Source organism: Lissotriton helveticus, chromosome 1_2 (genome assembly GCF_964261635.1).
Source record: "Lissotriton helveticus chromosome 1_2, aLisHel1.1, whole genome shotgun sequence".
Classification (NCBI taxonomy): Eukaryota; Metazoa; Chordata; class Amphibia; order Caudata; family Salamandridae; genus Lissotriton; species Lissotriton helveticus.
The window spans coordinates 374,526,192-374,814,549 of record NC_136058.1 but is presented as its reverse complement, the minus strand read 5'-3'; the positions used below and the strand labels follow the sequence as shown (position 1 = coordinate 374,814,549).

Genomic DNA, 288,358 nt, shown 5'->3' with positions numbered 1-288,358 from the left:
TAAATACAATGCACCCTGCCCTAGGATCTATTTAGGGCATGTTCTATGGGTGACTTATGTGTATTAAAAAGGGAGTTTATGACTAGCAAATGGTGTTATTTTTACAAGTTGCATTGGCAGTTTAAAACTGCTAGCAGGCTGCAATGGCAGACCTGAGACAATGATTAAAGGGCTACTTAAGTGCGTGACACAATAAGAGCTGCCCAGGCGTGGGTCCCTTGCTCGCTGTGCCAGTTGATTCTAGCTAGCCTGGCTGATGAGGGTTGATATACCCCAAAACCTGTCCCAGGATTCTTGTTTCCAGTTCAGGGAGGACCCGACTTGGCAGTTCGGGCTGCATTGTTCCCATGAGAAGCAGGATCAAGACTGATTTGCATATGGCTGGGTCCAAACTGGGGTGGTGATGTGAGCAAAAGAACAATTGGTTTAACCCAGTGTAGGAAGGTGGAATCTGACTGCATGGTTACCCCCAATTTGTTCCTGGTGTTTTGCTGGTTATCAACTTAGTTTGGCTGGGATCCTGCTATTCAGGACCCCAGCCTATCTGCTTTCTCCCTAAATTAGTTGTTCATGTACTTTAGGTACACTCCAGATTGGATTCTGGGGTACCCTTATAAGTCTCTAGTATATGGAATACTATGTACCCAGGGCAGAGGTACCCCAGAGGACTCCCAGGGGCTGCAGCATGTATTATGCCAACCCTGAGAGGCAACTTAAACTGACACAACAGGTTTGCTATGCTACAGCAGCCTTTGTAAGGTAGTGTATGCACCCCTTACTCCGATATAAGTTTCCTATATCTACCTTATCACTACACATATGAACCTATCAGTCACCCAAATGGCAGGCCTTATCAATCCTGAAGGCAGGGTGCTGGGTTTTGTGTGAGAGGGTGCCCATGCATGAGCAGAGCCCCTCTGCCACCTTCGGAATCATTCCTCCGGGGTTGTTAGTGATGCAGCCTAGACCATATACTCTTAAGTGCATTATCACCTCGTCGTAAATGCTAACTTTAAAATGGCTGCACAGACCCATGTCGTGTTTGGTGTCAAACACCTTGCAATCATACCTCCACACCAGTAACTGGTGTGGGAGGTATGATCCCTCCATGGCAGAACCACTAGTGTGCGGCACCGGGCTACCCGGTACAAGCTTTCCTTAACCCTGGCATCACAAAATGGATGCTGCAGCTACAGACACGAGTCTGGCCTCCTGCTGCTGGACGAAACGATGGCAGGGGAGGCCTGGACAATAGGTTTCCTGTCACACAGCGGTGTAACCACCTCCCAGACAGGTTGGGGATGGGTGGGTGTACTCCAAGAGTGCTTTAAAGTCTGCACTGGGGGCACATTTGTTGTCCCTGTGCATAGCCCAGTTCAAACCATTTGCAGTGGCTGCCAGCCCCTGCTCTGGTGCGAAACTAAACAAAGGAAATGGGTGTAGCCACCCCTCTTACCTGACCTTCCCATAGGTGGGTCCCCATTGTTTGTCCCACCCCTTCCTTGGGTATAAAGTAGGAACCCCTGACTACAGGACTTTAGATTTACCTGGACGAAACTCTGATAGCTAATCCTGGAACTTCGATGATCTACAAGGCGCTGGATCAGTGGTTCCCAAACTTTTGCCTCCTGAGGACCCCCATTGAGTCACCACTGGAAGCCGGGGACCCCCAAGCAATTTGTAGGATTTAAATTTCAAAGTTTAAAAAAGTAATTTGAAAAACAATTAACACATGTGTGCACACAAAACAAATACTTGAATTACTAAGGTTTTTAGGGGAATATTTACAAGCCCCTATCACCATAGGAACATCACTTTTTGCGACGTTCCCGTGGTGATAGGGGCCTCGCCTTATTTACAAGGCAGCGTTAAGCCACTTAACCTGTCTTAACGGAGCAGAAACTCCACTGAAGATTGCCGGCCTACACTCCATGAATGTTCCGTGAGCCGGCCCTTTGTGTTTTCTCTCGAGATCCCTATGCAATCCCTGGTCCGTCGATCTGTGGGTCCCTGAGAAAGCAACTTTAACTTTCCTTGGGCTTCCCTGGTTGCTCCAGATGTGCCCTGACTCTCCCTTGCTTGGGGAGTCCACTGGACCTTGCAGGTCCTCACCGAAACATCTTTTCTCTTCCTGCGTGGGTTGCTGTTGCCAAGGCTTGTTGTGTTCAATCTGAGCACCGACGCCGCAGCACTTGACATCCTTCGTGGGACAGTTCGAATCCAGCTCCTGGTTGCTGTCAACGCCTCCTGGTCCTCGTGGCTGCAGAGTCAAGCTTCACCTCTTCGCACCTGAAGCACCCGACATCGGTGGGCATTCGTCTATCATGCCCCTGGTAACTGGCAAGTGACCCAGACTCTGTCCCCTGTGCTTTCAGGTTCTTCCCATCCTTGATCCAGACTTGGATCACACCGGACACTTTTCGTCTTCTTCAGCACTTTGCAGCAGGTCACCATTGAAAACGACGATGATTCCCAACACCATTTGAAGCCTATGCACCTGGCTTCCCTGGGTGAGGTAACACTAGTACTCCGGTGCTCCCATGGGTGTTGGCCCTAGAACCCCCTAAGTCTAAAGGGGTTTGCTCAAAGTCCTCTAATAAGTGTCCTTAAACTTTTAAAAATTCAAACCCGACTTTCCTTATAGAAGCTAACGGTGCTCGCGGCTGTGTACTCACACTGCACGCGTCCCCCGTGGGTCCCCTGTGTCACTACCTTGGGTAGTTCCTTGTGGCCCCAGCGATTCCACGTGCTCTAGGTCTTGTGTCTAGTTAAGTCGTGGTTCTTATACCACGTTCTTAATATATGGTTTGGTCTCCCGTGGGGCCCCATTGTATATTGTACTATTTACTGAAGTTCTATTGTGTTTATATTGTGTACCTTGGTCTGTAAGCTCATAAAGAGATTACTATAAAGTGTTTAGTAATAAATACATATATTTTATATATGCCTTGTGTGGTTCTCCTTTCATTTGGTTATTCAGGAGGTTATAATCTGGTAAACCAAGCTGCTTTACACTCCTTCAAGACTTAGCCTGAAGGCTGCTCTCCACAGCTACTACTAGGATAGCTTTCAATAAAGGTTGTCTTAAACCTATCATCAAGAAGGGTTGTTTGGACTGGTGCAAGGTGCTCACTATAACTAGTGAACAGCATATGCCAGGCCAACTTCTCACACCCAGATCTCTTGGCTGGGGAGAATGTTTGATTTATTCAGTACTACATTCATAATTTGTTAACGCAGCACTTTTTGCTCCAAGTGGGATGGGTATGCCCAGACGTGGGTTCCTTGATTGCTATGCCACTGGGTTCAAGCTGGCCTGGCTGATATGGGGTGATATACCCTGAACCCGCCCAAGATGCTTGTTTCTGGTCTGGCAGTTAAGGCTGGGCTGTTCTCATGAGGAGCCGAGTTGACACTGATTTGCATATGGCTGGGTCCACACTAGGATGGCGTAGTGAGCAAAAGAACAATGGATTTTACCCAGATCTCATGACTGGGGGAGAATGTTTGATTTATTCTTCATTCGATCCATCATTTCTTGCTGTAGCACTTTTTACCTAAGTGGGATGGGTATGCTCAGACGTGGGTCCCTTGCTCGCAGGGGGAGCAGGTGGCTGATTTGCATCTGGCTCGGTCCAAACTGGGTTGGCGTAGTGAGCAAAAGAATAATGAATTTAACCCAGATTTCTTAACTAGGGGAGAATGTTTGATTTATGCAGCATTCCGTCCATCATTTGTTGCCGCAGCACTTTTTGTCCGAAGCAGGATGGGTATGCCCGAACTTTGGTCCCTTCCTCGCTGTGCCATTGGATTCCAGCTAGTCTGGCTGATGAGGGATGATGTCTTCCGAAACCAGTCCCAGGAGTCTTGTTTCCAGTCAGGGCGGACCTGGCTTGGTTGTTCGGTCTAGACTGTTCCCATGGGGCACAGGCTCAAAACTGATTTGCATATGGCTGGGTCCAAACTGGGGTGGCGTAGTGAGCAAAAGAATGACCAATTTAACCCAGATCTCTTGACTGGGGGAGAGTGTTTGATTTATTCGGCATTCCGTCCATCATTTGTTGCCCCAGCACCTTTAGGTTCACTAATAGAATTCCATTTACAGGCCCTGGGTATATAGTATACCAATTTACTAGGGACGTATAAGTAAATTAAAGGTGCCAATCAGGTGTCAAAACCTTTTACCATGTTTTATGGAGTGAGCACAAGCACTTTAGCATTGGTTAGTAGTGGTAAAGTGCCCACAAGTCATAAGGCCAACAAAATATAATTCAGAAAACAGGAGGGGGAGGCATAACATTTGGGAAGACCAGCCTAAGGCTGACAGGTCTAACAGGAAGGTTCTCTGGGCATCTGTGGGAAATGTCACCATGAAAGAGAACCAAAGAGTGTGTAGCAAGCAGGCTCTTTATATGATATATCAATAATTTAATGGACAGTGTAAAGAGTCCAGGGGTTGCCTTATGAGTTGACAGGGGCTTGCTCTAGCAATCCCAAGGTGCTCTTTTAGGGGGTAGTTCTGTGCTGTGGTGCTGTGGTCATCACACCCACACTACTAATGTTCAGAGGGGGTCCTCGAATATGTTCATTAATTATGCGTGACCGCATACATACCGCAGAAAATAACATTTTGCAACTCTGCTTTTCTCCGCGTGCAAAAAACCCTGTTATAGCCACGTTAGTAGCAGCCTAGGGGATGTGTACGGCTCCCACCCCTACCCCACCCCAGTGATAACAGGGAGAAGAAGGAGAAACGAAACTTGGCCACGTGCGGAAGAAAACAAAACTCGGGAAAAATGAAACTGGACAAAAGCTCAAGAGAAGGGATCTCCAAAAGGGGAAGGACCCCACCACTGCCCCAGCCCCCCCCCTTCCAGTGGGTTTTTCCATCCCTCTCGGTTTCCTTGCAGATTGTTGTTCAAGGTCACCTCAAACTGTGTTTTTTGTCTCCCAAATGTCACTCCCTCCAGCCCAGCCTCCTGCCTCAAAAGCAAATTGTCAAAAGTGGTAAAATGCTAATTTATTCACCCCTCAAATGCACCAAGCCGGCAAGCAAAGTAACACAACAGACTTTCTCCAGCGTTTTGGCGTCTTTCTCTGCAACGCTTGTGGAATGTGGTTAAATGGTACAACTTAAAGTGCGGTTTTTAATTTCATTTCCTAATAAACCATTGGAAGAGGCGCTCATGAAATACTTAAGCTACAGCTGTGCAGCAAGTAGTGCCAGCTGCACCGTTTAGGCCTTTTACAGCTGCGCAGCAAGTAGTGCCAGCTGCACCGTTTAGGCCGTTTCAGCTGCGCAGCAAGTAGTGCCAGCTGCACCGTTTAGGCCTTTTTACAGCTGCGCAGCAAGCAGTGCCAGCTGCACCGTTTAGGTCTTTTACAGCTGTGCAGCAAGTAGTGCCAGCTGCACCGTTTAGGGCTTTTTATAGATGCGCGGCTAGTAGTGCCATCTAGGCAACTTTATCCATGGGGACAGTTCTGATCGAGTTAGGACTCCAGCTGCATTGGCAGCAACATTGACACTATGGAGTCAGGGCCAGTTGGCCAAGGAGACTGCGAGGTTTGTAGGGCACCAGGCCCTTGTACGTATATGTGGTACTAGGAATTTTTTTATATGTAATATGATTTCCGCACACTGTTCTGAATACCTCTACAGGTGGTCTTAAGATGACACGGTTGTTGTGCATATTTAGATTTTGCTAGTCAGATTTTGCTCCACCCTAACATTAGTGATTCTCAGGAGCTTAGGGTCCAATAGTAGTCTGATGAGATCATGGGCGTACAATGCGGTTGGTGCCAAATGTGCTTCTGTTAACAGGCTGGTGTTAAGTACAGTGTTCACCAATGGTTACTGGGTGCTCGTTTATATTCTGATCTACTTCAACTATATTTGCTTTGTGAAGGTTCTGAAAGTGGTCAAGTTGGTCCTATCGTATGTAAACAATTCCCTCGTAAATATTATCTAGTGCCAGGTGGCATCATGTATTCCTAGATGAAGGGCTCAACAAATACCCACCTCACTTCCCGGACGGCACATTAGTTCTGATATCTTCACCCAACATCTGGAATATGTGCCCCCTTTTTGCCCTTTTACCTCTTCTCACCACCGCTTTCCCAGTAACACCCTTCTCATATCCCCCCTACCCTCCTCCGCCTCACTTTCCCAACATGACCACCTCCCGAGTTAAGGCTGGAAGTAATTGCTACAAAATCAATTATCCTCCCAACCAAACGAAAGCTACAATAAAACGTTTGAAGCATAACACTATTGAACGTTTCCCGGATTGCCTCTTTGTTGATCAATTTTACAATGGTCGTTTTGGGAGGCTCAAAAACAATGTAATCTTCTTCACTCACGACACCCCCTCTTGGTCCACCAGCTTATACCATACCCTTAAAGTCACTTCCTCCTCCTCTATCCCTCATGGGAAACAACTAAAAATTTCCCCCTCCGCATGTTTCAAGGGCTACCTCACTATCTCACTCTATAACAACGGTACTGTCATGATCCAAGGCAAAGACACCTGTCTTTTGCTCTTTGACCACCTCTTCCCCTCCCTACTCCCCTCCTCTGCGACCGGGTTTTCCCCTGATTCTCCTTCTAGCTCCACCCATTACTCCCTCTCTCCTCCCCTGACCCCCCCTACACTCCAATTGGCTGCACTCTCGAGAACCACAGGTCGGCCCTCTTCCCTCCCCCTCCCCTATGACCTCCTCTCCTATTCCTCCCCCCTCAGAGTATGCCGCCCCTCCCCGCATCACTTCAGCCTTACCTCTAGCTAATACGCTCCTTGTCCATTCTGCACCATCCCGGTACTCCAATCTCTTCTCCTACCCCATATTCCTTCCTGTCACTCCCCTTTTTAGTCCACCTCTCCTCCAACCTTCTACCCCTGTTAACTTTCCCTACGCTCCCCTTATTCCTCCCTCCCCCCCTCTTTTCTACCCCCGCCTCCCCTCATTATTTACCCCGATTTCTCCACAAACCCACTGCATCTCTCTCCTCCCTCCCACTTCTCCAGCAATGCTGTACCACTCCCTTTCCCCCCTTGGTAACCCTTTCCATTTCCCTCCCTCTGGCCCAGCAGAACCACTTCCTTTCCTCAACTTCCCTTTCTCTCAACCCCCCTCACTCTACCAGATGCCCGTTCCCTCACAGCCACCTCTCCTAGCTGACAGTACCTCTACAACCACCTCGCCTCTTTCTCTCCCAAACCTCCTACTTTCCCATTGTAGAAATCCACGGGAGGCGAGGTTGTTGATAGAAATAATTTTATTCGGTTCAGCAGTGCAGGAATAAACAGTTGATCATGTCGTGGTCTAAGCCAGAGTGCTTGAACAGTAGAACGCACTCTGTGAGCACAACAGGATTCTATGAATCCATGGTGATAGAATATAGGGAATAAACATGGATAGGAAAGCTATATATATTAAGAGGAAACACAAAGAATACTACATCACCTCCTCTTCTCAAAAGAACAAAGTTACAATAAAATAAAAATTAAAAAAACCCAAATTGAAATAGAAGATTATTCTTTAAACTTCAATGGTCTATTAATCACACGAGAACTCTTCCTGACACCGAAATTAGTGACAGGAGCTTTTGTGGGAAAGGAACTAATGGAATTGTTTGGAATATCGGAGGTTGAGGAGGCTTCTGAGATAACAGATGAGTTATCAATCACTTTGGCAATTTTGTTGAGATTCCACCAGAAACCACCCTCAACTTGTACAGCATTTCCCACAATCTTAATAACTTTCACTGGAGGCCCAAACTTATTTTCTCCTTTGCTGACATGGACAGATTTTCTAATCCTCACACAGTCTCCAACTTCCAAAACACTTTCTTTTACACCTTTTTTTGTATCAAAATGTTCTTTTTGTTTGGATTGGGCCTGTAGAATATTACTCTTTACAATGGACATGAGACTTGAAACATCAGAACAAGACTTCATCCACTTGGACATCCATCCAGGACAAAACGAAGAGTTAGGTTTTCGACCTCTCATTAACTCAAACGGAGAGATCTTAGTGGAGGAGTGAGGTGTGGTCCTATAGAACCAAATCATGCTTTTCAAAGCTTTGTTGACTTCAACATTGTTGCCTCTGGCCCACTTCACACAGTCGCCAATAACTCGGTTCATTCTCTCGACAAGGCCATTCCCTTGAGGATGATAGAGTGAACTTTTGATGTGTTTAATACCTGAATTGGATAAAAAGTCAACACACTCATGACTCATAAATTGTTTCCCATTGTCGGAAACTAGTACCTCAGGAAGACCTTCTCTAGTCCAAACTTCACACAAGAATTCAATTACACTTTTAGAATCAGCATCTTTAGTTAACTTATATTCTGGCCACTTGGAAGTATAATCAACTAAGACTAAAATGAACTTGGAGGTTCCACTCAACATAGTATAAGGTCCCATAATATAGACGCCTAGTTTAGCCCAAGGACGATCGGGGCACTCAACCGGCATGAGAGGAGGAACCCAAGTCTTGAGACTTTTGTCGGAAGACTTGCAAATACAACAGTCTGCAACAAATAGATCAATATCAGAATCCATCGCGGGCCACCAGAACACTTCGCGAATTCTGCGGTTAGTAAGTGAACAACCCAGATGACCCTCATGAGCCTTCCTAATGATGTCATTTCTAAATGCAAAAGAATGCAGAAAATGTAGAATGTAGAAAATTTATTATGCAAGTATTAAAAAGGCCAAAGGTATCTATTACGCCAACCGAATTGCTAAAGCTAATAATAATAGTCGGGAGATTTTTTCAATTGTGAACAGCTTCCTGGCCCCCTGCGCTGAGCAGCGGATAGTTCCAGCTTCTAAGGAGTGGTGTGAGAGCCTGTCTGGGTTTTTTGTTGACAAAATAGCGGCTATCCAGTCAAACTTTGCTGCCTCCAGCCTGTTTGTTAACCCGCAGGACTTTCCCCTTCCCCGGAAGGTTCCCTCGTCCAAGCTGTCGGAGTTTGTTCCACCTTCTATCACTGACACTCTTGCCGTGATCAAGTCTTTAAAATCGGGGTCTCCTTCTGACCCCTGTCCTGCAAGAGTGCTGGCCGCTGCTGCTGATGTGGTGATTGAGGAGGTGACGCACTTAGTTGGCCTCTCCTTCAAAACTGCCAGTCTGCCTGCAGAGTGGAAACAAGCTAAGCTCCTACCTCTGCTGAAAAAGGCCGGCGCTGATCCGGCGGTACTGACCAACTATCGGCCTATATCGCTGCTTCCTGCCTTGGCTAAAATCGGTGAGAGGCTGGCCTTCCAACAGCTTAATGAGTTTGTGGAAGGATCTGGAGCTCTGCACGAGGCTCAATCCGGGTTCCGCACTGCCCACAGTACGGAGTCGGCCCTGGTGGAAATCTCCGAGGCGGTCAGGGAATGTTTGGATGGGGGCGGCAGAGCGGCTCTAATTTTATTGGACCTCTCTGCCGCGTTTGACACGGTTCCCCACCAACGCCTCCTGTCCAGGCTTGCCGACATCGGTATTTGTGATCTTGCCTTAGACTGGCTGAGCTCATTTCTGTTGGCTAGATCTCAACAGGTTTGGCTCCCTCCGTTTTCATCTTCGGCTAGACCACTCCATACAGGGGTCCCGCAGGGCTCGACATTGAGCCCCTTGCTCTTTAATATATATCTGACCCCCCTGATTGATCTAGCTGAACATTGGGGAGCCAAAATTATTGCATACGCGGACGACACGCAGTTGTTGTTCACTTGGCCAGGTGAGGCCCTGGATACAAAGCAGATCCAAAATTGTCTGTCCTCAGTCTTCAATTGGCTAGCGTCATCTCAATTGAAGTGCAATGAGGACAAGACGGAAATCTTGCTCTATGGCCAGTTCCCCCCTGACTTTAGGTCACTATTGTGGCCAGATGGCTTCCCCATTCCAGGTACCTCAAACACCTTGGCTAAGAACCTCGGGGTCTGGTTTGGGGAGGACCTCCGCTTTGAGGGGCACATTAAGAGGCTCACTGGAAGCTGCTTTGGGACCCTGAAGTCTCTTAGAAGGTTTTTTCCGCTTCTGCCGGCCTCTGCCCGCGAGTCAGTCGCGAGAGCTTTAATTCTCTCGCGCCTGGACTACGCGAATGCTCTGTTCAGTGGTTCTCCGGCTTACTTGATAGGGCGACTCCAGGTTATTCAGAACGCCACTGCTAGATTGCTGGGGAATATCTCCAAGCGGATCAGCGTTAGGACTTACCTGGAGAGCTTGCATTGGCTCCCGGTGCAGCATCGAATTACCTTCAAAATCCTGACTTTGGCCCACAAAGCCATCAATGGGCGCGGCCCCGTCTATCTGATGAAACGATTTCTGCGGTACACCCCCAATCGAGATCTGCGCTCAGCTTCTCAACACCTCTTGCAAGTACCGCGTTTTCGGCGCATCCGGCTGGGTGGGCACTCTGTGACAGTGAGAGCTGCGCGAGCATGGAATGCGCTCCCAGTTTCTCTGCGCAGCACGGTGGACTTCACGGTTTTTAAGAAAGCACTAAAAACCCATTTGTTTAGATTAGCTGTGTAAATTGTTATGTTACTTCAGTGCTTGGCTGCTTTACTTCTTTTGTTTTCCTTCTTTCGCGCCAGGATACTCCGGCAGTAATTGTGCGCGCTATAAAACAGCTTAACATAACATAACATAACATAACAAAAGGAGGAATGATCTTATCATTGCGAAGTAAAATGCCATCTTCAATGGAGATCTCATGGCCAACTTTAGAATAGGGCTGAAGGGAGAAAGACAAGACCTTCTCACGTGGCCAACCTGACTTAACGAAATTGCAAACATCTTGCAGAACACTATCTTGTTCAAAATCTTTTCTCCACTCTACTTCAGAACAAACTTGTAGTTCAGGAATGTCTATACGTGCAACAAAACAATCATCACAGTCTTCTTCTATGAGACTAGAAAAGGAAATGTCAACATCATCATCGCACACAGGAGGAGCAAACCGAGACAAAAAATCTGCTCTCACATTTTTCCCACCAGCAATATACTCAACCTCAAAATGAAACTGTAAAAGTCTTGTTACCATCCTCAAAATCCTAGGTGTGCAACATTTAGTAATACCACCACCCAAGATGCTAACCAAGGGTTTGTGAGCAGTTTGGAGCAAGAAACGTCTGCCCCAAATGAATGGTCTAAACTTCTCAATGGCCCATGTGCATGCGAATAGCTCCTTCTCTATCACAGAATATTGAACCTCAGTAGACCTTAGAACTCTGGATGCAAAACTGATAGTTCTTTCAACACTAGCCTCACGTTGTGTCAAAACAGTGCCGAGACCAACACGACTTGCATCAACAGTCAAACAGCACGGTAGAGTAGGGTCAAACGGTTTAAGAACAGAATCAGACGTCAGAGACCGTTTCACTTCTTCAAAAGCTTTAACACATTCTTCACACCAAACAAACTTCACTCCCTTCTTCAACAAGTTACTAATAGGACGTACGATGGTTGCATAATGAGGAATAAATCTGGAGTAGTATTCACAAATACCAAGTAGAGATTTAACTCCAGTCTTGTCTGACGGGATGGGAGCATTAGAAATGGCATCTAAGAGCCCAGGTCTAGGCTTTATACCATCTTGTGTCAAAATGTGGCCTAGATACTCAACCTCAGTACACAAAAACTTACACTTTTCTAATTTCAGGACTACACCATAATCTTGAAACAAAATTAGAACATTGTCAAGAATAGAGTCATGAGAAGAAACATCCTTCCCAAAAATCAAAACATCATCTTGGAAGACCGTAACCCCCTTTACTTTTTCCAAAATATTGCTTATGACTCTCTGAAAAACCGACGCAGCCGAAGCTAGGCCAAGAGGCATACGTCGGTACTGAAAGGTGCCTAAGGGAGAGATAAAAGCAGTCATGTGACGGGAATCAGGATGTAATTCAACCTGATGGTAGGCATTGGCTAAATCTAATTTTGTGAAAAATGTTGCTCCTTTGGTAGCTGCAAAAAGGTCGTTAATTAGGGGAAGGGGATGAGAATCGACCCAAATAGCTTTGTTTACTGAGCGAAGGTCAACACAGACCCTAAGTTTATTATCCTTTTTGCGAGCTACAACTAAAGGCGAAAGCCAAAGGGAAGACTCAGTAGGTTCTATCACACCATTGTCACACAAATTTTCAAGTTCTCTCTTCAAATCATCTCTGACACTGAAGGGCACACTACGAAGTTTATGTTTAACTGGTGTCGACCCCTCTTTAACAATAATTTTGTGTTTAAACCCTCTTATTTTACCCAATTTGGAACTAAATACTGAGGGAAATTTGCATTTAAGCATTTGTAAGTAGTCGGAACAAGTAGCAATAAAAACTTGTTCTTTCGCACCAGGTCTAAGCGTCATACCAAAAAGACCTTGATGGAACCAACCCAAAATGTTGAGACCTTTGATTGAAACATAAATTTTCCCTCTTATTTTCCTTCCTTGGAAACATAAAATGTCTTCAAAATATCCAAGGAGATTGATTCTCCTTCCTTCATATGAAAGGTGCCTAAGGGAGAGATAAAAGCAGTCATGTGACGGGAATCAGGATGTAATTCAACCTGATGGTAGGCATTGGCTAAATCTAATTTTGTGAAAAATGTTGCTCCTTTGGTAGCTGCAAAAAGGTCGTTAATTAGGGGAAGGGGATGAGAATCGACCCAAATAGCTTTGTTTACTGAGCGAAGGTCAACACAGACCCTAAGTTTATTATCCTTTTTGCGAGCTACAACTAAAGGCGAAAGCCAAAGGGAAGACTCAGTAGGTTCTATCACACCATTGTCACACAAATTTTCAAGTTCTCTCTTCAAATCATCTCTGACACTGAAGGGCACACTACGAAGTTTATGTTTAACTGGTGTCGACCCCTCTTTAACAATAATTTTGTGTTTAAACCCTCTTATTTTACCCAATTTGGAACTAAATACTGAGGGAAATTTGCATTTAAGCATTTGTAAGTAGTCGGAACAAGTAGCAATAAAAACTTGTTCTTTCGCATCAGGTCTAAGCGTCATACCAAAAAGACCTTGATGGAACCAACCCAAAATGTTGAGACCTTTGATTGAAACATAAATTTTCCCTCTTATTTTCCTTCCTTGGAAACATAAAATGTCTTCAAAATATCCAAGGAGATTGATTCTCCTTCCTTCATATGACACAGGAGTACGGTCTGGATGTAGTAGAGGTTGTTCGTCGTTCCATGTATTGTCAAAGAGTTCTTTATCTATCATAGTGATCTTCGCACCTGAGTCGACCAGAAGTTTCAAAATTTTACTGCCAATAGCAATATCTATAATAGGATCGACACAAGAGTCAGGATCACCTTCAATAATAGATTCTTCAGGACATTCAGAGACAACACCAATAGTTGTTTCTGATTCAGAGGAGGAATCAGAGTCGACAACACCAACAATCGGTTTATGAGAATTATTCTTGTTTTTCAACTTCAAACAAACTTTTGCAAAGTGTCCAATCTTCTTGCAGTAGTTGCAAACTGCACTAGAAGCAGGACAAGGGGTTCCTTTTTTGTGTTGTGGATTACCACATCTTATACACATCTGAGAATAAGTTGAAACTTCTGACTTATTTAAAACTTTTCCTTTAGTAGAGTAAAAACATAGATCTCTTTTTGTTAAATTTAGAAGAAGAATTTAAACTTAAAGCATTTACAGGTTCAATTACCTTATCCTCCAATTCTTTAAGAGAAACCATGGACGTTTCTACGCTTTTAGCTAACTTTATAGTGTCATCTAGAGAAGGGTCACTCATGGCTAACAATTTTTGTCTAATGTTTTTATCTTTACAATGACAAACAAATTGATCTCTAATAAGTTGTTCATTGAAATTCTCAAATTTACATTCAGATGCTAATCTCCGTAAAATAGAAATGTAAGCATCAATGTCTTCAGAATCAGCTTGTTTTCTCTTAAAGAAGGTATGTCTGCGAACCATTAAATTAGGTTGTTTATCAAAACGAATCTTAAGTTTCTGTAATGTATTGCTATAATCATCTGACACAACACCTTCAATAATAGGAAAATCAGGGAGATGCTTAAAAACAGACCTGCCTTCAAAGCCTAATGAATGTAAAAGAAGGCATTTCTTTCTTTCGGGGCGAAATCTAGATGCTCCAATCGCTCCTAAGTAATTTTCAAAAGCATCATGCCAAATTTCCCACCTAATTGGAGGTTCACCTGGGGTTTCTAAGAAAGGTGGAGGTGGATTGATAGACTGTAATGTGGACATGTTACTTAATTGTAAGTGAATTAGAAGAACTTAACTAAAGAAACAGTAATAAATAATAGAAATGGTGAGGAATTGTAAGCTAGGAACTTAACATAAGAAACTGTATGCAATAAGTAAACACTTATCAAACTTGTTGTGACAAAATGATTGTCTACATTAACGGTGACACAGTGTGTTGTGATGTAGAGACAAAGCGTAAGTTGTGTACATCAGCGAAGGATATAGGGAATGCGTGGAAAATAAGTGAACATCACATAACGTAAGTTGTGTACATTAGCGGTGAGCACGGGAAATTTGTCAGGCTGTGCGCATCAGCGATGAGTACGGAGAATTCGTCGCTGGGCAACGAGAACGTTACAAATAATTCCTTAAGCTGTGCGCATCAGCGATGAGCACGGAGAATTCGTTGCTGGGTGACGAGGACGTCACAAATTACAGCATCCAATGTCCAATAAGAATCCTCAAACTCTTGACAGTACAGAAGATGTTCAGTTGCCCAATCAGGAGGTGGAACACAAGGAGGAGATGATGCGTATAGAGCAGCGTGCAGAGATGACGCGTATAGAGTAATGTGAAGACGGACTGCGTACTCCTCAAGAAACAAGAACGTTGGAAGAAAGAGATTCTGACACAGAAGGTGAGTCTCGAGCAGGCATAAACAGTGTAGAGAAATGTTATTTGAAAAATGCAGGCAACCGTTGATGCAGGATAGAGAAGCTCCAAATGTTACAAATGAAACATATGAGGAAAAACAAACTCCATGGAGAAGTCGAAAGGCTCCACTTTCACGCAGAGAGGTAAAAGGTCAAACACATAGAGACGAACACGAAATTCTTACAGTTTGGGTGAAGTCTCGGTGTTGACGGAGTCAGTGGAGGAATATATTCGCTGTTCTTTGTTGTTGAGGATGGCAGTGGAAGGTGTTCGTGGTCGAATATATTGTCAGATAACACTGAAGTACTCGCCACAGTTGAGTGTTTGAGTGAAGACTCTTGACAGGAACGGAGCTCTCTCTTATCTCTCTCTTGAGGAAACTAGACAACCTTGCAGGTCCCGGGGTGTCAAGCACGCATCGCCGCCAGTAATTTTATGTAGAAATCCACGGGAGGCGAGGTTGTTGATAGAAATAATTTTATTCGGTTCAGCAGTGCAGGAATAAACAGTTGATCATGTCGTGGTCTAAGCCAGAGTGCTTGAACAGTAGAACGCACTGTGTGAGCACAACAGGATTCTATGAATCCATGGTGATAGAATATAGGGAATAAACATGGATAGGAAAGCTATATATATTAAGAGGAAACACACAGAATACTACATCAATGACTCCACACAGTCCTCCTCTCTCCTTCCACCTTACCGCCTTGCTCCGCACCCATCTCCTCCTAAATATGTCCTGAATTCCTCTCCCTATTGCAACGCCAACAAAGACAACTCTCCCCTCACCTCCGATTCACCAACTCCCGCTCTCAACCTCCATCTCTCCCCACTCTTAAACCCCATACCCCAACTCACCTCCTGTCCCCCCCACCTCTGCCTGCTTTTCACCACCAATTCCACCCCCTCCTGTTTCCATCGAGCCACCCAACCTTCCGTGCCATGCCTTACTCTCTCTGGCCCTAGTAACCCTACTATGTACACTATCCTGACAATCTCCTCTGTCAGAACCAGGCATCCACCTAAACCCTCCCGAGCACCCCCGCATAAGTACAATATCCCGATCACCCTTCAGAGCCCAAGTGCCCCCGTCACCAAAACAGTCTTGACAGAGCTGCGCTGTCTGCTCCACAACTACAGATCTGCAGTAAAACACAAACTTGAAATCTCCGATACCATCACCTTTCACAATATTGAGATGTTCTTCCTCACAGAGACCTGGTTCAAAGATACCTCTCACTCTATGTTTGATCTCCTATTACCCACAGGCTATTCTATATTTAGGAATGACAGAACTGACAACATTGGGGGAGGTGTTGCAGTCATCTTTAGAAACTCCCTTCAACTTAAGGCTTCTCCTATCAGCTCCTTCCACACCTATGAATGCCTTTCTCTTGAGCTTCAATTGCACCACCGCTCACCCCTCAGATTCCATGTCATTTACCGCCCGCCTGGTAGTGGCCCTTCATTTATGGAGGAACTCACTGACTTCATCAGCGACCAATATTCGCGAAGTGACAATCAGACCTTCGTGGGTGACTTCAATCTCCACTGGGGCGTACCGCATGACTCTTCGGCGAACTCGCTTGCCACCTTCCTCTCTGCAAACGATCTTATCCAACACTGCACAGAATCAACACACTCTAAGGGCTCTATCCTGGACCTTGTTATTTCTAAAGCAGGCATGCTCTCTATCACTACCCCCATTCATGTAGACTGGTCCGACCACCTCCTCATCCCATTCTCTCTTCACCTATCACACTCTATAACCCTTGGTCAACCTAAGAGGGCTACCTCCTGGTTCCGTGATGCGAAAAATATTGATGTCGGACCCCTCTGTGAATCAGCTTTGTTATCACTTCCAAGGCTAGACCCGAACCTAGATATTGACGAACTCACCACCCAATGCCTCACAGTCCTTGCAGCCGAAATCAATAACGTCGCTCCACTCAAAAGCAAAAAGATAAGGTCCACTCCCTCAGCTCCTTGGTTCAACAAATCCCTCCATGTAGAAAGGAAGCAGCTAAGACTCCTGGAGAAACAATGGAGGCAAGTGCCCTTCAATGGATAATTTGGCCACGCTTCGATCAGCAAGATCCAAGTACCACAAGCACATCTTCCTTGGGAAAGCATCGCACTTCAAAATCCTTCTTGACTCCGCCAAAAATAGACCCAAAAAACTATTCGATCTCATCAAGATTCCTAACTGCTCCCCCCCCCCCAACCTCCAAGTTGGAGGATTCTACAAAGCAAGCCGCGGATTTCGCTATATTCTTGGATGAAAAAGTGAAATCACTTGTGGATCAGGTCGCTCATCCTACCCCTCCAGAGGAGCGCAAATCCTCAGCCATTTGGCAGAACTTTAACCTCATCTCTGAAGATGACCACCTCAAGTGCATCCGCGAAACAAAGCCTTCCAACCATTCTCTGGACCCCATCCCCAGTGCCATTGCCATTGACTTCTATAACCATTCCCTTTCCTATTGGACCGCTCTGGTCAACCTCTCCCTTTGTCAAGGCTCCCTTCCTGTCTCCTTCAAAACTGGGCAGGTCACCCCTCTGCTTAAAAACCCACTGCTGATGCGAAAGACCTCAACAACTCCCGCCCCATCACTAATCTACCCTTTCTTGCGAAGATCACAGAAAGATGTGTAGTGAAACAACTCTCTCGTCATATCAAGGACAATGATCTTCTTGGCGATTGTCAGTCGGGCTTCATCCAAAACTGCAGCACTGAAACAGCCCTACTGCAAGTGGTTGACGACGCGCTGAGGATACTCGATTCGGGGGGGTCCTGTCTTCTAATTCTCCTTGACCTTTCTGCAGCCTTTGACACTGTCAATAACAATACCCTCCTCAACACTCTTCAACAGAGAATGGGCTTGAAGGGCACTGTGCTTAAATGGTTTGCCTCCTTCCTCTCAGATAGATCCCAAATGATCAAAATAGAGAACAGTCTTTCATCTCCTGTGGCGGTAGGTCAAGGTGCTCCTCAAGGCCCTATACTTGCACCCACTTTGTTCAATCTCTATTTAGAACCACTGGAAAATCTCCTAAGTAAATCCGGGATCCATTATCATCTCTATGCAGATGACACTCAAATCTACCTCAAGGTCGCCTCCACACACGATCTCTCCATACTAAGCTCCACTCTCAAAACTGGATGTCAACTCATCAACTGATTCTGAATCCCTCCAAAACTGAATTCCTCCTCCTCCTCTCCTCCTCACTCTCTCCTCCCCCGGTTCAATCATGGAAGGATCAGATGAATCTACTTAACAATAAACCCATCATTGTCGACAGCGCAAAATCCCTTGGTGTCATACTCGACAAAAAACTCAATCTAATCTCCCACATCAATTCCATTGCAAAGTCTGCTCGATACCAATTGCGCCTTCTTTGGGGAATTCGTCACTTTTTCCCGGAGCAGAACCTTAAAACCCTGGTGCAATCGCTGGTCCTCTCCAGACTGGACTACTGCAAATCTCTTCTTACTGGCCTCCCCAAATCCCACTTGTCCCCCCTAAGATCTGTTCTCCATTCAGCAGCTCGTTTCATTTATGGGGCCAAAAGAAGTGACCACATCACACCGATGTTATCCACCCTCCGCTGGCTTCCCATCGAGGCTAGAGCTATCTACACGACTGCCTGCATTACCCATAAAGCCTTGCACTCCTCCTGTCCTCGCTACCTGGCGAATAAACTGAAACTCTCTGGAGGCTCTAGACCATCACGTAATGCAGACAATCTACTGCTTGAACCTCCCACTTTCAAGAAGGAAAGATCGATGGCCCAATCTTTCTCAGGCAATGCGGGGAGAATATGGAACTCACTTCCTCCTCAGCTCCGGACCACCACCTCCTCCCAGGTCTTCAAAATGGACCTCAAAGTTCTCCTCCTCCAAAGACACCTCCTAAAGTAATTCACGACCTCTCTATTATCTGAAGGAAGACCTCCCATCACTGAAAACTCTATTCTCCATGACTATGGAAGTGCCTTCCCAGTGCGTTCGTGTGGTTGGAGTGTATGCCATTTATTGCAGTATTATACTTGTATCGTTGTTTGGTTCTCTTTTGTAACATGCACACGCCACTTTTCTCTGGTAACACACTGATTGCTACCTCTCACATTTTGATTGCTTTTGATACTTACACAAGTGCCACCATTACCTACGTAACGTTTGTTTTTGTGCCTCTGTGTCTAGCATATATTGCAGGATATTACCTCTAAATGTACTTTGTTTTCTCTTGTAACCTGCACACTTGTCACTCTCTCCTCCTGTATTGCACTGTTTGCTACCTCATGTATTTTGTTTGCTCACAATTGTCACTTTTACCTCATGTAACTTATCGTCTGCTTTTGTAGTTTGTTCACTTGTAATTTTCTGTTCCTTTTATGAAGCGCTCTGATCCCTTCGGGTAAAGTCTGCGCTATATAAAAACGCATAAATAAAATAAATAATAATAATAGGCTTATCAGAGAAGAGTGTTAGACATCTGCAAATACACACAATAGTCAATAAATGATGTACGCACATCAAGAAGGAGATCCACATCAATTTATAAAAAATAGCAAGCATCTTTATATATGTTTCGACATCATAGAAAAATGGTTCAGGTAAGTACACATTCTTTTCACTTTAAAAAGTGGACACAGTGCAATTTCTCAGTTCTGCAATGTTATCCTGTGGAAGGAAGAACAAGTTCTGCAAACAAGTATAGTACAACGATTTACAAGACTGTTGCCGGATGAAAGAAAACGACAACACGACTTCTGTTGGTAATATAGCATAGAGCATGGGTACGCACAAACTTTCTCTCGGGGGCCAAATTTACAGTGTGGTTTGTGTCCAAGGAGCGCACCGGTGGGGGCGGGGTCAGTGGGGGAAGGGGCGGGGTCATAGCAACAAAAAAACTGTGGCCATGAGGTTGAACACAGGTCCCTGCAGCGGACGCCTTTGTCCACTGAGCTACCAGACCCGGTATATGTGTGTGTATATGTGTATATATATGACCAAGGCCGCAGGGACGGTCGAAACGTGTCATGACTAACTGTTTATTGGGCGAATAAACTGTATGGTGCAAACAAGTTGGTTCATGACTTGTATTTCATCTGAGTGGTTGGGGCGCTGCGAGGTATTGCAGATTTCACATCCAACCTGGGAGGAGGGGCGCTGCAGTTAAGCGGGGACACAGGACTGGCACCGCGATGTTCGTTGTCCTTCAACCACCCTACCCTCCTGCCTGGGCACAAAACCACATTGTTCTCCACTCCCCCACACCAGCTACCTGACATTGCCAAGACTGTGCATGCTGGGATTTGGAGTCCGCAAAACTCAAAACGGACTGCCATTCGCTGTGCAGAACGCATTAGGGGGAGGGAACTCAGTGCTCACAGACATTCATTCACAGGAGGAGTCCATTGGGGGAAAGGTCGTTAAGGAGGAAGGCGCTGAAGAAGGCACATAAGCCGAAATGCATTCGCCAATCCGGGACCTCTGAATAAACGGCTGCTTGTTCCCTACTCCCCGTGTGGCCTCTCATCTTTTCTTTTGGAAAGTGTGCAAAGTGATGTATACTGCGCAGCCAGACGCGCAGAAGAGATGGCCCTACAGCTACAAGTGACTACGGGATTTACTGGCACCACGCTGCTCGCGGCTTTAAGACAATCAAGGAATTGATATCCCGGGAGTCCGCCAAGATTCTCAGCAAGGAGGAAACTGACTGAGGTATTTTATCTCGACGGGGCAAACTGTCTCGCATTTGACCGCCCCAGTTTCACGTCCAACCTGGGAGGAGGGGCGCTGCAGTTAAGCGGGGACACAGGACTGGCACCGCGATGTTCGTTGTCCTTCAACCACCCTTCCCTCCTGCCTGGGCACAAAACCACATTGTTCTCCACTCCCCCACACCAGCTACCTGACATTGCCAAGACTGTGCATGCTGGGATTTGGAGTCCGCAAAACTCAAAACGGACTGCCATTCGCTGTGCAGAACGCATTAGGGGGAGGGAACTCAGTGCTCACAGACATTCATTCACAGGAGGAGTCCATTGGGGGAAAGGTCGTCAAGGAGGAAGGCGCTGAAGAAGGCACATAAGCCGAAATGCATTCGCCAATCCGGGACCTCTGAATAAACGGCTGCTTGTTCCCTACTCCCCGTGTTGCCTCTCATCTTCTCTTTTGGAAAGTGTGCAAAGTGATATATATATATATATATATATACATATCCATCACAGTCCAGGACCCCAAATTAGACTGGCCACTCGGAAGCTGGATTTTCCAAACACCATTTTATTGTGACATGCTCGTGGAGTTTAAACAGGAAAAGTGCTTTCAGTCTGCTTTCATGCCAAACGCGTTTCGAGAGTTTAGCATACTCTCTTCTTCAGTGGCTTAGGTCAGAAAGGTGAAGTGTCTGCATTTTGTAATTTATAACGAGCACCTGACCGTCTTGGGCGTGGCCACACATGGCCTTCTGGGCGCTGTAGTTTAACGCTGTATTTTCCAAGTGGATGCACACTTCAACAAAATAAATTGTTTTTTTACATCCCAAGTGGGTGAAAGTCAAAATTCGTGTCTTCTTTCCACTCTGCTTTACTGTGGCAATAAGGTGTGGGCTCGCTCTCATACCTGGATAGAGTCACACTCCCCTTCCGCCTTGAGCGCTGTTTCCAAACGTGGTGTCAGCAAGGTCAAATTGTTGCATGAAGGGCCGAGTCTATATATATATATTTATTATCTGCCTCCCTCCCTCCATCCCCCTCTCTCTCCCTCTCTCCATCCCTGTCTCCCTCTGTCTCACTCCCTCTCCCTCTCTCCTTCCCTTTCCCTCCCTCTCCCTCCCTCTCCTTCCTTCTCCCTCCCTCTCCGTCCTTCTCCCTTCCTCTCCTTCCCTCTCCCTTCCCTCTCCCTTCCCTCCCGCCCTCACCCTCACTCCCCTTCCCCCTCTTCCCCCTCTCCCTTCCTCACTCCCCTTCCCTCATACTCACTCCCCTTCCTTCTCTCCATCCCTCCCTCCCCTTCCCTCACTCCCTCACTCCCCTTCCCTCTCTCCCTTTCCCTCACTACTCCCCTTCCCTCACTCCCCTTCCCTCTTTCCCTCACCCCCTCCCTCTCTCCCTCCCCTTCCCTCACTCCCTCCCCTTCCCCCACTCCCTCCCCCACCCCCTCCCTCAATCCCTTTCCCTCCCTCACTCCCTTTCCCTCACTCCCTCCCTCACTCCCCCTCGCTCCCTCCCTCCCTCCCTCCCTTCCCTCACTCCCCTTCCCTCACTCCCTCCCCTTCCCTCACTCCCTTCCCTCACTCCCTCCCCTCACTCCCTTCCCTCACTACCTTCCTCCCCTCAATCCCTTTCCCCCACTCCCTCCCTCCCTCCCTCCCTCCCTCACTCCCCTTCCCTCACTCCCTCACCCCCTCCCTCACCCCCTCCCTCACTCCCCTTCCCTCACTCCCTCCCGCCTCCTTCACTCCCCTTCCCTCACCCCCCTTCCCTAACTCCCTTCCCTCACTCCCCCCTTCCCTAACTCCCTTCCCTCACTCCCCCCTTCCCTAACACCCTTTCCTCAATCCCCCCTTCCCTAACTCCCTTTCCTCACTCTCTCAACTTCCCTCACTCCCCTTCCCTCACTCTTGTCTCCCTCATTCTGTCTCCCTCTGTCACCCTCCGTCGCCCTCCTCCCTCTGTCGCCCTCCTCCCTCTGTCTGTCTCCCTTTCTCTGTTTCCATGTCTCGGTCTCCCTTTCCCTCCCTCTCCCTCTGTCCCTCTACCTCCCTCTTTCATCTCACCTTGCCTGTGTGTCGCCTGGGCTGAGACAGCTTCCACCGCCAGCTTCCCCGGCGCGCACAGACACACAGCCCACCCGAGCACTTCACAGGTCTTTAAAAAGACCATTTGTGAATGGGGCTTTGCTGTATTTCACCTCCTCTTAGCGCCCGCCCCTGCAGCTCCACTCTGGCCTCGCTGGAATGAAGCGCCCAGCCCCCACAGAGCAGCAGAGTGTCTCTGCAACCGGCAGTGTTTGCAGACACTCTTTAAAAATGTTTTTTTTTAAACACGGGTACGATGTCTCATGGTCCGCGGGCCGCCACGGAAGGCTTGCCGGGCCGCTGCCGGCCCGCGGGACGTACTATGAGTACCCGTGGCATAGAGTATATAAAGAGCGCACGGAAGGTCAGTCAGCTCTGTGGAACTGGAATCTGAGTTTTTACTTACAATGTGGCAGAAGTTTATTTTATACCTTTGCAACTGCAAATACGTCATACATTTGCATATTAAATCAACATTTGCACAAGCACAACATTATATACAAAAGTAATACTTTCTGCATAACAACATATCACACGTTTATGGAATGTGATTCATGTACATATGCTATTTTTACATTTCCACACCAAAACTGCATTACCGGTGTCCTTGGCTTGTTTCGTCTTTGTAGCATATCAATACTATACTAACCTACCCCCCATTATGTACCTCTGTGCTGCTTTATCTGCATATTTTCTCAGAACCGCAGTCTTGTATACTGGCCTGGGCCTTCTATTTGCTGTACCTAATTATATTTCCCTATTCTACTAAAGCTTGTGTCTACTTACCTCCCCCTGGTCCTGACTCCGTTTGTGCTGTCAAATCTACTATTAAAGACAGCTCAAGTCTGTATTTTTCCTTTAACACACACATCTCTACACATCTTTCTGCTGATGCTTGCATTGACATGAGTGGGCCTTCTTCATTTTCTACATTCAGTATAAGAAGATCAACCTCCAGGAGTTAAGGTGAGTGGTGGGCAAGGTTCAAGGTCGATCCAGCACAACACCCCCAGCGGCACGAGGGTGTCCAGGTGCAGGGTGCAAAACAGCCAAATGTGTTTCAATGGAGATCGTGTGCAGGACCTGGCCAGGAGGCCTATCAGCTGAACCAGCAAGTGGTCTCCGGCCTAGCAATGCTTGGGTATGGGGGGAAACCTTGGTGCTCATCTCCAAGGCCCAGGGCCGATGGGTGTAGGGGGGGGGCTTAGGCATCGGTTCTTCCTTACTGGAGCTGTAAGTCACCCCTACAGCAGGCCTGACAGCCCTAAGCAGGGTGCTGAATATTACATGTGCGGGCATACCTGCATGAGCGATATGGCCCTGTGCTGGTCAGTCCTATTACTGCCAGTACAAGTGACCAATGAAGCCATCTTAAGACATGCGCTGGACACTGGTGAAAACAAAATCCCCAGCTACATGACGGGTTCACTGAAAATAGAGATGTTTGGCAGCAAACATCTCAGATTTTTAATCCCACACTGATGCCAGTGTTGTATTTACTGATATGTGCACGCAGAGGGCACCTAAGAGGTGCCCCTGAAAATCTACCAGCCTCTGCTGCACTTGCTGACTGGTTTCTGCCAGACTGCCACCCGAGACACTGTTCTGACTTCCTAGGGTGAGGGCCTCTGCTCTCAGGAGACCCAGAACAAAAACCTGTCGGGGAAGAAGGTGTAACACCCCCTCCCACAGAATGACCTGCTAATTAGCCTTCTGGGGCTAGCGATCTTCAGATGAGCCGCTGCCTTTGGAATGCAAATCTGGCTCCCCTCACAGGAGAGGACGCCACCCCTCCATCCACAGCCCCCTTGCCCCCAGCACCTTGCCTCCTGTTGTTTTCTTGTCCCACTGTGACCATGCAGATCTGGTGGCCCCAGAGCTGCTTGGGTGGAGGGTAGCAGCTTTGTATTTTCTTGCCCACCGACTCGCTGCGAGCACAGTGGCACATTTGTACCAAGCGTGACCATGGAGATGGTCCCACTTGCTGGTAGGCACAATGTTTTCCAAGTCCTGTGCTGCCAGGGCCAGACTGGGAACACAATCCATTATGTAGGGACATGACTAAAATACAACCCAGAAGGATCCCCTTGAATATATTATAATCAAGAGGGGATAGTCGCTGACAACGTAGCACTGTGCTACTATCGTCATAACCCATAGGACGGCTTAATTCATTTCCATTTTTTTTTTTAAAAGACTAATCGAAACTTTACAAATGGCAAGGGGGCAGCATACAAAGGTTTTGTAAAGCTGAAAGGACACAGATTTCTCATATCAAGCCACCAGATTGGTTTCTCTTAAATCATATTCACACCGTGGGACACACGCATTTAGGATACAACAGATCATTATATATACGCCAGGATTTTGGGGCCATATAAAGTCCAGGATATAATACTTCAACACTGCCTAGCCAGGATATATGTTTGAAAATTTCTTGGGTCGCAGCATTCGTTCAAAAAGGATAAGAAACTCAGGGGACATCAATAGCATTTTAACATTGCCACCCCCCCTACTTTTTTAATGGGAAAAAGTCTTGAAGCTTCATCAGAAGAGATTTAAAAGAAAGATACACTCCATTTATAGTATATAATATCAACTATACAGACTGACTCGATGAGACGGAACCCTGATGAAGGCTATGCCGAAACGCGTGTAGTTCAAGCACACACCGTCAGTTCCTGATCATTGCGTCTATCTGTAAACAATGTGTTTTATAATTGAGAATGTATATTTCATTAATGTATTGTTTGTGAAATTGTCTTATATGTTATCTCACTGAATGTCTTTTTTCAAAAAAATAATTTCTGTCAAAATCATCACGTTTTTATAACATATGAATACTTACTGGATCAATTAGCTTGACTATAAAAAGTGAAATATTAACAATAAAACATATATTTGTGTTAGAAATGGGATTTCCGGTTGGCGAAGGCTTGTGCCAAGGCCAGGCAGAAACCACCACTCTAGTCAGGGCAAGGGAGTTACACGCCAAAGATAACCCCTGCTCACCCTCTAGGTAACGTGACACGAGCAGTAAGGCTTATCCCGGAGGCAATGTAAGTTAAGTATTTGCGCATGTACCCACCAGCAACAACACCCAAGGCCCACCACAAAGGAAACTCCACACAAGGTTATATATAAAAATAGCCTTTGTATTATACCAAACACATTAGATAATAAACACACACTTTACAATGTGCCATAGGCACAGGCAGAATTTACAGGGGATTATGTACATGGGACAGGGCCACATGGACCACTGTCAGGAATAAGCACTTTTAAAACTAGCACTTTGTAGAATTAGCACTTTGTAGGAATAACACTTAGCACATAGAACATATCAAAACTGTAGCACCAAATAGCAAATGTAGCACACAACCAGTAACCACTGGTAAAAGGTAAGTACCACCTACGCAATCCTAACCACCTTAGGAAAATATCACACAGGGAACCATGAGCTCACTAGCATAACTATACTAGGAAAAACAACCTCCTAAGCAGGAAAACACATTCGAAGGTATAGGCAAGAAGCTTTGTACATGATGCATGAAAACGCAATCAGAGGTATAGGCAAGCAGTTTGGCACATGATGCATGAAAACACATTCAGAGGTATAGGCAAGAGCTTGGCACATGATGCATAAAAACACATTCAGAGGTATAGGCAAGCAGCTTGGCACATGATGCATAAAAACACATTCAGAGGTGTAGGTAAGACACATGATGCATGAAGACACATTCAGAGGTGTAGGTAAGACACATGATGCATGAAGACACATTCAGAGGTGTAGGTAAGACACATGATGCATGAAGACACATTAGGCAGGTAATCACAATTGCGTAAAAATCAGAGGGCAAAAACATGTACCCCACGCAAGGGCACAACACATGGAACTGTCCCCCAGGCCAACTGGCCTCTCAGGGGCTGAAACGCCCTGTGTCCAGCAAAGTCAGGGCAGGCTGCGCTGGCAACCAAAGAAGAAATGCGCAAAATGAATAGGCCTAAATGTAGCAGCTGCCCACTTAGTGCTGGGCAGCTGTAGGACCTGAGCCTGGCACTAGCGTGCCTCCTGGCTCTTCTTCTGGACTCTCAATGGACGGTTGGGCCAAAAAAACGTGGGAACCATGTGGGCTCTAGATCCCAGAAGATGCCCCCCGGAGCCTAGGGGGCTCGAAATACACTGTGCCCCCAGGAGCCTCATGGCTCGAAAGAAAATGCTGCCCATTGTGGGGGGAGCGGCCCGCTGCTAGCTGGGGCCGCTCTACCACCCGAAATGCCCCCGTGATCGCTGGAGCCCGGCAGGCTCTAAATAAACAATGCCCCCATCGCTGGAGTCCCGCTCGGGGGACACAAAGTCGCCAAATGCCCCCAGGAGCCTCTTGGGCTCTATACCAGCACCGGCGGGGGAGGGGGGGGGGCAAGTACCAGCAGGAGGAGAGGGGCGGGCACCGGCAATGTGCCCCAACGCCCTCCTCTTCTAAAATGACCCAACTCACCGGCGATGCAGGACTCCTCTGGCAGGTCTCCTCGGGCGGTCGGGCCCTCGCCTGCTTGCGGGGGCCTTGCTGGCGGCTTCACCTCTCCTTCGCCCGGGATTCTCTCGGCTGGGCTGCCCATTGACCCAGCACTTCCCTGGGCACCGGTGACTTACTCCGACGGCTGTCCCAGTGCGGGGTAGGCTCCCGCCTGGGTCTCCTCAGCCGGCGCTTGTCTGCTTCCTGTTTTTCCGGTCCCAGGAGTGCGGGGTAGGCTCCCGTCCGCTTCCTGTCTTCCGGTGGCCCCGCCCACGTCCCGACGCAGGTTGCCTGGCTTCCTGCTATAAGCCGGGCCGCGGCGGTGATTCTCTTCCTGGTAATGAGGGGTAGACTCCCTCACGATGCACAACACGAAGCGGGCGGTCCTCCGCCCAACTAAATAACCCAACACGCGGACATCATGCGGGGTGGGCACCCATAATTACATATATAAAAATAAGCGGGTGGCACCCGTAATTGTGGCAGAACAGGGAACTCCTCAGCCCGCTCTTCTCCCTCCCAGGGGAATCCAAGGACAGCACTCCCAGGCGCAGGGTGGCTGCATCAAGTCTTGTAGGAGGTGGGGGGGGGCAAAGACTGGGCCCAGGGGCCAGCTCACAGGGCCCTCCAGATAGGGAGGCTGTCCCAGTGGCGGTCCTCCTGGTTCCCAGCAGCAGCAGCAGGCCCCCCTCAAATTAAGATCAGCAAGAGAACAACATTCATGGGGACACAGCCCCTTTTAAAACACCTAATTCCTTTGTCTGTGTCTGCAGGGTGGGGGGAAAACCAGTCGCGCTGGGTTTGGAGCACTCTGATGTGCTCAGCCTCTCTTCCCATTCACTAGTCAGGCTAGGGTCATCAGTCGCACCACAGGGGGCGGAGCCAGCATCGTGTGGGGAAAGACCAGCCCTATTCAGGTCCCAGGTGCACCCCTCACTCACATCAATATGCAGATCTCTTCACTCACCACCGGGGCAGACCCATCCTGACTTCTGGAGCCAGGCTCACCAGCCAGCTCCAGCCAATCACAAGCCAGACAGCCAATTCACATAAATTACACAGACATGCCAACTTCTAGAAGTGGCACTTCCACACTAGACACAATAACGCCCCACACATCATCGCGCAGCATTTAATCACACGAGTCCACACATACCAAACTCGCATCTGCACTCCCCACACATCAGGAACTACCAGGGAAACATACATTCCCCATGCATTCCTATGGGAGGGCAGGCCAACCTCACTACACGCACGCACTTTACCCTGGGACACAGTGGTAAAGTTCGCAGAAGCCAAAAATCACTAGCATCAAGTCACCATTAAAAGCAAAAAGTTCAGGGGTGAACCTGCCAGAAGGGCCAAGTCCAACAATTTGTACGGTGAAAAAAAGTTTTTTATATGTCTATTTGTTAAATAAATATCTATTTTTGAATATAATATGTGAAGAGTGATAGTTAAACGTTTAGTCGCATTGAAATTGTATTGCCCATAACTAATGTAATCAACCTTGCCCAGGTTTCCTTTTTTCGTGTTTGGGAACCCAAAGCAGCCCTGGCAATTTTTTTCGGACCAGCCCCTGGTAAACCCCGGCCCGGGAGGCTGGAAATGCATGCTTGCTGCTTTTCTTGTTAGAGTCCGATATTGCAGGACTCCTATAAAACCGGCCTCCAGTAACAACACCGACCCCCTCCACTGCAAAACCAGCCCCCACCCTTCCAGCCTCCTGGGGAAATGCCCACTGCCCGGGACAGCCAGACTGGCCCTGCACTCTGCCCCCTGCTCATCAGCTGCCCCTGGCACTGTAGACTTCCCTGCATCCTGGGCGGTTGGAGCCCCGGCATAATTGAAAGCACCACCTCACCAGCCTCCGGGTGGGGCACTCTCTGGCAACACTTATGTCTGGTCGCACTCAACTGTTACTCGACAGAGACGGGAACCAGCACCACATGATACATCATGGCGGACTCCATCTCAGCCTTGGTCCAGGCCAATAGCAGTCATGCGTAGCAGGGAACTGTCAGCCTCTACCGGCCACAGTCCGCGCAATGTTGCCACTGAGGATCAGCATCAGCAGATAGCTGCATGCCACCCTCCCTGCTGGATACGGACCATCCACCTGCTGTGCAGCACTGAGGGAGCCCCACAGAGAAAGCCTCTGCCTGCCTACCACACCAGTGCAAAACCAGCAGCAATTAAAGTCAGTAGAGATGAGCACAGCTGTGTTAAGCGGTCAGTACAGGAGCTAGCTGGGAAGAGGTGCAGCAAAGGTGAGAATCCAAAGTGGCCTGTCGAGACCTGGCCTCAATGACCTTATTATTGTGGGGGGAGGAGTGTGATAGGTGAAGCCTTTGGCTAGCCCAGTTGCTGGCCAGTACAGGCCTCGTTTGGAGGTTCTTATTATAATAAATGTGGTGGAAAGGAGCAGTTCTTATAAGCGCAGATCGCTTGGCCAACCCAGTTGGTAGTGTGGCCAGTCCAGCCCTAGAGGTTGTTATCCCTGTGGTGGGAAGCAGGCCATAAGCTACTCATGAGCTGCGTGTCATGTGGTGCCAAGAACTGATCACCTTACAAAGGGGTAGTAGTGTTGTGTGGCGTTTTAGGCTCCAAGTGAATTTTCCCGATTCATGCCCTTATATAGGTACAATTCACATTGCCCTAATATAGGCATAGAAATCAAGCCCTTATTTAGACATAGCTCATGCAGACCAAATACAGGCATGGCAACTTCCACCCGTACCAAAACGTCACAGCGATTTCTTGGAAAATTGGCTTGAGCAGTTAGGGAACTTCCCCTTGCTCGAATATTGATTTGTCCAAGAACTCATGTACTTTGCAAAGAACAACTATTCCCTTGGGGTTCTTTCCTGACGTTATTATACCCGACTTTATGTCAAACTGTGGCATTCCTAGACACCTTCAAGGTATAAATATACCTTCACTTGCTCTAGCAAGACACAGTGGTTCGGAGCAGTTTGACTATCTACTTGCTCGACGCAGCTCGCTACAGCAAGTGCCGAAGGAAGCCGACCCTCCAGCTGACGCACTGATCAAGAGGCTGCCCTTTCTCCTGCCGAGAATCCAGCTCCAGTGTTTCCAAGCTCCCCTTGCGGGGTATTGGGAAATTGAGTCCTGAGACAGAGATACCAGACCTCCTTCATTCTAAACTAAGGTATGGAGCTGGTTAGAACCTAGAGCAAACTTGGGTAGATTCTTGGCATAAACAACTAAACCTATGCTACACAATACTTCCTTCTTCCCTCGTACTAGACCTAGGTTAGGTACATTGGGGTAGGCGTATTTTAGAAACACCAGTTGAGTATTTTAGTCTATGTATTTATGTATGTATTTTTATATGGCTTAGAAATCATACAATGCTCTTACATTATTATCTTATATTACTGTTTACGCTATACGCATTATACTTTGCAGTCTGCCTAACGATTGTAGCAGTTCACTTCTCTTGCATGAGAAATAAGACTGTTCAATAAACCTTTTTATTGAAAACGCCCGTCTCTCTATTTCTCTGCAACTCTGTAGACACGAAGCATGCATGATTGACTGAGTAAAATTCTTATCTATTGTTTCCGCGACTCTAGAGATATATTTCTTGTTCTTGGGAAACAAATTTGTCATGTTTATGCGGTTGTCAGAAACTAATCCCTTCTTGTGAATTCCGAGAAAGTTACTAGTGACCTCTGAGTTAGCTGGCACTCACAATTAAGTTTAGTATATTCGATAGAGACCTAGTCGACCTCAGTCCTACGTCATATCTATAGGATATACTATTCCAATGCGCAGAGACTATTGGAAATATAGGAAATACACTACAGTAGGTTAGTGACCCTTCTCTTCAGGGTCTTTGCTGCAGTTTCAAGATCTTTAGAGCTACTCTGTGCTCTGAACGGTGTCATTTCTTTGTACTTCATTGCTTGGTTGTACTCGTGAGAAAGTGTTGCTCTAAGAGTCATATATTTGGTCATTAAATGTCTCTCATAAGTAAACTGAGACCTTGGAAATGTCACACTTAAGCAAACTGAAAACTTGGCAGCTGTGTTCTTCCCTGATGGATTTTTCCAGTACTGGATTGCCAGTTTACACACTCATGTTATAGTTAGACATTCACAGTAGAAATACATTTTCTCATATAATAACTTCCTTAATGTGCGGAGTTAGAAATTGGGTTCCTGGTTGGCAGACGTATGCAACCTGTCCAAGTAAGAACTTCAATCCTAGTCAGGTAAAGTCAGGAACACACCCTAAATTAACCTGTGCTCACCCTCTTGTAACTTGGCACAGAGCAGTCAGGCTTAACAAAGAGGCAATGTGTCAAGTATTTGTGCACACAGTAACAAAGTGAAAACACCACAAAAACACTACACACCAGTTTAGAAAAACAGTTTATGATTTTATAAATAAAACAAACAAAATGACAAAAATCCAATAAGTAGAAGCTGAGATTAATTTTTAAAGATAAATGCAAAAATAGCACTTAGATGCAAGTAGTGGTAAAAGAGTTAATTGGTCATGCTAGACTGGGACAAAGACAATAGATCAGGCTGCCGTGATGGAGTACATGCCGGCTACAGGATCCACACAGGGCCCGCTGAGCAAAAGCACCATAATCCTTGTCACAATAGGAGATGTGATGACCAACCCTACACAATTGGGGTGTTTAGCTAGAGTTCTCCACTCCACTGTGGTGATGCATCGGTTCTGTTGAGTGAAGCACCGGTACCAAGTGGGGCGGTTGTGAAGGCAATAGAGGCAATCCATTCTGGAGGGGTGATCGTCGATCTTTTCCACGCAGTGGAGGCCATGCGTTGGTTCTGGATGCAATGCAGTGGTTCAAGTGTGATGCGCTGGTCCGGTGCCAACAACAGTGGCAATGTGCTGATTATGATTTTGCAGCAGAGGAAGGGCCGGTTCCACTGAAGCAAACTCCTAGGTCCAATTCCAAGGGTCCAGGACTGAGGTGGCACCACTTGGCAGGACAGGCTCACAAGCAGAAGAGATCAAGGGTTCTATGTCTTTTGTGATGCAGCCAACAGGAAACAAGCCAGCAAGCCCTTGGAGTCACTGTGGGGTCAAGTGATGCAGGTGCAGTCCTTTTCACCCAAGCCGGAGAACAGCAGGCCACATGGCAGCTCAGCAAGGCAGGAGTCCAGCCGAGTGGCCGTCCTTCCAGCAGCACAGCAGTTCTTCTTGTTGGCAGAATGTTCACAGGTCAAGAACTGTACTGAGGCCATGGTGTCAGAATTCCAGTACTTTTACCTAGTAGTGCCTTTGAAGTGGGGGGGGGGGCTTCAAAGAAAGCTTTGATGTGCACAGAAGCTCTCCCTTCCTACCCCAGCTGCAGACACACTACAGGGGTGTAATCAATCCTTTGAGTGGGAACAGGACTCAGCCCTTTCAGGTGTAAGTTCCAGGTCCTCCGCCCCATGCTGATGACCCCTAAGGCTTGCGCCCCCATTCCTTTGTGTGAGGCTGTCTGTAGGAAATGCCGGAAGCTAGCTGTCACCCACCCCAGATGTGCATTCAAAAGACAGGCAGAAGGCACCAAATGGCTAAAGTAAGTAATTTCTGGCTTCATAGAAGTCTAGACCCTAAGGGGTTGGGCCCAATTAATCAGTATGGCAGGGCCACTAAAGTAGGAAAGATGACTCTGGATTCTGTCCCCTGTTACTTATTGCCCCCATATGATATGCTGAGTTGTTTTAAGGTATGATCTTTTTTAATTGATATGATGGAGTTGCACAATATACAGCCACCACTGCATCTTGTGATGCACAGGTATCCATTGTGATTTTTGTTTCTTTTGCAGTTCTGAGTCCCGAAGAGAACCACAAAGAGATGTACGGGTTCGAAACGCGTCAACATTAGCGCAAATAACAACCATTATTGGACTACAATGCAACCAGGGTCAAATAGGCAAAGTTTTGATGGACTCTCCTGGTGGCACTAGTAGAGCATTGTTAGGTTGCGGTGCCCGTTGATTACAGGATCAAAGGAATCTAGATTGAGTTGCCGCAAATTATTGCCCTCAGATTGTGCTTGGTTAACTCAGAACTGTTCAATATTTATGTTGATTGTTGTTTTATGTATATGTGAATTGTACAAATGTCTTTCATGAGATTAGTCTAATTTGAATGTATATATGTTTTGTATATACAGTGAGTGGTACAATGTGTATTATTGAATTTTCATTTTTTCAAAAATCCTTCTGTGTGTGTCAATTCTAAAAAATAATGTTAGGTAAATGTCATTATAAAGCAAGAAATAGCGGCCACTATTATTGACCAACCAATACTCCCCTAGTTCCACTAAGGTTGGATACAAACTTGAGGCCTATTGCAGAAGTAATTGCCTCACGTCCGCTTCTCTACTGGCGTAGATTGTGGAGTGTCCCGGAGCTTGAGTGCTATAGAGAAGAATTAAAGATCGTGATGGCACGCCCGGGTGTAGGGAGGATAAAGTGGTTATCTTTTATAAGGGGGCAGGCGTCTAGGATCGGCATGGAGAATCTCTGGTCCAACCCGGAGGACACATGTAAATCCATCTCGAAGAGAACCCTGGCTGAGTCTATAAAACATTTTAATTTAGAAGAGGTTCTTCGAACAGCCAGACCTTCTAGTCTCACTAACAGCTTTTTGGATTTTAAGAATGTCTATAGTTTTGAGAAAGAATTAGACATTATAGAACCTGTCTTAGCAAAAAAACTGTTTTTACAGTTCAGATATGGTACATTACCCCTCCATTCTTATACTGACAAATGGAAATTGGGTTCAGCTCGTCCTTGCCCAGGTTGCAATGATCCAAATGAATCCTTAATCCATGTGATCTTGTTTTGTCCTGTTTATTCTGTTATCAGAAAAAAATGGATCATACAGCTATGTGTGAACCTAGGAGTCAGGAATTATATAGATTATTTTAGAATTTTAAAAACTGATACCAATGCACTGATAGTTACTGCCATTTCTAAATTTTTGTTTTCGATGTGGTTAATTAGACGAAGACTGATTCGTTTGTAGTATCCTACTATTGTAAGTAGACTGCTCTGTTTCAGCAACAGTTAGCTTTTTTAACGTGTTTTAAACCTTGTTATTTCATGGATTTTACTGTCATAGTGTTTTTATCGTCATATTATAAACCGCACGACAACTGATTTACTGTAAATACCCAAATTGAGATGTAACTGTGCATTAGTTGAACTGACAATGTTTTTTGTATTTTCAATGTACTTTTATGGTTCATTAACAAACCGAAATAAAGTTAAATGATGATGATGATTATTGAATAGAGTGGTCTTGCGAATATTTGTATGGCTTGTGTTCGTATGTCAGTACTGGCCATCTGTTGTGATTTTAACTTTTTAAAAGTGGGTTTGATAAACTGGAATTCAAAATCCAACTTCACCATAAGCTGTGATTTTAAATTGCGACTTCAGTGACATTAAACTTGAAAAGTCTATTTTTCTTCATGTTGCCGCAGCCAATCAGATTGTTCGGTCCCCGACCCGACCAATCAGAATGTACGTTTTTACTTTTTTTTTCCTGGGAGAGTACCACTGAAGTCCCAGTGGCACCAGGTATCTATAATTTCTAACTCTGCATTTCTCTACCTCTGCACTCTACTATAATGTACACCATAACACCACACCTTTCAATACCACAAAAAGCAGCGGAAGAGGAACTATTCAACAGCACGAGAAAGATGATTGCATTACAAACTAGGAAAGTAACATAATAAACAGGCGAGCTGGATTTTTTCCACTTAATTTCAGCGTTGGATTTATAACTGCCCTGTCCCTGATTAGTTTCCTGAAATTCTAAGCAAAATAGCTGCAGTCCATTGACTTTACTACCTCTATCTTGTTTTACAGTTTTTGAAAGCTATTAATAATTCACTTAAATAAATTCCTTTATCTGTGCTCTGGATAGCGAACTTCGGTTTGTCAACATGGCCACAAGATGGCAGCAGAGTCCATATGAACAACCAACAACCATGCATGATGATGCAGAACACAGGCTGGTTGTCCTTGTCGCTGGTAGATGGAGCCTGGCCGGTGCCATTTTTGGACACCAAGGCTTGGGGTTTCCTGCTCCAGGTTCGCAGGGAGAGGTTTGAGCCAGTTTTAGGGTTGGCGGCCCCTTCTTTCATCGGTGCCAGCCCTGTCTTGGGAAACTCTTCAGAGCTGTCCCGTGAGGACATTGACAGACAGGGCCTGTTAAACGTTGCACCACGTTGCACCACGTTGCACCACGTTGCACCACATGCAGGTCACGTCTTGGTTCCTAAATTTGTCCTGGCTAGATCCTTGTGATTATCAATTCTAGCACCCCTTTTACCACCCCACATATGAGGAGCCAGTATTAGTCCTGAGGCTTCCATGTTCATATGAGTATGAAAGCATTTTATTGCTCAGATATTCTTCCTGCACAAAGTTGTAGGTGGAACAGGAACCAACTTGCTCTTATATCAACGCCACTACAAGACTTTAATTCTGGGCCTCGTGCGCGCAGCGGCCAGGGCGACTGATGCTGGAATCTGGGGATCACGGTTCGATCGCCGGCGGAAGGTCAGCCCAGCACCATGTGACTCTGGGCAATAGCTCACTATATCTTCCCGACAGCCCCCAGCGCCGGGAACCCTACGGGTAATTGTGCGCTTTACAAATACAGGATTATTATTATTAATACATAAGATGTATCAGCTATAAGTTAGCTGGTGAGATCTTTGTCACATCCTTGCACATGTTTACGTTTCATCTGCACGGTGCTTGCTCTGTGCTTGCAAAATCTCTGGATAAAAAAAAATTATCTTAAAAGGGGTTTAGAGCCCGCCCATGATTTACACTTACCTATCATTGGCTGGCTCCCAACTGGCTCCTATGTCGCTTTTCTTACCATTGGCTGGCTCCCATGTCACTCTGTTTCCTTGCTTCCTATTGGCTAGTGCCTCCTCCTCGCCTCCTTCTTGTCTATGCCTTCCTCCAGGGCTTCCAGAGTATTCGTCCTGCTGTGCAGCCCTCACCAAGTACTGCTTCCGCTGGCCAGTGCCCTTCCACTGGCCGCAGGCACTCTTTTGTAACTTTGTAACATGACTCCACCCTCTCGTTGCTCTCAGACTCCAGCAGTATGGTCTTTCAAAGGCTCAGCCTTCTCAGTGCTTTCAGACTCCAGCAGAGTTGCCTGCTAGTACTAGTTACTAATTAAGAATTGCACATTTGTTCTCTCTATCGCATTCAAGCTGCCTGTAGAGAAAGAGTAACAGAGGTCAGAGGTCAGAGGTCAGAGGGTGGGGACTGGGCCACTATTTGGCAGACCTGGCCCTGGCCCTGCATTCGTCCCTGTGGATACAGCAGTCAGCCTATCAGATGCGTTTGAAGGCTTGCTGCTGAATCTTTATCACGAGTACACACTCTGGAGCTCTGATAGCACACGAGGCTATCGTGACCAGCCCTTTCATGCACCTATAGGAAAGGCCTGCTGGCATCTGCTCTAACAAAGGGTCCTGACACAGGGTGGACCTGCTGGCCTCTCTGCTCTAACAAAGGGTCCTGACACAGGGTGGACCTGCTGGCCTCTCTGCTCTAACAAAGCGTCCTGACACAAGGCGGACCTGCTGGCCGCTGCTCTAACAAAGGGTCCCGACACAGGGTAGACCTGCTGGCCTCTGCTCTAATGAAGGGTCCTGACACAGGGTGGACCTGCTGACCTCTGCTCTAACAAAGGGTCCTGACACAGGGTGGACCTGCTGGCCTCTCTGCTCTAACAAAGGGTCCTGACACAGGGTGGACCTGCTGGCCTCTCTGCTCTAACAAAGGGTCCTGACACAGGGTGGACCTGCTGGCATCTCTGCTCTAACAAAGGGTCCTGACACAAGGTGGACCTGCTGGCCTCTGCTCTAACAAAGCGTTCTGACACAAGGCGGACCTGCTGGCCGCTGCTCTAACAAAGGGTCCCGACACAGGGTAGACCTGCTGGCCTCTGCTTTAACAAAGGGTCCTGACACAGGGTGACCTGCTGGCCTCTCTGCTCTAACAAAGGGTCCTAACACAGGGTGGACCTTCTGGCCTCTGCTCTAACAAAGGGTCCTGACACAAGGCGGACCTGCTGGCCGCTGCTCTAAAAAAGGGTCCCGACACAGGGTAGACCTGCTGGCCTCTGCTTTAACAAAGGGTCCTGACACAGGGTGGACCTTCTAGCCTCTGCTCTAACAAAGGGTCCTGACACAAGGTGGACCTGCTGGCCTCTCTGCTCTAACAAAGGGTCCTGACACAAGGTGGACCTGCTGGCCTCTGCTCTAACAAAGCGTTCTGACACAAGGCGGACCTGCTGGCCTCTGCTATAACATAGGGTCCTGACACAAGGTGGAACTGCTGGCCTCTCTGCTCTAACAAAGGGTCCTGACACAAGGCGGACCTGCTGGCCGCTGCTCTAACCAAGGGTCCCGACACAGGGTAGACCTGCTGGCCTCTGCTTTAACAAAGGGTCCCGACACAGGGTGGACCTTCTAGCCTCTGCTCTAACAAAGGGTCCTGACAAAAGGTGGACCTGCTGGCCTCTCTGCTCTAACAAAGGGTCCTGACACAAGGTAGACCTGCTGGCCTCTGCTCTAACAAAGCGTTCTGACACAAGGCGGACCTGCTGGCCTCTGCTATAACAAAGGGTCCTGACACAAGGTGGACCTGCTGGCCTCTGCTCTAACAAAGCGTTCTGACACAAGGCGGACCTGCTGGCCGCTGCTCTAACAAAGGGTCCTGACATAGGGTAGACCTGCTGGCCTCTGCTTTAACAAAGGGTCCTGACACAGGGTGACCTGCTGGCCTCTCTGCTCTAACAAAGGGTCCTAACACAGGGTGGACCTTCTGGCTTCTGCTCTAACAAAGGGTCCTGACACAAGGCGGACCTGCTGGCCGCTGCTCTAACAAAGGGTCCCGACACAGGGTAGACCTGCTGGCCTCTGCTTTAACAAAGGGTCCTGACACAGGTTGGACCTTCTAGCCTCTGCTCTAACAAAGGGTCCTGACACAAGGTGGACCTGCTGGCCTCTCTGCTCTAACAAAGGGTCCTGACACAAGGTGGACCTGCTGGCCTCTGCTCTAACAAAGCGTTCTGACACAAGGCGGACCTGCTGGCCTCTGCTATAACATAGGGTCCTGACACAAGGTGGACCTGCTGGCCTCTGCTCTAACAAAGCGTTCTGACACAAGGCGGACCTGCTGGCCGCTGCTCTAACATAGGGTCCTGACACAAGGTGGACCTGCTGGCCTCTGCTCTAACAAAGCGTTCTGACACAAGGCGGACCTGCTGGCCGCTTCTCTAACAAAGGGTCCCGACACAGGGTAGACCTGCTGGCCTCTGCTTTAACAAAGGGTCCTGACACGGGGTGGACCTTCTAGCCTCTGCTCTATCAAAGGGTCCTGCCACCCAATCTGCCTTCTCTATACTCTGCCCGCAGCCTACCCTCTCTATACCCTGCCCCGCAATCTGATTTCTCTATACCCTGCCCCGCAGGGTACCCTCTCTATACCCTGCCCTGCAGTCTGCCCTCTCTATACCCTGCACCGCAGTCTGCCCTCTATACCCTGCCCTGCAGTCTGCCCTCTGTATACCCTGCCCCGTAGTCTGCCCTCTCTATACCCTGCCCTGCAGTCTGCCCTCTGTATACCCTGCCCCGTAGTCTGCCTTCTCTATACCCTGCCCCGCAGTCTGCCTTCTCTATATCCCTGAGCCACAGTCTGCCCTCCCTATTCCCTGCCCTGCAGTCTGCCCTCTCTATACCCTGCCCCACAGTCTGCCTTCTCTATACCCTGCACCGCAGTCTGCCCTCTCTATACCCTGCCCTGCAGTCTGCCCTCTCTATACCCTGCACCGCAGTCTGCCTTCTCTATACCCGGCCCCAGAGTCTGCCTTCTCTATACCCTGCTGTAGGAAGGTAGATCCCTGACTATGGTTGCCCCCAACTTTTTGCCTGGTGTTTTGCTGGTTTTCTGACTTAGTTGACCTGGGGCCCTGCTATTCAGGACCCCAGGCCTACTGCTCTCTCTGTAAAATGGATTCCATGTACCTTAGGTACATATCTAATTGGATACTGAGTCACCTTATCAGTCCCTGTACAGTGTACCTTAGGTACCCAGGGCATAGGTGTACCCAGGGCCTACCAGGGGCTGCAGCATGTATTATGCCACCCCTGGCTGGCCATCCAAATCTGACACAACTGGCTGCACGACAGCTGGGGCAAGGTGGTGTAATCACCCCTTGCTTTAGATATAGTATTCCTATATCTAACCCTAAATGGACACACAGATCTCCTATCAGTCACTCCTATGGCAGGCCTTAACAATCCTGAAGGCAGAGTGCTTGGAATCGTGTGAGATGGTGCTCTGGCATGAGCTGAGCCTGTCTGCGGCTTTCGGGATCTATCCCTTAGCCGTTTCCATGATATCGCATACCATATACTCTTAAGTGCATTATAACCCTCGCGGTTATATGCCAACTCTGGTATCGCTTTATCAAAACATGTCGAGTAAGGTGTCATACGAATTGGAATACTAACCCCTCGCCAATTCTGGCGACGGGGTTAGCATTCCACCCTTCTAGAGGGACACGACATGTATGTAACCTGTAACCCCGGGTAAAGTCAGACAGAGCCTTAGCATCCACAAAATGGATGCTGCCACCGAGACACAAGTCTGCCCTCCTGCTGCTGGGAGTCCTCCCAGAGCAGGAGGCAAGGACAAAGGGTTTCCTGCCAGGGGCGGTGCCAGCACCGTCCCAGACAGGGTTTTGTGTATCCTAGGTAGGCAGGGCTTCAGAGGAAGGTGACTGCAAGTGGCACCCCGGTGCTCACTATGCATAGGCCGGCTTCCAGGCCCAGTTCCAGGGACACTCCAGACCCTGAGCTGGGGAAAAGCCCGCCAAGGAAGTGGGTGTAACCACCCCCCTCCTGGTCCCACCCATAGGGCAGGACTTAGTCGCGTGCCAGCCCCCTTTTCCAAGATAAAGGTAGGAGCAGGCCCCCTTCCAAATTAGATCATCTTTGGAATCAAGACTCGACTTTCTGCGAAAGGACTTCAAGATTTCCTTCTTCAAGATTCTCCCTTGTGACTAAGGAGTAGTCACCCTGCATCCGCAGGCACCATCTTAAGAACACTGCGGTCTGCTGCAAGTCCTTCCTCCGGAATCCGACTGCCCAGCTCGACGAGAACTGGCTTCCCTGGCACCTCTGACCTCTACCCACCTCTACAGCCAAGCTGAGAACCGTGGGTGCGACGAGACCTCGAGGGACCGGCCATCTGCAAGACTGCACGACTTCTTTCCAGCACGACCGCCGAGAGATCCTCTGGTGAGTGCTTTGGGGACCAAGAAGCCCCGACCCTGAGCAGCTCCAGCACCGAAGTTCAGCCTCCCAGCATCTCCACGATCTGCGTGGGGCCCTTCTGCTTTTTGCTGCTCACCGCGTTGTTTGGCTACTAGCCCGCTGGCTTGTGGCCTTCCTAACGACGCCCGACGACATCACTGCTGCTGGTCTGGTTGCTTCAGACTGGCCCTTGCTCCCTTTCAACAGAGGAGCACCCCGGACCCTCCTGGTCCACCCCAGACGCCATTTTAGGTCCACCGCGTGGGCTTGAATTTGCCAAGACTTGTTGCCCCAATCCTGGGTCCAGCGACGTCGAGAGCATCATCCATCGTGGGACAGCTCGTACCTCCATCCTGGTCGCCGACAACGCCTCCTGGTCCGTGAGACTACAGAGCCCAGCAGCGCCCACTCACCTGACTGCGGTGACTTCGCCCGGTGCCATCCTGGTGCCCACTTAATCACTGGCTAGTGATTCAAGAACTTGGTCCCCTCTGCTTTCAGGTTTTCTTCTTCCCTGATCCAGGCTTGGATCCCTTCGAACTTTTCTTCACTGGCCGCCTGCCAGCAACTCCCTCTTCAGGCTCCTGGTTCGTCAACGAGGAATCCCGACGTCTTTTCAGACCTATGCAGCCGCAGCCCCTGGGCTAGGTAACTTCGGCATTTCGGTGCCCCAGCATAGCCTCACTATCCAAGGGTCCAGATCCACTGTCGTTTTCGACCTACCTAGTCGGGTTCGCCCGAGAACAGTAACTTTGTGATTTCTAGCTTCCATAGGCTTTTTCCCGCCTTACGCGTGAGAGTTCCCACTCTGCACGTGGCTCCCCTAGGCCTCCTGCTCCTAACCTGAGTGTTCAGTATTGTAGGCCTAGCGTTTCTAAAGCCTCTGAGAATCGTTACTTACCTGCTAGTAATTCGCATTCCACTTTTAGAGTATATGGTTTTTCGTGCCCCTCGGGCATTTGTATATACTGTGCTAACTTAAGTATTTTCGTAAGAGTTTTGTTGTGTGCCTAGCACCCTGTCCTCATAAAAAGTACAGGGTTGTTGTGATTCTAATAAATACACTGTTTATTTTCATAACACTTGTGTGGTGTCCTTTCACTGGGTGTTCAAGGGGTAATGTGATGGTAAAACAGCTGGCTTAACACGCCCTCTAGAGTCTTAGCCTTAGACTGCTCGTATCCATGCTACTAGGATAGCTGGTCTATAAGGTTGACTTACAACCAATCATCAATAAGGGTTGTTTGGACTGATATATAGTGATCACTAGAATAGTGAGCACTGCACATCAGGCCAACTTCTCACATTGGTGAGCAGCGGTTGGGATTTGAGCTTGCTGTTGTTTTACCACACATATCCTAAGAATATCTTGTGAAAGATCACATAAGTACTAAAGGTACATATAACTTAGCTTAGAATACTCTGAGTTCTACTGAACCAGCTGTTGTAGCTCCTAGGGCCTAGCACACCCTAAACTACAACTCTAGCAAGGGATCAGTAGGCAAACATATAGTGTAGGTAAGTGCACCACTTACACCTCACTAGAAAAGCATGTCTACCCAGGGAGAATCTACTGAGACTCCCCTGGTCAGTGTTGACCCTCCACAGGTCACTTCAAGATATGCAGCTCTCAGTTTCCAGGAGATGAGACAAGTCTGTACCTCCAGGAAACTGAAGCAGGGGTCTAACCCCACCATTCCCTTTCTGATAGGTCTCTTAGAGACATATGATGCCAGAAAGGTTTCTCAGTTACATGAGAACATGCCAGCCTTAGAGGGAACCTCTGGGGATCCAGACCTCCCCAACACTGCTACAGCAGTTGAGGGAGAGGAGGATCAGGAGGAACTCTCTGGGGATGAGGTAGACAAAGGTCTTGAGGTAGTCAGAAGGCTAACCAGGGCCAACTTAGACTTACTTGGTGTGAGAAGTTGGCCTGGTAGGGGATGTTTCCAATTCTGGAACCACCTACTACCTGACCAAACAATCCCTTATGGTGTCTGGTTGTAAGTCAACCTTATTAGACAAGCTATCCTAGGGGTAGCATGGACTAAGCAGCCTAAAGGCTTAACTTAAGAGGTCGTGTTAAGCGAGCTGTTTTACCACATACAATCCTGTAATACCAAATGAAAGGACACCACACAAGTATATATTATAAAAATATATGTGTTTATTACTAAAAACAATCCCCAGTATTCTTTATGAATAAAGGGGCACAAGCGTTAAATCAAAAAGCACTGTTTAAACATACAAGTTGCACAATTATGGATGAGGGCAGGGGGCCACTCAAACCATATACTAAACAAGTGGTATAAGAGAGGCCACTCGAACAGTGGTTAGGCCTAGGGCCTAGGGAATCGCTGGGAGCAGTCAGGACAAGCAATGCTGAAGTCGGGAATGGCCCTCGGGATTCGGGAGATGTGCGGAAAGCGCACGCATGCACCAATGTTAACCAATGGTGCGTAAAAGTCAAATAGTTAAAGTTTAAGGACACTTCCGCTGAACCTAGAGGAACAAAACTTAACACACAGACCCTAGAGGTGTGCACCAGGGTGGGAACACCGGCGGAGCAAAGTTACCTCACCCACAGGAAGTGGGTGCCCAGGGTCGAAGTGGCGTCGGGTTTTGACACGCAGGCTCTTGGTGCTTGAAGCTGAAAGGGCTGCAGGCAGGGTGAAGACGAAGTGTCCGGTGGAGTCCAAGGGTGGACTCAAGTTGTAGAGTACCTGAAAGCAGAGGGGACAGAGTCTGGGTCACTCAGCAGTGACCAGGGTGGAACCAGGACGGAACCAGGCAATGTCGGGCGCAATCAGGTGGTCGTCGAGGAGCTTCTCTCCGCTGTCACGTGGGCTCTGGGGCATCTGCGACGTCCAGGAGCAGGTCACGATCTGTCCCACGCAGGCTCTCACCGTCGGTGCAGTCGGCTTCAGGTTTGGAGCAAACAAGCCTTGGTAAGAGCAATCCACGCAGGATCGGAAGATTGCTTCTCACTCGGACCAGGAAGGTCAGAGTCGGGGCTCCTTTTCAGGGGAGCTGGTGTGGATCTGGAGCAACCAGATTCACGAGTCTTCTTTGGTAGTTCGTCGGCACAGGGACCACAAGCCAGCTGGCAAGTGACCGGGCCAACGCGTTGAGCCAAATCGTGCCAAAGGGCCCCACGCAGCACTCGTCGAGTGTGGAGGGCTGAACTTCGGCTCAGGAGTAGCTCAGGGTGGGGGCTTCTCAAACCCCGGTGTACAGCTTCGAGGGTCACTCGTGGGCTGCACGGTCAGCGTCTCGTGGTCACTTCAAGATGGCGTGCCCCACGCTTCCGGTCGCCTCCACGGGTCTCAGCTTTGCAGGGACTGTGGATCGGGCTGTTAGAAGCTGGGCAGGCTTGATCTCGTCGATCTCAGTCGCTCGAGTTCTGGCGGGAACTGCAACTAAGTAGACGTCGAGGGCTGGATGGTGCCTGCTGCTGCAGGGTGGTCACTCCTTGACCACAAGGGAGATTCTTCGGGCTTCCACGTTGAGATGGAGGGCGAAGGGTCCAGAATATCGTTTCAAATGTTTCTTCCAGGAAATCTGATGTGCATTGGCACTGCTCCCACTCTTATTCGAATCTGGTGGGCGTGATTACCTGCTAGGTCCCCTCCTATGGGTGGGACCCAGGAAGTGGGTGGATACACCCCCTTCCTTTGATCCAGGCCGCCCTGGCACGAGGGCTGGAGTGCCCCAGAACCGGTTTGGCCGGATTATGCAAGGGGCAGCCTTGTGCGCCCCAGGCAGTGTCTGGTTTCTTTCAAACCTCCCTGCTACAATACACTATCTCCTGTCTGGAGGGCGGTGACACCCTCCTGTGACAGGAAACCCTTTGTCCAGGACCCCCTTGACTGGGTTTCGGTCAGCTCCAGGGGTCCAGACATTTGTCTGTGGCAGAGGCATCCATTTTGTGGATCTTAAGGCCTTTGGAGAAATCAACCGCATTAAAGTGAAGTAACATGTCTTACCCCTCTAGAGGGGTGGAATGCCATCCCCGTCGCCAGAACTGGCGAGGGGATGGTATTCCAAAGCGTATGACACCTTACACGACATGTTTTGATAAAGCCAAACCAGAGTTGCTAAATAACCGCGAGGATTATAAGGCACTTAATAGTATATGGTATGGCATTATCCTGAAACAGCTTAGGGATTTGTTCCCGACGGCTGCAGACAGGCTCAGCTCATGCTAGAGCTCCATCTCACATAAAAACCATGCACCCAGCCTCCAGGATTGGTGAGGCCTGTCTATAGGAGTGGCTCACAGGTTTACATGTGTCCAGATATAGGTTTAGACATAGGTATACTATATCTAAGCAAGGGGTGTGTACACCACCTTACCCCAGCTGAGTGATCAGCCAGTTGTGTCAATTTAAGAACCAGCCAGGGGTGGCAAAAGATATGCTGCAGCCCCTGGTAGGCCTTAGTGGCTCCTGTGCCCTGTGCACCTATAGTGCATTCTACAGGGGCTGACAAGGAGTCCATTTCCAATTGGTATGTACCTAGGGTACATGGAATCCATTTTACAGAGAGAGCAGATGGCCTGGGGCCCTGATTAGCAGGGAACCAGGTCAACTAAGTCAAAAAACCAGCTAAACACAGGCAAAAAATCTGGGGTAACCATAGTCAGGTAGCCACCTTCCTACATAACCCCCCCCCAAACGAAAGGAGATAAGGCTATCCTTGGCCAGGTAAGCCTATATTGCCTGAGTGGCCATATAAGGAAGTACCTGCACTAGCATGGGTACCCCCTGTCTCATGGTCCACTAAGCAGTCCCTCACCCTTTGGGTATTAGAGGGTCTCCACCATAGGGAATCACTACCTTGGGTGTGTTTATGCAAAGTTAAAGGCTGGTTTGGATATGGAGTATTGAAGTGAGGCTCTACTAATTTAGGGCTTAGCTTCCTCCAGTTATCTTCCACCATGTGTGCCTTTCTTTCTTTAACTGAGTTGCACAGTGCTCTCAGGGTCAACCTCTGGCTACCTAAAGCTGGAGGCTGGGTCCCTCTGTTTGGCTTGCTGGAGGGACAGTTCAGGTTTGGGCCCTTTGGGTCTTAGGTTTGGCTGTGCCCACCAGAATCCATCTGGGGGAGGTCCCTAACTGTTTTTAAGGGGGCTCCCTCAGGAGTTTTTAAAGTTTTCACCTTACTAGGGCTACTAGTTTTGGTGCACCTAATCTTTTGATGGGGGTGCTTTATTTGACAGGGGGCCCTCTGGGTCTCACTGTCCTTCTTGTCCTCTGCAGCCCTGGGCTGGCTAAGGCAAGGGAGAGAGGGGCAGGTTACCTGCTCCAGACTGGGTCCCACCTGAGAAGGGTCCACTGACATCAGAGGTTCTGTCAGGCTAGGCCCAACCACCTCTGGGGCAGTTCCTTCATCAGGGGTAAGATCAGTTCCCTGAGGAGGCTGATCCTGTCCTAAAGTCTGGTGAGGGGGAGATTTCTCTTCCTCCTCCATGCTCTCAGTTTGTGTGGAGTTATCCATCATTTCAGGTTTCACAACACACGTGTCAGTTTGAGTTTGGGCTGTGGCCATCACAGCCCCACCAACCTTTTCAGGAGGAGACTCAGTTTGGGTTTCTGCTGTTATCATAACAGCTTTGCTATTCTGTTCAGGAAGAGCTTTTGCTAAAGATGGGGCAGGGAGTATCTCCGCCCTACCAACCTTTTCAGGAAGGACATCTTGAATTGGGGCTGTAGCCATTACAGCCCCACTAACCTTTCCATTGGAATTTACCATTCTAGAATGGATTTCCTGTTCAACCCCAGCCCAGGCTGAGATTTCTAAATCATTACCCAGTAGACAGTCTACAGGCAAGTTTGGGGACACTGCCACTCTCTTTGGGCCAGTGACACCTCCCCAGCTGAGACTTACTACTGCCATGGGATGATTTGTTTGGATGCCATCAATGTTTATTACCTGGTATGTGGCACCAGGTAAAAGTTGCTTAGAGGGGACTATGCCATCAGCCACCATGGTGATGCTAGCCCCTGTGTCTCTAAAAGCTTCAACTCTTAAACCATTGATGATGGGTTCTTGTCTATACTTGCTCAAAGTATTTGGGCAAGCAGAGAAGTTGGCAAACCCCATGCCCGCCTCATAAACAAGATCATTGGGTGATGGGGACCTGGATAGGCCAGGGTCCACCTGATTTCCAAAAGTAAACCCACCCAGATTCCTGGGTGTGCTTCCACTTCCTGGGGGATTACTGCTGACAGTAACAGGAGGTGTTGAAGCTGGCTTTGGAGGTATATTTTCTTTATTGTTATTCTTGGGACAACAGCTGTCTGTTTTGTAATGCCCCACCTGTTTACAGGGATAACAATAGGGTTTTTTCTCAGTTGAAGAAGTGTCTTGGGACCCACCCCCATCCTTGGAGTTTTGGGGCCCTGGGGAAGTCTTTTCTTTACTTTTATCCCCACCCTTATCTTGAGGCTTGGTAGACTCCTTCTTCTGGTTACTGTCCTGATTCTTAGGCCTAATCCTGGTTCTGACCCATTTGTCTGCCTTCTTTCCCAATTCTTGGGGAGAGGTCAGATCAGAGTCTACCAGGTGCTGGTGTAAGAGCTGGTTCTGACAATTACTTAGGATCTGCTCCCTCATAATCAAATTATACAATCCTGTAAAGTCATGTACTTTGCTGCCATGTAGCCAACCCTCCAGAGCCTTAGTAGCACAATCTACAAAATCAGTCCAGTCCTGAGTCTGTGTCTTCTGGGTGTCTCTGAACTTGAACCTGTACTGTTCAGTGGTTAAGCCAAACCCATCTATCAGAACACTCTTCAGGACTTTGTAATTGTTTGCATCCTCATGTCTGACAGTGAGGAGCTTGTCCCTCCCTTTCTCTGAAAAGGAGTACCATAAGATTGCTGCCCACTGTTCCTCAGGAACCTGCTGTACCATGCAGGCTCTCTCAAGAGCAGTCATCCATTTGTGGATGTCATCCCCTTCTTTGAAGGGGGGCACAATCTTTGTCAGGTTTCTACTATCATAGGACCTGGGTTTCTCTTTAGGAATATTGCTGCCACCAGTGGCATCTAAGCCACACAATTTCTGCTCTCTTGCCAAGGCAAGTTTAGCTTGAGCTAAGGTAAGCTTAGCTTGACTCAGGGCTACCTCCTCTCTCTCTATCTGGAGTCTGACAGCCCTCATTCTAGCCCTATGCTTAGCTTTTTGAGAAGCACTCATGCCTCTCTCTGATTCTCTGGAGGCACTAGAAAGATGAGAGTCCCCTGAGGGAGATCTCACTCTTCTGTTGCCTGGGAGAATCATCTGTTGGGTTCTGGGGAGGTGCTGGCCCTCTCCATTCCCCAGTAGGTCCAAGTTGGCCTGGCTAAGCCTACCAACTGGAACCTGGCTACCCTGATCCTGTACTCCTAAGTCCTCAGCATCTGAGTCCTCATCCAAGTCATCATCATCCTCCTCTTCAAGGGGATCAACTGCAGGGGGGTTCCCTCCAGTTCCTGTATCTAGGGAAGCTGCTTTTGCCTTCTCTAAGTCATCCTGTTCTAGGATTTCTACCAGGATTAGGCAGGTGGGGCTTCTACCCCTTTTTAACCCTCTTGCTTTGCACAAGGCAATCAAGTCTCTGCGGGTTAGTTTGTCATATCCAAAAGTTGCCTGGGTAGGGTCAACTGTCACAGGACTAGACCCTGAGGCCTTTCCTGTGTCAGACATGGTTACTAGTGAGGTGTAAGTGGTGCACTTACCTACACTAAGTGTTTTCCTACTGGACCTTGCTAGTGAGTTGTAGTCAGGGGTGTGCTACTCCCTTCAACCTACAACTACTAAGTTCAGTAGAACTTAATATGCTAAGCTTTTGATTTTATATGTACCTAGAGGTACTTGATGTGATCTTTCAATTTGATATAAAGATTGCAATGGTAAAACAACAGCAAGCTCAAATCCGCACCGCTGCCACCAATGTGAGAAGTTGGCCTGGTAGGGGATGTTTCCAATTCTGGAACCACCTACTACCTGACCAAACAATCCCTTATGGTGTCTGGTTGTAAGTCAACCTTATTAGACAAGCTATCCTAGGGGTAGCATGGACTAAGCAGCCTAAAGGCTTAACTTAAGAGGTCGTGTTAAGCGAGCTGTTTTACCACATACAATCCTGTAATACCAAATGAAAGGACACCACACAAGTATATATTATAAAAATATATGTGTTTATTACTAAAAACAATCCCCAGTATTCTTTATGAATAAAGGGGCACAAGCGTTAAATCAAAAAGCACTGTTTAAACATACAAGTTGCACAATTATGGATGAGGGCAGGGGGCCACTCAAACCATATACTAAACAAGTGGTATAAGAGAGGCCACTCGAACAGTGGTTAGGCCTAGGGCCTAGGGAATCGCTGGGAGCAGTCAGGACAAGCAATGCTGAAGTCGGGAATGGCCCTCGGGATTCGGGAGATGTGCGGAAAGCGCACGCATGCACCAATGTTAACCAATGGTGCGTAAAAGTCAAATAGTTAAAGTTTAAGGACACTTCCGCTGAACCTAGAGGAACAAAACTTAACACACAGACCCTAGAGGTGTGCACCAGGGTGGGAACACCGGCGGAGCAAAGTTACCTCACCCACAGGAAGTGGGTGCCCAGGGTCGAAGTGGCGTCGGGTTTTGACACGCAGGCTCTTGGTGCTTGAAGCTGAAAGGGCTGCAGGCAGGGTGAAGACGAAGTGTCCGGTGGAGTCCAAGGGTGGACTCAAGTTGTAGAGTACCTGAAAGCAGAGGGGACAGAGTCTGGGTCACTCAGCAGTGACCAGGGTGGAACCAGGACGGAACCAGGCAATGTCGGGCGCAATCAGGTGGTCGTCGAGGAGCTTCTCTCCGCTGTCACGTGGGCTCTGGGGCATCTGCGACGTCCAGGAGCAGGTCACGATCTGTCCCACGCAGGCTCTCACCGTCGGTGCAGTCGGCTTCAGGTTTGGAGCAAACAAGCCTTGGTAAGAGCAATCCACGCAGGATCGGAAGATTGCTTCTCACTCGGACCAGGAAGGTCAGAGTCGGGGCTCCTTTTCAGGGGAGCTGGTGTGGATCTGGAGCAACCAGATTCACGAGTCTTCTTTGGTAGTTCGTCGGCACAGGGACCACAAGCCAGCTGGCAAGTGACCGGGCCAATGCGTTGAGCCAAATCGTGCCAAAGGGCCCCACGCAGCACTCGTCGAGTGTGGAGGGCTGAACTTCGGCTCAGGAGTAGCTCAGGGTGGGGGCTTCTCAAACCCCGGTGTACAGCTTCGAGGGTCACTCGTGGGCTGCACGGTCAGCGTCTCGTGGTCACTTCAAGATGGCGTGCCCCACGCTTCCGGTCGCCTCCACGGGTCTCAGCTTTGCAGGGACTGTGGATCGGGCTGTTAGAAGCTGGGCAGGCTTGATCTCGTCGATCTCAGTCGCTCGAGTTCCGGCGGGAACTGCAACTAAGTAGACGTCGAGGGCTGGATGGTGCCTGCTGCTGCAGGGTGGTCACTCCTTGACCACAAGGGAGATTCTTCGGGCTTCCACGTTGAGATGGAGGGCGAAGGGTCCAGAATATCGTTTCAAATGTTTCTTCCAGGAAATCTGATGTGCATTGGCACTGCTCCCACTCTTATTCGAATCTGGTGGGCGTGATTACCTGCTAGGTCCCCTCCTATGGGTGGGACCCAGGAAGTGGGTGGATACACCCCCTTCCTTTGATCCAGGCCGCCCTGGCACGAGGGCTGGAGTGCCCCAGAACCGGTTTGGCCGGATTATGCAAGGGGCAGCCTTGTGCGCCCCAGGCAGTGTCTGGTTTCTTTCAAACCTCCCTGCTACAATACACTATCTCCTGTCTGGAGGGCGGTGACACCCTCCTGTGACAGGAAACCCTTTGTCCAGGACCCCCTTGACTGGGTTTCGGTCAGCTCCAGGGGTCCAGACATTTGTCTGTGGCAGAGGCATCCATTTTGTGGATCTTAAGGCCTTTGGAGAAATCAACCGCATTAAAGTGAAGTAACATGTCTTACCCCTCTAGAGGGGTGGAATGCCATCCCCGTCGCCAGAACTGGCGAGGGGATGGTATTCCAAAGCGTATGACACCTTACACGACATGTTTTGATAAAGCCAAACCAGAGTTGCTAAATAACCGCGAGGATTATAAGGCACTTAATAGTATATGGTATGGCATTATCCTGAAACAGCTTAGGGATTTGTTCCCGACGGCTGCAGACAGGCTCAGCTCATGCTAGAGCTCCATCTCACATAAAAACCATGCACCCAGCCTCCAGGATTGGTGAGGCCTGTCTATAGGAGTGGCTCACAGGTTTACATGTGTCCAGATATAGGTTTAGACATAGGTATACTATATCTAAGCAAGGGGTGTGTACACCACCTTACCCCAGCTGAGTGATCAGCCAGTTGTGTCAATTTAAGAACCAGCCAGGGGTGGCAAAAGATATGCTGCAGCCCCTGGTAGGCCTTAGTGGCTCCTGTGCCCTGTGCACCTATAGTGCATTCTACAGGGGCTGACAAGGAGTCCATTTCCAATTGGTATGTACCTAGGGTACATGGAATCCATTTTACAGAGAGAGCAGATGGCCTGGGGCCCTGATTAGCAGGGAACCAGGTCAACTAAGTCAAAAAACCAGCTAAACACAGGCAAAAAATCTGGGGTAACCATAGTCAGGTAGCCACCTTCCTACACTTGGGCTAGGATCTGGGGGACCCCCAGTACTAACCCGAAGTGGGCCTAACCTTGGAGTTAGGAGAGATAGATCTCTTTCTAGGGACTCCAATAGATCTCTGCACTCTAATGCCTCTTCCCAGAGGAGGAGGAACTCTCCACAGAGGAGATTGACTTCCCCTCAGAGAAGAGAGCATGAAGCAAGGATGAGACAAGCTAGACTGAGGATTGAAAGGGAAGAACTTGCCCTGGCCAAAGAAAAGCTTGCATTTGCTAGAGAGCAGCAGATGAGTGGGTTAGCTCCCACTGGTGGCAGCAATCTCCCAAGAGAAAAAGAGAAGGGTTTAGATACTAAACACCTGACTAAGATAGTGCCCAACCTTTAAACAAGGGGATGACATCCAGAAATGGATGGCTGCTTTGGAGAGGGCCTGCACTGTGCAGTGCATTCCCCAGAGTCAGTGGGCAGCTATACTGTGGCTCTCCTTTGATGGTAAAGGTAGAGATAAGCTCCTCACTACAAGAGTGGAGGATGCTAATGATTACCAGGTCCTGAAAAATGCACTGGTTGATGGGTTTGGCTTAACCACTGAGCAGTACAGGTTGCTGTTCAGAGACACCCAGAAAACTCAGTCTCAGGACTGGTCTGACTTTGTTGATTGTGCCACTAAGGCTTTGGAAGGCTGGCTACTGGGTAGCAAGGTTACTGACTTCACAGGATTGTATAATCTTATTATGAGAGATCAAGTCTTAAATAATTGTCAGAACCAGTTATTACACCAGCACCTGGTAGACTCTGATCTGACCTCTCCACAAGAATTGGGTAAGAGGGCAGACAAATGGGTCAGAACCAGGATTAGGCCCAAGAACCAAGGTGGTGACCAGAAAAAGGAATCAACCAAGCCTCAAGAGAAGGGTGGGAATAAATCTCCAGATCAAACCACATCAGGGCCCCAAAAATCCTCTGAGGGGGGTGGGTCCCAGAATCCTTCCAATAACCAGAAAAAGCCTTACTGTTATCCCTGTAAACAGGTGGGTCATTTAAAAACTGACAGCAGTTGCCCAAAGAATAACAATAAGGAGAACATACCCCAAGTAACATTCCCAAACCTCCTGTTACTACTAGTAGTAATCCCCCAGGTGGTGGGAGTGCCCCCAAGAATTTGGGTGCATTTACTTTGGGAGTTCCTGGGGACTCTGGCCTAACCAGGTCCCCAAACTTAGATACTCTTGTCTGTGAGACTGGCATGGGGTTTGCCAACTTCACAACTTGTCCCAACACTTTGGGCAAGTACAGACAGGAGCCCCTCATCAATGGTATAACAGTTGAGGCCTATAGAGACACAGGGGCTAGCATCACTATGGTGACTGAGAGTCTAGTCCCCTCAAGGCAACTTTTACCTGGTGCCACATACCAGGTGACCAATATTGATGGAGTACAGAGAGATCATCCCATGGCAGTGGTCAATCTCAGCTGGGGAGGTGTCACTGGCCACAAGAGAGTGGCAGTGTCACCAAAATTGCCTGTAGATTGCCTACTGGGGAATGATTTAGAGCTCTCAGCCTGGGCTGAAGTAGAGCAAGAAACCCATTCTAGAATGGTAAACATCCATGGTAAGGTTAGTGGGGCAGTGGTAGCCACAGCTCCAGTCCAAGATGTCCTCCCTGAACAGGTCAGGAGGGTTGTGCCAGTCACAACCCAATCTCAGACAACTTCCTTCCCAGAACAGGTTGTCAAGGCTGTTATGATAACAGCCCACACCCAAACTGAGCCCCCTCCTGAAAAGGTTGGTGGAGTTGTGATGGCCACAGCTCAAACTCAGACAGATAATAGTGTTGTGAAGCCTGAAACTATGGATCACTCCACTCAGACAGAGAGTATTGAGGAGGAAGAGAAATCTCCCTCCCACCAGACTCTAGGAAAGGATCAGCCTCCTCAGGGAACTGATCTGACCCCTTGTGAAGAAACTGCCACAGAGGTAGTCAGGCCTAGCCTGGCAGAACCCCTGATGTCAGTGGACCCTTCCAAGGTGGGACCCAGTCTGGAGCAGGTAACCTGCCCCTCTCTACCCTGCCTCAGTCAGCCCAGGGCTGTAGAGGTCAGGGAGGCCAGTGTTGGACCCCAAAGGGCCCCCTGTCCAAAAGAATTCCCCACTCAGCAGATTAAGGGCACTGAAGCTAGTAATCCTAGCCAAGTGAAAATAAAACAGACTCCTGAGGGATCCCCCTTAAAATTAGTTAGGGACCTCCCAGAGATGGACACTGCTGGGCACAGCCAAACCTGGGACCTGAGGGCCCCAAACCTGACCTGTCCCTCCAGTAAGCCAAACAGAGGGACCCAACCTCCAGCTGTAGGTAGCCAGAGGTTGACCCTGAGAGCCCAAAACAACTCAGTCTTGGAAAGAAAGGCCTCTATGGTGGATAGTGATTGGAGGAAGCTGAGCCCAAAATTAGTGGAGCCTCACTTCAGTACTCCATTTCAGCACCAGCCTTTTACTTTGCCAAAACACACCACAGGTAGAGATTCCCTATGGTGGAGACCCTCAGACACCCTTAGGGTGAGGGATTGCTTAGTGGACCATGAGATAGGGGGTAACCATGCCAGTGCTGGTACTTCCTTATATGGCCACTCAGGCAATATAGGCTTACCTGGCAAGGCTAGCCTTATCTCCTTTCGTTTGGGGGGGTTATGTAGTAAGGTAGATCCCTGACTATGGTTGCCCCCAACTTTTTGCCTGGTGTTTTGCTGGTTTTCTGACTTAGTTGACCTGGGGCCCTGCTATTCAGGACCCCAGGCCTACTGCTCTCTCTGTAAAATGGATTCCATGTACCTTAGGTACATATCTAATTGGATACTGAGTCACCTTATCAGTCCCTGTACAGTGTACCTTAGGTACCCAGGGCATAGGTGTAGCCAGGGCCTACCAGGGGCTGCAGCATGTATTATGCCACCCCTGGCTGGCCATCCAAATCTGACACAACTGGCTGCACGACAGCTGGGGCAAGGTGGTGTAATCACCCCTTGCTTTAGATATAGTATTCCTATATCTAACCCTAAATGGACACACAGATCTCCTATCAGTCACTCCTATGGCAGGCCTTAACAATCCTGAAGGCAGAGTGCTTGGAATCGTGTGAGATGGTGCTCTGGCATGAGCTGAGCCTGTCTGCGGCTTTCGGGATCTATCCCTTAGCCGTTTCCATGATATCGCATACCATATACTCTTAAGTGCATTATAATCCTCGCGGTTATATGCCAACTCTGGTATCGCTTTATCAAAACATGTCGAGTAAGGTGTTATACGAATTGGAATACTAACCCCTCGCCAATTCTGGCGACGGGGTTAGCATTCCACCCTTCTAGAGGGACACGACATGTATGTAACCTGTAACCCCGGGTAAAGTCAGACAGAGCCTTAGCATCCACAAAATGGATGCTGCCACCGAGACACAAGTCTGCCCTCCTGCTGCTGGGAGTCCTCCCAGAGCAGGAGGCAAGGACAAAGGGTTTCCTGCCAGGGGCGGTGCCAGCACCGTCCCAGACAGGGTTTTGTGTATCCTAGGTAGGCAGGGCTTCAGAGGAAGGTGACTGCAAGTGGCACCCCGGTGCTCACTATGCATAGGCCGGCTTGAACCAGTTCCAGGGACACTCCAGACCCTGAGCTGGGGAAAAGCCCGCCAAGGAAGTGGGTGTAACCACCCCCCTCCTGGTCCCACCCATAGGGCAGGACTTAGTCGCGTGCCAGACCCCTTTTCCCAGATAAAGGTAGGAGCAGGCCCCCTTCCAAATTAGATCATCTTTGGAATCAAGACTCGACTTTCTGCGAAAGGACTTCAAGATTTCCTTCTTCAAGATTCTCCCTTGTGACTAAGGAGTAGTCACCCTACATCCGCAGGCACCATCTTAAGAACACTGCGGTCTGCTGCAAGTCCTTCCTCCGGAATCCGACTGCCCAGCTCGACGAGAACCGGCTTCCCTGGCACCTCTGACCTCTACCCACCTCTACAGCCAAGCTGAGAACCGTGGGTGCGACGAGACCTCGAGGGACCGGCCATCTGCAAGACTGCACGACTTCTTTCCAGCACGACCGCCAAGAGATCCTCTGGTGAGTGCTTTGGGGACCGAGAAGCCCCGACCCTGAGCAGCTCCAGCACCGAAGTTCAGCCTCCCAGCATCTCCACGATCTGCGTGAGGCCCTTCTGCTTTTTGCTGCTCACCGCGTTGTTTGGCTACTAGCCCGCTGGCTTGTGGCCTTCCTAACGACGCCCGACGACATCACTGCTGCTGGTCTGGTTGCTTCAGACTGGCCCTTGCTCCCTTTCAACAGAGGAGCACCCCGGACCCTCCTGGTCCACCCCAGACGCCATTTTAGGTCCACCGCGTGGGCTTGAATTTGCCAAGACTTGTTGCCCCAATCCTGGGTCCAGCGACGTCGAGAGCATCATCCATCGTGGGACAGCTCGTACCTCCATCCTGGTCGCCGACAACGCCTCCTGGTCCGTGAGACTACAGAGCCCAGCAGCGCCCACTCACCTGACTGCGGTGACTGCGCCCGGTGCCATCCTGGTGCCCACTTAATCACTGGCTAGTGATTCAAGAACTTGGTCCCCTCTGCTTTCAGGTTTTCTTCTTCCCTGATCCAGGCTTGGATCCCTTCGAACTTTTCTTCACTGGCCGCCTGCCAGCAACTCCCTCTTCAGGCTCCTGGTTCGTCAACGAGGAATCCCGACGTCTTTTCAGACCTATGCAGCCGCAGCCCCTGGGCTAGGTAACTTCGGCATTTCGGTGCCCCAGCATAGCCTCACTATCCAAGGGTCCAGATCCACTATCGTTTTCGACCTACCTAGTCGGGTTCGCCCGAGAACAGTAACTTTGTGATTTCTAGCTTCCATAGGCTTTTTCCCGCCTTACGCGTGAGAGTTCCCACTCTGCACGTGGCTCCCCTAGGCCTCCTGCTCCTAACCTGAGTGTTCAGTATTGTAGGCCTAGCGTTTCTAAAGCCTCTGAGAATCGTTACTTACCTGCTAGTAATTCGCATTCCACTTTTAGAGTATATGGTTTTTCGTGCCCCTCGGGCATTTGTATATACTGTGCTAACTTAAGTATTTTCGTAAGAGTTTTGTTGTGTGCCTAGCACCCTGTCCTCATAAAGAGTACAGGGTTGTTGTGATTCTAATAAATACACTGTTTATTTTCATAACACTTGTGTGGTGTCCTTTCACTGGGTGTTCAAGGGGTAATGTGATGGTAAAACAGCTGGCTTAACACGCCCTCTAGAGTCTTAGCCTTAGACTGCTCGTATCCATGCTACTAGGATAGCTGGTCTATAAGGTTGACTTACAACCAATCATCAATAAGGGTTGTTTGGACTGATATATAGTGATCACTAGAATAGTGAGCACTGCACATCAGGCCAACTTCTCACACCTGCCCTGCAGTCTGCCCTCTCTATACCCTGGCCTGCAGTCTGCCCTCTCTATACCCTGCCACGCAGTCTGCCTTCTCTATACCCTGCCCCGCAGTCTGCCCTCTCTATACCCTGCCCTGCAGTCTGCCCTCTCTATACCCTGCACCGCAGTCTGCCTTCTCTATACCCGGCCCCAGAGTCTGCCTTCTCTATACCCTGCCCCGCAGTCTGCCCTCTCTATACCCTGCCCGCAGTCTGCCCTCTCTATACCCTGCCCCGCAGTCTGCCTTCTCTATACCCTGCACTACAGTCTGCCTTCTCTATACCCTGCCCCGCAGTCTGCCCTCTCCATACCCTGCACCACAGTATGCACTCTGTATACCCTGCACCACACTCTGCCCTCTCTATACCCTGCACCGCAGTCTGCCCTCTCTATACCCTGCCCGCAGTCTGCCCTCTCTATACCCTGCCCCGCAGTCTGCCCTCTCTATACCCTGCCCCGCAGTCTGCCCTCTCTATACCCTGCACCACAGTCTGCCCTCTGTATACCCTGCACCGCAGTCTGCCCTCTCTATACCCTGCCCGCAGTCTGCCCTCTCTATACCCTGCCCGCAGTCTGTCCTCTCTATACCCTGCCCCGCAGTCTGCCCTCTCTATACCCTGCACCACAGTCTGCCCTCTGTATACCCTGCACCGCAGTCTGCCCTCTCTATACCCTGCACCGCACTCTGCCCTCTCTATACCCTGCACCGCAGTCTGCCCTCTCTATACCCTGCCCGCAGTCTGCCCTCTCTATACCCTGCCCCGCAGTATGCCCTCTCTATACCCTGCACCGCAGTCTGCCCTCTCTATACCCTGCCCGCAGTCTGCCCTCTCTATACCCTGCCCTCAGTCTGCCCTCTCTATACCCTGCCCTGCAGTCTGCCCTCTCTATACCCTGCACCGCAGTCTGCCCTCTCTATACCCTGCCCTGCAGTCTGACCTCTGTATACCCTGCCCCGTAGTCTGCCCTCTCTATACCCTGCCCTGCAGTCTGCCCTCTGTATACCCTGCCACATAGTCTGCCTTCTCTATACCCTGCCCCGCAGTCTGACTTCTCTATACCCTGAGCCACAGTCTGCCCTCCCTATTCCCTGCCCTGCAGTCTGCCCTCTCTATACCCTGCCCCACAGTCTGCTTTCTCTATACCCTGCACCGCAGTCTGCCTTCTCTATACCCTGCCCCGCAGTCTGCCCTCTCTATACCCTGCCCCGCAGTCTGCCCTCTCTATACCCTGCCCTGCAGTCTGCCCTCTCTATACCCTGCACCGCAGTCTGCCTTCTCTATACCCTGCCCCAGAGTCTGCCTTCTCTATACCCTGCCCTGCAGTCTGCCCTCTCTATACCCTGGCCTGCAGTCTGCCCTCTCTATACCCTGCCCCGCAGTCTGCCCTCTCTATACCCTGCCCCGCAGTCTGCCCTCTCTATACCCTGCCCCGTAGTCTGCCTTCTCTATACCCTGCCCCGCAGTCTGCCTTCTCTATACCCTGCCCCGCAGTCTGCCCTCTCTATACCCTGCCCCGCAGTCTGCCCTCTGTATACCCTGCCCCGTAGTCTGCCTTCTCTATACCCTGCCCCGCAGTCTGCCTTCTCTATACCCTGCCCCGCAGTCTGCCCTCTCTATACCCTGCCCTGCAGTCTGCCCTCTCTATACCCTGGCCTGCAGTTTGCCCTCTCTATACCCTGCCCGCAGTCTTCCTTCTCTATACCCTGCCCCGCAGTCTGCCCTCTTTATACCCTGCCCCGCAGTCTGCCTTCTCTATACCCTGCACCGCAGTCTGCCTTCTCTATACCCGGCCCCAGAGTCTGCCTTCTCTATACCCTACACCGCAGTCTGCCCTCTCTATACCCTGGCCTGCAGTCTGCCCTCTCTATACCCTGCCCGCAGTCTGCCCTCTCTATACCCTGCCCCGCAGTCTGCCTTCTCTATACCCTGCACTACAGTCTGCCTTCTCTATACCCTGCCCCGCAGTCTGCCCTCTCTATACCATGCCCTGCCGTCTGCCCTCTCTCTACCCTGCACCGCAGTCTGCCTTCTCGATACCCTGCCCCAGAGTCTGCCTTCCCTATACCCTGCCCTGCTGTCTGCCTTCTCTATACCCTGCCCTGCAGTCTACCTTCTCTATACCCTGCCCCGCAGTCTGCCCTCTCTATACCCTGCCCCGCAGTCTGCCTTCTCTATACCCTGCACCGCAGTCTGCCCTCTCTATACCCTGCCCCGCAGTCTGCCCTCTCTATACCCTGCCCCGCAGTCTGCCCTCTCTATACCCTGCCCTGCAGTCTGCCCTCTCTATACCCTGCCCCGCAGTCTGCCTTCTCTATACCCTGCCACGCAGTCTGCCCTCTCTATACCCTGTCCCACAATCTTCCTTCTCTATACCCTGCACCACAGTCTGCCCTCTCTATACCCTGCCCTGCAGTCTGCCCTCTCAATACCCTGCACTGCAGTCTGCCTTCTCTATACCCTGCCCCAGAGTCTGCCTTTTCTATACCCTGCCACGCAGTCTGCCCTCTTTATACCCTGCCCCACAGTCTGCCTTCTCTATACTCTGCCACGCAGTCTGCCCTCTCTGTACCCTGCACCGCAATCTGCACTCTCTATACCCTGCCCCGCAGTCTGCCCTCTCTATACCCTGCCCCGCAGTCTACCTTCTCTATACCCTGCCCCGCAGTCTGCCCTCTCTATACCCTGCACCGCAGACTGCCCTCTCTATACTCTGCCCTCTCTATACCCTGCCCCGCAGTTGGCCTTCTCTTTACCTTGCCATGCAGTCTGCCCTCTCTATACCCTACCCCGCAGTCTGCCCTCTCTATACCCTGCCCCGTAGTCTGCCCTCTCTATACCCTGCCCCGCAGTCTGCCCTCTCTATACCCTGCACCGCAGTCTGCCCTCTCTATACCCTGCCCCGTAGTCTGCCCTCTCTATACCCTGCCCCGCAGTCTGCCCTCTCTATACCCTGCCCCGCAGTCTTCCCTCTCTATACCCTGCACCGCAGTCTGCCCTCTCTATACCCTGCCCCGCAGTCTGCCCTCTCTATACCCTGCCCCGCAGTCTGCCTTCTCTATACCCTGCCACGCAGTCTGCCCTCTCTATACCCTGCCCCGCAGTCTGCCTGTCTATACTCTGTGTGAGAAGTTGGCCTGATATATAATGTTCACTATTCTAGTGAGCACTTTGTATCAGTCCAAACAACCCTTATTGATGATTGGTTGTAAGTCAACCTTATAGACCAGCTATCCTAGTAGCATGGATACGAGCAGTCTAAGGCTAAGACTCTAGAGGGCGTGTTAAGCCAGCTGTTTTACCATCACATTACCCCTTGAACACCAAGTGAAAGGACACCACACAAGTTGTTATGAAAATAAACAGATATTTATTTATAACAAGACTACCCTGAACTCTTTATGAGTCAGGGAGCTAAGCACATAACAAAACTCTTAAGAAAATACTTTAAGTCGCACAATTTACACAAATGCCCGAGGGGCACGAAAAACCATATACACAAGAAGTGGAATGCGAAGTTACTAGCAGGTAAGTAATACTTTTCTAGACTGTAGAAACGCTAGGCCTACAATGCTGAACCCTTGGATTAGAAGCAGGAGGCCTAGGGACGCCGTGTGCAGAGTGGGAACTCTCACGCGTAATGCGGGAACAAGTCTATGGATACTAGCAATTGCAAAGTTACTGTTCTCGGGCGAACCCGACTAGGTGGGTCGAAAACAAGAGTGGATCCGAACACTTAGGGTGTTGGACTATGCTGGAGCACCGGAGTACTCAGTTTACCTAGCCCAGGGGCTGCGGCTGCATAGGGTTCAAGTTGCGTCGGAAACCCTTGTTGAAGAACCAGGAGCCTGAAGAAAGAAGTTGCTGGCAGGCGGCCAGTGAAGAAGTTCGTGGTGATCCAAGCCTGGATCAGGGAAGAAGAAGACCTGTAAGCAGAGGGCACCAAGTTCTGAATCACTAGCCAGTGATTTAGGTGGGCACCAGGATGGCACCGGACGAAGTCACCTCGACCAGGTGAGTGGGCGCTGCTGGGCACTGCAGTCTCTCGGACCAGGAGGCGTTGTCGGCGACCAGGATGGAGGTGCGAGCTGTCCCACGAAGGTATCTGCTGTCGACGTCGCTGGACCCAGGATTGGGGCAACAAGTCTTGGCAAATGCAAGCCCACGCGGTGGACTTAAAATGGAGTCTGGAGTGGACCAGGAGGGTCCAGGGTGCTCCTCTTTTGGAGGGGAGCAAGGGCTAGTCTGGAGCAACCAGACCAGCGGTGGTTGTCGTCGTGAAGCATCGTAAGAGGGCCACTAGCCAACGGGCAAGTGACCTGGACAACGCGGTGAGCAGCAAAGAGCAGAAGGGCCCCACGCAGATCTCGTGGATGCAGGGGGGCCGAACTTCGGTGCTGGAGCTGCTCAGGGTCGGGGCTTCTCTTACCCCAAAGCACTCAGTCGAGGGTCACTCGGTGGTCGTGCTGGACAAGCGTCGTGCAGTCTTCAAAGATGGCCGGTCCCTCGAGGTCTCGTCACACCCACGGATCACAGCTGGGCTGATGATGCAGGTTGAGGTCAGAGGTGCCAGGGAAGCCAGTTCTCGTCGTGCTGGGCAGTCTTGAATCGGAGGAGAGACTTACAGCAGACCGCGATGCTTGGTTGGTGCCTGCTGCTGCAGGGTGACTACTCCTTAGTCACAAGGGAGAAATCTTAGGAAGAGTCTTGAGTTCCTCTCGTAGAAAGTCGGTTCAGGATTCAAGGATTGATCTAATTTGGAAGGGGGCCAGTTCCTACCTTTATCCTGCAAAAGGGGGCTGGCACGCGACTAAGTCCTGCCCTATGGGTGGGACTAGGAGGGGGGTGGTTACACCCCTCTCCTTTGGCGGGCTTTCCCCAGATCAGGGGCTGGAGTGCCCCTGGAACTGGTTCAAGCCGGCCTATGCATAGTGAGCACCGGGGTGCCACCTTCCTCTAAAGCCCTGCCTACCTAGGATACACAAAATCCTGTCTGGGACGGTGCTGGCACCGCCCCTGGCAGGAAACCCTTTGCCCTTGCCTCCTGTGCTGGGAGGACTCCCAGCAGCAGGAGGGCAGACTTGTGTCCCGGTGGCAGCATCCATCTTGTGGAGCTGAGGCTATGTCTGACTTTAACCGGGGTTACAGGTTACATCCAGGTCGTGTCCCTCTAGAAGGGTGGAATGCTAACCCCGTCGCCAGAATTGGCGAGGGGTTAGTATTCCAATTCGTATGACACCTTACTCGACATGTTTTGATAAAGCGATACCAGAGTTGGCATTTAACCGCGAGGATTATAATGCACTTAAGAGTATATGGTATGCGTTATCATGGAACAGCTATTAGGACTTGGTTCCGCAAGCTGCAAACGGGCTCAGCTCATGCCAGAGCACCATTTCACATTATTCCAAGCACTCTGCCTTCAGGATTGTTAAGGCCTGCCATAGGAGTGACTGATAGGAATACATGTGTCCATTTTAGGGTTAGATATAGGTATACTATATCTAAAGCAAAGGGTGATTACACCACCTTGCCCCAGCTGTCATGCAGCCAGTTGTGTCAGATTTGGATGGCCAGCCAGGGGTGGCATAATACATGCTGCAGCCCCTGGTAGTCCCTGGGTACACCTATGCCCTGGGCACCTAAGGTACACTGTACAGGGACTGATAAGGTGACTCAGTATCCAATTAGATATGTACCTAAGGTACATGGAATCCATTTTACAGAGAGAGCAGTAGGCCTGGGGTCCTGAATAGCAGGGCCCCAGGTCAACTAAGTCAGAAAACCAGCAAAACACCAGGCAAAAAGTTGGGGGCAACCATAGTCAGGGATCTACCTTCCTACACTCTGCACCGCAGTCTGCCCTCTCTATACCTCTGCCCTGCAGTAGCGGTTGTAGTAGCAGTCCAAAATCCTGAGTTAGAAGCTTGTCCCCTTTGGTTTTAAGACTATTGAAAAGTCTTGTTGTTAAAACGCCGCCGTTTCTGAACCCATCACTGCCTTGACCTGCCTTTGGTATTAAAAGTATGACAACAGCCATCTCTTCAGCCGCTAGAGCCGGTGAAGCTGAGTTTTCTGTCCTGTTTTTGGTGTCATGTCCTTATCCCAGAGCGTTGGGCAGCTGGGAGCCCTTCCTTCAGATTCTGTCCCGACAGGTCCTGGTTTTATTCCCAACGTTTCCTGGGCTTTCTTTGCTCTGAAGCTCTGGGTTCACCCGTTCTCCCTCCAGCTGCAGGTGCAGGGAGGCGCGGGCACACACACTGGTGGAACAAAACTTGGGGCCCCCCTGCAAGGTACGTGGAGGGGCCCCCTCCTGACTTAATCAGGAGCTCTCTGGCCAGAATACTGTGCTGAGGGGCCCCCCTGGAATTTGTGCCCCCCCTGCCAGGGTCGGATTGGGAATGAAAATCGCCCGGGCACACAAAAAAAAATCAGCCCCCATTTGCATAATTTTTCCTCAAATCACTGCTTCAGCGTAATTGCATTAAAAAGGAGGAGCGGGGCTTAAATCAGGCACGCATTAGTTTACAGTAGTGAAAAACACCTGAAAACAAGTGAGGCCACTTCTACTGAGACCCCTGCCCCGCTGAGTATGTGCAGACATTAATGGGCCGGCCAGCGAGACAAGCTCTGCCTGTTGCTAAACCGGGTGAGGGGGGGGGGGGGGCGGGATGAAATTACCAAGATTATGCCATGATGTCACATTACATCATTTCAGGGAGAAATGTTAACACAAGATGTACTGTCCGGGTCATTTTTGAGTGCAAAACTACAAATCCGAACGCAGGTGGCAGTGTTGACTTGAAATTAAATTTTCGAGCTGCAGACCCAAGACCCCAACTGGTGACACAGCCGAAGGTCTGGAACTGCAGAAGTAGCGCCCCCTACATCAAAAACCCCACGAAACCCAAATAAAACATGATTCTTTATAGCGAAATACATGAGATGAAACGACACTGTCTGAAAGTACACAAGAAACAGCATACAGCACTGTCTCTCTCCCCAAACCCCCCTCACCAATTTATCTATGTATAGGGTGACAAGATCTATTGACCCAAAAACGGACATTTCGCAAAAATAGAGGAAGGACTACAATTTTACATTAACGAAGTAGCAAAGACTAACAGCCCTCTTCAACATAGAAACGCAGAAAAAGCACTAAGCGAATGAATAAAATGTCTTTTTTTATACCAGCATCTTACCTGGGTATAAAAGTGCTTAGTTATTACAGCTGCTAACTAGCCCTGCTTTGGAAAACCTAAACAAGTACCTGTCACTGTTTTCAGTTGACCCTCTCTAAAAAACCAGGACATTAGCCAAATATGCCGAAATCTGCCTGGACAGCTGTTGAAAAACCGAGACTGTCCCGGCAAATGCGGGACGCTGGTCACCCTACCTATCTAGCCCCAGACAAACCACTCAGTGTCGATCATTCTCTGGTAATGAACCCAGGATGTGGCACTCACTCCCTAGAGACCTCTGATGCAGCCCCTCCTTCTCCTGCTTCAAAAGGGACCTGAAACTCCATCTCCTCAACAAATTCTTTACCGACCAAGATCAACTAACCTAGACTCTGATAATCTAGTTGGCTCCCCCTTCACTTGACCAATACAGATAGGTGGTTACTGAACTGTGCCAACCACCTACTTTATTTTGTCTCCCTCCCCCGCACCGTTTGCCTAATTATTATGTTCTTTGCTTATATATTTCTTGCTTCTTTAGGTCATGCTATGTAATGCAACCTTCATCTCTCACTGCTTTTGCCTAATTATTATGCTTTTGCTTATATATTTTTGTTGCTTCATCAGATTATGCAACCTTTATCTCCTGTGTGCTCTGATACCCACGGGTCAAGCTAGCGGTATACAAAACTTTTTAAATAAAAATAAACTTCTCCTTTCTACTAAGGGTGGGTCGGACTGGCACAGAAAACGGGCCCAGGCACCAAATTAAAAGTCCAACTCTCACCTTCTGCTCTGACCCCTCCCCCCCCTTTTTCACTGCCCCCACCACCCTTCTCGTGCCCACTCTGCCCAGGTCTGCTGTCTGCCCCCGGGCTTCAGTCTACCCCCTTTCCCATCAGGCCCGGCTCTAGAATGTTTTCTTTGGGAGGGCCGCAAAGAAGCATGGGTGGGCCATGAAGACAAATGTACACTGGCCAAAAACCAACAATATATTTAATCGATCTGATATTGTAGGTATTGGCATTATTTGACATTATTAACACAATAATTAGAACCCAAGGAGCTGCAGACTTTGCTTTCCCTGATGTGCTCCCGGCTTTGGGGAGGGGAAGGGACTCTGCTTGTGAAATCTTTAAGATGCAGACTGCAGCAGGCTCCTGGCCAGGTGCCGCAGCATAGACGTTTCAGCTGCCATACAGAGCCACTTTACTGCTTTTCATGTTTTTTTTAAAACGTTGGCAGCTTTTTACTTTGCTAAGCATTGAAGTTTACAAATCCAAAGCAATAAGCCCAGAATCATCATCGGTTTTCAGGCTATCCAAGCAGGTACAGACTGGACCAGCAAGCCGCAAAAGAAGGGCAACCAGAGTCACGGGAGAACGACCCAAGCACACATTCACACAGCAGAAAGGTGGCAGACTAGATAGCTACCTGGCAAGAAGAGGGGTCACGGCAATGGCAGGCCAAGAAGCCAAACTATCCAATGAGACCAAGAAATACAAAAAGGACCCACCGGAATCTCCGCTAAAGCAGAAGCAGGAAATAACCCTGGACATGATCCTCAAGAAGATCAACAAGGGAAACAACCTAGCCAAGTCAACCAAGCAGACAATAGACAATATGCAGCTAGAGCTGGCAGCCATAAGGGTGGACCAGCACAATACGAACAGCAGGATAGACGCTGCGAAAAAGAGAATCAGCGACATAAAGGATGATAACGCCCAATCAAACAAGTCTCTACAGTCCTTCTCTAAGGTCTCCATCACCCTCCAGAAACAGCTGGCGGAACAAGACGACCGCAGCAGGAGAGGGAACATAAGACTCATTGGGGTTCCTGAAGGGGAAGAAGATAAATCCGGATCCTGCATAACCCTCGTAGAAGAACTAATACCACTAATAACAGGAATCAAGTTCGACAGACAATTTGAGCTAGACAAAGCATACAGGGTGCCAGCAGTTAAACCCACAAATGGACGCGGTCCACAGCCAATCACCTGCAAGCCCCTAAGATCACAGCAAACAGAGGCGATTTTTGCCATCGCATGCCATCGCAAAATAATAATAAAGCAAGACTTCTCAAGGCAAACGGTGGAGACGAGAAAGAGCTTCCTGGCACTATGGGAAACACTATGTAGAGATAACATCACCTTCAGCTTTGTGGGGCCAGTAAGAATGAGAATCACAGACAAATGGCGAACACTGGTTTTCAAGGATCCAAGCAACCTGAGAAAGTACCTACAAGGGCCACCTCCGGAGGATATGGAAGCTCAATCCCCAGGCGCGACAAAAAGAAGAGCGTCCAAAGACAGCCCAGGGAGTGACCGAGCTGACAGTGCAGAGGACAACTGATGCCAACTGGCGCCAACTGCTTCTAGGGACACGCAAGACAGACAATGGGGGCCACACTCCCATCGAACAACTACAGGATTGACCACCCAATCTTGCCATCAGAACGTGAACACAGAACCACACGAAGCCCACTTTGCATATCACCGACACAATGCCAGATGGCAATCAAAAACATGCCCAACACTAGGTAAACACGGTGAACTGTAACAGCTGGACTAGTATTGACTACCTAATGGACAAAAGAAGTTACGCCGGGCCAGACCAGGGCTGAGCCGACCAGCAAGTACAGATTAGGCACAGACTAAGCAAACGGGGGGGCCCTGGGCAAACTGGGGTGAACCAGGGGAAACATAAAACAAAAATACTCTACCTCGATGCAACAAACTACCTCATGTCACATCAACCGACCCCAATCATATATCCTGCTGCATCTAACAACCTCATGATACAACATCCTACCTCATACCAAATAGCCTTACCTCTCCGGTCCGCGACCAGAAGGGACGACTGCGCAACAGGAACTTTTGAATATCCTTTTAATTTTGACCAATGGCGACCGCAACCACAGACTGAGAGGGGAGCCCCTTATTCTAAGCCATAGTTCCGCAGCAAATGATGAGGGTCTGGTTCAGCTCACCACAAGACCTCAGGGGGAGGGAGGGAGGGAACATTGCTGATGCACGTTCAGATTTCAATCATGTGGGGGTGGGGGGAGGAGTGGGAGAGGGGAAAGGGCGGCGGGGGGGTCTCCATGTACAGTTTCTGTTGTTTTCTCTTTTTCCTTTTATTTTCCTTTCCATTATCTTCTCTTTCTTCTTCTCGGACAGACGCAAACGATCATCAATCCAGCCAATGCAGCACGCCACGCAACATAGGGAGGCAACAATGAAGGGTGTTTTGGGCCCACCGGCAGGAGGGCTAGCTGCACATAAGACCTTCTCACTATGGGGCGACTCCAAATCTAATAAAGGACACAAAAAAAACAATCACAACTACTCTCCAATCTCAAAGTAGTCTCATTCAACGTTAAAGGGCTCAACCACCCGGTCAAAAGAAGGAAAACGATCGATTATCTGACAAAACTAAAAAGCGACGTGTGCGTGCTCCAAGAAACTAAGCTATCAGCAGAGGACGCACAATGACTGAAGGCGAACTGGATAGGCCACACTTTCTGCTCGCCAGCAGTGCATAAAAAGGAGTAATCACACTAATAAACAAGAAAGCCAGGCTGACACTGCATGCATGCTTCGCTGATGAGGAAGGGAGAATGCTAATAACTAGCCTCAAGCAATGGGAGGAGACGATACACATTGCCAACATTTACGGGCCCAACACAGAGGACACTGCCTTTTGGAGGGAGGTGGAGAACAGGCTGAGTAAGCTACCCCAAGACGACCTACTGATTGTAGCTGGAGATCTCAACCAAGTATTAGACCACACCATAGACAGACACCCGCAAAGAGCCAGCCACCGCTCCCAGGGGAGAACACCCTCAACAATCTCTGCACCAAACTCCAACTTAGGGACCCCTGGAGACTCCAACACCCAGACGCTAGGGATTACACCTTCTACTCTCACCCACACAATTCATACAGCAGGATCGACTATATCCTTATCTCAGCCTCACACACACTCCTTATAGAACACACAGAGATTTCCCCAAGAACTATATCAGACCATTTACACATCAGCCTAACGCTTAATGGACGACACAACGAACACATAAGTCGCAGGTGGAGATTCAACAGCGACATCCTTAAAAACTCGACTAACGTAGCAGTGATAGAGGAGGCCATAAAAGAATACTTAGAGTTCAACGATAACCTGGACACAGATAAAGGCACACTCTGGGACGCCATGAAGGCCACAGTCAGGGGTAAAATACTTAGCATCAAAGCCAGAATGAACAAAGACAGAAATAAAAAAGTATTAGAGCTCGAGGTAAAGATTAAGGAACTGGAAATGCGCCACAGCATCAACCTAGCAGACAAGAACACCCTCACAGATCTAACTAGGAAGAAATACGAACTCAACAAAATTTTAAGCGAAAGGGCAGGCATGTGGATAAACAAATATAAGGTAATAAACCTTTGCGCAGCGAACAGAGCAGGGAAAGCACTAGCCTCATACCTAAAGAGCAAGCAGAGGCAACACACTATTGCGGCAATAACGGACCCAAATAAGACCTCCCAAACATCAAACAAGGGAATCCTCAGAGTCTTTAAAAACTTCTATGAAGGCCTCTACTGGGAGGACAAAGACCTTAAAACCGATGGGGGTGCTAGCCTTCTAGATAAACTAAATCTACCCAAACTGACGGAAGTACAAAGAACATCTCTAGAGCAAGACATAACTGGGGCAGAAATAGAGAAAGCAGTAGCAGCCCTTAAGGACAACAAAGCACCTGGACCGGACGGTTACACGGCAGGGTTCTAAAATCACTTCCTCCGCCTAATCAAGCCCACAATGAAAGAGGTCTTCACACACTGTATCAAACAGGGGAAAATGACAAACTCAATGGCAGAAACCAACATAATAGTCATCCCAAAAGAGGGTAAAGACCCACAACACCCGCAAAACTACCGACCCATCTCCCTAATTAACGTAGACTGCAAGATCTATGCAAAGGTCCTAGCAGCAAGCCTGAACGCGCGGCTCCCAAACCTAATCCATAACTCACAGGTGGGGTTTCTCAAAAGCAGGATGTCCCAGGACAACACGAGACTCCTATGTCACCTAATAAACCATACCTCTAACAACACAAAACCAGCAGTCATGATGGCACTCGACGCAGAAAAGGCGTTTGATAGAGTGTCATGGCCCTTTCTTGACCAGTGCATGCAAAAATTCGGCCTTATGGAAAACTATAGAAGAATGGTGAGGGCGCTCTATAATGAACCAAAAGCCAGCGTGGTAGTTAACGGGGGCACCTCTGACCACCTTAATCTGGGAAGAGGAACCAGACAAGGCTGCCCACTTTCCCCAGCACTCTTCCTACTTTCTCTGGAACCACTGCTGACCATGATCAGGAATAACACTGAGATAAAAGGAATCCCCTTCATGGGAAACATGGTCAAACTAGCTGCATATGTGGACGATATACTCATCACCACAGAGGACCCGGGGACCTCGATAGCAGCCCTAATGTCCACCATTGATGAATACGCACAGGCATCGGGCTACAAACTCAACAGGGACAAATCTGAATGCAAACCACTGAATGTGCACACAACAAGGGCGGTATTAGGGGACTCAGAGCTGACCTAGCAGAAAAGCTTCCTGAAATATCTTGGCATCTACTTCGGCAGGGACCTCAAATCAACACTCGACTACAACGAGAAAATAATACTAAACAAACTAAAGGAGAAACTAGACTCATGGTCACCAAAGTTTGTCAGCTGGTGGGGCAGGGTAGAAACAATAAAAATGATGCTAACCCCCATGGTTAATTATCTGCTTAGTATGCTCCCACTCATAACTATGGAGGACTTCCATAAAAAGTTGGATATCATGACAAATAAATTCCTATGGAGAGATAAGAAACCCTGGATAGGCCTACAGAAACTAAAGCTAAGCAAAACCTTAGGGGGACTCAACCTCACCATCTTCAAAACATTCCAGACAGCATGTCTAGCCAAACAAGGGATATACTGGCTCTCACCAGAGCAGGAATACACGCCGGTATGGCTGGCGATAGAAAGAGCAATTTTAAAAGGTCTTCACCCCCTTGCCCTACTCACAGCCAATAAACACCCCGAGGCCAACAACACCATACTCAAAAACACCAAGAACGCTCTCCTCAAAGTCGACAAAACAATGGAGAAGAGCATTAGGAACACAAGATGGGAATCTATTTTGGACAACACTAAAATAAAATACAAAGACAAGACACTTAGCATTAACACGTGGGTTGAGCGGGGCATCTCCACCCCCAACCAGCTAGAGAGGCTCAATACCCCGCTCACGTTCGACTGCCTAAAACAAACACACAACCTACCAGATATAGAATTCTATAGCTCCCTAAGAATGAGGGCGGCCATCACAAGAGCAAACCTAAATAAAGATCCCCCCTCAATCCTCCAATACATGGCGAATTTAAACAAAATCGGCCACCAGACATCGCACCTATACAAACTGCTGAGCCCAAAGACAACAAGACTAAACGCCAAAACAATAGAGAACTGGGAAGCCCTCCAGGGTAGACAATTCAATGAGAAGGAAAAGACGCACCTCTGGACATCAGCAGCCAAAAACAAAGTCACCCCATTCCTAGCACAGACTAAATACTGGCTCCTCCACAGATCCTACTGGATCCCAGACCGCCTGGCGGCCGTCGGGCTCCGGAATAGAGATCTGTGTTGGAACTGCCATTAGGAAAATGGAGACTTAGCGCACCTTATCTTGTATTGCCCTAGAGCCAAGACGTTCTGGAGGACAGTACGGGAGTTCATACATAACGTAACTGGCAGCCGCGGTGCGTCCATTGGGGCGTAGGGGCGTAGCCCCACCAGCCCATGGACCCGCGGCTGCAAGTATAATTGTCACTGTGGTATTTTTAAAATTCATTTATCAGGCAGGAAATACATTTACAGGATTTATTATTGACCTGCGGGAATCCGGGCAGCACCCGACTGTAACGGGAGTGTGCTGCGCAGGGTAATGGGCTGGGCTGGGCGGCGGGGCTGGTCTGACTGTGTGTGAGTGACAATTGAGTCCACGTCACGAGACACTGTCTGCAGGATGAGGCATACCAACCTATTGCGCAAGTGCTGCTCGGGGCTGAAACTAGCCCGAGCATGCGCATAATAGTTCCCCCAATATGTACAATAGTGACAGGGGGGGTGCAGGAGCCCCGGCATTAACAAGGGCGACAGGGCGAGCAGGTAGTGTGCCCCCCAAGACAATCCTGGCACTTGGCTGGTCACCTCGCAGCAGGGCAGGGCAATCCATTATTGGATGCTGCCAGCCGCACTGCACAATGGCCAATCACTGTGTCTGACTTCATGTAGTCACTCATGCAGTGATTGGCCATTTGCGGCGGTGCTGACGTAGGATCCGGTTCTGGGCTGGGCCCTGGGGGACTCGCCTCGTGGTGTGCTGAAGTCTTCTTTTAGTGAGTATTGTTTTTTAGGAGGTTATAAAAAATAAATGTCATGAGTCGGGGCGCGTTATGTGTCCAGCCTCCTGTGATAATCTAAACTCTCTGTTACCTGAAGTATGTGCCGCCGTGTGTCATTCGCCAAATCCTTGTATAATAATGCGAGCATATCAATGCTCCCTTTATGCACCTGTACAAATAGTGTTAAGGGAGCATTCTAGTTGGCTGCCATCTTCCTAACTTTCACTCTGGGTGCTAATACTACTGGTTACTTCCTTGAGACATTGACGTACTGTACGTTGAGAACTTGAGGTTGCAGAGGGGCAGTGCTGGGTTTGCAGAGACTGTAAGGGGTAGCAGTGAAGACATGAGGGTTGCAGAGAAAGCACAATGCTCAAGGGGGTTCATGGCGAGCATACTGGTTTGGGGGAAAGAGAAAGCATGGGGGACAGCCCAGATAGCAAGGACGCCGCTCCTTCAGCTTTACGGCCGCCAAACTTTGGAATTCCCTACCTCTGTCCCTAAGGTGCAAGCAGGATCTTTTGTCTTTTAAAAAGGATCTCAAAAGCTACCTCTTCCCGAGAGCAGCGTAGTGTTAACATCTGTTGGTAATGTTTATGGTCGAAGCGCCAGGATACCCTTTGGGTGACAGCTGCGCTCTATAAGTATGCTCACATTTACATTTACATTTACATCATGGTTTCAGTGTAAGGCAAGCTTGGATTTTTGAGGCGATTGTGTGTATAAAATATGCAGGCAACCGTAGGTTGCTAAATTCAATTGAAAGATTACCGCCGCCATGCTGCCATCCAGTGGAGTAACGCACATGACGCCCCCCCCCCCTGCAGAATGTGAAGAGGGGCCCAAGACAAATTCAAATGTGTGAGATATGGCGGCTCTTGGCCCAAGAGCTGCCATATCTCACACATTTGAATTGCCCTTGGTGCAGAAAGGGGTTCCTCTGAGTGGTTTGTGGAGCCCTGAAGGGCTGAAGTACGTCATCTGCAAGTGAAACGGCCGGGCTGGCGCGTGGTTGCATTATACAAATCTGAACAAACGTTTTGCTGTAGTCTTCATCTGGAGAAGTCAAGTTTAAATTATGTCAGGCTGATTAATATTCAGATAGCATTGCGTTCCCTCATCTTGAGTTTAGTACTTCTAGTTTAGTACTTTAGTAACCCATGGTTGTATGTGCTTGCCTCCCAACCCTTTGTTATTTGGTTGGTTTGAAAAAAGGTGTAATTGTCTTGTTGCTGTTTCCTGAAGATGCTTTTATCACCCTATTCGTGGCAGTATATCCAGCTGGGCATATCCTGGAAGTGCTCCCAGGACCGCCCTCTGCCTCCCATGGCCCCTTCACCCACAAACAGGTTGCAGTTTGGGGGCATTGTAATGTTTACGCAGACACATCCGTCTAGTGTAGGGAGTGTTGTGGAGCGGAAGTGCAGCTCGAGAGGAGCGCCACCCAGGGCCTGGGGCTGTGTCAGAGGGGAGCAGCGCGTACGGAATCACAATATTTATTTTCCTTTCTCAGGCAATTGAAGTAGGCATTTTATTTCTTGTCTCACAGCTTGATGCCTGTGCTGTGAAAGAAGATATTGTAATATTTCCTGGGTCTGCTTACATTAAATAATGTAAGCAAAGCTATGCCACTGTTGATAAACGAGGTCTATAATCCGAGCCGTCTCCTTTTTTACCCTTTCCGTTTGAGGGATTATTAGACTGCATGGGGAATGTGGCAGACTTTGTCTTCATTTCTCACTCCGGTACAAGCTGTCAATTTTTCTCCCTTTGTAAAGCTGCTTGTGGAATGACCTGCCCTCCGCAAGCATGTGCTCATATTAGCTTGCCACCGTCCTTCTTCTGGCAAAGCCTTGTCTGTCAGTCCTTCAGGGATCCCTTTCATTTTGCTCCTGCTTTTGCTTTTTGGGATTAAATGGGGTTATTTCCTTCTGTCGACTTTGGCCATTTTGCGGGATATGTTCCAATGTGTAATAATGGTTGCGTGTGGGCAGCAGGGTCTTAGTGGGGTAGAAAATAGGCCTGGGCAACAAAATAAAGTGGCCCATATTAATGAATTGGTGGTAAAAAAAATGTGGCCCACATTTTCAATACAAGCACCTTTCGACTGTTTAAGGCATAATGTCTGGGTGGGGGGTGGGGAACCACATGTTTTTGTGATTGCTGCAGGCAATGTGGGTGATAATATTCAAGAAATGTGACAGTCAAATCCTTGTCTACCTAAAGGATAATTACATTGACACATCCCTGCCCTTCTACCCTCAAAGTGTGACTGGTCTATCCAATCATGCCACGAGATAACAGCAACCACAGCTGCACACTACTACCTATTACTGCCTTCTAGTCCTGATTTCAAGGTGTTTACAATCCCAGCCCAGTGAGCCCACACACAGCCACAAAACTGGCCCACACACTGACCTCACTCTAGGCCGTCTTGAAAACCCAGCCCTTTAAATGGCGAAGCTGTATTTGACTTATACTAAAGAATCTTGTTAGTTTTTAAAGACTGTTAGGTTTCACGTTTCAATCAAGAGTATTTATTGTTTCAAGTTACATCCATGCAAACTCTTGGATGTTGATATTTATTTGAAAATTGCATTTTCGGTGCACAAAATAGATGTGGGGTGTACGCAAGCGAGTCTATCTCTGCATAATAGTACAAACTCTGTTTTATGCATGTATACGTTTATACGTGTTATAGTAATTTTTTTTAAATGTGTTTGACATCAGCTCCAGTAGGTCGCTCTGTACGTTTTTGTATAAATCAATGTCTCGTGCATCGGGCCCCAGATACACTCTCTTTGGCACTGGAGTGCGCTTCAGTTTTCTGCAGCCGATAGAGCGCACTTGAGGCTGAGCGCAAGGTCTTATGGGGCGATAGAAGCTCATGGTGACATGAATTCCTTCCAAGAGCCACTCTCCACTCAATATGTCCACAAAGTCAAAACTTGAAGAGTATATACATTTGTTATGTCTTTTTATTAAACGTATAATAAAGCATCACAGCAAATTTCGCATCTGAGTAGCCATGTATATACAATAAGTCAAGACAGCGGAGCGCTACAGTTATTCCTCCCTTGACCTCATATCTCATTTCAGATGTAACTATCCAACCCCTCATGGTCGGGCATTCTTGGGTTCCCCTCCCCTAACATGGAAGATTGAGGCACGCATATGTTTCCCCTGTAGGTATTCCATTTTCCCGAGGTCTTCTCCCATGTCTTAGGGCGCACTCTGCCTTCGTAAATGACCTTCTCAGACATCATGCACCAATCCATGTCTTTCTTCCATTCTGCTAGCATTGGTGGTATAGATGCCCCCCCATCTCCGGGCCACATTCCATTTAGCGATTATTGTCCCCAAAGTTGCCCAGTTGGGCCTGCTCAAAACTAATTATTCCAATCCCGCCACCCCTCCCTCCTTTTCGCATCCGCTCGCTTCCAAAAAGTAAACAAGCTGTGAGGCTTTAAAATCACCTTGCATGCTGGCAGCGTGTCTCTTTTCGCCGACCAAAAACCAATTAACAAAACAATATGCTGACACACTCCCTTTCCAAGCTACATAAACCACTTAAACCCTAAGAAACATAAGGCACGCTCCCTTTCAAATCTGTGTAAAGCATACAATAAATAAACACCTATAACTAAGACATGCAGCCGTTCATCTCGTATATCCCCACATTTGTTGTCCTTTAAATGTAAAATTCTCTACAACATAGCTTAAAAACATTAAAAACATTGGCTGTGCAACTTCTTCTACTCTTAGAGCTGAGATTTCCATGAAAGTCTTATAGTCTGAATTCAGCAACTGAGCATAATAGGACAGAATGTATGAAGCTCTGTGGTTATACTGAATCAGCAGGTACCTATGTTATGCCATCTATTAATGTAATAACTGCACTTTCACAATTGCTTTATTAACCTTCCTGCTTTCTCAAATTTGCTTGAAAATGCACGATTTTTCTTCTTTTTTTCAAAATTTTCTTGGGGGGGTTACCGCCCAAACCCCCCTTTTGGGGTTCGGGCTTGCTCGCTGCGCTCACTCGCTACGGTGCTGTATGCAAATCACTTTGCGCCTCACCACTTTAAAATCTCACCCCCCGCCTCTGGTAACTGGGTACTCGCCACAACCAGACTTCCCGGGTGTAGACACCACCTTCATGGCTCCAGAAATTGAGTCAAAAAACGATAGCCAACTGATCGACCTCCTGCTCACAGCCGCTGTTAAGACTATCCTAGCTAACTGGAAAGACACCGGTAAGGCGTCCTTCAAAAGTTGGTTCAACTGGATCACTTTCCTAAGAGGGGCAGACAACATAACACGAAAACAATCACCAAAATGCAGCACAAAGGGTGAGATGTGGCACTCCTTGGACAAATACCTGGGCTTGCACAAACCACCTTAGGCAGCCCACATGTCTTGATACCCCGCCCCCAACCGCTGCCCACCAAAAACCCTGGAATGATGCCTGCTAACTAACACGCCACCCTTACTGTCCTCTTTTCTCTTTCTTTCTTTCCTTTCCCACTTTCGCTCCCCTCTCTTGAGGGCAATACATAGGCTCATCAAGGCTGCAAACGCCATCGATCATAAATGCCTACCCAACGTGTAAATGCCTAACCATATATAATGTACGCCAACAATAACCGCAACGGCGTTAAAACATGACCAGTACTGCCTTCATTCTCTCTGTTCTGATTATGTGAAAAACAAATTCTCTAATAAAATCGTTTGAAATTAAAAATATATATATATATCAATCATTCAAACATTTGTAAAGCGCACTACTTACCCGTTAGGGTCTCAAGGCGCTGAGGTGGGGGAGGGGGGGCAACTAAGAAACTCTGCTGACGTCACCCCTCTCCCCCACCTGAAAGTATCCCATGGCAATGGTGTTAATCATTCAAATAATCGATCAAGGAGATGCCACGGGGCTGCACTCCTGGGAAACATGAAGCTGCAAAGCGCTTGTGTTTCTGTTCTGAATGGCCGTGGGTGGACCATGGTATTCCCTGGGGGGGCCTGCCCCCCCTCTAGAAGCGGGCTGCTTCCCACTCTGCCTCCCCCCCCACACGTCTCTGCCCAGGCCTCCCCTCCCTGCCCAGTGTGCCCACTCCTTTTTCTCTGCCCCCGCCACCCTTCTGTCACTCTGCCCTGGTCTGCTGTCTGCCCTCTGGGCTTCAGTCTGCCCCCTGTGCCACTCTGTCCCCCCCCCACCCTCACGTGCCCCTGCCCAGGCCTCCCCTCCCTGCCCAGTGTGCCCACTCCTTTTTCACTGCCCCCACCACCCTTCTGTCACTCTGCCCAGGTCTGCTGTCTGCCCTCTGGTCTTCAGTCTGCCCCCTGTGCCACTCTGCCCCCCCACCCTCACGTGCCCCTGCCCAGGCCTCCCCTCCCTGCCCAGTGTGCCCACTCCTTTTTCTCTGCCCCCGCCACCCTTCTGTCACTCTGCCCTGGTCTGCTGTCTGCCCTCTGGTCTTCAGTCTGCCCCCTGTGCCACTCTGTCCCCCCCCCACCCTCACGTGCCCCTGCCCAGGCCTCCCCTCCCTGCCCAGTGTGCCCACTCCTTTTTCACTGCCCCCACCACCCTTCTGTCACTCTGCCCAGGTCTGCTGTCTGCCCTCTGGTCTTCCGTCTGCCCCCTGTGCCACTCTGCCCCCCCCACCCTCACGTGCCCCTGCCCAGGCCTCCCCTCCCTGCCCAGTGTGCCCACTCCTTTTTCTCTGCCCCCGCCACCCTTCTGTCACTCTGCCCTGGTCTGCTGTCTGCCCTCTGGGCTTCAGTCTGCCCCCTGTGCCACTCTGTCCCCCCCCACCCTCACGTGCCCCTGCCCAGGCCTCCCCTCCCTGCCCAGTGTGCCCACTCCTTTTTCACTGCCCCCACCACCCTTCTGTCACTCTGCCCAGGTCTGCTGTCTGCCCTCTGGTCTTCAGTCTGCCCCCTGTGCCACTCTGCCCCCCCCCACCCTCACGTGCCCCTGCCCAGGCCTCCCCTCCCTGCCCAGTGTGCCCACTCCTTTTTCACTGCCCCCACCACCCTTCTGTCACTCTGCCCAGGTCTGCTGTCTGCCCTCTGGTCTTCAGTCTGCCCCCTGTGCCACTCTGCCCCCCCCCCCACCCTCACGTGCCCCTGCCCAGGCCTCCCCTCCCTGCCCAGTGTGCCCAGCCCGGGCCTGCCCTGCGCCCGCCTCCCGCTCCTGCCCTGTTTCATTTGGAAACTATGAAAGTAAATAAATACACAACTGTCCCTTAGCAACCCTGCTCCAGAGCAGGGGAAGTGATGTCACGCCCACCCTACTCGCGAGGTGGAGTGGGGCACTCAGGGTGTGAGAGTGAAAGAGACAGCCCTGGAGAGGCGGAGCAGGGCTGGGTGGGGTCTCAGGGTGCGAGTGAGTGAAAGCGTGTGCTGGAGTCAGAGCTGTCACTGAGGCTGTGGGGAGAGGGCGGATAGACCGCGAGACTGCACCACAGGGAGAGAAAGAGACGGCGCTAGACAGAGAGTGGAGGGGCAGTGCAGATTGAGAGAGGAGACATTGCAGAGAGGAAAAGTGAGAGACGGCAGTGCGGACAGGGAAGGGGCAGTGTGGGGAGAGACGGCAGGGCAGTGAGAGGGCGGTACAGAAAGAGACATATCAGGATCCGCGCGTAGGGGAGAGCCTGGCAGGACAGGTGCCCGAGCACGGATACCCCCTGGAGAGCCCGGCGGGAGAGTGCACCGGGAGACCCCTGCTGCTGGCACCGCGATGCCTTGGGTGCCCCCCACCCCCCTCCGCCCTGGCATGCTTCTGCCTCCTGCTCCTAGGGGTACTCGGGGCCCAGGGGTAATAACCGGGGGGAGCCGGCAGTGCCCAGGGCAGCAGGGCAGAGGCACCAGGGGAAGCTAGCCATTTCAAGGGCAGGTGGACTGGAGCACCCGGGAGAACAGGCTCTGCCCAGGCAGCACGCATGGGGCACACGAGGGAGCAGCCGGTGCCAAGGACAGGGGGCACGGGGGACCCGGGAGAGGAGGCTGTGCCAAGGGCAGGGGGCACTGGGCACCCGGGAGAGGAGGCTGTGCCAAGGGCAGGGGGCACGGGGCACCCGGGAGAGGAGGCTGTGCCAAGGGCAGGGGTCACTGGGCACCCGGGAGAGGAGGCTGTGCCAAGGGCAGGGGGCACGGGGCACCCGGGAGAGGAGGCTGTGCCAAGGGCACTAGGACAGATACCCGTGGGAGAACAGGCAGTGACCAGGTCAGGAGGGCACAGCCTCCAGAAGGAGTCAGCTGTGCCAAGGGCAGGGGGCAAGGGACACACGAGAGAGCAGCCAATGCCAAGGGCAGGGGGTACGGGGCACCTGGGAGAGGAGGCTGTGCCCAGGGCCGCAGGGCAGACCCTCCAGGGGCAGCCAGCGGTGCCCAGTTCAGGGGGGCAGGAGCTGGCACGGCGACAGGAGAGCTCCGGGCAGGAGCGGAGGAGCCCCCGAGCCCCCAGCCGGGGCCGGTTCAGAAGCAGGTAGAAGCGGCGCTGGACTTCTCGAGGCGCTATTGGCACCACCTGTCTCGCCAGTTGTGGCCGGAGGAGTGCACCGACGAGGCCGACGCCGTAAAGCCAGGTAAGAGCCGGCAGTCCCGCGGCCCTCGCAGCGCCCGGTTCATGGCTAGCGCCTAACAGCCTCTCACGGCAGAGGCGGCGCTCATTCTGTGGCTGCTAACTTTGCAGTAGTCTCTTTTATTTCTTTCTGTGGTGCCATCGAAGTGCCTGTCTCACTCCCCTTTGTCCTTAGCGCTGTGACACCGCTGGGATACCAAGGAAGGAGAGAGATGAATGAAGAGAGAGAGAGATAGACGGAGAGAGAGTGAGAGAGAGAAAGAGACAAAGAAAAAAGAAAGAGAGAGAGAGAGAGAGAGAAAAAGAAAGAAAGAGAGATACAGAGACAGAGAGAAAGAAAGAGAGAAATAGCGAAAGAGAGAGAGAAAGAGAGAGACAGAGAAAAAGAAAGAGAGAGAGAAAGAGAGAGGGATAGAGAGAGAAAGAGAGAGAGAAAAAGAGAGAGAAAGAGAGAGAGAGACAGACAGAGAGACAGAGAGAGCGAGAGAGAGGGAGAAAGAGAGGAAGAGAGAGAGAGACAGACAGAGAGAGAGAGAGACCGAGAGAAAGAGAGACAGATAGTGAGACAGATAAAAAGGAAGAGAGAGAGACAGAGAGAAAGAAAGAGTGAGAAAGAGAAAGAGAAACGGAGAGAGAGAGAGACAGACAGACAGAGAGAGAGAGAGACGGAGAGAGCGAGAGAGAGAGAGAAAAAGAGGAAGAGAGAGAGAGATAGACAGAGAGAGAGAAACGGAGAGAGAGAGAGAGAGAGAGTACCAGGGCCGGGCAGAGAGTAATGAGGGAGGACAGTGAGAGTACCAGGGCCTGGCAGAGAGTTAGACATCAGGGAGGACAGTGAGAGTACCAGGATCTGGCAGAGAGTTAGACATCAGAGAGGACAGTGAGAGTACCAGGGCCTGGCAGAGAGTAATGAGAGAGGACAGTGAGAGTACCAGGGCCTGGCAGAGAGTAATGAAGAGGACAGTGAGAGTACCAGGGCCTGGCAGAGAGTAATGAGAGAGGGACAGTGAGAGTACCAGGGCCTGGCAGAGAGTTAGACATCAGAGAGGACAGTGAGAGTACCAGGGCCTGGCAGAGAGTAATGAGAGAGGACAGTGAGAGTACCAGGGCCTGGCAGAGAGTAATGAGAGAGGACAGTGAGAGTACCAGGGCCTGGCAGAGAGTAATGAGAGAGGACAGTGAGAGTACCAGGGCCTGGCAGAGAATTAGACATCAGAGAGGACAGTGGGAGTACCAGGGCCTGACAGAGAGTTATGAGGGTGGACAGTGAGAGTACCAGGGCCTGGCAGAGAGTAATGAGGGAGGACAGTGAGAGTAGCAGGGCCTGGCAGAGAGTAATGAGGGAGGACAGTGAGAGTACCAGGGCCTGGCATAGAGTTAGGCATCAAAGAGGACAGTGAGAGTACCAGCCTGGCAGAGAGTTATGAGGGAGGACAGTGAGAGTACCAGCCTGGCAGAGAGTAATGAGGGAGGACAGTGAGAGTACCAGGGCCTGGCAGAGAGTAATGAGGGAGGACAGTGAGAGTACCAGGGCCTGGCATAGAGTTAGGCATCAAAGAGGACAGTGAGAGTACCAGCCTGGCAGAGAGTTATGAGGGAGGACAGTGAGAGTACCAGCCTGGCAGAGAGTAATGAGGGAGGACAGTGAGAGTACCAGGGCCTGGCAGAGAGTTATGAGGGAGGACAGTGAGAGTACCAGGGCCTGGCAGAGAGTTATGAGGGAGGACAGTGAGAGTACCAGGGCCGGGCAGAGAGTAATGAGGGAGGACAGTGAGAGTACCAGGGCCTGGCAGAGAGTTATGAGGGAGGACAGTGAGAGTACCAGGGCCTGGCAGAGAGTTAGACATCAGGGAGGACAGTGAGAGTACCAGGGCCTGGCAGAGAGTAATGAGGGAGGACAGTGGGAGTACCAGGGCCGGGCAGAGAGTAATGAGGGAGGACAGTGAGAGTACCAGGGCCTGGCAGAGAGTAATGAGGGAGGACAGTGGGAGTACCAGGGCCGGGCAGAGAGTAATGAGGGGGATGTATGACGTTACAACGCATTCTTTTACCACGCATACCTTTACAACGCGTTTTTTACCACGCATACCATTACAACGCATAGCGCTTAGAGGTGCTGGACAGTGGTAAGTATAATTTTCTATTCCAACTCCAGTCCCCGTGGACACTAGGGAAGGTGTTGGATAGAAAATTAAACTTATTACCTATCCTAGAGCGCCCCCCAGTGCAATGCGTTGTAATGGTATGCGTGGTAATACCTGCGTTGTAATGGTAGTGCGTTGTAAAAATTTCGTTGTAAACGTTACATACCAATGAGGGAGGACAGTGAGAGTACCAGGGCCAGGCAGAGAGCTATGAGGGAGGACAGTGAGAGTACCAGGGCCTGGCAGAGAGTTATGAGGGAGGACAGTGAGAGTACCAGGGCCTGGCAGAGAGTAATGAGGGAGGACAGTGAGAGTACCAGGGCCGGGCTGAGAGTTAGACATCAGGGAGGACAGTGGGAGTACCAGGGCCTGGCAGAGAGTAATGAGGGAGGACAGTGAGAGTACCAGGGCCTGGCAGAGAGTAATGAGGGAGGACAGTGGGAGTACCAGGGCCTGGCAGAGAGTAATGAGGGAGGACAGTGGGAGTACCAGGGCCGGGCAGAGAGTTAGACATCAGGGAGGACAGTGAGAGTACCAGGATCTGGCAGAGAGTTAGACATCAAAGAGGACAGTGAGAGTACCAGCCTGGCAGAGAGTTATGAGGGAGGACAGTGAGAGTACCAGGGCCTGGCAAAGAGTAATGAGGGAGGACAGTGAGAGTACCAGGGCCTGGCAGAGAGTTATGAGGGAGGACAGTGAGAGTACCAGGGCCTGGCAGAGAGTAATGAGGGAGGACAGTGAGAGTACCAGGGCCTGGCAGAGAGTAATGAGGGAGGACAGTGGGAGTACCAGGGCCTGGCAGAGAGTTATGAGGGAGGACAGTGAGAGTACCAGGGCCTGGCAGAGAGTAATGAGGGAGGACAGTGAGAGTACCAGGGCCTGGCAGAGAGTTATGAGGGAGGACAGTGAGAGTACCAGGGCCTGGCAGAGAGTAATGAGGGAGGACAGTGAGAGTACCAGGGCCTGGCAGAGAGTTAGACATCAGGGAGGACAGTGAGAGTACCAGGATCTGGCAGAGAGTTAGACATCAAAGAGGACAGTGAGAGTACCAGCCTGGCAGAGAGTTATGAGGGAGGACAGTGAGAGTACCAGGGCCTGGCAAAGAGTAATGAGGGAGGACAGTGAGAGTACCAGGGCCTGGCAGAGAGTTATGAGGGAGAACAGTGAGAGTACCAGGGCCTGGCAGAAAGTAATGAGGGAGGACAGTGAGAGTACCAGGGCCTGGCAGAGAGTAATGAGGGAGGACAGTGGGAGTACCAGGGCCTGGCAGAGAGTAACGAGGGAGGACAGTGAGAGTACCAGGGCCTGGCAGAGAGTAATGAGAGAGGACAGTGAGAGTACCAGGGCCTGGCAGAGAATTAGACATCAGAGAGGACAGTGGGAGTACCAGGGCCTGGCAGAGAGTTATGAGGGTGGACTGTGAGAGTACCAGGGCCTGGCAGAGAGTAATGAGGGAGGACAGTGGGAGTACCAGGGCCTGACAGAGAGTAATGAGGGAGGACAGTGGGAGTACCAGGGCCTGGCAGAGAGTTAGACATCAGAGAGGACAGTGAGAGTACCAGGGCCTGGCAGAGAGTAATGAGGGAGGACAGTGAGAGTACCAGGGCCTGGCAGAGAGTAATGAGGGAGGACAGTGAGAGTACCAGGGGCTGGCAGAGAGTAATGAGGGAGGACAGTGAGAGTACCAGGGGCTGGCAGAGAGTAATGAGAGAGGACAGTGAGAGTACCAGGGCCTGGCAGAGAGTTAGACATCAAAGAGGACAGTGAGAGTACCAGCCTGGCAGAGAGTTATGAGGGAGGACAGTGAGAGTACCAGGGCCTGGCAAAGAGTAATGAGGGAGGACAGTGAGAGTACCAGGGCCTGGCAGAGAGTTATGAGGGAGGACAGTGAGAGTACCAGGGCCTGGCAGAGAGTAATGAGGGAGGACAGTGAGAGTACCAGGGCCTGGCAGAGAGTAATGAGGGAGGACAGTGAGAGTACCAGGGCCTGGCAGAGAGTAACGAGGGAGGACAGTGAGAGTACCAGGGCCTGGCAGAGAGTAATGAGAGAGGACAGTGAGAGTACCAGGGCCTGGCAGAGAATTAGACATCAGAGAGGACAGTGGGAGTACCAGGGCCTGACAGAGAGTTATGAGGGTGGACTGTGAGAGTACCAGGGCCTGGCAGAGAGTAATGAGGGAGGACAGTGGGAGTACCAGGGCCTGACAGAGAGTAATGAGGGAGGACAGTGGGAGTACCAGGGCCTGGCAGAGAGTTAGACATCAGAGAGGACAGTGAGAGTACCAGGGCCTGGCAGAGAGTAATGAGGGAGGACAGTGAGAGTACCAGGGCCTGGCAGAGAGTAATGAGGGAGGACAGTGAGAGTACCAGGGGCTGGCAGAGAGTAATGAGGGAGGACAGTGAGAGTACCAGGGGCTGGCAGAGAGTAATGAGAGAGGACAGTGAGAGTACCAGGGCCTGGCAGAGAGTTAGACATCAGAGAGGACAGTGGGAGTACCAGGGCCTGGCAGAGAGGTATGAGGGAGGACAGTGAGAGTACCAGGGCCTGGCAGAGAGTAATGAGGGAGGACAGTGAGAGTACCAGTGCCGGGCAGAGAGTAATGAGGGAGGACAGTGAGAGTACCAGGGCCTGGCAGAGAGTAACGAGGGAGGACAGTGAGAGTACCAGGGCCTGGCAGAGAGTAATGAGGGAGGACAGTGAGAGTACCAGGGCCGGGCAGAGAGTAATGAGGGAGGACAGTGGGAGTACCAGGGCCTGGCAGAGAGTAATGAGGGAGGACAGTGAGAGTACCAGGGCCTGGCACAGAGTAATGAGGGAGGACAGTGAGAGTACCAGGGCCTGGCAGAGAGTAATGAGGGAGGACAGTGAGAGTACCAGGGCCGGGCAGAGAGTTAGACATCAGAGAGGACAGTGAGAGTACCAGGGCCTGGCAGAGAGTAATGAGAGAGGACAGTGAGAGTACCAGGGCCTGGCAGAGAGTAATGAGGGACGACAGTGGGAGTACCAGGGCCTGGCCGGGAGTTAGACATCAGAGAGGACAGTGAGAGTACCAGGGCCTGGCAGAGAGTAATGAGGGAGGACAGTGAGAGTACCAGGGCCTGGCACAGAGTAATGAGGGAGGACAGTGAGAGTACCAGGGCCTGGCAGAGAGTAATGAGGGAGGACAGTGAGAGTACCAGGGCCGGGCAGAGAGTTAGACATCAGAGAGGACAGTGAGAGTACCAGGGCCTGGCAGAGAGTAATGAGAGAGGACAGTGAGAGTACCAGGGCCTGGCAGAGAGTAATGAGGGACGACAGTGGGAGTACCAGGGCCTGGCCGGGAGTTAGACATCAGAGAGGACAGTGAGAGTACCAGGGCCGGGCAGAGAGTTAGACATCAGGGAGGACAGTGAGAGTACCAGGGCCGGGCAGAGAGTAATGAGAGAGGACAGTGAGAGTACCAGGGCCTGGCAGAGAGTAATGAGAGAGGACAGTGAGAGTACCAGGGCCTGGCAGAGAGTAATGAGGGACGACAGTGGGAGTACCAGGGCCTGGCCGGGAGTTAGACATCAGAGAGGACAGTGAGAGTACCAGGGCCTGGCAGAGAGTAATGAGGGAGGACAGTGGGAGTACCAGGGCCTGGCAGAGAGTAATGAGGGAGAATAGTGAGAGTACCAGGGCCTGGCTGAGAGTAATGAGGGAGGACAGTGAGAGTACCAGGGCCTGGCACAGAGTAATGAGGGAGGACAGTGAGAGTACCAGGGCCTGGCAGAGAGTAATGAGGAGGACAGTGAGAGTACCAGGGCCGGGCAGAGAGTTAGACATCAGAGAGGACAGTGAGAGTACCAGGGCCTGGCAGAGAGTAATGAGAGAGGACAGTGAGAGTACCAGGGCCTGCAGAGAGTAATGAGGGACGACAGTGGGGAGTACCAGGGCCTGGCCGGGAGTTAGACATCAGAGAGGACAGTGAGAGTACCAGGGCCGGGCAGAGAGTTAGACATCAGGGAGGACAGTGAGAGTACCAGGGCCTGGCAGAGAGTAATGAGAGAGGACAGTGAGAGTACCAGGGCCTGGCAGAGAGTAATGAGGGACGACAGTGGGAGTACCAGGGCCTGGCCGGGAGTTAGACATCAGAGAGGACAGTGAGAGTACCAGGCCTGGCAGAGAGTAATGAGGGAGACAGTGGGAGTACCAGGGCCTGGCAGAGAGTAATGAGGGAGGACAGTGAGAGTACAGGGCCTGGCAGAAGAGTAATGAGAGAGGACAGTGAAAGTACCAGGGCTGGGCAGAGAGTAATGAGGGAGGACAGTGAGAGTACCAGGGCCTGGCAGAGAGTTAGACATCAGAGAGGACAGTGAGAGTACCAGGGCCTGGCAGAGAGTAATGAGGGAGGACAGTGGGAGTACCAGGGCCTGACCAGAGAGTAATGAGGGAGGACAGTGAGAGTACCAGGGCCGGGCTGAGAGTTAGACATCAGAGAGGACAGTGAGAGTACCAGGGCCTGGCAGAGAGTAATGAGGGACGACAGTGAGAGTACCAGGGCCTGGCAGAGAGTAATGAGGGAGGACAGTGGGAGTACCAGGGCCTGGCAGAGAGTAATGAAGGGAGGACATGGGAGTACCAGGGGCCTGGCAGAGAGTAATGAGAGAGGACAGTGAGAGTACCAGGGCCTGGCAGAGAGTAATGAGGAGGACAGTGAGAGTACCAAGGCCGGGCAGAGAGTTACATCAGAGAGGACAGTGAGAGTACCAGGGCCTGGCAGAGAGTAATGAGGGAGGACAGTGAGAGTACCAGGGCCTGGCAGAGAGTAATGAGGGAGGACAGTGGAGTACCAGGGCCTGGCAGAGAGTTAGACATCAGAGAGGACAGTGAGAGTACCAGGGCCTGGCAGAGAGTAATGAGGGAGGACAGTGAGAGTACCAAGGCCGGGCAGAGAGTTAGACATCAGAGAGGACAGTGAGAGTACCAGGGCCTGGCAGAGAGTAATGAGGGAGGACAGTGAGAGTACCAGGGCCTGGCAGAGAGTAATGAGGGAGGACAGTGGGAGTACCAGGGCCTGGCAGAGAGTTAGACATCAGAGAGGACAGTGAGAGTACCAGGGCCTGGCAGAGAGTACTGAGGGAGGACAGTGAGAGTACCAGGGCCTGGCAGAGAGTACGAGGGAGGACAGTGAGAGTACCAGGGCCGGGCAGAGAGTAATGAGGGAGGACAGTGAGAGTACCAGGGCCTGGCAGAGAGTAATGAGGGAGGACAGTGGGAGTACCAGGGCCTGGCAGAGAGTAATGAGAGAGGAAAGTGAGAGTACCAGGGCCGGGCAGAGAGTAATGAGGGAGGACAGTGAGAGTACTAGGGCCTGGCAGAGAGTTAGACATCAGAGAGGACAGTGAAAGTACCAGGGCCTGGCAGAGAGTAATGAGAGAGGAAGTTAGAGTACCAGTGCCGGGCAAAGAGTAATGAGGGAGGACAGTGAGAGTACCAGGGCCAGGCAGAGAGTAATGAGGGAGGACAGTGAGAGTACCAGGGCCTGCAGAGAGTAATGAGGTAGGACAGTGGGAGTACCAGGGCCGGGCAGCGAGTAATGAGGGAGGACAGTGAGAGTACCAGGGCCTGGCATAGAGTTAGGCATCAAAGAGGACAGTGAGAGTACCAGGGCCTGGCAGAGAGTTAGACATCAGAGAGGACAGTGAGAGTACCAGAGCCTGGCAGAGAGTAATGAGGGAGGACAGTGAGAGTACCAGGGCCTGGCAGATAGTAATGAGGGAGGACAGTGAGAGTACTAGGGCCTGGCAGAGAGTAATGAGGGAGGACAGTGAGAGTACCAGGGCCTGGCAGAGAGTAATGAGGGAGGACAGTGGGAGTACCAGGGCCTGGCAGAGAGTTAGACATCAGGGAGGACAGTGGGAGTACCATGGCCTGGCAGAGAGCTGTGAGGGAGGACAGTGAGAGTACCAGGGCCTGGCAGAGAGTTATGGGGGAAGGCAGTGGGAGTACCAGGGTCTGGCAGAGAGTTATGGGGGAAGACAGTGAGAGTACCCGGGCCTGGCAGAGAGGTATGAGGGAGGGCAGTGAGAGTACCAGGGCCTGGCAGAGAGTTAGACATCAGTGAGTACAGCGGGAGTACCAATGCCTGGCAGAGAGGTATGAGGGAGGACAGGGAGAGTACCAGGGCCTGGCAGAGAGTTAGACATCAGGGAGGACAGTGAGAGTACCAGGGTCTGGCAGAGAGTTATGGGGGAAGACAGTGAGAGTACCAGGGCCTGGCAGAGAGTTAGACATCAGGGAGGACAGTGGGAGTACCAGGGCCTGGCAGAGAGTTAGACATCAGGGAGGACAGTGAGAGTACCAGGATCTGGCAGAGAGTTATGGGGAAGACAGTGAGAGTACCAGGGCCTGGCAGAGAGTTATGAGGGAGGACAGTGAGACTACCAGGGCCTGGTAGAGAGTTAGACATCAAAGAGGACAGTGAGAGTACCAGCCTGGCAGAGAGTTATGAGGGAGGACAGTGAGAGTACCAGGGCCTGGCAGAGAGTTAGACATCAAAGAGGACAGTGAGAGTACCAGCCTGGCAGAGAGTTATGAGGGAGGACAGTGAGAGTACCAGGGCCTGGCAGAGAGTTATGAGGGAGGACAGTGAGACTACCAGGGCCTGGCAGAGAGTTAGACATCAAAGAGGACAGTGAGAGTACCAGCCTGGCAGAGAGTTATGAGGGAGGACAGTGAGAGTACCAGGGCCTGGCAGAGAGTTAGACATCAGGGAGGACAGTGAGAGTACCAGGGCCTGGCAGAGAGTAATGAGAGAGGACAGTGAGAGTACCAGGGCCTGGCAGAGAGTAATGAGGGACGACAGTGGGAGTACCAGGGCCTGGCCGGGAGTTAGACATCAGAGAGGACAGTGAGAGTACCAGGGCCTGGCAGAGAGTAATGAGGGAGGACAGTGGGAGTACCAGGGCCTGGCAGAGAGTAATGAGGGAGGACAGTGAGAGTACCAGGGCCTGGCAGAGAGTAATGAGAGAGGACAGTGAAAGTACCAGGGCTGGGCAGAGAGTAATGAGGGAGGACAGTGAGAGTACCAGGGCCTGGCAGAGAGTTAGACATCAGAGAGGACAGTGAGAGTACCAGGGCCTGGCAGAGAGTAATGAGGGAGGACAGTGGGAGTACCAGGGCCTGACAGAGAGTAATGAGGGAGGACAGTGAGAGTACCAGGGCCGGGCTGAGAGTTAGACATCAGAGAGGACAGTGAGAGTACCAGGGCCTGGCAGAGAGTAATGAGGGACGACAGTGAGAGTACCAGGGCCTGGCAGAGAGTAATGAGGGAGGACAGTGGGAGTACCAGGGCCTGGCAGAGAGTAATGAGGGAGGACAATGGGAGTACCAGGGCCTGGCAGAGAGTAATGAGAGAGGACAGTGAGAGTACCAGGGCCTGGCAGAGAGTAATGAGGGAGGACAGTGAGAGTACCAAGGCCGGGCAGAGAGTTACATCAGAGAGGACAGTGAGAGTACCAGGGCCTGGCAGAGAGTAATGAGGGAGGACAGTGAGAGTACCAGGGCCTGGCAGAGAGTAATGAGGGAGGACAGTGGGAGTACCAGGGCCTGGCAGAGAGTTAGACATCAGAGAGGACAGTGAGAGTACCAGGGCCTGGCAGAGAGTAATGAGGGAGGACAGTGAGAGTACCAAGGCCGGGCAGAGAGTTAGACATCAGAGAGGACAGTGAGAGTACCAGGGCCTGGCAGAGAGTAATGAGGGAGGACAGTGAGAGTACCAGGGCCTGGCAGAGAGTAATGAGGGAGGACAGTGGGAGTACCAGGGCCTGGCAGAGAGTTAGACATCAGAGAGGACAGTGAGAGTACCAGGGCCTGGCAGAGAGTAATGAGGGAGGACAGTGAGAGTACCAGGGCCTGGCAGAGAGTAACGAGGGAGGACAGTGAGAGTACCAGGGCCGGGCAGAGAGTAATGAGGGAGGACAGTGAGAGTACCAGGGCCTGGCAGAGAGTAATGAGGGAGGACAGTGGGAGTACCAGGGCCTGGCAGAGAGTAATGAGAGAGGAAAGTGAGAGTACCAGGGCCGGGCAGAGAGTAATGAGGGAGGACAGTGAGAGTACTAGGGCCTGGCAGAGAGTTAGACATCAGAGAGGACAGTGAAAGTACCAGGGCCTGGCAGAGAGTAATGAGAGAGGAAAGTGAGAGTACCAGTGCCGGGCAAAGAGTAATGAGGGAGGACAGTGAGAGTACCAGGGCCAGGCAGAGAGTAATGAGGGAGGACAGTGAGAGTACCAGGGCCTGGCAGAGAGTAATGAGGTAGGACAGTGGGAGTACCAGGGCCGGGCAGCGAGTAATGAGGGAGGACAGTGAGAGTACCAGGGCCTGGCATAGAGTTAGGCATCAAAGAGGACAGTGAGAGTACCAGGGCCTGGCAGAGAGTTAGACATCAGAGAGGACAGTGAGAGTACCAGAGCCTGGCAGAGAGTAATGAGGGAGGACAGTGAGAGTACCAGGGCCTGGCAGATAGTAATGAGGGAGGACAGTGAGAGTACTAGGGCCTGGCAGAGAGTAATGAGGGAGGACAGTGAGAGTACCAGGGCCTGGCAGAGAGTAATGAGGGAGGACAGTGGGAGTACCAGGGCCTGGCAGAGAGTTAGACATCAGGGAGGACAGTGGGAGTACCATGGCCTGGCAGAGAGCTGTGAGGGAGGACAGTGAGAGTACCAGGGCCTGGCAGAGAGTTATGGGGGAAGGCAGTGGGAGTACCAGGGTCTGGCAGAGAGTTATGGGGGAAGACAGTGAGAGTACCCGGGCCTGGCAGAGAGGTATGAGGGAGGGCAGTGAGAGTACCAGGGCCTGGCAGAGAGTTAGACATCAGTGAGTACAGCGGGAGTACCAATGCCTGGCAGAGAGGTATGAGGGAGGACAGGGAGAGTACCAGGGCCTGGCAGAGAGTTAGACATCAGGGAGGACAGTGAGAGTACCAGGGTCTGGCAGAGAGTTATGGGGGAAGACAGTGAGAGTACCAGGGCCTGGCAGAGAGTTAGACATCAGGGAGGACAGTGGGAGTACCAGGGCCTGGCAGAGAGTTAGACATCAGGGAGGACAGTGAGAGTACCAGGATCTGGCAGAGAGTTATGGGGAAGACAGTGAGAGTACCAGGGCCTGGCAGAGAGTTATGAGGGAGGACAGTGAGACTACCAGGGCCTGGTAGAGAGTTAGACATCAAAGAGGACAGTGAGAGTACCAGCCTGGCAGAGAGTTATGAGGGAGGACAGTGAGAGTACCAGGGCCTGGCAGAGAGTTAGACATCAAAGAGGACAGTGAGAGTACCAGCCTGGCAGAGAGTTATGAGGGAGGACAGTGAGAGTACCAGGGCCTGGCAGAGAGTTATGAGGGAGGACAGTGAGACTACCAGGGCCTGGCAGAGAGTTAGACATCAAAGAGGACAGTGAGAGTACCAGCCTGGCAGAGAGTTATGAGGGAGGACAGTGAGAGTACCAGGGCCTGGCAGAGAGTTATGGGGGAAGACAGTGAGAGTACCAGGGCCTGGCAGAGAGTCATGGAGGAGGACAGTGAGAGTACCAGGGCCTGGCAGAGAGTCATGGAGGAGGACAGTGAGAGTACCAGGGCCTGGCAGAGAGTTATGAGGGAGGACAGTGAGAGTACCAAGGCCTGACAGAGAGTTATGAGGGAGGACAGTGAGACTACCAGGGCCTGGCAGAGAGTTAGACATCAAAGAGGACAGTGAGAGTACCAGCCTGGCAGAGAGTTATGAGGGAGGACAGTGAGAGTACCAGGGCCTGGCAGAGAGTTATGGGGGAAGACAGTGAGAGTACCAGGGCCTGGCAGAGAGTCATGGAGGAGGACAGTGAGAGTACCAGGGCCTGGCAGAGAGTCATGGAGGAGGACAGTGAGAGTACCTGGGCCTGGCAGAGAGTTATGGGGGAAGACAGTGGGAGTACCAGGGCCTGGCAGAGAGTTATGAGGGAGGACAGTGAGAGTACCAAGGCCTGACAGAGAGTAATGAGGGAGGACAGTGGGAGTACCAGGGCCTGGCAGAGAGCTATGAGGGAGGACAGTGGGAGTATCAGGGCCTGCCAGAGAGTTATGAGGGAGGGCAGTGGGAGTACCAGGGCCTGGCTGAGAGGTATGAGGGAGAACAGTGAGAGAACCAGGGCCTGACAGAGAGTTATGAGGGTGGACAGTGAGAGTACCAAGGCCGGGCAGAGAGTAATGAGGGAGAATAGTGAGAGTACCAGGGCCTGGCTGAGAGTAATGAGGGAGGACAGTGAGAGTACCAGGGCCTGGCAGAGAGTAATGAGGGAGGACAGTGAGAGTACCAGGGCCTGGCAGAGAGTAATGAGAGAGGACAGTGAGAGTACCAGGGCCTGGCAGAGAATTAGACATCAGAGAGGACAGTGGGAGTACCAGGGCCTGACAGAGAGTTATGAGGGTGGACAGTGAGAGTACCAGGGCCTGGCAGAGAGTAATGAGGGAGGACAGTGAGAGTACCAGGGCCTGGCAGAGAGTAATGAGAGAGGACAGTGAGAGTACCAGGGCCTGGCAGAGAATTAGACATCAGAGAGGACAGTGGGAGTACCAGGGCCTGACAGAGAGTTATGAGGGTGGACAGTGAGAGTACCAGGGCCTGGCAGAGAGTAATGAGGGAGGACAGTGAGAGTACCAGGGCCTGGCAGAGAGTAATGAGAGAGGACAGTGAGAGTACCAGGGCCTGGCAGAAAATTAGACATCAGAGAGGACAGTGGGAGTACCAGGGCCTGACAGAGAGTTATGAGGGTGGACAGTGAGAGTACCAGGGCCTGGCAGAGAGTAATGAGGGAGGACAGTGAGAGTACCAGGGCCTGGCAGAGAGTAATGAGGGAGGATAGTGAGAGTACCAGGGCCTGGCAGAGAGTTATGAGGGAGGACAGTGAGAGTACCAGGGCCTGGCAGAGAGTTATGAGGGAGGACAGTGAGACTACCAGGGCCTGGCAGAGAGTTAGACATCAAAGAGGACAGTGAGAGTACCAGCCTGGCAGAGAGTTATGAGGGAGGACAGTGAGAGTACCAGGGCCTGGCAGAGAGTTAGACATCAAAGAGGACAGTGAGAGTACCAGCCTGGCAGAGAGTTATGAGGGAGGACAGTGAGAGTACCAGGGCCTGGCAGAGAGTTATGAGGGAGGACAGTGAGACTACCAGGGCCTGGCAGAGAGTTAGACATCAAAGAGGACAGTGAGAGTACCAGCCTGGCAGAGAGTTATGAGGGAGGACAGTGAGAGTACCAGGGCCTGGCAGAGAGTTATGGGGGAAGACAGTGAGAGTACCAGGGCCTGGCAGAGAGTCATGGAGGAGGACAGTGAGAGTACCAGGGCCTGGCAGAGAGTCATGGAGGAGGACAGTGAGAGTACCAGGGCCTGGCAGAGAGTTATGAGGGAGGACAGTGAGAGTACCAGGGCCTGGCAGAGAGTTATGGGGGAAGACAGTGGGAGTACCAGGGCCTGGCAGAGAGTTATGAGGGAGGACAGTGAGAGTACCAAGGCCTGACAGAGAGTAATGAGGGAGGACAGTGGGAGTACCAGGGCCTGGCAGAGAGCTATGAGGGAGGACAGTGGGAGTACCAGGGCCTGGCAGAGAGTTATGAGGGAGGACAGTGGGAGTACCAGGGCCTGGCTGAGAGGTATGAGGGAGAACAGTGAGAGAACCAGGGCCTGACAGAGAGTTATGAGGGTGGACAGTGAGAGTACCAAGGCCGGGCAGAGAGTAATGAGGGAGAATAGTGAGAGTACCAGGGCCTGGCTGAGAGTAATGAGGGAGGACAGTGAGAGTACCAGGGCCTGGCAGAGAGTAATGAGGGAGGACAGTGAGAGTACCAGGGCCTGGCAGAGAGTAATGAGAGAGGACAGTGAGAGTACCAGGGCCTGGCAGAGAATTAGACATCAGAGAGGACAGTGGGAGTACCAGGGCCTGACAGAGAGTTATGAGGGTGGACAGTGAGAGTACCAGGGCCTGGCAGAGAGTAATGAGAGAGGACAGTGAGAGTACCAGGGCCTGGCAGAGAGTAATGAGAGAGGACAGTGAGAGTACCAGGGCCTGGCAGAGAATTAGACATCAGAGAGGACAGTGGGAGTACCAGGGCCTGACAGAGAGTTATGAGGGTGGACTGTGAGAGTACCAGGGCCTGGCAGAGAGTAATGAGGGAGGACAGTGAGAGTACCAGGGCCTGGCAGAGAGTAATGAGAGAGGACAGTGAGAGTACCAGGGCCTGGCAGAGAATTAGACATCAGAGAGGACAGTGGGAGTACCAGGGCCTGACAGAGAGTTATGAGGGTGGACAGTGAGAGTACCAGGGCCGGGCAGAGAGTAATGAGGGAGGACAGTGAGAGTACCAGGGCCTGGCAGAGAGTTATGAGGGAGGACAGTGAGAGTACCAGGGCCTGGCAGAGAGTTAGACATCAGAGAGGACAGTGGGAGTACCAGGGCCTGGCAGAGAGTTATGAGGGAGGACAGTGAGAGTACCAGGGCCGGGCAGAGAGTTAGACATCAGGGAGGACAGTGGGAGTACCAGGGCCTGGCAGAGCGTTATGAGGGAGGACAGTGAGAGTACCAGGGCCTGGCAGAGAGTTAGACATCAGGGAGGACAGTGAGAGTACCAGGGCCTGGCAGAGAGTTAGACATCAGGGAGGACAGTGGGAGTACCAGGGCCTGGCAGAGAGTTATGAGGGAGGACGGTGAGAGTACCAGGGCCTGGCAGAGAGTTATGAGGGAGGACAGTGAGAGTACCAGGGCCGGGCAGAGAGTTAGACATCAGAGAGGACAGTGGGAGTACCAGGGCCTGGCAGAGAGTTGTGAGGGAGGACAGTGAGAGTACCAGGGCCTGGCAGAGAGTTAGACATCAGGGAGGACAGTGAGAGTACCAGGGCCTGGCAGAGAGTAATGAGGGAGGACAGTGAGAGTACCAGGGCCTGGCAGAGAGTAATGAGAGAGGAAAGTGAGAGTACCAGGGCCGGGCAGAGAGTAATGAGGGAGGACAGTGAGAGTACTAGGGCCTGGCAGAGAGTAATGAGAGAGGACAGTGAGAGTACCAGGGCCTGGCAGAGAATTAGACATCAGAGAGGACAGTGGGAGTACCAGGGCCTGACAGAGAGTTATGAGGGTGGACAGTGAGAGTACCAGGGCCTGGCAGAGAGTAATGAGGGAGGACAGTGGGAGTACCAGGGCCTGGCAGAGAGTTAGACATCAGAGAGGACAGTGAGAGTACCAGGGCCTGGCAGAGAGTAATGAGAGAGGACAGTGAGAGTACCAGGGCCTGGCAGAGAATTAGACATCAGAGAGGACAGTGGGAGTACCAGGGCCTGACAGAGAGTTATGAGGGTGGACTGTGAGAGTACCAGGGCCTGGCAGAGAGTAATGAGGGAGGACAGTGAGAGTACCAGGGCCTGGCAGAGAGTAATGAGAGAGGACAGTGGGAGTACCAGGGCCTGGCAGAGAATTAGACATCAGAGAGGACAGTGGGAGTACCAGGGCCTGACAGAGAGTTATGAGGGAGGACAGTGAGAGTACCAGGGCCTGGCAGAGAGTTATATGGGGGGTGTGGTAGAGGAGTCTGTGATACCTCTGCGGGTCTGTGGGGCATCTTCAGGGAGTCCTCTGAGTTTCTGTCTCTGGGACATCTCTTGGTGCTCGAGGTGTGTATGGAGTGTCTGTGGGTGTCTCTGCGGTGTGGCTGTCTCTCCTCGGTGTGTGTCTCTCCTCCTCGGTCACTGCTGCTGTGTATGGAGTGTCTGTGGGTGTCTCTCTAGTGTGGCTGTCTCTCCTCAGTGTGTGTCTCGCCTCCTCGGTCACTGCTGCTGTGTATGGAGTGTCTGTGGGGGTCTCTCTAGTGTGGCTGTCTCTCCTCGGTGTGTGTCTCGCCTCCCCGGCCACTGCTGCTGTGTATGGAGTGTCTGTGGGGGTCTCTCTAGTGTGGCTGTCTCTCCTCAGTGGGTGTCTCGCCTCCTCGGTCACTGCTGCTGTGTATGGAGTGTCTGTGGGTGTCTCTGCGGTGTGGCTGTCTCTCCTCGGTGTGTGTCTCGCCTCCCCGGCCACTGCTGCTGTATATGGAGTGTCTGTGGGTGTCTCTGCGGTGTGGCTGTCTCTCCTCGGTGTGTGTCTCGCCTCCTCGGTCACTGCTGCTGTGTATGGAGTGTCTGTGGGTGTCTCTGCGGTGTGGCTGTCTCTCCTCGGTGTGTGTCTCGCCTCCTCGGTCACTGCTGCTGTGTATTGAGTGCCTGTGGGTGTCTCTGCGGTGTGGCTGTCTCTCCTCGGTGGGTGTCTCGCCTCCCCGGCCACTGCTGCTGTGTATGGAGTGTCTGTGGGGGTCTCTCTAGTGTGGCTGTCTCTCCTCGGTGGGTGTCTCGCCTCCCCGGCCACTGCTGCTGTGTATGGAGTGTCTGTGGGTGTCTCTCTAGTGTGGCTGTCTCTCCTCGGTGGGTGTCTCGCCTCCTCGGTCACTGCTGCTGTGTATGGAGTGTCTGTGGGTGTCTCTCTAGTGTGGCTGTCTCTCCTCGGTGTGTGTCTCGCCTCCTCGGTCACTGCTGCTGTGTATGGAGTGTCTGTGGGGGTCTCTCTAGTGTGGCTGTCTCTCCTCTGTGGGTGTCTCGCCTCCTCGGTCACTGCTGCTGTGTATGGAGTGTCTGTGGGTGTCTCTGTGGTGTGGCTGTCTCTCCTCCTGGGTGTCTCGCCTCCTCGGTCACTGCTGCTGTGTATGGAGTGACTGTGGGTGTCTCTGTGGTGTGGCTGTCTCTCCTCGGTGTGTGTCTCGCCTCCTCGGTCACTGCTGCTGTGTATGGAGTGTCTGTGGGTGTCTCTCTAGTGTGGCTGTCTCTCCTCGGTGTGTGTCTCGCCTCCTCGGTCACTGCTGCTGTGTATGGAGTGTCTGTGGGTGTCTCTCTAGTGTGGCTGTCTCTCCTCGGTGTGTGTCTCGCCTCCTCGGTCACTGCTGCTGTGTATGGAGTGTCTGTGGGTGTCTCTACGGTGTGCCTGTCTCTCCTCGGTGGGTGTCTCGCCTCCTCGGTCACTGCTGCTGTGTATGGAGAGTCTGTGGGTGTCTCTCTAGTGTGGCTGTCTCTCCTCGGTGTGTGTCTCGCCTCCTCGGTCACTGCTGCTGTCTATGGAGTGTCTGTGGGTGTCTCTGCGGTGTGGCTGTCTCTCCTCGGTGTGTGTCTCGCCTCCCCGGCCACTGCTGCTGTGTATTGAGTGTCTGTGGGTGTCTCTGCGGTGTGGCTGTCTCTCCTCGGTGGGTGTCTCGCCTCCTCGGTCACTGCTGCTGTGTATGGAGTGTCTGTGGGGGTCTCTCTAGTGTGGCTGTCTCTCCTCGGTGGGTGTCTCGCCTCTTCGGTCACTGCTGCTGTGTATGGAGTGTCTGTGGATGTGTCTGCGGTGTGGCTGTCTCTCCTCGGTGGGTGTCTCGCCTCCTCGGTCACTGCTGCTGTCTATGGAGTGTCTGTGGGTGTCTCTGCGGTGTGGCTGTCTCTCCTCGGTGTGTGTCTCGCCTCCTCGGTCACTGCTGCTGTGTATGGAGTGTCTGTGGGTGTCTCTGCGGTGTGGCTGTCTCTCCTCGGTGTGTGTCTCGCCTCCTCGGTCACTGCTGCTGTCTATGGAGTGTCTGTGGGTGTCTCTGCGGTGTGGCTGTCTCTCCTCGGTGTGTGTCTCGCCTCCCCGGCCACTGCTGCTGTATATGGAGTGTCTGTGGGTGTCTCTGCGGTGTGGCTGTCTCTCCTCGGTGTGTGTCTCGCCTCCTCGGTCACTGCTGCTGTGTATTGAGTGTCTGTGGGTGTCTCTGCGGTGTGGCTGTCTCTCCTCGGTGTGTGTCTCGCCTCCTCGGTCACTGCTGCTGTGTATGGAGTGTCTGTGGGTGTCTCTCTAGTGTGGCTGTCTCTCCTCGGTGGGTGTCTCTCCTCCTCGGTCACTGCTGCTGTGTATGGAGTGTCTGTGGGTGTCTCTCTAGTGTGGCTGTCTCTCCTCGGTGGGTGTCTCGCCTCCTCGGTCACTGCTGCTGTGTATGGAATGTCTGTGGGGGTCTCTCTGGTGTGGCTGTCTCTCCTCGGTGTGTGTCTCGCCTCCTTGGTCACTGCTGCTGTGTATGGAGTGTCTGTGGTGGTCTCTCTAGTGTGGCTGTCTCTCCTCGGTGTGTGTCTCGCCTCCTCGGCCACTGCTGCTGTATATGGAGTGTCTGTGGGTGTCTCTGCGGTGTGGCTGTCTCTCCTCGGTGTGTGTCTCGCCTCCTCGGTCACTGCTGCTGTGTATGGAGTGTCTGTGGGTGTCTCTGCGGTGTGGCTGTCTCTCCTCGGTGTGTGTCTCGCCTCCCCGGCCACTGCTGCTGTGTATGGAGTGTCTGTGGGTGTCTCTGCGGTGTGGCTGTCTCTCCTCGGTGTGTGTCTCGCCTCCTCGGTCACTGCTGCTGTGTATGGAGTGTCTGTGGGGGTCTCTCTAGTGTGGCTGTCTCTCCTCGGTGTGTGTCTCGCCTCCTCGGTCACTGCTGCTGTGTATGGAGTGTCTGTGGGGGTCTCTCTAGTGTGGCTGTCTCTCCTCGGTGGGTGTCTCGCCTCTTCGGTCACTGCTGCTGTGTATGGAGTGTCTGTGGATGTGTCTGCGGTGTGGCTGTCTCTCCTCGGTGGGTGTCTCGCCTCCTCGGTCACTGCTGCTGTCTATGGAGTGTCTGTGGGTGTCTCTGCGGTGTGGCTGTCTCTCCTCGGTGTGTGTCTCGCCTCCTCGGTCACTGCTGCTGTGTATGGAGTGTCTGTGGGTGTCTCTGCGGTGTGGCTGTCTCTCCTCGGTGTGTGTCTCACCTCCTCGGTCACTGCTGCTGTGTATGGAGTGTCTGTGGGGGTCTCTCTAGTGTGGCTGTCTCTCCTCGGTGGGTGTCTCGCCTCCTCGGTCACTGCTGCTGTGTATGGAGTGTCTGTGGGGGTCTCTCTAGTGTGGCTGTCTCTCCTTGGTGGGTGTCTCTTCTCCTCGGTCACTGCTGCTGTGTATGGAGTGTCAGTGGGGGTCTCTCTAGTGTGGCTGTCTCTCCTCGGTGGGTGTCTCTTCTCCTCGGTCACTGCTGCTGTGTATGGAGTGTCTGTGGGGGTCTCTCTAGTGTGGCTGTCTCTCCTCGGTGGGTGTCTCCCCTCCTCGGTCACTGCTGCTGTGTATGGAGTGTCTGTGGGTGTCTCTGCGGTGTGGCTGTCTCTCCTCGGTGGGTGTCTCGCCTCCTCGGTCACTGCTGCTGTGTATGGAGTGTCTGTGGGTGTCTCTGCGGTGTGGCTGTCTCTCCTCGGTGTGTGTCTCGCCTCCCCGGCCACTGCTGCTGTATATGGAGTGTCTGTGGGTGTCTCTGCGGTGTGGCTGTCTCTCCTCGGTGTGTGTCTCGCCTCCTCGGTCACTGCTGCTGTGTATGGAGTGTCTGTGGGTGTCTCTGCGGTGTGGCTGTCTCTCCTCGGTGTGTGTCTCGCCTCCTCGGCCACTGCTGCTGTGTATGGAGTGTCTGTGGGTGTCTCTCTAGTGTGGCTGTCTCTCCTCGGTGGGTGTCTCTCCTCCTCGGTCACTGCTGCTGTGTATGGAGTGTCTGTGGGTGTCTCTCTAGTGTGGCTGTCTCTCCTCGGTGGGTGTCTCGCCTCCTCGGTCACTGCTGCTGTGTATGGAATGTCTGTGGGGGTCTCTCTGATGTGGCTGTCTCTCCTCGGTGGGTGTCTCGCGTCTTCGGCCACTGCTGCTGTGTATGGAGTGTCTGTGGGTCTCTGCGGTGTGGCTGTCTCTCCTCGGTGGGTGTCTCACCTCTTCGGTCACTGCTGCTGTGTATGGAGTGTCTGTGGGGGTCTCTCTAGTGTGGCTGTCTCTCCTCGGTGTGTGTCTCGCCTCCTCGGTCACTGCTGCTGTGTATGGAGTGTCTGTGGGTGTCTCTGCGGTGTGGCTGTGTCTCCTCGGTGTGTGTCTCGCCTCCTCGGTCACTGCTGCTGTGTATGGAGTGTCTGTGGGGGTCTCTCTAGTGTGGCTGTCTCTCCTCGGTGTGTGTCTCGCCTCCTCGGTCACTGCTGCTGTGTATTGAGTGTCTGTGGGTGTCTCTGCGGTGTGGCTGTCTCTCCTCGGTGTGTGTCTCGCCTCCTCGGTCACTGCTGCTGTGTATGGAGTGTCTGTGGGGGTCTCTCTAGTGTGGCTGTCTCTCCTTGGTGGGTGTCTCTTCTCCTCGGTCACTGCTGCTGTGTATGGAGTGTCTGTGGGGGTCTCTCTAGTGTGGCTGTCTCTCCTCGGTGGGTGTCTCGCCTCTTCGGTCACTGCTGCTGTGTATGGAGTGTCTGTGGATGTGTCTGCGGTGTGGCTGTCTCTCCTCGGTGGGTGTCTCGCCTCCTCGGTCACTGCTGCTGTCTATGGAGTGTCTGTGGGTGTCTCTGCGGTGTGGCTGTCTCTCCTCGGTGTGTGTCTCGCCTCCTCGGTCACTGCTGCTGTGTATGGAGTGTCTGTGGGTGTCTCTGCGGTGTGGCTGTCTCTCCTCGGTGTGTGTCTCACCTCCTCGGTCACTGCTGCTGTGTATGGAGTGTCTGTGGGGGTCTCTCTAGTGTGGCTGTCTCTCCTCGGTGGGTGTCTCGCCTCCTCGGTCACTGCTGCTGTGTATGGAGTGTCTGTGGGGGTCTCTCTAGTGTGGCTGTCTCTCCTTGGTGGGTGTCTCTTCTCCTCGGTCACTGCTGCTGTGTATGGAGTGTCAGTGGGGGTCTCTCTAGTGTGGCTGTCTCTCCTCGGTGGGTGTCTCTTCTCCTCGGTCACTGCTGCTGTGTATGGAGTGTCTGTGGGGGTCTCTCTAGTGTGGCTGTCTCTCCTCGGTGGGTGTCTCCCCTCCTCGGTCACTGCTGCTGTGTATGGAGTGTCTGTGGGTGTCTCTGCGGTGTGGCTGTCTCTCCTCGGTGGGTGTCTCGCCTCCTCGGTCACTGCTGCTGTGTATGGAGTGTCTGTGGGTGTCTCTGCGGTGTGGCTGTCTCTCCTCGGTGTGTGTCTCGCCTCCCCGGCCACTGCTGCTGTATATGGAGTGTCTGTGGGTGTCTCTGCGGTGTGGCTGTCTCTCCTCGGTGTGTGTCTCGCCTCCTCGGTCACTGCTGCTGTGTATGGAGTGTCTGTGGGTGTCTCTGCGGTGTGGCTGTCTCTCCTCGGTGTGTGTCTCGCCTCCTCGGCCACTGCTGCTGTGTATGGAGTGTCTGTGGGTGTCTCTCTAGTGTGGCTGTCTCTCCTCGGTGGGTGTCTCTCCTCCTCGGTCACTGCTGCTGTGTATGGAGTGTCTGTGGGTGTCTCTCTAGTGTGGCTGTCTCTCCTCGGTGGGTGTCTCGCCTCCTCGGTCACTGCTGCTGTGTATGGAATGTCTGTGGGGGTCTCTCTGATGTGGCTGTCTCTCCTCGGTGGGTGTCTCGCGTCTTCGGCCACTGCTGCTGTGTATGGAGTGTCTGTGGGTCTCTGCGGTGTGGCTGTCTCTCCTCGGTGGGTGTCTCACCTCTTCGGTCACTGCTGCTGTGTATGGAGTGTCTGTGGGGGTCTCTCTAGTGTGGCTGTCTCTCCTCGGTGTGTGTCTCGCCTCCTCGGTCACTGCTGCTGTGTATGGAGTGTCTGTGGGTGTCTCTGCGGTGTGGCTGTGTCTCCTCGGTGTGTGTCTCGCCTCCTCGGTCACTGCTGCTGTGTATGGAGTGTCTGTGGGGGTCTCTCTAGTGTGGCTGTCTCTCCTCGGTGTGTGTCTCGCCTCCTCGGTCACTGCTGCTGTGTATTGAGTGTCTGTGGGTGTCTCTGCGGTGTGGCTGTCTCTCCTCGGTGTGTGTCTCGCCTCCTCGGTCACTGCTGCTGTGTATGGAGTGTCTGTGGGTGTCTCTGCGGTGTGGCTGTCTCTCCTCGGCGTCTGTCTCGCCTCCTCGGTCACTGCTGCTGTGTATGGAGTGTCTGTGGGGGTCTCTCTAGTGTGGCTGTCTCTCCTCGGTGTGTGTCTCGCCTCCTCGGTCACTGCTGCTGTGTATGGAGTGTCTGTGGGGGTTTCTGTGGTGTGGCTGTCTCTCCTCGGTGTGTGTCTCGCCTCCTCGGTCACTGCTGCTGTGTATAGAGTGTCTGTGGGGGTCTCTCTAGTGTGGCTGTCTCTCCTCGGTGGGTGTCTCGCCTCCTCGGTCACTGCTGCTGCTGTGTATGGAGTGTCTGTGGGGTCTCTCTAGTGTGGCTGTCTCTCCTCGGTGTGTGTCTCGCCTCCCCGGCCACTGCTGCTGTATATGGAGTGTCTGTGGGTGTCTCTGCGGTGTGGCTGTCTCTCCTCGGTGTGCGTCTCGCCTCCTCGGTCACTGCTGCTGTGTATGGAGTGTCTGTGGGTGTCTCTGCGGTGTGGCTGTCTCTCCTCGGTGTGTGTCTCGCCTCCTCGGCCACTGCTGCTGTGTATGGAGTGTCTGTGGGTGTCTCTCTAGTGTGGCTGTCTCTCCTCGGTGGGTGTCTCTCCTCCTCGGTCACTGCTGCTGTGTATGGAGTGTCTGTGGGTGTCTCTCTAGTGTGGCTGTCTCTCCTCGGTGGGTGTCTCGCCTCCTCGGTCACTGCTGCTGTGTATGGAATGTCTGTGGGGGTCTCTCTGGTGTGGCTGTCTCTCCTCGGTGGGTGTCTCGCGTCTTCGGCCACTGCTGCTGTGTATGGAGTGTCTGTTGGTCTCTGCGGTGTGGCTGTCTCTCCTCGGTGGGTGTCTCGCCTCTTCGGTCACTGCTGCTGTGTATGGAGTGTCTGTGGGGGTCTCTCTAGTGTGGCTGTCTCTCCTCGGTGTGTGTCTCGCCTCCTCGGTCACTGCTGCTGTGTATGGAGTGTCTGTGGGTGTCTCTCTAGTGTGGCTGTCTCTCCTCGGTGTGTGTCTCGCCTCCTCGGTCACTGCTGCTGTGTATGGAGTGTCTGTGGGTGTCTCTGTGGTGTGGCTGTCTCTCCTCCTGAGTGTCTCGCCTCCTCGGTCACTGCTGCTGTGTATGGAGTGACTGTGGGTGTCTCTGTGGTGTGGCTGTCTCTCCTCGGTGTGTGTCTCGCCTCCTCGGTCACTGCTGCTGTGTATGGAGTGTCTGTGGGTGTCTCTCTAGTGTGGCTGTCTCTCCTCGGTGTGTGTCTCGCCTCCTCGGTCACTGCTGCTGTGTATGGAGTGTCTGTGGGTGTCTCTCTAGTGTGGCTGTCTCTCCTCGGTGTGTGTCTCGCCTCCTCGGTCACTGCTGCTGTGTATGGAGTGTCTGTGGGTGTCTCTACGGTGTGCCTGTCTCTCCTCGGTGGGTGTCTCGCCTCCTCGGTCACTGCTGCTGTGTATGGAGTGTCTGTGGGTGTCTCTGCGGTGTGGCTGTGTCTCCTCGGTGTGTGTCTCGCCTCCTCGGTCACTGCTGCTGTGTATGGAGTGTCTGTGGGGGTCTCTCTAGTGTGGCTGTCTCTCCTCGGTGTGTGTCTCGCCTCCTCGGTCACTGCTGCTGTGTATTGAGTGTCTGTGGGTGTCTCTGCGGTGTGGCTGTCTCTCCTCCTCGGTCACTGCTGCTGTGTATGGAGTGTCTGTGGGTCTCTCTAGTGTGGCTGTCTCTCCTCGGTGGGTGTCTCGCCTCCTCGGTCACTGCTGCTGTGTATGGAGTGTCTGTGGGTGTCTCTGAGGTGTGGCTGTCTCTCCTCGGCCTGTGTCTCGCCTCCTCGGTCACTGCTGCTGTGTATGGAATGTCTGTGGGGGTCTCTCTGGTGTGGCTGTCTCTCCTCGGTGGGTGTCTCGCCTCCTCGGTCACTGCTGCTGCAGGGGCGGCTCTAGGCTCATGGCGGCCCTGGGCAGTAGGTAGGGGGCCCCGGAAGAGGGGGTCTGGGCGGGGCGGAGCCCCCCGGACGGAGGTCAGGGTGTTTGGAAGTGGAACAGAGCCAGAGGCCGCCACGCAAATATGTATCCATCCTCAGAGGATTATTATATTAAGGATATATATTTCCATGGTGGCCCCTGGGGTTAGGGGGCCCTGTGCAGGTGCACAGCTTGCACATGCCTAAGGCCGCCCCTGGCTGCTGTGTATGGAGTGTCTGTGGGTGTCTCTGCGGTGTGGCTGTCTCTCCTCGGTGTGTGTCTCGCCTCCCCGGCCACTGCTGCTGTGTATGGAGTGTCTGTGGGTCTCTCTAGTGTGGCTGTCTCTCCTCGGTGGGTGTCTCGCCTCCTCGGTCACTGCTGCTGTGTATGGAGTGTCTGTGGGTGTCTCTGAGGTGTGGCTGTCTCTCCTCGGCCTGTGTCTCGCCTCCTCGGTCACTGCTGCTGTGTATGGAATGTCTGTGGGGGTCTCTCTGGTGTGGCTGTCTCTCCTCGGTGGGTGTCTCGCCTCCTCGGTCACTGCTGCTGCAGGGGCGGCTCTAGGCTCATGGCGGCCCTGGGCAGGGAGCGTAGGTAGGGGGCCCCGGAAGAGGGGGTCCGGGCGGGGCGGAGCCCCCCGGACGGAGGTCAGGGTGTTTGGAAGTGGAACAGAGCCAGAGGCCGCCACGCAAATATGTATCCATCCTCAGAGGATTATTATATTAAGGATATATATTTCCATGGTGGCCCCTGGGGTTAGGGGGCCCTGTGCAGGTGCACAGCTTGCACATGCCTAAGGCCGCCCCTGGCTGCTGTGTATGGAGTGTCTGTGGGTGTCTCTGCGGTGTGGCTGTCTCTCCTCGGTGTGTGTCTCGCCTCCTCGGTCACTGCTGCTGTGTATGGAGTGTCTGTGGGGGTCTCTCTAGTGTGGCTGTCTCTCCTCGGTGTGTGTCTCGCCTCCTCGGTCACTGCTGCTGTGTATGGAGTGTCTGTGGGTCTCTGCGGTGTGGCTGTCTCTCCTCGGTGGTTGTCTCGCCTCCTCGGTCACTGCTGCTGTGTATGGAGTGTCTGTGGGGGTCTCTCTAGTGTGGCTGTCTCTCCTCGGTGTGTGTCTCGCCTCCTCGGTCACTGCTGCTGTGTATGGAGTGTCTGTGGGTGTCTCTGCGGTGTGGCTGTCTCTCCTCGGTGTGTGTCTCGCCTCCTCGGTCACTGCTGCTGTGTATGGAGTGTCTGTGGATGTCTCTGAGGTGTGGCTGTCTCTCCTCGGCGGGTGTCTCGCCTCCTCGGTCACTGCTGCTGTGTATGGAGTGTCTTTGGGTCTCTCTAGTGTGGCTGTCTCTCCTCGGTGGGTGTCTCGCCTCCTCGGTCACTGCTGCTGTGTATGGAGTGTCTGTGGGTCTCTGCGGTGTGGCTGTCTCTCCTCGGTGTGTGTCTCGCCTCCTCGGTCACTGCTGCTGTGTATGGAGTGTCTGTGGGGGTCTCTCTGGTGTGGCTGTCTCTCCTCGGTGGGTGTCTCGCCTCCTCGGTCACTGCTGCTGCAGGGGCGGCTCTAGGCTCATGGCGGCCCTGGGCAGGGAGCGTAGGTAGGGGGCCCCGGAAGAGGGGGTCCGGGCGGGGCGGAGCCCCCCCCCCCCACGGAGGTCTGGGTGTTTGGAAGTGGAACAGAGCCAGAGGCCGCCACGCAAATATGTATCCATCCTCAGAGGATTATTATATTAAGGATATATATTTCCATGGTGGCACCTGGGGTTAGGGGGCCCTGTGCAGGTGCACAGCTTGCACATGCCTAAGGCCGCCCCTGGCTGCTGTGTATGGAGTGTCTTTGGGTGTCTCTGCGGTGTGGCTGTCTCTCCTCGGTGTGTGTCTCGCCTCCTCGGTCACTGCTGCTGTGTATGGAGTGTCTGTGGGGGTCTCTCTAGTGTGGCTGTCTCTCCTCGGTGTGTGTCTCGCCTCCTCGGTCACTGCTGCTGTGTATGGAGTGTCTGTGGGGGTCTCTGCGGTGTGGCTGTCTCTCCTCGGTGGGTGTCTCGCCTCCTCGGTCACTGCTGCTGTGTATGGAGTGTCTGTGGGTCTCTCTAGTGTGGCTGTCTCTCCTCGGTGTGTGTCTCGCCTCCTCGGTCACTGCTGCTGTGTATGGAGTGTCTGTGGGGGTCTCTGCGGTGTGGCTGTCTCTCCTCAGTGGGTGTCTCGCCTCCTCGGTCACTGCTGCTGTGTATGGAGTGACTGTGGGTGTCTCTGTGGTGTGGCTGTCTCTCCTCGGTGTGTGTCTCGCCTCCTCGGTCACTGCTGCTGTGTATGGAGTGACTGTGGGTGTCTCTGTGGTGTGGCTGTCTCTCCTCGGTGGGTGTCTCGCCTCCTCGGTCACTGCTGCTGCAGGGGCGGCTCTAGGCTCATGGCGGCCCTGGGCAGGGAGCGTAGGTAGGGGGCCCCGGAAGAGGGGGTCCGGGCGGGGCGGAGCCCCCCCGACGGAGGTCTGGGTGTTTGGAAGTGGAACAGAGCCAGAGGCCGCCACGCAAATATGTATCCATCCTCAGAGGATTATTATATTAAGGATATATATTTCCATGGTGGCACCTGGGGTTAGGGGGCCCTGTGCAGGTGCACAGCTTGCACATGCCTAAGGCCGCCCCTGGCTGCTGTGTATGGAGTGTCTGTGGGTGTCTCTGCGGTGTGGCTGTCTCTCCTCGGTGTGTGTCTCGCCTCCTCGGTCACTGCTGCTGTGTATGGAGTGTCTGTGGGGGTCTCTCTAGTGTGGCTGTCTCTCCTCGGTGTGTGTCTCGCCTCCTCGGTCACTGCTGCTGTGTATGGAGTGTCTGTGGGGGTCTCTGCGGTGTGGCTGTCTCTCCTCGGTGGGTGTCTCGCCTCCTCGGTCACTGCTGCTGTGTATGGAGTGTCTGTGGGTCTCTCTAGTGTGGCTGTCTCTCCTCGGTGTGTGTCTCGCCTCCTCGGTCACTGCTGCTGTGTATGGAGTGTCTGTGGGGGTCTCTGCGGTGTGGCTGTCTCTCCTCAGTGGGTGTCTCGCCTCCTCGGTCACTGCTGCTGTGTATGGAGTGACTGTGGGTGTCTCTGTGGTGTGGCTGTCTCTCCTCGGTGTGTGTCTCGCCTCCTCGGTCACTGCTGCTGTGTATGGAGTGACTGTGGGTGTCTCTGTGGTGTGGCTGTCTCTCCTCGGTGGGTGTCTCGCCTCCTCGGTCACTGCTGCTGCAGGGGCGGCTCTAGGCTCATGGCGGCCCTGGGCAGGGAGCGTAGGTAGGGGGCCCCGGAAGAGGGGGTCCGGGCGGGGCGGAGCCCCCCCGACGGAGGTCTGGGTGTTTGGAAGTGGAACAGAGCCAGAGGCCGCCACGCAAATATGTATCCATCCTCAGAGGATTATTATATTAAGGATATATATTTCCATGGTGGCACCTGGGGTTAGGGGGCCCTGTGCAGGTGCACAGCTTGCACATGCCTAAGGCCGCCCCTGGCTGCTGTGTATGGAGTGTCTGTGGGTGTCTCTGCGGTGTGGCTGTCCTCTTCGGTCACTCCTCTGTCTTCTCTTCACAGGCTGGACGCTGCCTCTGGTGGGTCGAGTCTACCTGGAGATGCTGGCCAGCTGGTACTGCGGCGTGTGGGGGTGCGACCCCCGGGACTGTAAGGTGCCCCTCAATCTAACAGGTAATGGGTGTCCCCCCAGCGCCTCTGCCGCTTCTAAGCGCCTGCGCTCGACTCTCCCTTCCATGTTTGTTCAGGCCTGCATTGCCTTTCCTCTGGCGTCTGTCTGAGGGGCCGGATTACAACAGGGCCGCACCCTGAAACAGCAAAATGCCTCAGCGCGCCGTCTGTGTGTGTGTGTGTGTGTGTGGTAAGGGGTGGGGTGGGGGCGGGGGGGTGGCTGGCAGTCTACCAAGGGCTGAGTGCAAGACCTTGCACCAGGCGATAAGTGTGAACTGACCTAAAGCAAACACTGCCTCAGACAATACTCATTGGGGTCGCCCACAACCCCCAAGGCTGGATAGCACAGCGGGTGGCCTGGAAAACCCTTCACTCTGGGATAGAATGCTAAAGTTGGTACAGACATTCGTCTTTGTAATAGTAATCATATAAGAGCAAGACCCCACGTGGAGCATGCCTATGGCGTCATACAGTCTAATCAAAATCCAAGATGGCGGACAAATATCAAAAAATATTCTGATTTGTGTCAAATCTGGCACCAAGGTTCATGTGCATACATCAGTGCATGCCATGTGCATGCCCACTTTAGATCTAGCCTGTGACATTATAAATATAAAGCCAAAAGGGCCACCAATAAGGACGCCAGGAATAAGTAACACACACTGTAGTGAAAGTAAACTTTGCATCATTTGTATCCTTACAAAACATACTATCAACATGTGGATAATGTTTCCATTGTGATTTGAAACAGCCTATACAACGCAGCCGGAACCATGCAGTACCTTTACAAAGCGGTCAATAATCACAAAAAGACCTGGTCCTAAGGGCAATTAATCTTATGGATCTGTGAACATCTGTGGATTGCTAAAAGATCATTCCAATCACACCTCTGATTCTAGAGATTATTACCATGTTCCAGTCTATTGCCAAAATAAAAGGTAGCCATTCTCTGATAAACATGTAACCAGACAACACAGTACATACATCCACTAGAAGGACAACATTTGAAAAAATGTGAGAATAGCTAGATGACACCTCACGGGCGCACCACCAATGGGACCCCTGGTTGGTACTCACCAGGATGGCCCTGTTCTCATCATCGGTGTCACCTAGCTTAACGTAAACGTGTCCGAAACCCAAAGGAAAAGGAGACAGTGAATGGTGCAGTGTACGCAAAACTTATATGTGACAAGGACTAACAACGTTCAACATATAACACAAAAACTACTGTGCATACAAGATACAGAAACCTTTTACTCGCATTCTCTTGTTGCAAACAGTAAACATATATACATAAAAAGGAGAGATGCGAATACTACCTATCGATTCGCACTCCGCTCGCAGCCGACATGTTTCATTGCCTTGGTTTTTATCAGGCAATTTCTTCAGGGCAAACAGTATTGAGGTGCCACTGCCAGCGATACTGTGCTTTGCGTGCTGTAAATCAAGGTGGACGTATACATGTGAGGGACTGCCTGTAGTTTTACTGTGCAGTTAACACAGCGTAAACTTATTGCATTACACCAAAAATGGACAATAATTACCTAGATGGCAACTTTTGCTTTCATACCGTTACGGAGACGACTTTCTAAAATCATGGACCAACTCCCGATTGGTGAGTATGGTCTTTCCTCCCTTCTATACTTTTATCTGGTAAAAAAAGGAAACGCCACACGGGCGGACATTAGAAGCGGTATTTCTAGTCTCACCGAAGCTGTCTTCTATTCCCCACCAGATCTGTCCATTTCGCAGCGTTTACCAGTGGAGAGTACTCGTTCGGCGTCTTCTCGGCACCGGAACGCCGAACGAGTGATGTACGTTCTATTTACTTTCCCGGCATCAGCCTAACTCGGCTCTGATTGGCCGGAGTGGTCACATGGCTTGCGTGACATTAGATACGAGCTTTTCACAATATTTACGTTTCCCATAGTGGTTAATTTTGTAAGTGCCACGTGTTCTGTATATAGGGGGCAAGAAGTACTCATGCCTGGTACTATCAATCATAATCATTACCGGCATACCGAGTGCACTCCGTTAAATTGGGTGGCCATCTTGGAACGGTCTAACGAGAGTAACCTCTGTGTGCCCCTAGAACCCACAATGTAACATCGGCAGTCTCATTGTTATATTAAGTGTGGATAAAATAACTAGTGTCCGCTTTTTTTCATTCTTAATGTACGAATATAACAAACACAACCCATTATATATTTCTTAGGGACTCAGCCCTTAGGACCAGGTCTTTTTGTGATTATTGATTGACTGAGTGGAGGGCGACCTAGTCCTGTACTTCCCTCTTGACTCCTAATATATGGACCTTTACAAAGCGGGCCACACAATGAGCGCGTCATAACCACGTGTTCCTTCTCCGTGCAAATCATTACGACTTGCTTAAGGGAATGTGTTGTTGGACTGGTGTTGGATTTTAAATCCAACACCTTCCGTACTGTTACACAGACTGGAGTTGGAATAGTAAATTATACTATTCCAAAGTCCAGTGCTTTCCTAAGGCAAGTTGTTCAAACGACTTGCATGGTAAAGGAACACATATTAACGACGAGTTTGTTGTATTGCCTGCGTTGTAAAGGTATGCGTGGTAAAGGCATGCGTGGTAAAGGCATGCATGCTTCAGTCATACAACTCATTGTAATTAAACAATACGAGACTATATTATACCCTGATCACATATCGATAATATGAAACAATGATGATTCAAGTTTGTTTACTGTCTTAATCTTGATAACAGTTTCCACTGCAAAAGCAAAGGCCGGTGCATGAGAGGCTCAGCTTTGAGTATTTGCGTTGATTTCAGCACAACTTTTAGCACCAACAAATAAGTTCTTTGCATGCTTTGTATGCCACCTGAATGGTTTTTCAATGTGGTACCATTACTCTATCAATCTGCTTCGAGCCCCAATCATTTACATTTGGTAATTCTTGCATGGGCACTAAAGTCTGACTCCAAGTATGGCCCTGTTGGTACGCAGATCGTTTAACATGTTGAAGAAGAGTGTCTTGTGTAGCTGAGATGTTTCCAATAGTTCTGTTGTCACTTGCAAACATAAAGGGGTGAGCACAATATTTTTGAAGTGAACAGGATCAATGGAACTTGTTCGATCAGACAGAATTGTAAATGCAGCAGCATAAGATAATGCCATCCAGGTGTCATAAGCTGCTTTCTTCCCACTCCCATGAAGAGCAGACGTAGTGTCGCAATCTGTAATGGCATGGAAAGAGGGCAGATATTCACATATATCAACACCTAAACTTGCTGCAATACTGTGAGCTGTTATGTAGCAGAACCTTTATCCTGTACCAAATGTTAACCACAGTTCTAGACACCCATTGTTTTTTAAAATTAGCAATTGCAAGAAAGACTACATTGGTATCTACTGTACGAATCATTATTTTGAAAAGACCTTCATTCAGTTGCTGTATGGAAAGAATGAGGCATAACTTGTGTATCCGCTTCCTCATCGTTGCAAGGTGATATAATTCAAAATTTGTAATTGTTGTTGGGTTGTCATTAGGCCTGGGTGGAGTTCTAAAAGAGGTGGAGTGCATTTGGTCATGACATTTGCGTTGATTTTCAGCGCCAGGGTGTTTGTCCCACGCTGTAAGATCAGTGCGAATGACACCACGTGCAACGCAAGAGGGTGTTTCTTCTTTTCTTTCCACTTGAGTAAACGGAGCAGTTTTTCGGAACCCCACGTGCTCCGCAGAGCGCGAAGTGTGGAAAACTCTGCAAAGTCCGCAAACGGAGCAGAGTTCACTGCCCAGGCCTATTTGCGATCAAAGTCATCAATATTTCCTTTGGTGAGTACTTGTAACTTCAGTTTTGGTGGCCACACAAATTGTTTACTTGCATAAAGTGCACAAATGCTATTTCTTAAGTCTGCAAATATTTGCAAAACCCTAGCATATGAAATAAAAATAGCTAGTTTATGGAACTTGCCTATAAGGTCTCGATTTCTCATTTGACTTTGAATAGAAAGAGCAATGTATGTGGACAGAGTAGTTTCTTTGTTTGTGTTATGTCTAGGAAAAGAAGAAGAGTCTGTTGTTGAATTCTTTACACTGTTGAACATCAGTAATTTGGAAATAAACAACGCTATGTTGGTAGTGGCTGCTTCACAGGAATACCGATCTCTTATGTCGCGTCGATCAAGTATCATTTTACCAAGGGCAAGAAGCGATTCCGGAACTGATTGGTTCCTACAATCATCCCCAAACGTTCCATCGAAGTTTTCAGATCTCTGCATCATGTCCCTTCTAAGAAAGTTTTCTGCATTGACAATATTTATGGCGTCGGAATCTGACTTGTCACAGGCAAATACTAATGCAGATTCTATCTCATCTTCGAAAGCTACAGGACATCTCTTCCTTCACTGTATGCCCGCAGACTTCTTCTATTTCTGAGAATTCTCACTTTTAGTCTTGTCGAGTTAACCTTACCTGCAGTGAAATCAAACTGCTTTACTCTGCCTGGGTCAAGGTTTACTAAGTCACAGAGTTTGAAAATTGTTTTAACATCTCCCACTCATGAATCTTTCAGATAAGATACAAGTTCGGCTAGAGCTATTCCTTCTACTGAGGGCTCACTAGGTGATTCGTTTTCATTCTTCTGTACACTGTGCGCTCCGTTATAGAGTCCAGCGAAACATTTATGATGATATTCAGAATCCCGGGCGTGAATACCACCCGTAGCCGATTTTGCAATAAGTGCTGTATCGGGATCCAACTCGGCTCACTGACGAACATTACCATCCCCCTCATCTGTTTTTGCTTGGTGCATCACTCATGTATCTGATTCATTCCAAAGGAACATGCTTTTCTTCTTGGAATTTTATTTGGAACTGGAATTGCCAAACGTGTTATAACAGGGCTACAATATATATCCGCATCACCATGTTTTCTTTTCTGAGCCCGTTGCAGCTTTAGATTGTCGCACTTGTTAAAACACGATTCATGGCACACCGCATTGTTAGTCCTTAATGTCTGCTCAATACCAGAACCATCATTAAGCCATTCTAGTACAATCCTCATACAATTCTCATACAATTCTCACAGGTATGCATTCCAATTCTTTACATTTCTTCAGGTAATGGTCTAAAACACTACATCCAGACTCATAATGTTTGCGTGTAGCATTTGCTGGGCTAATAAGTCCTTCTGCAGTGCTTTCATGACAAAGAAAACAGATGGACCAATTTGTTGCAACAACATCATCGTGCTGGACAGTTTGACCACTGGTGGCTGGTGTTGCAATAAGGTATTGTTACAACATGCTACCCATTTTCAGGCATTACAGAAGACTTGTTGAAGCGGAAAAAAGGTGCAAATTTATATATAAGGTGCAAATTAATATTTAATACATATTAACAAATGTTGACACTTGTCAATAAGTATGAATATTTACATCGATTTTATAAAAGATTTGAATTTGAAAGTTTTCGACATGATTTTGGCAGCCATTTTGGTTTTATATTTATGACTTCACCGTCTAGATCAGCAGCCCCCCACCCCCAGCGCCTTGAGACCCCCGCGGGCAATCAACATCACTAACCCAATTCAGGAAGGACCTCAAGACCTGGCTCTTCGAGATGACCCTCCACGCAGTCCGACCAGCAGCCCCCCACCCCCAGCGGGGCAAGGAGTTTGTGTGCATGCCCATGTTGGATCTAGACGGAACTCCCTGCCCCTGCACCTCAGGCAATCGCCATCACTAACCAGGCGGGCGAGTTGCCACGCTTTACAAGCCTCTGATTGACTGATTGATCAAGGTGGCTATTTTCTGAAGAGTAGAGGCCAAAGCTGCTTTCAACGCTCGTTACAGGACAGTGGGGAGCTCCAGGACCTTGGCTCTAAGTAGCACACAACCTACAGAGACACTGATGAAAGGAGTGGTCTGTGATAATGAGTGATCAACCTGAGGTGAACTAGTTAAGGACTGATCCTGTTAGCCCCAAACAGTGTTCCAAAAGGTCTAGTAGGTTGTCATGCTTAACCTTTCCGAATGCCACTGATTGGTCAAAGAGGATTAAAAGGCAAGATTGGTTCTGATCCAGCATTTTAGTGCATCGTCCACTGTGTGTGTCATGGCCGATTTATAGAGTAGAAGGGTTTTCATAGACTAGCAGGGGAGGTGTGTTAGCATCATGACCTATAAATAGAGGATGGACAGCATGATTAATCACCGAGGCACATATGACTCACTAGGGTGGCATTCATCCTTAACCATGAAATAGTCAGGGCAAAATGAATCATGGATGGGATGGTGAAATTACTGCGTCACCGGGGTCTATCCTATTCTCCTTCCAACTGGAGCTCATTGTTTGATGCTGCTTCACGGGTGCTGCCGTACTTATGGCTCACATTGGTTGTTCACTACTGTCTCACCAGGGTCCTGGGTATTCACCAATAATTAAAGGTACTTGCTCACGGCTTTCTCACAATAGTCTCTTCTCATAGTTGAAGTTGGAGGTGATATCCGTTGGTTCTCCAGGCCATTGGTATTTCTCATGGTTGATGTTAGTTTCTCACTACTGTCTCACCAGGGTACCTCGTACTCTTGATGGTTAGAGCTCATTGCTCACCGTTGGCTCACCAGGATCTCTTGTACTCCTGATGGTTGGAGCTCATTGTTCACCATTGGCTCACCAGGGTCCCTCGTGTTACTGATGGTTTGAGCTCATTGCTCACCGTTGGCTCACCAGGGTCTCTGGTACTCCTGATGGTTGGGCTCATTGCTCACCATTGGCTCAACAGATTCCCTCGTACTCTTGATGGTTCCAGATCATTGCTCACTGTTGGCTCACCAGGGACCCTCGTACTCCTGATGCTTGGAGCTCATTGTTCACCATTGACTCAAAAGGTTCCCTCATACTCCTGATGGTTGGAGCTCATTGTTCACCATTGGCTCACCAGGGTCTCTGGCACTCCTGATGGTTGGAGCTCATTGTTCACCATTGGATCACCAAGGTCCCTTGTGTTCCTGATGGTTAGAGCTCATTGCTCACCATTGGGTCACCAGGGTACCTCTTACTCCTGATGGTTGAAACTCATTGCTCACCGTTGTCTCACCAGGGACCCTCGTACTCCTGATGCTTGGAGCTCATTGTTCACCATTGGCTCACCAGGGTCCCTCGTGTTCCTGGTGGTTGGAGCTCATTGCTCACCGTTGACTCACCAGGGTCTCTGTGACTCCTGATGGTTGGGTTCATTGTTCACCATTGGCTCAACAGGTTCCCTCATACTTCTGATGGTTGGAGCTCATTGTTCACCATTGGCTCATCAGAGTCTCTGGCACTCCTGATGGTTGGAGCTCATTGTTCACCATTGGCTCACCAGGGTCTCTCGTGCTCCTGATCGTTGGAGCTCATTGCTCACTGCTGGCCCACCAGAGTCCCTCGTGCACCTGTTGATTGGAGCTCATTGCTCACCATTGGCTCACCAGGGTCCCTCATGCTCATGATGGTTGGAACTCCTTGCTCACTAGGGTCTCTCGTACTCCTGATGGTTGGAGCTCATTGTTCACCATTGGCTCACCAGGGCCTCTCTGGCTCCTGATCGTTGGAGCTCATTGCTCACCGTTGGCTCACCAGCGTCCCTCGTGCTCTCCTGATGGTTGGAGCTCTTTGCTCACCATTGGCTCACCAGGGTCTCTCGTGCTCCTGATGGTTGGAGCTCATTGCTCACCATTGGCTCACCAGGTTCCCTCATACTCCTGATGGTTGGAGCTCATTGTTCACCATTGGCTCACCAGGGTCTCTGGCACTCCTGATGGTTGGAGCTTATTGTTCACCATTGGATCACCATGGTCCCTCGTGTTCCTGACGGTTAGAGCTCATTGCCCACCGTTAGGTCACCAGGGTACCTCTTACTCCTGATGGTTGAAGCTCATTGCTCACCGTTGGCTCACCAGGGACCCTCGTACTCCTGATGCTTGGAGCTCATTGTTCACCATTGGCTCACCAGGGTCCCTCGTGCTCCTGATGGTTGGAGCTCATTGCTCACCGTTGGCTCACCAGTGTCTCTGGTACTCTTGATGGTTGGGCTCATTGTTCACCATTGGCTCAACAGGTTCCCTCATACTTCCGATGGTTGGAGCTCATTGTTCACCATTGGCTCATCAGGGTCTCTGTAACTCCTGATGGTTGGAGCTCATTGTTCACCATTGGCTCACCAGGATCTCTCGTGCTCCTGATGGTTGGATCTCATTGCTCACTGCTGGCTCACCAGAGTCCCTCGTGCTCCTGTTGATTGGAGCTCATAGCGCACCATCGGCTCACCAGGGTCCCTCATGCTCATGATGGTTGGAACTCCTTGCTCACCGGGGTCCCTCGTGCTCCTGTTGATTGCAGCTCATTGCTCACCATCGGCTCACCAGGGTCCCTCATGCTCATGATGGTTGGAACTCCTTGCTCACCGGGGTCCCTTGTGCTCCTGTTGATTGCAGCTCATTGCTCACCATCGGCTCACCAGGGTCCCTCATGCTCATGATGGTTGGAACTTCTTGCTCACCAGGGTCACTTGTGCTCTCCTGATGGTTGGAGCTCTTTGCTCACCATCGTCTCAACAGGGTCCCTCATACTCCTGATGGTTGGAGCTCATTGCTCACCGTTGGCTCACCAGGGTCTCTCTGGCTCCTGAATGTTGGAGCTCATTGCTCACCGTTGGCTCACCAGGGTCTCTCATACTCTTGATGGTTGGGCTCATTGCTCACCATTGGCTCACCAGGGTCTCTCATACTCCTGATGGTTGGAGCTCATTGCTCACCATTGGCTCACCAGGGTCTCTCATACTCTTGATGGTTGGAGCTCATTGCTCACCATTGGCTCACCAGGGTCTATCATACTCTTGATGGTTGGGCTCATTGCTCACCATTGGCTCACCAGGGTCTCTCATACTCTTGATGGTTGGGCTCATTGCTCACCATTGGCTCACCAGGGTGTCTCATACTCTTGATGGTTGGGCTCATTGCTCACCATTGGCTCACCAGGGTCTCTCATACTCCTGATGGTTGGAGCTCATTGCTCACCATTGGCTCACCAGGGTCTCTCATACTCTTGATGGTTGGAGCTCATTGCTCACCATTGGCTCACCAGGGTCTATCATACTCTTGATGGTTGGGCTCATTGCTCACCATTGGCTCACCAGGGTCTCTCATACTCTTGATGGTTGGGCTCATTGCTCACCGTTGGCTCACCAGGGTCTCTCATACTCCTGATGGTTGGAGCTCATTGCTCACCAGGGTCTCTCATACTCCTGATGGTTGGAGCTCATTGCTCACCATTGGCTCACCAGGGTCTCTCATACTCCTGATGGTTGGAGCTCATTGTTCACCATTGGCTCACCAGGGTCTCTCATGCTCCTGATCGTTGGAGCTCATTGCTCACTGCTGGCCCACCAGAGTCCCTCGTGCACCTGTTGATTGGAGCTCATTGCTCACCATTGGCTCACCAGGGTCCCTCATGCTCATGATGGTTGGAACTCCTTGCTCACTAGGGTCTCTCGTACTCCTGATGGTTGGAGCTCATTGTTCACCATTGGCTCACCAGGGCCTCTCTGGCTCCTGATCGTTGGAGCTCATTGCTCACCGTTGGCTCACCAGGGTCCCTCGTGCTCTCCTGGTGGTTGGAGCTCTTTGCTCACCATCTCACCAGGGTCTCTCGTGCTCCTGATGATTGGAGCTCATTGCTCACCATTGGCTCACCAGGTTCCCTCATACTCCTGATGGTTGGAGCTCATTGTTCACCATTGGCTCACCAGGGTCTCTGGCACTCCTGATGGTTGGAGCTTATTGTTCACCATTGGATCACCATGGTCCCTCGTGTTCCTGACGGTTAGAGCTCATTGCCCACCGTTGGGTCACCAGGGTACCTCTTACTCCTGATGGTTGAAGCTCATTGCTCACCGTTGGCTCACCAGGGACCCTCGTACTCCTGATGCTTGGAGCTCATTGTTCACCGTTGGCTCACCAGGGTCCCTCGTGCTCCTGATGGTTGGAGCTCATTGCTCACCGTTGGCTCACCAGTGTCTCTGGTACTCTTGATGGTTGGGCTCATTGTTCACCATTGGCTCAACAGGTTCCCTCATACTTCCGATGGTTGGAGCTCATTGTTCACCATTGGCTCATCAGGGTCTCTGTAACTCCTGATGGTTGGAGCTCATTGTTCACCATTGGCTCACCAGGATCTCTCGTGCTCCTGATGGTTGGATCTCATTGCTCACTGCTGGCTCACCAGAGTCCCTCGTGCTCCTGTTGATTGGAGCTCATAGCGCACCATCGGCTCACCAGGGTCCCTCATGCTCATGATGGTTGGAACTCCTTGCTCACCGGGGTCCCTCGTGCTCCTGTTGATTGCAGCTCATTGCTCACCATCGGCTCACCAGGGTCCCTCATGCTCATGATGGTTGGAACTCCTTGCTCACCGGGGTCCCTTGTGCTCCTGTTGATTGCAGCTCATTGCTCACCATCGGCTCACCAGGGTCCCTCATGCTCATGATGGTTGGAACTTCTTGCTCACCAGGGTCACTTGTGCTCTCCTGATGGTTGGAGCTCTTTGCTCACCATCGTCTCAACAGGGTCCCTCATACTCCTGATGGTTGGAGCTCATTGCTCACCGTTGGCTCACCAGGGTCTCTCTGGCTCCTGAACGTTGGAGCTCATTGCTCACCGTTGGCTCACCAGGGTCTCTCATACTCCTGATGGTTGGAGCTCATTGCTCACCGTTGGCTCACCAGGGTCTCTCATACTCTTGATGGTTGGAGCTCATCGCTCACCGTTGGCTCACCAGGGTCTCTCATACTCCTGATGGTTGGGCTCATTGCTCACCGTTGGCTCACCAGGGTCTCTCATACTCTTGATGGTTGGAGCTCATCGCTCACCGTTGGCTCACCAGGGTCTCTCATACTCCTGATGGTTGGGCTCATTGCTCACCGTTGGCTCACCAGGGTCTCTGTGACTCCTGATGGTTGGAGCTCATTGCTCACCATTGGCTCACCAGGGTCTCTCATACTCTTGATGGTTGGGCTCATTGCTCACCATTGGCTCACCAGGGTGTCTCATACTCTTGATGGTTGGAGCTCATTGCTCACCATTGGCTCACCAGGGTCTCTCATACTCTTGATGGTTGGAGCTCATTGCTCACCATTGGCTCACCAGGGTCTCTCATACTCTTGATGGTTGGAGCTCATTGCTCACCATTGGCTCACCAGGGTCTATCATACTCTTGATGGTTGGGCTCATTGCTCACCATTGGCTCACCAGGGTCTCTCATACTCTTGATGGTTGGGCTCATTGCTCACCGTTGGCTCACCAGGGTCTCTCATACTCTTGATGGTTGGAGCTCATTGCTCACCATTGGCTCACCAGGGTCTCTCATACTCTTGATGGTTGGAGCTCATTGCTCACCATTGGCTCACCAGGGTCTCTCATACTCTTGATGGTTGGAGCTCATTGCTCACCATTGGCTCACCAGGGTCTATCATACTCTTGATGGTTGGGCTCATTGCTCACCATTGGCTCACCAGGGTCTCTCATACTCTTGATGGTTGGGCTCATTGCTCACCGTTGGCTCACCAGGGTCTCTCATACTCTTGATGGTTGGAGCTCATTGCTCACTGTTGGCTCACCAGGGTCTCTCATACTCTTGATGGTTGGAGCTCATTGCTCACTGTTGGCTCACCAGGGTCTCTCATACTCCTGATGGTTGGAGCTCATTGCTCACCATTGGCTCACCAGGGTCTCTCATACTCTTGATGGTTGGAGCTCATTGCTCACCATTGGCTCACCAGGGTCTCTCATACTCTTGATGGTTGGAGCTCATTGCTCACCATTGGCTCACCAGGGTCTATCATACTCTTGATGGTTGGGCTCATTGCTCACCATTGGCTCACCAGGGTCTCTCATACTCTTGATGGTTGGGCTCATTGCTCACCGTTGGCTCACCAGGGTCTCTCATACTCTTGATGGTTGGAGCTCATTGCTCACTGTTGGCTCACCAGGGTCTCTCATACTCTTGATGGTTGGAGCTCATTGCTCACCGTTGGCTCACCAGGGTCTCTCATACTCCTGATGGTTGGAGCTCATTGCTCACCGTTGGCTCACCAGGGTCTCTCATACTCCTGATGGTTGGAGCTCATTGCTCACCGTTGGCTCACCAGGGTCTCTCTGGCTCCTGAATGTTGGAGCTCATTGCTCACCGTTGGCTCACCAGGGTCTCTCATACTCCTGATGGTTGGAGCTCATTGCTCACCATTGGCTCACCAGGGTCTCTCATACTCTTGATGGTTGGAGCTCATTGCTCACTGTTGGCTCACCAGGGTCTCTCATACTCTTGATGGTTGGAGCTCATTGCTCACCGTTAGCTCACCAGGGTCTCTCATACTCCTGATGGTTGGAGCTCATTGCTCACCGTTGGCTCACCAGGGTCTCTCATACTCCTGATGGTTGAAGCTCATTGCTCACCGTTGGCTCACCAGGGTCTCTCTGGCTCCTGAACGTTGGAGCTCATTGCTCACCGTTGGCTCACCAGGGTCTCTCATACTCCTGATGGTTGGAGCTCATTGCTCACCGTTGGCTCACCAGGGTCTCTCATACTCCTGATGGTTGGAGCTCATTGCTCACCGTTGGCTCACCAGGGTCTCTCTGGCTCCTGAACGTTGGAGCTCATTGCTCACCGTTGGCTCACCAGGGTCTCTGTGACTCCTGATGGTTGGAGCTCATTGCTCACCGTTGGCTCACCAGGGTCTCTCATACTCCTGATGGTTGGAGCTCATTGCTCACCGTTGGCTCACCAGGGTCTCTCTGGCTCCTGAACGTTGGAGCTCATTGCTCACCGTTGGCTCACCAGGGTCTCTCATACTCTTGATGGTTGGAGCTTATTGCTCACCGTTGGCTCACCAGGGTCTCTCATACTCCTGATGGTTGGGCTCATTGCTCACCGTTGGCTCACCAGGGTCTCTGGTACTCCTGATGGTTGGGCTCATTGCTCACCATTGGCTCACCAGGGTCTCTCATACTCTTGATGGTTGGGCTCATTGCTCACCGTTGGCTCACCAGGGTCTCTCATACTCCTGATGGTTGGAGCTCATTGCTCACCATTGGCTCACCAGGGTCTCTGTGACTCCTGATGGTTGGAGCTCATTGCTCACCATTGGCTCACCAGGGTCTCTCATACTCTTGATGGTTGGGCTCATTGCTCACCATTGGCTCACCAGGGTCTCTCATACTCCTGATGGTTGGAGCTCATTGCTCACCATTGGCTCACCAGGGTCTCTCATACTCTTGATGGTTGGAGCTCATTGCTCACCGTTGGCTCACCAGGGTCTCTCATACTCTTGATGGTTGGAGCTCATTGCTCACCGTTGGCTCACCAGGGTCTCTCATACTCCTGATGGTTGGGCTCATTGCTCACCGTTGGCTCACCAGGGTCTCTCATACTCCTGATGGTTGGAGCTCATTGCTCACCATTGGCTCACCAGGGTCTCTGTGACTCCTGATGGTTGGAGCTCATTGCTCACATTGGCTCACCAGGGTCTCTCATACTCTTGATGGTTGGAGCCCATTGCTCACCATTGGCTCACCAGGGTCTCTCATACTCCTGATGGTTGGAGCTCATTGCTCACCATTGGCTCACCAGGGTCTCTCGTGCTCTTGATGGTTGGAGCTCATTGCTCACCATTGGCTCACCAGGATCTCTCGTACTCCTGATGGTTGGAGCTCATTGCTCACCATTGGCTCACCAGGGTCTCTCATACTCTTGATGGTTGGAGCCCATTGCTCACCATTGGCTCACCAGGGTCTCTCATACTCTTGATGGTTGGAGCTCATTGCTCACCGTTGGCTCACCAGGGTCTCTCATACTCCTGATGGTTGGAGCTCATTGCTCACCATTGGCTCACCAGGGTCTCTCATACTCTTGATGGTTGGAGCCCATTGCTCACCATTGGCTCACCAGGGTCTCTCATACTCTTGATGGTTGGAGCTCATTGCTCACCGTTGGCTCACCAGGGTCTCTCATACTCCTGATGGTTGGAGCTCATTGCTCACCATTGGCTCACCAGGGTCTCTCATACTCCTGATGGTTGGGCTCATTGCTCACCATTGGCTCACCAGGGTCTCTCATACTCCTGATGGTTGGAGCTCATTGATCACCGTTGTATCATCATGAACTCTTGTATCCTTCTAGTTGGCATAGGTTGTTTACTGCTGTGTCACCAGTGTCTCTCACACTCACCTAGGTTGAATTGAGCTGTACACCACTTGTCTCACCAGAGTTTCTATTACTCTTCCCAGGACTGGAGCTGGACTTGAACCGAAGGCTGCACGGCCAGCACCTTGCCCGCCAGGTCATTCTGAAGGTCGTACCTCCCTTCCTCCGGGACAGACAGCCGGACAAGGCCCTTACACTGTCGTTTCACGGCTGGTCTGGCACCGGAAAGAACTTTGTGGCCCGGATGATGGCGGAGCACTTTTATCGAGATGGGATGAATAGTGACTGCGTCAAGGTGTTTATCGCTCAACTGCACTTCCCCCACGCGCGATACGTCGAACTTTACAAGGTGAGGAGGGGGGGTCGGCTGTGCACAAGTGGCTGTGGTGAACCTGCAGAGGGGGTCACTGGGCGTGAGAGGCTCAAAACAGGAAGTGAGTGATTGTGTCTATAGCCGAGTACTAACATCCCCACCCGAGGAATGGACCTTCGGATGCTATACAAATACTATAAACGGTGCTTTTCTGTAGCAATATTGTTTCTCTCAAAAGTGCCTTCGCCTTTGAGATATCTTGTGCAAGTGAGCTCTGCCCCCGTTGCACCCTAGCCCCTATAGAACGGGTTGCATCAGCGAATGCTACTGGCTAGGTAGAGTTGTGCAGTCGACATTGTCCACTTTGAGGATGTATTATTTCCATATTTTTATAATGTAGCACCAGAACAAGCCGTATACGTCCCCCGGATGTGTTGGGGTGCTTCTTTGATTGTCAGGTCATTTAATACAGGTTCAGAGGACTTTTGTTAACGTTTTTAGATTGGCAGCACACTAGAAATATAGGATTTATTTTCATAGCCCTTAATATAAGTCCTGGAAAGAAGGCTTGTTTTTCAGCACAACTACTGATTTATTTTGTATAGATTGATTTCATGGACGGTTATATCAAACAGTAACACGTCAGAATTGCACTCAGTCTAGGGTCACACGTTTATAGATTCTTTTTGAACAGAACACTTGAACATCTGACACGTTTCGTTTCTTCCGATGGGACTTTTTCAAGGCTGTGAATACGAAAAAATTGTTGCATATTTTTGGTACAAATCAATCTGTTTTGTTATTTTTTTTAAAATATATTTTTATTGTTTTTTTTCTTACATAGACAAGGTACACATACACATACAGAGTGCATGCATTTAAAAATGACATCCGTATTTATCAAGCCATTATCAATAACCAACACCCCAGTGAGTTAAAGAAGTACATGTGAGTGGGAGCCGCATAGCACCTTTTCAGATACAAATACATCGAACAATGTTAATAGTGCAAGAAACGAGTGTACGAGGGAAGATCGAAAGTCAACCTGATCCAATATCTTGGATCAATATATGTGTTATTGAGACTTATGTAAAATGAAACGCCCAATGACGAAATGCAAAGTGAAGGCTATATGTCCATACCCAGGGCCAGTGGAATTATGCAGCAGGAGAGGGGCTAAATTATGCGGCAGGGTTGGGTACATTTTGTGGCAAGAAAAAGCAAATTATAATGGATAATGTGTCACATTTTGCAATAGTATTACTTCGTTATTTCGTCATTTTTACACTTGGTAACACTGTCTGGGCATTGGTTGATTCTCATTAGTACCAGTTTAACACCCAAATATAGCAATAAGCAACAGCAAGGTGACCATTCCAGCTTTGCAATGGGCCTTCCACTGCGCCGCAGCGCATGCTGATGCATTTTTAGTAACTTTTGAACCGTCTGAGCTAGAAACACATTTTTTTGGGTTAAAATCTGTAGATTATGAGGCAGATGATGGAGTATGTGGCAAATGCAGCAAATCTTTAATTATGCAAAAACGTCCACGGCCGCACAATCGCATAATTCCAGTGGCCCTGCCCATACCTAAGCTGATCTAATGAATCAGCGTCGGCCCAAAATGAGGTCCTTGGTTCCATGCGTACATTGTGAGGTTGAGGCCATAGGGTAAGATATAGGGAGTCTGTAAGGCAAGTCATATCTGGGTCTCTGAAGCTTGATCAATCACATGAATGCACATACCTGGCTCAGCGCAAGGCTCCTGGGAGTGGGATGTTCAGGGTCTCCAACCTTTTCTGTACCGAGAGCTACTTATGTTCAATGAAACGCATTGAGAGCTACTATATTATTAGTGTAGTATGATCTCAATTTTGGTTATATGTATATTAATTCAACCAAGCAAAAGCGTTCTAATTTAATAAGCTGGGCTGCACACAGGCGAGCTACTCAGAAGTAGCTGGAGAGCTACAGTAGCTCACGAGCTCTCATTGGTAAGATCCCCTTTTCCTTATCACCGAACCTGTTGTCCTCTGATTGCTCAGCTTCCAGTTACCTAATGAATGAGCCTGTTGTCCTCTGATTGGTCAGATCCATTTCACCACATCAATGAGCCTGTTGTCCTCTGATTGGCCAGATGCTCTGACTGGTCAGATTCATTGCACCTCATTAAGGAGCCTGTTGTCCTCTGATTGGTCAGATGCTCTGATTGGTCAGATCCATTTCACCACATCAATGAGCCTGTTGTCCTCTGATTGGTCAGATGCTCTGACTGGTAAGATTCATTGCACCTCATTAAGGAGCCTGTTGTCCTCAGATTGGTCAGATGCTCCGATTGGTCTGATCCATTTCACTTCATTAATGAGCCTGTTGTCCTCTGATTGGTCAGATCCATTGCACCTCATTAATGAGCCTGTTGTCCTCTGATTGGTCAGCCCCCTTGCTCCTCATTAATGAGCCTGTTGTCCTCTGGTTTGCTACAGGTCCAGCTCGAGAAGCACTTGAAAGAGACCAATTGGCGCTGTAAGCGGTCACTCTTCATCTTCGATGAAGCCGAAAAGTTGCACCCTGACTTGGTTGACACCATCAGACCATATGTGTCCCGCTACAAGGAGGCTGGTGATGAAGACTACCGCCAGTCCATCTTCCTCTTCCTCAGGTAACGGCGGGTGGCAGAGAGAAGCCGTGTTACATTCTGTGAAATAAATACCACATATTAGCAGGAAGAATCTGAAAATGCAATAGAAAGGGTATTGTTTGAGGTGCGTACTGTGCCACGTGGTAGGTTTTGTGGTCCAGAACGTCCTGACCACCGATCTTTATCCCGGCGCTTTAACTCCATTTTTATTTCTTTGCTTTCTCCTCTTCTCTTTCTTTTATTGGGTTTTCCTCACATTCAAATATCTGCCACACCTAGTGAGGACCTGGCAGGAACTTACACGTCTCACTCATCGCGAGTGAGACTCACACATTTGGACGTCAATGTCAGCTCTCACTCACAATCGGCCAAACGTCACGCCTGCTGGGACAGGCTAGAACCTGACCTCTAAAGGCACGACTGTTCAGAGCTCTGCTTTCTGCGGGCATCCCTGGGAGCTGCAGAGGCCCAGGAAGCAACAGCATTCAAATCTCAGTCCAAAACTTGAGAGCCCTAGGGGTACTTTGGACTCGGGGGTTAGAGATGTGACAAGAAACACTACAGCACTAATAACGTGCACCTGGTGCCTGGCGTCACTTTGCACCCGATTCCCATCTGGGCAGTGCACTATTTGATCTGTATGAACTGGTTTTGTGCCCCGTTGGCACATGTTAGCGCAGTGTTTGCACAGTAGTGCCCACCTAATAGTATTTCGTGGTGAGTGTCAGGAGTGAGTGCTGTTTGCAGCATCACTAGAACAATAACCGTTTGTGGTTTTATTAGCATTTGCACCCTGGTGTAAATTAACCCTTTTAATGCTGCCCATTGGTGCAGACTCTTCTCGGGTGTCCAAGCAGCAAGTGCCCCCCTTCTTTCCGGATGGTTGGGACCCCTGCAAGTGACGTCCCACCTAAGTCCTAAAGTTAGGAGTCCTAACATTACTACACCTAAACTGAGAAAAATCCAATTTTAAGACTTTCGGTATTCACAGAAGGCATTTAGGAGTCCTAAAGTTAGTGCGCCCAACAGACTACATCAGGGCCGCTCTCCCTGCAGGACACGCCCCCCGCCCTCAGACACAAAACCGGCTGCCTGTTTTTTCTCGCTGGGATTCTCTACTGTTTTCCTGGACCTAGCTTGCTGCCTTGTTGCCCCTCGCACGTTGTGACTTCCACAGCTCGCCGGACCCGCTGCGCGGGTCCCGCAGCGCAATTTCATCAGCGGGAGTCGCTGGGGGTATTGTTTGACCACGAGGACTTTCCTGGGCTGATTTGGCGTGGTGCAGGGCTGCGAGCGTGAGACAGGGACTTCGTATCCCAGGAGTCCCTGTGCGCCCAACAGACTACACCTGGGCCGCTCCCCCTGCAGGACACGCCCCCGCCCTCAGACACAAAACCGTCTGCCTGTTTTTTCTCGCTGGGATTCTCTACTGTTTTCCTGGACCTAGCTTGCTGCCTTGTTGCCCCTCGCACGTTGTGACTTCCACGGCTCGCCGGACCCGCTGCGCGGGTCCCGCAGCGCAACTTCATCAGCGGGAGTCGCTGGGGGTATTGTTTGACCACGAGGACTTTCCTGGGCTGATTTGGCGTGGTGCAGGGCTGCGAGCGTGAGACAGGGACTCTGTATCCCAGGAGTCCCTGTGCACCCAACAGACTACACCTGGGCCGCTCTCCCTGCAGGACACGCCCCCCGCCCTCAGACACAAAACCGGCTGCCTGTTTTTTCTCGCTGGGATTCTCTACTGTTTTCCTGGACCTAGCTTGCTGCCTTGTTGCCCCTCGCACGTTGTGACTTCCACGGCTCGCCGGACCCGCTGCGCGGGTCCCGCAGCGCAATTTCATCAGCGGGAGTCGCTGGGGGTATTGTTTGACCACGAGGACTTTCCTGGGCTGATTTGGCGTGGTGCAGGGCTGCGAGCGTGAGACAGGGACTCCGTATCCCAGGAGTCCCTGTGCGCCCAACAGACTACACCTGGGCCGCTCTCCCTGCAGGACACGCCCCCTGTTTATCTCTACTCCTATTAAAGGCTGACATAATCCCCGCTGCGCGGAAGCGCGCGGGAGCGCGCCCGGGAGAAGCCCGGGACAAGGGCGGGACCGTCTGTGGCCGTCAGTGGCCGAAGGTGGCTGGGCTGGTCCACCCCTCTGACTACCTTTGGTTTTAGTCATTTACTTATTTATATATTTGCACGGGCCCGTTGTCCTCGTTACCCTGATCAATTTTGCTAGTAAGCCACGAAAATTAATATTAATTGCTTTTTATTGCTCTCTCTTGTACTATTTCCCCTATTGTTCGGCTTTTTTTAATCATTGTATTTTTTTATAATAGTATCAAGAAGTCTTTATTCGATTAGTTCATCATAAAAGACATAAAATACAGTATATACATATAAAACCTATAAAACAAGTATTAAATCATTTATAACTAATCAGCTTCTTATACAAATATGAGAACATTTTTACAAATGGACTCTGCTCCAACCATAGGTTAGCATGTTACAAAAGACTATACAGTCACCATTTGGTTAAATTTGATACGCCTGCGTCTAAGCGCCCAGGCCCACCCAAGGAATTTAGCGACCCCCACAACAATAAGGCACTCCAAGTTGGTTTTTAACAGTCTCGTAGCTTCCACCGACGATCTTGTGCCTAAGTGTCTACAAACCGGACTTAGCCATTTAGCTCTGGGGGCAGTATATAGAGGGCACACATACAAAAGATGATTCAGGCTTTCCCCGATACCTTGACACCTGGGACAACACCCCGACCTATCTGTTCCCCACTTTTTAGTAAACTCCCCAATGGGAAGCGAACTGCATCTGAATTGAAAGAATAATTTACGGTCCAGGGGTTTAGATATGGTATCCCAGTACCATTCAAGCTTGGGCGCATCCTTGTGTACGATAAACATTCCAGTAAGGTTGCTAGAGCTCGTTTTCAAGTACATGTTATGAGTCACCCAATCCCAGTAACATTTTTTAAGTTCCTTTTTAGAGGGAAAAGTGGCTGACTCAGGCGAGGACCAAAGATCTCCAAGACCCAAAGCTAGTAAAATGGCCTTGAGGTCATTGAACCATCCGATGTTTGTGGCTCCAAGGCTATTCTTGACCTCCAGGCATGCAGCAGCATAATAATGAAGTTCTGGGGTTGTCCACAGACGGCGCCAGAAGGTTAGTGGACGAAGTCTAGCTTGGTCCACCACCGAGTGGCACCCCAGATCGTAAAGAAGGGGAGTTAGTGGGGTCGACTGTGGCAAACCTGTAGACATTCTCAAAAACTTATTTTGAGCATGTTTCAATGAATCCAAATTGCTGCCACCCCATAGTTCCGCACCATACAGGACTGCAGATAGAACCTTACCACCATAGATCTTAATAATTGTATTTTTAACTAAGGATGTCCAGTCCGATTTTAAACTCTCTTCCTAACTGTGTAGGCGTACCCATACTTGGCCCACTTGATAAATATTTTGCTAGAGCCACCAAAGATATTGATAGGGAGTTAGCCCTAGCAGAGAGGAGGGCCGAGCGCCGCCTCTCTATTGAGCATCTTAAGAGACAGGCACCTCTCAATCATGAGAAGGTTGCCACGAGTATATCATCACACGATACCATGTACCCTGAGACCGATGCGGAACTGTTTAACACAGAAAACATCCCTTTAATCTTTCAAGATATCCCGCCACTACTAGAAGACTTGGAAGTAATCGTGGATGGCGACAGTAATGCGTCCACAGCTGAATCCAATAATCTTATAGATCTTAATACCCCTTCACCTTCAGATTCTGCCCCCCACCCTATTAGTAACATCTTACCTTTAGTCCCGAAGATCCAAACTGAGGTAGTCACGTCGCTGGATTCTCAACCTACTGCTAAAATTAGCAGAGCACGTGACAATCCGACAAGTAAAGGGAATAGAGGAGCAGTACGCTCCCCAGTTAGGAAAAGAAGGAGGAAGGGTGGGTTAAAAAATGGGGTTGGAAACCCATGGAAGGCTCCACATGTAGCAGATCCCAAACAAATTCCACCAGATCTAGTGGGGAAAGAGGGAAAAACAGGGCAATCTACCTCAGATTGTAAATCTTTCTCTAACGAAGGGCTTTTTGAGGCAGTTGAAAGTCTTTTAAAGGCTCTCATTCTTCCACTCATTGAGAGGCTTAAAAGGCTGGATGAAAAATTGGATCGACTTCTGCCGGAGCCTACTCCGCCAGAAAATTCCAATTTAATTATTTCATCTATTCCAACTGAAACCCGATCTATAACCAAACAACCTACTAATAACCAACGTAGGCAACATACACCTATTGTAAGATCTAATAATATGCCTGCTGATAGAAATACCACCAAATCATTAGGCATATTAGATACTACAGTTATAAAAGCCACAAGCAGAGAAGGAGCTCAATCAGCGGTACCAAAACCTGTCCACACCAGTGGTTTACCCCCCACTAAAACAAGTTCTTCGACTAGAGGGAAACTTAACTCCAAAAACATAGTAGACCTGCCCCCGGAGTAGTCTAATTTTGTCATCATCCTAACAGGTGTCCCTGTCGTACCAGAGGGAAATGTGGAATCAAACATTAGTTTGAAAAATAAAGTTATCCACTGGCTACGCATAAATAGACCGCTACCTTTACACCTGAATGGAGACATTGTCTCAGTGAGAAGGTGCTACTGGGTGGGCTTACGCCCAAAAGATATAGAAGGCGACTTGATCATTGTAAACTTTCGGGACCATAGGGTGGTCACTTATATTAGTGACTGGTTTCCGGGTAGAAGTAATGGAGGAGTATCATCCCGAAATTTGACTTACTTTTACCCAGAAACTATGATGTTGCCCCCCAATAAACCTTTAAGGGGGCATGGTTTTGACGTCCCTTATCATTTGAAACAAGTCACGAACTCTGCCATCCCTACTTATTATAATAGAAATGCTATCCCCTTTTTTCCGCCCAATTATCCAAAGAGGTACCCAATTTTAACCGATAATAATTATCCTCCCACAGACCCAAAGGAATTCTGGAATATTCCTTTATATAACATGTTTCATCCCTTAACTGGTATGGACGTAAATGATTGACTGAACCCAACTCCCCTACAAGAGAGATCTGTCTGTGAAAACTTGTTAATATCTCCTTTTCCGGTCGAGAAGGGTATGCCTGTACCAGTGACTTATCATGAACTTATTCAGTGGGATGATTTGGAGAAAGGGAATAAGGATGTAGAGGGTTCAGGAGGAGCGGACGATCCGCAGCTGCTGGCTTCGGGCGCACAAGCGCTCCGGTGCTGTTCGCCCTTACGCCCCAGACATCCCGCTCGGGATGTGCACTGCTCTCCCTCATGGTGGCGACTGGTCCGCCCTAGCAGTCTGGGAGGAACTTGGCCTGCATGTGGTCGGCGACCTCTACAGGGACGGCTCGCTGCTCCCGTTTCAGGAGCTGCGCGACTCCTACGGACTGCCGAGGGGTGGATACCTGCTGCATGCTGCATTGGTGGCAGGTATTCGTCGATACTGGGGGAGTGGGCTCACTGAACCCCCGACCTCGGAGTGCTGCCAGTACGTGGTGACGGCCGCTGGCACTTATAAGGCCGTCACGTGCCTTTACCGACGGCTGACATCTACGGCCTTGCGACCCTTAGACGGGCTACGAGCCAAATGGGAAGGGGACATCGGGCGTCCTATTCCTGACACGGTGTGGCCACAGTTACTGCGCAGAGCATGGAAGGGCACAAGGAACGCTAGGTTTCAAATGGTCCAGTTTTTCGCTCTACACCGAGCGTACCTCACACCGACGAAGCTCTCGCAGTATTTCGAGGGGGCTTCCTCGCTTTGCCCCAGATGCGGAACCGCGGATGCGGACTTCGCCCACATGTTCTGGACTTGCACCAAGCTAGCGGATTATTGGGAGGCGGTAATGTCTTGCCTGAATGCTGTCACGGACCGGCAGATCGATCTTGACATGGGCGCATGCCTTTTGTTGTGGTTCCCTCACACCCCTCGCAACCGAGTTACCAGCAAATTTTGCGACCTGGGTTTAATACTGGCTAAGCGGGAGATCTCCATGCATTGGAAGTCAATTCAAGGCCCCAGCTACCTGCGCTGGAAGACCACACTAGAGCGCTGGGCGAAAGCGGAGAGTACATTGCGGCTGCGACAGGCTAGGAGTCTTGACAATGACAATGCGCTGGAGGTGGCCAGGGCGTGGGAGGCCCTGGTGGTAGCGCTCCAATTGCCGGATGGCGACCAGAGCGAGGATGAGGGGGGGACCCCGAGGTGAGGGCACCGAACATGGGATTCTCCACACTCCCCAAGGTGCACACACTACTTACACTTACTGCTGACTGATCTGGGGGGCGGGACTCCCCGTTGGGGGGAGCCTCTTACCCTCCACTGTGGGCCTTATTCAGGACGAGTGCTGATAACACATCATCGACTGGAGGGGAAGAGCACGACACACTGGCTACGGGGGGGGGGAATGTGGGAGAGGGGGGGATTAGTTGGGGACTGTTCATTATAAAAGGTGTCTTGTTGGAACTGTGCCGCTTTATCGCATCGTTACCTGATGCCTGACTTGCTTTATCCTGTAATGTATCTTTCCACCTGATTGCCAATAAAAACCGTTTTTGCAAAAAAAAAAAGGATGTAGAGGGTTCTTGGGTTAGTAATATAACCCAAATCCTTGATGAGCAAAATACTAATCCTGCAGCCCATAGCGGAGATAAAGATGATGTTACCCACGTGAATATGGGATCTGCAGGCAAAGTAAATCTTGATCCTGTCTTAGATCAGTGGAGTAGAGAAAACTCCTGTAATATTAGAGGCACAAACTTCCCCTATGCTGATGCAGCAAATAATGGTATAGAAAAAAGAGTGGGTGGGAGTGACATAGTTCACCTTAATGGAAAGTCATTACGGGGTAAAAAGGGGAATCAGGTAGAGGACAGTTGCTTTCGTTTAACTTCCTGGAATATAGCTGGTCTCCGGCGGAGGCTAGAGGATCCTGCCTGGCTAGAATGCATTGAATCTTTTGACATTGTCTGCCTCCAGGAGACATGGAGTACTATGGACCATAGCTTGGATGGTTACCAAATGTTTAATGTTTTTGCAGAGCCTTCACAAGCAGGGAGAGCTAAAGGTGGGCTTGTGACAGCTATCTCTGTAAAGTATAACTTAACACATGTGGTGCGAGTGGTGGAATCTCCTTGGTACCAATTACTTATGATCAAGGACCTATTTCCAGTAACCCTTCTTCTTATAAATTGGTACTATAATATATTTGATCCCCATGCAACCACAGTTATTGAAAAATTACAGGAGGAAATTGCTAAGGTTACAAACAGGGTTTTCCCTCTTTTTATTTTATGGTTAGGCGATTTTAATTGTGTGTTATGCAAATTTAGTGGGTCTAGAGTATGTGGACTGGTGGACTCAACTGACCAGCCTATGGCTCATTTTATTCATTCGAAACAGGGGGAGGCTTTGAACAGTATTGTTTTGAATAATGATTTATGTATCATGGATATGTCTAGCTTTTCCGGTTCACCGAGTATACCCACTTTTCAGGGTACAGGGGGCCGAGTGAGTACAATCGATTTTGCTATGGTATCTAAGGATTTTGCCCACCTTGTAAAGGATTTTAAAATTGAGGCGAATCCCGCCAGCGACCACAACCCCCTAATTTTGAGTTTTAATTCTGTCTTTGAGAAAACTCAGACTGCGGAACAACCGATAAAACATAGCCAAAATCAGGGGGTCACCTTAAGGTGGGATAAAATAGATGTGAGGCAATTGGAGGCAGACATCTTTAAGAAAAACAAGGATGGGATAGAAATTTGTTTGACGCCTATATCCGACCCAGATTTTATAATCAAGAACTTTGAATTATTACTGGGAAACGTGGCTTCACACCTTGTAAAGACAGGGGGGAGGAACCAAGATAAGGGACCCAAATGGTTTGATGAAGAATGTTCTGCTGCTCAAACAAGTCTAACAAAGGCTTTACGCCAAGTACCACGTGACAGAGATGGGGTCAGATTAGTTAGGAAAAGGTATAGAGATGCAGTCAGCAAAAGAAAAAATGACTTAAGGATTAAGGCATGGGAAGATCTGGAAAGAGCGGTTGAACTGAGGGACACCAGGCTTTTTTGGGAGGTAATAAACCGACCTTTTTTAAAAACTGGAGAAGAGGGTACCATCCAAGTGCATATACCAGAAGACTCTTGGGTAGCTCACTATAGTAAAATTTTCAACCCAAATGAGGTATTGCTGACTACTACTGTGGGAGCTGGCGACTTCAATATGGAGTCATCAAAATTACTTAGTGACTCATTAACGCTTCCTGAGGTAAAGATCGCCTTGAGTAAGGGTGCTGCATTAAAGGCCCCAGGGCCTGATGCAGTACCCTTGGATCTTTTTAAACATAATTTAGAGGTCTGGTCACCACTACTCTTAAATGTTTTTAAGGCAATAGTGGTGGGGTCTATTCCGATTTCCTGGAAAGAGGCGGTTGTGGTACCCATTTTCAAAAAGGGTGATAAGTCTGACCTGTGTTGCTACAGGCCAATATCACTAATAGACGCGTCCTGCAAATTAATGGGCAGAGTGATATTGGCTCGTCTTGAAACATGGGCGGAGTCAGCAGGGATTATTGTGGACTCCCAATACGGGTTCAGAAGAGGTAGAGGAACCACCGAGCAGTGTCTTAATTTGGCACTAATTATGGGCAAGTACATGGGTGCCAAGAACAGTTCCATCCACTTGGCATTCATGGACTTGTCCATTGCTTTTGACACTGTATGTAGGGGTAAGCTATGGCAGATGATGGAGTCTATGGGGTTTGAGGAACCTTTGGTTACCTTGCTTCGCAGGCTCCATGCCGCCACAACAGTGAGAATTAGATATGGCCCTGGTGGGGAGAAGACTAGACCCATATTATCCACTGAAGGTGTCCGTCAGGGATGTATTTTAGCTCCTTTCTTATTTTTGGTCTATACCAATGTATTAGAAAGTTTTCTGTTAGAATCTGGCGCTGACTTTCCACAGGCTAATGGCAAAAGGATTCCAATGTTGTCATACGCAGACGACACTGTTTTAATGACCCTCACTTCCAATAGCATGCAGATCTGTCTGAATGCTTTTGATACATTTATGGAAAGTTTAGATCTTAGGGTCAACTTCACTAAATCCTTTGCCATGACTTGCGGCCCGAGAAATGTAAAGATCCGCAGGTATATGGTGAAGGACTCAATTATAATGAAAGTTGATAATTTTAATTATCTGGGTAACCTATTTAACAAGAAATTGAATTGGGACCCTCTGATATCAGCTCGGGTCCAAAAGGTTACACAATCAACTGAAGCCCTTTTTCGTTTTGCCAGTAAATTAGGTCAACGGCGAATAGCAGAAATAATATCCTTGTATAAAGCCAAGTGTGTCTCCGCTGTAACTTTCGGTGCAGGAGTCTGGGGGTCACAAAACTGTGAAAAGTTGCAGATTATGGAGAATAAATTTATAAAACGACTTTTATCTGTCCCATCGGGTACGTCGAACAGTTTTTGCCATGGGGACGTGGGTATGGAGTTTGTAAGTGACATTATACATGCAGCTCCACTACTACTATGGTCTAAAGTTTGGCAATCTGAAGAATTGAAATTGACAAAGGATATTTTACAAGATTGCCTTAAACTTGACCACTATAGGGAGATTCCATGGCTCCTATATGTTAGGGATACCTTTTACAAGATTGGGTTAGGTAATAGGTTTGAAAACCCTGATATGATTAGCAAGGATTCAAAGTTAATTATCAAAAATGCCTATGGTTCTAATTTGGGTACCTTAAGGAATAGTGAGCATGCACTGTATGTTAGGGGCAAATTGTTGCGGCCTTTTTATCTATCGTATATCATCAATACGCAATGGCGTTTTTATTTGACAAGGTTTCGCCTCAGTACTCTACGCTTTCTTTTTGCCTTTCCAAAGCAAGGGGGGTGGTGTGAGAGACTACCTCCTTGCCCCTGTAATGATATGGTCTCGCAAAGTACTTTGCACCTCATCCTTTTCTGTGCTTTGTATAAGGTCCCAAGAAATACTTTTATTAGACCAGTTTTACTATCCTTTGGATCATGCTATTACAAAGAGGGCTATGAACATTTATTGTCCTTGTCAAACCCAAACATTTGTAATGCTGTACTTAGTTTTGATAGATCAGCCTTTGTTATTAGAAATTGATATTGAAATAAGCTGTGGGTGAAAAATTTCTATAAAATGTTTCTCTTGTTGGCCTGTTGATGAAACTAACTTAGCACTCTATGTCATGTCCATGATCAAGGTTAATTTTAATGTATTGTAAATCCTAAATATGTAAATATGTATCGTGGATTTTTTATGACAATTTATGTATTTTTTCATGCCCTGTCTCAGTGTAACTTACCTCATGCCCTGTCTCAGTGCCACTCACTTGATGCCCTGTCTGTGTCACTCACTTGATGCCCTGTCTAGTGTGTCACTTACCTCATGCCCAGTCTGTGTCACTCACTTGATGCCCTGTCTAGTGTGTCACTTACCTCATGCCCTTTCTGTGTCACTTACCTCATGCCCTGTCTGTGTCACTTACCTCATGCCCTGTCTAGTGTGTCACTTACCTCATGCCCTTTCTGTGTCACTTACCTCATGCCCTGTCTCAGTGTAACTTACCTCATGCCCTGTCTCAGTGCCACTCACTTGATGCCCTGGCTGTGTCACTCACTTGATGCCCTGTCTAGTGTGTCACTTACCTCATGCCCAGTCTGTGTCACTCACTTGATGCCCTGTCGGTGTCACTTACCTCATGCCCTGTCGGTGTCACTTACCGCATGCCCTGTCTGTGTCACTTACCTCATGCCCTTTTTGTGTCACTTACCTAATGCCCTGTCTCAGAGTCACTTACCTCATGCCCTGTCTCAGTGTCACTCACCTAAGGCGCTGTCTGAGTCACTTACCTCATGCCCTGGCTGTGTGCTTGATTTCCTGTCTCAGTGTCACTTACCTCATGCCCTGTCTCAGTGTCACTTACCTCATGCCCTGTCTGTGTCACTTATCTCATGCCCTTTCTATGTCACTTACCTCATGCCCTGTCTCAGTGTAACTTACCTCATGCCCTGTCTCAGTGCCACTCACTTGATGCCCTGTCTGTGTCACTCACTTGATGCCCTGTCTGTGTCACTCACTTGATGCCCTGTCTAGTGTGTCACTTACCTCATACCCAGTCTGTGTCACTCACTTGATGCCCTGTCTAGTGTGTCACTTACCTCATGCCCTTTCTGTGTCACTTACCTCATGCCCTGTCGGTGTCACTCACCTCATGCCCTGTCGGTGTCACTTACCTCATGCCCTGTCTGTGCCACTTACCTTATGCCCTTTTCGTGTCACTTACCTCATGCCCTGTCTCAGAGTCACTTACCTCATGCCCTGTCTCAGAGTCACTTACCCCATGCCCTGTCTGTGTCACTCACTGGATGCCATGTCTCAGTGTCACTTACCTCATGGCCTGTGTTAGTGTCACTTACCTCATGCCTTGTCTAAGTGTCACTTACCTCATGCCCTGTCTCAGTGTCACTTACCTCATGCCCTGTCTGTGTAACTCACTTGATGCCCTGTCTCAGTGTCACTTACCTCATGCCCTTTTTGTGTCACTTACCTCATGCCCTGTCTCAGAGTCACTTACCTCATGCCCTGTCTCAGAGTCACTTACCTCATGCCCAGTCTGTGTCACTCACTTGATGCCCTGTCTAGTGTGTCACTTACCTCATGCCCTTTCTGTGTCACTTACCTCATGCCCTGTCGGTGTCACTTACCTCATGCCCTGTCGGTGTCACTTACCTCATGCCCTGTCTGTGTCACTTACCTCCTGCCCTGTCTGTGTCACTTACCTCATGCCCTGTCTCAGAGTCACTTACCTCATGCCCTGTCTCAGTGTCACTCACCTAAAGCGTCGTCTGAGTCACTTACCTTAGGCCCTGGCTGTGTGCTTGATGTCCTGTCTCAGTGTCACTTACCTCATGCCCTGTCTCAGTGTCACTTACCTCATGCCCTGTCTCAGTGTAACTTACCTCATGCCCTGTCTCTGTGTCATTTCTTCTGAAACTCTGTGCCCCCTCACCTGATGCCCTGGTCCAGTGCCCTTTCCCCCAGTAGATGTCATCAGCCCTCTCCACAGACGCTTCTGCTGCACACCGCTATCAGAGTCTGCATGACCCGCCCCCTCCCCCCCTCCCCCCCGCACCCCCTCCCCTCATCATGACGGTGGTGTTTCCGCAAATCACGTAGTCAATCAATCGATACTATATTTGGCTTTTTACAGCCATAAAAGTACATTAAACAAATACAATTCCAAAAATCAGCATAAAACATCTAAAATTAATTCTCATCAGCAGTCAATCCCAGGTCTAATCGCATTTAAAACCGATCGTGAATAAATCTAGACTGCATTATAAAATCATAGAGGAAATAGACAACTATGGCGACGAGGATACGGAGAAAAAACACAAAACACGTAGTCAGGATTACGTCGAATTTCTGATGTTGGTTTTATCGCGGTGATTCATTCTGGGCCTCATCGCCACGCCCTCGACCCTCTAATTAGAAGGAAACGACTTCAGAATGCAGATGGATGTATGACGGTACAACGCGTACCGTTACAACGCGTCCCTTTACGACGCAGTTTTAACAACGGAAGTCGTTACAATGACTTACGTTGGGGGGGCGCTGATAGTGAATAGATTAATTTACTATTCCAACACCAGTCCCCGTGGATAGTAGGGAAGGTGTTGGATAGTAAATTAAACTATCCCCTATCCTAGAGCGCCCTCCAGCGAAAGTCGTTGTAACGACTTTCGTTGTTGTTAAAACTGCGTCGTAACGGTACCGTGTTGTAGCGATTCCGTTGTAAAGGATGTTTCCAATGAAGGTACAAACGTCAGACCGCCCTATGCTTTCTTCGGGTGCTCCCCGTCCTTTATCTGGATGCGTTTTTCTGTGTCTTCTCCTGGTGCTCTCTGTGCATTCTCTGGGTGAGCCGTATCTTCTCCTGGCGCTCCCTGTGTCTTTTCCTGGTGCTCCCTGCATATTTGTAGGGTGCTCCCTGTATCTTCCACTTGTGTTCCCTATGCCTTCTCCTGCTGCTCTTTGTGTTCTCTGGGTCCCCTTAATGTCTTCTCTTGGAGATCCCTGTTGCTTCTCCCGGTGCTCATTGTGTCTTCTTCTGGTGCTCATTGTGTCTTCTCCTGGTGCTCCCTGTGCCTTCTCTTGGTGCTCCCTGTTGCTTCTCCCGGTTCTCATTGTGTCTTCTCCTGGTGCTCCCTGTGCCTTCTCCTGGTGCTCCGTGTGTCTTCTCCTGGTGCTCCCTGTGCCTTCTCCTGGTGCTCCCTGTGCCTTCCCTGGTGATCCCTGTGTCTTTTCTTGGTGCTCTGTGTCTTCTCCTGGTGCTCCCTGTTGCTTCTCCCGGTGCTCATTGTGTCTTCTCCTAGTGCTCATTGTGTCTTCTCCTGGTGCTCCCTGTTGCTTCTCCCGGTGTTCATTGTGTCTTCTCCTGGTGCTCCCTGTGCCTTCTCCTGGTGCTCCCTGTGTCTTCTCCTGGTGCTCCCTGTGCCTTCTCCTTGTGCTCCTTGTGCCTTTTCCTGGTGCTCCCTGTGCCTTCTCCTGGTGCTCATTGTGTCTTCTCCTGGTGCTCCCTGTGCCTTTTCCTGGTGCTCCCTGTGCCTTCTCCTTGTGCTCCTTGTGCCTTTTCCTGGTGCTCCCTGTGCCTTCTCCTGGTGCTCATTGTGTCTTCTCCTTGTGCTCCCTGTGCCTTCTCCTGGTGCCCCTTGTGCCTTCTCCTGGTGCTCCCTGTGCCTTCTCCTGGTGCTCATTGTGTCTTCTCCTGGTGCTCCCCGTGTCTTCTCCTGATGCTCCCTCTGTCTTCTCCTGATGCTCCCTCTGTCTTCTCCTGGTGCTCCCTGTGTCTTCTCCTGGTACTCTGTGTCTTCTCCTGGTGCTCCCTGTGCCTTCTCTGAGTGCCTCTTGTGTCTTCTCCTGGTGCTCCCTGTGCCTTCTCCCGGTGCTCCCTGTGCTTTCTCTGGGTGCCTCCTGTGTCTTCTCCTGGTGCTCCCTGTGTCTTCTCCTGGTGCCTCCTGTGTCTTCTCCTGGTGCTCCCGGTGCCTTCTCTGGGTGCTCCTTGTGACTTCCCCGGTGCTCCCTGTGCCTTCTCTGGGTGCCTCCTGTGTCTGCTCCTGGTGCTCCCTGTGTCTTCTCCCGGTGCTCCCTGTGTCTTATCCTGGTGCCTCCTGTTTTTTCTCCTGGTGCTCCCTTTGTCTTCTCCTGGTGCTCCTTGTGACTTCCCCGGTGGTCCCTGTGCCTTCTCTGGGTGCCTCCTGTGTCTGCTCCTGGTGCTCCCTGTGCCTTCTGTTGGTGCTCCCTGTGCCTTCTCTGGGTGCCTCCTGTGTCTTCTCCCGGTTTTCCTTGTGTCTTATACTGGTGCTCCCTGTGCATCCTGTGTCTTCTCCCGGTGCTCCCTGTGTCTTATCCTGGTGCTCCCTGTGTCTTCTCCTGGTGCCTCATGTCTTCTCCTGGTGCTCCCTGTGCCTTCTCTGGGTGCCTCCTGTGTCTTCTCTGGGTGCTCCCTGTGCCTTCTCGCGGTGCACCCTGTGCCTTCTCTGGGTGCCTCCTGTGTCTTCTCCTGGTGCTCCCTGTGTCTTCTCCTGGTGCCTCCTGTGTCTTCTCCTGGTGCTCTCTGTGCCTTCTCCTGGTGCTTCCTGTGTCTTCTCTGGGTGCCTCCTGTATCTTCTCCTGGTGCTTCCTGTGTCTTCTCCTGGTGCTCCCTGTGTCTTCTCCTGGTGCCTCCTGTGTCTTCTCCTGGTGCTCCCTGTGCCTTCTCCTGGTGCTTCCTGTGTCTTCTCTGGGTGCCTCCTGTATCTTCTACCGGTGCTCCCTGTGTCTTATCCTGGTGCTCCGTGTCTTATCCTGGTGCTCCCTGTGTCTTCTCTTGGTGCTCCCTGTGCCTTCTCTGTGTGCCTCATCCTGTGTCTTCCGTTTTAATCTCTTGCACGTTATAACGCTCGGTCAACCTAAAAGAGCTACTACCTGGTTCCGCAACACTAAAAACATTGATTTTGATACTTTTTGTGAGACTGCTATGCGGTCACTTCCTAGACTTCACCCCAACATGGATGTCAACGTTCTCACCTCTCAGTGCCTCTCAGTCCTAGCTGTCAATATTGACAAGGTAGCTCCACTCCAAAGCAAAAGGAAAAGACCCACCCCCTCAGCACCTTGGTTCAATAAAGCTCTCTACGTAGAAAGAAAAAAACCTTAGAAGCCTGGAGAAACATTGGAGAAAATCTACTTCCACCTCCAATCTCTCTCGGTTACGTCCAGCAAGATCCAAATACCACAAACACATCCCCTGTCTCAGAGTCACTTACCTCATGCCCTGTCTCAGAGTCACTTACCTCATGCCCAGTCTGTGTCACTCACTTGATGCCCTGTCTAGTGTGTCACTTACCTCATGCCCTTTCTGTGTCACTTACCTCATGCCCTGTCGGTGTCACTTACCTCATGCCCTGTCGGTGTCACTTACCTCATGCCCTGTCTGTGTCACTTACCTCCTGCCCTGTCTGTGTCACTTACCTCATGCCCTGTCTCAGAGTCACTTACCTCATGCCCTGTCTCAGAGTCACTTACCTCATGCCCAGTCTGTGTCACTCACTTGATGCCCTGTCTAGTGTGTCACTTACCTCATGCCCTTTCTGTGTCACTTACCTCATGCCCTGTCGGTGTCACTTACCTCATGCCCTGTCGGTGTCACTTACCTCATGCCCTGTCTGTGTCACTTACCTCCTGCCCTGTCTGTGTCACTTACCTCATGCCCTGTCTCAGAGTCACTTACCTCATGCCCTGTCTCAGTGTCACTCACCTAAAGCGTCGTCTGAGTCACTTACCTTAGGCCCTGGCTGTGTGCTTGATGTCCTGTCTCAGTGTCACTTACCTCATGCCCTGTCTCAGTGTCACTTACCTCATGCCCTGTCTCAGTGTAACTTACCTCATGCCCTGTCTCTGTGTCATTTCTTCTGAAACTCTGTGCCCCCTCACCTGATGCCCTGGTCCAGTGCCCTTTCCCCCAGTAGATGTCATCAGCCCTCTCCACAGACGCTTCTGCTGCACACCGCTATCAGAGTCTGCATGACCCGCCCCCTCCCCCCCTCCCCCCGCACCCCCTCCCCTCATCATGACGGTGGTGTTTCCGCAAATCACGCAGTCAATCAATCGATACTATATTTGGCTTTTTACAGCCATAAAAGTACATTAAACAAATACAATTCCAAAAATCAGCATAAAACATCTAAAATTAATTCTCATCAGCAGTCAATCCCAGGTCTAATCGCATTTAAAACCGATCGTGAATAAATCTAGACTGCATTATAAAATCATAGAGGAAATAGACAACTATGGCGACGAGGATACGGAGAAAAAACACAAAACACGTAGTCAGGATTACGTCGAATTTCTGATGTTGGTTTTATCGCGGTGATTCATTCTGGGCCTCATCGCCACGCCCTCGACCCTCTAATTAGAAGGAAACGACTTCAGAATGCAGATGGATGTATGACGGTACAACGCGTACCGTTACAACGCGTCCCTTTACGACGCAGTTTTAACAACGGAAGTCGTTACAATGACTTGCGTTGGGGGGGCGCTGATAGTGAATAGATTAATTTACTATTCCAACACCAGTCCCCGTGGATAGTAGGGAAGGTGTTGGATAGTAAATTAAACTATCCCCTATCCTAGAGCGCCCTCCAGCGAAAGTCGTTGTAACGACTTTCGTTGTTGTTAAAACTGCGTCCGTGTTGTAGCGATTCCGTTGTAAAGGATGTTTCCCATGAAGGTACAAACGTCAGACCGCCCTATGCTTTCTTCGGGTGCTCCCCGTCCTTTATCTGGATGCGTTTTTCTGTGTCTTCTCCTGGTGCTCTCTGTGCATTCTCTGGGTGAGCCGTATCTTCTCCTGGCGCTCCCTGTGTCTTTTCCTGGTGCTCCCTGCATATTTGTAGGGTGCTCCCTGTATCTTCCACTTGTGTTCCCTATGCCTTCTCCTGCTGCTCTTTGTGTTCTCTGGGTCCCCTTAATGTCTTCTCTTGGAGATCCCTGTTGCTTCTTCCGGTGCTCATTGTGTCTTCTTCTGGTGCTCATTGTGTCTTCTCCTGGTGCTCCCTGTGCCTTCTCTTGGTGCTCCCTGTTGCTTCTCCCGGTTCTCATTGTGTCTTCTCCTGGTGCTCCCTGTGCCTTCTCCTGGTGCTCCGTGTGTCTTCTCCTGGTGCTCCCTGTGCCTTCTCCTGGTGCTCCCTGTGCCTTCCCTGGTGATCCCTGTGTCTTTTCTTGGTGCTCTGTGTCTTCTCCTGGTGCTCCCTGTTGCTTCTCCCTGTGCTCATTGTGTCTTCTCCTAGTGCTCATTGTGTCTTCTCCTGGTGCTCCCTGTTGCTTCTCCCGGTGCTCATTGTGTCTTCTCCTGGTGCTCCCTGTGCCTTCTCCTGGTGCTCCGTGTGTCTTCTCCTGGTGCTCCCTGTGCCTTCTCCTTGTGCTCCTTGTGCCTTTTCCTGGTGCTCCCTGTGCCTTCTCCTGGTGCTCATTGTGTCTTCTCCTGGTGCTCCCTGTGCCTTTTCCTGGTGCTCCCTGTGCCTTCTCCTTGTGCTCCTTGTGCCTTTTCCTGGTGCTCCCTGTGCCTTCTCCTGGTGCTCATTGTGTCTTCTCCTTGTGCTCCCTGTGCCTTCTCCTGGTGCCCCTTGTGCCTTCTCCTGGTGCTCCCTGTGCCTTCTCCTGGTGCTCATTGTGTCTTCTCCTGGTGCTCCCCGTGTCTTCTCCTGATGCTCCCTCTGTCTTCTCCTGATGCTCCCTCTGTCTTCTCCTGGTGCTCCCTGTGTCTTCTCCTGGTACTCTGTGTCTTCTCCTGGTGCTCCCTGTGCCTTCTCTGAGTGCCTCTTGTGTCTTCTCCTGGTGCTCCCTGTGCCTTCTCCCGGTGCTCCCTGTGCTTTCTCTGGGTGCCTCCTGTGTCTTCTCCTGGTGCTCCCTGTGTCTTCTCCTGGTGCCTCCTGTGTCTTCTCCTGGTGCTCCCGGTGCCTTCTCTGGGTGCTCCTTGTGACTTCCCCGGTGCTCCCTGTGCCTTCTCTGGGTGCCTCCTGTGTCTGCTCCTGGTGCTCCCTGTGTCTTCTCCCGGTGCTCCCTGTGTCTTATCCTGGTGCCTCCTGTTTTTTCTCCTGGTGCTCCCTTTGTCTTCTCCTGGTGCTCCTTGTGACTTCCCCGGTGGTCCCTGTGCCTTCTCTGGGTGCCTCCTGTGTCTGCTCCTGGTGCTCCCTGTGCCTTCTGTTGGTGCTCCCTGTGCCTTCTCTGGGTGCCTCCTGTGTCTTCTCCCGGTTTTCCTTGTGTCTTATACTGGTGCTCCCTGTGCATCCTGTGTCTTCTCCCGGTGCTCCCTGTGTCTTATCCTGGTGCTCCCTGTGTCTTCTCCTGGTGCCTCATGTCTTCTCCTGGTGCTCCCTGTGCCTTCTCTGGGTGCCTCCTGTGTCTTCTCTGGGTGCTCCCTGTGCCTTCTCGCGGTGCACCCTGTGCCTTCTCTGGGTGCCTCCTGTGTCTTCTCCTGGTGCTCCCTGTGTCTTCTCCTGGTGCCTCCTGTGTCTTCTCCTGGTGCTCTCTGTGCCTTCTCCTGGTGCTTCCTGTGTCTTCTCTGGGTGCCTCCTGTATCTTCTCCTGGTGCTTCCTGTGTCTTCTCCTGGTGCTCCCTGTGTCTTCTCCTGGTGCCTCCTGTGTCTTCTCCTGGTGCTCCCTGTGCCTTCTCCTGGTGCTTCCTGTGTCTTCTCTGGGTGCCTCCTGTATCTTCTACCGGTGCTCCCTGTGTCTTATCCTGGTGCTCCGTGTCTTATCCTGGTGCTCCCTGTGTCTTCTCTTGGTGCTCCCTGTGCCTTCTCTGTGTGCCTCATCCTGTGTCTTCCGTTTTAATCTCTTGCACGTTATAACGCTCGGTCAACCTAAAAGAGCTACTACCTGGTTCCGCAACACTAAAAACATTGATTTTGATACTTTTTGTGAGACTGCTATGCGGTCACTTCCTAGACTTCACCCCAACATGGATGTCAACGTTCTCACCTCTCAGTGCCTCTCAGTCCTAGCTGTCAATATTGACAAGGTAGCTCCACTCCAAAGCAAAAGGAAAAGACCCACCCCCTCAGCACCTTGGTTCAATAAAGCTCTCTACGTAGAAAGAAAAAAACCTTAGAAGCCTGGAGAAACATTGGAGAAAATCTACTTCCACCTCCAATCTCTCTCGGTTACGTCCAGCAAGATCCAAATACCACAAACACATCCCCTGTCTCAGAGTCACTTACCTCATGCCCTGTCTCAGAGTCACTTACCTCATGCCCAGTCTGTGTCACTCACTTGATGCCCTGTCTAGTGTGTCACTTACCTCATGCCCTTTCTGTGTCACTTACCTCATGCCCTGTCGGTGTCACTTACCTCATGCCCTGTCGGTGTCACTTACCTCATGCCCTGTCTGTGTCACTTACCTCCTGCCCTGTCTGTGTCACTTACCTCATGCCCTGTCTCAGAGTCACTTACCTCATGCCCTGTCTCAGTGTCACTCACCTAAAGCGTCGTCTGAGTCACTTACCTTAGGCCCTGGCTGTGTGCTTGATGTCCTGTCTCAGTGTCACTTACCTCATGCCCTGTCTCAGTGTCACTTACCTCATGCCCTGTCTCAGTGTAACTTACCTCATGCCCTGTCTCTGTGTCATTTCTTCTGAAACTCTGTGCCCCCTCACCTGATGCCCTGGTCCAGTGCCCTTTCCCCCAGTAGATGTCATCAGCCCTCTCCACAGACGCTTCTGCTGCACACCGCTATCAGAGTCTGCATGACCCGCCCCCTCCCCCCCTCCCCCCCGCACCCCCTCCCCTCATCATGACGGTGGTGTTTCCGCAAATCACGTAGTCAATCAATCGATACTATATTTGGCTTTTTACAGCCATAAAAGTACATTAAACAAATACAATTCCAAAAATCAGCATAAAACATCTAAAATTAATTCTCATCAGCAGTCAATCCCAGGTCTAATCGCATTTAAAACCGATCGTGAATAAATCTAGACTGCATTATAAAATCATAGAGGAAATAGACAACTATGGCGACGAGGATACGGAGAAAAAACACAAAACACGTAGTCAGGATTACGTCGAATTTCTGATGTTGGTTTTATCGCGGTGATTCATTCTGGGCCTCATCGCCACGCCCTCGACCCTCTAATTAGAAGGAAACGACTTCAGAATGCAGATGGATGTATGACGGTACAACGCGTACCGTTACAACGCGTCCCTTTACGACGCAGTTTTAACAACGGAAGTCGTTACAATGACTTGCGTTGGGGGGGCGCTGATAGTGAATAGATTAATTTACTATTCCAACACCAGTCCCCGTGGATAGTAGGGAAGGTGTTGGATAGTAAATTAAACTATCCCCTATCCTAGAGCGCCCTCCAGCGAAAGTCGTTGTAACGACTTTCGTTGTTGTTAAAACTGCGTCGTAACGGTACCGTGTTGTAGCGATTCCGTTGTAAAGGATGTTTCCCATGAAGGTACAAACGTCAGACCGCCCTATGCTTTCTTCGGGTGCTCCCCGTCCTTTATCTGGATGCGTTTTTCTGTGTCTTCTCCTGGTGCTCTCTGTGCATTCTCTGGGTGAGCCGTATCTTCTCCTGGCGCTCCCTGTGTCTTTTCCTGGTGCTCCCTGCATATTTGTAGGGTGCTCCCTGTATCTTCCACTTGTGTTCCCTATGCCTTCTCCTGCTGCTCTTTGTGTTCTCTGGGTCCCCTTAATGTCTTCTCTTGGAGATCCCTGTTGCTTCTCCCGGTGCTCATTGTGACTTCTTCTGGTGCTCATTGTGTCTTCTCCTGGTGCTCCCTGTGCCTTCTCTTGGTGCTCCCTGTTGCTTCTCCCGGTTCTCATTGTGTCTTCTCCTGGTGCTCCCTGTGCCTTCTCCTGGTGCTCCGTGTGTCTTCTCCTGGTGCTCCCTGTGCCTTCTCCTGGTGCTCCCTGTGCCTTCCCTGGTGATCCCTGTGTCTTTTCTTGGTGCTCTGTGTCTTCTCCTGGTGCTCCCTGTTGCTTCTCCCGGTGCTCATTGTGTCTTCTCCTAGTGCTCATTGTGTCTTCTCCTGGTGCTCCCTGTTGCTTCTCCCGGTGCTCATTGTGTCTTCTCCTGGTGCTCCCTGTGCCTTCTCCTGGTGCTCCGTGTGTCTTCTCCTGGTGCTCCCTGTGCCTTCTCCTTGTGCTCCTTGTGCCTTTTCCTGGTGCTCCCTGTGCCTTCTCCTGGTGCTCATTGTGTCTTCTCCTGGTGCTCCCTGTGCCTTTTCCTGGTGCTCCCTGTGCCTTCTCCTTGTGCTCCTTGTGCCTTTTCCTGGTGCTCCCTGTGCCTTCTCCTGGTGCTCATTGTGTCTTCTCCTTGTGCTCCCTGTGCCTTCTCCTGGTGCCCCTTGTGCCTTCTCCTGGTGCTCCCTGTGCCTTCTCCTGGTGCTCATTGTGTCTTCTCCTGGTGCTCCCCGTGTCTTCTCCTGATGCTCCCTCTGTCTTCTCCTGATGCTCCCTCTGTCTTCTCCTGGTGCTCCCTGTGTCTTCTCCTGGTACTCTGTGTCTTCTCCTGGTGCTCCCTGTGCCTTCTCTGAGTGCCTCCTGTGTCTTCTCCTGGTGCTCCCTGTGCCTTCTCCCGGTGCTCCCTGTGCTTTCTCTGGGTGCCTCCTGTGTCTTCTCCTGGTGCTCCCTGTGTCTTCTCCTGGTGCCTCCTGTGTCTTCTCCTGGTGCTCCCGGTGCCTTCTCTGGGTGCTCCTTGTGACTTCCCCGGTGCTCCCTGTGCCTTCTCTGGGTGCCTCCTGTGTCTGCTCCTGGTGCTCCCTGTGTCTTCTCCCGGTGCTCCCTGTGTCTTATCCTGGTGCCTCCTGTTTTTTCTCCTGGTGCTCCCTTTGTCTTCTCCTGGTGCTCCTTGTGACTTCCCCGGTGGTCCCTGTGCCTTCTCTGGGTGCCTCCTGTGTCTGCTCCTGGTGCTCCCTGTGCCTTCTGTTGGTGCTCCCTGTGCCTTCTCTGGGTGCCTCCTGTGTCTTCTTCCGGTTTTCCTTGTGTCTTATACTGGTGCTCCCTGTGCATCCTGTGTCTTCTCCCGGTGCTCCCTGTGTCTTATCCTGGTGCTCCCTGTGTCTTCTCCTGGTGCCTCATGTCTTCTCCTGGTGCTCCCTGTGCCTTCTCTGGGTGCCTCCTGTGTCTTCTCTGGGTGCTCCCTGTGCCTTCTCGCGGTGCACCCTGTGCCTTCTCTGGGTGCCTCCTGTGTCTTCTCCTGGTGCTCCCTGTGTCTTCTCCTGGTGCCTCCTGTGTCTTCTCCTGGTGCTCTCTGTGCCTTCTCCTGGTGCTTCCTGTGTCTTCTCTGGGTGCCTCCTGTATCTTCTCCTGGTGCTTCCTGTGTCTTCTCCTGGTGCTCCCTGTGTCTTCTCCTGGTGCCTCCTGTGTCTTCTCCTGGTGCTCCCTGTGCCTTCTCCTGGTGCTTCCTGTGTCTTCTCTGGGTGCCTCCTGTATCTTCTACCGGTGCTCCCTGTGTCTTATCCTGGTGCTCCGTGTCTTATCCTGGTGCTCCCTGTGTCTTCTCTTGGTGCTCCCTGTGCCTTCTCTGTGTGCCTCATCCTGTGTCTTCCGTTTTAATCTCTTGCACGTTATAACGCTCGGTCAACCTAAAAGAGCTACTACCTGGTTCCGCAACACTAAAAACATTGATTTTGATACTTTTTGTGAGACTGCTATGCGGTCACTTCCTAGACTTCACCCCAACATGGATGTCAACGTTCTCACCTCTCAGTGCCTCTCAGTCCTAGCTGTCAATATTGACAAGGTAGCTCCACTCCAAAGCAAAAGGAAAAGACCCACCCCCTCAGCACCTTGGTTCAATAAAGCTCTCTACGTAGAAAGAAAAAAACCTTAGAAGCCTGGAGAAACATTGGAGAAAATCTACTTCCACCTCCAATCTCTCTCGGTTACGTCCAGCAAGATCCAAATACCACAAACACATCTTCCACGAAAAAGCTTCACATTTCATATCCCTCCTCGACTCAGCCAAAAACAGACCCAAAAAACTTTTTGACCTCATCAAAAACCCTAACTGTTCTCCCCTAACTACTAAGCCAGAGGACTCCACAAAGAGAGCAGCCGACTTCCCTATTTTCTTTGATGAAATGGTCAAAGCCCTGGTAAATCAGGTCGCCCACCCCACCCCCTTTGAGGAGCTGAAATCTTTAGTCACCTGGCAACATTTTGACATTTTCTCGGAAGATGAACTCCTCAAATGCATCCGCGAAACCAAATCATACAACCATTCTTCTGACCCCATCCCTAGCGTCTTCGCCATCGATTTCTACACCCATACTCTCTCTTACTGGACCAGGCTAGTTAATCTCTTCCTTAGTCAAGACTCCCTCCCAGTTGCCCTTAAATCAGGTCAGGTCACCCCTCTTCTAAAAAAACCTCAGCTGATGCGAACGACCTCAACAACTTCCGCCCTATCACCAACCTCCTTTTTCTTTCGAAAATCACTGGAAAATGTGTTGCGAAACAACTTGCCTTGCACATTATGGACAATAATCTCCTCGACGTTTTCCAATCTGCCTTCATCCAAAATTGCAGCACTGAAACAGCCTTGCTGCAAGTGATTGATGATGCGCTACATATATTCGAATCGTGTCTTCTAATTCTTCTAGACTGCTCTGCAGCCTTTGGCACTGTTAATCATAGCACCCTCCTCAACACTCTTAAACAGAGAATGGGATTGGATGGCACAGTGCTGAAATGGTTTGCTTCTTTCCTTTCAGACAGATCCCAAATGATTGTATGTATGTCAATGCGTCCCTCAAGGTTCTATCCTGGCACCCACTCTGTTTAATCTCTACCTGGAACCATTGGGGAACCTCATAAGCAAATCTGGGATCCATTACCATCTTTATGTGGATGACACTCAAATCTACCTCAAGGTGTCCTCCACACACGATCTCTCACTACTCAACTCTACTCTCAACTCCATTCACAACTAGTTGTTAGCTCACCAACCCATTCTAAATCCCGCCAAAACTGAATTCCTCCTCCTTTCTACCTCTCTCTCACCTCCTCCCATTCAATCGTGGATGGATCAGCTGAACTTACTCAACAACAAACCTATCATTGTCAACAGCTCGAAATCCCTAGGTGTCATACTTGACAAAAGACTCAACCTAATCTCCCACATCAACTGTATTGCCAAGAACGCACGATACCAGTTGCGCCTTCGGTGGGGGATCCATCGGTTTTTCCAGGAGAAAGACTTAAAAACCTTGGTACAATTGCTGGTTCTCTCAAGACTGGATTGTTGTAATTCTCTTCTGATGGGCCTACCTAAATCTCACCTCTCCCCTCTCAAATCCATACTCCATTCAGCAGTTCACTTCATTACAGGGTTTCCCCGCTGTGCTGGGGGGAGGGGGCGCGCATAGCGCCCGCATGCTCATGACGAGCTGAGCTCGTCATGAGCCACGGCGTTTCGGTGCTCATGACGAGCTCAGCTCGTCACAGGTGCATTACCTGCCGTGGAACGCCCAGCACAGCAGGGGAATTATCCCCGCATGCGAGCGTTCCACGGCTCATGACGAGCTGAGCTCGTCATGAGCACCGGAGCGCCGTGGCTCATGACGAGCTCAGCTCGTCATGAGCATGGAAGAGGTTAAACGAAGTGACCACATCACTCCTACCCTATCCTCTCCTCGATGGCTTCCGATCGAGGCAAGATCTATCTACAAAACTGCCTACTTCACGCATAAAGCCTTGCACACGTCCTCCCCTCGTTACCTGGCAAACAAACTGAAATTGTCCGGAGGCTCACGACCCTTGCGCAGTGCGGAAAAGCTTCTGCTTGAGCCCCCTGTCTTCAAAAGGGCAAGATCGATGGCGCAATCCTCATCAGGCAATGCGGTGAGAATCTGGAACTCCCTTCCGCCATTGCTCCGTGCCACCTCCTCTACCCGGATCTTCAAAGCTGATCTCAAATCGCTCCTCTTTCAAAGTCACTTTCAGAACTAATACTGTCATGCTCAGGCATGGAAGTTCACTCATTGTAAATGTGTATTTTTTAATTTTATTTAAATTTTATTTTTTTCCCCCTGTACATTCCTCGCTCCTGCGTGCTTTGTTTTATTTAGTCTCTATGTAACATTTATTTTTAGTTTGCAATGTTGTATTGTGTTTCCACTGTTCTCTTGTATTGTAACTGGCTCTATTGTACAGTGCTCTGACACCTTCGGGTAATGTCCGCGCTTTTTAAAAAAAATGCACTAAATAAAAATAAAATAAAAAAAACTCAGGCCCCTAGCCCCGGGTGCTGCTGCCCGAAGGCACGTCCTGTGCCCCCCCCACTCTTCTCACCAACATTCCCGTCACCCCTCCCCATCACCCAGCAGACACGCGTGACCCACATGGACGCACCCGGTGGCCTCTTTGGTCAGACCTGAGCTGACCCTGTTATCAGGGTCTGCAGAGCACTAGAGACGTGTGACCTTTGGCACCAGTGGGCCCCGCGCCAGGGCTGCTGCCCCCGCTGCCCCCAGTCGGCGACCTGTGCCCTCTGCACTCCCTGGCATTAGTAGCAAGGAGGCGGGGTGCGGAGCCCCCGACAGCAGTGTGCGGGGAGCACGCAGGAGTGCATGGGGGTACCGAGGTCACTAGGGTGTACCGGTGCAGCACAGTGAGCACAGAGGAGTGTACTGGGAGTGTACCGGTGCAGCACAGTGAGCACGTACCAGTGCAGCACAGTGACCACAGAGGAGTGTACTGGGAGTGTACCGTTGCAGCACAGAGGAGTGTACTGGGAGTGTACCGGTGCAGCACAGTGAGCACAGAGGAGTGTACTGGGAGTGTACCGGTGCAGCACAGTGAGCACGTACCAGTGCAGCACAGTGAGCACAGAGGAGTGTACTGGGAGTGTACCGTTGCAGCACAGAGGAGTGTACTGGGAGTGTACCGTTGCAGCACAGTGAGCACAGAGTGTACTGGGAGTGTACCAGTGCAGCACAGAGGAGTGTACTGGGAGTGTACCGGTGCAGCACAGTGAGCACGTACCAGTGCAGCACAGTGACCACAGAGGAGTGTACTGGGAGTGTACCGTTGCAGCACAGAGGAGTGTACTGGGAGTGTACCGGTGCAGCACAGTGAGCACAGAGGAGTGTACTGGGAGTGTACCGGTGCAGCACAGTGAGCACAGAGGAGTGTACTGGGAGTGTACCGGTGCAGCACAGTGAGCACGTACCAGTGCAGCACAGTGAGCACAGAGGAGTGTACTGGGAGTGTACCGTTGCAGCACCGAGGAGTGTACTGGGAGTGTACCGTTGCAGCACAGTGAGCACAGAGTGTACTGGGAGTGTACCAGTGCAGCACAGAGGAGTGTACTGGGAATGTACCGGTGCAGCACAGTGAGCACGTACCAGTGCAGCACAGTGAGCACAGAGGAGTGTACTGGGAGTGTACCGTTGCAGCACAGAGGAGTGTACTGGGAGTGTACCGGTGCAGCACAGTGAGCACAGAGGAGTGTACTGGGAGTGTACCGGTGCAGCACAGTGAGCACAGAGGAGTGTACTGGGAGTGTACCGGTGCAGCACAGTGAGCACGTACCAGTGCAGCACAGTGACCACAGAGGAGTGTACTGGGAGTGTACCGTTGCAGCACAGAGGAGTGTACTGGGAGTGTACCGGTGCAGCACAGTGAGCACAGAGGAGTGTACTGGGAGTGTACCGGTGCAGCACAGTGAGCACAGAGGAGTGTACTGGGAGTGTACCGGTGCAGCACAGTGAGCACGTACCAGTGCAGCACAGTGAGCACAGAGGAGTGTACTGGGAGTGTACCGTTGCAGCACAGAGGAGTGTACTGGGAGTGTACCGTTGCAGCACAGTGAGCACAGAGTGTACTGGGAGTGTACCAGTGCAGCACAGAGGAGTGTACTGGGAGTGTACCGGTGCAGCACAGTGAGCACGTACCAGTGCAGCACAGTGACCACAGAGGAGTGTACTGGGAGTGTACCGTTGCAGCACAGAGGAGTGTACTGGGAGTGTACCGGTGCAGCACAGTGAGCACAGAGGAGTGTACTGGGAGTGTACCGGTGCAGCACAGTGAGCACAGAGGAGTGTACTGGGAGTGTACCGGTGCAGCACAGTGAGCACGTACCAGTGCAGCACAGTGAGCACAGAGGAGTGTACTGGGAGTGTACCGTTGCAGCACAGAGGAGTGTACTGGGAGTGTACCGTTGCAGCACAGTGAGCACAGAGTGTACTGGGAGTGTACCAGTGCAGCACAGAGGAGTGTACTGGGAGTGTACCGGTGCAGCACAGTGAGCACGTACCAGTGCAGCACAGTGAGCACAGAGGAGTGTACTGGGAGTGTACCGTTGCAGCACAGAGGAGTGTACTGGGAGTGTACCGGTGCAGCACAGTGAGCACAGAGGAGTGTACTGGGAGTGTACCGGTGCAGCACAGTGAGCACAGAGGAGTGTACTGGGAGTGTACCGGTGCAGCACAGTGAGCACGTACCAGTGCAGCACAGTGAGCACAGAGGAGTGTACTGGGAGTGTACCGTTGCAGCACAGAGGAGTGTACTGGGAGTGTACCAGTGCAGCACAGAGGAGTGTACTGGGAGTGTACCGGTGCAGCACAGAGGAGTGTACTGGGAGTGTACCGGTGCAGCACAGTGAGCACGTACCAGTGCAGCACAGTGACCACAGAGGAGTGTACTGGGAGTGTACCGTTGCAGCACAGAGGAGTGTACTGGGAGTGTACCGGTGCAGCACAGAGGAGTGTACTGGGAGTGTACCGGTGCAGCACAGAGGAGTGTACTGGGAGTGTACCAGTGCAGCACAGAGGAGTGTACTGGGAGTGTACCAGTGCAGCACAGAGGAGTGTACTGGGAGTGTACCGGTGCAGCACAGTGAGCACGTACCAGTGCAGCACAGTGACCACAGAGGAGTGTACTGGGAGTGTACCGGTGCAGCACAGAGGAGTGTACTGGGAGTGTACCGTTGCAGCACAGAGGAGTGTACTGGGAGTGTACCAGTGCAGCACAGAGGAGTGTACTGGGAGTGTACCAGTGCAGCACAGAGGAGTGTACTGGGAGTGTACCGGTGCAGCACAGTGAGCACGTACCAGTGCAGCACAGTGACCACAGAGGAGTGTACTGGGAGTGTACCGTTGCAGCACAGAGGAGTGTACTGGGAGTGTACCGGTGCAGCACAGTGAGCACAGAGGAGTGTACTGGGAGTGTACCGGTGCAGCACAGTGAGCACAGAGGAGTGTACTGGGAGTGTACCGGTGCAGCACAGTGAGCACGTACCAGTGCAGCACAGTGAGCACAGAGGAGTGTACTGGGAGTGTACCGTTGCAGCACAGAGGAGTGTACTGGGAGTGTACCGGTGCAGCACAGTGAGCACAGAGGAGTGTACTGGGAGTGTACCGGTGCAGCACAGAGGAGTGTACTGGGAGTGTACCGGTGCAGCACAGTGAGCACAGAGGAGTGTACTGGGAGTGTACCGGTGCAGCACAGTGAGCACAGAGGAGTGTACTGGGAGTGTACCAGTGCAGCACAGAGGAGTGTACTGGGAGTGTACCGGTGCAGCACAGTGAGCACAGAGGAGTGTACTGGGAGTGTACCGGTGCAGCACAGTGAGCACGTACCAGTGCAGCACAGTGAGCACAGAGGAGTGTACTGGGAGTGTACCGTTGCAGCACAGAGGAGTGTACTGGGAGTGTACCGGTGCAGCACAGTGAGCACAGAGTGTACTGGGAGTGTACCAGTGCAGCACAGAGGAGTGTACTGGGAGTGTACCGGTGCAGCACAGTGAGCACGCACCAGTGCAGCATAGTGAGCACAGAGGAGTGTACTGGGAGTGTACCGTTGCAGCACAGAGGAGTGTACTGGGAGTGTACCGGTGCAGCACAGTGAGCACAGAGTGTACTGGGAGTGTACCAGTGCAGAACAGAGGAGTGTACTGGGAGTGTACCGGTGCAGCACAGTGAGCACGTACCAGTGCAGCACAGTGAGCACAGAGGAGTGTACTGGGAGTGTACCGTTGCAGCACAGAGGAGTGTACCGGTGCAGCACAGTGAGCACAGAGGAGTGTACTGGGAGTGTACCGTTGCAGCACAGAGGAGTGTACTGGGAGTGTACCGGTGCAGCACAGTGAGCACAGAGGAGTGTACTGGGAGTGTACCGGTGCAGCACAGTGAGCACAGAGGAGAGTACTGGGAGCGTACCGGTGCAGCACAGTGAGCACAGAGGAGTGTACTGGGAGAATACCATTGCAGCACAGAGGAGTGTACTGGGAGTGTTCCGGTGCAGCACAGTGAGCACAGACGAGTGTACTGGTGCAGCACAGTGAGCACAGAGGAGTGTACTGGGAGTGTACCGGTGCGGCACAGTGAGCACTGAGGAGTGTACTGGGAGTGTACCGGTGCAGCACAGTGAGCACACAGGGGTGTACCGGTGCAGCACAGTGAGCACCGAGGAGTGTACTGGGAGAGTACCGTTGCAGCACAGAGGAGTGTACTGGGAGTGTACCGGTGCAGCACAGTGAGCACAGAGGAGTGTACTGGTGCAGCACAGTGAGCACAGAGGAGAGTACTGGGAGTGTACCGGTGCAGCACTGTGAGCACAGAGGAGTGTACTGGGAGTGTACCGTTGCAGCACAGAGGAGTGTACTGGGAGTGTACCGGTGCAGCACAGTGAGCACAGAAGAGTGTACTGGTGCAGCACAGTGAGCACAGAGGAGAGTACTGGGAGTGTACCGGTGCAGCACTGTGAGCACAGAGGAGTGTACTGGCAGTGTACCATTGCAGCACAGAGGAGTGTACTGGGAGTGTACCGGTGCAGCACAGTGAGCACAGAGGAGTGTACTGGTGCAGCACAGTGAGCACAGAGGAGTGTACTGGGAGTGTACCGGTGCAGCACAGTGAGCACACAGGGGTGTACCGGTGCAGCACAGTGAGCACAGAGGAGTGTACTGGGAGTGTACCGTTACAGCACAGAGGAGTGTACTGGGAGTGTACCGGTGCAGCACAGTGAGCACAGAGGAGTGTACTGGTGCAGCACAGTGAGCACAGAGGAGAGTACTGGGAGTGTACCGGTGCAGCACAGTGAGCACAGAGGAGTGTACTGGTGCAGCACAGTGAGCACAGAGGAGAGTACTGGGAGTGTACCGGTGCAGCACAGTGAGCACAGAGGAGTGTACTGGGAGTGTACCGGTGCAGCACAGTGAGCACAGAGGAGTGTACTGGGAGTGTACTGGTGCAGCACAGTGAGCACAGAGGAGAGTACTGGGAGTGTACCGGTGCAGCACAGTGAGCACAGAGGAGTGTACTGGGAGTGTACCGTTGCAGCACAGAGGAGTGTACTGGGAGTGTACCGTTGCAGCACAGAGGAGAGTACTGGGAGTGTACCGGTGCAGCACAGTGAGCACAGAGGAGTGTACTGGTGCAGCACAGTGAGCACAGAGGAGTGTACTGGGAGTGTACCGGTGCAGCACAGTGAGCTCACACGGGTGTACCGGTGCGGCACAGTGGGCACATTAATGGGCCGGCCAGCAAGACAAAGGGAGTGACACCTCTGCCCCTTGATAAAAGGGAGGTAATGGACGATCATCTCCCCCCAGAAAGGCCGCTCATGCACCCACTGGGCCGCTGGCAGCATCTGAACACACCAGACACAGCCCAAAAAAGCAGCCCACAGCTGGAACTCGGATACCAGCCCCTCGACCATTGCCTGAGCGCCCGCCTTACCAATCCGACCCTGGTGCACAAGGATAGGTGGTGCTTTACTGATGTCCACTGAAACGCACCGCGCAGCGCTGTACTCTATTGTGAACCCACCCATTCCTGTGGTATGAGTTTGGCATTATTGTAGTCTGTGTGCGCATGTGTGTGTGTAGGTGTGTGTGTCAGTGTGTCTATGTCTGTGTGTGAGTGTGTGTGGCTATGTGTGTGTGTATGTCTGTCTGTTTGTGTGTGTCTGTGTGTCTATGTGTGTGAGTGTGTGTGTCTATGTGTGTGTGTATGTCGTTGTGTGACAGTGTGTCTATGTGTGTGTGTGGCTATGTGTGTATGTCTGTGTCTTTCTGTGCCACGCTCACAGGCCACAATTCTTTTACAGGCTTATCATTTCCATTTTAGGCCTCGCCCCATGTACGGACCTCTCACCCTAGCAATGCACGTGCACACCTCTGTGTGCACCTGCATCAAAATCAAATAAAGGTGGTGTGATCCCAGCCTGTATGTAGCGACTCACTGCTCCCTGTGTGGTGTGGTATTGTTTTTGGGCCGAGCATTAGAGACCTCTTGTATATACTTATATGTGTATGTACTTTGTGGGCTCTGGAGATCATCCCTAGGACTAGTCTGCTTCCGCTTAGGGACTTTTTTATCTGTTCAACTGCCTCTATTTAACTGTCTTGATAGAAAATTACCAGCAGAGGTCAGTAAAATACCAGAATCACTTTAGCATTCTCTAGATTCAAGTCCATAGAACTTGTCTTCCACGAGCATCTGTAGACAATAATATTTTTTTCAAATCCTGTATTTTCAGTGATATGACCACCAAAGGATTTGATTTTATATTAAAAACAGAGCTTTGGACCATTTCCCACTGAAAGGCAATATTTCTCTCCATGTGTTCCCATACCTGCCGGGTCACACAGTTTGGTGCTTACTATCCCTCCATGGTAAAGAACAGTAGATGTTTCAGCACCCAGGCTAATGTGCTGCAAAGCTAAATGCATATAAGGTCCCAAAGGCGAGACCGATTGCATTACAAATGCTTGTTTTATCTGTCACATCTCTGCTCCCTACTCCCTGCTCCTCCGCCTCTCCTCCCTGCTCCCTGCTCCTCCGCCTCCTCTCCTCCTTACCCACTGCTCCACCGCCTCTCCTCACTACTCACTGCTCCTCCGCCTCTCCTCCCTACTCCCTGCTCCTCTGCCTCCACGCCCTACTCATTGCTCCACCACCTCCCCTCCCTACTCACTGCTCCTCTGACTCCCCTCCCTAATCACTGCTCCTCCGCCTCCCCTCCCTACTCACAGCTCCTCCACCTCTCCTCCCTATACACTGCTCCCCTCCTCCATACTCACTGCTCCTCCGCCTCCCCTCCCTACTCACAGCTCCTCCGCCTCCCCTCCCTACTCACTGCTCCTCCGCCTCCCCTCCCTACTCACTGCTCCACCATCTCCCCTCCCTACTCACTGCTCCTCTGCCTCCCCTCCCTACTCCCTGCTCCTCCGCCTCCCCTCCCTCTTCCCTGCTCCTCTGCCTCCCCTCCCTACTCCCTGCTCCCTGCTCCCTGCTCCTCCTACTCCCCTCCCTACTCACTGCTCCTTCACCTCCCCTCTCACTGCTCTCTTCCTCCATACTCACTGCTCCTCAGCCTCCCCTCCCTACTCCCTGCTCCTCCGCCTCCCCTCCCTACTCCCTGCTCCTCTGCCTCCCCTCCCTACTCCCTGCTCCTCCTCTCCCTATACACTGCTCCCCTCCTCCATACTCACTGCTCCTCTGCCTCCCCTCCCTACTCCCTGCTGCTCTGCCTCCCCTCCCTACTCCCTGCTCCTCCGCCTCCCCTCCCTAAACACTGCTCCCCTCCTCCATACTCACTGCTCCTCTGCCTCTCCTCCCTACTCCCTGCTCCTCTGCCTCCCCTCCCTACTCCCTGCTCCTCCACCTCCCCTCCCTACTCCCTGCTCCTCCGCCTCCCCTCCCTACTCCCTGCTCCTCCACCTCCCCTCCCTACTCCCTGCTCCTCCACCTCCCCTCCCTACTCACTGCTCCTCCACCTCCCCTCCCTACTCTTCCACCTCCCCTCCCTACTCCCTGCTTCTCCGCCTCCCCTCCCTACTCCCTGCTCCTCCGCCTCCCCTCCCTACTCCCTGCTCCTCCGCCTCCCCACCCTACTCCCTGCTCCTCTGCCTCCCCTCCCTAATCCCTGCTCCTCTGCCTCCCCTCCCTACTCCTTGCTCCTCCAACTCCCCTCCCTACTCCCTGCTCCTCAGCCTCCCCTCCCTACTCCCTGCTCCTCTGCCTCCCCTCTCTACTCCGTGCTCCTCCGCCTCCCCTCCCTACTCCCTGCTCTTCCACCTCCCCTCCCTACTCCCTGCTCCTCTGCCTCCCCTCCCTACTCACTGCTCCTACACCTCCCCTCCCTACTCACTGCTCCCCTCCTCCATACTCACTGCTCCTCTGCCTCCCCTCCCTACTCCCTGCTCCTCCAACTCCCCACACTACTCCCTGCTCCTCCGCCTCCCCTCCCTACTCCCTGCTCCTCCGCCTCCCATCCCTACTCCCTGCTCCTCCGCCTCCCCTCCCTACTCCCTGCTCTTCCACCTCCCCTCCCTACTCCCTGCTCCTCCGCCTCCCCTCCCTACTCACTGCTCCTACACCTCCCCTCCCTACTCACTGCTCCTACACCTCCCCTCCCTACTCACTGCTCCCCTCCTCCATACTCACTGCTCCTCTGCCTCCCCTCCCTACTCCCTGCTCCTCCACCTCCCCTCTCTACTCCCTGCTCCTCCGCCTCCCCTCCCTACTCCCTGCTCCTCCCCCTCCCCTCCCTACTCCCTGCTCCTCCGCCTCCCCTCCCTACTCCCTGCTCCTCCACCTCCCCTCCCTACTCCCTGCTCCTCCGCCTCCCCTCCCTACTCCCTACTCCCTGCTCCTCCACCTCCCCTCCCTACTCCCTGCTCTTCCACCTCCCCTCCCCACTCCCTGCTCCCCTCCTCCATACTCACTGCTCCTCTGCCTCCCCTCCCTACTCCCTGCTCCTCCGCCTCCCCTCCCTACTCCCTGCTCCTCTGCCTCCCCTCCCTAATCCCTGCTCCTCTGCCTCCCCTCCCTACTCCCTGCTCTTCCACCTCCCCTCCCTGCTCCCCTCCTCCATACTCACTGCTCTTCTGCCTCCCCTCCCTACTCCCTGCTCCTCCGCCTCCCCTCCCTACTTCCTGCTCCTCCGCCTCCCCTCCCTACTCCCTGCTCCTCCGCCTCCCCTCCCCACTCCCTGCTCCCCTCCTCCATACTCACTGCTCCTCTGCCTCCCCTCCCTACTCCCTGCTCTTCCACCTCCCCTCCCCACTCCCTGCTCCCCTCCTCCATACTCACTGCTCCTCTGCCTCCCCTCCCTACTCCTTGCTCCTCCAACTCCCCTTCCTACTCCCTGCTCCTCCGCCTCCCCTCCCTAATCCCTGCTCCTCTGCCTCCCCTCCCTACTCCCTGCTCTTCCACCTCCCCTCCCTGCTCCCCTCCTCCATACTCACTGCTCCTCTGCCTCCACTCCCTACTCCCTGCTCCTCCGCCTCCCCTCCCTACTTCCTGCTCCTCCGCCTCCCCTCCCTACTCCCTGCTCCTCCGCCTCCCCTCCCTACTCCCTGCTCTTCCACCTCCCCTCCCTACTCCCTGTTCTTCCACATCCCCTCCCTACTCCCTGCTCCTCCCCTCCCTACCCACTGCTCCACCGCCTCCCTTCCCTACTCACTGCTCCTCTGCCTCCCCTCCCTACTCCCTGCTCCTCCGCCTCCCCTCCCTACTCCATGCTTCTGCCTCCGCCCTACTCCCTGCTCCTCCATATCCCCTCCCTACTCACTGCTCCTCCCCTCCCTACCCACTGCTCCACCGCCTCCCTTCCCTACTCACTGCTCCTCTGCCTCCCCTCCCTACTCCCTGCTCCTCTGCCTCCCCTCCCTACTCCCTGCTCCTCCGCCTCCCTTCCCTACTCACTGCTCCTCCACCTTCCCTCCCAACTCACTGCTCCCCTCCTCCATACTCACTGCTCCTCCGCCTCCCCTCCCTACTCACTGCTCCACCGTTTCCCCTCCCTACTCACTGCTCCTCTGCCTCCCCTCCCTACTCCCTGCTCCTCCGCCTCCCCTCCCTATTCCCTGCTCGTCTGCCTCCCCTCCCTACTCCCTGCTCCCTGCTCCTCCACCTCCCCTCCCTACTCACTGCTCCTTCACCTCCCCTCCCTACTCACTGCTCCCCTCCTCCCTACTCACTGCTCCTCCGCCTCCCCTCCCTACTCCCTGCTCCTCCGCCTCCCCTCCCTACTCCCTGCTCCTCCCCTCACTATACACTGCTCCCCTCCTCCATACTCAGTGCTCCTCTGCCTCCCCTCCCTACTCCCTGCTCCTCTGTCTCCTCTCCCTACTCCCTGCTCCTCCTCCTCCCCTCCCTATACACTGCTACCCTCCTCCATACTCACTGCTCCTCCGCCTCCCCTCCCTACTCCCTGCTCCTCTGCCTCCCCTCCCTACTCACTGCTCCTCCACCTCTCCTCCCTATACACTGCTCCCCTTCTCCATACTCACTGCTCCTCCGCCTCCCCTCTCTACTCCCTGCTCTTCTGCCTCCCCTCCCTATTCCTTGCTCCTCTGCCTCCCCTCCCTATACACTGCTCCCCTCCTCCATACTCACTGCTCCTCTACCTCCCCTCCCTACTCACTGCTAACCCCCTCCCCTCCCCACTCACTGCTCCCCCGCCTCCCCTCCCTACTCACTGCTCCTCCACCTCCCCTCCCTACTCCCTGCTCCTCCGCCTCCCCTCCCCACCCCCTGCTCCTCCGCCTCCCCTCCCTACTCCCTTCTCCTCTGCCTCCCCTCCCTATACACTGCTCCCCTCTTCCATACTCACTGCTCCTCTGCCTCCCCTCCCTACTCCCTGCTCCTCTGCCTCCCCTCCCTACTCCCTGCTCCTCCACCTCCCCTCCCTACTCACTGCTCCTCTGCCTCTCCTTCCTACCCACAGCTCCACCGCCTCCCCTCCCTACTCACTGCTCCTCCACCTCTCCTCCCTATACACTGCTCCCCTCCTCCATACTTACTGCTCCTCCCCCTCCCCTCCCTACTCACTGCTCCTCTGCCTCCCCTCCCTATTCACTGCGCCTCCACCTCTCCTCCCTACCCACTGCTCCACCGCCTCCTCTCCCTACTCACTGCTCCTCTGCCTCCCCTCCCTACTCCCAGCTCCTCCACCTCCCCTCCCTACTCCCCTCCTCCATACTCACTGCTCCTCTGCCTCCCCTCCCTACTCCCTGCTCCTCCACCTCACCTCCCTATACACTGCTCCCCTCCTCCATACTCACTGCTCCTCTGCCTCCCCTCCCTACTCCCTGCTCCTCCACCTCACCTCCCTATACACTGCTCCCCTCCTCCATACTCACTGCTCCTCTGCCTCCCCTCCCTACTCCCTGCTCCTCCGCCTCCCCTTCCTACTCCCTGCTCCTCTGCCTCCCCTCCCTACTCACTGCTCCCCTCCTCCATACTCACTGCTCCTCCCCTCCCTATACATTGCTCCCCTCCTCCATACTCACTGCTCCTCTACCTCCCCTCCCTACTCACTGCTCCCCCGCCTCCCCTCCCCACTCACTGCTCCCCCGCCTCCCCTCCCTACTCACTGCTCCTCCACCTCCCCTCCCTACTCCCTGCTCCTCCGCCTCCCCTCCCTACCCCCTGCTCCTCCGCCTCCCCTCCCTACTCCCTTCTCCTCCGCCTCCCCTTCCTATACACTGCTCCCCTCTTCCATACTCACTGCTCCTCTGCCTCCCCTCCCTACTCCCTGCTCCTCTGCCTCCCCTCCCTACTCCCTGCTCCTCCACCTCCCCTCCCTACTCACTGCTCCTCCGCCTCTCCTCCCTACCCACAGCTCCACCGCCTCCCCTCCCTACTCACTGCTCCTCCACCTCTCCTCCCTATGCACTGCTCCCCTCCTCCATACTCACTGCTCCTCCCCTCCCCTCCCTACTCACTGCTCCTCTGCCTCCCCTCCCTACTCACTGCTCCTCCGCCTCTCCTCCCTACCCACTGCTCCACCGCCTCCCCTCCCTACTCACTGCTCCTCTGCCTCCCCTCCCTACTCCCAGCTCCTCCGCCTCCCCTCCCTACTCCCTGCTCCCCTCCTCCATACTCACTGCTCCTCTGCCTCCCCTCCCTACTCCCTGCTCCTCCACCTCCCCTCCCTATACACTGCTCCCCTCCTCCATACTCACTGCTCCTCTGCCTCCCCTCCATACTCCCTGCTCCTCCGCCTCCCCTCCCTACTCCCTGCTCCTCTGCCTCCCCTCCCTACTCACTGCTCCCCTCCTCCATATTCACTGCTCCTCCCCTCCCTATACATTGCTCCCCTCCTCCATACTCACTGCTCCTCTGCCTCCCCTCCCTACTCCCTGCTGCTCTGCCTCCCCTCCCTACTCCCTGCTCCTCTGCCTCCCCTCCCTACTCCCTGCTCCTCCCCTCCCTATACACTGCTACCCTCCTCCATACTTACTGCTCCTCTGCCTCCCCTCCCTACTCCCTGCTCCCTGCTCCTCCGCCTCCCCTCCCTACTCACTGCTCCTTCACCTCCCTCCCTATACACTGCTCCCCTCCTCCATACTCACTGCATCTCTGCCTCCCATCCCTCCTCCCTGCTCCTCTGCCTCCCCTCCCTACTCCCTGCTTCTCCACCTCCCCTCTCTACTCCCTGCTCCTCCGCCTCCCCTCCCTACTCCCTGCTCCTCCACCTCCCCTCCCTACTCCCTGCTCCCCTCCTCCATACTCACTGCTCCTCTGCCTCCCCTCCCTACTCCCTGCTCCTCTGCCTCCCCTCCCTACTCCCTGCTCTTCCACCTCCCCTCCCTGCTCCCCTCCTCCATACTCCCTGCTCCTCTGCCTCCCCTCCCTACTCCCTGCTCCTCCGCCTCCCCTCCATACTCCCTGCTCCTCCGCCTCCCCTCCCTACTCCCTGCTCCTCCCCTCCCTACTCACTGCTCCTCCGAATCCCCTCCCTACTCACTGCTCCTCCACCTCCCCTCCCTACTCACTGCTCCCCTCCTCAATACTCACTGCTCCTCTGCCTCCCCTCCCTACTCTCTGCTCCTCCAACTCCCCACACTACTCCCTGCTCCTCCGCCTCCCCTCCCTACTCCCTGCTCCTCCGCCTCCCCTCCCTACTCTCTGCTCCTCCACCTCCCCTCCCTACTCCCTGCTCCTCCGCCTCCCCTACCTACTCCCTGCTCCTCCACCTCCCCTCCCTACTCCCTGCTCTTCCACCTCCCCTCCCTACTCCCTGCTCCTCCACCTCACCTCCCTACTCCCTGCTCTTCCACCTCCCCTCCCTACTCCCTGCTCCTCCGCCTCCCCTCCCTACTCCCTGCTCCCCTCCTCCATACTCACTGCTCCTCTGCCTCCCCTCCCTACTCCCTGCTCCTCCAACTCCCCACACTACTCCCTGCTCCTCCGCCTCCCCTTCCTACTCCCTGCTCCTCCGCCTCCCCTCCCTACTCTCTGCTCCTCCACCTCCCCTCCCTACTCCCTGCTCCTCCGCCTCCCCTCCGCTCCTCCACCTCCCCTCCCTACTCCCTGCTCCTCCGCCTCCCCTCCCTACTCTCTGCTCCTCTGCCTCCCCTCCCTACTCCCTGCTCCCCTCCTCCATACTCCCTGCTCCTCCGCCTCCCCTCCCTACTCCCTGCTCCCCTCCTCCATACTCATTGCTCCTCTGCCTCCCCTCCCTACTCCCTGCTCCCCTCCTCCATACTCCCTGCTCCTCCGCCTCCCCTCCCTACTCCCTGCTCCCCTCCGCCATACTCCCTGCTCCTCCGCCTCCCCTCCCTACTCCCTGCTCCCCTCCTCCATACTCCCTGCTCCTCCGCCTCCCCTCCCTACTCCCTGCTCCCCTCCTCCATACTCACTGCTCCTCCACCTCCCCTCCCTACTCGCTGCTCCTGGAGTTCTGGACTTTTTGGTTCTGTCCAGAGGTGTCAGGGATAACACCCGAAGACCCCGGAGTTCTACCTGTCTCGGTGCACAAACAAACAGAAACACGGGCTTCTCGATGGTGGCGTCAAAGACCAAAGGTTTATTACTGCAGGGACACAGAAGTCACAGAAACTGCACACGGGCAGTATCTAGGAGCCTGTTCAATTTGTACAAAGAGGGTTACTCCTTAAATACTAAATATTCTGCTCGGGGCAAATTCTTTACATGTTACCACAGTTCTAAACATTCGTGTCTTAAACAATAAATATTTGGCGTTTGTACAGGAATTGTCAACAGTATCTGATGTCGAAACGTTACAAATGAGGGGTTCCCACTATTCCATCATAATCCCATGTCAATTTCTCATTCAAGACCCGGACCGCCTCATCGTAAATTTCGTTACCTCCCCCTAATAAAGGCCCAGAAGGAAAGGAGCAGAGCCAGGTGCAGAAGAAAGAAAGACAGGATAAGAGATGTTTGTGGGTCGTAAATGGGCACGGTTACCAGCTTCGGCCGCCTAATCATGATCAGGCCAACGAACACAAGAACCAGTATAGCAGGACTGGCCTCAGGCTGGGGAGGCAGCTCTGGCCGAGTCATGCTGCCACAGCGTTGCTGGCCTAAGGTGCACGTGTCCCTCGCAAGGTGAATCGCCGGTTAAAGCCTACGTGTCCTTAGATGAAAAGAAGTCATTGCGTGTCCATTGACTATGTGAGGGCAAGGAATACAAAATGGCTTCCGTGTTCTAAGATGGATGCCACGGGTAGATCAGAAATGTGTTCATAACAGGAGTGCTCTTGCTCGTAGCATAGCGAAAACACCAGGATATACTAAATGGATCATTTGCGGTTCACTGATACCAAAATCATGTGTTTACGACAATGATGAAAATACGGGTTAAAATCGTCACGGAACCTCAGTCCCTCCTTTTGCCCTTACATAGGCAATTACTCAGTCTATGTCTGAATCTAACTCTATGCTCATTAGGTCAGTGACATGTTGTTGCATCATCATCCTGTCTCGTGCCTTTTCTCCTAATGCAGGTGGTTTTCTGAAACAGGTTGCAGCACAGAGACTACACAGAGCGGGACCACATTGGATAATAAGACAACACGAGAACAGAAATACTAGGATGACACCAATGACCATCAGGACCTTCCATCCCCACGCTGATACCAGAGTCCAAAACCACTCCATGAAGGACCAGTTTCCCTTGTCTACGTGTATAGAGTCGGAAATCTTGTGTAGCTTAGAGATCGCTTCATAGACAGTCGGAGCATTATTGGGAATAAAAACACAGCAGCTCGATTGGATCATTCTGCATACCCCACCTCGATCTGCAAGTATTACGTCTAGAACCATTCGGTTCTGCAACGTCATGAGACGATCCGCCTGAAGCTCAGCTGTTAAGTTACTAAGGGCACCAGCCGTTTCTGTGATAGTAGATTCAACTACCCGTGTTAGTTGACGTAGATTTCTACTATTGGCCATAGGCCCCCAAAACGGAAGGAAACCTTTGAAGAAGTCTCCAGCTTCCTGACCAGCGGTATCTTCCTTGCTGAAGACACCCCTTGCTATTCTGGTCTTGTGATAATCAGAGGAAGCAGTGTATGTCGGAGGTAACAATCGAGCAATATAACATGAACCTGAGAAGTCAGCAGGCAGCCATGTATACGCTCTGTCTTGACAGATGAAGTAAGTACCCCTAGCAGTAAGGAAGGCAGGGGAGGAGTTAGACGGAAATACGTAAGTCTCAACGCACTCACTCCTCCCTAGCTGAGCTCTCAGATTTCTCCCATTTCCTTGCAAACAGACCTGACCTCGGTGAGGCACGACCCAAACTGAAGTGGAGCTTTTACGCTTGCTTTCTCCCAAACTAAGGCGATACTCGGTAGAGTTCCAACTCAAATACACCCGTAATTCATCTCTAGGGTAAGATGGAGTATTGTTGACGTCTTTAATCATGTCAATAATTCCCTGGACTAAAGCTTTGTTGGCTGAGTTGTATTTAGTGGACCGTGGTGGACGCGGAGGATAGGTTTCAAGGGCATATGAAAAAATGGTCTGAAAGGCCTGAAATGATCCATTGTAGCTAAAAGGTAAGACTAGATAGGGAATGCCTTTATCCATAGTGTGAGGTATCAAGCCACACACCCAGCAGTCTGTAGTATTAACTACCAGTTGGTGTTGATGCAAGAGCTGTACAAATGTATTGTTAATAAATTCTGAGCGTCGAGCTTGTTCGTGTTCAGGAAATGAGTGAAAAGAATGCATAGAAGAAACCGTAGAAGTAGTAGGATCAAGGGGGGGTACTGTAGTTACTGGCATAAAAATCAAATGCACACCAAAGATGATTCCACCCACCAACGTTATCAAAACAATTAAAAATGTAACTGCACATTGCATTAGAAAGCATTTGCTGTGGAGTATTCTGTACAGTCTATTTCTGCGAACATAAATTACATTCTCTCGTTGCAGCTCAGGAAGCCCCATCTTCTACAATCCGCTCGTGACCACTGATGATGTGTACGTAGATGAAAATGCCTCTATCAGCCCTGGGAGTTCCCAGAACTAACAGAAAGATCGACCTTGTGTCTGACCCCCGCAGATTCAACTAGGCACACAGCCACGACCCTACGGCTACCCAGACGGCAAGGCAATTTTAAAACAAAAAGAAACAATACAAAGTATTAGCAAACTTCCTGGCTGGAGGCAATGTATAGAAAATTCAAATCTGAAAATAGGCAGTTTCCTGCTTTATTTGTCCATATTGCGAGGCCGCAGATTGTATCTCAGTTTTGCAGGAGCTGTCTGGTCTGGAAACAATGTATTTTCAGCCGACGTTGTAATGTTCACGTTTTCAGATGACAAATGTTCTTTTGGTGCAGATGGCAAATGTTCAGGGTTCAAAAGAGCAGTTTCAGGAGGAGAGTCAGAATTTGGTGAATCCGTGATCAGTTCTGCATCGCTGAAAGGTATGAACCTGGGGACTTGTTCCGTTTCAGAGGCACCGATTCCTTTCTTTACCCAGTTGTCGTAAGGAAGTGGCAGAGGCACACGTTTGACGTGTGTCGTATGGATCCAGTTCTTCCTTCCGGCCACACGAATAGCAGTTCTCGTTGCCAATAAGACTTGGAAGGGGCCAACGAATCTGGGCTGAAGATTTTTCGTTCTTGCAAAATTTCTAATGACCACCTGGTCACCCGGTTTCAGCTGATGGCCTGGACTCTCCGGTGGCTTTGGCAATGCATTGAAAACCTGTTGGTGAATAAGACTCAATTTAGCAGTCAAGTCGAAAAGGTAATCAATTAACATTGGGTATTCCAGCTGCTTGAATTCTTTTGGTCTAGGTACCCCCCAAACATTTGCAGGACGACCAAAAACTATTTCATATGGACTAAGTCCTACTCTAGAATGTACAGTTGCTCTTGTTGATAGCAAAGCCAAAGGCAATGCGTCTGGCCAGGACAAACCCGTGGATGCTTGTATCTTAGCAAGTTTCAGTTTAAGGGTGCCATTGTAACCCTCGACTAAACCCGCGGACTGGGGATGATTCGCACTATGAAACTTCTGTCTAATCCCTAGGCCGGCACACACACTCTGCATAACTTTCCCTACGAACTCACTTCCGTTATCTGACCATACAATCCGTGGCATTCCGTATCTGGGGAAGTATTCTTTAAGAAGAATTTTGGCAGTGGATAAGGCAGTATTGTCCTTTAGCGGGTATGCTTCGATCCATCTGGAGAAAGCACAAACTACCACTAGGACGTACTTTAGGTTATTACAACGATCCATGTGAATGAAGTCTAGCTGGATCACTTCAAAGGGGCAGGAAGGAGGAGCGAAATGACCTGCAGGTGTGGGGATTCCCTTGCCAGGATTATGCATCAAGCATACCATACAATTTCTCACCACTCTCTCTGCACACTTACTAATCCCATCATTCTTCCAGACCGGAGCCAACATCTTACAAATCCCTTTTGAACTGATGTGCGCTGTTCCATGTGCCATCGTTACTACTGCAAGCACATACGCATCAGGCAACATCCAACGCTGTTGTTCCGACAAGTCAATCCAACACCCACTCGAGTCCAATTTACCTGTGCTCTCTCTCCATGCAAGTTTTTCCTCCTCAGTCGCCTCTTTCTGAATTTCTTTCACGCTTTCCACTGTGTCTTCACACATTCCAGACTCAGAAATCCATCTTGCAGACGTTGAAACATACATTCTACTCATCATGTTTCTAGCTGTCTGTTTTGCAGTCTCATCGGCAAAAGCATTCCCACGACCAACATCATCCGTGATTGCTTTATGAGCACTGCATTTCACAATCGCAACTTCAGTCGGCAAGGTTAGAGATTCCAACAAGTCATTAACTAGCTGACCATGTTGAATCTTAGTCCCATGGGACGTAATGAAACCTCTCTCTTTCCACAAACGGCCAAAACTATGGGCCACGCCGAACGCGTACTGACTATCTGTGAACACATTCACTCTCTTTCCCTTAGCTGAAACGCACGCTCTTGTTAGCGCGATCAATTCTGCAGCCTGGGCAGAATTCTGACTCACTCTTGCAGTCTCCACAATCGTACTCAAGGTCGTTACTGCATAAGCAGCAGTCACATCACCATTCTCCAATTTGAAGCAAGACCCATCAACATACAACGTTCCATCTGGATCTGATAACGGAGTGTCTTTTAGATCAATTCGTCCTTTTGTTTCTTCCTCAGTTTTGAAACAACAGTCGTGTGGTTCGGAATCACTCGACTCTTGGCTAGTCGGCAACAATGTTGCTGGATTCAATACATTGCATCTTTTGATCTGAATATGACTCGCTAGCAATGTCAGTTCGTAACCTGATAATCTAGCACTGGTAAGGTGCTGCGTCTTGGTTCGGTTCATGAGTGTATCCACAGCATGAGGAACCATAACTACTAGCATGTTGTTCATTACTAAACCAGCAGATTGTCGAATGGAGGCTGCAGCTGCGGCTGTAGCTCTCAAGCAACTAGGCAACGCTCTAGCTACTGGATCTAACGTTGATGAAAAATACGCACAAGGGCGTTGTTTATCACCAAATTTCTGCGTCAAAACACTCAATGCACAACCTTCTCTCTCGTGGACATAGAGCGTGAATGGCTTACTGTAGTCGGGTGTACCCAATACAGGAGCTGAACACAGTGCATTTCGCAATTCAGAAAAACTCTGCTGACATTCTGCAGACCATGGTACCGGACTCGGAACACCTTTCCCAGTCAAGGCTACCAATGGTTTTGCTAAAAGAGAAAAATTTGGGATCCATTGCCTACAATATGAGGTAATACCTAAAAAGGCACGTACTTCTCTCTGCGTGCTAGGAACATTCATCTGTGTAATTGCTTTTATTCTCTCTGGGGTCAACTTCCTTCCCTCCTTTGACAAGAGATGACCTAGGTAGGTCACTTCTTGGCAGCAGTATTGCATTTTTGAAGGTGACACCTTGTGATTCAAATCTGACAAGTGATGCAATAAAGAAATCGTAGCTGTTTTGCAAGTTTCCTTGTCATCAGCAGCCACTAGAAGATCATCGACATATTGTACTAAAGCAGAACCAAGAGGAAGTACGAAGGAATCTAACTGGCTTTTTAATGCTTGACTGTAGATGGATGGGCTTTCACAATAACCTTGTGGAGCGCGTTTAAACCTGAAGCTTCGTCCTCCTAGAGAGAAACCGAAGATATCTCTGCTTTCCTCGGCTATCGGAATGCTGAAAAAGGCATTTTTCAAGTCGACAACCGAAAACCATGCTGCTGTAGCAGGAATCAATGTTAACAATGCAGTAATGTCTGGAACCACAGGAAACTGTGGAATCACAATTTTATTAACCTCTCTAAGATCAATTACAAACCTATATACTGGAGGTTTTGTTGGGTCAGTTCTTTTCAAAATAGGCAGTACAGGACTATTACAGACATTACCTCTAGTTTCTTCTATTACGTCTTTTTCAATCAGATCTTGCACTATCAGTAGGAGCGCACGCTCACCTTCACTAGAGATTCTGTATTGTGGAATTCGTGGAAGTTTGACATTTGCTTTCAAAGTTACTATATAGGGTGGAATTTCCAATAGACCTACATCATTAGGACCAGTCGCCCAAAGAGTATCAGGGAGTGAACGCAGCTCTGGTGGGAGCGCATCCATCGACAAGTACATCGGAGAGATTATTCTTTTACCCAACGTAAGCTGTACTCCTGCTGGAGAACAGTACAATGTCGCGTACAGGCGTTTTAACAAGTCTAAACCAAGCAGATTTTCGTTACAACCTGTCGTCAAAATCAGGGGTGCTTTCAATTGACAGGGTCCAACAGAAATAGACAAAGGACCAGAAACAGGGTTATGAACAGGGGCGCCCGAAAAACCTACTGAAACGTTTGTTGAGCCAGACAAAGGTGCGCCAGGGAGTTTCGCATGTATGATAGAGCTTTTTGCTGCACCAGTATCCAACAGAAACGGTTCGACTATACCTGATGTTGCTACTGCGACATAAGGCCCACTCTGATCTACTGGAACTGATACTACTCCCTCTCTTTGTCCATGGCTGTCCTAGTACTCACTTTGCTGAACTTCCTCACTAGCTTCATAATAGTCTTCAACATGATACTGTGGAGACCTATTCTGTTGGGCAGATTGTCCATTTCGCTGGTCGAAATAATTAGAAGGGCGATCACTCGTCTGCGGAGGCATAGCACCTCGTCCTCGACCTCTAGAGTTTTGCATAGAACTACCACGACCTCTCTGAGTAGCCGCAGTATTATTTTGCGTTCGAACTGGACACTCATTTTTGTAATGACCTTCCATTTTGCAATAAGCACATTGATTCCATTGGTATTGTGGCCTTTGAAAAGTATAATCCGTTCTTTGATATGACCCTTGCTGTGTACTAGTCTGATTCGTGCGAGGCGGATAAGCTTGCTGTAAAAGTACTTTAGTTTTTAAATCTTTCGTCTTTTTATCTGATTTTTCTTTCTCCTCTTTGTCCCTATTTTCATAGTACTGGGCAGTCGCAAGTATTTGCGCAGTCGTAGAGACAGCCCACGCACTTTCAGAATTCTTTAATTTACCACTAAGTTCTGGCAACAGATTGTGCACAAATTTATCAACAAATAATCTCTTGCCTCCTTCTGTGCTCATATCCTGACCACTATGATCCACGAAAGTTTCCTCGAATCTTGTGAAAAAGTCGGAGACGCTTTCGTCTTTCTTTTGTTTGCACGCGGACAATTTGTCCCAGTTAACGCGCAATGCTGGCATCAAGGTTTTCATTAAATCGATTATTCTACCAGGTAAATTAGCAATTAAGGGTTCTGGTTTGGAACCACCTATTTGTTGACCATCCGCTGCAATTATAGCTGCCCAGTCACCACCTAGGGCAACTGGATGATTCTCTTTACGAATTTTAGCCCAAATTGGGTGCGGTACTACATTACCAAATAGCAGATCTATGTCAGCTAGATTCAATACACAAGCGTCAACTGTCTGAGCCAACTCTTTGTAGTACCCTGCAGGATTTTTACGCGGATCTGGCAAGGCCTGTTTCACTGCTAATACTTCAGCTCGCTTCCATGGAATATGTATCCATACTCTCTGGAATTGGGCCGGAGCGGCTGCAATACCAAGCGGTGCATTAGCTTGCACAGCTTCACGCCAAATTGGTGGAACCTCTCTCATTGGATATTGACGATTTTGTTTCGTACTACGTTTCCCTAACTCTCTTGGTGAACGAAGGGATGGGTCATTCCTATAACTTAAAATCAGTTCCATCGCTTCTTTTATATTTTGACCAACTATCATACCTGCAGCAAACTCTTTCTGAACATTAATTAATTCTCCTAGATTTGATTCAGGGTCATCCTCTTCCAATTCCTCACGTAGAAGGAAACACATTTCATCGAACACATATCGTTGTGTCGGTTCATTCCATTGCATAAATGTATCTAATACATCTTGTACATTATATCTTCCAATTTTTGAAATCCATCTAAGAGCAGTGGAATCTAGTATTCCTCTTTCTTCAGTACTGGGAAGCTGACTACGTCTCTGCACAGAGTCAGAGGTAGGAGTCTTAATCAGAGTTTTATAGAAGGGAGATAGAATATTAGAGACAGAATCAGTGATTCTCCGACGAACAGAAAGTGGAGTCATAATATTAGCAGAAGCAGTAAATAGAGTAGCAGTTGGAACAGATAGATCAGGAACAGTAGGAGTAGCAGGCAAACTAGCTTGTGAACTAGCAGGTGTGAGCGACACAGGCATAGGCAAAGAAGCCGGCAACCCTGGAAGAGGGGCTGTCAAAGGAACATGAATATTGACCACGGGAGGTACAGGAACTTGATTCAGGGGAGCGGGAACAGGGACACCAGGTTGTCCAGCAACCGGTAATTGAACATTCGGTATAGGTGGAGCCGTAGCACCCTGTGCATACGGTGGGGGTGATCGTAACAAGTAAGACAACAGGGGATCCTTTTCAGGGTCCTCTACTATCTTAGCCGTACTCGATGGCAAAGCAGGATAGCACTTGTCTATCGCTAAATTACGCTCTCTATTGGCCACCTCCATCGCTTTCTCAGACTCGTTGAGTTGCAGCTGTTTAGCAGACTGTTCTAAAGTCAACTCTTGCTCTTTTTGTTATTTCTTCAACTTTTTAATTTCTCTCTGTTTAGATTCTTTTCGCCAATAACGGAAAGAATCAAACATTGCCGGCCGGGCTTTCTTCTTAAACAACCTTCTTTCTAGATTATCGAGAACTTCAGGTTCAAAACTACCATGTAGTGGCCAACTAAGGACACCATCTTTCTCTGTATAGTGGATCCACACCTCGTTATAAGAGATGGGGCCCACACCAAACTTGCAATATAGATCATAAAGGGGAGTTCCAATCGGAGGAACCAAACACGAGTCCTCCAACTGGGAATCACTGTTGCAACTAAAACAAGACAACATACAATTTTTCCGACTTACCATTTTATAATCCGGAACACAGAACAGACAAAACACAAACAGAAAAGATGCGCACTCGGACCAAGAACTTAGGCCTACCAGAACTGACAAATGTATCGATACCTGAACTGAACAGAATGATTATCGTAACCAGAATAACCAGTGATAATCTTACAGAACTGAACTGAACTGAGAACTAAAAGGATTATCCAAACAGGAGCAACCCTCACAAAATACTTAACTGAGGCACTGAAGACGTCACCAAGGAGAAACCCGTCACGTCTCGCCGTACTAAGGACTGCACCTCGGGTCCAAGACAGGGCGACGGTCAAGGCAACGAACCACTGCAGCCGTCTGAACGGGAACCCTCGTGGAAGAGAACGTCGGGCCACTTTTGCGATATGCCGGGATCGATGAAGTGGGGCGCCTCCCTCTGAAATCTTCACACGAAGCTCCTCGAACTCTTCAGGCTTTTGGACCGGTACCGAATGACGTCGCTCCACGTTGGGCGCCAATTGGAGTTCTGGACTTTTTGGTTCTGTCCAGAGGTGTCAGGGATAACACCCGAAGACCCCGGAGTTCTACCTGTCTCGGTGCACAAACAAACAGAAACACGGGCTTCTCGATGGTGGCGTCAAACACCAAAGGTTTATTACTGCAGGGACACAGAAGTCACAGAAACTGCACACGGGCAGTATCTAGGAGCCTGTTCAATTTGTACAAAGAGGGTTACTCCTTAAATACTAAATATTCTGCTCGGGGCAAATTCTTTACATGTTACCACAGTTCTAAACATTCGTGTCTTAAACAATAAATATTTGGCGTTTGTACAGGAATTGTCAACAGTATCTGATGTCGAAACGTTACAAATGAGGGGTTCCCACTATTCCATCATAATCCCATGTCAATTTCTCATTCAAGACCCGGACCGCCTCATCGTAAATTTCGTTACCTCCCCCTAATAAAGGCCCAGAAGGAAAGGAGCAGAGCCAGGTGCAGAAGAAAGAAAGACAGGATAAGAGATGTTTGTGGGTCGTAAATGGGCACGGTTACCAGCTTCGGCCGCCTAATCATGATCAGGCCAACGAACACAAGAACCAGTATAGCAGGACTGGCCTCAGGCTGGGGAGGCAGCTCTGGCCGAGTCATGCTGCCACAGCGTTGCTGGCCTAAGGTGCACGTGTCCCTCGCAAGGTGAATCGCCGGTTAAAGCCTACGTGTCCTTAGATGAAAAGAAGTCATTGCGTGTCCATTGACTATGTGAGGGCAAGGAATACAAAATGGCTTCCGTGTTCTAAGATGGATGCCACGGGTAGATCAGAAATGTGTTCATAACAGGAGTGCTCTTGCTCGTAGCATAGCGAAAACACCAGGATATACTAAATGGATCATTTGCGGTTCACTGATACCAAAATCATGTGTTTACGACAATGATGAAAATACGGGTTAAAATCGTCACGGAACCTCACTCCCCTCCTCCATACTCCCTGCTCCTCCGCCTCCCCTCCCTACTCCCTGCTCCTCCGCCTCCCCTCCCTACTCCCTGCTCCCCTCCTCCATACTCCCTGCTCCTCCGCCTCCCCTCCCTACTCCCTGCTCCCCTCATCCATACTCACTGCTCCTCCACCGCCTCCCCTCCATGCTTATTCTCTTTGAACCCTACTTCTTCCCCTTGTGCACGTGGTCATCTGTTTCCATGGGTGACCCGTTGTTGGTTTAGATGTGCCGGATCGCTTCGGATCCCACCTGCAGTGAAGGGATCTAACCTGTGCTCCTCTCTCTCCCTGCAGTAACATCGGTGGTAATGCCATCAACGAAGTGGTGCGGAACTTCTGGCGCGCGGGTCGGCGGCGCGAGGAGATCACGGAGGGCGACCTGGAGCGACCACTCAAGGCCGAGATGTTATCTTCCAAAGGTACTGGTGACGTATGAGGGTCACAGGGTGCACCAGGGACTCAACCACAGACACTGACCCCAGGTCTTACCCCAAAGGGCTGAGGCCAGACTCCACCCATGCGTCAGCTACACAGATGTTAGAATTTAATGCGTTATTGCTCCATCACTTATGCTTTACATTGTATTATATTAGCATTCATAGAGCTACTTTGTATTAGTCACTTCTGCATACGTGGGTAATCGATCCCTGCAACGTTTGTGTGAGTTAAGGTTAGCCTCTGAGCCGCCATTTTCTAATCATCCAGTCACCATGTTTCTCTATGATTGAAACAAAGCTTCTGTCTCATGTTGCTTGCCTCAGCAGAAAGCTGCTGGGATGCATCTGCAACTCCAAGGTCAGGCCTCACTGAAGTATGGAAGGTTGTTCATTAGTGCATACCTTTTCCATGAGATGGAGGCCTGCTCCCACTGGCCCAGCTGCAGATACAGACTGAATGACCTTGCCTGAGAGATAGTGTGTGTCCGGTCTCAGACTCTTAACTCATCTTTGTGTGCCCCTCTGTTTCTGCTGCCTTCTGTGTGGGTTACTGGGTGGGTGTGTCTTGTGCTCCGGCTGAAATGTATAATTGTCACCTTTATGCTTGTGAAAAGCCATCCCTGGCAGACATCTTAAGGTGCAGGTCAGACTAGACTCCTCTGCAGAGTATTGCTAATAAACAACTGTTTGTATTCTCTACTGTCTGACCAACTCTTCATTCTGCTAGAAGGTGAGTAGGAGGTTGTAGATAACCTGGGTGGCCCCTAAGGGCCACTTCCTTCACAGACACTGACCCCAGGTCTTTCCCCCAAAGGGCTGAAACCAGGCTGAACCCAGATATCAGCTCCAAAGACTCTGACACCAAGTCATAATCTCAAAGGGCTGAAGGCAGACCCAACCCAGGAGTCAACTCCACAAACACTGACCCCAGGTCTTACCCCCAAAAGGCTGAAGCCAGACTCAACCCAGATGTAACTTCAGCTCCCCATACTCTGACCCCAGGTCTTACCCCCATTGGGCTGAAGCCAGACACAAGCCAGACTTCAGAGACTAAACCCTGGCTTTACTCCGGAGACCAGACTTAGAGACTAAACCCTGGCTTTGCTCCTGAATCCAGACTTAGAGACTAAACCCTGGCTTTACTCCTGAATCCAGACTTAGAGACTGAACCCTGGCTTTACTCCTGAATCCAGACTTAGAGTCTGAAACCTGGCTTTACTTCTGAATCCAGACTTAGAGACTAAACCCTGGCTTTACTCCTGAATCCAGACTTAGAGTCTGAACCCTGGCTTTACTCCTGAATCCAGACTTAGAGTCTGAACTCTGGCTTTCCTACTGAATCCAGACTTAGAGTCTGAACCCTGGCTTTACTTCTGAATCCAGACTTAGAGTCTGAACCCTGGCTTTGCTCCTGAATCCAGACTTAGAGTCTGAACCCTGGCTTTACTTCTGAATCCAGACTTAGAGTCTGAACTCTGGCTTTACTCCTGAATCCAGACTTAGAGTTTGATCCCTGGCTTTGCTCCTGAATCCAGACTTAGAGACTGACTAAACCCTGACTTTACTCCTGAATCCAGACTTAGAGACTGAACCCTGGCTTTACTCCTGAATCCAGACTTAGAGTCTGAACCCTGGCTTTACTCCTGAATCCAGACTTAGAGTCTGAACTCTGGCTTTACTCCTGAATCCAGACTTAGAGTCTGAACCCTGGCTTTACTTCTGAATCCAGACTTAGAGTCTGAACCCTGGTTTAATTCTGAATCCAGACTTAGAGTCTGAACCCTGCCTTGAATCCTGAATCCAGACTTAGAGACTAAACCCTGGCTTTACTCCTGAATCCAGACTTAGAGTCTGAACCCTGGCTTTACTCCAGAGACCAGACTTAGAGACTAAACCCTGGCTTTACTCCTGAATCCAGACTTAGAGTCTGAACCCTGCCTTGAATCCTGAATCCAGACTTAGAGACTAAACCCTGGCTTTACTCCTGAATCCAGACTTAGAGTCTGAACCCTGGCTTTACTTCTGAATCCAGACTTAGAGACTGAACCCTGACTTTACTTCTGAATCCAGACTTAGAGTCTGAACCCTGGCTTTACTCCTGAATCCAGACTTAGAGTCTGAACCCTGGCTTTACTTCTGAATCCAGACTTAGAGACTGAACCCTAACTTTACTTCTGAATCCAGACTTAGAGACTGAACCCTGGCTTTACTCCAGAGACCAGACTTAGACTCTAAACCCTGGCTTTTCTCCTGAATCCAGACTTAGAGTCTGAACCCTGGCTTTACTTCTGAATCCAGACTTAGAGTTTGAACCCTGGCTTTACTCCAGAGACCAGACTTAGACTCTGAACCCTGGCTTTTCTCCTGAATCCAGACTTAGAGTCTGAACCCTGGCTTTACTTCTGAATCCAGACTTAGAGACTGAACCCTGGCTTTACTCCAGAGACCAGACTTAGACTCTGAACCCTGGCTTTGCTCCTGAATCCAGACTTAGAGACTAAACCCTGGCTTTACTTCTGAATCCAGACTTAGAGTCTGAACCCTGGCTTTACTCCTGAATCCAGACTTAGAGTCTGAACCCTGGCTTTACTCCAGAGACCAGACTTAGAGTCTGAACCCTGGCTTTACTTCTGAATCCAGACTTAGAGTTTGAACCCTGGCTTTACTCCAGAGACCAGGCTTAGACTCTGAACCCTGGCTTTTCTCCTGAATCCAGACTTAGAGTCTGAACCCTGGCTTTACTTCTGAATCCAGACTTAGAGTCTGAACCCTGGCTTTACTCCAGAGACCAGACTTAGAGATTAAACCCTGGCTTTACTTCTGAATCCAGACGTAGAGACTAAACCCTGGCTTTACTCCAGAGACCAGACGTAGAGACTAAACCCTGGCTTTACTCCAGAGACCAGACTTAGAGACTAAACCCTGGCTTTACTCCAGAGACCAGACTTAGAGATTAAACCCTGGCTTTACTTCTGAATCCAGACTTAGAGACTGAACCCTGGCTTTACTCCAGAGACCAGACTTAGACTCTGAACCCTGGCTTTACTCCTGAATCCAGACTTAGAGACTAAACCCTGGCTTTACTCCTGAATCCAAACTTAGAGTCTGAACCCTGGCTTTGCTCCTGAATCCAGACTTAGAGACTAAACCCTGGCTTTACTCCTGAATCCAGACTTAGAGTTTGAACCCTGGCTTTACTCCAGAGACCGGACTTAGACACTGAACCCTGGCTTTTCTCCTGAATCCAGACTTAGAGTCTGAACCCTGGCTTTACTTCTGAATCCAGACTTAGAGACTAAACCCTGGCTTTACTCCTGAATCCAGACTTAGACTCTGAACCCTGGCTTTTCTCCTGAATCCAGACTTAGAGTCTGAACCCTGGCTTTACTTCTGAATCCAGACTTAGAGACTAAACCCTGGCTTTACTCCTGAATCCAGACTTAGAGTCTGAACCCTGGCTTTAATCCTGAATCCAGACTTAGAGTCTGACCCCTGGCTTTAATCCCGAATCCAGACTTAGAGACTAAAACCTGGCTTTACTCCTGAATCCAGATTTAAACTCTGAACACTGGCGTTACTCCTGAATCCAGACTTAGAGACTAAACCCTGGCTTTACTCCTGAATCCAGACTTAGAGTCTGAACCCTGCCTTGAATCCTGAATCCAGACTTAGAGACTAAACCCTGGCTTTACTCCTGAATCCAGACTTAGAGTCTGAACCCTGGCTTTACTCCAGAGACCAGACTTAGAGACTAAACCCTGGCTTTACTCCTGAATCCAGACTTAGAGTCTGAACCCTGCCTTGAATCCTGAATCCAGACTTAGAGACTAAACCCTGGCTTTACTCCTGAATCCAGACTTAGAGACTCAACCCTGGCTTTACTCCTGAATCCAGACTTAGAGACTAAACCCTGGCTTTACTCCTGAATCCAGACTTAGTCTCTGAACCCTAGCTTTACTCCGGAGACCAGACTTACAGACTAAATCCTGGCTTTACTCCTGAATACAGACTTAGTCCCTGAACCCTGGCTTTACTCCGGAGACCAGACTTACAGACTAAACCCCGGCTTTACTCCTGAATCCAGACTTAGAGACTGAACCCTGGCTTTACTCCTGAATCCAGATTTAGAGATTAAACACTGGCTTTACTCCTGAATCCAGACTTAGAGTCTGAACCCTGGCTTTACTCCGGAGACCAGACTTAGAGTCTGAACCCTGGCTTTACTCCTGAATCCAGACTTAGAGTCTGAACCCTGGCTTTACTCCGGAGACCAGACTTAGAGACTAAACCCTGGCTTTACTCCGGAGACCAGACTTATGAGACTAAACCCTGGCTTTACTCCGGAGACCAGACTTATGAGACTAAACCCTGCCTTTACTCCGGAGATCAGGCTTAGAGACTAAACCCTGGCTTTACTCCGGAGACCAGACTTAGAGACTAAGCCCTAGCTTTACTCCGGAGACCAGACTTAGAGTCTGAACACTGGCTTTACTCCTTGAATCCAAACTTAGAGACTAAACCATGGCTTTACCCCTGAATCCAGACTTAGAGTCTGAACATTGGCTTTACTCCTGAATCCAGACTTAGAGTCTGAACCCTGGCTTTCATCCTGAATCCAGACTTAGAGACTAAACCCTGGCTTTACTCCTGAATCCAGACTTAGAGTCTGAACCCTGGCTTTACTACAGAGACCAGACTTAGAGACTAAACCCTGGCTTTACTCCTGAATCCAGACTTAGAGTCTGAACCCTGGCTTTACTCCTGAATCCAGACTTAGAGACTAAACCCTGACTTTACTCCGGAGACCAGACTTAGAGACTAAACCCTGGCTTTACTTCTGAATCCAGACTTAGAGTCTGAACCCTGGCTTTACTCCAGAGACCAGACTTAGACTCTGAACCCTGGCTTTGCTCCTGAATCCAGACTTAGAGACTAAACCCTGGCTTTACTTCTGAATCCAGACTTAGAGTCTGAACCCTGGCTTTACTCCTGAATCCAGACTTAGAGTCTGAACCCTGGCTTTACTCCAGAGACCAGACTTAGACTCTGAACCCTGGCTTTTCTCCTGAATCCAGACTTAGAGTCTGAACCCTGGCTTTACTTCTGAATCCAGACTTAGAGGCTAAACCTTGGCTTTACTCCTGAATCCAGACTTAGAGTCTGAACCCTGGCTTTAATCCTGAATCCAGACTTAGAGACTAAACCCTGGCTTTACTCCTGAATCAAGACTTAGAAACTGAACCCTGGCTTTACTCCAGAGACCAGACTTAGACTCTGAACCCTGGCTTTACTCCTGAATCCAGACTTAGAGTCTGAACTCTGGCTTTACTCCTGAATCCAGACTTAGAGACTAAACCCTGGCTTTACTCCTGAATCCAGACTTAGAGTCTGAACCCTGGCTTTACTACAGAGACCAGACTTAGAGACTAAACCCTGGCTTTACTCCTGAATCCAGACTTAGAGACTAAACCCTGACTTTACTCCGGAGACAAGACTTAGAGACTAAATCCTGGCTTTTGTCTGGAGACCAGACTTAGAGACTAAACCCTGGCTTTACTCCTGAATCCAGACTTAGAGTCTGAACCCTGGCTTTACTCCTGAATCCAGACTTAGAGTCTGAACCCTGGCTTTACTCCAGAGACCCGACTTAGACTCTGAACCCTGGCTTTGCGCCTGAATCCAGACTTAGAGACTAAACCCTGGCTTTACTTCTGAATCCAGACTTAGAGTCTGAACCCTGGCTTTACTCCTGAATCCAGACTTAGAGTCTGAACCCTGGCTTTACTCCAGAGACCAGACTTAGACTCTGAACCCTGGCTTTTCTCCTGAATCCAGACTTAGAGTCTGAACCCTGGCTTTACTTCTGAATCCAGACTTAGAGGCTAAACCTTGGCTTTACTCCTGAATCCAGACTTAGAGTCTGAACCCTGGCTTTAATCCTGAATCCAGACTTAGAGACTAACCCCTGGCTTTACTCCTGAATACAGACTTAGAAACTGAACCCTGGCTTTACTCCAGAGACCAGACTTAGACTCTGAACCCTGGCTTTACTCCTGAATCCAGACTTAGAGTCTGAACTCTGGCTTTACTCCTGAATCCAGACTTAGAGACTAAACCCTGGCTTTACTCCGGAGACCAGACTTAGAGACTAAACCCTGACTTTACTCCGGAGACAAGACTTAGAGACTAAATCCTGGCTTTACTCTGGAGACCAGACTTAGAGACTAAACCCTGGCTTTACTCCTGAATCCAGACTTAGAGTCTGAACCCTGGCTTTACTCCTGAATCCAGACTTAGAGTCTGAACCCTGGCTTTACTCCAGAGACCCGACTTAGACTCTGAACCCTGGCTTTGCGCCTGAATCCAGACTTAGAGACTAAACCCTGGCTTTACTTCTGAATCCAGACTTAGAGTCTGAACCCTGGCTTTACTCCTGAATCCAGACTTAGAGTCTGAACCCTGGCTTTACTCCAGAGACCAGACTTAGACTCTGAACCCTGGCTTTTCTCCTGAATCCAGACTTAGAGTCTGAACCCTGGCTTTACTTCTGAATCCAGACTTAGAGGCTAAACCTTGGCTTTACTCCTGAATCCAGACTTAGAGTCTGAACCCTGGCTTTAATCCTGAATCCAGACTTAGAGACTAACCCCTGGCTTTACTCCTGAATACAGACTTAGAAACTGAACCCTGGCTTTACTCCAGAGACCAGACTTAGACTCTGAACCCTGGCTTTACTCCTGAATCCAGACTTAGAGTCTGAACTCTGGCTTTACTCCTGAATCCAGACTTAGAGACTAAACCCTGGCTTTACTCCGGAGACCAGACTTAGAGACTAAACCCTGTCTTTTCTCCGGAGACCAGACTTAAAGTCTGAACCCTGGGTTTACTCTGGGAGACCAGATTAAAGACTAAACCCTGGCTTTACTCCGGAGACCAGATTTAAGAGGCTAAACCCTGGCTTTACTCCGGAGACCAGACTTAGGAGACTAAACCCTGGCTTTACTCCTGAGACCAGACTTAAGAGACTAAACCCTGGCTTTACTCCGGAGACCAGTCTTAAGAGACTAAACCCTGGCTTTACTCCTGAACCCAGACTTACGTAGGGACTGAACCCAGGCCCTCCCCCTAAAGGCACTGAATACAGACTTCACCCCCAAATATCTAAAGCCCAGGCTTCCCCCCCCCCCAAGGGATAAAGCCCAGACTTCACTTTCACAGACCCTGATGCCTGGCTTTACTCCTGAACCAAGACTTATGTAGGGACTGAGCCCAGGCTTTACACCCAATCTAATTAAATCCAGGCTTCACATAGCCTGACCCAGAATGTTAGTATCCAAGAAGTGCAGTCTGGGACAGCGCTCACAATCACATTGAGAAACCCACCATATCTTGCACAGGTGTGAACTCTGACAGTTTACAGCTACACTGAGGAAAGCACAATATAGAAAGACACAGATTCTGGGGTAGATTTATCATTATTTCACGCAGCGTAGTAAGATATCTTGCTGTGTTGCGTGATAGGGAAAGGGCAGGAATGCGCCATATTTAACATTATACTAACCCTGGGCGTAGGACTACACTACGCTCGTGGAGGGTGCGTAGTTTGTGCGACTACTCGCTATGCGAATTGCACATAGCACTGTGCAAAAACGCGTAGCAGGCATTTTTTGCTTGCTTGCGGTCCTCAACGTCCAGTTGGCGACCACGAGCGAGCAATATCACCATCCCGGCGAGACTTTTTCCTCGTTCGCGATCAGCAACATCAAGTTGCTGATCGCGAACGTAGAAATTATACCTCCCGGTGAGATTCTCAACGCAGGGAGGTCAGGTTCCTCATTGCGAGTGGTCGGGTATGCTCACGACCGCTCGCGATGAGAAATCACCAGTCCGCGTTCAGAAAGCTGCTGCTCGAGTAGAAATCTACTCAAGCGGCAGAAAACGACCGCTTGCAATGTGCAAGATGCCGTTTGCAATGATTTCACAGTGCGGACAAGCATCCGGCACTGTGCAATCAGTGTGAACAGCATTTTCCCTACCGCACTACGCAGTTCGTGTAGCTACGCGTAGCTTGCGTAGTGTGAAGTGCACTTCACGTAGCTATGCATAGCGCTACTATGCAAACTATGCCCAGGGTTACATTATACAGCACATCCCTGTCCTTTCCTTGAACTGGCGCACAATGTGCTGCCTTGTGCCAACGCAGGTATCCTTGCACAGTGATGCAAGGGTGCCAGAGTTGCAGGCAAGATTATTTTTGTGCAGGAAGGGGCACCTTCCTGCCCAAAATCAATCCTCAGGGACATTTTCCTCCTTCCATGCGTGATGTAGAATGCAGCATGAATAGTTCTGCAGCACGGATAGAAAGAGGAAAAACAAGGAGAATTAAAGGTATTTATCCTTGTTACGCATTTTGACGCTTTTCCAGGTCTACACGTAATGGTAAATCTAAGAATGCGCCAAAATCCATGGGTGGTAGTGTGGGAACACCCACGCTCCACGCATGGAATGCCTCTCTGGAGCAAAGTAACAAAACACCGCGATTTGCGCTGTGTTGCTTTACTCTAAATTTATCAAGCCTCTCAGGGTCATGCAAGGTGGCGTTGCGTGGATCAATAAATCTGATTCGGTAGTTGCGTCGCCGTTGCACCGCCTTGCATGGCGCAAGAACGATGCAACTCTATGATGAATATCGCCCACAGTTTGAAACTGTGGCTACATCTAACACTGGACACATCCGGTTAGAAAATTACAACATTTGTGTCGTTCCCAATGTAATGTGAATGAAGTTGTGCGCTGGGAACGGTGTAGCGGAACGGCAGTGTAGCGTGAACGCAGTTGTGCACTGGGAACAGTGTAGCGTGAATGGCAGTGTAGTGTGAACGCTGTTGTGCGCTGGTATCAGTGGGCTTGTGAAAAGGGGACGGGCCGTTTGAAGCCATCTTCTACCTTTCACTACAGGCAGTTGCCAGGACTTGCTGTGGAGGGGAGGAGGGCTCCCCTGCAGATGGGTGCAGTGTGTGACTGCACGAGCCTGGAGTGTCCCTAGGACCACCATGCCAACCCTCAAAGGCCTTCCCTGGGGCTCAGTGTGTGCCACCTTATATCTGGGGCACCGTCAGTGAGCCTCCTGACAGCTTGTTTGCCCGATGCCTTCAGAAAGGCACAAGTGCCGGGGCAAAGGGTACCCTCATTTCTATGGAGCTGTGCCCCATGTAAATGAGGGCACACCAGCTTTTCATCACACCGGTGCACGTTTAGTACCGGTGTAATCCATGTTACAGATGAGGTCATACAAATGTCTGCGGCCCCTTCTGTAATACCACACGGCCCCGTGGACACAAGAGGTGTAAGTGGAAGCGGCAGCAAACACCTGTTGTGCCCATGAGGTGCACGCATATGCTTTATATAATAATGCCCCTAGAGACACATTACAGATAGGGGGCACTCTCCCATTTAGCACCAGACCTTTAATTGGGTGCTCCGGGGGCAAACCAGGACAGTGCACCATATTGAGTGAAATTCACATCAGCGCTGTGAGCAATATGTTAGTGAAAGGCAGACTGAAGCCGCCGGCCCACTGTTCACTGCAGGTGCAAACTGGGGGCTTATGTTTGAGAGCACCACGCAGAGTGGTACACGCGTGACGCAAGGCTCTGACCCAGATTCATGAGGCCACTCAAAGACATCCTGCGTGGATTTGAGTGGACTCATGAATCATGAGTAAGGTGACCGAGCGCAAATCGCTGCGTCACCTCACTCTGTGTCTGTGAGGCGTTCCATGGACATTGATAGTGGGGGGGGTTTACAACAGAACACCCCCATGGGCTTTGACGCTTTCCCAGATTTACAAGGACTTGTGAACCTGGGAATGCGTCAAAATCTCACGCATTCCCAGGGCAGGCACACCGAGGAGAAATATGATTATTTCTCCTCGTTTTTTCCTCTTCCTACATGTGCTGCATTCTGCAGCACACAAAAAAGGAGGAAAAGGCCGCTATGGATTGTTTTTGTGCACAGAGGTACCCCTTCCCGCACAAAAATCTCTCTTAGCCCCCCTCAGAACAACCCAAAATGTAGCAGCCAGGATGGTCACTGGAGTTAAGAAATTCGACCACATCTCTTCTGCTCTCAGAGAACTTAAATGGCTCCCAATCGAAAGGCGCACCAGCTTCAGAACCGCCTGTCTCACACACAAAGCCCTGCATACTGGTAAACCAGCATACCGAGCCTCCAGACCCATCAAAGTCAGTCAGACAAGGAACCTCAGGAGTACCAACACGCTACTTCTCAATCCTCCAAAAACTCACAAACAAAAAGCCTTATCGCGCTCTATTAGAATTGGGGGTCTCTAGTTGGCACAGGTAGGTACTTGTGACTAGAAGGGACCCTCTCCTCTAGTCAGGATAAGGGGATTACACTCCTAAAATAACCCCTGCTCACCCCTTTGGTAACGTGGCACGAGCAGCAAGGCTTTATCTCAGACGCGTTGTAAGTTAAGCATTTGTGACCACATAGAGTAACCCAGTGACAACACTACACATGGACACCACACAAGGTTTTATACCAAAAATAAGTATATTTTATATAGAGTTACCACAAGACCAATAAACAACAAAAAGAATCCACAATATTATTAAAGATCAAGAGTTCTGGTTAAAAGGCTTAAATCAAGGTTCTGTGCGAGTCGGTAGCCTGGTCTGGCTACAGCGCTGTTGAAAATAACACAGAGTCTAGCAAATCCAGCGGACCGCGTCGGTACGGGCCCACTCAAATGTCGACAGACTCAGTCACAGTACCTTTTACTTGAGGCGGCCAGCACGGATTTGCAAGCCGGTTCCGGTGTTTGTCGTGGTGCAGAAAGGAAGCGTTGTCCCTCGATGCGGTGCAGGCAGCTTGCGGTGCGGCGACTGAGCCGAAGTTCGGGAGCTGGCGTCGATCAGTATGGACAGCGGTGCGAGTCAGGCGGTGCATCGCAAAGTGTGCGAGGCGGTGCCCAACTGTGGTGGGTTCACAGGACTCGAAGTCAGCAGCAGTGACCGCGTCGGTCAGACCATTACGAGTCGGTGTAGCGAGGCGTTGCACGTCGCGGCATCCTACCAGTCACGGTGCAGGCTACGGCTCGGTGACGGCGTCAGGGCGGAGTCGTGAGCTCAGAGCTTGCGTTGTTTGAGGCGGACGTTGCTTGATGCGGTGCCTACAGGACACCGGGCCGGTCGTGAGAGTCAGTCACAGCTCCCTGCCTCTGTAGCCACTTGTTTCCAGCAGCAATTCACAAAGACTGGTGAAGTCCACTGGTCCTGGGACTCTGGTCAGGGGGCAAGCTCTCTTCCAAGCCCTTGGAGATCTTTGCACAAGTTGAAAGTAAAGTCCACAAAGTCCTTTCTCCTCTCTTTGGCAGTCAGGCAACCACTGCAGGCCAATCCCCCAAGCAGCACTTCAGCTTGGGAATAGTCTCTCCTCAGTTTCTTCAGGTTCCTCTCCTCAGCAGAGGTTGTGTCTTGTAAGTCCAGAAGGGATCTAATTTCATGGGATCAGGGTCCCATTTTTTATGCCTCAAAATCCTTTGTTCTCTGAGGGGAGAGGGGCCTGTGCCTAGTCCAAACCAGTTCTGAAGCACTCTGTTTACCAGACTTCTCCTTTCCGTTCACAGCGCAGGGCAGGCACATCAGACGCCCGACAGGAGTTGGAGCCAGCATTGTGGAAGTCAAGTACAGTCCTGGAGCACTTTGTTGACAGTCTTTCTTCTCTTCTTTCAGTATGCAGGGCAGAGATATCAGACGCACCACAGGGGGTGGAGCCGGCATTGTAGAGGGAAGGCTCAGTCCTATTCAGGTCCCAGGTGCAACTCCTCCCTCCCATCTAGATGCAGATCTCTCTATTCACCACCGGGCTGCCCCAGCCTGTCTCCTGGAATCCCCCAGCCCTGTCACTCTCAAACCCAGACAAAGGAATACACAACCTAGCAGAGGCAGGCTTGAAAGGTTAGGCAAGCAAATACATACTTTCTAAAAGTGGTATTTGCAAACACAGAGTATTAAAATAAACTTCACTAAAAGATGTATTTTATTATTCTGAGTCCAGGCATACTAAACTTGAATTTCTACCATGTTCTCTAAGTTGGTTAGGATTATAAAATGTAATAATTCTAACAGCCCATTCTGGCCTACTGACGCTCAACATGGAATCTCGCACATTGAAACATACATTCATCTCGATTAGAAGGCCTCCACTTCACCTACCTCCTGTCTCACTCCTTTGTCACCCCTCCCTGAACTGGATTTGTCACAAAGCAATATGCTTATTATCATTACTTTCTATGTTTGAACTGGGTTTTTACTATTATTTTTTGTGTTGACTTCATTATGATACTTGATGTAAAGCGCTCTGATACCCTCAGGTCTTGCTAGCGCTATATAAAACTCTTAAATAAATAAATAAAAAACAATCCTGCCTATAACACAGGCGCCCTCACACCATGGTGCAAGGGTGCCTTCATTGGCGTTCGGCTGCTGAAATGGCGCCAGTGCAGAGGGAAAGGACAGGAATGCACTGTATTCAGGGCCGGACTGGCTGTAGTGGGCACTGAGCGTTTCCCTGGTGGGCAGCTAGGCTGGGGGCAAATTTTGGGCCCCTGAGGGCCCCTGCTTATATGCAAAATCAGCCCCTGTAACAAAATCGGCCGAAACCGGCCCTGGCAAACAGCTCAGCCGCTCCCAGGGGGGCCGGCTGAGCTCTTTGCCAGGGCCAGTTTTAGTTCCCTGTCCGGCCCTGACCATATTGGATAAATACAGTGCATTCCTGCCCTCTCCCTTTGGGTAGGACAGCGCAGCAAGTTGACTTACTGTGCTGCCCTACACCGAAATCCCATAAAGGAGGCCCTGGGTCCCATAGTGCAGGCGGAGCAGGGTTCCCCCCTGCAGGTGGGTGACTGAGTGACTGCACCTGCCTGCAAGTGATGCCTGAGGGGGTCTCTGAGACTTCCATGACCCTCTCCCAAGGGGCACTCTCAGGAGACACACTGACTGGGAACCCTCTCTGTGTGCCCGACAGTCAGTGCACTTCCTGTTGGCCGCTCTTCTGCGCTCGAACTTATGTCTGTAATATGGGGCAAAAGAAAAGGCTCCTACTTTTTCATTGGACCATCAGTCGCCGCCAGTGCAGGTACGGTGGGGTGGTGGGGCAGGGGGATGGCGGGGCCGGTGGGGTGGGGGGGTCACAGGCGACGAGGGAAAATGAAATAAAAAAAAAAGCAAAACACCTTGCGCCCGGCGATGAGGCGAGCGCAATGTAAGTGGTTCTCTTTTCTTTTTTTCTTTTCCCTCGTTGTTGTCTGTCAACTCACCCCACTGCCCGCCATGCCCCCACCCCACTGCTCTTACCTGCACCACCGCGACTGTGGACTACTTAACGTGCGCTCGTTACGGAAACATAAGTTAGATCTACATGATCTACTCACAGAGAAACGGTGGGACCTTATGTTCTTAACTGAGACCTGGCTTGACGAAGGTTCCACTCCGGATGCCCTTGAGGCACTCCCAGAGGGTTATACTATGCACAGACAAGATAGACCCAAAGGAAGAGGAGGCGGAATTGCAATCATAGCCCAAGAAAAGCTACGCTGCCAACTAGATCACTCCCCCATCCTAGATAGTGAAGCAGGAAGCTTCACCATCAAAGTGAATAATGGTTGCACACTGAAGGGCGTGCTTATTTACAGACCCCCGGGACCTTTGGCCAGGTTCGAAGAGAGCCTGGTCGAGGGTATCATAGAGACGGCACTATGCAAAGAAAAATTTCTGGTACTCGTAGACCTCAATCTGCATCTCAATGATCCATCTGATAGCGTCAGCAAGAACTTCAGTCAGGCATTAGGAGCCCTTCAACTGAGCCAAATTGTTAAGGGTCCTACTCACCAATTAGGACATCTGCTCGACCCTATATTTGTTAATTGGAATGAAATAGAAGCGTCATCCCCTATCCCGATCCCCTGGTCCGACCACCATTTAGTACCTTTCTCCATACGTATTCCTGGAAGAAAAACTCCGCCACCAGTGGCTCTTTACCACCTTAGGAGGAGATGGGCCACCTTCTCCCAATCCAAATTCTGCGAGGCACTAACTAAAGGGGGAAACCCCGGAGGGAATGATGCCGACACGGCTAACACCAATCTCTGCAAGCGCATTAATGAGGCTCTTGACTCCACCGCTCCCCTCTCAAAAGCCAAAACAGGCAGCCGCGTTCAAAAAACAGCCCCCTGGTTCAATGACGAACTGCGAGTCAAGAAAGCCGCACTGAAAAGAGCAGAAAGACACTGGCGGGGGGCACCCTCTGAAGAAACCAGGGATACCTACCTGAGTGTGAGGCGCCTCTACCATGGACTTATCAGAAAGTCCAAGTCAACCTACTATACAGCGAGAATCAGCGATGCTGGTAACTCTATGAAGGAGCTTTTTATGATCTATAAAACTCTTTCAAGCGGAAAACCTGCAATTACCCCAACTGACTGCTCGCCTGAATCCTGCGATCAGATCGCAGATTTCTTCTCTGAAAAAATAACAAAAATTTACTCGGCTTTCCCAACTCAACCCATTAACGGGCTAGAATTTGTTGAAAGCCCCAGGACATGGGGGGATAGACAAAGACTGACCAACTTTGTCACCCCGCCCTCAGATGAACTTCTAAAAATCTGCAGATCTGTGAAGTCGGGTTCTCCTCGCGACCCCACTACACCCAAACGCCTAACAGATAGTTTAGTGGTACTGGAACCCTACATAAGACACCTACTAGACATATCTTTCAGCACCAAGACCGTGCCCAACGACTGGAAAAAGGCGGTGGTCTTACCCCTTAGAAAGAAACCGAACGTCAGTTTTGACAAACTAGATAATCTTAGACCTATCTCCCTTCTACCCTACCTGGCCAAAGTGGCAGAAAAAACGGTCAATCGACCACTAATGGATTTCGTGGATAAGGCTGCCTTACTCCACGATACCCAATTTGGCTTCCGTCCCCGCCACTCCACAGAATCTGCGCTCCTGACAGCGGTGGAGTCCCTACGCCAGGGGGCGGATGAGGGTCATACTATGGCCCTCATCCTATTGGATCTGAGTGCAGCATTCGACACTGTAGCCCACACCACCTTGCTACAGTGTCTGAATAATGAAGGAATATCAGGAGCTGCACTCCAATGGATCCAATCCTACCTGACTGGGAGGAGCTTTCAGGTCCGCCAGGGCGACCACTATTCTAGGGACATAGATTTGGGCCAGGGAGTTCCCCAGGGATCGTCCCTGAGCCCTACTCTTTTTAATCTCTATGTCTCCCCAGTGGCCTCCATTGCTGTAGGGCATGGGCTGCAAATTGTGTCCTACGCCAATGACACGCAGCTGGTGATCTCCCTCTCGCGTGCACCCGCCCTTGCTATGGACAGCTTCAGAATCTGCATGCAAGAACTAGCAACCTGGATGTCCACCAATTGCCTCAAACTTAACGGCAGCAAGACCGAGGTGCTCGTGGTAGGGAAGAATCCGTCCGCTTGGTCATCGGCGTGGTGGCCTCCATGCCTGGGAGAAGCCCCAATGCCCCGACAGGAAGTCAAAAACCTGGGCATCTGGCTCGACGCGGACCTTTCCTTTGGACCCCAGATAGACCGGGTGGCGGGTGTCTGCTTCAGTGTTTTGAAAAGCCTGCGGAAAGTCCTTGTTCTCCTGCCTACGTCCGCCCGTAGAACGCTGGTGCATGCACTCGTCACATCACGGTTGGACTACGGAAACCTACTGTATCTGGGAGCAACCTGTAAGGCAACAAACCGCCTTCAGGTGTTACAGAATGCGGCAGCCCGCCTTATCCTTAATCTCCCCAAAAGATCCAACTCCAAAGCTGCCCTTCAGACCCTCCACTGGCTGCCAGTAAAAAGCAGAATTGCATTCAAGGCCCTATGCACTTGCCATCGCATTCTTGCTGGAAAGGCACCAGCCCCACTCCATAACCTGATCACCAGGTATGCACCATCACGGGCCTTGCGCTCCTCTCACGGAGGCCTGTTAAAAGTTCCCAGGGTTAGCAGCACTCACATGGGAGGGAGGTCCTTCCGCTACTTGGTGGCGAAAAGTTGGAATGACTTACCTCTCAACCTTCGCTTGGACCCCTCAGAATCAAGTTTCCGAAAGAAACTTAAAACGCACCTCTTTCAAAGTTAATTAGGTTTCCCCCCCTTCTGTCTCTAAGCCCCAGTTCCAGCGCGGGGACACGCTTTCTGCGTAACCATGCGCTTTACAAACATCCCTAATAATAATAATAATGCAGAGGAGGGCACACCTTTTGGGATATCCCACGCACTTTTAGCATCCATGCAACCCTTATTACTCAGGCATCTACGACCCTATCTGTAGAAGCATGGTGCCCTGGGGGCACAAAAAGCAGGCAGATATGCACCCCTGGGGCAGCTAGACCGCTGCTAGTGTGCAGAGATAAGGGGAGGTACTTTTTTGAGGACAAAAATTGCATTAAAAAAAGTAAAAATTTAAGCATGAAGCGTGCACGGATTGCATGCGTTGCCCTGGGTGCTTTTTGTAAACCTGGGCGTAGGACTACGCTACGCTCACGGAGTGTGCGTAGTTTGTTACTACGCGCTACGCAAATTGCACGTAGCACTGTGCAAAAACGCGTAGCGGGCATTATTTGCTTGCTCGCGGTCCTCAATGTCAAGTTGGCGACCGCGAGCGAGCAAAATCAACATCCCGGCGAGACTTTTTCCTTGTTCGCGATCAGCAACATCAAGTTGCCGATCGCGAGCGTCGAAAATATACCTCCCGGCAAGATTCTCAACTCATAGGTCGGGTTTCTCATTGCGAGTGGTCGCGTATGCTCGCGTCCGCTCGAGATGAGAGACTACTAGTCCGCGTTGAGAAAGCTGCCGCTCGAGTACAAATCTACTCGAGCAGCAGAAAACCATCACTTGCACTATGCAAGATGCCGTTTGCAATGATTGCACAGTGCGGACAAGCATCCGGCACTGTGCAATCAGTGTGAACAGCATTTTTCCTACCGTACTACGCAATTCGCGTAGCTATGCGTAGCTTGCGTAGTGCGAAGTACTCAAACTACGCCCAGGGTTAGCTTTTTGCTGGCAGCTATGTCTAGGCCCCCCAAGCGCCCCCTAGTGACCAGTCTTGTCTTTTCACCCTTTCTGCAGGTGAGGAGTTTGCCCAGAGCCGCCTCCAGGCCTCGGGCCTCATTGATGCCCTGGTGCCCTTCCTGCCTCTGGAGTACCAGCACGTGAAGCTGTGCGCGCGGGATGCCTTCGTGGCGCGTGGACTCCCCTACACTGAGGCCGCCCTGGACCAGGTGGCACAGATGATGGTCTTCGTGCCCAAGGAGGAGAAGCTCTTCTCGGCCAGCGGCTGCAAGTCCGTCTCCCAGAGGATCAGCTACCTGTGATGGACCTCAGGGGCCCCTGGGGTCCCCTACAGCGACAGTGTCACATGAGAGGTATAAGGGCCCCTGGTGCCACTGGAGGGACAGCCTTACAGAGAACTTTAGCATGAGAGGTTTTTGAGTCCATGGGGACCACTGCAAAGACTCTGTGACACAACACCAAGGATGGACTTAGAAGAAGGGCCCCTGGGGGCCACAACAGAAACAGTGCCACATGAGAGGTATAAGGGTCCCCTGGGACCACTGCAAAGACTCTGTGACACAACACCAAGGATGGACTGAGAAGAAGGGCCCCTGGGGGCCACAACAGAAACAGTGCCACATGAGAGGTATAAGGGTCCCCTGGGACCACTGCAAAGACTCTGTGACACAACACCAAGGATGGACTGAGAAGAAGGGCCCCTGGGGGCCACAACAGAAACAGTGCCACATGAGAGGTATAAGGGTCCCCTGGGACCACTGCAAAGACTCTGTGACACAACACCAAGGATGGACTGAGAAGAAGGGCCCCTGGGGGCCACAACAGACACAGTGCCACATGAGAGGTATCAGGGCCCCTGGGACCACTGCAAAGACTCTGTGACACAACACCAAGGATGGACTGAGAAGAAGGGCCCCTGGGGGCCACAACAGAAACAGTGCCACATGAGAGGTATCAGGGCCCCTGGGGACCACTGCAAAGACTCTGTGACACACCACCTAGGATGGTCCGAGAAGAAGGGCCCCTGGGGGCACTGCAAGAGAGCCTTACAGAGAACTCTGGTTAGCATGAGATGTAAAAGGGCCCCTGGGGGCACTGGAAAGACACTGTTACAGAGTATAGAGGGAGTTGGGGGGCTGGGGGCTCTTTTTAAAGACAGTCTTAGAGATAAAAGTGCTCCAGGGGCTACTGCTGACTGTTACAAAGAACATTGTTTAGACAAAGAGGTACAAGTGCCCCCAGGGACCCCTGCAAAACACTGTTACACAGCACCTAGGGTGGTCCATGGTAAAGGGCCCCTGGGACCACAGCAAAACACTGTTACACAGCATCTAGCGGGGTCCAAGGTGAAGGGCCCCTGGGGGCCATCGCAAAACACTGTTACAAAGCACCTAGGAGGGTCCAAGGTGAAGGGCCCCTGGGGCCACTGCAAAACACTGTTACACAGCATCTAGCGGGGTCCAAGGTGAAGGGCCCCTGGGGGCCATCGCAAAACACTGTTACAAAGCACCTAGGAGGGTCCAAGGTGAAGGGCCCCTGGGGCCACTGCAAAACACTGTTACACAGCACCGTGGGTGGTCCAAGGTGAAGGGCCCCTGGGGGCCATCGCAAAACACTGTTACACAGCACCTAGGAGGGTCCAAGGTGAAGGGCCCCTGGGGCCACTGCAAAACACTGTTACACAGCACCGTGGGTGGTCCAAGGTGAAGGGCCCCTGGGGCCACTGCAAAACACTGTTACACAGCACCTAGGAGGGTCCAAGATGAAGGGCCCCTGGGGGCCACGGCAAACACTGTTACACAGCACCGTGGGTGGTCCAAGGTGAAGGGCCCCTGGGGCCACTGCAAAACACTGTTACACAGCACCTAGGAGGGTCCAAGATGAAGGGCCCTGGGGGCCACTGCAAAACACTGTTACACAGCACCTAGGGGGGTCCAAGGTGAAGGGCCCCTGGGGCCACTGCAAAACACTGTTACACAGCACCGTGGGTGGTCCAAGGTGGAGGGCCCCTGGGGGCCATCGCAAAACACTGTTACAAAGCACCTAGGAGGGTCCAAGGTGAAGGGCCCCTGGGGGCCACGGCAAACACTGTTACACAGCACCTAGGGGGGTCCAAGGTGGAGGGCCCCTGGGGGCCATCGCAAAACACTGTTACAAAGCACCTAGGAGGGTCCAAGGTGAAGGGCCCCTGGGGGCCACGGCAAACACTGTTACACAGCACCTAGGGGGGTCCAAGGTGAAGGGCCCCAGGGGGCCACTGCAAAACACTTACACAGCACCTGGGGGGTCCAAGGTGAAGGGCCCCTGGGTTCCACTGCAGGGACAGTGGTAAGGAGAACAGTGATAAGGCTGAAAGGTAGAGGGGACCCCGGGGACACTGATAAGACCGTGTTACAAAGATATAAGGGCCCCTAGGGGCCACTGCAGGAGTGCAGGGAATGAGGACTGTGGTTACTGCAGGAGGTAAAAGGGCCACATCAATGAGTGTTGAACAAGACAAAGCGGCTTGAAGCGAAGAGCCTCTACAAAGACTGTCTGAAAGATTAAAGGACTCCCCGGGGCCCTGCAGAAAGACTCTTACATATCACAGAGGGGGCCCAAGGAGAAGACCCCCGAGCCCCGCTGCACAGAAGAGGGATATTACACAGCACTGAGGATACCTCCATGAGGCGAAACAGGCACAGTGCCTGACTCTGGGCGGGGCCAGTGACCTCACTGCTGCAGGCGATTGGTGGATCTTTCAGCCTATAAAGAAGCAGAGACAAGTAAAAGGAGCCTTGCATACAGTAGCTGGCCAGACCTGAATCTTGCAGAACAGACCAGGCTTAAGACTCGCAATCAGAGATCAGACCCGTATCCCACAGTGACACCGGCCCACAAATTCACAGCCATAGGCCGGGCCTAAAACTCACAGCCATAGGCCGCGCCAGGCCTAACCCTCACAGTGGCAGACCAGACCTAACCTTCACAGTGGCAGACCAGCACTCACCCGCACAGTGAAAGACCAGGCATAACCCTCACAGTGACAGACCAGGCCTAACCCTCACAGCGACAGACCAGGCCTAACCCTCACATTTAAAGACCAGGCCTAACCCTCACATTTAAAGACCAGACGAAATGCTCACAGTGACAGGCCAGGCATAACCCTCACAGTGACAGACCAGGCCTAACCCTCACAGTTAAAGACCAGACAAAATGCTCACAGTGACAGACCAGGCCTAACCCTCACAGTGATTGACCAGGCTTAGCCCTCACAGTGAAAGACCAGACGAAACCCTCACAGCGCCAGACCAGGCCTAACCCTCACAGTAAAAGACCAGACAAAACCCTCACAGTGACAGATCAGGCCTAACCCTGACAGTGACACACCAGTCCTAACCCTGACAGTGACAGACCAGGCCTAGCCCTCACAGTGAAAGACCAGACGAAACCTTCACAGTGGCAGACCAGACCTAACCTTCACAGTGGCAGACCAGCACTCACCCTGACAGTGAAAGACCAGGCATAACCCTCACAGTGACAGACCAGGCCTAACCCTCACAGTGACAGACCAGGCCTAACCTTCACAGTGGCAGACCAGCCCTCACCCACACAGTGACAGACCAAGCCTAACCCTCACAGTGAAAGTCCAGACTTGACCCTCACCATGGCAGACCAGACCTGAGCCTTCCAGTAACAGCCCAGTTGCCACCTTCACAATGAAAGACCAGGCCTAACCTACACAGTGCCAGACCAGGCCTAACCCTCACAGTTAAAGACCAGACAAAATGCTCACAGTGACAGACCAGGCCTAACCCTCACAGTGATTGACCAGGCTTAGCCCTCACAGTGAAAGACCAGACGAAACCCTCACAGCGCCAGACCAGGCCTAACCCTCACAGTAAAAGACCAGACAAAACCCTCACAGTGACAGATCAGGCCTAACCCTGACAGTGACACACCAGTCCTAACCCTGACAGTGACAGACCAGGCCTAGCCCTCACAGTGAAAGACCAGACGAAACCTTCACAGTGGCAGACCAGACCTAACCTTCACAGTGGCAGACCAGCACTCACCCTGACAGTGAAAGACCAGGCATAACCCTCACAGTGACAGACCAGGCCTAACCCTCACAGTGACAGACCAGGCCTAACCTTCACAGTGGCAGACCAGCCCTCACCCACACAGTGACAGACCAAGCCTAACCCTCACAGTGAAAGTCCAGACTTGACCCTCACCATGGCAGACCAGACCTGAGCCTTCCAGTAACAGCCCAGTTGCCACCTTCACAATGAAAGACCAGGCCTAACCTACACAGTGCCAGACCAGGCCTAACCCTCGCAGTGACAGGCCAGACCTAACCCTCGCAGTGACAGGCCAGGCCTAACCCTCGCAGTGACAAACCAGGCCTAACCTACACCGTGCCAGACCAGGCCTAACCCTCCCAGTGACAGGCCAGGCCTAACCCTCGCAGTGACAAACCAGGCCTAACCATCGCAGTGACAGACCAGGCCTAACCCTCACAGTGAAAGACCAGGTGAACCCTCACAGTGACAGGCCAGGCCTAACCTTCACAGTGAAAGACCAGGCCTAACCCTCGCAGTGACAGGCCAGGCCTAACCCTCGCAGTGACAGACCAGGCATAACCCTCGCAGTGACAGGCCAGGCCTAACCCTCACAGTGAAAGACCAGACAAAACCCTCACAGTGACAGACCAGACCTATCCCTCACAATGAAAGATCGGGTGAAACCCTCACAGTGAAATACCAGGCGTAACCCTCACAGTGACAGACCAGACCTAACCTTCACAGTGGCAGACCAGCACTCACCCACATAGTGACAGACCAAGCCTAACCCCCACAGTGAAAGTCCAGACTTAACACTCGCCATGGCAGACCAGACCTGAGCCTTTCAGTATCAGTCCAGTTGCCACCTTCACAATGAAAGATCAGGCCTAACCCTTGCAGTGACAGGCTGAGTATTACCTTCACAGTGACAGACCAGATCTAGGTGACTTGTGGCCTAGGATAATAAAGCAACTATACTGTTACATGCTACAAAGCATTTAACTAATTCACAAAAGTGAACTTTGAAAAACATCAGCCAATGAGAGAGGTGATGATGAATATTAGCTCTCAGCTGAGCCTGAGAGTCTGCCCCTTGAGGAATGTTTTGATATTGGATACTATAATATTCACTGCACTCTAGAATCCCATCCCATAATGCTTTGCAGGGCCTATGGTTGGGATTGTATTTTTGCCCATAACTGTGCTTGGGGTGGTCCTAGGAGGATGGGACCACAACTGAATCGTTCAGCATGATATGCTCTTTGTGTTCAAGGCATCTGCTTGGTTCTCTCCCTAGGTTAGTGAGGACATCAAAGTCATCACCTCTCTCACTGCTTGCTGTATTTTCAATATCACTTTTGAGAGATGACTATATGAATTTTAGTATGTAAAGATAGAGTTGCTTGTTGTTTAACTAAAGGTAATGGAAGTTTCTGTTTTATTCATTGGGATGAGACAGAATTCCCACCACAACGTCTGTCTCATGCCAGCTTGCATGTCTGTGATCACCACAGATCACCTCTACAGGCTCCATGCCCTGGCTGATCACAGACCATATAGCCTGTATGTCTGTATTCATCACAGGCCACCTTTACCAGGTTCTATGTCTCTGCTAATTACAGACCACCTTTACCATCCTCCATGCCTGTGCTCACCACAGATCACCATTACCAACCTCTGCTTATCACAGACCACCTTACCAGCCTGTGCTCACCACAGATCGCCTTTACCAGTCACCTTTACTAGCCTGTACTCCCCACAGACCGCCGTTACCACCCTGTGCTCGTCACAGACCACCTTTACTAGCCTGTACTCCCCACAGACCGCCGTTACCACCCTGTGCTCGTCACAGACCACCTTTACTAGCCTGTGCTCATCACAGACCACCTTTACCAGCCTGTGCTCACCACAGATCGCCTTTACCAGCCTGTGCTCATCACAGACCACCTTTACCAGTCTGTGCTCACCACAGATCGCCTTTACCAGCCTGTGCTCATCACAGACCACCTTTACCAGCCTGTGCTCACCACAGATCGCCTTTACTAGCCTGTGCTCATCACAGACCACCTTTACCAGCCTGTGCTCACCACAGACCACCTTTACCAGTCTGTGCTCACCACAGACCACCTTTACCAGTCTGTGCTCACCAAAGATCGCCTTTACCAGCCACCTTTACCAGCCTGTGCTCACCACAGGCCTCCTTTACCAGCCTGTGCTCACCACAGATCGCCTTTACCAGCCTGTGCACACCACAGACCACCTTTACCAGCCTGTGCTCATCACAGACCACCTTTACCAGCCTGTGCTCACCACAGATCGCCTTTACCAGCCTGTGCACACCACAGACCACCTTTACCAGCCTGTGCTCACAAAAGATCGCCTTTACCAGCCTGTGCTCACCACAGATCAATTTTCCCAGTCTGTGCTCTCCACAGACCTCCTTTCCCAGTCTGTGCTCGCCACAGACCTCCTTTCCCAGTCTGTGCTCGCCACAGACCTCCTTTGCCAGCCTGTGCACACCACAGACCTCCTTTACCCGCCTGTGCTCACCAAAGATCGCCTTTACCAGCCACCTTTACCAGCCTGTGCTCACCACAGGCCTCCTTTACCAGCCTGTGCACACCACAGATCGCCTTTACCAGCCTGAGCACACCACAGACCACCTTTACCAGCCTGTGCTCACCACAGACCACCTTTACCAGTCTGTGCTCACCACAGGCCTCCTTTCCCAGTCTGTGCTCGCCACAGACCTCCTTTGCCAGCCTGTGCACACCACAGACCTCCTTTACCCGCCTGTGCTCACCAAAGATCGCCTTTACCAGCCACCTTTACCAGCCTGTGCTCACCACAGGCCTCCTTTACCAGCCTGTGCTCACCACAGGCCTCCTTTACCAGCCTGTGCACACCACAGATCGCCTTTACCAGCCTGAGCACACCACAGACCACCTTTACCAGCCTGAGCACACCACAGACCACCTTTACCAGCCTGTGCTCACCACAGACCACCTTTACCAGCCTGTGCTCACCACAGACCACCTTTACCAGTCTGTGCTCACCACAGACCACCTTTACCAGTCTGTGCTCACCAAAGATCGCCTTTACCAGCCACCTTTACCAGCCTGTGCTCACCACAGGCCTCCTTTACCAGCCTGTGCTCACCACAGATCGCCTTTACCAGCCTGTGCACACCACAGACCACCTTTACCAGCCTGTGCTCACAAAAGATCGCCTTTACCAGCCTGTGCTCACCACAGATCAATTTTCCCAGTCTGTGCTCTCCACAGACCTCCTTTCCCAGTCTGTGCTCGCCACAGACCTCCTTTGCCAGCCTGTGCACACCACAGACCTCCTTTACCCGCCTGTGCTCACCAAAGATCGCCTTTACCAGCCACCTTTACCAGCCTGTGCTCACCACAGGCCTCCTTTACCAGCCTGTGCACACCACAGATCGCCTTTACCAGCCTGAGCACACCACAGACCACCTTTACCAGCCTGAGCACACCACAGACCACCTTTACCAGCCTGTGCTCACCACAGACCACCTTTACCAGCCTGTGCTCACCACAGACCACCTTTACCAGTCTGTGCTCACCACAGACCACCTTTACCAGTCTGTGCTCACCAAAGATCGCCTTTACCAGCCACCTTTACCAGCCTGTGCTCACCACAGGCCTCCTTTACCAGCCTGTGCTCACCACAGACCACCTTTACCAGTCTGTGCTCACCACAGACCACCTTTACCAGCCTGAGCACACCACAGACCACCTTTACCAGCCTGTGCTCACCACAGACCACCTTTACCAGTCTGTGCTCACCACAGACCACCTTTACCAGTCTGTGCTCACCACAGACCACCTTTACCAGCCTGAGCACACCACAGACCACCTTTACCAGCCTGTGCTCACCACAGACCACCTTTACCAGTCTGTGCTCACCACAGACCACCTTTACCAGCCTGAGCACACCACAGACCACCTTTACCAGCCTGAGCACACCACAGACCACCTTTACCAGCCTGTGCTCACCACAGACCACCTTTACCAGTCTGTGCTCACCACAGACCACCTTTACCAGTCTGTGCTCACCACAGACCACCTTTACCAGTCTGTGCTCACCAAAGATCGCCTTTACCAGCCACCTTTACCAGCCTGTGCTCACCACAGACCACCTTTACCAGCCTGTGCTCACCACAGACCACCTTTACCAGTCTGTGCTCACCACAGACCACCTTTACCAGTCTGTGCTCACCAAAGATCGCCTTTACCAGCCACCTTTACCAGCCTGTGCTCACCACAGGCCTCCTTTACCAGCCTGTGCACACCACAGATCGCCTTTACCAGCCTGAGCACACCACAGACCACCTTTACCAGCCTGAGCCCACCACAGACCACCTTTACCAGCCTGAGCACACCACAGACCACCTTTACCAGCCTGTGCTCACCACAGACCACCTTTACCAGCCTGTGCTCACCACAGACCACCTTTACCAGTCTGTGCTCACCACAGACCACCTTTACCAGTCTGTGCTCACCACAGATCGCCTTTAACCGGCTGCTTGCCCTGGTTCAGCAGAGCACAGACCGCCCTTGCTAGCCTGCCCCAGTGCTCCGCACACGCCGCCTCCCCCCGTGGCATTCTGGGGCCCCTGCCAGCCCCCCCCCTCCCCCGGTGGCATTCTGGGGCCCCTGCCAGCCCCGCCACACCCCGGCTGCCCCTCCCTGCAGAGCTGGGGTCTGTGAGTCACGCTCCACATGGAAACACTGAGGCGGAGACGTGACGAGACGCGCCAGGAATTGTGACATTTGTAAACGGAATTGTACAGATTAAAGTTTCTATTTTTTAAAGTGTTGCAGTGATTTGTTTGGAGAGTAAAAGGGCAGTGCCCGGGTGGATGGGGCCGGGGGTGCTGGCACGTCTGCCCCACGCCGAGCCAGACACATGGCCGACGGAACGAGCTGGGGAGGAGGGCTCCCGGTCTGTTATCACCTGTCTGTCTGTCTGTCTGTGCCCCAACCCCCCTCCACCCCCACCCCCGCCTCAAGCTCCCCTGCTGGATATCTCACCCACAGGCCGTCTCAGCTCCTCAAACTGCCCCAGCTGCCTCGAAGACACTGTCCCTTTACAGCCCCCGCCTGCCCCCACCCCAAACTCTGCCTGTCTCTCCCTGCAAAACGGTCTCCTCTCCCTCCTCTTCCCAAACTCTGCCTGTCTCTTTTCATTAAACTCTCTATCTCCCGCTGCCTCAAATGTACGCCCCTCCCCGCCTGTCCTCCTAGTCCTAAATCTGCCTGTTTCTCCTTGCAAATCTGCCTCCTCTCCCAAAACTCTGCCTGTCTCGCTGCAAAACTGTCATCTCCCCAAACTCTGCCTATCTATCTCTGTTCATCACACTCTTTCTCGCTACCTGTCTCTCTCTTCTAAAGTTTCTCCTCTTCCACAAACTGTCTCTCTCTCTCTTCTAAAGTTTCTCATCTCCTACAAACTGTCTGTCTCCCTCTTCTAAAGTTTCTCCTCTCCCAGAAACTGTCTCTCTCTCTCTCTCTTCTAAAGTTTCTCTTCTTCCACAAACTGTCTGTCTCTCTTTTCTAAAGTTTCTCCTTTCCCACACACTGTCTGTCTCTCTCTTCTAAAGTTTCTGCTCTCCCACGAACTGTCTGTCTCTCTCTTCTAAAGTTTCTCCTCTTCCACAAACTGTCTCTCTCTCTCTTCTAAAGTTTCTCTTCTTCCACAAACTGTCTGTCTCTCTCTTCTAAAGTTTCTCCTCTCCCACAAACTGTCTGTCTCTCTCTTCTAAAGTTTCTCCTCTTCCACAAACTGTCTCTCTCTCTCTTCTAAAGTTTCTCTTCTTCCACAAACTGTCTGTCTCTCTCTTCTAAAGTTTCTCCTCTTCCACAAACTGTCTGTCTCTCTCTTCTAAAGTTTCTCCTCTTCCACAAACTGTCTGTCTATCTCTTCTGAAGTTTCTCTTCTTCCACAAACTGTCTGTCTCTCTCTTTTCTAAAGTTTCTCCTTTCCCACACACTGTCTGTCTCTCTCTTCTAAAGTTTCTCCTCTCCCACAAACTGTCTGTCTCTCTCTTCTAAAGTTTCTCTTCTTCCACAAACTGTCTGTCTCTCTCTTCTAAAGTTTCTCCTCTTCCACAAACTGTCTCTCTCTCTCTTCTAAAGTTTCTCATCTCCTACAAACTGTCTGTCTCCCTCTTCTAAAGTTTCTCCTCTCCCAGAAACTGTCTCTCTCTCTCTTCTAAAATTTCTCTTCTTCCACAAACTGTCTGTCTCTCTTTTCTAAAGTTTCTCCTTTCCCACACACTGTCTGTCTCTCTCTTCTAAAGTTTCTCCTCTCCCACAAATTGTCTGTCTCTCTCTTCTAAAGTTTCTCTTCTTCCACAAACTGTCTGTCTCTCTCTTCTAAAGTTTCTCCTCTTCCACAAACTGTCTCTCTCTCTCTCCTAAAGTTTCTCATCTCCTACAAACTGTCTGTCTCCCTCTTCTAAAGTTTCTCCTCTCCCAGAAACTGTCTCTCTCTCTCTTCTAAAGTTTCTCTTCTTCCACAAACTGTCTGTCTCTCTTTTCTAAAGTTTCTCCTTTCCCACACACTGTCTGTCTCTCTCTTCTAAAGTTTCTCCTCTCCCACAAACTGTCTGTCTCTCTCTTCTAAAGTTTCTCCTCTCCCACAAAAAGGCTGTCTATCTCTTCTGAAGTTTCTCTTCTTCCACAAACTGTCTGTCTCTCTCTTCTAAAGTTTCTCCTTTCCCACACACTGGCTGTCTCTCTCTTCTAAAGTTTCTCCTCTCCCACAAACTGTCTGTCTCTCTCTTCTAAAGTTTCTCCTCTTCCACAAACTGTCTCCCTCTCTCTTCTAAAGTTTCTCTTCTTCCACAAACTGTCTGTCTCTCTTCTCTAAAGTTTCTCCTTTCCCACACACTGTCTGTCTCTCTCTTCTAAAGTTTCTCCTCTCCCACAAACTGTCTGTCTCTCTCTTCTAAAGTTTCTCTTCTTCCACAAACTGTCTGTCTCTCTTTTCTAAAGTTTCTCCTTTCCCACACACTGTCTGTCTCTCTCTTCTAAAGTTTCTCCTCTCCCACAAACTGTCTGTCTCTCTCTTCTAAAGTTTCTCCTCTTCCACAAACTGTCTCTCTCTCTCTTCTAAAGTTTCTCTTCTTCCACAAACTGTCTGTCTCTCTTTTCTAAAGTTTCTCCTTTCCCACACACTGTCTGTCTCTCTCTTCTAAAGTTTCTCCTCTCCCACAAACTGTCTGTCTCTCTCTTCTAAAGTTTCTCCTCTTCCACAAACTGTCTCTCTCTCTCTTCTAAAGTTTCTCTTCTTCCACAAACTGTCTGTCTCTCTTTTCTAAAGTTTCTCCTTTCCCACACACTGTCTGTCTCTCTCTTCTAAAGTTTCTCCTCTCCCACAAACTGTCTGTCTCTCTCTTCTAAAGTTTCTCTTCTTCCACAAACTGTCTGTCTCTCTCTTCTAAAGTTTCTCCTCTTCCACAAACTGTCTCTCTCTCTCTTATAAAGTTTCTCATCTCCTACAAACTGTCTGTCTCCCTCTTCTAAAGTTTCTCCTCTCCCAGAAACTGTCTCTCTCTCTCTTCTAAAGTTTCTCTTCTTCCACAAACTGTCTGTCTCTCTTTTCTAAAGTTTCTCCTTTCCCACACACTGTCTGTCTCTCTCTTCTAAAGTTTCTCCTCTCCCACAAACTGTCTGTCTCTCTCTTCTAAAGTTTCTCCTTTCCCACACACTGTCTGTCTCTCTCTTCTAAAGTTTCTCCTCTCCCACAAACTGTCTGTCTCTCTCTTCTAAAGTTTCTCCTCTCCCACAAAAAGGCTGTCTATCTCTTCTGAAGTTTCTCTTCTTCCACAAACTGTCTGTCTCTCTCTTCTAAAGTTTCTCCTTTCCCACACACTGTCTGTCTCTCTCTTCTAAAGTTTCTCCTCTCCCACAAACTGTCTGTCTCTCTCTTCTAAAGTTTCTCCTCTTCCACAAACTGTCTCCCTCTCTCTTCTAAAGTTTCTCTTCTTCCACAAACTGTCTGTCTCTCTTCTCTAAAGTTTCTCCTTTCCCACACACTGTCTGTCTCTCTCTTCTAAAGTTTCTCCTCTCCCACAAACTGTCTGTCTCTCTCTTCTAAAGTTTCTCTTCTTCCACAAACTGTCTGTCTCTCTTTTCTAAAGTTTCTCCTTTCCCACACACTGTCTGTCTCTCTCTTCTAAAGTTTCTCCTCTCCCACAAACTGTCTGTCTCTCTCTTCTAAAGTTTCTCCTCTTCCACAAACTGTCTCTCTCTCTCTTCTAAAGTTTCTCTTCTTCCACAAACTGTCTGTCTCTCTTTTCTAAAGTTTCTCCTTTCCCACACACTGTCTGTCTCTCTCTTCTAAAGTTTCTCCTCTCCCACAAACTGTCTGTCTCTCTCTTCTAAAGTTTCTCCTCTTCCACAAACTGTCTCTCTCTCTCTTCTAAAGTTTCTCTTCTTCCACAAACTGTCTGTCTCTCTTTTCTAAAGTTTCTCCTTTCCCACACACTGTCTGTCTCTCTCTTCTAAAGTTTCTCCTCTCCCACAAACTGTCTGTCTCTCTCTTCTAAAGTTTCTCTTCTTCCACAAACTGTCTGTCTCTCTCTTCTAAAGTTTCTCCTCTTCCACAAACTGTCTCTCTCTCTCTTATAAAGTTTCTCATCTCCTACAAACTGTCTGTCTCCCTCTTCTAAAGTTTCTCCTCTCCCAGAAACTGTCTCTCTCTCTCTTCTAAAGTTTCTCTTCTTCCACAAACTGTCTGTCTCTCTTTTCTAAAGTTTCTCCTTTCCCACACACTGTCTGTCTCTCTCTTCTAAAGTTTCTCCTCTCCCACAAACTGTCTGTCTCTCTCTTCTAAAGTTTCTCTTCTTCCACAAACTGTCTGTCTCTCTCTTCTAAAGTTTCTCCTCTTCCACAAACTGTCTCTCTCTCTCTTCTAAAGTTTCTCATCTCCTACAAACTGTCTGTCTCCCTCTTCTAAAGTTTCTCCTCTCCCAGAAACTGTCTCTCTCTCTCTTCTAAAGTTTCTCTTCTTCCACAAACTGTCTGTCTCTCTTTTCTAAAGTTTCTCCTTTCCCACACACTGTCTGTCTCTCTCTTCTAAAGTTTCTCCTCTCCCACAAACTGTCTGTCTCTCTCTTCTAAAGTTTCTCCTCTTCCACAAACTGTCTCTCTCTCTCTTCTAAAGTTTCTCTTCTTCCACACACTGTCTGTCTCTCTCTTCTAAAGTTTCTCCTCTCCCACAAACTGTCTGTCTCTCTCTTCTAAAGTTTCTCTTCTTCCACAAACTGTCTGTCTCTCTCTTCTAAAGTTTCTCCTCTTCCACAAACTGTCTCTCTCTCTCTTCTAAAGTTTCTCATCTCCTACAAACTGTCTGTCTCCCTCTCCTAAAGTTTCTCCTCTTCCACAAACTGTCTCTCTCTCACTTCTAAAGTTTCTCCTCTCCCACAAACTGTCTGTCTCTCTCTTCTAAAGTTTCTCCTCTCCCACAAACTGTGTCTCTCTCTCTTCTAAAGTTTCTCCTCTCCCACAAACTGTCTGTCTCTCTCTTCTAAAGTTTTTCCTCTCCCACAAACTGTCTGTCTCTCTCTCCTAAAGTTTCTCCTCTCCCACAAACTGTCTGTCTCTCTCTTCTAAAGTTTCTCCTCTCCCACAAACTGTCTGTCTATCTCTTCTGAAGTTTCTCCTCTCACACAAACTGTCTGTCTCTCTCTTCTAAAGTTTCTCCTCTCCCACAAACTGTCTGTCTCTCTCTTCTAAAGTTTCCCCTCTCCCACAAACTGTGTCTCTCTCTCTCTTCTAAAGTTTCTCCTCTCCCAGAAACTGTCTGTCCCTCTCTTCCAAAGTTTCTCCTCTCCCACAAACTGTGTCTCTCTCTCTCTTCTAAAGTTTCTCCTCTCCCACAAACTGTCTGTCTCTCTCTTCTAAAGTTTCTCCTCTCCCACAAACTGTTTGTCTCTCTCTTCTAAAGTTTCCCCTCTCCCACAAACTGTCTGTCTCTCTCTTCTAAAGTTTCTCCTCTCCCACAAACTGTCTGTCTATCTCTTCTGAAGTTTCTCCTCTCCCACAAACTGTCTGTCTCTCTCTTCTAAAGTTTCTCCTCTCCCACAAACTGTCTGTCTCTCTCTTCTAAAGTTTCTCCTCTCCCACAAACTGTCTGTCTCTCTCTTCTAAAGTTTATCCTCTCCCACAAACTGTCTGTCTATCTCTTCTGAAGTTTCTCTTCTTCCACAAACTGTCTGTCTCTCTCTTCTAAAGTTTCTCCTCTCCCACAAACTGTCTGTCTATCTCTTCTAAAGATTCTCCTCTCCCACAAACTGTCTCTCTCTTCTAAAGTTTCTCCTCTCCCACAAACTGTCTGTCTCCCTCTTCTAAAGTTTCTCCTCTTCCACAAACTGTCTCTCTCTCTCTCTTCTAAAGTTTCTCCTCTCCCACAAACTGTCTGTCTCTCTCTTCTAAAGTTTCTCCTCTCCCACAAACTGTCTCTCTCTCTCTCTCTCTCTTCTAAAGTTTCTCCTCTCCCACAAACTGTCTGTCTCTCTCTTCTAAAGTTTTTCCTCTCCCACAAACTGTCTGTCTCTCTCTTCTAAAGTTTCTCCTCTCCCACAAACTGTCTGTCTCTCTGTTCTAAAGTTTCTCCTCTCCCACAAACTGTCTGTCTATCTCTTCTGAAGTTTCTCCTCTCCCACAAACTGTCTATCTCTCTCTTCTAAAGTTTCTCCGCTCCCACAAAATGTCTGTCTCTCTCTTCTAAAGTTTCTCCTCTCCCACAAACCGTGTCTCTCTCTCTCTTCTAAAGTTTCTCCTCTCCCAGAAACTGTCTGTCTCTCTCTTCCAAAGTTTCTCCTCTCCCACAAACTGTGTCTCTCTCTCTCTTCTAAAGTTTCTCCTCTCCCACAAACTGTCTGTCTCTCTCTTCTAAAGTTTCTCCTCTCCCACAAACTGTTTGTCTCTCTCTTCTAAAGTTTCTCCTCTCCCACAAACTGTCTGTCTCTCTCTTCTAAAGTTTCTCCTCTCCCACAAACTGTCTGTCTATCTCTTCTGAAGTTTCTCCTCTCCCACAAACTGTCTGTCTCTCTCTTCTAAAGTTTCTCCTCTCCCACAAACTGTCTGACTCTCTCTTCCGAAGTTTCTCCTCTCCCACAAACTGTCTGTCTCTCTCTTCTAAAGTTTCTCCTCTCCCACAAACTGTCTGTCTATCTCTTCTGAAGTTTCTCTTCTTCCACAAACTGTCTGTCTCTCTCTTCTAAAGATTCTCCTCTCCCACAAACTGTCTCTCTCTTCTAAAGTTTCTCCTTTCCCACACACTGTCTGTCTCTCTCTTCTAAAGTTTCTCCTCTCCCACAAACTGTCTGTCTATCTCTTCTGAAGTTTCTCCTCTCCCACAAACTGTCTCTCTCTTCTAAAGTTTCTCCTTTCCCACACACTGTCTGTCTCTCTCTTCTAAAGTTTCTCCTCTCCCACAAAAAGGCTGTCTATCTCTTCTGAAGTTTCTCTTCTTCCACAAACTGTCTGTCTCTCTCTTCTAAAGTTTCTCCTTTCCCACACACTGTCTGTCTCTCTCTTCTAAAGTTTGTCCTCTCCCACAAACTGTCTGACTCTCTCTTCTAAAGTTTCTCCTCTCCCAGAAACTGTCTGTCTCTCTCTTCTAAAGTTTCTCTTCTTCCACAAACTGTCTGTCTATCTCTTCTAAAGATTCTCCTCTTCCACAAACTGTCTCTCTCTTCTAATGTTTCTCCTTTCGCACACACTGTCTGTCTCTCTCTTCTAAAGTTTCTCCTCTCCCACAAACTGTCTGACTCTCTCTTCTAAAGTTTCTCCTCTCCCAGAAACTGTCTGTCTCTCTCTTCTAAAGTTTCTCTTCTTCCACAAACTGTCTGTCTCTCTTTTCTAAACTTTCTCCTTTCCCACACACTGTCTGTCTCTCTCTTCTAAAGTTTCTCCTCTCCCAGAAACTGTCTGACTCTCTCTTCTAAAGTTTCTCATCTTCCACAAACTGTCTGTCTCCCCCTTCTAAAGTTTCTCTTCTTCCACAAACTCTCTGTCTATCTCTTCTAAAGTTTCTCCTCTCCCACAAACAGTGTCTTTTTCTAGCGTCTCCCCACTCCCTGTCCCCCAATCTCTCTATGTGGTCTGTATCTATGCTGTCTCATTGCCCCCACTTTCAGTCCCTCTGCAGTACTCTCTCCTCTCCCTTAGTCAAACGGCCCCAAACTCTGCCCTTAAAGATTGCCCAAAGTGTTTTGGCTTGTCGTTCATCTCGGATGGTCTCCCAGTTTCACGTCTCCACTCCTCGCCCCTGCGACCCAGAGTGTCACCTCCCTCCAGCGCCCCCCCACCACCGTAGGTGTGTCCCCAAAGACAAGCTCTTCAGAGCTGAGATCAAATGTAGGGTTGGGCGTAGTTTGCGAAGTAGCGCTACGCAAAGCTACGTAAAGTGCCCTTTGCACTAAGCGAGCTAGGGGTAGCACTACGCAAACTGCGTAGTACCCTGTTCTCACTGTGCAAGATGCCGTTTTCAATGATTGCACAGTGCGGACAAGCATCCGGCACTGTGCAATCATTGAAAATGGCATCTTGCACAGTGCGAGATGTAGTATTCTGCCGCTCGGGTAGATTTTTACTCGAGCGGCAGCTTTCTCAACGCGGAGTGGTAGTTTCTCATCTCGAGCGATCGCGAGCACACGCGACCACTTGCAATGAGAAACCTGACCTCCCCGCGTTGAGAATCTCACCGGGTGGTTTATTTTCCACGCTCGCGATCGGTAACTTGATGTTGCTGATCGCGAACGAGGGAAAAGTCTCACCGGGATGTCATTTTGCTTGCTCGCGATCGCCAACTTGATGTTGAGGACTGCGAGCAAGCAAAAAGTGACCGCTGCGCTACGCTACGCGTGTTTGCACTGTGCTACGTGCAGTTCGCGTAGTATGAAGTAGCGCAAACTACGCGAGCGTAGCATAGTGCTTTGCCCAGGGTTTATTTTAAGCGCCTGTGCCGGTGACAGGGTCTCAGCGCCTCCAGACCCAGGCAGTGCAGCAAGTTTTGGGCCCCCCTGGAGGGGTTCAGCAGCTGAGCAGCACCTTACTGTCTGACACGAGGGCTTTGGGCCTGTTGGGCTGGGGGCGCTGCTTTAGGAACTAGCAGTGTTTCACGGTGCGCCCTGCGACAAGCTCTTCCATTCCTTTAGTCTCCACCTAACAGTGCGTGCAGTGCCGTGGGGGTCTCCACCCTTCACACCACCTAATAGTGCACACATGGATGCAATGCTGTGGCTGCCTCCACCCTTAACACAACATTCCCCACTCTTCACACCACGTGCCTCCACCCTCACCCCACATGCCTCCACCCTTCATACCACATGCCTCCACCCTTCAAACAACATTCCTCCACTCTTCACACCACATGCCTCCATCCTTCACCCCACGTGCCTCCACCTTTCACTCCACATGCCTCCACCCTTCACACCACGTGCTTCCACCCTTCACACCACGTGCCTCCACCCTTCACACCACATGCCCCCACCCTTCACACCATGTGCCTCCACCTTTCACACCATGTGTCTCCACCCTTCACACCACCTGATGGTGTGCTCATGCGTGCAATGCCGTGGGGGCCTCCACCCTTCGCACCACATGCCTCCATCCTTCGCACCACGTGCCTCCACCTTTCATCCCACGTGCCTCCACCCTCACACATGATGTCTAATACTTACACCTCCCTTCCAGATCAGAATATATCACACATGTCCAATACTTACACCTCTCTTGCAGATCAGAGTATATCACACATGTCCAATACTTCCTCCTCTCTTCCAGGTCAGAATATACTACACATGTCCAATACTTCCTCCTCTCTTCCAGATCAAAATATATCACATATGATCTAAAAAAAAAACACTTCTCTTCCACATCAAAATATATCACACATGTCCAATACTTACACCTCTGTTTCAGACAGAATATATCACACATGTCCAATATTTACTCCTCTCTTCCAGATCAGAATATATCACACATGATGTCCAATACTTACAACTCTCTTCAGATCAGAACATATCACACATGTCCAGGACTTACACCTCTCTTCCAATTCAGAATATATCACACATGTCCAATACTTACACCTCTCTTCCAGATCAGAATGCATCACACATGTCCATTACTTACACCTCTCTTCCAGATCAGAATATATCACACATGTCCATTACTTACACCTCTCTTCCAGATCAGAATATATCACACATGTCCAATACTTACTCCGCTTTTCCAGTTCAGAATATATCACACATGTCCAATACTTACACCTTTCTTTCAGTTTAGAATATATCACACATGTCCAATACTTACGCCTCTCTTCCAGTTCAGAATATATCACACATGTCCAATACCTACACCTCTCTTCCAGATCAGAATATTTCACACATGTCCAATACTTACACCTCTCTTCCAGATCAGAATATATCACAAATGTCCATTACTTACACCTCTCTTCCAGATCAGAATATATCACACATGTCCATTACTTACACCTCTCTTCCAGGTCAGAATATATCACACATGCCCATTACTTACTTACACCTCTCTTCCAGATCAGAATATTTCACACATGTCCAATACTTACACTTCTCTTCCAGTTCAGAATATATCACACATGTCCAATACTTACACCTCTCTTCCAGTTCAGAATATATCACACATGTCCAATACTTACACCTCTTTTCCAGATCAGAATATATCACACATGTCTAATACCTACACCTCTCTTCCAGATCAGAATATATCACACATGTCAATTACTTACACCTCTATTCAAGTTCAGAATATATCATAATTGTCCATTACTTACACCTCTCTTCCAGATCATAATATATGACACATGATGTCAAATACTTACACCTCTCTTCCAGATTAGAATATATCACACATGATGTCTAATACTTGCAACACTCTTTCAGATCAGAATGTATCACTCATGTCCAATACTTACACATGTCTTCCAGATCAGAATATATCACACATGTCCATTACTTACACCTTTCTTCCAGATCAGAATATATCACACATGATATCCAATACGTACACCTCTCTTCCAGATCAGAATATATCACACATGATGTCCAATACTTACACCTCTCTTCCAGTTCAGAATATATCACACATGTCCAATACTTACACCTCTTTTCCAGATCAGAATATATCACACATGTCTAATACCTACACCTCTCTTCCAGATCAGAATATATCACACATGTCAATTACTTACACCTCTATTCAAGTTCAGAATATATCATAATTGTCCATTACTTACACCTCTCTTCCAGATCAGAATATATGACACATGATGTCAAATACTTACACCTCTCTTCCAGATCAGAATATATCACACATGTCCAATACTTATACCTCTCTTCCAGTTCAGAATATATAACACATGTCCAATACTTACACCTCTCTTCCAGATCAGAATATATCACACATGTCCATTACTTACACCTCTCTTCCAGATCAGAATATATCACACATGATATCCAATACGTACACCTCTCTTCCAGATCAGAATATATCACACATGATGTCCAATACTTACACCTCTCTTCCAGTTCAGAATATATCACACATGATGTCCATTAGTTACACCTCTCTTCCAGATCAGAATATATCACACATGTCCAATACTTACACCTCTCTTCCAGATCAGAATATATGACACATGTCCATTACTGACACCTCTCTTCCAGATCAGAATATATCACACATGTTCATTACTTACACCTCTCTTCCAGATCAGAATATATCACACATGATATCCAATACGTACACCTCTCTTCCAGATCAGAATATATCACACATGTCTAATAAGTACACCTTTCTTCCAGATCAGAATATATCACACATGTCCAATACTTATACCTCTCTTCCAGTTCAGAATATATCACACGTGTCCAATACTTACACCTCTCTTCCAGATCAGAATATATCACACATGTCCATTACTTACACCTCTCTTCCAGATCAGAATATATCACACATGATGTCCAATACTTACACCTCTCTTCCAGATCAGCATATATCACACATGATGTCCATTAGTTACACCTCTCTTCCAGATCAGAATATATCACACATGTCCAATACTTACACCTCTGTTTCAGATCAGAATATATCACACATGTCCAATACTTACACCTCTGTTTCAGATCAGATTATATCACACATGATATCCAATACGTACACCTCTCTTCCAGATCAGAATATATCACACATGATGTCCAATACATACACCTCTCTTCCAGTTCAGAATATATCACACATGTCCAATACTTACACCTCTGTTTCAGATCAGAAAATATCACACATGTCCAATACTTACACCTCTGTTTCAGATCAGAATATATCACACATGTCCAATACTTACACCTCTGTTTCAGATCAGAATATATCACACATGTCCAATACTTACACCTCTCTTCCAGTTCAGACTATTTCACACATGATGTCTAATACTTTCAACTCTCTTCCAGATCAGGCGCCTTATACCAGGCCACATTTGCATAAGTGATGCTAAAGTAAGCACGAGGCCTGCAGATGAATCTTCAGTTGTTTTATTTGCATAATAGTAACCAGGGAGATGCATACAGTCCTCCCTGCTCGGGGCAGCACGGGACCACACCCGTGATGCAGTGTGTCACCGCAGGGTGGGGCTAGAGAGTCTGGCCCACCAGCAGGCCAGCCAGCCCTCTAACCAGCCCTTGTGCCTACCTCAAGCCCTTAATTCATAAATTCGGTTAGAAAACATGAAATGAGGGGGATTTAGAGCACAAAATGGATTTTTATGTTATCTTACGGCCACTGCTTCTGGTACAGTCTATTAACCCCTTACTGAATTGTCTTTAGTTTCTTTTCTTTGCTCAGGCAGTTCATCGCATGAGGAAGCTGCAGAAGGGGTTTGGCTTGATTCTCTTTCCATGATCCCTTGGGGTAGGGTGTCACATTGTCAGAACCAAAACTGGGACCGGCACAGACATAGAACGAAATGTCTCAAGGCATCTTATATAACAGTGAGCAAAAACTCTGACTGCACCACATAGTAGAGTTAGCTCCTGAGTCCTAAACATGTTTACCTTAACATTCCAAAAAGTATAGCCAATTCACAAAAGTGAACTTAGAAACATATCAGGCAGTGTGAGAGGTGATGATTTTGGGGTCCACCTATCTTAGGCGGAGGACCAAGCAGGTGCCTTGAACACAAAGAGCATATCATGCTGAACGATTGGTGGTCCCATTCTCCTAAGACCACCCCAAGCACAGTTATGGGCAAAAATATGATCCCGACCAAAGGCCCAGCAAAGCATTATGGGGCGAGATTCCGGAGTGCACTGAATATTATAGTATCGGCTCTCCCGCTGAGCACCAACTTGGTAGAAGAGGGCAGCACATCCTTGTTGGGGGGAGGGGCAGCAAGTCCTGGGTGGAGAGGGGTGAGCACATCCTGGGTGGAGGGGGGCAGCACGTCCTGGTCAGGGGATGAGGGGCAGGAGATCCTGGGTGGAGGGGGGCCAGCACATCCTGGTCAAGGGGTGTGGGGGCACAGATCCTGGGTGGAGGGGGGGCAGCACGTCCTGGTCAGGGGTGTGGGGCACAGATCCTGGGTGGAGGGGGGCAGCACGTCCTGGTCAGGGGTGTGGGGCACAGATCCTGGGTGGACTGAGAAAAGATAAGAGTGGAAGGTGCATGTGCTTCAGGGAAGGTTCAAAGGTCGACAGGAGTTGGGAGGCCCAGAGAGAAGACATAGGGTCCAGGCCTGGGGTTCTATGGACACCTAGGGTCGGAGTCCATCAAAATAATTCGAATGAGACTAGCCCTGATTTTCAATGGGGGGAGGGGGTCTATGTGAATGTCCTTGGCGAGGGGCCTCCCATTTTATTAAGCATAAGTAGTTGCATCGTGGAAGCTTTGAAGCGGCTGTCCTTTTCACAGAGTTCTGGCCACAGGTGTGAGCCCTGCAGTAATCCAGGGGGATGGATGCTATACCACTCGGTGGTAGTTCTGACTGAAGCAGAGTTGACAGTCCCCCTTCTGCTCCCTGCCACCTACAAGGCAGGTGACTCAGACCCCCCACCAGAAAGACGCGCCTGGAGGCCGTGGGTGTGGCCGCTAAGCACTGGAGCCAGCTATGTGATGCCCCTGAGAGGCGAGCACAGCTGTAAATCCCAGAGTGGAGTGGACAGCCACGTCACACATGTATGTTGTGCCGGACTTAGAAGCAGACAACACACCGCTGAACAGGGGGTCTAACCGGGGGCACCCCAGCCAAGCACTATGTCTGTGAAAGTTGTATCACTCTCTGATCTCCTGGGTGCGCCCAGGAGCTTAAAAGGGCGCCTAAACGACTTGTTTTGTGAAGAAAACCAGTTAACCACTTGTGACTGGTCTGGAAGTGTGCTTGTGAAGATTTGTTGGAACTGAGAGGCGAGTGACTGAGCCACCTTACACTCACTCTCACCTTATATCTGGAGTGAGAGCTCACAAGTGGTAGAAAAGGACAGTGAGGCTGCCCGCAGCACACGCAGTGCCCACTTAAGAGGGCTGATAGCCAGAAACCGGTCCTAGGATGCTTGATTCCGGTCCAATCCATCAACTGTTGTTTTTGCACTTAAGAGGGTGGCCACCTTAGTGCCCATTAGGCACGGCCTCAAGTCTAGTGTATCGGACCCCAGGGTGTCCCTGTAGTCAGCGCGGTACTTGCGTCATTTCCGGTGCGTGTGTCGGCGGGGCAAGGAACTTATACCTGCCCCTCCCACCTGGCCTCAGTTTGGCTCAACAGGCGGGCATGGCAGCTTAGGTCAGTCACCGCTGCCTGCCCTTGGATCGCCCGTAAGTTGACCCACCACGTTGGCATAATTCTTGTATGAAATAAACCTGCAGCAAAATGTTTTCCCACAAACAAGTCTCATGTGGTTATTTATTGCTGTGCATTCCATGTCTCCATGTTGGGGTGAGTTGCCTATATTGGCACTATGGTGTCAGCTCCAAGGACTGCACTTGTAACTGGAAAGAGCGTTTCCTCTCCTGGCTTCAGCAGGCTCAGAACGAAGAGGCGAGCCTCTGGCCTGATCACGTTTGGAGGACTCGTCGGCGTAGCTAGGGGGGGGGTGAGGGGGGCGGTCCGCCCCAGGCGGCACTGTTTTGGGGGTGGCACTGGTGGCCCCGTTGCGGTCGCATTTATAATTTATTTGCACGCGCGTATCTACAGTGCTGCTGCCAAAATTGCCGCCACGGCCGCGATGACATCCCGCATAACCGCATTCGTTTTTGCTTTCCTGCTGCCTTGACTGGTGGTGGTGGTGGTCCGTCCCAGCCTCCAGGGCCGTCAATCTTGAAGCGCGCAAGCGCTACCAATGACGGCCCTGGGCGACATGATTTTGGCCAGCCCTCGCAACGCGAGAACGTAGCAGTGAGCCAGTGACGCATCACCACTACGCGCTCGAGTTGTGAGGATTTATTTCAATTGTGGCCTGGGACAGTAAGTGGCTGGGCGATGGCTCTGGAGTTTGGCTGCTGCAGTCAGAGCAGCAGAACTTTGAAGTAATAAGGTGAATGAAGTTCGAACTTCAAGTTCGAACCAACCACCCCTGCCTGCCGTAGAGACCCTGCAGCGAGTGAGGTAAGAGGGGAGCAACAGGAGCTCAGCTACCTAAACGTTTTCAATGGGGTGGGCGGCTGAGTGGCTCTGGCTCATCATGCATAACTGCCAAGGTTTCAGATTATAATGAATGACATTTTAATAATTTTTTTCAGTGTAATTATGAGTGACATTTCTATGCCAATGAGTGACACTTTCTGGCGAGCAAAATCAAGGAACGAAGCTGAGGGAAACATAAATGTCAGACATTGCACGTTTTGTTATTATTCATACATATATTTATCAATATTAATAGACTGCAACAGATGCGGACAACTACAAAAAAAAAGTGTTCCTGTTAACACCCCCAAATGTACATATTTATCGACATCACAGGCATGTTGAAGTGGGAGGCCCTCCCAGGATTCAAACCAGTGGCTTGCTGGTGGAACAGATTTTGAAGGCATGCGTAGTGAACTCCATGGCTGCTTCAGTGTCAACATGTATATTTTATTTATTTCACTGATTGAGTGGCAATATATTTGCAAATATGCTTTTTGCATCTTAATTAAACACTGTTAAGCAGTTAGTATCTGGTGGCAGAGGGAGTGTGAGAGAAAACTGTGCTTCCCTATGAAGACCTGACCCTATTATGTAACTGACTGACTGACTGATCTTTGGCAGCTACCTTATGGGATAAGCTGGTTGGGTGAAGAAACACTGTGAGGGGGAGGGGTAAGTAACCAGTGCTGGTAGGTGAAGCAATACAGGGGGAAGAAGAAGCAAGGATCAGGGGGCAACACCGAGGGGAGGAAGTAACGGGATGAGTGGGTACGGAAAAAAGGAGGCCTACCGGAGAGAGAAAATAACGATGGGAGAAGAAACCAACAAAATAGTGCACAACATGGGGGGGAGAAGCTCTAAGGCAAAAAAAGAACAGGGGATAAGCACACAGACAGTAAGCACTGCCCGGGGGGTGGGGAGTGTAGACTAACACAAGGTAGACAGTAGAAAATGAGGAATATGGAGAAGGAGGGGGTAAGAGATAGCAGTATGAGTGCGGGTGGGCATTTCTCAGAATCACACAGCAGCACTGAGAGGGGAAAAAGGCGACATGGACAGGATATGGGAGACGACCTGAAAACACAAGCACTCATATGGAGTTCTTGAACACAAAGAAAAAGCAGCTCCAAAAACCGGAGCAATGAATGGACACAAGTTCTTCATCCATGCTCCAAGGAAGGGCCTAACACAAGAAAAGGACATGAATCCCCGATGCCTTGACAAATGGGGACGAAGGAAATGAGGGCTGAAGCTAACAAATGGTAAGCTAAAGGGGAGGGGGTGTAAGACCACTGACTGTAAACAAAATGTTTCAGAGAGACAGTGCATGTGCCGTCAGCCGGGTCTGGTGGTTCAGTGGACTAATGCGTCCACTGCAGGGGCCTGTTTTCAACCTCATAGTTACAGGTTCAAATACTGGCAGGTCCATTCAGCCTTTTATCCATCTGAGGTTGATAAAATGAGTACCATTGAGTTGGGTAACAATAAACATCTGTTATTCAGTGCCAAGATGCCTACGGATGAACGTGTGCTTTACAAATACACGTTATGTATGTGATACCTAAAAAGTACTAAGAAATGACAGTGGGTTTAGAGCCCACCCATTGCTTTGCTATTTCCTTTCTTGCCACTCTAACATAACATGTGTATTCATAAAGCGTACATTCACCCGGAGGCATCTTGGCGCTGAATAACAGATGTTTATTGTTACCCAACTCAATGGTACTCATTTCATCGACCTCAGATGGATGAAAGGTTTAGTGGACCTGCAGGGATTTGAACCTGTGACCATGAGGTCAAACACAGGCCCCTGCAGTGGGCGCATTAGTCCACTGAGCCACCAGACTACTCACGGTCGCTTGCTTCTTACTCTATGGCTTTTCTTCTTCTTGTGTTTGGCCCTCCCAGGGGGCATATGTCTTTATCATAATTTTGATTGGCTCACTCGTATCCTTTCAATGTTCCCATTCAGGGAACTTTTTTCAAACTTTTCTTTTCAGGACTCCATTAGAATGCACATTTTTTTTAGCTCACTCCCATGTGTGCTGCTTCCTTCCTAAACACTGCTTCATTCACACTGACTCCTTGTTGCTCCATCCCATCACCCCCTCCCCAAACTTGTCCAATGCTTTCTGCACTGCTTCTGGCGAGCAAAATCAAGGAACGAAGCGGAGGGAAACATATAAATATCAGACATTGCACCCATTTGTGCAACAAGACTGTCTGAATCATACTGTGTGTGCTACCCAATACCGTTCATTAAAGCGCCATCTAGTGAATGAAGTCACAATAGGTATCAATATCCAAGCAGACGTCGCAGTCATCAAATAAACAGCATTCTGGAATGCTTACTGGTGGTGCCCATTAGTGGTGCAGGAGAGGCCTGTTGCTTTTTCTTCAGATGATGCCCCTTTAAGAGAGAGGCAGCAGCTCGAAGAAAGCGATTTATGATATGATAAAATTATTAAAGATATTAAAAGATAATTTCACTGTGGGGGAAAGGCGGTTCCATCCTCAGCTCATTTATCACTGGTGGTTGGGACAGAGCTGGCATCATAGGTTGAAAACTTGAATGAAACACTGGTTTCCATCAAGCCTCTCCATTCTCTCTCTCTCTTATCTTTTTCGTCTTCCCCTCTTGTCCCTAATAATTTTTACATCTGGTCTTTTTAGGGGCACACATCCTCTTTCTCTCTACTTTCTTTTTCTTGCCTCAGTCTGTTTCCTTTCACCACTTCCTTCTCTTTCCTTTCTCCCTCTTCTCTTCCCCCTCCTTCCTCTTGCCTTTCTCTCCTCTTTCCAAACCTTTCTTTCTCCCACTCTTTACTATGCCAGTGTCTCCCTTCCTCCATCTCTCTGCAACTTATATAGCAGAAGTATAAATTCAGCTGACACAATGCTTTTAATGTGCCCGTGAAAACAAATGCTTTTAATTTTCAGAAATGCTCCTCAGCAGGCACATTCCAAACCACTTGCCAGGCAGCTGACTCTATTCTAGTGGTTTTAAGGAGCACGAGACCGAACCGTTACCTTGGGGCCTTAATGGTGATCAATCAGGTCATGATATTGCAGAGTAGCCCGCTACTCTTCGAAAATGAAGTCCTGAGTTTCCCAGGCAGCTGCCAGTTCCTCTCAGCAATTAATTGTTCACGCAGCTCTGATGGATGTCACATGCGGTTTTTCTGAGTCGCCAGATAGATCATGCAGACTGTTCTCTTTTGTACTGCCTGTCACCGGTGTATTCAACTGTGAAGCCTTGGGCCGTGTCATGTATGTGCATGTAACTTGCATGATCGAGGTAACTATTAGCGGCGATACTACATGTCTCTCGGACCTCTTTCAAGTGCTCGTCGTCTTTTTCTCCCAGTACCCCTCCCCCCCTTCCAGGGGTGGCAATCTGAGGGATAGCCCCGGGCGCCACAAGCTCTAGCTACGCCCCTGACTCGTCCTCTGTCACAAACTTGACGGATATCTCATCTGCTTTGTCACCCCTCCACCCTATCCTGTGGCATTTGTAATAGGGCGGGAGGGGCATCTGATATGTTTGTCACTTAGTTCCCGTCCTCCAAACTCTGAACCAGGCCCTTGGTCTGCTGTGGAGACGCAGGCCAGAGACATCCCCAAAGGAACTCTGTGAAGTTTGGATGCTGTGAACTGTGCCTGCTGCACAAGGCACTGACTCTCAGACACCCTGGAGCTGGGAGCTGCACTGGGTGACTGCAGGGGGAGGAGTCCCCAGGGACCGCAGGGCGTTTCATCGACTAGCCATACAGAGTGGAGGAGCCGTGCGGAATGGAACTGTTCCCTTGGAGCGCTATGACTCAGCGGTTACTGTTGTTTGTCTTGTTTTAACCATACAATACGTTTTGATTTTACTTAATTGGTCTAGTGGGCTTTACGGAGTGAGTTCTTGGTTCAAGTGCCCTGCTAGTACTGCTGACCCTAGTACCAGTGGCGGCTCCTCAACTATGGCGCAGGAGCGTCGCCCCACTGCTTTCAAGCCGTGCGAAGTAGAAACATGAATTGATAATAACTTTGAGTTATTATCCTTTTATGCTATGAGTCCTGCCTTTTTGCGGGCAGGTGGAGCTGCTCTGCTCTCGGCAGGGCCGGGGAGGAGTGGTTTGCCCACACCTAAGTGTGCAATGACAGTTTGGCTGCCCCTCTCGGGCCACCCAAACCAGTCACGCACACTTCTTTGTTCTCCATGCAAGCTGCATCACAACCTGCGTGGAGAACATACCCAGGCCCCCACTCCATGGCTGAGCATCGAACCAAGGCTCTCAGACCAATCACAAAGTTGCATTGCAACGTTGTGTTTGGTCAGGGGAGCCTGGGTGCTTACCAAACACAATGCTGCATTGCAGTGTTGTGATTGGCCAGTGGGGCCTGTCTGTGCTTCCTGTCCCTTGAGGAGAGCAGGAGCAGAGAAGCAGGACCCTGCAGCAAGGTAAGTTTTTTGTTTTGTTATATTGTGGTCCGTCTACCCTGTGATCACCCCCGCACCCGTGCCCCGCGAGTCATGCCAGCCGCCACTGCTTAATACACCTTATCTGAAGTCATCTCCTGTCCCTGTTCTGCACTATTAAGGGGTAGATGAGGGAGTCTTAGAGAAGCAGTGTTTGCCTGACTAGGAGCTAGTTCTGCACGGTGGTGGGGGAATTTGACTCACCAACAACCCGGTTTCCTGGAAACGTTAAAAGGGCACCGCTTGAGAGCTGCTTCTATGTGTCTGGTACAGGAACACAAGAAAGGGAAATACAACTTCAGAGGCAGCCATGATGGACTGGCTACTTCCAGGAAGAAATGGCTAACATCTCTGACAAACTTTATAAATACAATGTTCTGCTACCCTCTCCACCCATGTGCTACTGCCCCAGTGTCCCAACAAGCATTGGAAGCCAGAGTCCACGCTCCCGAAAGATCCTCCGCCAAGTAGGGAACAGAATGTAGGCACAATCACAGCACACTGGCCCTCTGTCAATGTGAGTCTTGTGAAACCAGGTGCGTAAATGTTTCAACAAGAGAGGGTGAACTGCACAGGGCCAACACATTCAGCAAAGAAGTGAACGTGCCCGAGTGATGCAAGCCTTCCAAAATGTGACACGAGGCGGGTTAGTACAGCCGGTCCCAGGACAGCAGATGTGTGCAGAAAAAGTACTGATTAACAACCTTACTATAGCACCACTGGCGCCCGCGCGGTCTCTTGCGCATCACTACCAGAAATATTAAATAAATAAATAACACTTCCACCCTTTCATTGGAGGTGTAGGTTTTTTAGGTCGAAGCCAACCTGAGAGCACAGCTGCCTGGTTGCAAAGACATATTAGAGACAGGCTGAAAGCCTCCCTAGGAATGCACTCTATTTCCATTGCTTACCATTGGCTTGGTGTTTTGTAACTCACATTTGTTTGCTTTCTATTTGCTGGCTGTATTTTATTTGGGCTGTCCAGCGTATCTTTGTCCCTCCCTTGGAGGGGAAACATCCTTTACAACGCAACTTTTACCACGCAGTGCCTTTACGACGCAACTATTACAACGCATGTCATTACAACGCATTGCGCTGGGGGGCGCTCTAGTATAGGGAATAGATTTAATTTACTATCCAACACCTTCCCTACTATCCACGGGGACTGGAGTTGGAATAGTAAATTAAACTATTCACTATCCAGCACCCCTAAGCGCTATGCGTTGTAACAGCATGCATTGTAAAAACTGCGTTGCAAAGGCATGCGTGGTAAAAGCATGCGTTGTAATGTCATACAACCCCCTTGGGGCATAGCCTGTTTACCACCGCTCTGACTGGGTCCTTGTATTGTTCCACGAGTGCTCCCCTTTTGGGAACTCTCTTTATCTTTTTCGTGAGGCACATATGTTTTCAGTGGTCTCCTGTACGCTAGTGCACAGCAGTAAACATGCTGTATTCTATTGAAAAGGTGTCCTGCCCCCCATATTTCTGCTTGACCTATTCTACTTACCTCTGCGGAAAAATGTTCTGTGTATGAGCTTGTTTATTTTGGCTATTGCTGTTTACTAATAGCACAAGTTAAACAATCCTCTTCCTCAATTTCACGCCCATGCCATAGGCACTGGAATTAGGGTAATGGGGGATTCTGACGCTCGTGCCCTGGGCAGTTATTGAACCAGGTGTCTGTGTCCCTCATTTATCTGGATATGGGCCTGAGGCCCGAATAGTACACTACTCCACTCTACAACACTGTACTCCACTCTGCACCACTTCATATTATTCCATTTTATTCCACTCTACCTCATGACATTTTACTCCACTCCACTCTACGCCACAGTACACTACTCACTCTACAACACTGTACTCCACTCTATGCCACTGTGCACCACTCCACATTACTCCACTTTCTCCCACTCTGTGCCATTCTACTTTACTCCAATCTACGCTACGCCACTGCACTCTGTGTGTGTTTCGATTTATATAGCGCACTAATCACCCAGGGGTCTCAAGGCGCTTGCTTAGGGAACCCGTCCTGGCATTCCCCTGTGAGATACCCCGGCAGGGTATTCACAAGGTGAAAGCCAGGCATCCCGCCGCGAGGGGCTGTAGTGGAGATTAAGCAAGCTATTGCCCAGAGTGTGAACCCGTGAGTCGAGGAGGCACCGGCGCGAGAATTATCGAGTCCGTGGAATTTTTGTGCCCGAGACCTGCCGAGGCGGGGAACCGAACCCTGGTCCACGGCTGATCTCAGCTTCCGGGTCTGCCACCTCTAACCACTGAGCCACGCTTCTCCACTCTATGGCACTCTACTCTATGCCACTCTACCCCACTCTACTTGACCCCTCTCCACTCTGCTCTATTCTACTCCACGCTAAGACACTCCACTCTAAGACACTCCATGACACTCTACGATACTCCACTCTAAGACACTCCACGACACTCTACGATACTCCACTCTATGATACTTTACGCTATTCCACTCTACACCACTCTATGCCACTCCAATTTACACCACTACAGTCCACTCTATGCCACTATAGCCACTCCATTCTACTTCCATCTACACCACTCCACTCAATGCCAGTCTAATCCACTCCACTTTACCCCACTCCACTCAACGCCACTCTGCACCACTCAACTTTACCCCACTTTACCCCTTTCTACGACACTCACTTTACTCCACTCCACTCTATGCCACTACACTCTACGGCACTCCGTTCTATGCCACTCTACATCACTCTACTTCACTCTGCTCTATTCCACTTGACTCTAAGTCACTCCACTCTTTTCCACTCTACGCCACTCCACTCTAGAACACTCTACTCCACTCCACGACACTCTACGATACGCCACTCTATGATACTCTACGCTATTCCACTCTACACCACTCTATGTCACTTTACTCCACTCTATGCTACTCCAATGTACGACACTTCACTCTACGACACTCCACTCTACGACACTCTACTCCACTCTATAGCACTTCACTCCACTCTATGCCACTCAACTCTATGATACTCCACTCCAATTTTCTCTACAGCATTCATTTTTAGCCACGCTGAAAATCAACCATGCTAGAGTATAACCTGGCTAAAACACATTGGCAAAGCTAGTAGCTCTCGCAAAAAAAAGACCTATTGGCTTTGCCAATGCCTGTTTTGCACTGTGTTTATGTCTGGTTGATCCAAAGACCATGTGTCATGTATTGATGAGCTGAAGGTGGGCTTTGGGTCAGCCTTGCTATCTCCTTCTCTAACCCTCTCTTTCTCTTTCTCTCTCTCTGTCTCTCCCACAGAATAATTAGTTGTGCGAATGTCTCATGCCTATGTTTGTGGGCCTCAGCAAATTAAGGCCAGAGATGTTGCCTTTGCCAAGCCTTGTTTCCTTACATTATTAAAGAAAGAAATACACTTCTTAATGTGAAGTTTTGGCAGCAGTCATAATCTCAATGAAAAAATAACTTGATATGCATTAATTGTACAGCATTTAATGCCGACCACTCAAATATTGACAATGACAGCGGGCCCTAGATGTGGAAATACTGGAATTATTTTGATTGATTTTGGTTCTAAGTTCTCCAGCTCTTTGCCAGGTGATGGAATCTGGCTCTGGAGGCCTGGAGAATGGCACCTATCTCCATGTTACCCTGGCAGGTTTGTGCCTGAGACGTATCCGCTGTCCTGGTGGAGCTGTATGGATTGTAGACTATCCAGGATGAGGTCAGCCGGGGGTCACTGCTGTTGCTTGACCTCTCAGCTGCCTTCGACATGGTCAACCATGGCATTCTGATAGACCTGCTCCAATCACTTTGTAACCTTGTCGATATCACAAAGGGTCACCATGACCCCTTTCCTCCACTTTAGTATTCAGGAGCAGCCGCCATAAACGAAGGGTGGTGAGGCGGGTGGGGTCATGTGGGAGGCGTGGTGCCATGGGGGGTGGAAAATACAATACATTTTTTTAAAAGTACCTTTAGCTGCCGGCCGCCTCCAGGGTCACGTCTTGTCGCATCGCCTCTCCTCTTCCTGCTTGGTCCCAGCAGCCCCAGGGACAGATTCCCTGTCCAATCCCAGGGATTGGTCTGAGTGGGCACGAAAGATGCCCTGCTCAGACCAGGGAGTCTGTGGGGTTTCTCCAGCCCGGCTGCTCAATGCAGCTGCGCTTGAGAAAACCTAAGTATGCATGTGTGTTTTTCTCATCCTGAGACAGCCGACCCAAACACAAATGTACACTTAGGGGGTGGAGTGCATGGAGACTTCTTCTCCCTCCTCCCAATGCCTCGGCCGAATGTATGACGTTACAACGCGGTCTTTACACCACAATACACTTACAACGCGGTCATTACAATGCAAGTCATTACAACGACTTGCGCTAGAGGCGCTGGACTTAGGGATAGTATGTCGTATTATTCTAACTCCAGCCTATGTAACAGTAGGGAAGGTGTTGGAATAGTAAATAATACTATTTCTTAGTGTATAGCGCCATCCAGCGCAAGTCGTTGTAACAATTTGCGTTGTAATGACCACGTTGTATACATATCGCGGTGTAAAGACCGCATTGTAATGGATGTCTTCCACCTCTGCCCTGCCCCTCCCAACCAGGCTGACTAAGAGCCAGCAAATGTAAAATAAACGCAAGAACATCGTTTTATTTTACATGTACTGGCTCTGCGTCAGTCAATGGGTCGACGCTCCTCGCCATTACAGAGGAGCCACCAATACTACTATTGGAAGTGGCTGTGGGGTAGCGTAGGGCTCTGCCACCTCCGCTGTTCCTTTTAATGTATACATTCAACCAATAACTGACTGTTGAGATCTTTTGGCCTACATTCACAATTGTACCTTGACGACACTCAACTGATCCTTCAGGCTTCTTCCATTGGTCGTCTGCGTGACTTAGAAAAACACAAATTTGGATGTCCGCCAATGACTTGAAAAGAACGGGGACAAGACAGACGTACACATATATTTTGTTTTTTTTAAGAAGATGGACAACGAAAGAGAGGAGCAGGAAGGAGAGCGGCCAGGCAGGGGAGGCAGCAGAAAGACAGGTAAGTCACTTCTTTATATCTTTTTAAATGATTTGGGAGCGGGGAGGGAGCGACTAACTCCGCTCCGCCACGGAGGTGGAGTTTTTGCCTACTTCACGTTCGCCACAGAGCGCGGAGTAGGCAGAACGCTGCAAATTTAGCAGGCGGAGCGAAGTTACCTGCCCAGGGTTACCATAGAGTTTAGGGTTCCGGAAGAAACCTGAGGAGTGAAGGACAGTACCTGTGTTATGCAGCGCATAATGACAGATACACAACATGTGGAAGGTGGATGGTTTGGAATTTAAGGGGCAGCAGAGACGTCAGAGCGAGAGGATGGCCCTCAGGTAAATCAAGTAGCAGTATTGTTAATGATTTAAAGGTGGTGGACGCAGACATGACAACTCACACGGGCCAGCTTGTGCCACACAATATCTACTCCCATCACACGGTCACAAGGTGAGGAGCGGAAATCACACGGTAGCAGGGAAAACAAGCTGAAAACCACTGGAAACAGTTGATTTGCAGCTCGTTTTCGGAGGCTGTAAGCATCCAATGTCCATAAAAGGTGTGAAAACACCCAGGGCATTGGCGACAGCCTCCATGACCCTTAGTTTTTTGGGGGAGAGAGAAGGGGGGGCTGGGTGAGGGACAGAGTGCCTCATACTTAGCTCTCTTCACTAGGCCCCGCCTCCTCAAAGGTCCCGCCTCCTTCTCATACAGTGAAATATTACTCTTTCTTTGAACAGGGGGATGAATATGGCGTTTCTCCACTCTGTAGGAAGAGATGCGGAAGCAGTGGAGATCGGACAGCCTTGATGACGTCTAGACACCTGGGGGCTAATTTATGGACCTTTGCGTCACTTTTGCAACGCCGGTGCGTCACTTTTTGTGATGTACCAGCGGTGTAAACAATGCGCCATTTTGCACAATATTTACAAAGGGACGCATCTAGGTAGATGTGTCACTTCGTAAACCCCTATGCCACATTATACATGCGCGAGGTATGATGTATGCAGGGTGGGCGTTCTGCCGCAAGTAAGCCTAGTAGAAGTCACGCAGTAAAATCTATGAGATTTCACTGCGCCGCTTCCAGCATGCTTAATGTGTCAATATCTTACGCCTGCCTCATGGTAGGCGTAAGACTGACGCAGCAGGCCCATTTAACATGGCCCATGTGTAATGACCCATTGCTGGAGTTGCGTCACTTTTGTGACACACTACAGCAATGCGTCATTTTTGAACCTATAGATACCTCAGAAATACTGACGTATCTGTAAGTCCTTGCTACATGATGCATCATACTGTAAATATGACGCATAATTGGTGTCGCAAGGAGGGCGCAATGAAAAGTGACGCATCACTGTTTTCACGCAGCGATGCGTCACTTTTCATAAATGAGGGCCCAAGTCAGGACGCAAGCAGGGCATGGATCCGCGGGGAGCCACAATTAATGGAAAGAGCAAGAGGAGTCATAGAGACCTTGGAGTACAAGGTGGAGTTTGTCCCAGTCCCCCGGGCGTGGGTCAAGATCACAGACATCCATGGGATATGTCACACTAGTGTCAAAAGGAAGCCAACTGTTTTCAATATTTCATGGAGATATTCCCATGAGGCATTGCACAGCTCAGTAGAAGACTCAATGGACTGTGCAGTAGATGATGCTTTGAAGAGATTTTTTTTTTAAGTTTAAAGCATTTTATTGAAGCATATACAGAAATAAGAAACATTTGTCGCAAGGAATAAGAGCTATGGCACAGCCATTTAGGAGCGCATACGACGTGCGTAGTCTCTTCAAACTAAATGCCCATCCGGGCTCGACGCGCATGCAACGACAATAACACAAAAATAAACAACCCCCTTTCCCAACTCCCCCCCCCGCTCCCACCCCTTCCGTCCCCTCCCTTCTCCTCCCCGTCCAGTGCGAAGTTCGCCCCCCCGCTTACCCCCTTCCATGTCGCCTCCTCCTCCCAGCCAGTCCTAATCTAAGACTCATCCCTCAGCTGAATCTGCAGGTGATGTCAATCTCAAAAGTCGGAGGTATCGTGGGCATGTGAGTTCCTTAAATTCCGTAACCAGTAGTGAGTGAAACGGTTGCCACAGGTCGTTAAACTGCTCCACCTCTCCTGCCACTGTGAGCGATAACTTCTCCATGCCTAGGACATCCCATAGTCTATGCAGCCAGCCCGTGATGGAGGGGAGTGTGGTGGTGCGCCAGTGTATGAGAATGTTTTGAACTGCCGAGCCCAGCGCTATTACAATCTGCCTGCTCCTACGGGACTTCAGGGGGTACATCAACCGGTTGGGCAAGTCCAACAGTACATACGCAGGGAAGCGCGGCAGCTCGATGTCAAAGTGTGTGTCGATCTCGTCCAAGACCTCTTTCCAGTAGGGGCACAGCAGCTGGCAATCCCACAGCACATGCGTAAGTGTGCCTATCTGTCCACAAGCCCGCCAGCATGTGTCCTCAATATTACGATTCATTTCATGCAGTCTTTCTGGTGTGTAATACCAGTAGGTGGTCACCTTAGTAAACGTTTCAGTAAGTCCCGTGTGGTATGCGGAATGTCGTGCTCGGTATGAAATCTGGTCCCACTCCGTGTGACTCAATGTCCTCCCCAATTCCCGTTCCCAACGTTCCCTGCCTGGGTTAAAAGATGAGAAGAAGGAGGCTGCAAAAATCTGTAGAGGTCAGAGATTAGTTTCGCATCTGAAGTGCGCGTCACAAGCCACTTCTCATAAGGTAGAAGCCTCCTGTCCGCTGTTTCACGAACCTGCGGCTGCAGTGCCCAGTGGCGCACCTGCAAATAACGCATTCTCTCCGTTTCAGGTAGTTGATAGTCTTGTCTGAAATCCCGAAATGGAATGACGCCATCTGGGGTATACATATGGAACAACGTCCTGCACCCCGCAGTCTGCCAGCGCATAAAGGCCCCCTGTTCCATCCCGGGGGTGAAATCCGGGTTCTCAACCAATGGCGTGAACGGCGAGGGGAACGTGGTGAGATCATGAACGACATTAGTGGCATCCCACACCTTCATCGGGACTCGCGTGATAAAAGACGCGTACAGATTGGGTGGGCGGTGTGCCCTGCGCAGGAAGGGCACTTCCTGTATAGGCCGGCCCGCTACTGCCTGGTCTTGGAAAAGCCAGTGCTTATCCGATTCCCATCTGCTCCATTCCACAAGATATCGCAGTTGTGCCGCCTGGAAATACTTGCGTAAATCCGGTATACCCAGACCCCCTGCCTCCGGGGCCAGCGTGGATAAAGCCCTCTTCAGCCTAGGTTTGCGGCCCTGCCAGATGAAACGTGCAAGGTCCGCTTGAGTCTGTTGAATCCACCCTTTGGGGGGTTGGAGCGGCAAAGCCCGGAACAAATACAGAACCTGCGGTAGGATCGTCATCTTAACCGCGGCTATCCTGCCGAGCCAAGATAGTGTGCCTCTGTTCCAGCGCCCCAGCTCCTCCTTAATTTTCTTTCCCAAAGCTGCATAGTTGGCGGTTACCATAGCGGGCAGGGTGGGTGCCAATAGGATGCCCAGATAAGGCACAAGGTCCGTTGACCAGTGCATGGGGAAGAGGCTCTGGAGTTCGGTTCTCGTGGCAGCGGATAATGCTACATCAAGGGCCGCCGACTTCCCCATATTCATTTTGAATCCAGCGACCATTGAGAAAGCCTCTAGCTCTGCAATACATGCTGGGAGTGCCCTCCCCGGTTCAGCTAGTGTCAGTATAACGTCATCGGCGTAAAGGCTAATCGTGTGGGTATACTTCCCCATCTGCACTCCCCTCGCATTCGGGTTCTGGCGTATCCTTTGGGCAAGAGGCTCCATATATAGTGCGAAAAGCAGCGGGGATAATGGGCACCCCTGCCTGGTGCCCCTCTCTATTGCAAACCTCCGGGAGTTGCAGCCATTCACCCGCACCACCGCAGATGGGAACCTGTAGCAATTGAACACTAGGGTGTGGAACTTCTCTCCTATACCCACCTTCGCCAGGACCCGCTCCAAATAAGGCCAATGTACCCGGTCGAACGCTTTCTCCGCGTCAACGGCTAACAGCATTCTCTCTCCGGGAATCCGGGAGGCCTTCTCTAGGATGTGAATCACTCTTTTGGTATTGTCAACCGTCTGCCTTCCGGGGACAAAACCTGCCTGGTCTGGGTCCACCAGTCCCGGTAGATGAAGTGCCAGTCTAGCCGCAAGTATCCCCGTGTACAGCTTGAGATCAATGTTCAGGAGAGAGATCGGTCTGTATGAGCTGCAATGAGTTCGGTCCTTCCCTGGTTTGGGGATGACCTACACGGTAGCCTGGAGTAGATCAGGTGGGATAGCTCCAGGAGCGGAGAATGAGTTGAAAAGCCGGGTGAGGATAGGCGCCAGCATGCAGCAGAACGTTTTATAGAAGAGCGACGTATAGCCGTCAGGGCCCGGCGCCTTTCCATGTTTGAGTTTTGAGATGGCAGTAATCACCTCCTCGACCCGAATGTCCCTTTCCAGGAAATCCGCTTGCTCCGGAGTGAGGGAAGGGAGGGTGACCGAGTCCAGATAAACTGCCTCCGTATGTGCCGACGGGGGTCCACTGGCGTACAGTTCTGCGTATTACTGACGGAAAGCCTCCGCTATCTGGCCATCTTCCGTAACTGTCTCTCCGTCGGAGACCGAAAGCTCCTTCACTAAGTGCCGTTGATGCGCCACTCGGAGTTTGTTCGCTAAAAGCCGGCCGTACCTGTCTCCCCCGTGTAATACGCATGTTTCAAACGTAACGCCGCATATTTCGCTCTATCCGTATCCAAGGCCGACAGGAGTTTCCTCTCTGCCTTGAGTTGCCTCCAGATTCTAGGGGCTCCCGTACGCTGATGTGCCTGCTCTAGCTCACGTACTTTGTGTGTGAGTTCATCTCGTTTGTGTTGCCGTTCTCTGTTGGTAGGTGAGTCTGGTCTCAGGGGGGTGGCAGGGGCTCGTCTCCTCGACACTCTCTGCCAGCCGTCTCTGGGGCCACGCCTCTGCTGCGGCATAGCTGCATCTTCCTCCGCTGCGGTGATACCTAGAACCTCGCATGTCTCTTGCAGTGATCGTAGTTGGTGCATCGTGCCATTCCACTTAAAGATAAGGCGGAAAGGGTGGCCCCAGGTATAGGACGTTTCGTGCTCTCTCAAAAAATCGGTCGCTATCTTAAATGCCTTACGCTTCTGAAGGGTGATAGCGGACAAGTCCTGATACAGAGCTACAGAATGACCGCGAAAGGTGAAGGATTGTTGCTTTCTTGCTTCAGCCAATATGCGTTTTTTCAGTGGGAAGTCTGGGAGAAAGGCCAAAATGTCCGGTGGTGGTGCCGACGCACACCTCGGTGGTCCCACTCTGTGCGCCCTGTCAATCCGGATGGGAAACTCCGCCGGTTCTCCCAAGATCTCTCTGAACAGGTCTCTTAAATAACCGGCCACATCCGTGCCCTCTTCTTTAGATGGAATTCCCCGGACCCGAATGTTATTTCGTCGAGATCTGTTTTCAAGGTCCTCGTTGTGTGTTTGGAGATCCAGATGTTGGTCCCGTAGGCGCAACACCTCTTGTTGCAGCTGTACAATTTCTTCGTCAAGCCGGTGGTTCGTGCTCTCCACGGTGGCCACCCGCTCTCCCAGGCTGTCCACTTCTCTACGCACTTCTCGCACCTCACCCGCTACTTTCTACTTCAGTGTTTGAAAATCGTCCCTGAGGGTGCTGAAGAGGGATTCCAGGAAGGACCTAGTGACTGGCGGCTCCCCTCCGCACGTGTTCTGCGATCCTCCGGTGGAGCTCGGTGATGGGTGTCCCCTGTCTCCTCTTTGCTGGGTCCTGATGAGCATCTCCGGGAGAGTGCGGTCCCCTTTCTTGCTACCCTTGTTGCTCGCCATCATGGTGTGGCTGCTGGCCAGATCCCTCGCTCCACCTATCCCGCTACTCCAGGCTCTCCAGACGTCTTCTGGGATCTATTGAGAAATCCCCTCCAGGTACCACCGGTCTTGTCTCTCACTGTGGCTGGAGGAGCTGCCCCTCGACTGCTAGGGCCCAAGGACCAGGCCCGGTCCCCGCGACCGCCCCGCGACCGCCGCCAGGGCGCTCTGTATGCGGCTGGGAGTCCGCGGCCACCAGTCTGCCTGCCCTCCACTGCGCCGCAAGTAGACGCGTTCCACGGGGGCGCCCGCCCCAGTCCTCTGCACCGGAGACGTGCCTCTAGTCCCGTAGGATAATAGCGATTCCCGGCAGGGTGGTGGTCCCGTGGTTGTGCAAGACCGGTCCATTCCGCTGTTCTCCTGAGGCAGTTCCTCTGTTCGGCCTCACCACAGTCCCCGGTCCCGCCGGCCTGCCAGTATTCCAGGCTGTGCTCCTGTGCTCTGTAGGACCCACCAGTCCGGCACTTATCGTCGGAATCTTCTACCTCTCACGACAATGAGGGTTCCCCCTTGCCGCGTTATCAGCCGTCAGTGTCCGCTAGGACATCCACCCCGGGTTGGCGCGCAGGGGTTGTCTTCCACTCCTACACAACTTCAACTCATCCGCGCAGCCGGGCAATACCTCCGGTGAGCAGCACCCGCCTGCCCCGCTCCGGGGACCCCCCGTCGGAGGCCCCGTCGTGAGGTCGCAGCCGCGACTCCTAGTTCTTCTGCACTGCTCGTCTTTGCTGCTGGGCCCTGCTGGACTCTGGGTGCGGCCAATACTGCTGGGCCCTCCGCCTGGTTGTGAGACTCCCTGGTTAGGCGGGCCCACTTCGCTCCGAAGAGCCTCCGTTAGAGGCCTCGCTGGTGGGCCGCAGCCGCGTTCTCCGGCTCCGCCGTTCTGCCCGTTGTCTCTGCTGGGCCCTGTGAGGCTTTGGTTGCGGCCGATGCCGCGAGGCCCACCGGTCCGTCCCGACCCTTCCCGGGCAGGCAGGCCACTGTAGGCTTCTCAGGGCGTTTCCCTCTACAGCTATTCCATCGCAGCCGCGCTCCGGCGCCTCTGGTGCAGCAGTCGCCGGCCGGCCAGCGCGGGACAGTCCCCACTTCCGAGCCCCCCTGTGATCGAGGGCGGAACTCCAGGCCTTGTCTCCTTCGGCTTCGGGTCACCCCCAGCGAGCGGCCTCAATTACTGCTCCGTTGCGTCCCTTCCGGCGCGGATCCACACGCCGAGCCGCAAGCGGCTCTCCGGGCGGTCCGGGCGCCGCAGAGTCTTTCTCCTCTCCTTATTCCACACCAGGCCGAGGGTTAGCGCGGTGTACAGCCGGCTGTGGCACCTTCTTTTGTTTCCCGGAGGTTGGCCTCCGTCTCCTCTGTCTCCCGGTTCCGACCTCCAATGCCGTCCGGCAGATCACTCCGAGACCGCTCCGAGGAGAGTCCCCCTGCCAAAGTCTTCGCTCCAGGCTTCACCACCTCTCCCGGTGCTGCTGAACTCCAGCGGGGGGAGAGGAAGCTATATTTCAAGGCTTGGGCCTAGTCGGATCGGGTAGCCGCGAGGAGAAGCGTCCTCTCACGCCGACATCTTGGCCACGCCCCGATTATTTTTTTTAACCAAAAAAAACGATTTCTCGTTGATTCCATTCTCGAATCAGAGCAGTACGAGCGGGCAGTTTTCATTGTGTTGTTTTAAGTCCCGGTGGTCCGGTGAAAGGTGGTTTTTCAGAGGCGGACGTCCTGGCACTATATTCTTTCAAGACATTTTCACTCAGGTCTGACATGGGGCACTTCTTCAGGGTTCCATGGGAAGGGAGGTGGGGTCCTTGGGGGACAGGGGCATTTCAGGGCAGATTCCATACACATGATAATTAGAAACATCTGATCTTAACCGCATGCGCGCTAGCGTTTTTCCCGCTGCACGCTGCGTTTTTTAAAAACCCGCGTTACATGTCGAGCTGAGCTCGTCATCAGCGTATGACAGGCGTCGCTGATGACGAGCTGAGCTCGTCATCAGCGTCGAAGGGGTTAATCAATCAATCAGGATTTGTAAAGCAGGACAAACCACCCTTGAGGGTCTCTCACATCAATGCCAAAGAGGCTCGGGCTGGTTGCTGGTGAGGGCACCACAGGATGCTGGAGAAACTTGAGTTCAGGTGCTGCAGTTGTCAGATCCGGCTGTGAGACCCGGCTCCACCCGACCAGGCCGCGCGAGGGCCCAGGGGCCACCGACGTGGTCAGCCAATGCTCAGGAAATGAAATGAAAATAAGATTTATAAACCGCTCTACTACCCATATGTGTCTAGGCGCTAAACTCAAGCAATAGAAACAACCCTAGGAGAAACTTGGCAGCTGAAGCTGTGCTACAGGAAGTAAAAACAGACTAAGAAGGTCAAAAACCTCCACTTCCGGTGTGGGTTGCCCTTCTCGAGCCTTTTATGCACCAGCGTGACGGGCCACAGATGGAAACAGCACATTTGCTGGGGTACATTGTTTTGAGCTTTTTTAAGAAGGACAGAAGGTTGGAGTCACAGGGGCCCAGGAAGGTGAGCGCTCCAGGCCTCAGTCAGGAAGGAAGAGGAGAAACCTCCAATATGAGCCTTTTCATGGAAATACTTGTTTCCTAAGAAGATAATGAAAGGTGTGCCCTACAAGGACAGGAAGGGAAGAGAGAAGCGTGAGCGTGACTTTCAGAAACTCTTTAAGACCAGTTAATATCCCACAGCCCTGGCCTGAGGTGGTTACCGGGGGCGATGAACGCCTCACACACGTGCTTCACTTGGAAATGAGGCATAACTTGCAGAGTCGATATGTTTCCCGCCAAATGATGCCTGTTTTATGTTCTTTGGTCCTTTTGAGCCCTGGTAAGTGTCAGTGGGATTCACAAGCTGAAACATGTCCTTGGAAGGCAGCAGGGGGCCATACTTATCATACAACTGATAACTGATCTGTCCTCAAACAAGTGTTTGCATAAGGACAGGACTTTACAGGTCACTCGCCTGTGTGCACTGGGCGCATAAGAAGCTGCCGTGCAGTGCTGCGATGAAGAAATAAACTACTTCCAGCGTGACACGCACAATTAAATCAATCAATCAATCAATCAGTGAATTTGTAAAGCGCACTACTTACCCGTGAGGGTCTCAAGGCGCTCAGGTCTCAAGGCACTCAGGTATGTCACGTGATTGAGTAGACCGAATGATAAAGCATTGATTATTTATCCTGCTGCAGAGCTAATATTTACTTTTGTTTGATTTGCTTTTAAATAGAGCTGCAGGTTATGAATTGATTGACAGAGCGAAGAACAATCACAAAGTACTTTGATTTAATGCACAATTTACCTTTCCTTCTGTCACATCACTGTCTATTGATAGAGTTCTCTGGCCGGTTCTGTCCCTCCTACATTCATGTCTATCCTTTCCCTGTCCCTAGTTCTCCACTTCCACCTCTTCACCTCTTTTGCTGGTTCTGCCCCTCTTATATACACCTTACCCATTCCAGCTCTCTACTCTACCTCCACCTCTCTGTACCCTCTTCCCTTCTCTCACTGGTTCTGCCCCTCTTACATATAGCTCTCCCCTCCCTGCTCTCCTATTCATCTTTTTTTTTTTTTTTTATATTTTTATTAGCATTTTCAGTGCAGAACAATAAAACAGGCATGTCATTATTCCTCCAAAGTCCCAAACCCAGAGCCCCCCCACAACCCCCCACAACCCCAATTCTCAGTTCACAAAGGAATAGCACAAGCAATATGGATTCTACAGTAGTTCCGCTGGCCAAAAATACAGTACAGTAACCTCCAATCCAAGACCCTCGTGGTCCCCCAACCCTTGTCACAGCAACGTTCTCAGAGACCGCCATCCTGCCCATGGTAGTGGCGCCATTTTCCCCACACTCTCCCAAATTTCTTTGGGCACCCCCGTGCTTTATAAGTAACCCTCTCTGCGGCCATATACAAGTCCAGGCCACCACGCCATTCCTCCTGCCTCGGGCAATCTGGGGCTCCCCACTTCCTGGCCACATCCCTCTTGGCCACCACTAAGGCCAGCACTAGGAAGATCAATTGCGGGCGTCTTACATCAACATCATTTGTCATTCCCAGTAGGACTAACTAGGGGTCCGGCTGAAGAGTGGTCTCCAGCACCGCTCCCAATTCACGGAGTACTTCACCCCAGAAAACTTGGATATTCGGGCACACCCAGATGGTGTGGAAAAAAATCCCCTCTTTCGAACCCGCAGGGCAGGCAACAGGGATCTGGCGCCCTCCCAATTTTATGCAATCTTATCCTATCAAAATAAGTCCTATGGAGCACCTTGAACTGTATCAATCTTAAGCGAGATTTAATCGCTACTTCCTGTGGATGCATTAGTACAGGTGCCCAGTCCACCTCATCCATAGCCCCCACATCTCTTTCCCAAGTTTACCGCAGTTTCACTAGCCCGTTGGGCATGTTATTCATTAGTGTCCTGTATGTGAGGGAGACCGCCTTGTGTGGGATCTGTTCCTGTAGGAGGCGACCCTCCAGCGGAGCATATTCCGGGAGTGGGACCGCCAGTACCGCCTCCGCCCTCCAAGCGTGTCTCAATTGTGCATACCTAAAAGCTTGTGTGGGACCAAGACCATATTCCCTCCTCAACTCCGCGAACGATTGGAGTTCTCCCCTCTTCATCACATCACCAAGAGTAGTAATACCTATTGCGTCCCAGGCCCCAAAGCCCTTCAGTTTATGCAGTTCCTTGAGCCAGGTACACTTCCACATGGGAGTCTGACGAGTGGGTTTGCCCTGCCACCCTGTGGCCCTTGTTGCCGTAGCCCACGCCCCTAAAGTGACCTTCGTGGCTGGAAGCATCCTGTCCCTACCCCTGCCGCCATATAAGAAGTGCATAAATGTATGTGTACTCATCGAATGCCGTTCCAGGGCATAAGTAGGGTGATGTGCAGGAGCGTGTATCCATTCATTTATTGGGGTCAAGTGTTCTGCCCAGTAGTAGGCTTCTAGGTTGGGCAGAGATATACCTCCATCATATTGATGCCTCTGCAAGGTAGACAATGCTACTCGGGGCTGCTTCCCCAGCCATAGGAACGCGCGCACTTCTGCGTGTAGGTCACGGAAAACCTGTCTCCGAAGGGGGAAATATTAATTCTGGAGGGCATATAGGAATTTCGGTAGAGTGATCATTTTAAACATAGCTGCTCGGCCCGAGAGCGTCAGCGGGAGGAGTCTCCAGCGCGCAGCGTCTGCCGAAAAGCTGGTCAACACTCTCTGGATATTCTTGGCATAAGAGAGGGCGCCGTCTGTGGTCATGAATACCCCTAGGTACATAAAGCCCTCCCTTGTCGTCAGGAGATTTTCCGGAAGGGCAGGCCAACACTCCTTGTCCCTGGGGTCATATAGGACAGATTTATGCCAGTTTATCTAGTACCCTGCCCGGGCTCCATATCTAGCCAGTTCCGCGAAACAGCGCTGGGATCGTGCTTTCCGGATGTGTAATATAGAGGAGGATATCATACGCATACAAGGATATTTTCTCGCGTGCGACGCTCCCCCACCCAGACAAAACCCTGTAATCCCCTCGTTCTGGCGAATTGTACAAGCGAGGACCTCTATGGTCAGGGTGAACAGTAGAGGGGATAAAGGCCACCCCTGCCTAGTGCCTCGTCGAACCGGAAAGTCTGTAGACAACACTCCGTTCACCCTCACTCGCGCTCTAGGGTCTGTATAGAGCAGACTCACCCATTTCCTAAATTCCGGGCCAAACCCAAGCCTAATTAAAACCCCCTCTAAGAAGGGCCAGTGGACGGCGTCAAAAGCCTTTTCGGCGTCAAGGGATAAGAAAAGGTGGGGGTCCTCACGGTCGCAGACCTCCAGCAGCCAATTGTGTGTCCGCCTGAGATTATACCGGGTTGCCCTATCCGGTAGGAAGCCCGTCTGGTCCAGATGAACCAGGCCTGAAATGACCCCCCGGAGGCGAAGTGCCAAGAGTGTCGCGAGGAGTTTGACCTTTACATTCAGTAATGAAATGGGCCTATAGGACGCGCAGTCCCCCGGAGGTCTGCCTTTCTCCTATTCATCTTTGATCGGCAGAAAAAATAATTCACGAAAAGTGACGGCTCCACTTTTAGCTGACAAGAGTCCACACAGTTCCACGCCACACAATTCAACTCCACACATTTCACACCAAATAATTTGACACCAAACCACATTATTCAACTCAACACAATTACACAACACACCACATACATCCAATCCACACCACAGAATTCAACATCATGCCACAAAATTCAACAGCGCACCACATAATTAAACTCCACCACATACCACTCCACAACACAAAATGCCATTCCACATAATTACACAACATAACACACAATCCCATTCCACATAATTCCAGTACACTCAATACCACACAATTACTACCCATATATTTCCACAGCATACCATGCTACATAATTCCCCTACACAAATCCACTTCACACCACACAATTCCACAACTAATAATTCCTATCCAACCTTCATAATACCACTATACGCCACATACATACACAAAAAAATACATAGGTAAAAAATAAATTGTCATTCTCAACGCCAATATCTCTAACTCAAGCAAATGCGAATCCTGTTGCATTTCTATTTCTTGTTTAGTAGGGTCGTTCACTTGTACATAATGTCTTCATGGTTATATATAAGGTAACAAAAATGCTTATAACACTTTTATATTATAATTTTTCAACATGTTGCACAGCAGTCACACTGCTCTACACCATAGCTAATAGACATTGGCAAAGCCAATATCTCTGCGGCTGCCGTCGGCCCCCACAGGGGGCCACCTCAGGCTGCGGCCCCCCCTTAGTTCCATTTTGGCACTTCCCCACCCCCACTCTCTTCTGCGGGATTCCAGGAGCAGTCCCCTTACAGGGCGCACCAGACATGTCATATCAGGCGCGCCGGGGGCTGGGGAGGGAATTTCGGCCTTCCCCCTCTATTTTAGATTCTCTTTGCTGCCTGTCACGCCGTCTCCCACCCTACCGCTTACCCAGCATGGGACAGTCAGGCGCATTTCAGAGGGTGTTGTAATGTTTTCTTTGTCATTGCAGGCGGAGTTACAGGACGATCTGGAAGCAGTCTGGGTGCAGAAGGATACCTCTTCAAGAGCAAAATAGGGGTGCCAGAGCCAAACCCCAGGAGCCTCATGGGAGGTTCTTGGAATAATGACATTGGCGCCCCGTTAGTGCTTTTGGGCGGTTGTGGGCCTGAACAACCGGGGGCTTGTCTTGCTATGCTCCGCCCTGAAAGGGGCGTGAGTAATAAGGGACCAATGTGTCACGTGATCCAGTAAGGGGATTGGGTTCTCCACAGTGCTTGGCTCATCAGGCGGGCAGGGCAGCATAGGTTGGTACAGCTTCCTGCCCTTGGATCGCCCGTAAGATAACCCACCATATTTTGCATCCTTTTGTATGGAACAAACCTGCAGCAATTTTTTCTCCAACAAAAAGTTGTGTTGTGTATTTATTCATGCATGCCTATTCTGCTATGGTGGGGTCTTGTGCCTATAATGGAACTAAGTCTAAACACTTATAAGGTCCTAAAGGCGAGACCTATTGGCTATGCCAATACTTGTTTGTCCTTGCTGCTGCTGTGCGCTTTGTGACCAGGTCTCATGTGCCCTCCATCGAGGGAGGCTTCACTTCGGGCCCCACCAGCAGCATGACAGGTAGAAGTGAGCTGCTGTTCCCAGCCTGGCAGTGCTGGGGTAGTCTGTAGGGTTGGGGGGGGAGAGAGGTGAGTGTGCGTGGAGAGCTAACTCGATTCACCTGATGAACTCGCGGCCCCTGTGCTCTGCTGGCACGAGCTGTGTTTGCTGTCTGCAACCGGTGCCAAGAAGCCCTGGGTACACAGTGTAGTGGCCCAGGGTGATGCTGCCACCGAGGCCCCAGCCCAGCCGCTAGGCACTCTGGGAGGGAACCGTGATGAACAGAGGATAAGGCGAAGTGGAGGGCCAGTCTTAGGGTGGGAGAACCTGTCTACCAGGGGTGAGGGTGCTGCTGGACTGCAGGGAAAGGGGTGGATGTGAAGGCACTGAGTGCCAGGAGAGAGGTGGAAGAGGCAGTGGGAGAGAGGCCACTTGCACTGATTGGCCCCTTCTGGTGGTGCATCGCTGCATTACCTGACGTCACACACCCCTCCTGAGACATTGCGATGGAGTGACCGAGGAGGGTCACCGTCCCTGCCGGGTCTGAAGGCCTAGAGGACTAATGCATCTGCTAAAGGGGGCCTGTCTCTGACCTCAAGATCATAGGCTCCTATCCCGGCAGGTCCTCTCAGCCTTTCATTCTTCTGAGGTCGATAAACTGAGCATCGTTTGGTAACAATAAACTTCTGTTTTTCAGTGGCAAGATGCGCTTTACAAATACTCACGGTACGTTTTCCTGTATCTGATATTTCAGAGGCGTCCTATTGGACGGGCTGGAATGGAGTCAGTGTGACCCTGCAAGGCATTGCACGTCCATGCGTCACACTGCATCAAGCATTTCATCAGACTGCACTCACAGAGCAATCATTGGATACTGCTTGCCTGGGTCACAGAAAGCAGCCCTCTCACTTCATGTTCATGAATGCACATCCTTCTATGCTAGAGCTTTGCAGCATGTGACGCTGGAGGTATGTCTCTCATAGGCATGCACTCCGGCATGTGACGTTGGAGGTATCTCTCTCATAGCATGCACTCCGGCATGTGACGCTGGAGGTATGTCTCTCATAGGCATGCACTCCGTCATGTGACGTTGGAGGTATCTCTCTCATAGGCATGCACTCCGGCATGTGACGTTGGAGGTATGTCTCTCTCATAGGCATGCACTCCGGCATGTGACGTTGGAGGTATCTCTCTCATAGCATGCACTCCGGCATGTGACGCTGGAGGTATGTCTCTCATAGGCATGCACTCCGTCATGTGACGTTGGAGGTATCTCTCTCATAGGCATGCACTCCGGCATGTGACGTTGGAGGTATGTCTCTCCTAGGCATGCACTCCGGCATGTGACGCTGGAGGTATGTCTCTCCTAGGCATGCACTCCGGCATGTGACGCTGGAAGTATGTCTCTCCTAGGCATGCACTCCGGCATGTGACGCTGGAGGTATGTCTCTCCTAGGCATGCACTCCGGCATGTGACGTTGGAGGTATCTCTCTCATAGGCATGCACTCCGGCATGTGACGTTGGAGGTATGTCTCTCCTAGGCATGCACTCAGGCATGTGACGCTGGAGGTATGTCTCTCCTAGGCATGCACTCCGGCATGTGACGTTGGAGGTATCTCTCTAATAGGCATGCACTCTGGCATGTGACGTTGGAGGTATGTCTCTCCTAGGCATGCACTCCGGCATGCGACGCTGGAGGTATGTCTCTCCTAGGCATGCACTCCGGCATGTGACGCTGGAGGTATGTCTCTCCTAGGCAAGCACTCCGGCATGTGACGTGGGAGGTATGTCTCTCTCATAGGCATGCACTCCGGCATGTGACGTTGGAGGTATCTCTCTCATAGGCATGCACTCCGGCATGTGACGTTGGAGGTATGTCTCTCCTAGGCATGCACTCTGGCATGTGACGCTGGAGGTATGTCTCTCCTAGGCATGCACTCCGGCATGTGACGCTGGAGGTATGTCTCTCCTAGGCATGCACTCCGGCATGTGACGTTGGAGGTATCTCTCTAATAGGCATGCACTCCGGCATGTGACGTTGGAGGTATGTCTCTCCTAGGCATGCACTCCGGCATGTGACGCTGGAGGTATGTCTCTCCTAGGCATGCACTCCAGCATGTGACGTTGGAGGTATGTCTCTCTCATAGGCATGCACTCCGGCATGTGATGTTGGAGGTATCTCTCTCATAGGCATGCACTCCGGCATGTGACGCTGGAGGTATGTCTCTCCTAGGCATGCACTCGGGCATGTGATGCTGGAGGTATGTCTCTCCTAGGTATGCACTCCGGCATGTAACGCTGGAGGTATCTCTCTCATAAGCATGCACTCCGGCATGTGACGTTGGAGGTATCTCTCTCATAGGCATGCACTCTGGCATATGACGTTGGAGGTATCTCTCTCATAGGCATGCACTCCGGCATGTGACGCTGGAGGTATGTCTCTCCTAGGCATGCACTCCGGCATGTGACGCTGGAGGTATGTCTCTCCTAGGCATGCACTCCGGCATGTGACGTTGGAGGTATCTCTCTCATAGGCATGCACTCAGGCATGTGACGTTGGAGGTATGTCTCTCCTAGGCATGCACTCCGGCATGCGACGCTGGAGGTATGTCTCTCCTAGACATGCACTCCGGCATGTGACGCTGGAGGTATGTCTCTCTTAGGCAAGCACTCCGGCATGTGACGTTGGAGGTATGTCTCTCTCATAGGCATGCACTCCGGCATGTGACGTTGGAGGTATCTCTCTCATAGGCATGCACTCTGGCATGTGACGCTGGAGGTATGTCTCTCCTAGGCATGCACTCGGGCATGTGATGCTGGAGGTATGTCTCTCCTAGGTATGCACTCCGGCATGTAACGCTGGAGGTATCTCTCTCATAGGCATGCACTCCGGCATGTGACGCTGGAGGTATGTCTCTCCTAGGCATGCACTCTGGCATGTGACACTGGAGGTATTTCTCTCCTAGGCATGCACTCCGGCATGTGACGTTGGAGGTATCTCTCTCATAGGCATGCACTCCGGCATGTGACGCTGGAGGTATGTCTCTCCTAGGCATGCACTCCGGCATGTGACGCTAGAGGTGTGTCTCTCCTAGGCATGCACTCCGGCATGTGACGCTGGAGGTATGTCTCTCCTAGGCATGCACTCCGGCATGTGACGCTGGAAGTATGTCTCTCCTAGGCATGCACTCCGGCATGTGACGTTGGAGGTATCTCTCTCAAAGACATGCACTCCGGCATGTGACTTTGGAGGTATGTCTCTCCTAGGCATGCACTCCGGCATGTGACGCTGGAGGTATGTCTCTCCTAGGCAAGCACTCCGGCATGTGACGCTGGAGGTATGTCTCTCCTAGGCAAGCACTCCGGCATGTGACGTTGGAGGTATGTCTCTCTCATTGGCATGCACTCCGGCATGTGACGTTGGAGGTATCTCTCTCATAGGCATGCACTCCGGCATGTGACGCTGGAGGTATGTCTCTCCTAGGCATGCACTCCGGCATGTGACGTTGGAGGTATCTCTCTAATAGGCATGCACTCTGGCATGTGACGTTGGAGGTATGTCTCTCCTAGGCATGCACTCCGGCATGCGACGCTGGAGGTATGTCTCTCCTAGGCATGCACTCCGGCATGTGACGCTGGAGGTATGTCTCTCCTAGGCAAGCACTCCGGCATGTGACGTGGGAGGTATGTCTCTCTCATAGGCATGCACTCCGGCATGTGACGTTGGAGGTATCTCTCTCATAGGCATGCACTCCGGCATGTGACGTTGGAGGTATGTCTCTCCTAGGCATGCACTCTGGCATGTGACGCTGGAGGTATGTCTCTCCTAGGCATGCACTCCGGCATGTGACGCTGGAGGTATGTCTCTCCTAGGCATGCACTCCGGCATGTGACATTGGAGGTATCTCTCTAATAGGCATGCACTCCGGCATGTGACGTTGGAGGTATGTCTCTCCTAGGCATGCACTCCGGCATGCGACGCTGGAGGTATGTCTCTCCTAGGCATGCACTCCGGCATGTGATGTTGGAGGTATGTCTCTCTCATAGGCATGCACTCCGGCATGTGATGTTGGAGGTATCTCTCTCATAGGCATGCACTCCGGCATGTGACGCTGGAGGTATGTCTCTCCTAGGCATGCACTCGGGCATGTGATGCTGGAGGTATGTCTCTCCTAGGTATGCACTCCGGCATGTAACGCTGGAGGTATCTCTCTCATAAGCATGCACTCCGGCATGTGACGTTGGAGGTATCTCTCTCATAGGCATGCACTCTGGCATGTGACGTTGGAGGTATCTCTCTCATAGGCATGCACTCCGGCATGTGACGCTGGAGGTATGTCTCTCCTAGGCATGCACTCCGGCATGTGACGCTGGAGGTATGTCTCTCCTAGGCATGCACTCCGGCATGTGACGTTGGAGGTATCTCTCTCATAGGCATGCACTCAGGCATGTGACGTTGGAGGTATGTCTCTCCTAGGCATGCACTCCGGCATGCGACGCTGGAGGTATGTCTCTCCTAGACATGCACTCCGGCATGTGACGCTGGAGGTATGTCTCTCCTAGGCAAGCACTCCGGCATGTGACGTTGGAGGTATGTCTCTCTCATAGGCATGCACTCCGGCATGTGACGTTGGAGGTATCTCTCTCATAGGCATGTACTCTGGCATGTGACGCTGGAGGTATGTCTCTCCTAGGCATGCACTCGGGCATGTGATGCTGGAGGTATGTCTCTCCTAGGTATGCACTCCGGCATGTAACGCTGGAGGTATCTCTCTCATAGGCATGCACTCCGGCATGTGACGCTGGAGGTATGTCTCTCCTAGGCATGCACTCTGGCATGTGACACTGGAGGTATTTCTCTCCTAGGCATGCACTCCGGCATGTGACGTTGGAGGTATCTCTCTCATAGGCATGCACTCCGGCATGTGATGCTGGAGGTATGTCTCTCCTAGGCATGCACTCCGGCATGTGACGCTAGAGGTGTGTCTCTCCTAGGCATGCACTCCGGCATGTGACGCTGGAGGTATGTCTCTCCTAGGCATGCACTCCGGCATGTGACGCTGGAGGTATGTCTCTCCTAGGCATGCACTCCGGCATGTGACGTTGGAGGTATCTCTCTCAAAGGCATGCACTCCGGCATGTGACTTTGGAGGTATGTCTCTCCTAGGCATGCACTCCGGCATGTGACGCTGGAGGTATGTCTCTCCTAGGCATGCACTCCGGCATGTGACGCTGGAGGTATGTCTCTCCTAGGCATGCACTCCGGCATGTGACGCTGGAGGTATGTCTCTCCTAGGCAAGCACTCCGGCATGTGACGCTGGAGGTATGTCTCTCCTAGGCAAGCACTCCGGCATGTGACGTTGGAGGTATGTCTCTCTCATTGGCATGCACTCCGGCATGTGACGTTGGAGGTATCTCTCTCATAGGCATGCACTCCGGCATGTGACGCTGGAGGTATGTCTCTCCTAGGCATGCACTCGGGCATGTGACGCTGGAGGTATGTCTCTCCTAGGTATGCACTCCGGCATGTAATGCTGGAGGTATCTCTCTCATAGGCATGCACTCCGGCATGTGACGTGGGAGGTTTCTCTCTCATAGGCAAGCACTCTGGCATGTGACGTTGGAGGTATCTCTCTCATAGGCATGCACTCCGACATGTGACGCTGGAGGTATGTCTCTCCTAGGCATGCACTCCGGCATGTGACGTTGGACGTATGTCTCTCTCATCGGCATGCACTCCGGCATGTGACGTTGGAGGTATCTCTCTCATAGGCATGCACTCCGGCATGTGACGCTGGAGGTATGTCTCTCCTAGGCATGCACTCGGGCATGTGATGCTGGAGGTATGTCTCTCCTAGGTATGCACTCCGGCATGTAACGCTGGAGGTATCTCTCTCATAGGCATGCACTCCGGCATGTGACGTGGGAGGTTTCTCTCTCATAGGCATGCACTCTGGCATGTGACGTTGGAGGTATCTCTCTCATAGGCATGCACTCCGGCATGTGACGCTGGAGGTATGTCTCTCTTAGGCATGCACTCCGGCATGCGACGCTGGAGGTATGTCTCTCCTAGGCATGCACTCCGGCATGTGACGTTGGAGGAATCTCTCTCATAGGCATGCACTCCGGCATGTGACGCTGGAGGTATGTCTCTCCTAGGCATGCACTCCGGCATGTGACGCTGGAGGTATGTCTCTCCTAGGCATGCACTCCGGCATGTGACGCTGGAGGTATGTCTCTCCTAGGCATGCACTCCGGCATGTGACGCTGGAGGTATGTGTCTCCTAGGCATGCACTCCGGCATGTGACGTTGGAGGTATCTCTCTCAAAGGCATGCACTCCGGCATGTGACGTTGGAGGTATGTCTCTCCTAGGCATGCACTCTGGCATGTGAGGCTGGAGGTATGTCTCTCCTAGGCATGCACTCCGGCATGTGACGCTGGAGGTATCTCTCTCCTAGGCAAGCACTCCGGCATGTGACGTTGGAGGTATGTCTCTCTCATAGGCATGCACTCCGGCATGTGACGTTGGAGGTATCTCTCTCATAGGCATGCACTCCGGCATGTGATGCTGGAGGTATGTCTCTCCTAGGCATGCACTCGGGCATGTGACGCTGGAGGTATGTCTCTCATAGGCATGCACTCCGGCATGTGACGTTGGAGGTTTCTCTCTCATAGGCATGCACTCCGGCATGTGATGCTGGAGGTATGTCTCTCCTAGGCATGCACTCGGGCATGTGATGCTGGAGGTATGTCTCTCCTAGGCATGCACTCCGGCATGTGACGCTGGAGGTATGTCTCTCCTAGGCATGCACTCGGGCATGTGATGCTGGAGGTATGTCTCTCCTAGGTATGCACTCCGGCATGTGACGCTGGAGGTATGTCTCTCCTAGGCATGCACTCCGGCATGTGACGTTGGAGGTATCTCTCTCAAAGGCATGCACTCCGGCATGTGACGCTGGAGGTATGTCTCTCCTAGGCATGCACTCCGGCATGTGACGCTGGAGGTATGTCTCTCCTAGGCATGCACTCCGGCATGTGACGTTGGAGGTATCTCTCTCAAAGGCATGCACTCCGGCATGTGACGTTGGAGGTATGTCTCTCCTAGGCATGCACTCCGGCATGTGACGCTGGAGGTATGTCTCTCCTAGGCATGCACTCCGGCATGTGACGCTGGAGGTATGTCTCTCCTAGGCAAGCACTCCGGCATGTGACGCTGGAGGTATGTCTCTCCTAGGCAAGCACTCCGGCATGTGACGTTGGAGGTATGTCTCTCTCATAGGCATGCAGTCCGGCATGTGACGTTGGAGGTATCTCTCTCATAGGCATGCACTCCGGCATGTGACGCTGGAGGTATGTCTCTCCTAGGCATGCACTCGGGCATGTGATGCTGGAGGTATGTCTCTCCTAGGTATGCACTCCGGCATGTAACGCTGGAGGTATCTCTCTCATAGGCATGCACTCGGGCATGTGACGTGGGAGGTTTCTCTCTCATAGGCATGCACTCTGGCATGTGACGTTGGAGGTATCTCTCTCATAGGCATGCACTCCGGCATGTGACGCTGGAGGTATGTCTCTCCTAGGCATGCACTCCGGCATGTGACGTTGGAGGTATGTCTCTCTCATAGGCATGCACTCCGGCATGTGACGTTGGAGGTATCTCTCTCATAGGCATGCACTCCGGCATGTGACGCTGGAGGTATGTCTCTCCTAGGCATGCACTAGGGCATGTGATGCTGGAGGTATGTCTCTCCTAGGTATGCACTCCGGCATGTAACGCTGGAGGTATCTCTCTCATAGGCATGCACTCCGGCATGTGACGTGGGAGGTTTCTCTCTCATAGGCATGCACTCTGGCATGTGACGTTGGAGGTATCTCTCTCATAGGCATGCACTCCGGCATGTGACGCTGGAGGTATGTCTCTCCTAGGCATGCACTCCGGCATGTGACGCTGGAGGTATGTCTCTCCTAGGCATGCACTCCAGCATGTGACGTTGGAGGAATTTCTCTCATAGGCATGCACTCCGGCATGTGATGCTGGAGGTATGTCTCTCCTAGGCATGCACTCCGGCATGTGACGCTGGAGGTATGTCTCTCCTAGGCATGCACTCCGGCATGTGACGCTGGAGGTATGTCTCTCCTAGGCATGCACTCCGGCATGTGACGCTGGAGGTATGTCTCTCCTAGGCACGCACTCCGGCATGTGACGTTGGAGGTATCTCTCTCAAAGGCATGCACTCCGGCATGTGACGTTGGAGGTATGTCTCTCCTAGGCATGCACTCTGGCATGTGAGGCTGGAGGTATGTCTCTCCGAGGCATGCACTCCGGCATGTGACGCTGGAGGTATCTCTCTCCTAGGCAAGCACTCCGGCATGTGACGTTGGAGGTATGTCTTTCTCATAGGCATGCACTCCGGCATGTGACGTTGGAGGTATCTCTCTCATAGGCATGCACTCCGGCATGTGATGCTGGAGGTATGTCTCTCCGAGGCATGCACTCGGGCATGTGACTCTGGAGGTATGTCTCTCATAGGCATGCCCTCCGGCATGTGACGTTGGAGGTATCTCTCTCATAGGCATGCACTCCGGCATGTGATGCTGGAGGTATATCTCTCCTAGGCATGCACTCGGGCATGTGATGCTGGAGGTATGTCTCTCCTAGGTATGCACTCCAGCATGTAACGCTGGAGGTATCTCTCTCATAGGCATGCACTCCGGCATGTGACGTGGGAGGTTTCTCTCTCATAGGCATGCACTCTGGCATGTGACGTTGGAGGTATCTCTCTCATAGGCATGCACTCCGGCATGTGACGCTGGAGGTATGTCTCTCCTAGGCATGCACTCCGGCATGTGACGTTGGAGGTATGTCTCTCTCATAGGCATGCACTCCGGCTTGTGACGTTGGAGGTATCTCTCTCATAGGCATGCACTCCGGCATGTGACGCTGGAGGTATGTCTCTCCTAGGCATGCACTCGGGCATGTGATACTGGAGGTATGTCTCTCCTAGGTATGCACTCCGGCATGTAACGCTGGAGGTATCTCTCTCATAGGCATGCACTCCGGCATGTGACGTGGGAGGTTTCTCTCTCATAGGCATGCACTCTGGCATGTGACGTTGGAGGTATCTCTCTCATAGGCATGCACTCTGGCATGTGATGCTGGAGGTATGTCTCTCCTAGGCATGCACTCCGGCATGTGACGCTGGAGGTATGTCTCTCCTAGGCATGCACTCCGGCATGTGACGTTGGAGGAATCTCTCTCATAGGCATGCACTCCGGCATGTGACGCTGGAGGTATGTCTCTCCTAGGCATGCACTCCGGCATGTGACGCTGGAGGTATGTCTCTCCTAGGCATGCACTCCGGCATGTGACGCTGGAGGCATGTCTCTCCTAAGCATGCACTCCGGCATGTGACGCTGGAGGTATGTCTCTCCTAGGCATGCACTCCGGCATGTGACGTTGGAGGTATCTCTCTCAAAGGCATGCACTCCGGCATGTGACGTTGGAGGTATGTCTCTCTTAGGCATGCACTCTGGCATGTGAGGCTGGAGGTATGTCTCTCCTAGGCATGCACTCCGGCATGTGACGCTGGAGGTGTCTCTCTCCTAGGCAAGCACTCCGGCATGTGACGTTGGAGGTATGTCTCTCTCATAGGCATGCACTCCGGCATTTGACGTTGGAGGTATCTCTCTCATAGGCATGCACTCCGGCATGTGATGCTGGAGGTATGTCTCTCCTAGGCATGCACTCGGGCATGTGACGCTGGAGGTATGTCTCTCATAGGCATGCACTCCGGCATGTGACGTTGGAGGTATCTCTCTCATAGGCATGCACTCCGGCATGTGATGCTGGAGGTATGTCTCTCCTAGGCATGCACTCGGGCATGTGATGCTGGAGGTATGTCTCTCCTAGGCATGCACTCCGGCATGTGACGCTGGAGGTATGTCTCTCCTAGGCATGCACTCGGGCATGTGATGCTGGAGGTATGTCTCTCCTAGGTATGCACTCCGGCATGTGACGCTGGAGGTATGTCTCTCCTAGGCATGCACTCCGGCATGTGACGTTGGAGGTATCTCTCTCAAAGCTATGCACTCCGGCATGTGACGCTGGAGGTATGTCTCTCCTAGGCATGCACTCCGGCATGTGACGCTGGAGGTATGTCTCTCCTAGGCATGCACTCCGGCATGTGACGTTGGAGGTATCTCTCTCATAGGCATGCACTCCGGCATGTGACGTTGGAGGTATGTCTCCTAGGCATGCACTCCGGCATGTGACGCTGGAGGTATGTCTCTCCTAGGCATGCACTCGGGCATGTGATGCTAGAGGTATGTCTCTCCTAGGTATGCACTCCGGCATGTGACGCTGGAGGTATGTCTCTCCTAGGCATGCACTCCGGCATGTGACGCTGGAGGTATGTCTCTCCTAGGCATGCACTCCGGCATGTGACGTTGGAGGTATCTCTCTCAAAGGCATGCACTCCGGCATGTGACGCTGGAGGTATGTCTCTCCTAGGCATGCACTCCGGCATGTGACGCTGGAGGTATGTCTCTCCTAGGCATGCACTCCAGCATGTGACTTTGGAGGTATCTCTCTCATAGGCATGCACTCCGGCATGTGACGTTGGAGGTATGTCTCTCCTAGGCAAGCACTCCGGCATGTGACGCTGGAGGTATGTCTCTCCTAGGTATGCACCCCGGCATGTAACACTGGAGGTATCTCTCTCATAGGCATGCACTCCGGCATGTGACGCTGGAGGTATGCCTCTCCTAGGCAAGCACTCCGGCATGTGACGTTGGAGGTATGTCTCTCTCAAAGGCATGCATTCCGGCATGTGACGTTGGAGGTATCTCTCTCATAGGCATGCACTCCGGCATGTGACGCTGGAGGTATTTCTCTCCTAGGCATGCACTCGGGCATGTGATGCTGGAGGTATGTCTCTCCTAGGCATGCATTCCGGCATGTGACGCTGGAGGTATGTCTCTCCTAGGCATGCACTCCGGCATGTGACTTTGGAGGTATCTCTCTCATAGGCATGCACTCCGGCATGTGACGTTGGAGGTATGTCTCTCCTAGGCATGCACTCCGGCATGTGACGCTGGAGGTATGTCTCTCCTAGGTATGCACCCCGGCATGTAACACTGGAGGTATCTCTCTCATAGGCATGCACTCCGGCATGTGACGCTGGAGGTATTTCTCTCCTAGGCAAGCACTCCGGCATGTGACGTTGGAGGTATGTCTCTCTCAAAGGCATGCATTCCGGCATGTGACGTTGGAGGTATCTCTCTCATAGGCATGCACTCCGGCATGTGACGCTGGAGGTATTTCTCTCCTAGGCATGCACTCGGGCATGTGATGCTGGAGGTATGTCTCTCCTAGGTATGCACTCCGGCATGTAACGCTGGAGGTATGTCTCTCCTAGGCATGCACTCGGGCATGTGATGCTGGAGGTATGTCTCTTCTATGCTTGCACTCTGGCATGTGACGCTGAAGGTATGTCTATCCTAGGCATGCACTCCGGCATGAAACGCTGGAGGTATGTCTCTCCTAGGCATGCACTCCGGCATGTGAAGCTGGAGGTATCTCTCTCATAGGAATGCACTCCGTCATGTGACGCTGGAGGTATGTCTCTCCTAGGTATGCACTCCGGAATGTAACGCTGGAGGTATCTCTCTCATAGGCATGCACTCCGGCATGTGACGCTGGAGGTATGTCTCTCATAGGCATGCACTCCGGCATGTGACGTTGGAGGTATCTCTCTCATAGGCATGCACTCCGGCATGTGACGCTGGAGGTATGTCTCTCCTAGGCATGCACTCGGGCATGTGATGCTGGAGGTATGTCTCTCCTAGGTATGCACTCCGGCATGTAACGCTGGAGGTATGTCTCTCCTAGGCATGCACTCTGGCATGTGAAGCTGGAGGTATCTCTCTCATAGGCATGCACTCAGTCATGTGACGCTGGAGGTATGTCTCTCCTAGGTATGCACTCCGGCATGTGATGCTGGAGGTATGTCTCTTCTAGGCTTGCACTCTGGCATGTGACGCTGAAGGTATGTCAATCCTAGGCATGCACTCCGGCATGTGACGCTGGAGGTATGTCTCTCCTAGGCATGCACTCCGGCATGTGACCCTGGAGGTATGTCTCTCCTAGGCATGCACTCCGGCATGTGACGTTGGAGGTATCTCTCTCATAGGCATGCACTCCGGCATGTGATGCTGGAGGTATGTCTCTCCTAGGCATGCACTCGGGCATGTGATGCTGGAGGTATGTCTCTCCTAGGCATGCACTCCGGCATGTGACGCTGGAGGTATGTCTCTCGTAGGCATGCACTCGGGCATGTGATGCTGGAGGTATGTCTCTCCTAGGTATGCACTCCGGCATGTGACGCTGGAGGTATGTCTCTCCTAGGCATGCACTCCGGCATGTGACGTTGGAGGTATCTCTCTCAAAGGCATGCACTCCGGCATGTGACGCTGGAGGTATGTCTCTCCTAGGCATGCACTCCGGCATGTGACGTTGGAGGTATCTCTCTCATAGGCATGCACTCCGGCATGTGACGTTGGAGGTATGTCTCCTAGGCATGCACTCCGGCATGTGACGCTGGAGGTATGTCTCTCCTAGGCATGCACTCGGGCATGTGATGCTAGAGGTATGTCTCTCCTAGGTATGCACTCCGGCATGTGACGCTGGAGGTATGTCTCTCCTAGGCATGCACTCCGGCATGTGACGCTGGAGGTATGTCTCTCCTAGGCATGCACTCCGGCATGTGACGTTGGAGGTATCTCTCTCAAAGGCATGCACTCCGGCATGTGACGCTGGAGGTATGTCTCTCCTAGGCATGCACTCCGGCATGTGACGCTGGAGGTATGTCTCTCCTAGGCATGCACTCCAGCATGTGACTTTGGAGGTATCTCTCTCATAGGCATGCACTCCGGCATGTGACGTTGGAGGTATGTCTCTCCTAGGCATGCACTCCGGCATGTGACGCTGGAGGTATGTCTCTCCTAGGTATGCACCCCGGCATGTAACACTGGAGGTATCTCTCTCATAGGCATGCACTCCGGCATGTGACGCTGGAGGTATGCCTCTCCTAGGCAAGCACTCCGGCATGTGACGTTGGAGGTATGTCTCTCTCAAAGGCATGCATTCCGGCATGTGACGTTGGAGGTATCTCTCTCATAGGCATGCACTCCGGCATGTGACGCTGGAGGTATTTCTCTCCTAGGCATGCACTCGGGCATGTGATGCTGGAGGTATGTCTCTCCTAGGCATGCATTCCGGCATGTGACGCTGGAGGTATGTCTCTCCTAGGCATGCACTCCGGCATGTGACTTTGGAGGTATCTCTCTCATAGGCATGCACTCCGGCATGTGACGTTGGAGGTATGTCTCTCCTAGGCATGCACTCTGGCATGTGACGCTGGAGGTATGTCTCTCCTAGGTATGCACCCCGGCATGTAACACTGGAGGTATCTCTCTCATAGGCATGCACTCCGGCATGTGACGCTGGAGGTATTTCTCTCCTAGGCAAGCACTCCGGCATGTGACGTTGGAGGTATGTCTCTCTCAAAGGCATGCATTCCGGCATGTGACGTTGGAGGTATCTCTCTCATAGGCATGCACTCCGGCATGTGACGCTGGAGGTATTTCTCTTCTAGGCATGCACTCGGGCATGTGATGCTGGAGGTATGTCTCTCCTAGGTATGCACTCCGGCATGTAACGCTGGAGGTATGTCTCTCCTAGGCATGCACTCGGGCATGTGATGCTGGAGGTATGTCTCTTCTATGCTTGCACTCTGGCATGTGACGCTGAAGGTATGTCTATCCTAGGCATGCACTCCGGCATGAAACGCTGGAGGTATGTCTCTCCTAGGCATGCACTCCGGCATGTGAAGCTGGAGGTATCTCTCTCATAGGAATGCACTCCGTCATGTGACGCTGGAGGTATGTCTCTCCTAGGTATGCACTCCGGAATGTAACGCTGGAGGTATCTCTCTCATAGGCATGCACTCCGGCATGTGACGCTGGAGGTATGTCTCTCATAGGCATGCACTCCGGCATGTGACGTTGGAGGTATCTCTCTCATAGGCATGCACTCCGGCATGTGACGCTGGAGGTATGTCTCTCCTAGGCATGCACTCGGGCATGTGATGCTGGAGGTATGTCTCTCCTAGGTATGCACTCCGGCATGTAACGCTGGAGGTATGTCTCTCCTAGGCATGCACTCTGGCATGTGAAGCTGGAGGTATCTCTCTCATAGGCATGCACTCAGTCATGTGACGCTGGAGGTATGTCTCTCCTAGGTATGCACTCCGGCATGTGATGCTGGAGGTATGTCTCTTCTAGGCTTGCACTCTGGCATGTGACGCTGAAGGTATGTCAATCCTAGGCATGCACTCCGGCATGTGACGCTGGAGGTATGTCTCTCCTAGGCATGCACTCCGGCATGTGACCCTGGAGGTATGTCTCTCCTAGGCATGCACTCCGGCATGTGACGTTGGAGGTATCTCTCTCATAGGCATGCACTCCGGCATGTGATGCTGGAGGTATGTCTCTCCTAGGCATGCACTCGGGCATGTGATGCTGGAGGTATGTCTCTCCTAGGCATGCACTCCGGCATGTGACGCTGGAGGTATGTCTCTCCTAGGCATGCACTCGGGCATGTGACGTTGGAGGTATGTCTCTCCTAGGCATGCACTCCGGCATGTGACGCTGGAGGTATGTCTCTCCTAGGTATGCACCCCGGCATGTAACACTGGAGGTATCTCTCTCATAGGCATGCACTCCGGCATGTGACGCTGGAGGTATGCCTCTCCTAGGCAAGCACTCCGGCATGTGACGTTGGAGGTATGTCTCTCTCAAAGGCATGCATTCCGGCATGTGACGTTGGAGGTATTTCTCTCATAGGCATGCACTCCGGCATGTGACGCTGGAGGTATTTCTCTCCTAGGCATGCACTCGGGCATGTGATGCTGGAGGTATGTCTCTCCTAGGCATGCACTCCGGCATGTGACGCTGGAGGTATGTCTCTCCTAGGCATGCACTCGGGCATGTGACGTTGGAGGTATGTCTCTCCTAGGCATGCACTCCGGCATGTGACGCTGGAGGTATGTCTCTCCTAGGTATGCACCCCGGCATGTAACACTGGAGGTATCTCTCTCATAGGCATGCACTCCGGCATGTGACGCTGGAGGTATGCCTCTCCTAGGCAAGCACTCCGGCATGTGACGTTGGAGGTATGTCTCTCTCAAAGGCATGCATTCCGGCATGTGACGTTGGAGGTATCTCTCTCATAGGCATGCACTCCGGCATGTGACGCTGGAGGTATTTCTCTCCTAGGCATGCACTCGGGCATGTGATGCTGGAGGTATGTCTCTCCTAGGCATGCATTCCGGCATGTGACGCTGGAGGTATGTCTCTCCTAGGCATGCACTCCGGCATGTGACGCTGGAGGTATTTCTCTCCTAGGCATGCACTCGGGCATGTGATGCTGGAGGTATGTCTCTCCTAGGCATGCATTCCGGCATGTGACGCTGGAGGTATGTCTCTCCTAGGCATGCACTCCGGCATGTGACTTTGGAGGTATCTCTCTCATAGGCATGCACTCCGGCATGTGACGTTGGAGGTATGTCTCTCCTAGGCATGCACTCTGGCATGTGACCCTGGAGGTATGTCTCTCCTAGGCATGCACTCCGGCATGTGACGTTGGAGGTATCTCTCTCATAGGCATGCACTCCGGCATGTGATGCTGGAGGTATGTCTCTCCTAGGCATGCACTCGGGCATGTGATGCTGGAGGTATGTCTCTCCTAGGCATGCACTCCGGCATGTGACGCTGGAGGTATGTCTCTCCTAGGCATGCACTCGGGCATGTGATGCTGGAGGTATGTCTCTCCTAGGTATGCACTCCGGCATGTGACGCTGGAGGTATGTCTCTCCTAGGCATGCACTCCGGCATGTGACGTTGGAGGTATCTCTCTCAAAGGCATGCACTCCGGCATGTGACGCTGGAGGTATGTCTCTCCTAGGCATGCACTCCGGCATGTGACGCTGGAGGTATGTCTCTCCTAGGCATGCACTCCGGCATGTGACGTTGGAGGTATCTCTCTCATAGGCATGCACTCCGGCATGTGACGTTGGAGGTATGTCTCCTAGGCATGCACTCCGGCATGTGACGCTGGAGGTATGTCTCTCCTAGGCATGCACTCGGGCATGTGATGCTAGAGGTATGTCTCTCCTAGGTATGCACTCCGGCATGTGACGCTGGAGGTATGTCTCTCCTAGGCATGCACTCCGGCATGTGACGCTGGAGGTATGTCTCTCCTAGGCATGCACTCCGGCATGTGACGTTGGAGGTATCTCTCTCAAAGGCATGCACTCCGGCATGTGACGCTGGAGGTATGTCTCTCCTAGGCATGCACTCCGGCATGTGACGCTGGAGGTATGTCTCTCCTAGGCATGCACTCCAGCATGTGACTTTGGAGGTATCTCTCTCATAGGCATGCACTCCGGCATGTGACGTTGGAGGTATGTCTCTCCTAGGCATGCACTCCGGCATGTGACGCTGGAGGTATGTCTCTCCTAGGTATGCACCCCGGCATGTAACACTGGAGGTATCTCTCTCATAGGCATGCACTCCGGCATGTGACGCTGGAGGTATGCCTCTCCTAGGCAAGCACTCCGGCATGTGACGTTGGAGGTATGTCTCTCTCAAAGGCATGCATTCCGGCATGTGACGTTGGAGGTATCTCTCTCATAGGCATGCACTCCGGCATGTGACGCTGGAGGTATTTCTCTCCTAGGCATGCACTCGGGCATGTGATGCTGGAGGTATGTCTCTCCTAGGTATGCACTCCGGCATGTAACGCTGGAGGTATGTCTCTCCTAGGCATGCACTCGGGCATGTGATGCTGGAGGTATGTCTCTTCTATGCTTGCACTCTGGCATGTGACGCTGAAGGTATGTCTATCCTAGGCATGCACTCCGGCATGAAACGCTGGAGGTATGTCTCTCCTAGGCATGCACTCCGGCATGTGAAGCTGGAGGTATCTCTCTCATAGGAATGCACTCCGTCATGTGACGCTGGAGGTATGTCTCTCCTAGGTATGCACTCCGGAATGTAACGCTGGAGGTATCTCTCTCATAGGCATGCACTCCGGCATGTGACGCTGGAGGTATGTCTCTCATAGGCATGCACTCCGGCATGTGACGTTGGAGGTATCTCTCTCATAGGCATGCACTCCGGCATGTGACGCTGGAGGTATGTCTCTCCTAGGCATGCACTCGGGCATGTGATGCTGGAGGTATGTCTCTCCTAGGTATGCACTCCGGCATGTAACGCTGGAGGTATGTCTCTCCTAGGCATGCACTCTGGCATGTGAAGCTGGAGGTATCTCTCTCATAGGCATGCACTCAGTCATGTGACGCTGGAGGTATGTCTCTCCTAGGTATGCACTCCGGCATGTGATGCTGGAGGTATGTCTCTTCTAGGCTTGCACTCTGGCATGTGACGCTGAAGGTATGTCAATCCTAGGCATGCACTCCGGCATGTGACGCTGGAGGTATGTCTCTCCTAGGCATGCACTCCGGCATGTGACCCTGGAGGTATGTCTCTCCTAGGCATGCACTCCGGCATGTGACGTTGGAGGTATCTCTCTCATAGGCATGCACTCCGGCATGTGATGCTGGAGGTATGTCTCTCCTAGGCATGCACTCGGGCATGTGATGCTGGAGGTATGTCTCTCCTAGGCATGCACTCCGGCATGTGACGCTGGAGGTATGTCTCTCCTAGGCATGCACTCGGGCATGTGATGCTGGAGGTATGTCTCTCCTAGGTATGCACTCCGGCATGTGACGCTGGAGGTATGTCTCTCCTAGGCATGCACTCCGGCATGTGACGTTGGAGGTATCTCTCTCAAAGGCATGCACTCCGGCATGTGACGCTGGAGGTATGTCTCTCCTAGGCATGCACTCCGGCATGTGACGCTGGAGGTATGTCTCTCCTAGGCATGCACTCCGGCATGTGACGTTGGAGGTATCTCTCTCATAGGCATGCACTCCGGCATGTGACGTTGGAGGTATGTCTCCTAGGCATGCACTCCGGCATGTGACGCTGGAGGTATGTCTCTCCTAGGCATGCACTCGGGCATGTGATGCTAGAGGTATGTCTCTCCTAGGTATGCACTCCGGCATGTGACGCTGGAGGTATGTCTCTCCTAGGCATGCACTCCGGCATGTGACGCTGGAGGTATGTCTCTCCTAGGCATGCACTCCGGCATGTGACGTTGGAGGTATCTCTCTCAAAGGCATGCACTCCGGCATGTGACGCTGGAGGTATGTCTCTCCTAGGCATGCACTCCGCCATGTGACGCTGGAGGTATGTCTCTCCTAGGCATGCACTCCAGCATGTGACTTTGGAGGTATCTCTCTCATAGGCATGCACTCCGGCATGTGACGTTGGAGGTATGTCTCTCCTAGGCATGCACTCCGGCATGTGACGCTGGAGGTATGTCTCTCCTAGGTATGCACCCCGTCATGTAACACTGGAGGTATCTCTCTCATAGGCATGCACTCCGGCATGTGACGCTGGAGGTATGCCTCTCCTAGGCAAGCACTCCGGCATGTGACGTTGGAGGTATGTCTCTCTCAAAGGCATGCATTCCGGCATGTGACGTTGGAGGTATCTCTCTCATAGGCATGCACTCCGGCATGTGACGCTGGAGGTATTTCTCTCCTAGGCATGCACTCGGGCATGTGATGCTGGAGGTATGTCTCTCCTAGGCATGCATTCCGGCATGTGACGCTGGAGGTATGTCTCTCCTAGGCATGCACTCCGGCATGTGACTTTGGAGGTATCTCTCTCATAGGCATGCACTCCGGCATGTGACGTTGGAGGTATGTCTCTCCTAGGCATGCACTCCGGCATGTGACGCTGGAGGTATGTCTCTCCTAGGTATGCACCCCGGCATGTAACACTGGAGGTATCTCTCTCATAGGCATGCACTCCGGCATGTGACGCTGGAGGTATTTCTCTCCTAGGCAAGCACTCCGGCATGTGACGTTGGAGGTATGTCTCTCTCAAAGGCATGCATTCCGGCATGTGACGTTGGAGGTATCTCTCTCATAGGCATGCACTCCGGCATGTGACGCTGGAGGTATTTCTCTCCTAGGCATGCACTCGGGCATGTGATGCTGGAGGTATGTCTCTCCAAGGTATGCACTCCGGCATGTAACGCTGGAGGTATGTCTCTCCTAGGCATGCACTCGGGCATGTGATGCTGGAGGTATGTCTCTTCTATGCTTGCACTCTGGCATGTGACGCTGAAGGTATGTCTATCCTAGGCATGCACTCCGGCATGAAACGCTGGAGGTATGTCTCTCCTAGGCATGCACTCCGGCATGTGAAGCTGGAGGTATCTCTCTCATAGGAATGCACTCCGTCATGTGACGCTGGAGGTATGTCTCTCCTAGGTATGCACTCCGGAATGTAACGCTGGAGGTATCTCTCTCATAGGCATGCACTCCGGCATGTGACGCTGGAGGTATGTCTCTCATAGGCATGCACTCCGGCATGTGACGTTGGAGGTATCTCTCTCATAGGCATGCACTCCGGCATGTGACGCTGGAGGTATGTCTCTCCTAGGCATGCACTCGGGCATGTGATGCTGGAGGTATGTCTCTCCTAGGTATGCACTCCGGCATGTAACGCTGGAGGTATGTCTCTCCTAGGCATGCACTCTGGCATGTGAAGCTGGAGGTATCTCTCTCATAGGCATGCACTCAGTCATGTGACGCTGGAGGTATGTCTCTCCTAGGTATGCACTCCGGCATGTGATGCTGGAGGTATGTCTCTTCTAGGCTTGCACTCTGGCATGTGACGCTGAAGGTATGTCAATCCTAGGCATGCACTCCGGCATGTGACGCTGGAGGTATGTCTCTCCTAGGCATGCACTCCGGCATGTGACCCTGGAGGTATGTCTCTCCTAGGCATGCACTCTGGCTTGTGACGCTGGAGGTATGTATCTCCTGGGCATGCACTCCGTCATGTGACGCTGGAGGTATGTCTCTCCTACGCATGCACTCGGGCATGTGATGCTGGAGGTATGTCTCTCCTAGGCATGCACTCCGGCATGTGACGCTGGAGGTATGTCTCTCCTAGGCATGCACTCCGGCATGTGAAGCTGGAGGTATCTCTCTCATAGGCATGCACTCCGGCATGTGAAGCTGGAGGTATGTCTCTCCTAGGCATGCACTCCGGCATGTGACGTTGGAGGTATCTCTCTCAAAGGCATGCACTCCGGCATGTGACGCTGGAGGTATGTCTCTCCTAGGCATGCACTCCGGCATGTGACGTTGGAGGTATCTCTCTCATAGGCATGCACTCCGGCATGTGACGTTGGAGGTATGTCTCCTAGGCATGCACTCCGGCATGTGACGCTGGAGGTATGTCTCTCCTAGGCATGCACTCGGGCATGTGATGCTAGAGGTATGTCTCTCCTAGGTATGCACTCCGGCATGTGACGCTGGAGGTATCTCTCTCATAGGCATGCACTCCGGCATGTGATGCTGGAGGTATGTCTCTCCTAGGCATGCACTCAGGCATGTGATGCTGGAGGTATGTCTCTCCTAGGCATGCACTCCGGCATGTGACGCTGGAGGTATGTCTCTCGTAGGCATGCACTCGGGCATGTGATGCTGGAGGTATGTCTCTCCTAGGTATGCACTCCGGCATGTGACGCTGGAGGTATGTCTCTCCTAGGCATGCACTCCGGCATGTGACGTTGGAGGTATCTCTCTCAAAGGCATGCACTCCGGCATGTGACGCTGGAGGTATGTCTCTCCTAGGCATGCACTCCGGCATGTGACGTTGGAGGTATCTCTCTCATAGGCATGCACTCCGGCATGTGACGTTGGAGGTATGTCTCCTAGGCATGCACTCCGGCATGTGACGCTGGAGGTATGTCTCTCCTAGGCATGCACTCGGGCATGTGATGCTAGAGGTATGTCTCTCCTAGGTATGCACTCCGGCATGTGACGCTGGAGGTATGTCTCTCCTAGGCATGCACTCCGGCATGTGACGCTGGAGGTATGTCTCTCCTAGGCATGCACTCCGGCATGTGACGTTGGAGGTATCTCTCTCAAAGGCATGCACTCCGGCATGTGACGCTGGAGGTATGTCTCTCCTAGGCATGCACTCCGGCATGTGACGCTGGAGGTATGTCTCTCCTAGGCATGCACTCCAGCATGTGACTTTGGAGGTATCTCTCTCATAGGCATGCACTCCGGCATGTGACGTTGGAGGTATGTCTCTCCTAGGCATGCACTCCGGCATGTGACGCTGGAGGTATGTCTCTCCTAGGTATGCACCCCGGCATGTAACACTGGAGGTATCTCTCTCATAGGCATGCACTCCGGCATGTGACGCTGGAGGTATGCCTCTCCTAGGCAAGCACTCCGGCATGTGACGTTGGAGGTATGTCTCTCTCAAAGGCATGCATTCCGGCATGTGACGTTGGAGGTATCTCTCTCATAGGCATGCACTCCGGCATGTGACGCTGGAGGTATTTCTCTCCTAGGCATGCACTCGGGCATGTGATGCTGGAGGTATGTCTCTCCTAGGCATGCATTCCGGCATGTGACGCTGGAGGTATGTCTCTCCTAGGCATGCACTCCGGCATGTGACTTTGGAGGTATCTCTCTCATAGGCATGCACTCCGGCATGTGACGTTGGAGGTATGTCTCTCCTAGGCATGCACTCTGGCATGTGACACTGGAGGTATGTCTCTCCTAGACATGCACTCCGGCATGTAACGCTGGAGGTATGTCTCTCCTAGGCAAGCACTCCGTCATGTGACGTTGGAGGTATCTCTCTCATAGGCATGCACTTCGGCATGTGAAGCTGGAGGTATGTCTCTCTAAGGCATGCACTCCGGCATGTGAAGCTGGAGGTATCTCTCTCATAGGCATGCACTCCGGCATGTGACGTTGGAGGTATCTCTCTCATAGGCATGCACTCCGGCATGTGACGCTGGAGGTATGTCTCTCCTAGGTATGCACTCCGGCATGTGACGTTGGAGGTATGTCTCTACTAGGTATGCACTCCGGCATGTGACGCTGGAGGTATGTCTCTCCTAGGTATGCACTCCGGCATGTGATGCTGGAGGTATGTCTCTCATAGGCATGCACTCCGTCATGTGACGCTGGAGATATGTCTCTTCTAGGCACACACTCTGGTATGTGACACTGGAGGTATGTTTCTCATAGACATGCACTCCGGCATGTGACACTGGAGGTATGTCTCTCCTAGACATGCACTCCGGCATGTAACGCTGGAGGTATGTCTCTCCTAGGCATGCACTCCGGCATGTGACGCTGGAGGTATGTTTCTCATAGACATGCACTCCGGCATGTAATGCTGGAGGTATGTCTCTCCTAGGCATGCACTCGGGCATGTGATGCTGGAGGTATGTCTCTCCTAGCCATGCACTCCGGCATGTGATGCTGGAGGTATATATCTCATAGGCATGCACTCTGGCATGTGATGCTGGAGGTATGTCTCTTCTAGGCATGCACTCTGGCATGTGACGCTGGAGGTATGTCTCTCCTAGACATGCACTCCGGCATGTGACACTGGAGGTATGTCTCTCATAGGCATGCACTCGGGCAAGTGATGCTGGAGGTATGTCTCTCCTACGCAAGCAGTCCGACATGTGACGCTGCAGGTATGTTTCTCATAGACATGCACTCCGGCATGTGACGCTGGAGGTATGTCTCTTCTAGGCACTCACTCTGGTATGTGACACTGGAGGTATGTCTCTCCTAGGCAAGCAGTCCGACATGTGACGCTGCAGGTATGTTTCTCATAGACATGCACTCCGGCATGTGACGCTGGAGGTATGTGTCTCATAGACATGCACTCCGGCATGTAATGCTGGAGGTATGTCTCTCCTAAACATGCACTCCAGCATGTGACGCTGGAGGTATGTATCTTCTAGAAATACATTCCAGCATGTGACGCTGAGATATGTCTCTCCTAGGCATGCACTTCGGCATGTGATGCTGGAGGTATGTCTCTCCTAGACATGCACCCCAGCATGTGATGCTGGAGGTATGTCTCTCCTAGACATGCACTCCAGCATGTGACGTTGGAGGTATGTATCTTCTAGAAATACATTCCAGCATGTGACGCTGATATATGTCTCTCCTAGGCATGCACTCCAGAATTCATGCATGCTTGCATGTGATGTCACATGCCACAGTCCAACCACGTATGTGCCATCTCATGTGAATATGCAACCTCAGACTCTTGAGTGTGACCGTCCAGTCGAGAGAATCTGAGATTTCAGACTTCCTGTGTACTGGGATGTCAGACACTGTAATCAGAGCAAGTGTGCTCAAGATGTGTAAGTGGTGCCACTTCTAGGCCTCAGCAACTCCACATGACATGTAAGGTGTGTGACTTCTAGCCCTCTGCAACTCCACATGACATATAAGGTGTGAGACATCTAGACTTTGGCAAGTCCACAAGACATGTAATGAGTTTGTATTCTAGGCCTCGGACACTGCACATGACATGTAAGGATTGTTCCTTGTAGGCGTAGACCAGTCCACAACATTAGGCCCGATTCACAGAACTAACTTAAGACAAAATCCTAAACTTACTACCATTTCGGTATTCACAGAAGGCACTTACTCATTTCGGTATTCACAGAAGGCACTTACTCATTTCGGTATTCACAGGAGGCACTTACTCATTTCGGTATTCACAGAAGGCACTTACTCATTTCGGTATTCACAGGAGGCACTTACTCATTTCAGTATTCACAGAAGGCACTTACCCATTTCGGTATTAACAGGAGGCACTTACTCATTTTGGTATTCACAGAAGGCACTTACTCATTTCGGTATTCACAGAAGGCACTTACTCATTTCGGTATTCACAGAAGGCACTTACTCATTTTTGTATTCACAGAAGGCACTTACTCATTTCTGTAGTCACAGAAGGCACTTACTCATTTCGGTATTCACAGAAGGCACTTACTCATTTCGGTATTCACAGAAGGCACTTACTCATTTCGGTATTCACAGAAGGCACTTACTCATTTCGGTATTAACAGGAGGCACTTACTCATTTCGGTATTCACAGAAGGCACTTACTCATTTCGGTATTCACAGGAGGCACTTACTCATTTCGGTATTCACAGAAGGCACTTACTCATTTCGGTATTAACAGGAGGCACTTACTCATTTCGGTATTCACAGAAGACACTTACTCATTTCGGTATTCACAGAAGGCACTTACTCATTTCGGTATTCACAGAAGTTAGGACTCCTAACTTTAGGACACCTAACTGCCTTCTGTGAATTCCGAAAGTCTTAAAGTAAGGATTTTTCTCAGTTTAGGAGTAGTAAAGTTAGGAGTCCTAACTTTAGGACTCCTAAGTGTGTTCTGTGAATACCAAAATGTGTAGGTGAATCTGTGAATACCAAAATGGTAGCACGTTTAGGATTTTGTCTTAAGTTAGTTCTGTGAATCGGGCCAATGACTTTTACTGTGACTGTGCAGTCCAGGAGACAATCTTAAATGCGAGATTTCCGACTTGCAGGAATGTTGATTTTAGCAGTGTGCGTACACATGCTGGGGACGTATATAGGACGCTGTGTGTGTACATGCTCACTCCCAGACTGCCAGCGTCTGAGACGTCCTGTCAGCCGTCCTGTTGGGCTCAGCAGTCCGGCCGTCCATGCCCAAGACATGGGTCAGACATCTCTGGGCAGGGGGTTGGCTTCAAATGAAGCTGCCCTGGGGAGCACAGCGCCTCCTGCGTCCATGTCCAAGCCGGGGCACCGGCTCCAGGGCCAGGATTCAATGAAGACAGTATTTTTATTCATTTCAGGTGGTTTGGTGCACGTGTGCCAAGACCACCTGGAAGGTTAATTAAGAACCCCCCCTAGAGGCAGAGCTGCCTGTGCCAATGCTTGATGTGTGTCTCTGTTATGATTCATGGACTTCAATGAGAGTCTTGAGAACGGGGTTTCATTGATGTAGTTTCATTGTTGGCCAGTCATTGTGGGAAAAGGACTTGGCAGTCCTGGGATCACTCAAAGGACTCGACTTCTTAAACATTAGGGGGCGCCCTCTCGTTGTGTGCTTTTAAAGTGTTTTTAGCCCAGAGTGACTGGCGCCTGCTTGTAACTCCTCCTTCAGGGCACAAACCGAGCAAAAATAAAACTAAAAAGTAGAAATAGACCAGCCGCGACTAATTTCCCAGGAAGAGAAGTGCCAGTACCCCTCTGCCCCATCCCTGCTGAGAAGAACAGGTATGCTATCACTAAAGTATTACATCCCTGCTGAGATGTACCGGTACTCTCTCATTAAAGTATTACATCCCTGCTGAGAATTACTGATACTCGCTCTCAAGAAAGTATTACATCCCTGCTGAGAAGGGCAGGTATGCTATCACTAAAGTATTATATCCCTGCTGAGATGTACCGGTACTCTCTCATTAAAGTATTACATCCCTGCTGAGAATTACTGATACTCGCTCTCAAGAAAGTATTACATCCCTGCTGAGAAGGGCAGATATGCTCTCAATAAAGTATTACATCCCTGCTGAGATGTACCGGTACTCTCTCATTAAAGTATTACATCCCTGCTGAGAATTACTTATACTCGCTCTCAAGAAAGTATTACATCCCTGCTGAGAAGGGCAGGTATGCTCTCAATAAAGTATTACATCCCTGCTGAGAAGGGCAGGTATGCTCTCAATAAAGTATTACATCCCTGCTGAGAAGACCAGGTATGCTCTCAATAAAGTATTACATCCCTGCTGAGAAGGGCAGGTATGCTCTCAATAAAGTATTACATCCCTGCTGAGAAGTACCGGTACTCTCTCATTAAAGTATTACATCCCTGCTGAGAATTACTGATTCTTGCTCTCAAGAAAGTATTACATCCCTGCTGAGAAGGGCAGGTATGCTCTCAATAAAGTATTACATCCCTGCTGAGAAGGGCAGGTATGCTCTCAATAAAGTATTACATCCCTGCTGAGAAGACCAGGTATGCTCTCAATAAAGTATTACATCCCTGCTGAGAAGGGCAGGTATGCTCTCACTAAAGTATTACATCCCTGCTGAGAATTACTGATACTCGCTCTCAAGAAAGTATTACATCCCTGCTGAGAAGGGCAGGTATGCTCTCAATAAAGTATTACATCCCTGCTGAGAATTACTGATACTCGCTCTCAAGAAAGTATTACATCCCTGCTGAGAAGGGCAGGTATGCTATCACTAAAGTATTACATCCCTGCTGAGATGTACCGGTACTCTCTCATTAAAGTATTACATCCCTGCTGAGAATTACTGATACTCGCTCTCAAGAAAGTATTACATCCCTGCTGAGAAGGGCAGGTATGCTCTCAATAAAGTATTACATCCCTGCTGAGAAGTACCGGTACTCTCTCATTAAAGTATTACATCCCTGCTGAGAATTACTGATACTCGCTCTCAAGAAAGTATTACATCCCTGCTGAGAAGGGCAGGTATGCTCTCAATAAAGTATTACATCCCTGCTGAGAAGTACAGGTACTCTTTCATTAAAGTATTACATCCCTGCTGAGAATTACTGATACTCGCTCTCAAGAAAGTATTACATCCCTGCTGAGAAGTACCGGTACTCTCTCATTAAAGTATTACATCCCTGCTGAGAATTACTGATACTCGCTCTCAAGAAAGTATTACATCCCTGCTGAGAAGGGCAGGTATGCTCTCAATAAAGTATTACATCCCTGCTGAGAAGTACCGGTACTCTCTCATTAAAGTATTACATCCCTGCTGAGAATTACTGATACTTGCTCTCAAGAAAGTATTACATCCCTACTGAGAAGGGCAGGTATGCTCTCAATAAAGTATTACATCCCTGCTGAGAAGTACCGGTACTCTCTCATTAAAGTATTACATCCCTGCTGAGAATTACTGATACTCGCTCTCAAGAAAGTATTACATCCCTGCTGAGAAGGGCAGGTATGCTCTCAATAATGTATTACATCCCTGCTGAGAAGTACCGGTACTCTCTCATTAAAGTATTACATCCCTGCTGAGAATTACTGATACTTGCTCTCAAGAAAGTATTACATCCCTGCTGAGAAGGGCAGGTATGCTCTCAATAAAGTATTACATCCCTGCTGAGAAGTACCGGTACTCTCTCATTAAAGTATTACATCCCTGCTGAGAATTACTGATACTCGCTCTCAAGAAAGTATTACATCCCTGCTGAGAAGGGCAGGTATGCTCTCAATAAAGTATTACATCCCTGCTGAGAAGTACCGGTACTCTCTCATTAAAGTATTACATCCCTGCTGAGAATTACTGATACTTGCTCTCAAGAAAGTATTACATCCCTGCTGAGAAGGGCAGGTATGCTCTCAATAAAGTATTACATTCCCTGCTGAGAAGTACCGGTACTCTCTCATTAAAGTATTACATCCCTGCTGAGAATTACTGATACTTGCTCTCAAGAAAGTATTACATCCCTGCTGAGAAGGGCAGGTATGCTCTCAATAAAGTATTACATCCCTGCTGAGAAGGGCAGGTATGCTCTCAATAAAGTATTACATCCGTGCTGAGAAGGGCAGGTATGCTCTCACTAAAGTATTACATCCCTGCTGAGAAGGGCAGGTATGCTATAAATAAAGTATTACATCCCTGCTGAGAAGGGCAGGTATGCTCTCACTTAAGTATTACATCCCTGCTGAGAAGACCAGGTATGCTCTCACTAAAGTATTACATCCCTGCTGAGAAGACCAGGTATGCTCTCAATAAAGTATTACATCCCTGCTGAGAAGGGCAGGTATGCTCTCAATAAAGTATTACATCCCTGCTGAGAAGACCAGGTATTATTTTATTTTATTTTTAGAATTTATATAGCGCGGCTGATACCTTGCAGGCTTCCTGGCGCTGTAGAATACTTCAACTGAGGATAACTAGTCACGGGTAACAGGCGGAATGAGAATTAAGGAAACAACCAGGTCTTGATCCGTTTCCGAAAGGGGAGGAGTTGAGAGGTTTGGCGTATGTCAATAGGCAGACTGTTCCATAATTTGGCCGCTGCGACCCTGAATGATCTTCCCCCCGTTCTAGCTTTGTAACATCTGGGCACTAATACCAGATATGCTGAGGAAGAACGTAACGTTCTGGTGGGAGTATACCATGAGAACATGTCTTGCATCGGTCTGGGTCCAAGTCCATGCAGCGCTTTAAAGACAATGCAGAGGGACTTGAACGCCACCCGCTGCTTCAAAGGTAGCCAGTGTAACTCGGCTAGTGCTCAATAAAGTATTACATCCCTTCTGAGAAGGGCAGGTATGCTCTCACTAAAGTATTACATCCCTGCTGAGAATTACCAGTACTCTCTCATTAAAGTATTACATTTCTGCTGAAAAGTACTGGTACGCGCTCTCAATAAAGTATTACATCCCTGCTGAGAGAACCAGGTATGCTTTCAATAAAGTATTGCATTCCCGTTGAGAAGACCAGGTATGCTCTCAATAAAGTATTACATCTCTGCTGAGAAGTACCAGTACTCTCTCATTAAAGTATTACATTTCTGCTGAAAAGTACTAGTACACGCTCTCAACAAAGTAATACATCCCTGCTGAGAAGACCAGGTATGCTCTCAATAAAGTATTACATCTCTGCTGAGAAGTACCAGTACTCTCTCATTAAAGTATTACATTTCTGCTGAAAAGTACTGGTACACGCTCTCAATAAAATATTACATCCCTGCTGAGAAGACCAGGTATGCTCTCAATAAATTATTACATCCCTGCTGAGAAGACATGTATGCTCTCAATAAAGTATTACATCTCTGCTGAGAAGTACCGGAACTCTCTCATTTAAGTATTACATTCCAGCTGAGAAGAGCAGGTACTCTCTAATTAAAGTATTACATCTCTGCTGAGAAGTACTGGTACTCGCTATCATTAAAGTATTACATCCCTGCTGAGTCGAGCAGGTATGCTCTCAATATGCTCTCAATAAAGTATTACACCCTTGTTGAGAAGTACTGGTACTCACTCTCAATAAAGTATTACATCCCTGCTGAAAAGTACTGGTACTCTTTCTCAGTAAAGTATTACATCCATGCTGAGACGAGGAGGTATGCTCTCAAGAAAGTATTACATCCCTGCCTAGAAGTACTGGTACTCTCTCATTAAAGTATTACATCCCTGCTGAGAACAGCAGGTATGCTCTGATTAAAGTATTACATCCCTGCTGAGAAGTACAGGTATGCTCTCAGTATAATATTACATCCCTGCCTTGAAGTACTGTATACTCACTCTCAATAAAGTATGACATCCCTGCTGAGAAGAGCAGGTATGCTCTCAATAAAGTATTAAATCCCTGATGAGAAGAGCAGGTATGCTCTCAATAAAGTATTAAATCCCTGATGAGAAGAGCAGGTATGCTCTCAATAAAGTATTAAATCCCTGATGAGAAGAGCAGGTATGCTCTCAATAAAGTATTACATTCCTGCTGAGAAGACCAGGTATGCTCTCAATAAAGTATTACATCCCTGCTGAGAAGTACCAGTACTCTCTCATTAAAGTATTACATTTCTGCTGAAAAGTACTGGTACAAGCTCTCAATAAAGTATTACATTCCAGCTGAGAAGACATGTGTGCTCTCAATAACGTTTTACATCTCTGCTGAGAAGGGCAGGTATGCTCTCAATAAAGTATTACATCCCTGCTGAGAAGACCAGGTATGCTCTCAATAAAGTATTACATCCCTGCTGAGAAGGGCAGGTATGCTCTCAATAAAGTATTACATCCCTGCTGAGAAGTACCGGTACTCTCTCATTAAAGTATTACATCCCTGCTGAGAATTACTGATTCTTGCTCTCAAGAAAGTATTACATCCCTGCTGAGAAGGGCAGGTATGCTCTCAATAAAGTATTACATCCCTGCTGAGATGTACCGGTACTCTCTCATTAAAGTATTACATCCCTGCTGAGAATTACTGATACTCGCTCTCAAGAAAGTATTACATCCCTGCTGAGAAGGGCAGGTATGCTCTCAATAAAGTATTACATCCCTGCTGAGAAGGGCAGGTATGCTCTCAATAAAGTATTACATCCCTGCTGAGAAAACCAGGTATGCTCTCAATAAAGTATTACATCCCTGCTGAGAAGGGCAGGTATGCTCTCAATAAAGTATTACATCCCTGCTGAGAAGGGCAGGTATGCTCTCAATAAAGTATTACATCCCTGCTGAGAAGACCAGGTATTCTCTCAATAAAGTATTACATCCCTGCTGAGAAGGGCAGGTATGCTCTCACTAAAGTATTACATCCCTGCTGAGAATTACTGATACTCGCTCTCAAGAAAGTATTACAACCCTGCTGAGAAGGGCAGGTATGCTCTCGATAAAGTATTACATCCCTGCTGAGAATTACTGATACTCGCTCTCAAGAAAGTATTACATCCCTGCTGAGAAGGGCAGGTATGCTATCACTAAAGTATTACATCCCTGCTGAGATGTACCGGTACTCTCTCATTAAAGTATTACATCCCTGCTGAGAATTACTGATACTCGCTCTCAAGAAAGTATTACATCCCTGCTGAGAAGGGCAGGTATGCTCTCAATAAAGTATTACATCCCTGCTGAGAAGTACCGGTACTCTCTCATTAAAGTATTACATCCCTGCTGAGAATTACTGATACTCGCTCTCAAGAAAGTATTACATCCCTGCTGAGAAGGGCAGGTATGCTCTCAATAAAGTATTACATCCCTGCTGAGAAGTACCGGTACTCTCTCATTAAAGTATTACATCCCTGCTGAGAATTACTGATACTCGCTCTCAAGAAAGTATTACATCCCTGCTGAGAAGTACCGGTACTCTCTCATTAAAGTATTACATCCCTGCTGAGAATTACTGATACTCGCTCTCAAGAAAGTATTACATCCCTGCTGAGAAGGGCAGGTATGCTCTCAATAATGTATTACATCCCTGCTGAGAAGTACCGGTACTCTCTCATTAAAGTATTACATCCCTGCTGAGAATTACTGATACTTGCTCTCAAGAAAGTATTACATCCCTGCTGAGAAGGGCAGGTATGCTCTCAATAAAGTATTACATCCCTGCTGAGAAGTACCGGTACTCTCTCATTAAAGTACTACATCCCTGCTGAGAATTACTGATACTCGCTCTCAAGAAAGTATTACATCCCTGCTGAGAAGGGCAGGTATGCTCTCAATAATGTATTACATCCCTGCTGAGAAGTACCGGTACTCTCTCATTAAAGTATTACATCCCTGCTGAGAATTACTGATACTTGCTCTCAAGAAAGTATTACATCCCTGCTGAGAAGGGCAGGTATGCTCTCAATAAAGTATTACATCCCTGCTGAGAAGTACCGGTACTCTCTCATTAAAGTATTACATCCCTGCTGAGAATTACTGATACTCGCTCTCAAGAAAGTATTACATCCCTGCTGAGAAGGGCAGGTATGCTCTCAATAAAGTATTACATCCCTGCTGAGAAGTACCGGTACTCTCTCATTAAAGTATTACATCCCTGCTGAGAATTACTGATACTTGCTCTCAAGAAAGTATTACATCCCTGCTGAGAAGGGCAGGTATGCTCTCAATAAAGTATTACATCCCTGCTGAGAAGGGCAGGTATGCTCTCAATAAAGTATTACATCCCTGCTGAGAAGGGCAGGTATGCTCTCACTAAAGTATTACATCCCTGCTGAGAAGTACCGGTACTCTCTCATTAAAGTATTACATCCCTGCTGAGAATTACTGATTCTTGCTCTCAAGAAAGTATTACATCCCTGCTGAGAAGGGCAGGTATGCTCTCAATAAAGTATTACATCCCTGCTGAGATGTACCGGTACTCTCTCATTAAAGTATTACATCCCTGCTGAGAATTACTGATACTCGCTCTCAAGAAAGTATTACATCCCTGCTGAGAAGGGCAGGTATGCTCTCAATAAAGTATTACATCCCTGCTGAGAAGGGCAGGTATGCTCTCAATAAAGTATTACATCCCTGCTGAGAAGTACCGGTACTCTCTCATTAAAGTATTACATCCCTGCTGAGAATTACTGATTCTTGCTCTCAAGAAAGTATTACATCCCTGCTGAGAAGGGCAGGTATGCTCTCAATAAAGTATTACATCCCTGCTGAGAAGGGCAGGTATGCTCTCAATAAAGTATTACATCCCTGCTGAGAAGACCAGGTATGCTCTCACTAAAGTATTACATCCCTGCTGAGAATTACTGATACTCGCTCTCAAGAAAGTATTACATCCCTGCTGAGAAGGGCAGGTATGCTCTCAATAAAGTATTACATCCCTGCTGAGAATTACTGATACTCGCTCTCAAGAAAGTATTACATCCCTGCTGAGAAGGGCAGGTATGCTATCACTAAAGTATTACATCCCTGCTGAGATGTACCGGTACTCTCTCATTAAAGTATTACATCCCTGCTGAGAATTACTGATACTCGCTCTCAAGAAAGTATTACATCCCTGCTGAGAAGGGCAGGTATGCTCTCAATAAAGTATTACATCCCTGCTGAGAAGTACCGGTACTCTCTCATTAAAGTATTACATCCCTGCTGAGAATTACTGATACTCGCTCTCAAGAAAGTATTACATCCCTGCTGAGAAGGGCAGGTATGCTCTCAATAAAGTATTACATCCCTGCTGAGAAGTACCGGTACTCTCTCATTAAAGTATTACATCCCTGCTGAGAATTACTGATACTCGCTCTCAAGAAAGTATTACATCCCTGCTGAGAAGTACCGGTACTCTCTCATTAAAGTATTACATCCCTGCTGAGAATTACTGATACTCGCTCTCAAGAAAGTATTACATCCCTGCTGAGAAGGGCAGGTATGCTCTCAATAAAGTATTACATCCCTGCTGAGAAGTACCGGTACTCTCTCATTAAAGTATTACATCCCTGCTGAGAATTACTGATACTTGCTCTCAAGAAAGTATTACATCCCTGCTGAGAAGGGCAGGTATGCTGTCAATAAAGTATTACATCCCTGCTGAGAAGTACCGGTACTCTCTCATTAAAGTATTACATCCCTGCTGAGAATTACTGATACTCGCTCTCAAGAAAGTATTACATCCCTGCTGAGAAGGGCAGGTATGCTCTCAATAATGTATTACATCCCTGCTGAGAAGTACCGGTACTCTCTCATTAAAGTATTACATCCCTGCTCACAATTACTGATACTTGCTCTCAAGAAAGTATTACATCCCTGCTGAGAAGGGCAGGTATGCTCTCAATAAAGTATTACATCCCTGCTGAGAAGTACCGGTACTCTCTCATTAAAGTATTACATCCCTGCTGAGAACTACTGATACTCGCTCTCAAGAAAGTATTACATCCCTGCTGAGAAGGGCAGGTATGCTCTCAATAAAGTATTACATCCCTGCTGAGAAGTACTGGTACTCTCTCATTAAAGTATTACATCCCTGCTGAGAATTACTGATACTTGCTCTCAAGAAAGTATTACATCCCTGCTGAGAAGGGCAGGTATGCTCTCAATAAAGTATTACATCCCTGCTGAGAAGTACCGGTACTCTCTCATTAAAGTATTACATCCCTGCTGAGAATTACTGATACTTGCTCTCAAGAAAGTATTACATCCCTGCTGAGAAGGGCAGGTATGCTCTCAATAAAGTATTACATCCCTGCTGAGAAGGGCAGGTATGCTCTCAATAAAGTATTACATCCCTGCTGAGAAGGGCAGGTATGCTCTCACTAAAGTATTACATCCCTGCTGAGAAGGGCAGGTATGCTCTCACTTAAGTATTACATCCCTGCTGAGAAGGGCAGGTATGCTCTCAATAAAGTATTACATTCCTGCTGAGAAGGGCAGGTATGCTCTCACTAAAGTATTACATCCCTGATGAGAAGGGCAGGTATGCTATAAATAAAGTATTACATCCCTGCTGAGAAGGGCAGGAATGCTCTCAATAAAGTATTACATCCCTGCTGAGAAGTACCGGTACTCTCTCATTAAAGTATTACATCCCTGCTGAGAATTACTGATTCTTGCTCTCAAGAAAGTATTACATCCCTGCTGAGAAGGGCAGGTATGCTCTCAATAAAGTATTACATCCCTGCTGAGAAGGGCAGGTATGCTCTCAATAAAGTATTACATCCTTGCTGAGAAGACCAGGTATGCTCTCACTAAAGTATTACATCCCTGCTGAGAATTACTGATACTCGCTCTCAAGAAAGTATTACATCCCTGCTGAGAAGGGCAGGTATGCTCTCAATAAAGTATTACATCTCTGCTGAGAATTACTGATACTCGCTCTCAAGAAAGTATTACATCCCTGCTGAGAAGGGCAGGTATGCTCTCAATAAAGTATTACATCCCTGCTGAGAAGTACCGGTACTCTCTCATTAAAGTATTACATCCCTGCTGAGAATTACTGATACTCGCTCTCAAGAAAGTATTACATCCCTGCTGAGAAGGGCAGGTATGCTCTCAATAAAGTATTACATCCCTGCTGAGAAGTACCGGTACTCTCTCATTAAAGTATTACATCCCTGTTGAGAATTACTGATACTCGCTCTCAAGAAAGTATAACATCCCTGCTGAGAAGTACCGGTACTCTCTCATTAAAGTATTACATCCCTGCTGAGAATTACTGATACTCGCTCTCAAGAAAGTATTACATCCCTGCTGAGAAGGGCAGGTATGCTCTCAATAAAGTATTACATCCCTGCTGAGAAGTACCGGTACTCTCTCATTAAAGTATTACATCCCTGCTGAGAATTACTGATACTTGCTCTCAAGAAAGTATTACATCCCTGCTGAGAAGGGCAGGTATGCTCTCAATAAAGTATTACATCCCTGCTGAGAAGTACCGGTACTCTCTCATTAAAGTATTACATCCCTGCTGAGAATTACTGATACTCGCTCTCAAGAAAGTATTACATCCCTGCTGAGAAGGGCAGGTATGCTCTCAATAATGTATTACATCCCTGCTGAGAAGTACCGGTACTCTCTCATTAAAGTATTACATCCCTGCTGACAATTACTGATACTTGCTCTCAAGAAAGTATTACATCCCTGCTGAGAAGGGCAGGTATGCTCTCAATAAAGTATTACATCCCTGCTGAGAAGTACCGGTACTCTCTCATTAAAGTATTACATCCCTGCTGAGAATTACTGATACTCGCTCTCAAGAAAGTATTACATCCCTGCTGAGAAGGGTAGGTATGCTCTCAATAAAGTATTACATCCCTGCTGAGAAGTACCGGTACTCTCTCATTAAAGTATTACATCCCTGCTGAGAATTACTGATACTTGCTCTCAAGAAAGTATTACATCCCTGCTGAGAAGGGCAGGTATGCTCTCACTTAAGTATTACATCCCTGCTGAGAAGGGCAGGTATGCTCTCAATAAAGTATTACATTCCTGCTGAGAAGGGCAGGTATGCTCTCACTAAAGTATTACATCCCTGATGAGAAGGGCAGGTATGCTATAAATAAAGTATTACATCCCTGCTGAGAAGGGCAGGTATGCTCTCACTTAAGTATTACATCCCTGCTGAGAAGACCAGGTATGCTCTCACTAAAGTATTACATCCCTGCTGAGAAGACCAGGTATTCTCTCAATAAAGTATTACATCCCTGCTGAGAAGGGCAGGTATGCTCTCAATAAAGTATTACATCCCTGCTGAGAAGACCAGGTATGCTCTCAATAAAGTATTACATCCCTTCTGAGAAGGGCAGGTATGCTCTCACTAAAGTATTACATCCCTGCTGAGAAGTACCAGTACTCTCTCATTAAAGTATTACATTTCTGCTGAAAAGTACTGGTACACGCTCTCAATAAAGTATTACATCCCTGCTGAGAAGGCCAGGTATGCTTTCAATAAAGTATTGCATTCCCGTTGAGAAGACCAGGTATGCTCTCAATAAAGTATTACATCTCTGCTGAGAAGTACCAGTACTCTCTCATTAAAGTATTACATTTCTGCTGAAAAGTACTGGTACACGCTCTCAACAAAGTAATACATCCCTGCTGAGAAGACCAGGTATGCTCTCAATAAAGTATTACATCTCTGCTGAGAAGTACCAGTACTCTCTCATTAAAGTATTACATTTCTGCTGAAAAGTACTGGTACACGCTCTCAATAAAGTATTACATCCCTGCTGAGAAGACCAGGTATGCTCTCAATAAATTATTACATCCCTGCTGAGAAGACATGTATGCTCTCAATAAAGTATTACATCTCTGCTGAGAAGTACCGGAACTCTCTCATTAAAGTATTACATTCCAGCTGAGAAGAGCAGGTACTCTCTAATTAAAGTATTACATCTCTGCTGAGAAGTACTGGTACTCGCTATCATTAAAGTATTACATCCCTGCTGAGTCGAGCAGGTATGCTCTCAATATGCTCTCAATAAAGTATTACACCCTTGTTGAGAAGTACTGGTACTCACTCTCAATAAAGTATTACATCCCTGCTGAAAAGTACTGGTACTTTTTCTCAGTAAAGTATTACATCCCTGCTGAGACGAGGAGGTATGCTCTCAAGAAAGTATTACATCCCTGCCTAGAAGTACTGGTACTCTCTCATTAAAGTATTACATCCCTGCTGAGAACAGCAGGTATGCTCTCATTAAAGTATTACATCCCTGCTGAGAAGTACAGGTATGCTCTCAGTATAATATTACATCCCTGCCTTGAAGTACTGTATACTCACTCTCAATAAAGTATGACATCCCTGCTGAGAAGAGCAGGTATGCTCTCAATAAAGTATTAAATCCCTGATGAGAAGAGCAGGTATGCTCTCAATAAAGTATTAAATCCCTGATGAGAAGAGCATGTATGCTCTCAATAAAGTATTACATTCCTGCTGAGAAGAGCAGGTATGCTCTCAATAAAGTATTAAATCCCTGATGAGAAGAGCAGGTATGCTCTCAATAAAGTATTACATTCCTGCTGAGAAGACCAGGTATGCTCTCAATAAAGTATTACATCCCTGCTGAGAAGTACCAGTACTCTCTCATTAAAGTATTACATTTCTGCTGAAAAGTACTGTTACAAGCTCTCAATAAAGTATTACATTCCAGCTGAGAAGACATGTGTGCTCTCAATAACGTTTTACATCTCTGCTGAGAAGGGCAGGTATGCTCTCAATAAAGTATTACATCCCTGCTGAGAAGACCAGGTATGCTCTCAATAAAGTATTACATCCCTGCTGAGAAGGGCAGGTATGCTCTCAATAAAGTATTACATCCCTGCTGAGAAGTACCGGTACTCTCTCATTAAAGTATTACATCCCTGCTGAGAATTACTGATTCTTGCTCTCAAGAAAGTATTACATCCCTGCTGAGAAGGGCAGGTATGCTCTCAATAAAGTATTACATCCCTGCTGAGATGTACCGGTACTCTCTCATTAAAGTATTACATCCCTGCTGAGAATTACTGATACTCGCTCTCAAGAAAGTATTACATCCCTGCTGAGAAGTACCGGTACTCTCTCATTAAAGTATTACATCCCTGCTGAGAATTACTGATACTCGCTCTCAAGAAAGTATTACATCCCTGCTGAGAAGGGCAGGTATGCTCTCAATAATGTATTACATCCCTGCTGAGAAGTACCGGTACTCTCTCATTAAAGTATTACATCCCTGCTGAGAATTACTGATACTTGCTCTCAAGAAAGTATTACATCCCTGCTGAGAAGGGCAGGTATGCTCTCAATAAAGTTTTACATCCCTGCTGAGAAGTACCGGTACTCTCTCATTAAAGTATTACATCCCTGCTGAGAATTACTGATACTCGCTCTCAAGAAAGTATTACATCCCTGCTGAGAAGGGCAGGTATGCTCTCAATAATGTATTACATCCCTGCTGAGAAGTACCGGTACTCTCTCATTAAAGTATTACATCCCTGCTGAGAATTACTGATACTTGCTCTCAAGAAAGTATTACATCCCTGCTGAGAAGGGCAGGTATGCTCTCAATAAAGTATTACATCCCTGCTGAGAAGTACCGGTACTCTCTCATTAAAGTATTACATCCCTGCTGAGAATTACTGATACTCGCTCTCAAGAAAGTATTACATCTCTGCTGAGAAGGGCAGGTATGCTCTCAATAAAGTATTACATCCCTGCTGAGAAGTACCGGTACTCTCTCATTAAAGTATTACATCCCTGCTGAGAATTACTGATACTTGCTCTCAAGAAAGTATTACATCCCTGCTGAGAAGGGCAGGTAGGCTCTCAATAAAGTATTACATCCCTGCTGAGAAGTACCGGTACTCTCTCATTAAAGTATTACATCCCTGCTGAGAATTACTGATACTTGCTCTCAAGAAAGTATTACATCCCTGCTGAGAAGGGCAGGTATGCTCTCAATAAAGTATTACATCCCTGCTGAGAAGGGCAGGTATGCTCTCAATAAAGTATTACATCCCTGCTGAGAAGGGCAGGTATGCTCTCACTAAAGTATTACATCCCTGCTGAGAAGTACCGGTACTCTCTCATTAAAGTATTACATCCCTGCTGAGAATTACTGATTCTTGCTCTCAAGAAAGTATTACATCCCTGCTGAGAAGGGCTGGTATGCTCTCAATAAAGTATTACATCCCTGCTGAGATGTACCGGTACTCTCTCATTAAAGTATTACATCCCTGCTGAGAATTACTGATACTCGCTCTCAAGAAAGTATTACATCCCTGCTGAGAAGGGCAGGTATGCTCTCAATAAAGTATTACATCCCTGCTGAGAAGGGCAGGTATGCTCTCAATAAAGTATTACATCCCTGCTGAGAAGTACCGGTACTCTCTCATTAAAGTATTACATCCCTGCTGAGAATTACTGATTCTTGCTCTCAAGAAAGTATTACATCCCTGCTGAGAAGGGCAGGTATGCTCTCAATAAAGTATTACATCCCTGCTGAGAAGGGCAGGTATGCTCTCAATAAAGTATTACATCCCTGCTGAGAAGACCAGGTATGCTCTCACTAAAGTATTACATCCCTGCTGAGAATTACTGATACTCGCTCTCAAGAAAGTATTACATCCCTGCTGAGAAGGGCAGGTATGCTCTCAATAAAGTATTACATCCCTGCTGAGAATTACTGATACTCGCTCTCAAGAAAGTATTACATCCCTGCTGAGAAGGGCAGGTATGCTATCACTAAAGTATTACATCCCTGCTGAGATGTACCGGTACTCTCTCATTAAAGTATTACATCCCTGCTGAGAATTACTGATACTCGCTCTCAAGAAAGTATTACATCCCTGCTGAGAAGGGCAGGTATGCTCTCAATAAAGTATTACATCCCTGCTGAGAAGTACCGGTACTCTCTCATTAAAGTATTACATCCCTGCTGAGAATTACTGATACTCGCTCTCAAGAAAGTATTACATCCCTGCTGAGAAGGGCAGGTATGCTCTCAATAAAGTATTACATCCCTGCTGAGAAGTACCGGTACTCTCTCATTAAAGTATTACATCCCTGCTGAGAATTACTGATACTCGCTCTCAAGAAAGTATTACATCCCTGCTGAGAAGTACCGGTACTCTCTCATTAAAGTATTACATCCCTGCTGAGAATTACTGATACTCGCTCTCAAGAAAGTATTACATCCCTGCTGAGAAGGGCAGGTATGCTCTCAATAAAGTATTACATCCCTGCTGAGAAGTACCGGTACTCTCTCATTAAAGTATTACATCCCTGCTGAGAATTACTGATACTTGCTCTCAAGAAAGTATTACATCCCTGCTGAGAAGGGCAGGTATGCTCTCAATAAAGTATTACATCCCTGCTGAGAAGTACCGGTACTCTCTCATTAAAGTATTACATCCCTGCTGAGAATTACTGATACTCGCTCTCAAGAAAGTATTACATCCCTGCTGAGAAGGGCAGGTATGCTCTCAATAATGTATTACATCCCTGCTGAGAAGTACCGGTACTCTCTCATTAAAGTATTACATCCCTGCTGACAATTACTGATACTTGCTCTCAAGAAAGTATTACATCCCTGCTGAGAAGGGCAGGTATGCTCTCAATAAAGTATTACATCCCTGCTGAGAAGGGCAGGTATGCTCTCAATAAAGTATTACATCCCTGCTGAGAAGGGCAGGTATGCTCTCACTAAAGTATTACATCCCTGCTGAGAAGTACCGGTACTCTCTCATTAAAGTATTACATCCCTGCTGAGAAGGGCAGGTATGCTCTCAATAAAGTATTACATCCCTGCTGAGATGTACCGGTACTCTCTCATTAAAGTATTACATCCCTGCTGAGAATTACTGATACTCGCTCTCAAGAAAGTATTACATCCCTGCTGAGAAGGGCAGGTATGCTCTCAATAAAGTATTACATCCCTGCTGAGAAGGGCAGGTATGCTCTCAATAAAGTATTACATCCCTGCTGAGAAGTACCGGTACTCTCTCATTAAAGTATTACATCCCTGCTGAGAATTACTGATTCTTGCTCTCAAGAAAGTATTACATCCCTGCTGAGAAGGGCAGGTATGCTCTCAATAAAGTATTACATCCCTGCTGAGAAGGGCAGGTATGCTCTCAATAAAGTATTACATCCCTGCTGAGAAGGGCAGGTATGCTCTCAATAAAGTATTACATCCCTGCTGAGAAGACCAGGTATGCTCTCACTAAAGTATTACATCCCTGCTGAGAATTACTGATACTCGCTCTCAAGAAAGTATTACATCCCTGCTGAGAAGGGCAGGTATGCTCTCAATAAAGTATTACATCCCTGCTGAGAATTACTGATACTCGCTCTCAAGAAAGTATTACATCCCTGCTGAGAAGGGCAGGTATGCTATCACTAAAGTATTACATCCCTGCTGAGATGTACCGGTACTCTCTCATTAAAGTATTACATCCCTGCTGAGAATTACTGATACTCGCTCTCAAGAAAGTATTACATCCCTGCTGAGAAGGGCAGGTATGCTCTCAATAAAGTATTACATCCCTGCTGAGAAGTACCGGTACTCTCTCATTAAAGTATTACATCCCTGCTGAGAATTACTGATACTCGCTCTCAAGAAAGTATTACATCCCTGCTGAGAAGGGCAGGTATGCTCTCAATAAAGTATTACATCACTGCTGAGAAGTACCGGTACTCTCTCATTAAAGTATTACATCCCTGCTGAGAATTACTGATACTCGCTCTCAAGAAAGTATTACATCCCTGCTGAGAAGTACCGGTACTCTCTCATTAAAGTATTACATCCCTGCTGAGAATTACTGATACTCGCTCTCAAGAAAGTATTACATCCCTGCTGAGAAGGGCAGGTATGCTCTCAATAAAGTATTACATCCCTGCTGAGAAGTACCGGTACTCTCTCATTAAAGTATTACATCCCTGCTGAGAATTACTGATACTTGCTCTCAAGAAAGTATTACATCCCTGCTGAGAAGGGCAGGTATGCTCTCAATAAAGTATTACATCCCTGCTGAGAAGTACCGGTACTCTCTCATTAAAGTATTACATCCCTGCTGAGAATTACTGATACTCGCTCTCAAGAAAGTATTACATCCCTGCTGAGAAGGGCAGGTATGCTCTCAATAATGTATTACATCCCTGCTGAGAAGTACCGGTACTCTCTCATTAAAGTATTACATCCCTGCTGACAATTACTGATACTTGCTCTCAAGAAAGTATTACATCCCTGCTGAGAAGGGCAGGTATGCTCTCAATAAAGTATTACATCCCTGCTGAGAAGTACCGGTACTCTCTCAATAAAGTATTACATCCCTGCTGAGAACTACTGATACTCGCTCTCAAGAAAGTATTACATCCCTGCTGAGAAGGGCAGGTATGCTCTCAATAAAGTATTACATCCCTGCTGAGAAGTACCGGTACTCTCTCATTAAAGTATTACATCCCTGCTGAGAATTACTGATACTTGCTCTCAAGAAAGTATTACATCCCTGCTGAGAAGGGCAGGTATGCTCTCAATAAAGTATTACATCCCTGCTGAGAAGTACCGGTACTCTCTCATTAAAGTATTACATCCCTGCTGAGAATTACTGATACTTGCTCTCAAGAAAGTATTACATCCCTGCTGAGAAGGGCAGGTATGCTCTCAATAAAGTATTACATCCCTGCTGAGAAGGGCAGGTATGCTCTCAATAAAGTATTACATCCCTGCTGAGAAGGGCAGGTATGCTCTCACTAAAGTATTACATCCCTGCTGAGAAGGGCAGGTATGCTCTCACTTAAGTATTACATCCCTGCTGAGAAGGGCAGGTATGCTCTCAATAAAGTATTACATTCCTGCTGAGAAGGGCAGGTATGCTCTCACTAAAGTATTACATCCCTGATGAGAAGGGCAGGTATGCTATAAATAAAGTATTACATCCCTGCTGAGAAGGGCAGGTATGCTCTCAATAAAGTATTACATCCCTGCTGAGAAGTACCGGTACTCTCTCATTAAAGTATTACATCCCTGCTGAGAATTACTGATTCTTGCTCTCAAGAAAGTATTACATCCCTGCTGAGAAGGGCAGGTATGCTCTCAATAAAGTATTACATCCCTGCTGAGAAGGGCAGGTATGCTCTCAATAAAGTATTACATCCTTGCTGAGAAGACCAGGTATGCTCTCACTAAAGTATTACATCCCTGCTGAGAATTACTGATACTCGCTCTCAAGAAAGTATTACATCCCTGCTGAGAAGGGCAGGTATGCTCTCAATAAAGTATTACATCTCTGCTGAGAATTACTGATACTCGCTCTCAAGAAAGTATTACATCCCTGCTGAGAAGGGCAGGTATGCTCTCAATAAAGTATTACATCCCTGCTGAGAAGTACCGGTACTCTCTCATTAAAGTATTACATCCCTGCTGAGAATTACTGATACTCGCTCTCAAGAAAGTATTACATCCCTGCTGAGAAGGGCAGGTATGCTCTCAATAAAGTATTACATCCCTGCTGAGAAGTACCGGTACTCTCTCATTAAAGTATTACATCCCTGTTGAGAATTACTGATACTCGCTCTCAAGAAAGTATTACATCCCTGCTGAGAAGTACCGGTACTCTCTCATTAAAGTATTACATCCCTGCTGAGAATTACTGATACTCGCTCTCAAGAAAGTATTACATCCCTGCTGAGAAGGGCAGGTATGCTCTCAATAAAGTATTACATCCCTGCTGAGAAGTACCGGTACTCTCTCATTAAAGTATTACATCCCTGCTGAGAATTACTGATACTTGCTCTCAAGAAAGTATTACATCCCTGCTGAAAAGTACTGGTACAAGCTCTCAATAAAGTATTACATTCCAGCTGAGAAGACATGTGTGCTCTCAATAACGTTTTACATCTCTGCTGAGAAGTACTGGTACTCTCTCATAAAGTATAACATTCCAGCTGAGAAGGGCAGGTATGCTCTCAATAAAGTATTACATCCCTGCTGAGAATTACTGATACTCGCTCTCAAGAAAGTATTACATCCCTGCTGAGAAGGGCAGGTATGCTATCACTAAAGTATTACATCCCTGCTGAGATGTACCGGTACTCTCTCATTAAAGTATTACATCCCTGCTGAGAATTACTGATACTCGCTCTCAAGAAAGTATTACATCCCTGCTGAGAAGGGCAGGTATGCTATCAATAAAGTATTACATCCCTGCTGAGAAGTATCGGTACTCTCTCATTAAAGTATTACATCCCTGCTGAGAATTACTGATACTCGCTCTCAAGAAAGTATTACATCCCTGCTGAGAAGGGCAGGTATGCTCTCAATAAAGTATTACATCCCTGCTGAGAAGTACCGGTACTCTCTCATTAAAGTATTACATCCCTGCTGAGAATTACTGATACTTGCTCTCAAGAAAGTATTACATCCCTGCTGAGAAGGGCAGGTATGCTCTCAATAAAGTATTACATCCCTGCTGAGAAGTACCGGTACTCTCTCATTAAAGTATTACATCCCTGCTGAGAATTACTGATACTCGCTCTCAAGAAAGTATTACATCCCTGCTGAGAAGGGCAGGTATGCTCTCAATAATGTATTACATCCCTGCTGAGAAGTACCGGTACTCTCTCATTAAAGTATTACATCCCTGCTGAGAATTACTAATACTTGCTCTCAAGAAAGTATTACATCCCTGCTGAGAAGGGCAGGTATGCTCTCAATAAAGTATTACATCCCTGCTGAGAAGTACCGGTACTCTCTCATTAAAGTATTACATCCCTGCTGAGAATTACTGATACTCGCTCTCAAGAAAGTATTACATCCCTGCTGAGAAGGGCAGGTATGCTCTCAATAAAGTATTACATCCCTGCTGAGAAGTACCGGTACTCTCTCATTAAAGTATTACATCCCTGCTGAGAATTACTGATACTTGCTCTCAAGAAAGTATTACATCCCTGCTGAGAAGGGCAGGTATGCTCTCAATAAAGTATTACATCCCTGCTGAGAAGGGCAGGTATGCTCTCAATAAAGTATTACATCCCTGCTGAGAAGGGCAGGTATGCTCTCACTAAAGTATTACATCCCTGCTGAGAAGGGCAGGTATGCTCTCACTTAAGTATTACATCCCTGCTGAGAAGGGCAGGTATGCTCTCAATAAAGTATTACATTCCTGCTGAGAAGGGCAGGTATGCTCTCACTAAAGTATTACATCCCTGATGAGAAGGGCAGGTATGCTATAAATAAAGTATTACATCCCTGCTGAGAAGGGCAGGTATGCTCTCACTTAAGTATTACATCCCTGCTGAGAAGACCAGGTATGCTCTCACTAAAGTATTACATCCCTGCTGAGAAGACCAGGTATTCTCTCAATAAAGTATTACATCCCTGCTGAGAAGGGCAGGTATGCTCTCAATAAAGTATTACATCCCTGCTGAGAAGACCAGGTATGCTCTCAATAAAGTATTACATCCCTTCTGAGAAGGGCAGGTATGCTCTCACTAAAGTATTACATCCCTGCTGAGAAGTACCAGTACTCTCTCATTAAAGTATTACATTTCTGCTGAAAAGTACTGGTACACGCTCTCAATAAAGTATTACATCCCTGCTGAGAAGACCAGGTATGCTTTCAATAAAGTATTGCATTCCCGTTGAGAAGACCAGGTATGCTCTCAATAAAGTATTACATCTCTGCTGAGAAGTACCAGTACTCTCTCATTAAAGTATTACATTTCTGCTGAAAAGTACTGGTACACGCTCTCAACAAAGTAATACATCCCTGCTGAGAAGACCAGGTATGCTCTCAATAAAGTATTACATCTCTGCTGAGAAGTACCAGTACTCTCTCATTAAAGTATTACATTTCTGCTGAAAAGTACTGGTACACGCTCTCAATAAAGTATTACATCCCTGCTGAGAAGACCAGGTATGCTCTCAATAAATTATTACATCCCTGCTGAGAAGACATGTATGCTCTCAATAAAGTATTACATCTCTGCTGAGAAGTACCGGAACTCTCTCATTAAAGTATTACATTCCAGCTGAGAAGAGCAGGTACTCTCTAATTAAAGTATTACATCTCTGCTGAGAAGTACTGGTACTCGCTATCATTAAAGTATTACATCCCTGCTGAGTCGAGCAGGTATGCTCTCAATATGCTCTCAATAAAGTATTACACCCTTGTTGAGAAGTACTGGTACTCACTCTCAATAAAGTATTACATCCCTGCTGAAAAGTACTGGTACTCTTTCTCAGTAAAGTATTACATCCCTGCTGAGACGAGGAGGTATGCTCTCAAGAAAGTATTACATCCCTGCCTAGAAGTACTGGTACTCTCTCATTAAAGTATTACATCCCTGCTGAGAACAGCAGGTATGCTCTCATTAAAGTATTACATCCCTGCTGAGAAGTACAGGTATGCTCTCAGTATAATATTACATCCCTGCCTTGAAGTACTGTATACTCACTCTCAATAAAGTATGACATCCCTGCTGAGAAGAGCAGGTATGCTCTCAATAAAGTATTAAATCCCTGATGAGAAGAGCAGGTATGCTCTCAATAAAGTATTAAATCCCTGATGAGAAGAGCAGGTATGCTCTCAATAAAGTATTACATTCCTGCTGAGAAGAGCAGGTATGCTCTCAATAAAGTATTAAATCCCTGATGAGAAGAGCAGGTATGCTGTCAATAAAGTATTACATTCCTGCTGAGAAGACCAGGTATGCTCTCAATAAAGTATTACATCCCTGCTGAGAAGTACCAGTACTCTCTCATTAAAGTATTACATTTCTGCTGAAAAGTACTGGTACAAGCTCTCAATAAAGTATTACATTCCAGCTGAGAAGACATGTGTTCTCTCAATAACGTTTTACATCTTTGCTGAGAAGGGCAGGTATGCTCTCAATAAAGTATTACATCCCTGCTGAGAAGACCAGGTATGCTCTCAATAAAGTATTACATCCCTGCTGAGAAGGGCAGGTATGCTCTCACTAAAGTATTACATCCCTGCTGAGAAGTACCGGTACTCTCTCATTAAAGTATTACATCCCTGCTGAGAAGGGCAGGTATGCTCTCAATAAAGTATTACATCCCTGCTGAGATGTACCGGTACTCTCTCATTAAAGTATTACATCCCTGCTGAGAATTACTGATACTCGCTCTCAAGAAAGTATTACATCCCTGCTGAGAAGGGCAGGTATGCTCTCAATAAAGTATTACATCCCTGCTGAGAAGGGCAGGTATGCTCTCAATAAAGTATTACATCCCTGCTGAGAAGTACCGGTACTCTCTCATTAAAGTATTACATCCCTGCTGAGAATTACTGATTCTTGCTCTCAAGAAAGTATTACATCCCTGCTGAGAAGGGCAGGTATGCTCTCAATAAAGTATTACATCCCTGCTGAGAAGGGCAGGTATGCTCTCAATAAAGTATTACATCCCTGCTGAGAAGGGCAGGTATGCTCTCAATAAAGTATTACATCCCTGCTGAGAAGACCAGGTATGCTCTCACTAAAGTATTACATCCCTGCTGAGAATTACTGATACTCGCTCTCAAGAAAGTATTACATCCCTGCTGAGAAGGGCAGGTATGCTCTCAATAAAGTATTACATCCCTGCTGAGAATTACTGATACTCGCTCTCAAGAAAGTATTACATCCCTGCTGAGAAGGGCAGGTATGCTATCACTAAAGTATTACATCCCTGCTGAGATGTACCGGTACTCTCTCATTAAAGTATTACATCCCTGCTGAGAATTACTGATACTCGCTCTCAAGAAAGTATTACATCCCTGCTGAGAAGGGCAGGTATGCTCTCAATAAAGTATTACATCCCTGCTGAGAAGTACCGGTACTCTCTCATTAAAGTATTACATCCCTGCTGAGAATTACTGATACTCGCTCTCAAGAAAGTATTACATCCCTGCTGAGAAGGGCAGGTATGCTCTCAATAAAGTATTACATCACTGCTGAGAAGTACCGGTACTCTCTCATTAAAGTATTACATCCCTGCTGAGAATTACTGATACTCGCTCTCAAGAAAGTATTACATCCCTGCTGAGAAGTACCGGTACTCTCTCATTAAAGTATTACATCCCTGCTGAGAATTACTGATACTCGCTCTCAAGAAAGTATTACATCCCTGCTGAGAAGGGCAGGTATGCTCTCAATAAAGTATTACATCCCTGCTGAGAAGTACCGGTACTCTCTCATTAAAGTATTACATCCCTGCTGAGAATTACTGATACTTGCTCTCAAGAAAGTATTACATCCCTGCTGAGAAGGGCAGGTATGCTCTCAATAAAGTATTACATCCCTGCTGAGAAGTACCGGTACTCTCTCATTAAAGTATTACATCCCTGCTGAGAATTACTGATACTCGCTCTCAAGAAAGTATTACATCCCTGCTGAGAAGGGCAGGTATGCTCTCAATAATGTATTACATCCCTGCTGAGAAGTACCGGTACTCTCTCATTAAAGTATTACATCCCTGCTGACAATTACTGATACTTGCTCTCAAGAAAGTATTACATCCCTGCTGAGAAGGGCAGGTATGCTCTCAATAAAGTATTACATCCCTGCTGAGAAGTACCGGTACTCTCTCAATAAAGTATTACATCCCTGCTGAGAACTACTGATACTCGCTCTCAAGAAAGTATTACATCCCTGCTGAGAAGGGCAGGTATGCTCTCAATAAAGTATTACATCCCTGCTGAGAAGTACCGGTACTCTCTCATTAAAGTATTACATCCCTGCTGAGAATTACTGATACTTGCTCTCAAGAAAGTATTACATCCCTGCTGAGAAGGGCAGGTATGCTCTCAATAAAGTATTACATCCCTGCTGAGAAGTACCGGTACTCTCTCATTAAAGTATTACATCCCTGCTGAGAATTACTGATACTTGCTCTCAAGAAAGTATTACATCCCTGCTGAGAAGGGCAGGTATGCTCTCAATAAAGTATTACATCCCTGCTGAGAAGGGCAGGTATGCTCTCAATAAAGTATTACATCCCTGCTGAGAAGGGCAGGTATGCTCTCACTAAAGTATTACATCCCTGCTGAGAAGGGCAGGTATGCTCTCACTTAAGTATTACATCCCTGCTGAGAAGGGCAGGTATGCTCTCAATAAAGTATTACATTCCTGCTGAGAAGGGCAGGTATGCTCTCACTAAAGTATTACATCCCTGATGAGAAGGGCAGGTATGCTATAAATAAAGTATTACATCCCTGCTGAGAAGGGCAGGTATGCTCTCAATAAAGTATTACATCCCTGCTGAGAAGTACCGGTACTCTCTCATTAAAGTATTACATCCCTGCTGAGAATTACTGATTCTTGCTCTCAAGAAAGTATTACATCCCTGCTGAGAAGGGCAGGTATGCTCTCAATAAAGTATTACATCCCTGCTGAGAAGGGCAGGTATGCTCTCAATAAAGTATTACATCCTTGCTGAGAAGACCAGGTATGCTCTCACTAAAGTATTACATCCCTGCTGAGAATTACTGATACTCGCTCTCAAGAAAGTATTACATCCCTGCTGAGAAGGGCAGGTATGCTCTCAATAAAGTATTACATCTCTGCTGAGAATTACTGATACTCGCTCTCAAGAAAGTATTACATCCCTGCTGAGAAGGGCAGGTATGCTCTCAATAAAGTATTACATCCCTGCTGAGAAGTACCGGTACTCTCTCATTAAAGTATTACATCCCTGCTGAGAATTACTGATACTCGCTCTCAAGAAAGTATTACATCCCTGCTGAGAAGGGCAGGTATGCTCTCAATAAAGTATTACATCCCTGCTGAGAAGTACCGGTACTCTCTCATTAAAGTATTACATCCCTGTTGAGAATTACTGATACTCGCTCTCAAGAAAGTATTACATCCCTGCTGAGAAGTACCGGTACTCTCTCATTAAAGTATTACATCCCTGCTGAGAATTACTGATACTCGCTCTCAAGAAAGTATTACATCCCTGCTGAGAAGGGCAGGTATGCTCTCAATAAAGTATTACATCCCTGCTGAGAAGTACCGGTACTCTCTCATTAAAGTATTACATCCCTGCTGAGAATTACTGATACTTGCTCTCAAGAAAGTATTACATCCCTGCTGAAAAGTACTGGTACAAGCTCTCAATAAAGTATTACATTCCAGCTGAGAAGACATGTGTGCTCTCAATAACGTTTTACATCTCTGCTGAGAAGTACTGGTACTCTCTCATAAAGTATAACATTCCAGCTGAGAAGGGCAGGTATGCTCTCAATAAAGTATTACATCCCTGCTGAGAATTACTGATACTCGCTCTCAAGAAAGTATTACATCCCTGCTGAGAAGGGCAGGTATGCTATCACTAAAGTATTACATCCCTGCTGAGATGTACCGGTACTCTCTCATTAAAGTATTACATCCCTGCTGAGAATTACTGATACTCGCTCTCAAGAAAGTATTACATCCCTGCTGAGAAGGGCAGGTATGCTATCAATAAAGTATTACATCCCTGCTGAGAAGTATCGGTACTCTCTCATTAAAGTATTACATCCCTGCTGAGAATTACTGATACTCGCTCTCAAGAAAGTATTACATCCCTGCTGAGAAGGGCAGGTATGCTCTCAATAAAGTATTACATCCCTGCTGAGAAGTACCGGTACTCTCTCATTAAAGTATTACATCCCTGCTGAGAATTACTGATACTTGCTCTCAAGAAAGTATTACATCCCTGCTGAGAAGGGCAGGTATGCTCTCAATAAAGTATTACATCCCTGCTGAGAAGTACCGGTACTCTCTCATTAAAGTATTACATCCCTGCTGAGAATTACTGATACTCGCTCTCAAGAAAGTATTACATCCCTGCTGAGAAGGGCAGGTATGCTCTCAATAATGTATTACATCCCTGCTGAGAAGTACCGGTACTCTCTCATTAAAGTATTACATCCCTGCTGAGAATTACTAATACTTGCTCTCAAGAAAGTATTACATCCCTGCTGAGAAGGGCAGGTATGCTCTCAATAAAGTATTACATCCCTGCTGAGAAGTACCGGTACTCTCTCATTAAAGTATTACATCCCTGCTGAGAATTACTGATACTCGCTCTCAAGAAAGTATTACATCCCTGCTGAGAAGGGCAGGTATGCTCTCAATAAAGTATTACATCCCTGCTGAGAAGTACCGGTACTCTCTCATTAAAGTATTACATCCCTGCTGAGAATTACTGATACTTGCTCTCAAGAAAGTATTACATCCCTGCTGAGAAGGGCAGGTATGCTCTCAATAAAGTATTACATCCCTGCTGAGAAGGGCAGGTATGCTCTCAATAAAGTATTACATCCCTGCTGAGAAGGGCAGGTATGCTCTCACTAAAGTATTACATCCCTGCTGAGAAGGGCAGGTATGCTCTCACTTAAGTATTACATCCCTGCTGAGAAGGGCAGGTATGCTCTCAATAAAGTATTACATTCCTGCTGAGAAGGGCAGGTATGCTCTCACTAAAGTATTACATCCCTGATGAGAAGGGCAGGTATGCTATAAATAAAGTA

The 288,358-nt window shown here is 50.3% G+C and overlaps 1 protein-coding gene across 1 annotated transcript; it reads left to right on the top strand.

Annotated features, from left to right (window-relative positions):
- Positions 1-69,261: 69,261 nt before the first annotated feature.
- Positions 69,262-190,865, top strand: LOC144804069 (torsin-3A-like). Its single transcript, XM_078671895.1, has 7 exons — positions 69,262-69,480; positions 78,258-78,948; positions 106,391-106,501; positions 120,798-121,063; positions 123,511-123,686; positions 173,284-173,408; positions 190,621-190,865. Exons 1-7 carry the CDS (start codon positions 69,262-69,264, stop codon positions 190,863-190,865), a joined length of 1,833 nt encoding a protein of 610 aa, XP_078528021.1.
- The last annotated feature ends 97,493 nt before the right edge of the window (positions 190,866-288,358 follow it).

What these genes read in the sequence shown, in the direction of transcription:
- LOC144804069 (XM_078671895.1), top strand. Translation starts at nt 69,262, where the DNA reads ATGATCAGGAATAACACTGAGATAAAAGGAATCCCCTTCATGGGAAAC. An exon ending in ATGTGCACACAACAAGGGCG is followed by an intron (nt 69,481 to 78,257) that starts GTATTAGGGGAC and finishes TTTCAAGGGCAG; the next exon opens with GTGGACTGGAGCACCCGGGA. An exon ending in TCCATCTTCCTCTTCCTCAG is followed by an intron (nt 123,687 to 173,283) that starts GTAACGGCGGGT and finishes CTCTCCCTGCAG; the next exon opens with TAACATCGGTGGTAATGCCA.